Below are 288,358 nucleotides of genomic sequence, written 5' to 3' on the forward strand. Positions count from 1 at the left end.
ATGAGTACATCTGTAATTTACACTGAAGATACATTAGTGTAAAAGAATCATACTGATCCTCCAAGCAGCAGACAGTCCTCTGCAGTCCCAAACAGCCCCTGTGCCTGCAGCCCCAGGACCTGAGGTCAATGCAGTGGCATTTCTGTAAACTGACTGGTGTTTTAGAGAGTCTGCAAACCTCAAATTTAGGGCGACATCTTGCAATCACTTCCATTTCTTCAGAAGTTCCTGGCATAGAACATGACTGTTTTTTTCTGTAGAATCCTGAAAAAGTTGACATGAATGAAAAATGAATGAGTGTTTTGATCTTGGCTGCTGCTTTTTGCTGCTATATCTAGAAGTGGGGATGATGGTGTGTATTGACCACCCCCTGTTTGCTCTTTGCTGTGAAGCAGTGTGATTGCACAGGATGTCGATCCTACTCACACTGGCTCACCTCTGCCCCAGCACTACACTGAAATGCACGTGCTTTACATCATCTGCTGTTCTGTAAAAGCACCCCCAGTGATGGCTGCAGAGTGACCAACAGCCAGGGGAAAAAAGGGTATCATCAGGGATTAGTAGACGTGGAAAGACAAACAGTATCTGGAAATTTATCCACTTTTGTCAGCCTGTCATTTTTAGCTGAATTGGAAAGAAAATTGCTAAATGAACTTTTGGCTTGGATTGAAAAAGGATACCTGAAAAATAGCTTCTAAATAGGAACAAATGGAGCTTAATAGAGTTGTGAGTCAAGTTGTAGGAAGAGAAAGAGAAAAGATTTCTTTTTATAACAGTAAGGATAATTCCACTAGCATAAGTATCTCTTGATGCTTGATTGAAGGTAGTACTCAAACAGACAAATGTCTGCATCATTAGAGACATAATAATCACCCATAAATTTGGGATATATTCAAAAAATTGAATTTCATCAGATCAGCCATGCAAACAGAAAATTCTTCAAATCAGTCTGCCTTCATCTTGCTCTTTACCCACGTATGAAGGCAATAGGCAGCCATCAACTCTTCAACTTCTCTTTTATTTTTCTCTTTTTAAGGCAATTTTGCAGATGTGTCAGGCCACTGCACTACCATTATGTATGCTGTGGTATAAGTGGGAAAGTGGTGGGGGACATTACTGCCCGCAAAGAACCAGAAGGAACAAGTCCCAGCAACTTATGGTAAGAGCCCCTATGCCCTGCCTGCCCCCCTATCCAGTCACCCAGACTGGGGTTCAGGGTGCAGAGTTCAGCAAGCCCCACTGATACCACAGAGCTCCCAGCACACAGGACCACCCCGCTGCAATTACAGCTCCAACTGGCTTTTCTTTCAGCTTTTTCCTTCGATTTAAAACAGAGAGAGGATAGCAGGAAAGACTACGCCTGTGAGCAAAGGTATACTGTAATTGCTTTCTTTTGTTACTGCTTTTTTTGTAACTTTTTATCAGTTTTGCAGTCTTAATCTTTTCTTTGCTAGTATAATTCTTCCTTTTTATTTAAAAGTGTATACATTATAAACTCCGCCCAGCACAGTGCAATAGCAAGGTCTATGAGCATGGTGGTGCTGACAGGCTTTGGGTCTCCAGGTGACCTTACAGTGAAATGGATGAGGCACTGGGCTGATTTTATACCAACAGGTCTAACAGTGATCTAGAAGCACACACAAAACACATCTGAAATTATTGCTGAGGGAAAATGGAGAGAAACAAGAAACAAAGATCAAAATGGCAATAATAGCCTGAAAAGAGTTTTCCTGAAGAAAAAATGTGAATCTGTGAAAAAGAGATTTGCAGCACATTTTACATTTTGCAAAACATTTTACAATCGTCATCAAGAAAACAAAACCAAGAAAGCCGACAAAAGGAAGGAGGAAATAAAATACTCAATTATTCTTTTCTGTTCAAAGCAGTAAGTAACTGACAGAGCAATGAGAGGATCAGATACCTTTGCGGTTATGGTTTTGTGCCAGCCGTTATGTCTCCTTCATGAAATGCAACAAAATTGGCTGTAAAGCCCACCCAGATTTCTGGGGAAAATGGATAGTACGTCCAAGAAGACCTTCCCTTTCTCTAACCCACACATTCCACGAAATGTTTAAAGTCTTCAGGAAACGAGCAGGGAATTAAAAAAAAACAACAACTGAGTAACATTTTTCAGTTAAAAGTTAACGCATTCAGTGAAGTTGCAGCTGTCTGTTAATTCAGAGTCCTCCTCTGCTCTCCTTTCTCATTTCTGGGATAGGGGAAGGCCCGCTTAAGGCCAGCCATGGTATGGTGCATCCTCATAGCCTTAGATGACCTGAGTGCTATTAAAACCTCATTTTGATCCTCCCCACCTTCACCCGCATGGTGATATCCAAGCTCAAACCCTCTCCTTGGTCCTTGCCTGAACTATGCTTCATGTATGTCAGTACCCTCATGTACCTTACTGACCTTGACCTGCTGACTTGACTTCCCAGCTTTAACTTGGACTTCCTCATCTAATGGACTAACCGGTGGCCACTGGTCTCTCAGCTGAATCTGATTAAAGTCACCAGACGTGCCCTGCTCTCCTTGTTAAGGTGCAGTAGGACAGTACCCTTGCTGACTGCCACCCTTGGTTTCTGGCTTGTCATTCCATGCAGAGCACCCCACGTTTGCAGCTCCCCAGTGAAGCAGTTCCACCCCATACAATACCGTATCAGCCACAAAATGACTCACTTTGGGGTCAGTTTGCTGAATTTATTTATTTATTGACCTTTTCTAGTCCAGCCTCCCACTCAAAGCAGGGCTAACTTCAATACTACATAAGGTTGTTCAGGGCATCATTCAATTGAATTTTGAGTATCTCCAAAGAGGGAGATTCCACAGCCTCTCTGGGCAACCCCACCCAGAGCTTAACGATCCTCATAATGATTTTTTTTTTCTTTATGTCTAGACAGAATCTCCCTGATTGCAGCTTCTGACTGTTGCTTTTTGTCCTTTCTCTGTGGACACTTCCAGAAGAGTCTGCTTCCATCTTCTTTATAACCCTTTTCCCAGCTAGTCCCACTTCATGGTATCATAAACTGACTCATCTTAATTTAAGTGTCAGCATGAGTTAGCTGCAGATGGGTTACTTTTCTGCTGATCTCAGAGCAGAAGAACGCTATAGCTTCTCTTCTGTACAGGTCCCCTGCACATCATGGGCATTTCAGGAGGATCTCAGAATACATCAGACACTTCTTCGTTATAAAAGAGATCCTATTATAAGAGATTTTTTTCCCTTCTGCCACGAGATTTCAAACTTTATCTTCTGATATTGTTAGGAGAGCTACTAAATAGGGCTATTCATACTTTGGATGTACAGCAGAGAGATGAAACCAGCTAAAATTTCTCTTTTCCTTTGACACAGAAAGCGGAAACAACAGCTTTGCACTCAAATGTATAATCACAATGCGTAAAGATCCTAGTGGCTACTGGCAAAGTGGAGACAAAAATTGTTTACCCTGGAAATTACAGTAATTTGCACCATACTCCACATTTTCATTATTTCTTTCTTTGGTTAAGAAAGTCAGCGTTACAGGACTGCATTACACAGTTTTTATTATAAACAGCATTTCTTATGAACACTATATCAAGTTTGATGTCAGAGTTCTTTATGTAGCATAAACTGGTAAGTTGGAGAGTTTTCACATGAATGTGGGTTTGTTTGCTTGTTTGCTTTTTACAGAAAAATACTTCCCTTCAATTGCACCTAGCAGCCTCAGCTTTGTCTTTACCTTTTTTTTTGTCTTTTCTTTTTTTCTTTTTTTTTTTTTGGTGAGGGATGAAAAGAGCTAGGGGAAATAAATAGAATTTCCAGACAATTTAGCAATAACTGGGGAAACACAAATTACTTTAAATGCACCTGAGTGAAGTATTTTGACTTGAATCCACACATTTCAACTTGTTATTGGTAGTCTGAATTATTACGTTTTAGGTTGGGAAGGGGGAGAATCAACCTTAGCAAACTTCTAGGCTATCAGATCTTGTACTGTCAGCTGCACCTTGAAAGCATGTATCTGATGCATGACAAGTCTGCTTTCATTATATGTCATTAGATTTGGAATCAGATTTGGACTGAGGAAGATATAAAAATGACAAACTCACTCAGCAACAAACCTACTCAGTTACTCCTACTAGTACAGAATATTGTAGTTATCATTTCTTTGTAGTTCCCTCCAAATTTTAATACCAAAATAAATATGCTTCCTCATTTTAATTGTGGGAAGAAAAACAACAGTTGGTCTCTGCATGCAGACCGACTCCTTCATTCTCGCCATGCACATATGGCTCCTGCCATCACTGTCACCCACATACCCACAAATGCAGGACTGGGGCTCCTATGCAGCACTGTCTACAACATGTTCTGTCACTTAAAAGTATTTGATTTGCTTCCTCAGCCTAATATGTATATATATATATATTTCTACTAAACCCTGTGTATGAAAGTAGCTGTAATCTTCCAGGAAATGAAAGAACACTGACTGAAGAGGATTTTTTAATGTCATGTTATCTGCACAGCACTGACTCAAACGGTTAATGATGTATGGGAATGTTAAGTAAAACTTGACTCATTTGCTTTTATCCACCTGGCACTTCTTAGATGTGTAATTTGAAAAATAACTTCAACATTTTCACAGATTTGCATAGGGAATGACAGTCTCAAAACTTTTCTGTAAGAGACTGAATAGACATTGGATCATTCTTTGTCCAATGTCTCTTTGAGTTGCAGCAATGAGTTAAACTCTTCGGAAACATGCTCCTTGCTTGTATTGATGGTTTTTTGGTGTGTTTTGTTTGTTTGTTTGTTTGTTTTTCTGTTTGGTTTGTTGGTTTTTGGCTTTTCTTCCTGCTGCTTTGTTATCAAATGATGATTCCTACTGCTCTATTTCAGTTTTGCACCCCTATACAGTTACTGAGACAATTATTAAGCAATGTATTAAGGCAAGGTAAAACTGTCATAATTCAGTTCTGGTTAAAGCCAACAGTGATTACCGGATACTTCAAATTAACTAGGCAGAATTGTAATTGGCAGAGGTTTAGCACAAGAACTATAAACGACATTACACAACTCCCCTGTAAAGTGCAATTGAAAAGTTTGGACCCATTTACCATAAAGCATATAAACTCACAGATAAATTAGACTGGGAGTTATTGTTCTCTTTGCCATGAGACACAAGAAATAATGAGCCATCAGATGAAACAGAGAGAGGCAGCAAGTCAAGAGCTGTTCACAGGAACCAATTTTTCAAACCTTGTTTGATATCCTCAGATTTGAAAGTAAAACTGTAGTGAATTTCTAAGAGCAAGTTGAATATTTACACAATCTTCAGAAATATCTAAAGTTAAGGTTAAAATTGTACAGAAATGTCAGCTTGTCAAGGCTAGAACAGCACAGTTTGTAGCAGAAGGTAATATCTTATTATTCGTATGGTAAACAAGCAGACTTTCAGGCACACACACTTTGCTTCATAAGACATAGAGGCTAACTACTTCAGAACTAAGAAGAGCTTTTTTTCCCAAAAGTTTGACCATTTATTTATATTGATTAAATACAAGATATTATAGTTTTCTTAGGATTTGTAATAGTCAGTTACAACAACAACAAAAGGAAGGAATGTAAAATATCATACCTCAGACACTGATATTTGAAGAATAATTTAACATGAAACAGCTACAGAAAAGGAAATGCCTTCATTTTGAGTTGCAATTTCAGAAAGACAAATTGTGCAAACATCTTATCATGCATGACAGTTCATTTCTTCTGGGATTTCAGAGCAAGATCTTCCTGAAGACCTCAGCAACCTCCCTCCCCATTCCAGGAATGAGCTATTGGTTCATTTTGAAATAACTTCAATACTAGAATGGGAAATAGGACATAAGTTTTCTTAACAGTGGAAGAAGTTAAATCTAACACTTTGTTATACCCACACTATGGCTTATTAAAGGTTTGACAAGAGCAATTTAAGACTGTTTTCAGTGCTTTTCTTCTACTTCTTCCCACAGGGGAGGCCCCGTTGCTTGGGCTGTGGGAAGACAAATTATCCTACATAGGTCAGTCAATGGACTTCATTGATCCTATACTTACTAACAAGGTCTGAAATCCAGCCAGAGACATAACTTCATATAACTCACCTTCTAAGTGTCTTTTCCTATATCATGTATTTGTTAAGAGGCAGAAGTGGGAGGAAGCCAGTGAGGCTGAAACGAAGTCAGAAAGCAACCCAATTACTGCTTCCTGACCACAGACAGTGTTTTGTTGGTTTTGTTAAAGGGAGAAAGTCTGGCTCCTATACTGGAGCAAAACTAAAGTCAGTCTACTGCCCTGATGGACCTTGAATGCACAGGAAGAATGCACAGAGCCACAGAGGTATTTTCGCATGAGCTGAAAGCCACTGAGTTTAACACAGAACAAGTCATGCAGAAACGAGTTTCCTCTGAATCTGGAGATCAGAGAGAAAAGAAAAGGGAAGTTGTAGAGGACAGTTTCTAGCACAGATTCTTTTCTAGTTTTGCTTTAGGTGAAAAGAAAAAGCAAGAAAGCAAGAAAGAAAGCTATCTTAAATTCGGGATTTAACAGGCTGCAAATAACTGCTGGGAAGGAGCAAGGGCTGAAGTCTGAAATCACACTTTTGAACTCTAAAGCAGAAGTCTGCTACCTTCTAGCTGCAAACAGCACAGGTGTGTAAATTTTGCTAAAACCTGGCCTGAACAAAAGCAGTGCATCCTGAATCCTCCTGTTAATAAAGAGATGTGAGCACCACCACTTACGAGACTGATCACGCAATGTGCTTGTGGACATAGCCTGTACAGTGCACTGCAGAAAAACAGGGCTCCCGAAAAGAAGTTGCCATCTTGTAAAGAAGGGAGCCCGGAGAGAAGAAAGTGAAGATCTTTGTTAGACAAAAGATCTGGAAAGTAGGTCTCCCTCTGCTACTGGTTAGCAACTCCCTAAGGAGACTATAAGACACTTTCAGGAAAATTTATGGTATTTAATCAGTTTGAAAATAACTTTTCTTCCTGCACCAAATAATTTTCTCTTGTGCTCCAACTAATATGCTCAGAAATGAAGAAGGAGAGGAAAGACAAGAAGAAAGGCAATTTTAGATTGGCAAGTCATCTCTTTACATTGCCTTCACCAGTGAATGACCTGTCCTAGTAGATTAAAGTTATAGAGTTTGTACTGCTGCCATCACTGAATTCATCACATTTGCTTGTATATACAAAGCACTGAAGCATACCATCTTTTTAAACAGCAGTAGAAGGTGGGCTGTGCCTCTCTGAGCCACAAAATAAAGCTCTCAACCCAGGGAGGTGAAGTTAGAGATAAATTTAAGCCTCCCTAAGGCTGCCTGAACCTGCAAACAGGCACAGATGTAGCACAAGCCCTACTCTAGCCAGCCCAAGCTGGGGGGGGTGGGGGTGGGGGGGTGGCCATCGTATAGGATTGTCCTGATTTTATACCAATTGGTCCCAGTGCTGCAAAACCTCGCTCCAGGGTGTGATAACGTCCCCTGTGCATGAATGGACACAGCAGCACGTACTGCCAGTGCTTTGCTTCAGCTCTCAGTGAGGGAAGAGATAACACAGCCATGGCACTGAAGGGTCGCTCCCCTAATGGGTGGCACACAGCAGACGCAGAAAAAGGCGATGCTCACAAGTGAGGAGAGGTACAAGTTTGTACTCCTGGTTAATCTACACATGCAAAATCAACCAGTTTATACAGCTTTGTGTTGCACTTCAAAGCCTGTCCAGATGGGATCCAGTTTCATTTGTAACATGTACAGGGTGTACTTGAGTAAGCACATCTATAACCTAGAAGGTACTGAAATTCTTGAATGTCCATTTACGTGGAACTCGGTGCCTAAGTCAGGACAGTAGTCTTGAAACAATCCCGCTTGCACAGCCAGATGATTTTTAAGGCAATATTGTGTCCACATGACTAAAGCTGTTCCATCACATACACCCAATTGGCCCTAATTTTTGCCGAGACACCTTCCCACCCACTATGGAGAGGTGGCACCTGAAGACTAGGTACTCCTGCATTGCTGGCATTTGTTTGATTTACCAAGCACACTCAGAGCCTGCTGTTTAGCTGGACTCAGAAACGTAGCCAGTATGGACAGTACTTGCAATGTGTATCATATGCTGGTAGTGAGAGGCCCTGCTGACAACTGAGAGATTTGGCTTCTGCAGCCTTCATGGATTTGAACCAATGTTTCTCTCCAAAGAGAGCTGTGGAGCTGCAGTGTGGGCAGGGGCACCACCTCCCCTTCTCAAACATGGGGCATTGGATCCAGAGTGAGTGTAGGTAAGAGATGTTCTGCTTTACCTGGTGCAGGACTTTGTGCAAATATGGTGAATATGGTCAAGCAGAGGTATTGTCAATTCTTATCCAAACAGTACTTTATCAAAACACTCAAATTTCACAGTCTACTCTACAGATCTCTGCAGGCTGTTACTATCACCTGGGTATTCTGACAGAGGTGACCACAAGGTTTAAATAAAAAAAGAAGAAGCAGCATTCTGCAAAGATGTAAACCAGCATGAGCCTTGTATTGTATAGAACAGAGTATTTGTCTAATAAATATTACGCAACAGACATCTATTTTTTTATGAAGTTAAACCTTCTGTTTCGTAAGGTCATTTCCAACAATCTCATCACTGACTGTACAAAATTATCCATAACCATTAGGCAAAATAATAGCAGAAGTTGCAACTTCTATATTTGAGAAAACAAACAAACAAACAAACAAACAAACAAACAAAAGAACTTCTGCCTTTATTTCTATGAAAAGCCAAATTAAACCTTTTGTAAGAAAAACACTGTTTATCTCTATGCCTAATACCTATCCATTCTTATTTTCTATAATCACAAAATATCCCTAAGAACTTTTTAGAAAGTCTATTTACGCTTGTCCTCTAAATTATGTTTCTTGTGAATAATCTTGTGTTGAAGAAGGAAATGTTGCTTGAGAAAAAATAAAAAAAAAAAAATCTAAAAGATTTCCTTTGGTCTGGAGACATAATATAATCTAAGTGTAGCTTGAGGTTGTTCCAGATGTGGTGACAGTGAGGTAGGTACCCAAGCAGCTAACCATGCCAGGAGCTTCTGTTTACTGAAGTAGACTAATTATAGGAAGTTAACAGAGAAAGCAAAAGGTCAAGGCCAAAGGCTAAAACTGTAGATTTTTAATTCTACTAAAAACCTTTCCAACTGGAAAAATGAGGTTAAAGGGCAAAAGAGGGCACTTTCTGAACTTCCTTGTTAATGTTTTGCTTATGAGACATTTTCAAAGCCACAGCAAGTGAGCTGCAGCCAAGAAATCTCCGATGTCTGTGGTAGGAACTGTGCTGTGGCTGAGTCTCATCTAGGCTGTAAAACTACCAGGCTTTGCTTCGCAGTGCTCCCCACGGGAAGTTGTATGAATTTAGGATTTTTTCTGATCAATATTAGACCCCTAAACTAGGACATGTGCAGTTCATGATATCTACACCCCAAGCAGCTGCTGTACCCACGTCAGCTCAAGCACTAGTCAGGCAGCTGGTAGACCTTGCAGGCTGCTCTCCCATGAAGGCCTCCATTGGGTGGATGTTCTCCAAATAGATTTAAACCACACCATTTGCAACCGCTTACTTCAGAGCGTAACTTTGAATAAGAAAACAATAACAATAAGGTGAACAATAGTCAGAGCAGATGTTACAAGTTCACATTTCATGAGGGTTTTACACAGATTTTGAGCATCCACCTCAGGATCCAGGGGCCTGCAGCACAGCCAGGGCCTACAGAGTTTGCGTTTATGGTCTAGGACTTGTGTGTCACAGGGAATGACTCACTGAGGTGCCATCACCTGCTGGGGCTGGCTTACACTTCTCTGTTTTAACACAGACTGAAAGTGTCTGTACATGTTGCTGTCCGTTTCTTTGTATTTCAGACCTTCCTCCTAATGTGAATCAGCAGGTTACTAGTAGCACGTCCAGAGCATTCCAGCCTGTTCTGGTAGTAAAGACAGTGCAGTACAAGACACAAATATTTGTTGTTAATGGTGGGGAATAATTCTAAAGAAGAAATTTCTTTCATGGACTGGAAAATTTTAATGATTTTTTTTCTGATTGCTGCATTGCATTTTGCTACCCTCACACACCATGATGGTTATGATACAAATGATTAAGCCAATAAAAATGCTTATCCTCTTTAAACAGCTATCTTTCCACTATAAATATTGTAGAACACTATCTCCAGTCACAACTGAGAAGGGATTTAGACATATAACAAGATTAAATAATCTTGTAAATTTTCTCTTAAACTAAACTATCCTTGGAGAGCCAGCAGGCTTCCCACATCAGCAATCCATCATCTGCTTCAGAGGATAATATTATTTGTAATTCCACTCTTTACTCCCCTAAAAATATTATTGCTCACTGCAATCTTTTCACTGGTACTATAAAAAAAAAAATAGGAGAAAGAAAGAGTCACATTCTTGGTGTTCCATTAATAATGGAAAAGGTCCTCATTTATAGTTATTTTTGTGCACATCAGTGCTTTTAGACCAAAAGTATACCTTCATCTTTACAAACATTGACTTATGCCTTACAGAGGCATAATTCTGTTCAAAACAGGCATAATGCACTATGTAGTTACCAAGGCACTAAAAATGGACCTAGTTGTTGCTGATCTGAGACATGATCAAAGAGGAGAAGCTCTGTGTTGACTTTGTGCAGCTTCTGGAAAATTTGAAAAGTCTTCAAAAGTTTGAAAACAAATAAGCAAATATGAATAAGAGAACTATTTCCACATACAATCTGGCAAGAATACTTTGTTCAGCATGCCAATTTTAACATGCCATCACCTGCTAGCAGGGAATACTAGCAATACTATTTGTAAGAAGCCAAGACAATTAATTTCATTGCTCTGTGACCCAAGCCCACATCCATCACTGAGGTCTTCTACTGATTTAAATAGGCATTGAATCACTCTAAAGATCTGATGAATCTAATTAAACAGTAACAAAGATGGCCTCAGAGGAAAAGAAAAATCTCTGCATTATTATTAACACCAACATAGGTATATACCCTGGCTACTGTATGACAGTGTGACAGTGACTCAAATGCCCTTTGAGTGGCAATTTTGGCACATAAAAACAGCCAAAGGACACATGACCTCTCATACCTGCAGCCTGATGCATGTTCCGAATACTGCCTCCAGTGTTGTCAGTCTCTTGAATGCCGAGCTTATATGATGACTTCTGAATGGTATAAGATTGTACTTAGTTTTATTTCTATCAGAAGCCCTCCTAATTTTGAAGGCTTTTTTGTTATGTGTTACAAAAATGCAAGAGCTCTCAGTAGGGAACCTCCCTGCAGAAACACAGATTTCACAGATTTAGCAGGCAAAAGTAAAAAACACAATGAAAGGAAAAGGATAAAATACTGAACATAAAAAAAAAAAATATTTTTTTCTCCCTTTGAAAAGTGTTTTGTTTGTGTTTACCTCTGAGAAAGTCATCTACACTTCTTTAGCTTGCAGGAAAAAAACAAACACACCACAAAGCACAAAACAACCCCAAATGTAAAAGCCAGTGCTAGTAGAAGTTCTTTGGACATTTGAATAGCGAGTCTTTACAGTGGTTTCAGCATTTCAAATAAAACACTGTACTTCCATGTATTTCATGTTCTGGCTTCTTAAAAATGAACTAAGATACCATCATACATAGATTATTTTTTTCATTAAAATAAACTCTTCTGCCATTAGTTAATCAGAAAACATACAGAATACTGATAGGCTGACCTTCCTTTGGTATGGAGTTTTCCAAGGCTAACAGAATATACCGTACCGGAAGACTGGGCTGACTCGGAGGTAATTTAACAGTGATGTGTATTGTAACATAAGATTTATAAAAAACAACACAAAATAGAAACTGAAAATAATCAGGGATTTGAAGATCAGCCATCACTCAGAGCTAGACTAAGTGATGATAACTCAAAGCCAAACTGCATTGTACTTTCAAAGCACTAAAGGCCAAAGGACAAAAAGGAAAAATCACCCCAAACTGAGCTGCCAATGTGTGATCATGCTTAATTAGGGAGTAAAATGCATAACAAAAACAAAGTGACTTTCATGGGAAAAAAACCATGTTGATGGAAGGTACAAACAGATCAGTTCCAGAGTGACACCACAAGGATATGATGATTATAAAAACATACTTACAATTCCAATGAACTCTGCTCTATGGATAGGCAATGCATTAGTCTTTAAGAGGAAACCCATTAAAAAAGTAGGGCAGCAGTTTCATCTGAAAGAAACCAGTTTAAAAAAATCCTTCTGGGGGATGTTCTCATCAGAAAAGTCTTATACTTCAAGGCAAGATACATATTTCTTTAAAAATTTCATCTTTCTAACTCTGAATACTCTAGCTTTGTCAGTGATAAGAATTTAAGACATTAAAAAACAACAAAAGCATCTCCATGTTACAGGTCAAGAGCAAGGTTTTCTTTCAGATCCTTAAGGTCAATCTGTGCTTCTAGCAAAAAAAAAAAAAAAAAACAGTACCTTCTCTCTGCCTTCCGAAGCAGAAATGTTCCCTTTATGATGCTCCTGGGCTCCCAGGGATGAAGCCAGTGACATGCACATATTCCAAGGAGAGAGAACACCTTGTAGAGTGCCCACCAGAAATCATTTACCAGCTGAAGTCACAAACCAAAGATTAGTAATGAAAAGCAGCAATGTGAATGGTTTTCTTCACTGTCCTAATTATGCTCCCAAAGTCTGGGGCCAGGCTAAAAATTGCCTTCCTTCAGACCTGAGTTAAGATAGGACTGAATGTTTCTAAAATACCATGAAAAGCTGTTATCATATGAACCCACTGATGGACACGTCATCTTCTTGCTCACCCACTGATTCTGGAAAACCAGGCAGAGACTTGGAGGAAGGCACCTGTCAGGTGGATGCTCTAGTTCTTGTACCTATCTACCCCTGCAACACACATGCAGGGGGCTAGATCCAAGGGAATTGTCACACCTTCAGCACAAGAATTATTTACAGAGGAAAGCTTACTGAAAAGGGGGACTCTGTCTTCACTGTTACTACTGACACTCTTCCATCGCTCAGAAAGGAACAAAACTGTTCCTGGACCACGGTGTAACACTCAAAGCAGCAGACTTCACAGCCGGTTGGTACGCAGGTGCTCTGGAAGAGAGCATCTCTTTTTCCTTCCCTATTTCCCTTGACTGTTTCTGATTTAAAATTGCATAAAATATAGACACTGTCCTGGGAGCTGGAATTAGCAACAGATGCTTACACCTCTTACATCTGCTTATCATAAACTTTTTTACACAGATTCAGAAAGTTTAACATGCTGTACTGGCCTCAAAACTTGAGTAGTTAACTACAAAATGCAAAAATCTAAATTCTGATTGGGATAATTCATCACCAGGAGCCATTTTCTTCATTTTTATTTGGTAAACTGTTTTAATTCCAGGCAAAGACTATCTCACCATAAAGGCTAGAACTGTGGTCAACTCCTGGAAACTCCTGAATGTTTTAGTAGAGAAATGACAACCTGCTCACCCTAGATGTCAAGCCATTAGTGGGCTGAACCTGGTTATGGGCATGGGATTTCTATTTTTCAAGTCTTCCTAAGCCACACACACAATATCCTTTTCTGAGGACAGCTGTAAAGGGATATTACATTGAGATACCAACAGGAAAGAAAATACTCGGGGAAAAGTCAATCTTCAGTGACAAAGGAGCAAGCGAAAAGATAATCCAAAATAACCATATAACCAACTAATGTCAAAGACCACACACACAAAATTACAACAGGTGCAACCACAAAGGGACCTCAGTCAGACGTCTCCAAAATTCTTCCACCCCATAACCCAAGCAAAGATAAGGCAGCCCCTTTCTGCCCACGATGAGGGACTTGGCTTCCAAAAAAGCTCAACCCTAAGTGCGTAACATTCTCAAATACTACTATCTGCTTACCAGACTTCCCCTGAAGCATGCTAACTGGTGTAAATCATATTTTCCCCCCATACATCACACAGGGACCTTCAGTTCCCATTTAGGTGGGATGGTCGGGCCATGGTGAGGCCGGTCAGGGCCATCTCTGCCATCAGGGCCCTGGCAGGGAGTGCTACTGAATTAGTGCATACAATTCAATTTAAATCTGCTCAGCTCGTGACATGGGGATTTTTAAAGCGTAAATTAATTCAAATCTTATGCATAAAGAACTTGCTTTTACTACCTTTGATCATTTGTCTTGTAAATAGTATCACTTCGGTTTTCTGATCTGAAAACTTACAAAATTTCTAAACAGTACATTCCACTTGTTCGAATAGATACAGTTTGAAATACTTGTTTACAATTTTTAAGACTGCTTTAAAATGTTTTGTAGAGTCAAAGCACTAAAAGTATATTTCACACTTAAAAAAAAATGTAATTAACTTCCAGCGAAAAAGTTAAAAAAAAAATGTATTTTTTTTTCTCTCAGTTTGAGTAAGTTCTCTAATATACTGTGTCTACACCAGGAACTGCTAATTACTAACATCATTTTCAGACATAATTAATGTTTTTAGACACATCCAGCTGCTAATTCTATCACCAAACTCTTCTCGTTAATGGTATTTTTAAAAAGCAATTTCAAGTATTGATTTAAGTGGAAAGCCTTAATAGCTTGCAAGCAGGCGTGCTTGATATTCTTAGCTGCAGAAAGGAAATCATAAATAGGGACAGTATCAGTTATACTAAGAAGAAAAATAGACATAAATCTAGCTGTGAGTAGAGCCATATAAAAGAGCTCATTTAAGTCAATCATTCCTATGAGCCTTCCTTCTGTTCAAAAATTGTATTTCTGTGCAGACTATTTTGCTTTTAAAATAATAGGGTTTGGTAGTTAGTCATTCTAACCATTCAAAGAGAAATGCTGAAGTTTGAATACTGGTTGTAAACCTTTCAGGGTGATAAATGAAAGATAATAACCCCTTGATCAATGTAACTTTTATTTATTCATCTGGGAACATGGCAAGGATATCATAGGCAACAACGCCGCCTAGGAGAACATGGATTTCACATAAACTGTTTTGGCAGAAACACGCATTTAAATAATCATCCAAATCACCACCTCACTATTTCTATCTTCAAAGAAAAATAAACAAAGAAACAAACCCAAAGAGAAATGAAATATAAGACCTGAACAAATGAACAGTCTAGATTTTTTTCCTATTCAATGTCTATGCCAGCCCCAACATCTGTCCCTGTTTTTAAAAGTTGTAATACTTAGCACTGATGATGGCAACTTTCATTTGCAAACACGTTATAAACACAAACTGACTGCAATTAAACCACGATACCTCACCACAGCTAATCAACGAGCCCACCTAGTCCTCTCTTGGGCTGGGGAAGTGCTGCATGAAGTTTGTTCTGTCAGCTCCCTGTGTGACAGTGTTTACATCCTGCAAAGTGCTACACGTACAAGTGAGTTTAGCATGAAGTGACTGACCAAACTACAGCATAAAATCGAGCAGGTTTTTCCATTCAGTGCTAATATTTGGTTGTATAATCCAAGCAGAACTGACCGGGACAGGATGCAATTTAATGTAAACCATTTGGAGTGAAAGGTGTTATTTTGCCTAGTGAAATCTCTCCCTCGCAGTCCAGCTCACAGACAGAGTCAGTGGCAACCTCAGGGTCAGGGGAGATCTGGGACATCCTATCAAAAGGGTCCTCGCGATTCTCCTCACAGTCAACCACATTTGGGATCATGTTAACATAAGCAGTCACTATCTCCTTGTGGAAAAGGGTGTCCTGGTTGTAAGAGATAAGCTCATTGCTTATATTAACGGTCTCCACTGGAGTACTAGAGCAAAACTGGCTGCATCCCAGGAGGTTGGAGAAGACCTTTCTAAAGTCAGCATTGAAGGCATAGATGATGGGGTTGAGAGAAGAGTTGGCCCAACCAAACCAGACGAAGATATTAAAGGTGGTCTCGCTGACGCAGGGAAGGCCTGCATGGGGGTCACTTGGTGGGCTCTCGCAGAAGGGAACTATGCAGTTCAAAATGAAGAACGGCAACCAGCAGCAGACAAAGACGCCCATGATGACGGAGAGAGTCTTCAACACTTTGGTTTCTTTCCTGATGGAAGACTTGAGGCTTGTGTGATGGTGGCAGTCAACATGGTTGCTCCGGCAGCTCTGCGCGTGCTCGGCTGCCCTCTCCAGGGAAGAGATCCGACGGATCTGCACCTGGGCAATGCGGTAGATCCGAGTGTAGGTAACTATCATGATAGCCACGGGGATGTAAAAACTGATCAAGGAGGAGGAAATAGCATAAGTCCTGTTGAGGCTGGAGTCACAGCTCTCTGATGGTCCAGAGAGGGTATCGTTGCTGCCAGAGGTCCCATCGGAGGGTGTCATTGCTGCTAATGCCACCCACGTGGTGCTCAAGTCTTCCGCCCAGGTGGTGACAGCACCCGCTGCTGCCCAACCAGCGCCAAACCCATCTCCGATATCCCCGACAGCCACGGCAGCAGCATCCCCACCTTTGTGCCAGTTGAGCTGGACGGGGATGAAGGAGATGAGCACAGACAGAGCCCATGCCACACCGATCATCACCAGAGCCAGCCGCTGGGTCATCTTCCTCTCATAGCGGAACGGGCTCGAGATCGCCCAGTACCTGTCCACGCTAATCACGCACAGGTTGAGGATGGAGGCCGTGGAGCACATAATATCGAAGGCCACCCAGACGTTGCAGAAAGCCCCGAAGGGCCAATACCCGGCCACCTCCGCCACCGCCTTCCAGGGCATGACGAGCAGAGCCACCAGCAGGTCCGACACGGCCAGGGACACGATGAAGATGTTGGTGACCTTGCTCCTCAGGTGCCTGTAGCGGACGATGGCAGCGCACACCAACACGTTCCCAAACAGCGTCCAGAGGATGAGCAGAGCGAGCAAACTGCCCGCCGCTACCTGCGCCGCCCCGGGGGCTCCCGACGACGACCCCCGGACCCCTCCGGGGGACCCCGCCGCGGGCTGCAGCGGGCTCCGGCCGCCCCGCAGCATGGCTGGCGGCTCCCGGTTCCCGGCGGCGGGGCGGCGGAGGCCGGGGAGCACCGAGCAGCCAGCGCCGCCCCAGCCCCATAGGGCCGCTGCCCCCCGCCCCGCCGCCCCCCGGCTGCCCTCCGCGGGCTCAGCGCCTCCCCATGCCCGCTCTTCGCGGCTCCGTTTGCTCTTCTCCTTCTCGGGAGCCCCCCGCCCGGCTGCCCCCCGCCCGGTTGCCCCCTGCCCGGTTGCCCCCTGCCCGGTTGCCCCCTACCCGGTTCCCCCGCTCCCCGCCGGGAGGCTCCGCGCTCCGCCGCCCGAGGTGGCCCCCGCCCGGGCCGCCGGCTGCGATCGGGGAGCTCCGCCGAGCTGCGTCCCCCCACCCCCCCGCTCCCCGCCGCCCCCTCCCCGGGCCGGGCCGCCCGCCCCCGCCGCCCTCTGAGCATGCTCGATGCCGGGGACGCCCCGTCCCGGCCGGAGGGGAGCGGGGAGAACGGGATGGAGAGGACGGGGGGGATGCCCCGCACCGCTCCCTCCCCCCCCATACACCCATACATACCCGCGTCCCTGCCCAAAAGAGACGTCCTGGCCATCTCTGCGCCGAGAACAGCCCCGCCGGGGACACTTTGGACGGAAAGTCCCCCTCGTCCCACGGAGGGGAGCGGGGCAGTGCCGCCCTCGCCCCCGGGGCTGCTGGAAGCTGGGGGGCAGCGGGACGGCCGCGTTTGCCCCCCGCAAGGATGGGAGATGGAGCCCAGCTCGGTCACTGCCGCGAGAGGTTCCCGCCGGGATCTATCGCAGGCAGGAAAGCCGGCAAACGACATCGGATTCTCCCTCGGCTCAGCTCTTCCATGGGATCAACCGTGCGTAAAAGCCAGAAAACGGAGTTGGGACCTCTGGCAGCCCAGGGGTGAGCGCTGTGCGGTGGGACTCACCGTGCACTAATTTACACCTACGTTTCAGACGACATGCCTCAGCGATTTTCGATTAAAATACTACAGACTTAGTTTCTCCCAAACCTATTTTTTTTAAATATCTTTTACAGAGATCAAATCTGTTCTTGATTCAACATGCTGTTTTGGCACTAAAAGGGCTGAGAAAGCCACTCTCAGGAGCTATCCAGCTCCAGGCAGGTGGGCAAGACTTACTGTGCCTTGCTGGATCCAAAGCGGCATGAGGGAGGATACAGCGTTAGTGTTACTAAATACGGAGTCAACAGAATCAACTCTGCAACCTTTTAGGCAATTTTCTAAAATTGTCACAGGAAAAAATGGAGCTGAGCTTCAGCTCCCGCTTAAGAAATTGGCACTACTTTTCCACATTTAAGCAGAGTTATATTTAATATTGAAGGGAGACTATAGCTTTTGTCACCACTGAATTCTAAACAGCATGACTAAAGCAGGGATGCTGAGGCAATGTGTTGCTCACACAAACTCTGCTTTCCTAAGCAGTGCCTCCTACAATTTATATAAGTGAAGGACCAAATTCCACTGGCACTTGTGCACGTACACGCAGAAGCCGCTGGTCCAGAAATGTGGATATTTTATGTAATAAAAAAACACACCACAATCATATGATGTGCTTATTTAGCATGTATGCATTGCTCCACCAATGCAGAGATGTGCATAGACATGTAAATGCACTGACACAGTTTATGTAACACATATATGCATGCATTTACATGCAGTCAGCATGTGCTATATGTTTAAATAAACATTCAGGTAGATATAATTGTGCATAGTAATACCCGTAGTCTAATAATAACATAAGGTGCCCAGGGCTCGGCAGCAGCAGGCACACGCCGGCGGCTCGGTACAAATCAGCGCTGGCATTTGAGGCGGCTGGGAGCGGCAGAGGTGCAGGCATGCGTCTCCTTCATCTCCTTCACCCAGCTCTGCTGCCTGTGCTGGGGTCATGCAGCGGGGAGGTGTGAGCAGCTGGGAAAGGTGCCTTAACCCGTCGAAGCAAAAATTGCTTGAGCACATTTGTCAGGCATCCGAAGAACAAAATTTGATTCTGCTTTACGCAGCACTGTCTGCAAGAGACTGACCTGAAGTAGGGAGGAGTTTTCAAAGTATCTCTTAGCAGCCAAGTATGGCATTTGGATGTGTCTGGCTCCTGTGTAACTGAGAATTCAGAGTATATAATGCTCTCACATATTTCATCTCTAGCAAATGTTCTTGCATTTCATCTGCTGTGAACTGAAGTTCACAGAGGTACCTATGGAAAGAGACCTAGTGCTGAGCTGAGGGAAGTTTCATCAACCAGAGACGTGCCTGAATCTGTAGGTGCACTGGAGATAGAGTTTTCAATGTTGATGCAGCATTTCGTGCACACTCAGAACTTATTTCAAGTCACAGGAATGCTCAGGCATTCAGGAATATCTTCAGTGGTAGTAGAAAAAGGTACAGGTTTGTGGTGAGGCTTACAGCCCCGTGCTAGTGAGCTCAGGGGGTGTGGCAGGGGGGCAGGAGGGAGAAATGGGACCAGCGGCTTTCCTGCAGCGCTTGAGGCAGATCATTCAAAGCGCCACAGCAGCAATCGTATAATGGGGATGTTTGTGGTATGTCACAGTATTCCACCCATTCCGTCAATATTTTGGGGGACTGGGATAAAAGCCTTTAGCATTTATAGGTTATTAGCATCTTTTTTTTTTTTTTTTTTTTTACTTTCTGTAGGCAGTTTGCATATAAATCTCATTTTATTAATAGTCCATTAAAACCACAGCTGTCACTTGCTGAGAGATTTGGGGTGGTTTTTCTTTTTTTTTTTTTTTATCCTGAAATCATCTTTGTAATGGCATTTGTGCTTTTTCTTCAGAGCTCTGTCTTGTTTCTCTCTCTCTCTCTCTTTTTTTATTCACCTGTTAAAATTGCACTTGTCTCTCACAGCTGGCAGATTGGAAGTAACTGAATTTAACTGCTATTGCAAGGTTTCTGAGGGAAAAAAAGTCTTTACAGTTCCTGATTTTGGAGATGTATGTTTTACTAGCTCTCTTTCCTTTTATTGCAACACAGTCCAGTTCCATTTCAAAACACACAAACCCGCTGTTCTCACAGAACGGTCACAGACTGGCCGAGGTGGGAAGGGACCTCTGGAGATCTTCTGGGACAACCCCCTGCCATGCAGGGTCACCCAGAGCATGTCACACAGGATGACATCCAGGCGGGTTTTGAGTATCTCCAGAGAAGGAGACCCCGCAGCCTCTCTGGGCAGCCTGTGCCAGCGCTCTGTCACCTCACAGTAAAGAAGTGCTTTCTCCTATTCATCCAGAAACTCCACTGCCCCTTGTCCTGTCCCTGGGCACCACTGAAAGGAGTCCGGCCCCATCTTCTTGCCACCCTCCCCTCAGATATTTGTACACACTGATAAGATCCCCTCTCGGTCTTCTCTTTTCCCAGCTAAGCAGGCCCAGCTCTCAGTCTCTCCTCATATGGGAGATGTTCCAGTACCCTGATCATCTTTGTAGCCCTCCGCTGGGCTCTGTCCAGCAGCTCCATGTCCCTCTGGTACTGGGGAGCCCAGAACTGGACGCAGTGCTCCAGGTGAGGCCTCACCTGGGCTGAGGAGAGGGGCAGGGTCACTTCCCTCTGCTGCTGGCAACGCTGGCCCTAATGACCCCAGGGCACCATTGGCCTTGTTGGCCACAAGGGCCCATGGCTGGCTCACAGTTAACCTGCTGTCCACCAGGACCCCCGGGTCCTTCTCCACAGAGCTGCTTTCCAGGAGGCCGGCCCCCAGCCTGTACTGGTGCCTGGGGTTATTCCTCCCCAAGTGCAGGACCCTGCACTTGCCTTTGGTGAACTTCATGAGGTTCCCCCAGCCCACCTCTCCAGTCTGTCCAGGTCCCTCTGGATGGCAGCACAGCCCTCTGCTCTACCAGCTACCCCTCCCAGTTTAGTGTCATCCACAAACTTGCTGAGGGTGCACTGTATTCCATCATCTTTCTATAGAAATGCATTTATTTATTTATTTATTTATTTATTTTACATTCCCAAAGTCGCACATTCTAGCCAAAGAGGTACTCAATGTGAAGGGATAAAAAATAATTAAAGCCCAAAGGATGTTAAAATCTGTAGACACAGACATCCTGCTGAGGGTTAGGCGATAAAAGCATCCCAACAAAGCGCTCCCATTACAGTTAGGTCTCAAAACGGGGAAGAAGAGGTAAAGGTGGACGTGGCTGGAAGTCACTGCACATTAGGCCCTTTTAACAAGGTAGCTGGACGTGTTCTTAACTTTAGAAGCAAGCTGAAGTGGAGCTATATTTAGTAGCATGTTTGAACGTATGCTTAGGCTCCATCAGTTTCACTCACTGAAGCTGAAATGCTTTACTGCACAGGGATAGACAAAGGTGCATGCGTATATATATATAGGAACACAAAAATATTGAGGAAGGAAGGAAGAGGAAAGAACTGGTATCAATTTATTCAGCACAAAAAAGTCCTTTCAGACTCGGTCTGCTTCTGCTGTTCTTGTTTCAAATAATATCTATATAAATATGAGCAATTGGAAAATGATCAGACAGGAGTTACAGGAATTTTATCTAGGAAACTTTTTTAGCTGAACAGAGGACACCAGAAGGGTTAGAACCAGCTGGGAAGATCTGCCAGGGGAAGAGGTTTTCTCGTAAAATACAACTTTTATTCTTTCAGGTAAAGTTATAAAAACTGCAGAGACTAGGAACTGAATCTATGAGAAATCAGGATATAGACAAAATGTGTATTTTTAACAGTTAGGACAACTAATGGCTGATAAAATTGATTCAGGGTTGTAATGGATTTGCCATCGTTTGAGGTCTGAAACTCAAGGCTGAATGCATTTCTTAAAGACAGTGCCTCAGCTCCCCTCCCAGCTCCATCCTGCTTCAGATGGGACCAGGCAGGATACTGTAGTCTGTGTTGGGAGGAAAGCAATTTCAGATTATTGCAGTTCTACCTTCTGGCCTTAAAACCCATTTAAGTTTTTTTTGTTGACTTCAGACTGTGATGGATAGTATTAATTAACCATGTAAGAGAATAAACAGCCCTCCCAGTATCTCTGTTGATTCTTTTTCTTCTGTAATGAGTGTGATATGGTTCCTACATAAGCTGTTGATCATTCTGTGGTTGAAATCATGAAGTAATTGATGTTACCAGAAGCAATTTCCACAGATTTCCTTTTTTTCCTTTTTTTTTTTTTATTCATACTATGCCTGACAATTTAAACCAATGGTGAAAGATGGAAGTTGAATATTAGTCACAACCAAAAACAAAGGAAATATGACTTTTGTAAATATGATTTCCTGGTGGATTGACTTAGTTCATTTTGTGGCTTCTGTCTCATAAAATATTATCTTGTATCTTTGAATATTCATAATTATATACTAAAAGTTAGTATCTATATTTTTTCAGGGTTGAAGCTAATACAAGAGGGCCTCACATGATGAAAAACTACTAAAGATCAGTGGGATCTGAAGCAAGATAAAGAAAAAAGAAGGCAAATTGATTTATGCAGTCATACAATTTGGGTACATTATTTGTATTCTCTGTGCATACACAGCCACATCCAAGGTGAGCATCTGTCCTGAGAAAATTATTAAGATGAAAAAGCTATCTAAATTTTCTAATACTGACCATTTCAAGATTTAATTTTTTATTTATTTATTTATTTATTTAGTCAACTGTATTGCCAGACTGCAAATAAAAATTAGGTGGGCTTAATTCCCTAAGAAGTGAGTGCAATTTCTTCTCTAACAATTTGCCCTATGGGGTAATTTGAATAGATTTTTTTTTTTCATTGTTCTGATTTCTCTGTTTCTCTAACCCTCTGTATATTAACAGGACCTGTGAATATTGAATTGAATGTGTAAATTACAGGAGTCTTTTTTATTAATTATTTTTATTGGAACATTTTCCATCAATGTATTTGGATGTTACCTTGCCCATTAACTTACTGTGAGATGGTCTTGCACAAACTGTGTAGCATGGAAACAAACAAATAGCAATTTCTGTGGTAAAAATGGGCTCTGTCCTGAAGATGTCTGGTAGAAAACAGGGACTCAGAGGACAGAGGACAGGTCACTCTCTGCGTGCTCGCTTTTGTCCTTCTTTTAGGAGCAAAACCAAATGTGTCAGCACCTTAGGGCAGCCCCCACTGGGCTGTTAACAGGAAAATATGAGCGTTAGAGATGGAGCAAACATTCTCTCCAGAAACGCAGCTGACATCTCAAAGGGCTGGATGAGTAGCTTGTTGCTGGGCTTCCCTGCTCCTAGTAGGCAGCTGCTCAATGGAAGGGATCAACAGTGGGATGCAGGACCCCCACAGTGGTACTGGGGGACAGCTTTGGTCTCGCAGTGCAGCCTGCTGCAAAGGCTAAACAGAAAACTGCAGTGCAAGGTGATTTTACAGGAAAGTCACCAGACAGAGTCAATATGTTGGCAGATCTATACTTCTTAAGAGCCATATAGGGCCAGGGTTAGATTTTGTAGTTCAGGATTTATTTGGGGGAAGAATTCCAGTTTTTAAACACAAGTGGTTGGAATGACCAATTTTGTCACTTTGGGATAAATAGTAGTAAATTACTGCTTTTACTTAGTCTTGCTTATTTATTTATTTATTCCACAAGTAAGACGTAAAGTAAAATGCTCCTTTAAAATAAAGAGGTCTCATTCATTTCCATAGCGGCATATCAGCAACAGGGATGAGAAAGTTCTTTATTAAATAGCTATTGCAATAACCCTGAGGACTACTAGTGCTGTTACAGAGCACAGAGCACCTGCTGATGAAGACATCATTCTGCCAACACACAGCAGAGTTGTACTGAGATTGACAAAGACAAACTAAAGAGCATTCTTCTGTCCACCGATGAGACAGCAAAAGCTATTTATTCTGAATTGTGAATGGCTGTCTGGATGATAAGCAGAGGCACTTTCTCCTACAGTATGTCTAGAATTGCCATCCTATTGGCTTCTCATTCTTCGACACACCTAACAAGAGGCAAAAGAGAAACATGCACTATTTCAAGGGCTGAGAGCACCCCCTCTAACACTTTATGACCCCTGACACACTGCAAATCAGAGGAGGGAATATACAGGTCAAAAATCATATGCTCCAATATGATTTCCAAGGGAAATACCTCAAATTCTGCAACAAGTCATAGCCACAGTGGATTGGCATAACGGGAAGCCTTGTAACAAAAATCTCCTGTGACATGCTTCCATGGATGAAAAAAGGCAAGGAAGAGTCAGGATCCTGAAAGCATCGTTTGGAGCTGACCATCATATGGATCACATCATATGCGATCAGATGTGGCAAATTGGTCAGTCCAGGGTTCATTCAGGGAGCGGCACTGCCCTGCACTCCTCTCAGGGAAGACTTCTGTATAAAGGTCACTGTGAGACCTAAACTTAGTGGAAGTTTGTCCCAGTGATCCTTGTGTAGGTAAAATAGTAACTGAACCTGGTGAGTTTTTCTTCATATTATTTTGGTAGGACTCATCAGTTGGAAGATTCATATATATATTGACTTGCAAGATATGCTAAAAGACTACTTTTGCCTTGGGCATTCAGCAGAGGTGACTGTACATAGGCAAACATAAAATGTGCATTGATCTGAGAAAAAAAAAAAAAAAAGAGTAGCTGTAGGCAACAGCAGGTTCCAGAATGTCAGAGCAGAGAATGAGACCAAGGACAGGAGCTATCAATTGAAATATTGTCTAGCTGCTTTCATCAAAGAAAATATTGCAGATCAAATTAGCTGATATTTGTGAACTGTTTGTTGCTCATAGGCTATACTGATTGCAGTAATTACCTACAACAATGATACCCAGCTCTGAATTTTAATTTTAGAATAATTTGGAACTACTTACCTCTGCTGTCATGGTCTTTCTAGTTAAAAATAAGTAGCTACTGCAATTTCTTTTAGTACTATTGACAGACATCTGTGACCTAAAGAGGGCTGGGTTATTTTATTTTAGCTGCAGTTCTACTCAAACAAAAGATAATCGTGAAAATTATATTAGCACAAAAGTTTAACGTTTGTTTCTGCTTTGACAGAATAATTACAAAAGATAGGAGGTAGTTTCCTTCCTGGAGTCATTTAATCTATTAATGATATCCCACTAATTTACTTTGTCTCAGTGTCTGATCCCCACCTAGTGGTGTGCAGATCGTGCCAGTGTCTGTTCTTACCTGCACTTGATAACTGCATGCCACAGATCCAGTTTCAGTGTCACACTGAAGCACATATCCGATGTCCAGTGGAGGCACAACCATCCTTTCCTGATATACTGAAGTTTTAGTTCTGGATTGTTATTGCACTGGAAAGGTTTTCCAAAGTGATGAGCAAAGAAAGGTTTTGAGAGAAGAAAGACACTGGTGCTTGGAAAATAATGTTCTCATAGTACGTTTGACTATTATCGTGTCTTATTAAAATCTTTCTCGGTAAGAAGCTATTATTTGATTCCAGCAGGCAGTGATGGAAAATCCCACCTGAGGAGCACTGCTGACTGCAGGAGTGCTCCCCTAACCTCGGAGAGGAGCATCAGGAGGGATGAGGAAGGTATCCTGAAGATGTTGTTATAAAGCTGTTGCTTATCACCTCATAGCTAGTAGTGGCTACTTTCCTACAAAGGCCTTTGTCTGTTAGAGTTGGAATTACTAAGTTCAGAAGATGATGGACTCAAGTCTGACCCAAACACCACGTGTGGATTTAGCCCTAAGTACCTAACAATCTTATTCAGTATATTTGGGAAAAAACAAACAAACAAAAAAACTAACAAACCAAAAAAACAGACAAAGTATAATAGCAGATGAAGGCAGGAAATATGCTATATAGAACAGTAAAATTTCCTTTAAATCTCAGACAAATTAATATTATGGTGTATAACACACCTCCTAAATAATAATAATAATATATAAATATAATAATAATATATAATATTATAATAATATAATATAATATAATATAATATAATATAATATAATATAATATAATATAATATAATATAATATAATATAATAATATTATATATTATATTATAATATTATAATAATATAATATATTATAATAATTATAATAATATAATATAATATAAATATAAAATATAATAATATATAATAATAATATATAAAATAATAATAATAATAATAATAATAATAATATAAAAGACTCTTAACCATTGTCTATTGACATTGAAGTGAGATTTTCCAGAAATCCATCCTATAAAGTTGATAAAGCCAATCCTCTTTTTCAAGATTACCATTAACAATTGCAGCTGCTTCAATTCTGCTTCAGTCCAGGTCTCATTTGGTTTACATATTCACAGAATGAGGCCAAATCCTTGAGGATGAGGGCTCACAGGGAATAACTAATTCAATGAGCCAGCTGTATGTACACCGTCTCAAATGTGACAGAGCAAGGTCGTAAAATTAAATGCACATTTAGATTTGCCAAAATCCTTGCTAACTGATTCATTATATACTTACAGGTATAACTTCAGTGTTCTCTTTTCTGGAATTTTCTTAAATCCCTAGTTTCTTAACTATATGAACATAATAGATGTCAGTATTGTTCAGTGAATGGGGAAAAATATAGAAAATGAAGTTAATAATTTCCTTAAAGGAAGTCAGAGAAGGCAATTTAAAAATGACTGCTTGTTTTAAAACCTTGAAGTTTGGGGATCTTTCTAATTTCATGGTTTTTAGGTGCAATTTAATGAAGCACATTGTTTTTGATAATACGTTATATAAGATATGGTCGGTGGATCAACAGATTCATTTTTTGGGACCCAGGAATGAATCATTTAAGGGTATTTGTACATCATTACGCACAGATGCTCATATCTTTGTTCAGCCTGTGTTTTGAGTACTGTCAGGTCATACAGAGAGTATGTAACGTTCAAGCAGCATGCACTGGTTTTGCTGGGCTACTTTCTGACCTGCTCTAATGAAACTCCAACAAGGCCATCACAGGCCTAGTTAGACACAGTTAAAATGAAAACACTGTTTGTAAAGCCATGGACTAGCAGTGTCCAGAAAGCTTAGAGAAAGCTCTGATGAATTATCCTATTAAAGGGCCTTTTCTCTATATCCTTGCAAATGTGATATCTAAGCTTTTGTTAATCTTAGTAAGTAATAAATTAAATTAAAACTTGTATTGGCTACACAAAACTTTGTTATCGAATTTCCAAGCAAGTTACCTGGCTCACATTATTGTGATGATTTAATTTTGCACTCCATTTTTAGCCAGAAACAACAGGCAAACAATAAAGCTTAAAACTTAATAAAATGAATATATCTTTAAATCTCTTTTAGAACTACAGATATGCTCATTATCATCTTTCCAGGTAATATGACGACTTCTGTTTGTCAACATGACTACAGGTCAGTTCACTTTTTAAAATAAATTCCTTAGGTCCAAATCTTATTTTTTTTGCATTTCAGCATCTCTTTGGAGTCAGTAATTCGGAGCTGGCTGGACGTAACCCTGCTTTGTTCAAAGCTTTTGAGGGAAAAGGCAAAATAACACAATCAGGATGTACTAACTGCCCCTGCTTAGGAAAGTCTCAGCAGATTATATCTTGTAGTATTTACTACGTGCTGCTCAATGGAAGAGATAGTCAGGGTTTTTTGAATTAACTAATTATCCTCATAAGGACCTTTAACTCCCCAGTCAGTGGAAAGAAGCATGTACTTAAGTTACTTGGATAATTTCCCTCTCTGCTGTTTTTTGGAGCTGCCTCCTTCTCTTCAGTGACATAGTCCACTCAAACTCTACAGACTGCAAGCGGGCTCTACAACACAGGGATATATGCAAAATGATCATGTTTATCATTGGATTTATTTTAAGTGATTAAAAGAGGAGATTCAAAGGATTGAGACATACTTGTAAATGGAATTCATTTCTTTTTTTTCAGCTCAACCATGACACCTACACCTTCTTCCATCTTAGATAAAGTTTCATTGACACTGAAAAACACTTGAAAAGTCTATGGTCGTGCAAGTTTGACTCTCCAGGCAAGTGCTTGAGGATTGTAGGAATCTTTTGACATCTTACCAGCCTTTATTCTTATACATATATGAATTTAAATGCTACTTAAGCATATACTATTGAATAAATAAGATATCTAGAAAGAAAGGGAGGGAGTAGGAGAGTCTAACAGAAGGGCATGATGAATAGCTTTCTAATTAACATTATGCAGCAAAAATTTAGAATACTTTACATACCTAATGCACATTGGACTTGACTGAAAAAATCCATTTCTTAAAAAAAAAAAAAACTCTCTTTTTAAATAGTATTAAATTGGTCTCAAAGGCATTCACTAGAGAGCTCAGAGTTGACAAACTGTACTCTAGAGGCACCTCAGAAACATAACAATGAACTGTTAGACCTCTCTTGGGTAAGCCAGCTCTCCCGACTCCTGTCGCATGCGTGAGTGGATATATAGGCAGAAATAAACTAACTTAGAGCTATTCCTTAGAATATTTTTAAAACTATGACATATAAGTATTGTGGGACATATTAGTATTAGTATGCCAGGGTGGTGGTGGTGGTGGTGGTGTAGAAGATGTCTGAAAGCAGATGTTTGAGAAAGCCCAGGTTTAACACTGATCAGAGAGCTAGAGATTATCATTCCTGGTTAAAAATCTGTTTCTTCATAAGCTATGTTTCTAAAACATTCAGAAATTCATGAGTTGCCGCTGCACCGAGTAGTTTTACTAAGATCTGGTTCCATAAGACATTCTGGTTTTGGATAAAACAATATTTGGGGGTTGAATCTTGTCATGAAAACCTCTTATGTCTATTCTCTGGTTCCCTGAAATCTATTCTCTGATTCCCTGAAACAGAACCATTTAAGTCAGTGGGGTTTCATCAGTGCAGCTTGGAATAGAATTTGCTCATTAGCATGGTTTAAGCATTTGCTCACTGCCAGAGTGCTGCCCTAATTCACTTTTATGAATAAACTTTAATCTTAGCACTCAAAATCAATTTATTACCATGAACAAATGAAATTATTTCAATAGTAATGTTGAGAAACAGAAAGGACTAAGTAATTGCAGATGAAATATAACCAAGTACTGATGTTATTTATTTTTGAAACTTCCAAATGTGCGCTAAGTGTTTATAATAGAGCATATGGGCTCTTTTTGCCCCTGGGGATTGGCAAGCTCTGCTTCGGTTGAACACCAGTGGTGGGAATCAGCTAAAGAGCACCACGTTGAGCTGAAGAATGGCATGTGAGCCATCCCACAGAAAGAAGCAGTCTTTCTCGAGCTGTTTTTATGACTGCCTGAAAGATGAAATGGAATTTGTGGGCTTACCTAGTGAAGTGTGTTTTCTCTGACACCAGAAGTAGCTGGAAAGTTGTTCCAACAGTTGATTTGGAAGGAAGATGAAAGCTTTATTTGATTATACAAATTGCCCTATTCATTCTACTTAAAATGAAACCAGTCTGAGAGAGAACCAAGTGAAGTGGTTAGAGCTTCATGAAAGAAGATGCATGAAAGAAGGTGAGATAAGGTTACTGTGTTCAAGGGAAAAGATTACTGTTGAGAATAAAGGTACGAACTAAAAAAGAGGTGATAAAAGACATGACAAGCAGTGCTGGAGAAAGGCAGAGGTTACAGCGATGTGACCGGGCAGTGACTTCTAAAACACACTCGAAGTCTGACAACTGAATTTGTTCTGCAGGAACAGAGGTGCTCTCACGCTCAGCCTCGCCGGCGGTTAATCTAATTCATATTCAGATGGAACTTGCTTTACCTGATCTGGGTTTTGCAACAGATAGACCAGGTGGCAAAAATTCCTTGGTGTGTTACGGCTGTATGTAGCGTAGGATAGGACCGGAGATTAATTATGATGTGAAGCAACGCCTGGAAGGCATCAGGTCATTTATCTGATGGTCCGTGCTTGCCATCTAGTGGTACAAAGTTAAAACTTGCGTTCTGCTCCGTGAGAGCAAGCTGAAACCTCCTGCCTGGGAAGAAGGCCTGTCCTCTTCCAGCCGGCGGTGACAGCGGCGGCCCAAAGTGAAACCGGCCTCTGAGGGGCTGGGGGAAAAAGGCAGCAACCCCTGATCACAGAATCAAAGAATAATCAAGGTTGGAAAAGACCTCCAAGATCATCTGGTCCAACTGTCCCCCTACCACGAGTATCACCCACTAAACCATGTCCCTAAGCACCAGGTCCAACCCTTCATTGAACTCCCCCAGGGACAGTGACTCCACCACCTCCCTGGGCAACCCATTCCAATGCCTGACTGCTCTTTCTGAGAGGAAATGCCTCCTAATTTCCAACCTAAATTTCCTCTGGTGCAAGTTGAGGCCATTCCCTCCAGTCCTATCACTAGTTATCTGCGAGAAGAGGCCAACCCCCAGCTCCCCACAACTTCCTTCAGGCCACCCCTGAGCCTCCTCTTCTCCAGACTAAACAACTCCAGTCCCCTCAGCCGCTCCTCATAGGATTTGTGCTCCAGGCCCTTCACCAGAGCACCAGTAATTGCCGATGGCAGAGCTGTTGCTCCCGTTTTAGCGCTCTGGCCGTTTCTGCAGCCTGTCCATCCTAACAGACTGTCTTCTAAGAGTATTCAGGCACCCACCTTTCTACTGCTTTCTGTGAGAAATTCAGGCAACTAACCGTCCTAGGAATTTGAGCTTATGTTCTGACAGCTTGTAAACCAGGCTTGTAAAACCCTCAGCCAGGGCCCTCACAATTTCTATAGGCGTCAGCTGTGCTCTATAGCATCCCTATGTGAGTATATATGATTACTTTCCATCCAGAAGATTGAAGCACAAAGAAATTAGGAGCCCATTAAAACAAAAATGTACAGGGGATATATACCATTGTGGCAACAGAACATATGTACTTAAAACTAAGCTACAAAATGAGTTTTTATCTTTTAAAACATACCAAGGATGTGTGAATAAAGAGCTTTGTAAAAGAATTAACTTTATTTTGGAGTTATGTCATTTAGTAAATACAAGAGAGGTTCATTAATAGAAATATTTTATCGGAAGTTATATACAGCATGATGTTTAACATACATTCTATTTATTTGGATTTCATGCCATATAGTTAAGAAAATAATAACTATATATATTGATTTTCTATTGCTTTTCAGAAAGTTTAATGTAATTCCCACATCCCAACTAAATAGAAGATGTTTTCATGTTTTTACTATAAAAATGTAGCTAGGAATTAAAAGTTTTCAGAGTCTGTGATTCAGGAGCATCACTCAGTTTAGCAGTCCTTGGGATTTTCCTTCTTAAGTCATACAGAATTTTTTTAACCGCTTTCACAGGCCATGATGTATGAAAATAAAGCAATACCAATTATTTAGAGGACAAATCTCAGATGACCTAAACAAAGATTAATGAGATTGAATTAACTTTACTATGTAGAGTTGACACTAATATGATTTTGAAAAGTCTAGCTTGGCAGTAATAATACATACATAACAAAATGCATGGAGGGAAAATAAAAAATATGACTTGCTATTGGCTATGGTCCCCTCTTTTAGAAATATGTATTGAATCTTCTATTTATTGAGCAGCTGTGGCTATGTTCAGTCACTCATCCACTCATTCATCTGTTATTTGTGTAATTAATTATTCAATCAATTGTTCACTGAGGGACTGTATATGACCTATGTTTTGCAATTGACTTCAAAGAGTGAGGCAGCTGAATGCATCCGATAGAAAATAGAAAAAGGCATTGCAAGGTTCACAACAATTATCCAAGGTTCAAAGCCAAAAACTATTTCTTCCAGTCCATTGTCATACTCTGGGCGGCACCCAAATGCCGGTGGTATCCAAAGCTGCAAGGAAAGAAGGCAATGCCAGTATTAATCATAAATTACGAGTGACTGTGACCCCACTGACCTGCAATTTAGTTTTGGCAATCTCTAAGTAAGCCCTCCCTATTGTTACCCGGGTACACCAATGGCAAAAGATTTCAGCTTCTGCTGCTGATACAATTTTTCATGGTGATTAAAAAGAGTTTAGACTCTTAGATTCCATGTTTAGATAAATTTTGTTCCCCAAAGGCATATTCACTTATTCTTCCAGAAGAAGTAAAATTTACTTGCTACAAACTATGGAACCATGTAATTTTAATATGAGGCTTGAAGGGTTGGGAAGCTTTCGTGTATTAACTTGCAAATTATGTTCAAAATGTCTTACCGAAAGATTGCATAGGAATAAAAAAGCAGCAATGTTCTTGAGAATTCTCCTCTTGTTGTCAGCCACCGAGCTTCTGCTGTAAAAGGAGAACTCTGAGGCTGAACGCATGAATGGACTGTTACCCTGACTTGTCTCTTCGTTGGCACCACCACCGCCGTCACTTTCTCCGGCGCAGATGTTGCTGCTGACCAGGCACGGTAACTCCCCAATGTCACGGGCGGCTCGGCCATTGTAAATCTCCTTGTATGAGGGGGTAAGCGATAAAGTGCTCCCCCGAGATATAGTCACTATTCGAAGTGTTTTAATATCATCATTGGCCTTTTCCTGCTCGCAATGTATGGATTCAATGATAAAGAGGTTCTGAATGTATTTCTCAATAATTACTAGGACAGAATAGGGCAGGTTAAACCACGTGTATTTGGGGTGAGCTTGGGCACAGATAATTGCTAGGATTGATCCCCAGGAGAGGAGCCAGGATCCTGCAGCTGTGCCAACCAGCAGTTCTGCATCCAGTTTTCGAGCAGGATTCTTTGAGTTATCCAATGATCTATCCTCCAGTCTGTAGATTAGAAGGGCGATTACTCCAGCTGTACACATGAGAGCCAATACAAAGATAGCATGGAGGTAAAACATAGTAAGTGCTAACTCACTTTTGATTTTTGAACGTCCAATCTGAATTAAATACACCACGACTACTGCTATTGTGCTAGTTAACACAATTAGTCCAAAAATCATCCCAACAGTTATGCCGTGGAATTTGAATGGAGTTTTGTGTTGCTGATGGTGTTCTACTTTGCGGCCAATGTTTTTCCACAGGACATAGAGCATCGTGGATGCTAGAATGTGGTACTCTATATTGAAGGGATATAGGTAATATATTCCTTGAGAAAATATGGAACAGAGAGTTGTCGTTGTACAATTGCATTGAGGTGCATGGTCATCTAAAACTAAAGGAAAGAGAGAGATTACATGTGTGCATTATAAGGATTTTTTTGTTTAAAGCAAATAAATAAAACATAAATAAAGCAATAAAACATAAAAGGTAAGATTTCAGTCAAACAACACATCATACTCTCCAGTTAGCCACCTAAAAAGGACCTGTGTCATTTAAATCATTAACCTAACATAGATTTTGCCTGGTCTCCAAAGCATAATCTCTAACTCCGCTACTCAGCTGCTTAGCAATAGTCACATCATAAGTGAATGCTGCACCAAAGTGCAACAGAGCTTTTCAAATACTACTTTTTTATTATACAAATGTCCAAAATCTCAAGGACTTGAGTCCTTGGCCATTTGGCTTAGGTGGATTTTATAGAATATTGAGTAATTCCACCTGTAGGTCAGATGAAGAATATAAAATTGATGAGAAAATGACTCCTCTCATTTTTGTCAGTTATTTACACTAGAGTGGTTTCTAATAACCACAGCACTTTATTAAAAATACGTTTATGTCTACGAAAGAGGTGAAGTAAGCCACAGATACTTTCACTCAATGTCCCAGTATAGATTGAAAGTAAAATAATTAAAAATCTATCTTATCTTTTTGAGAAGAACCTATGAAATCATTATCTCTCTATGCAATAACCTGCATTGTAAACCCCTAAAACATCTCAGAAAACAAACTGCACATATTTGTAAAATAAAAGTATTTAATGTGTAATCACAAACAAATAACTTAAGAAACTGGAAATTTCCATGGTTTCAGAAGATAAATATTTACTTACACATATATAAACAGAAATGGTGAAAAATATATTTTTAGGCAGTCCAGAGCCAATCTTAGATTTGTGCCTGTAAGTTTATTTTTTTATATTTTGTTATTTTTTAATTTTATAAGAAAAAGATGGGAGAAAGCTGGTATTCATTTGTCTTAAGCATATGCTCGTAAGAAGTGAAAAAAGATTTTGCAGTGGATTATATGTTAATAGCAAATTTGTCTTGTGAATCACTACTTTGCTCCTCATTATAGAAACTATTTCTGTTTACTCACATTTGTGCAACAATTCTGGCAGCAGATTAATAGGAAATAATATAAGGAAACTGCTTCCATTTAACGGTGGAAATATCAGGAAGAGCCACTAACTTGTGATTCGTACTGATGCTTTTGCTGTACAGCTAAATCAGAGAATCACAGAGTGGCTGAGGCTGGCAGGGACCTCTGGAGGCCCGCAGCTCCAACCCCTGCTCCAGCAGGGCTGCCCAGAGCAAGCTGCCCAGGACCATGTCCAGGTAGGTGCCTTTTGAAGATCTCCAAGGAGGAGACTCCATAACCTCTCTGAGCAACCTGTGCCAGAGCTCTGTCAACTGCACAGCACAGAAGCTCTTCCTGATGTTGAGAGGGAACCTTTTGTGTTCCAGTTTGTGCCCGTTGCTTCTTGTTCTGGCACTGGGCACCACTGAAAAGAGCCTGGCTCCATCCCCTTGCAAATGGATGTAAAACTGGGGTCACCTTTGTCTTTATCCTTGTGAACACAATAAAAATCCTATCAGGTGGGAGAAAATTACCTGTAGCTGCTGAGAACTTATATTGCCTATTGAAAGCCAAGAACTCCAAATTTCCCGACGCTTCAGTGGCATTTGAAAGCAAAAGACATCCCCAGCAGTTTTAGTCAATGTTTGTTACCAATTATCTTACCAATGAAGAAGAGTATTTGTAATTAAAAAAAAAAAAATCACCCAGCTAAAAATCTGTGTCCTGAAAAGCAGCACTAATGGATAACCTCCATCCCTCTGAAACATTCCACCCAATTCCATGGCACCACACAAAATTCCACAGGACCACACACCATGGGATACCAGTGTCCTGGGAATGATTTGCAGGATTATCCATTCTTGGTTTTCTACTAGTAGCTTACAAAACAGTAAATTCTGTTTTTAAAACTACTGTATATAATTTACTTCTCTGATTTACTAATAAAAGGATTCTTTAGTGATGTTATTCCTCAAAAGAATTATTATCTTTGTTTGGAACTTCTGGCATTTATTTTTATTCTGGACCTCATCCAAAGGGGAGATAAATAAACAGAAAATCACAGCCTGAGTCACGTATATGACGGTGATTATACATCACTTTAATTACTATATGAACTGACCATATATCAGTTGACTACCATTTGCCTAGGAACGACTATACAGCAAATACCCAGATCTGTCCTACAGAGACATAGTATTTTGCATGGGAGCAGTAATTCCAAAATGTACCAACACTTCAGCTTACCTATTGTTATGTTCCCAAAACCAAGTGTGATTAGTCTTTCCTTGTGTTCATTCAGTTGATGTTTTGACTCTGTTAACACTCCATTTGTCCACAGGAGTAAATTTGTGAACACAGAATGGATAACCCCAAACCTACAAAATAAGATAATTATTGAAGGAATATGCACGCAGTATATCTCTACGTACATGCTAAAGACAGTGGATTAATTTTCTGTAGACACCACATGTAACACTATTTAGTTGTCAGTACAAGAAAAAAAAAATCATAACCGATCTCTATCTAAAGATGTTCCACAGTAGAGCACAATGAATGTTAGACTTCCAAACTATCACAGAAACATGATGGATTAATGTATTAAACCATAGATAGGATGCTTTTATGCTCTCATATGTGATCTTTATTATTCTTTGGGCTGGACACGTTAATGACAGTGACTGAACGGTCTGATCAGGGTTGTTTTGCGAGTCGCATTTCTCAGCCTTCTGTGGTGCTTCTTCATACTCACTGTGGTTGGTCTGGTCTTTCTTCAGAGAGATAGTACTACCTTGTCTAACTTCTAATCCATGCATTTTTGTCTCCTGGAGAAAGCTGAAGTCAACAGAGGGCTTTATCCCATTCAGACTGCTGGTAAGTGAGGCTAAGTCTCCAAGTGTCTTTGAGAGTCCTTGTCTTGGACAAGCCACTTCATGGCTTGGTGAAACAAAATGGCATCAGAGAAAGAAGTGGGTTAATGATTCTGAACTTTCTAGTAAAACCCAGGCAATAATTGTTCTCAATTGACCAGCACTTCCCCCCACATCTCCCTTTTTTTTTTTTTTTTTGTAGAAGGCTATGGTATCTATTTCTTGGGTACAATCCTTTAATCTGCCATTTTGCCAGACGTTATTCTCTTGTACCCAAGGCTGATAACATTTCTTCACCAAGAAACAGTTCTTTATTACTGCACTGTTTGCAGAGAATGACTTGAATGACTTGCAATTAGGTATTTTAGAAATGGTACTTATAAACAGAGATGGTTTCACCAGCTAACGTTGCAAGCCTTCCATAATCATTCCACTTGTTGGCATGAGCCTGAAACACTTACCCAAGGGAGCAGAACAAAAGTAGAGCCATCACTACAGCTGAAGTTTATGAGTAAGTTTCTTTCACTTCCTATAGAAACTGGCCAGGTTCTTGATAATTTGAGATTAATATTTTAGAAGCTAATATCCTTGTTTATTTGCATTCTATGTAAAGGCATTAATATATACTAATTCACATTCTTACAAAAACGAAAATACATCAGAGCTGGCTTTGCTGCCTCAAAGACCAGTCCTCAGCTCCATAACAAATAAATGTATTCATCTGTTTCAGAAGAGACATTAGTTACACCATGAGAACCAAGTTCTGGTGTCAGAAATAAGAACAACCCTTACTGATTTGGGTGTATACATACTGCTGGAAAGGTTGTGTTTCTCTGTGTATTTGCATGTTTGCAACTAGTTCTGAAAGGTAATTTCCATAAAGGTCAATAAAAAAAAAAAAACAGATATACTGCACTGGCTGCAAGTTGCTGATGCAAATTCCCTTTCACTATCTTCAGTACGAAGAAAACTTCATGTAGTACATGAAGTACTCAGACAAAAATCTGGTGCTTCCTTCCTCTGAAAAATGCATGTGACACTGTGGTATCATACATTGCACTTTCCCTCTCTCATGATAAATACATATTTATTCTGTGACTATTGTATATTATGAGGTATGAGCACAGTTTAAATAAAAAAAAAAAAAAGAAAATAACTCAGAATAATGATTATCTTCTCACTTGGGTGAATGGAGTCACTGTCTATTTATATTAACACAACTGAGAATCAAACTCCACAAGTTCTCAATGTCCATGATACAGTAAAATTGTAGGTGTTCAAACATGGTGCAGACGTACACCTATTTGCATTCCAGATGAGGATCAGATACTTTACCTTTCAAGTGTTTTGAAAGACTGGATAATATCCTTTGCATGACACCAAAGAAAGTACACCTAAATTAAAGGAATACAGAGAAATGTCATTACACTAATGAATATGTATGAAACAGAAAAAGGAAAGTATATCTGTAGGCAGAAACACTGATTACATCCTCTGATGATTTAAACTGAGGTGGCTCCATCTCCACACATGTGAAATTATTCTTATCTCTTCCAACATTCAGCCAGAACCTGGCTGGCAGGAGGAACCTAGGATTTCTTATATGCAAAGACAGTGGCTCAATAATAGAAAGTTTCAGTATGACTCACCAAAACATATCGTGCTTCTGTATCTGCAGAGGCTTTTATTTCAATGACAAAGGAAATAAAACTGCCAGCTGTAGACAGCACTATAACTACTGCAGGGCGTGATGACGCTAAATTTGAATAATTTCCTAAATATATGAAATTTTGTGGAGGGAGAAAGACGTGAAAGGATTCCAGACTTGATTAATAAAACAAACAATGGATGACCAGGAAGCAAGAGAAAAGGTCATTCTATCAGTTTGAGAGGTAACCGCATTAGGAGCAACAAATGCAGTTGCACTCAAATGTAGTGCAGGAAGCTCAAGCTGGAGAACAAAAGAGACAGAACAGTATTGACTTAGCAAGTAAAGGGGAAAGAAGTATTAAAAGTAGGAGTCTCTGTGGGAGGATAAGGATACAGATTGTTGCTAATACAAAACCTGTTCCAAATCCTGGTAGGTGCAAGCAGAACCATAGCCATATTCCTCAGGGATGTTAGGGTGAAACTGGGAGTCCTATTTATTCAGAAAGGTTCCTACCTTACTGAACTGAATAAATAGTATGTAAGCATCAGGATAGAAATGGTCCAAAGGGTTTGTCTTAGAAACCTGCCTGGTGTGGTATTTCTGAAATGGTCTGAAAATTGCAAAAAACTTTGGGTTCTTCTGCAGCAATTACAGTGACTGGACTTCCATTTCCTCACTGCGCACATTAATAGGGTGCCTCCACAGCTGGTGTTGTCTGAGACATTCAGTACCTGATCTTTGAGAAAGCTAGAAACATGCAGTTCTCTGTGGCACCTACTAGAAGCTCAGGACACACGAGACACTTCTGGACTTGAGCTCACTCAGCCAGTGCAAAACCAGGAATCCGGCCTCCTGCCCTCCCCACTAATAACACGTTAATTCAATCACCCAATGAAGCATTTATCACAACAAATTGTCATAAATACAAAAATACAAGATGCCGTGGAAGTTTAAATTGAAATCAGCGATTAGCATTGTAGCCTCATCTATGCCATGTTCAGATGGCAGTTCTGGGATAGATGCAGTAAAATCTGACAGCAGATGTGAAAGCATTCTTCAACACTTAAGAAAAGGAAGTTTAGAAGCCCTGTTCAAACACTGAAGTCAAGAAAGTTGAGAGAAAATAGGAATAGAAAAATCAGTAAGGTAGAGAAATGAGAGAAAATACAGTTTTTGCTCCCAGAGCACGCATTGTCTCAAAGGGACTTCTGTCTGCAGAAGAGCTTAACGCAGAGGCAGTGGAAATCAGAAGGTCGGTGCTAGTTCATTGTTTGCACAGTTACAGTGTATATTTGCTCATTTATTGGCAAGTACCAGGATGCCTCGTTAGAGTGAAATACAACAGCATCCAACACGTATTCTGCAGAAAACAAATCCTCAGGTTTTTAGATGACACGTAATTAGGAATCCTCTGCACTGTAATTTTATCCTGTGTTTCAATGACATTATATTTGTCTTAGGCAAAAGGTGTTTGATAAATTACATCCTTTACCTTTCCTTTGAGCATTCACGCTAACACTCAAGATTTCATTTTAAGCTAAGTAAATGATAAAATCAGCTACATTAGTGATGTAATATGATGTGGTGTAATATTAAATCAGAACGATGCAATATTAAATCAATATTAAACTAAATATTAAACAATAAAGGGTGATGTGATATTAAATGAGAATGTCCCTTCTCAGGGAATTGGACGTTCCCTTTGTTCAGGTCAGCCTCTTCCACATTCTAGTTCACAGTAGCTAGAAATCTCACCAACCCCAGGTTACTGGATGCAATGAGGAATGCTGCATGCAGATCAGAAGGAAAGGATTTCTTGGGTTTGTCTGTCAGAGGTAAAGCAAAGAAGCTGTTCCACATGGAGAGTGGATTTTAAAAGAAGTGAAATTATGACTACTTCCATCAAGTCAGAATTTCATCCTCAGATAAAAAGATGGAAGTCAGAGTTACCGCTCAAATTTCAATGTTTTTACTGTTAAAGAAAACAGAATAATGTAGGTGGTTCAACTGCTTATTTACTTGCAACCACTGCTAGGAAAATCATTCTTTTCTCTTCTGTTCTTGCTCTTATCACTATGTTACTTAATCATCTTGGAAAGTGCATTAGATGACCTGGCTCTAACGGAGTATCTTATTTTAGTGGCTTTTCCTTTCCCTCTTTACCACAAGTCTGCTCATAGGGGCCCACAGGAATTACAGTTTTAGATTATCCTGACAAGAAAGAGGATGATAATCTAAATCTTCACCTTACCATAAGATGTATCTGGCTCTTGCAGCTACCAACAATTCTCACTATCTCTGCCTTCACAGACTGGCTAACAACCTGTGACAGAAGAACTGGAAGCTGTTCATGATTCAGGTATTCAAAATAAGGAAAACTATTAGGAAAACTGGCCAGGATCCTTTTGTTCCATCATGTAATAGAAGAAAGGGCAACGATTATTCATGCAGTAAACAATCGGCTATGGAATATCACCATATAATACAGAGACAAAGCCTGAAAATAAACAAACAGCTGGAATATTTTACAGGAGTCAGTGACTCCTGTCATGTTTTCTAGCGTGCAGCCACTGAAAAGTGTAATCAAATGCTTCTGGAATGATCTGCGTTCTTTTGTTACAGGAAAGATGTGCAAATGTTTTTATAACCCACAAGGAAAGGGGTTTTGCCTGTTTGAAGTATCAGGCATCCACCCCTAATTATACTGGGATATCAGACAGATTGAACTGGAATTGTGTGGCAAGCTGTAGATATAGAAATAAGTGAATTGTCTTTAACCAAGCTGCTCATTTCTGCCAGAAAAATTCTGAAAATTTTGTAGGTAACTTAAACTAAAGAGCATGTAATTTCAACTATTGATAGCATTTTTGATTACTTCTATTTTGAACTTCTTTTGGGGGAGTTTTATGGCTGAGCAATTACTGAAATTTCAGGTTGCCAAGGCTGAATTTGCACATAAAGAGGTATACATGCACAAGAACTTAACCCTCAAAATCATCCTGTGATATGTTTAGAAATTAGATTAGTGTAAAATCCATGATGATGAGAAGAAAAAAAAAAAAAGATATTTTTGGTAAGAAGTATAGATATAATATAAAACTGCAACCAGTGTCTTTTACCTGTAAGATGGTGTGCGCTGCATGGGTAACAGGAAAAATGCCTTCAGTTGGTGACAAACAGTTTGAAAAATCAATATAGTATCCAATTTTAAAAGAGTCCAGAATTAAAGTAATCACTGCAAATAAAGTAATCCCACCTACAAATGAAAAGATATTAGAAAACATCAATGTACAGTTGTACTGTCTAGAGACAATCCGTAGCACTATGCCAAAATCTTGTTTAGAGAAATAATGATAGATCAATACTCATATTCTTGCTTAGGGAGATAAAAGTGGATCGGGTTCATGAAGATAACCGACTCGATGTAACAAGACTCTCTAATTTGTGAAAGCCTCTGCCCAGTGTATTACTAAAGCACATCAAGGCACACACCCAGCACAGGCAGTACGGAGGAACCTGGACTTGAAGACACGCAGCGCCTTGCAGATGGCTCCCAGCTCCTTGCAAGATCAGCCTCCCAGGTAACTGTAGCACCAAAGCAGCCATACACCGCGTGAATTAATGCTCCATACGGTCACACAGCAAACTATACATCTCAAGGGAGTTGAACAATAATGTTACAGTCTCTGGACCCAAGAGCTCTACAGCGGGCAGTAACACAATCACTTGGTATGCCAGCACCATTGTTGGGGAGGTTACACTTCGAGTCAGAGACCAGAACTGCAGTGAGCTGTCTGGTTTGGTTTCCTAGAAAACAACCAAATGATGAAAACCTATCTTAGTATTATATACTAATCCTAAATACTTGATATATACCAACAATTAGAAATAATGACGATGATTCCACCATTTTGCTATTTCTAAAGTTAAAGAATAAAAAGAAATGTTTTTTACTGAGCATTGAAGTATTTTTTTTTTAAATGTGGATTTTTTTTTCCAAATATTCATTGAAATCTTTGTGTTTTAGGAGATCCAGAATAGGATTTTCAGTATTGCAAAGTGCTGGCTTAATTCTTTCTATTAGCCATCAAGAAGCAGGAAGCTATAATGATACAGTTGTCAAAACGCCACTCTAAACTTCAAGTATTGTTTGGGTTTTGATAATAGACAACTTAATACAAGCAGGAAAAAGATATATGTTGAAGTCTGCCTAGGGCTGTGTAAGGTGACTAGCTGCCCATGCTTTGAACAGAAGCTGTGCTGCTGGAGAACGTAATAAAATAAAGCCATTTGTGAAGCTAATTGATTTTCCTTTTGAGCTCTCTGGCTGGCTGAACTTCTAAATGATGGCCACAGAGCTTTGCACTGCAGGAGAGTGTACTCAGGGGATAACATCTGGGGTAAGTCAAGGAAGAGAGTCTACCTATATAAAGCCTTCCTAAGCTTTCCTGTGATTATTTGGGTTGCGATAACCTCACCTTACTAAAAAACTCTTTTCCCACATTCAGACTATAGGAGTGGTTCTTGGTCTGCCACACAAGTTGGAAGAGAACCGAGCTTTAGGGTTCACGTAGTTCACATCTTGGTACGAAAATGATCCAGGAAACCTTTCTGTGAGCAGTTTTTGTGAAGTGGCCATTTGTCCTTCCAGCTTTGTTAGCTGTGTGCAAGGACTCTGCCTTAAGAGGTCTTTGTTAAGCCATTCTTTTCCAATATTTCCCATAGCAAATGGATACAAGTAGCCAGCTGCCACCGCTTTTACTAAAATGATATTCACAGTTTGAAGGGCATCATGAAAATATTCTGAGTCTGCGTTTACATTTTATACCAGGTAATTCATGGGTATTTTCTCCAAAGATGAGAGCAAGGAGACATTCTTCAAAAGCAACTGCTCAAGTTACTCAAGAATTGCCAAGAGCTTTCTGTGGAAAGACTTGATGAAAATTTGTCCTTTCCCCTCGTTTTTGGGCTTCTCTTCCAGACAGAAGATTTCTGTGACAAGACCACTGAGACAGAGGAGAGCAAGAGGGTTCTTAGCAGAGGAATTGCCACCCGAGTTTTTCCGTAGTTCAAATAAGTTTTCTCTTACCAATACAAGACAAAGGAGTTTTTGAGAACTGTTGTAACTACAAGGAACTCTTAAGAATAGGAAAATGTAGGACTTTCCCTAAGGGCGAATTTGTTGAATTGCAGCATAGACATCCAAGAGAAGCTGTGGGAGGCGCCACAGCTGAGAACATATTACAAAGAGCAATCCTTTGCTGGTAAAAGAAATGGATAAGGTAACCTAGTAGTGCATTTCAGTATCTTATTTCTAAATGTCTGTGACTCCTTATATTCTGTAGGACAAATGAAATGCTGTGATTGCTCTGCCAAAAGAAGAAAGGGCAGGGGGGTTCTGTTGTTCTTACCCATGTTAAGCAGTATTATTCCACACTTGAGAGGAGAAAGCTGCTCTCTGTAAGAAAAACATAGCCTGGTCCAAAATAGGATCAAATTAAACCTTGCAATAATGAATTTCAGTAAATTTCACAAGAAAAGAACAAGAAAATGTAAGCCACGTAAGGTAACAAATGAAAAATGCCTGAGAGATGAGGATTATTTTGGAAAATGGTGAATAATCAAGGAGAAAACAGTTGGTACATAACTCCATACGTTTCAGGAGAGAGTCTACAATCCATGAGTTTATTGTTAGACATAAAATATAAAATAAGTTTAAAAATGACCCTGAGCTATTTTTATAGCATAATTGTTAACAGTGCAAAGAAAAATAAAAGACACAAAGACACGCAGCACTGAGGACAAACCAAACTTCCACAACACAACCTTACTTCTCAAACTAGCCAGATTTTAGGTTTAGATTAATTTTTCATTAGCTGCTGCTGCGGTGACTGATTGCTGTATCTTTGCTATGAGGAAGGAAATATTTTATGGAAAAACTGCCTTATAGCACTGCACTGAACACACTTACTTTCCAACCTACTATTTATAGTACCGAGACTGGAAAAGCGGTCGATAAAAGTGGGCTTGCCTCCTCCTGTACGTAGTGCTGAGCCGAGTTGTTTCCTTTCCCTGGGACCCAGACACACGGCATTCGACACGACTCTGTGCCGTGATCCCCAACCACCTGCTCTCGATACATCTTTGCGTCCTTACTCCAGTAAGTACCCAACCCTGCAGATAAGGGCCATCACATCCTACCACCAGCCTTGCAAATTTCCTACAAGCTAATGCTACTTTTAGCTTTTATGCTTACATATTTTACATGCTATACTATAAACTGCTCTGGCCGAGCACATTGTCCTCTTCTAACTCTAGATGCTTCCAAGGTTTTGACGGTTGAATTTGGTGATCTTGAAGGCTTTTTTTCCAACCTACATGATTTAATAGTTGTAAGGCATCACTGTACAGGTACAAATGGGAATCTCTGAAATACTTCGCTTTAGAGAGCCCTCAGGGACCTTTTGGACTGCTGCTAGTATAAGGAAGTCGCATTGCATTGCCTGGAAAAGGTGATAATTCCTCCAGGAGAGTTGTACAACACCTTAATAATTGCCCCTTCCAAAATCTGTCTTTTTAAGTGCTGCAACACCTGCCTGATGCCGGGGGTGAAAGGGAAAAAAGGCTCTGTGGCTTTCAGTGTTGCGAACGGGCCAAACGGGCGGTTGGGAAGCGAATACCTGTAGCAGACAGCTTTCCCATATGGACTCTCAAAGTGTTCAGCTTCTGCTTGTATTTAGAGTGCACTGCATGTGCACGGGACCATGAATGCCAGGATGTCTCCTGGTAGGGACGGAGAGGTAACGACGTGGTAGCAGAGGCAGATGACGGCACGGACATCCCATGCCCGGTGCCACCGTGGGTACTGCGGCCAGTACTTACACTTGAGCCAGCGTGCTCCAGCGTGCGTGTCCTTGTCGCGGATCAGCCTCCTCTGCGTGCAGCTCCTGCACAGGTACCACAGCATCCACAGCAGCTGGATGAGCATCAGCGTGATGAGGTAGGAGAGCAGGTGGCTCTTGCTGATGCCCACGGCGTGCACCGCCCAGGCGAAGGTGAGCAGCAGCCCGGCCAAGAAGAGGTTGATGCCGTACTGGCTGCTGAGGATCTCGGCGTTTTTCTGCGGGCAGCTCCCGCCGGCGGCGGGGGTACCGGTGCCCTTCTCCATCTCCCGGCCGGGCGCTGCCGGAGCCCCGGGGCCGCCGCAGGCCCGGCCCCCAGCGGCGACCGGGGGCGGAGCGGGGCCGCCGGCTCCCCCCGTGCCTCCCTCCGCGGCGGGGCCGGGGGGGCGCCGAGGTGAGCTCCGCGCAGGGGAAAGCCGAGGAACGACCCTTTTTTCTTTTTCCCCTGACCTTTAGTAAGTCCCGTTCTGACAACGGAGCACTGCAGTGATTGCTAGGAACTGGTAATCGCTACCAACGGCGAGCAGCAACCGAGCTCAACGAAGCAAAAGCTTTCACAGGATTTAATTCATTTCTTATTTATTCATTTTCCCTATTTCTATACATATTTTTTTACTATATACATGTCAAATACTTAGTTCTAACTGTGCCCTATATATATATATATATATTTACTATATATATGTCAAATACTTGGTTCTAACTGTGCCCTATAGCCAGGAGCTATGAATGTATTCCAACCTCAAGGTCTGGAGCCCCAGTCGGTTGCCTATGAGGGTTGACAGGAATTTATCCCAGTGTAAAACAGAAAATATTTTAAATGGCATTTTGGTTGCGTACAGCACAAATTCTCTTAATCCTAGGTATTCATGTACCTAGCCATGGTTGGAGGCCAAATACGACGATAGACTGGTCCTTGTTCTGGCCAGGCAGGTCTTACATTTTTACCTTACATCTGCTGGTAGCATATCAAATATACAAAGCATTGTTTCTTTTGTTTTTTAACTGTATGACCTATGCCTCACATGAAATTAAACCACTAATTCAGCTACTTGGAAAAAAAAAAGGGAAGAAATGAAGAGACGGTATCGATCTTACACTACTTCCACATGCAGAACTTACTGAGGATTTAAGCTTTTTCTCTTCTGAAGCCAAAGTACAAAAGTAACAAAGGACATTTCTGGTAACAGACGAACAGTTAAGCCTTCAGTCACCTCTAGCCCAAAACTACATCCATCACTTGTAAAGCTTACGGAAATGCTAAGTTCTACTTTTATCTTATCTAATTGTTAGCCTTAAAGAACAACTAAGGAAGATGTTTTCATTTAACAGAGCTTCTATGCATAACTGTGATAAATAATCTTCACCGTCTAGGCTTTTTTATTTTTATTTTAAGGTGATTCTAAAAGACGCTTGTCACCATGAAGAAAAGCTCTTTGGTGTTGGCACAGATTCTCATCCTCAAATGAAATTAATGTAAATAGATACAGAAAATATCTGCAGTAGTCTGAAGCCAGACAACATATTCAAGTAGGGATTTTGACAACCTAGTAATTATTTTCAGGAAACTATTAAGATATCTTTCTAATCTCTTGCCCTAAACACTTTAATTGGTAGAAGGAAAATAATGAAAGCAAGGAGTTCACACAACTGGAAGCAGCAGCAAGATTTTGTCAGGTTGTTAATTACAGCAAAGATTGTTTTACATTCTTACCAGGCTCACCCCTACTTGCTTTTGAGCATACAAGGGAATGAGTATTGCATTTGATACCTGTAAGTGTTACCAAAAGACTCTGCAGGACTTTTATGAAATAAACTGTATCTACCTGGGATTTTCAGAAAAAGACAGGGTAAATAGCTCTTCCAAGTCATACTGAACAGTATTACACTGCCAATTAAGCCAGCTGAGAGGTCATGAAAGACAAAATGAATTGACAAATTGATGGGCTGACAGTCCCAAGAACAGTGAAGTTAGATGTTTAAATAATTAAGTACTGAACAACGATTGATCACTTTGTATAAAAGTTTATTAAGAAGTCCAGAAGAGTAAATTTCAGGAAACATGTAGCAAACATTAAAATTATTTCAAGAGTACAGGGTCAACTTAAAGCACCTAGAGCATTTATACAGTTGATAAATAAAAATAAAGTGATAATTACCATCCCTGAGCAAAAGTGCATTTAAATAATAAACAAAATCAGTCAATGTACATCTATGCAGACATAAAATTGTTTAAGTTTGTTAAAAGATGAAGACCTTAAGATAAGCAAATGCAAAGTATCACTTCTAAATGCAAAGTACCACTGTTTTTTGTAAACTCAAATTTTACATTAAAAAAAAATCAAACTATTGACTTCCTCTACAAACTCCTTAGCAGTAGTGTTAGATGTATTTTACTTTGGTTTGACTGATCCTTTACACTGCCTACTGCCAGCAAGTTTTTTCTTCAATGGAACTGCAGTAGCTTCAGCCAATGCCTTTTTCATTACTGAACGTTTCACGTAGTGTGTATTCAGCAATTGTGTGAATCTGAAAGTCAGAATGAACAGCAGTCTCCTCGAACAGTCTGGACTCCAAGCAACAAGAGTAAATTTAAACAAGTTTCAATAACCAGCTTCTACTTTCTCCTACCTTCCAAAAAAGAATTTAACACAATGACCTATATAAAATGGTCTAGCAACTAGATGGTGCCCAGGTTTCTTGTTATTTAAGTATCTCAAACAAGGTGAACAAATGGACAATGTTATTTTCCCAGCTGTGTATGGCTAATGACATTTAATTTAATATCAACCTCTATTGCTGAGGAAGAAAAATGGCAATTTCATTAACAGGCATTGTTAAGAACAGAAAGTTAATTTTTGGAAGAAAAGCATCCTGAACATTGGAAAACAGTATATACATCAAAATATTTTACTTTGTGCTCTTCAGTTCTTGTGTAGTGTTACTATTGTTCATTCTGTTGCTGGTTATTCACAGCTTCATCTCCTGTTTTTGGCTGTGGACAAATTATGTCAGTACAAGTGCAATTTGTTTATTTCACTATTGGCACTAGCAGATTATCAGTGATGGAAATTTCAACCAGCTTTCTAGGCCCTTAACCAGATACATATCTTTTTTCAAATACTAACAGATCTGAAGTCAAGAGGTTAGATTAACTAAATATTTCCTCCATGACAACACGTGTATCATTACAAATTTAACGGACCAAGAAGTGTCTCCCATGTTGTCAAATGTTAAAGTTTAGACGTTCAAAGAGATTCCAAATATCAGTATTTTAGCTACCACTTGAAATGTAAAAATAACATATTAAAAAAAACACAACACTTGAATTTAGGTATCAATTATTTTCAAACCAATCAACCTGCTTTAAGAAGGAAGTTGGGCTAGGTGAAATCTGGAGTCCCCAGATAGGATTTAAAACCATATAACTGACCTATTACCCATCTGCTTAGTATTGAACTGCGAATAAAACCTTTATAAAACAGGCTACATCACAAATGAAGTGCTTTATATTACTAAGAGAGATAAAACCTATATATCTTTCAATTATTCACCAATCAGTTGCTTTTTTGCAGCCTGTTCTGGCTGAACAATGGGTTTATGTCCATTTGATTTATAAATCAGGTAGTTAAATAATGAAAAGACTGGAATGTAACTAAAACAACACCCACTCTGCAGGGTAACTGTAACTGGAGTCCTTCACATAAAGCTGAAAGAGAAGAAAAAACAAATCCGACATAAGAAATACTGTAAGGCTATATATACTGCACAAACCGTATCTTGTATAAATTGATATTCATTAGTTGGATGACTTTGCATCACCAAGTAATAATTTACAGTGCAACAGAATTTACTTGGCTGTTCATACAGACAAATTGTTTTCTTCACAAGGTTCAGCTGTTCAGAATATCTGCATTTAGCTAGTACTTCTTACTTTCTATCTCCAAGTACAAATTAATGCAGAATGGTTCTTTTAGTCTATTAATAAAAGCAAAGCTCTACCAGACCACAGCACATCCTTTCTCCACCTTTCCAGTGCTCAAATAGAACGTTGCTAGTGACAGAAGGAACAAACATGCATTGAGGAATTCTGCACTAGCAGACGCAACTCAAGCTTTTAAATTAAAGAGGTTCTGAAGTAAGTACTGTATTTTTCAGAAGTCCACAGACAGGGTATGATAAGTTAATTAGCTCCTTAAAAAAAAAGTTTTCTTGATATCGAGGAATTGGTGAAAAGGTGTATGACTAGTTTCAGTTCATCTATTCAAGTAAAAGCTGTGTGTATGTGGCTGACCAAGCTGTTAAATATTTTTTCCCTACAATTCTGGCACTACAAGAGGCTATACTCAAAATCCAGCACTGTCCCATTCCTCTTGCCTCACTCATGAAAATGCTGAGGGACTTCTTTACTCAAACAGATTTGTGACAGCAAGCAAATAGAGACTTCCTCACATTCCCTTGTGAGCAAGTACAGCAAACAACCTGCTGAAGGAGTCACTTCACTGGATGATGCAGACACCAGTGATCAGGGGACATCTCTTACCCCATTACTGAGCTGTATTTAATTTTCAATTTCACGGGATTCATTTGAATAGCATATCCTAACAAAAATGTGAGAACCCCTTTTCAATGTGACAGGTAATGGGAATGAATTTTTCAAGTCAAGAAAATAACAGTTTTTCCCTTAAAAAGGTTGCTTTTTAGGAATATCCAAGTGGACTGTTCACCACAGAAAATGAAAGCAGCATACTTAAAGATAATAAAGAATTTTAATTCAGAGGTAGAGGGGAGGAGGGAGAAGGAAAGAGAAGACTGTTGCATATGGACCCTTACAGCTTCTCCCCTTTACTATATGTCAGGCAACTTCCCTAAGAAGGAAGGTCTGGGTAAAAGCTGCAGATATTTGGCTTATACTCCTCAAAGCCATCCACTCTGACTTATTTCTTCTTTTCACTGACTAGAACTGAATCTTTGGGAAGAGGAAAAGGATATTCTTCCCTTTAAGATTCATGCGTATTATACAGTAACTCCATTTGCAACAAAATATCAATATCCTAAAAGCATGCAGAGTAGGAATCCTTGAACTGTTTGTATAACAAAGCAGCTTATGCAACAAGATAAATACTTTTATGTACTAAACAATTCTATTATTTACCTGCAGGACTTATCCCAGGAGTGACACAAGCATCACAACACCCATAAACTGAATGAAGAGCAACAAAGGTGTCATAAACGACCAAACAGGCCATAAGGCAACGTTGAAACTGGGAAAAAAAAAAAAAAAAGAAGAAAGCTTTAGATAAAAGTTCAGTTGTCATGTGGAAATACCAGGCAAGCAAATAAATCATAGCACAAGAAGAAACGAAATTTAAACAACGCAACCTGGAAAAATACTTGTTTCTTTACAACTTGAAAGAAAAAAAAAAAACACTAAATCGATAGTTTAGTTCTCTGCTTATTTACTGACAACTCATCCTAGAACACCAGTAACTGCTGCAGATTTGTTTTACACTGAGCAAAGCCACTCAGACCCATCAAGAGTAAAGATACTTTTTACTTTCAGAATCTCTATGTATGAACCATCTGAAAATGAAATACTCTTTGATTTTTCCCACAGGCATGCATAGAAGCTGGGAAAAAAACAACAACTTATAGTTACAGCTAATTAGAGCTGAGAATGAATTAACTACATAGAAGGTGGTGGGGGGGGACGATTTCTTTTAGAACTGATTTACGAGGATTATGGATATGACTAACTCTAAACTATAGGGAACATTTATCTTTTTCAGTCTTTCTTCCACCACCACCCCACCCCCAGCACTGCAACAAATACTGGCGTTATTCAGACACAGCACCTACACTGAAAGGGACAACCAGCTTTCATACAGAGAGCAAATATACTTGCACACAAATACTTTTTCACTCACATGCACATTTGCTCAATTCTGACTCATCTCATAAACAAATCATCTCTTACTAAACGTACCATTCTCTGACAAGACAGAAACTCTTAAATCTCATATAAGAATGAGTTTCTGTATACTTGCTATTTATACATACTGTGTTTGATAATGAACAACTATGCATTAGGAACTGATCAGGTAAAATTTTCTCTACTACAGAATATACCTTTAAAGTTTTAAACCTCACAATATAGAAAAGACACAGTACATCTAAAAGTATACTTACTACACAGCTTCAACTGCTACAAATCTTGTCTCATGAACAAATTTTGAAGGCAGAAGAAATCATGCAGAGTGGAACTAGTACTGTCACCAGTACATTCAGTAGAATTAGAGGAATGGGCTCATTTTATAAGCAGCAGCGTTTACACAGTTAGACCTGTACAGTTTTAGCAGAAGTTTGTATATATGTGTTTCAACTTACCAAATCGCTGCTGCAATAAAAGTGGTTGTTGAGATAGGTATCAGTATGGGATACCGCACATCGTAGTCCTCAATTCCACGATACCACTCAAGATATATTATGCAGTAAAAGGCAACAGATAAACAAGTAGCCAATAAGCAACTGCCAGTGACAAACCACCAACTGTGCAAGGGGGAAAAAAAAAGCACGTTAAGTACGGTCACATTTCAGTTCACATATTAATCTTCATTCTAGGCTAGAAACAGAACAGACAATACTTGTTAATTATACACATTAGCCTTTATTGTGTTTCTTAAATTACTTTTACAAAACACTTAGCTACTACAGTTTGATTCAAATGCATCAATGCATCATTCCTGTCATTTATTTTTCCCTCAAATATTTTGGAAATGCAATGCAGCAGACCTTGTCACAGTGATCTTCTATACTAACACGCTAAAAACACTTCATAAGTAATGAAATAAATTAGGGTCTATGGTAACTGTGCTTCTTACTGTAAGGTTGACTTTACCAATTTTTGTGTAGCAGAAGTGTTGTAGAAAGCTTTTAATAAGCTTTCGAGTTTATGAACTCTTAACTTTAACAGAAAAAATCATGAAAAAAAACTTTAAGATACTGAACAAAACCACAGGGAAATCCAGGATTTCAGATTCACAATAAAAAAAAGTAGGTGATTATTTAGAATGGTGCACTTTTGAGCCTATCTGGGGACATACCTCCAGATAAAGATGGGAAAGACAAACCTGGAAAAGTAGTTTCAGAGAAGCTCACAGCATAGAGCTTAGGCCCTGTTCAGCCTCCATATATTGATACAATAATGACAAAGTTCAAAAGGCACCTCCAGGTGAAGTTATCCGAAATGTTTAACATCTATCAATCCCACTGAGAATAATTTCATGGAAAATAAATAGAATAGAAAAAAAAATATAGAATTATTTCACAGAAATAATTTCGTTTATTTCCTAGTCTACTCAAAGAAGTCTAGAGAACAAGAGGGAAAAAAAACACACAAAACTTCACTGATGTTTTAAGATTAATTTCAGCTTTTTTGAAAGTCAAAACTCCAACACTTTCATTAGAATATGCAGCGATTCCTTGTACTTGAGAATAATTTTGAAGGTACAGTATTAAAACATCTTGCTATTAGAACAAATTTTACACATACACAGATGGCTCAGTAGATCCTGAAGAAAAAAGTTTTAACAAAAGATTTATTTTTCTTGAAATCTTACATTTAAGCATGATATTTACCCAAATTTAATAATAATGACTCGGGGGTCATCTGGTTTAGCCCCCATACTCAAGCAAGGCCGCCTACAGCAGGTTGCCCAGGACCATATCCAGGCAGCTTTTGAGTACTTCCAAGGATGGAGACTCCACAACTGGGCAGCCTGTTCCAGTGCTCAGCCACCCTTAAAATAAAGAATGATGATCTGATGAAACCTCTCATATTTCAGTTTGCGCTCAACTGGGCACCACTGAAAAGAGCTTGGCTCCATCTTCTTTGCCCCATGCCTTCAGGTATTTGTACACATTGATGAAATCCTCCCCCGGCCTTCTCTTCTCCAGGCTGAACAGTCCCAGCTCTCTCTATTCCTATTGTAGATCTTGTTTATCCAAGATTTAAAACACAAAGTTCAGATATAACTATCTGAATACAATTGTAAGATGAAAATGCAACATTTCTTTGCAAGAAAAGGTATCTTACCTATCTGCTTGAATAGCTTCCTTAACAGATTTTAAAAAGTCAAAGTAATATGTCACAGCAATTGAAGCCAAAATCCAGAATGCAGAATGAATATTCAGTCTAGGAGAAGGCTTCTTCTTCTTCTCTACAGCTGCACACTCTTCTGTAAATATGAACATAATTGTATCACTAAAGCCAGCCATTAAATGCAGTATGATTATACTTAAATGAAACACTATGCTTATCTTTTTAATTATTTAATATTTGGAGATGATTATACTCAGTATAATACATTTTGTACTGGAGAGGAAGCGTTCTAAAAAGCTCTGTACATTTACTGAAGTAAGAGTTTAAGCAAGGTGCCCTCTGATTAAAAAAAAAAAAAAACAACCACAAAGCAATAACAACCAGCACACTTTGTCTGCATACCTTTTTTTGGGAAATTAACAGCTGACAAGGTTAGGAAAGGCATATTTAACTACTTATGAACAACAGAGCAAACAAATTTGGAAGTGTATTTTTGTGCCCGACAGTAAAAAACTACAATACTCAATAGTCACATACTTTAAAAAAAAAAAAAAGTGAAACAGAGGTATCTGTGAGGTACAGGTGTATTTGATGTTTCATACTTTGAAGTTAATTTATCATTAAAAGTTATTGGTGCTTTATGTGCCTTCAGAAACATAAGCTATGCTAGCTCTGCATCATTGTAGATGCGTTGCCACCAGCTGAACGTACGAACGGCTTTGCTGGAGCTTACAACCACCCATCTATTTTTGTTTTATTTATTTATTTATTTATTTTTCGCTGAGCTTCTTCCCCAACTCCAGAGACGAGGCTGGCCGCAGCTCAGCCCCCTCTCGCCCCAGCTGCGCCATGGCACCGCCCGCTTCCCCCTCACGCCGAGCGTGCACCTCAGCGGCCGGGGGGGCGATGGCACAGCCCCCTCGCTCCTGAGGGCTTCCAGCAGCGCCCGTCCCCTTCCCCCTGCTCCCCCGAGGGCGGGTACCGCAGCCCCAGCCCGTCCCGGCAGCACCCACCGGCCGTCCCGCCGCCCCGGAGCGGCGGCTGCAGCGGCAGGGCGCGGGGCTCTGCCCCTTGCCGCAAATGGCGCCGGAGCCTGGGCAGCGGGTCCCCTCGCTCCCCGCCCGCCTCCATCTTGGGCAGCCCCGGCAGCGGCGGCGGGGCGGGAAAGGAAGGGCGGTGGCAGCGCTGCATTTGCGAGCGGAAAGGGCGGCCCGGGCTGCTCTTCTCAGAGGGGGAAGCCATTTTAGGCGGCCATAAACGTAGCCGAAGAAGCTGTCAGCGCTCCGTGTCGGGAAACAGCTGTTAGTGCCCGCTGCGGCGGCGCGTGGGTGCAGCGGGTGGGCGGTGGGGGGGCAGGCAGTCAGTTAATGGCGGCTGCTAGCGAGGAGCAACGTGTGTGCCCTTCACCTCACAGAGCCGTCGTGTAATGGCACCGCCAGGCCGAGAGGGAGGCTCCCGGGATGGTTCTGTAACAACATCAAGTCGCACCGAGCTGTAGCAGCTCTTTGCTTATCCATCCATCCATCCATCCATCCATCTCACTGTAGGCACAGCCTGGAAAATATTAACTCCAACTTTATTATTAGCTCCAACTCCAGCTTTAAATCTGGATCCATTTTCAAATGCACTCTTAGAGTATTTGCCCTCTCGAAATGAGAGCTTTCTTGCACGTTTTGTTTGCTGGTCTTCAGGATTGAAGTTAAGAGTGATAAAGAAAAACGCAGAAAATATTGCAGTGAGTTGTGCATCCAAAAATAATCCCTCAGGTTCTAGCTATAAGTGCCTTTCAGTTTCATCTGGATGATTTCTTTCTTGTATTCTCTCCTGATAAAATTAGACTTCTTCCTTATTATTTATTCCTAAAGGAATTGATAAAAATCATGCCTTATGTCTAGAGAACAAAAAGGTGTTTTATCACGAGTACAGCTATAGCAAATGCTGGCTCTGGTAATAGTCCAGTAATATATTATAACTTAATAGTGTCAAGAGTGACACTAATCCCCACTGAAAGTAGTGAACCCTATGACGAATATCCAAGTGTACAGACCTGTTTTCTCAAAATAACTAAAAAATAAGAAATACAGGGGAAAAACTGGGAGACTGGGTAGCATATAAATATTTTGACCTTCACATTTTGCAGCCCATATACTCTCGATGACAGCAGTGATTTAAATAGTACAGGAGTCAAATAGAAATATTTTTTTCTATTCAGTAAAAGTTCAGATTCTTAGGAGGTAGACTGAAAAATAATAATTTCGGTATGTGTTTTACTTAACAAAAGCAGATTTATAGTCATTCTAGCTGTATATAAATTGAAGTTCAAAACATATATGTTGTTACCCAATTATACTTTTCCTTTTAGAAAGTAAACTGAGTATTTTGCATGAAAACAATGAGTATGAGAAATATGTCGTGTTTTCACATACCATAGTCATTCCTTGCATGCTGCATGGCTTTCATCAACATAGAAGTTTTGCAGATACGTCTGTTACTTCATGTTGAGAAAACAGGAAAAGCAAAAAGAATGGCATGTAGGCTGTGAGTAAATATATATTTTATCAGTAAACCTTTATAAAGTTCAGGCCATCACAAGGGTAGAAACTACCAGGTAGAAACTAGATAGTATATGAGGTAGACGTGCTCTGACTGTTTTTAAGCACTTCTAAACCTCTTGATTAACTAATGACCTTATCAAGTGCCTTTTGAAGTGGATGAAAAAACTAGGATAAGTCTTGATGAAATAGTAGGCCTTCTGCAAATATAGCCTAATTCAGTACAGCAGCCTTACAACTCAATACACTTAAATTGGTGTAACTATTGTAATGATAACCCTAAAAGTGCATATGACCAAGTTTTTCAATATATTTAGCTAACACTTTTTCTTATATTTGGTTTGAGTTGTAGGTGCTGGAATAATGGAAAATTTGGGTTAATCTGTGTGTTTTGCTAGTAGAAGAGTAACACTTGCTCTTTGTGTATATTCAAAGAGTAACACTTGCTCTTTGTGTATATTCAGTTGAAACAGCATGATTGCACAGCTCATCAGCATGCACTTAGCTCCAGCACCTGCTGCATCCTGCCCAATGTAAGGGTGAAACAAGGCACAGGAGTTATGATGAGGGAATTGTGGACAATAATTTGCAGTGATAAAGGAATTGAGGCTTCATTACTTAAGCTACTCAAGGCGTATATTTTAAAAAGACAAGTCCTGTACCTGAGCTGACATAACCAAAGAGCCCAGGAAAAGAGAAGGCTTGGGGAGGTCCTCACTTCAGTATTCCAGTACTAAGAAGTTGGCTTCAAAAAGGAGGAAAGCACTCCCTTCACAAGGAGAAATATGGAGAAGGCGAGGGGAAAGGGGTATAAGCTATGCTGGGAGACATTTTTGTCTTGAAAGAAGAAATTATTATTATTTTTAACAGTGAGAACAATTAATCACTGGAACAACCTCTGCTTGTGTAGTGCAACCCACTTATGTGGTGAAATCCCCATCAGCAGAGACTTTCAAAATGCAGTTGGCCAAGGTGCTGGATAATCTCATCTAGGTTCCCTTTTCCCATAAAGGGTTGGACCTGTTGATCTTTCGAGGTCCCTTCCAACCTGGGCTGTTCTATGATTCTATTTTCATGTAACCTGGTATGTAGATACACTACATTGTATAATCTACCTGTAGGTGTTAACTTGTCAGCAAAGCGGCTGCTAATGGTAATTTGGACAATGTGTTTTCCTAAATGTGCTATTACCAGTTTTACAGATGAGTGAGACTCTAGCGAGGAGCAAAGGAAGGGTTCTGGTTATTCTTTATTACTTTGCATTGACTTTTGAGTACATTCAGCCTAAAAGATACAAGGATGGAATGTTTTGTTTTGTTTTCTGCTTTCATTTGCATCTGAATTTTACATAGTGAGAAGAAATTGTTTTTCCTATTCTTAGAACATGTGTTACATAAGGATCAACCACATCACAGTCTTTAGTGACTACAGTAATTATTTTTCATTTAGATCAATTGAGTATTTTGAATTTAACAGATCATGGGAGCCTCTGAGCTCAGCTTTCTTAGCAATGAAATAGAGGTTTCTTTGTTTTACTTCCTTTGAGAAATGATTACCTCAGCCTTCACTTTCATGCTAGTGATTCAAATAAGAAACAAAGGAAATCATGCATTCTCTTTGCAAAAGCTATTCAAATGAAATATCTTTGATTTAAATGTAGTAATTAAATAAATGTGTGTTCGAAAAGGTTAAGATGCATTAGTGTTGTAAACTGAAGACTCCTGTTTACCTACAGAGTAGGTATTGTGCAAAGAGCTGAAATGAGAGCTTCCCGTCCCTGACTCACTGTTGACCTTAACCTGGACCACTCATGTTCAGTGTTTGTAGAGCTGAGATGTTTTCTGTGATCTGTTCACAGAGCTTCTCTGATTCAGATGTTATTAATCTGTTAAAGAATAGATAGTGATCAGGAGCTGAACGGAGACTGTTACATAATCAACAACCTAATTAACAAAGCATCTGAACAATGGACATGGTACGGATGATTAATTCTTGCAAATAAAAGTTTAAGAATTCCTGTAGAAATGTTAAGAAGTATTCTAAAATATGGTGCTTTATCTGAAAAAAAATAGTTAACACTGTGAAAGGAATTTGTGGGTTTGAAGATTCTGTGAAACAAATGTACAAAAGTTGGAGTTAACAGCAATTTTTGTGTTAAATATTTTCCTCATCTTTCACGACGTGACTTGTTCCCATGTTTTCAGAAACTGATTTCAACACCTTCAGGTTCTTTTATTTTAAATAACAAATAATGTTTTGTAAGTTATTTGAGAGTTTTTTAATTATAAATGAAAGCTGAATTTTGTGATCTAGCTGTATATTTTTAAATTAATTTTCTCAGTGTTTGCTGAGTATTTGCCATTTACTGACTAGTTGTTTTAATTTCGATTTAAAGTAACTCATAATGAGGCACACAAATGGTATCTTCTTATATTCCTTGACTGGGTTCATATAAATTTTAGAATTAGGTTTCTCGGTTACTTTCTCACTTTTAGAAAGTCAAATTAGTTTTCTGATATTCCAGTAAATATTGTGACATTTTCCCCATTACAAAAGTCATTAACTAAATGCACCCAAATATTGTGTGTTGACAAGAAACCTGCCTGAAATTTTCTTCATTTCTTACCTAAGTAGGACATTTTTAATTAAAGGAGGTTGGCTATAATGTAGGTGTATTCTTAATTTTGAGGAGTGAATGTGCAATGTTCTCTGTGCTTTCTGTTCATAAACTAAGAAATAATACTGTAAGTAGTAACTTGTTGCTTCCCCAATTAGGACTAAAAAGATAGATGGGTGATGATTCTCGATCTTTTCTGAACGTTGTGCTTGGGATAAAGCAGTACACTGCTTACACTGGGTAAAGAAGCAAATGCATTGTCTAACTCATCCAGGTAAGAAGACAGCCTTCAAATAGCACTGCTGTTTCCTTGCTTTCATCTAGCATTCCTTTATTTCAATTCTGTACAATGGAAAAAAAGTCACCAAAGGACTGAAAGCACGTGATGTTGTTAGTAACTTAATGCAGATCTGAAAAACAACCAAAGGTTAAAACTCAATCTAGTCTGAATGTTGTACATACACAAACCATTGAACTCAAGTTGAATTCTCAGGTGAGTATTAAATGACAGTACAGCCCCGACCTCACCCTTAAGGAAAGAAACAATACATATAACAGTGTTTGATATGGACAATGCACTACCTTTTTTAAGCATGCAAACATTTGAACTTCATGAGCAAAACGAAGGGAGAAAAGATAAAGAAGACTGTTAAAAAGGGGAAGAAGGCATCTAAGGGAACTGAGAAAGAAGGCACCACATAATGTAATCTGATTTGTCTAGTTATATTATTCTTCACCTTGAAGGTTGTCAATGCAAATTACAAAAAAGTAGCTGGTCCAGAGCATTATGCTAGTCTGATACACCCATTTGATGGAAGTCAACACCTTTAATTATCCTTGTTGAAAATCTCAGGTAGCTTCAATGTTTGACTCTTGCCTTTTGCTATAATCTATATTAAGAATATATGTTACAGCTTGGATCTTCAAATGTGTAAAAAAAAATAAATAAAAATCTGCTAGAAGTTGGTAAATAAATCTGCCCACCGTGTCTCCTAGATCATTTCTTGAATTTGGTTTCACTTAACTATGCTTACTTTCTTAGGGAGGACAATGACTCTCAAAATGTTTTCCCAAGACTACAGTTTAATGATACACAGCATTTGGCAGCAATACTCCACCTATAATTGTTCTTGACTACTCAGTACCAAGTAGTGGTATATAATACCTCTCAGTTTGAGGATTTGATCTGGTTTTAAAAGCCTGCGAAAAATTGCAGGGGACAGCAAAGAGGCAAAAGCAAATGGCCAGATGTGGGAGGGGGGGAAAGGGAACACTTGTGAATTACTGAAACCGATTTCCTCACTGAGGAAAATCCTGTGCAGCCATGCACATCTGTAACACTATGACAAGATTTTCATACTACTTAGTGCACTTAGGAACATCCTACAGTATACATTTTTTTGAGTAATGAAAGCAGATCTGTTTTTTGCAGGAAGACTATGCATCAATTGTGGGTATGGGCATGTGGGCATTCAAATTTATTATTCCTAGAACTTTCTGCTCTATTTACACTTGATGCTTACTCCTTATTCTAGGAGTATTGGTCTGTTTAGACTTGATGCTTTATTTTTATATTGCTAGAGGCAATTTTTTTTTTTTAGGCTGCTGGTAGCATATTAGCTATTTGGGGGGATGGTCTAATGCCCTCTCTGCCATTGATTTGACTTTTGACTGCAGCAATGAAATAGACAAAGCTGCTGTCTAACCTCTGAAATCACTCACTGTTCACCAAAAAGCTGAATTGTCAAAGGTAGAATAGGTGAGAGAGTTTTGCAGCAGCAAGAAAGAAAAAGGAAACACATTTCATGGTGTAAAACAGGAAAATTGTAGGAACAAAGGGTCCGTAAAATTCCTTGTAGTAAATGGTAGAGTGGATAGATGGGGAAAAAAATCAATAAAACCCTGTAAGCATAAGAAATGTCTGTACAATTCAGTAAAAGCATTTACACTGGCAATTGATTTAGAAGTCCAAGGCAGAAACACTGGTAAAATAACTATTGGCTTCAGTCATTGCAGCACTTGCTTTAATGGTTTAAAAAGAAAAAGAAAAGTCTAGAAGAAAATTCTGGTCCTGTCTCAACCTCCAAAAACATTGGATTTGTCATGCATGGATACTGTATAATGTCAACAGCAGAATATTCCTCCTTGAATTCCTTATCATCAAGAATCAAAGGCCATCAGAAAGGCAGAAAATCAAGCACATAAAAGTGCACTTCATGCTTCCTATTTATACAATAATGTCTGGATCTTAGGACTTCATTACATGGCTACTAAAAGAACAGAACAAAGGAGTAAAATTCACATATTTTGAGCCATCTACAATGCAGGCAAGTTTCTGGTGTTATTTTTCATTGTTTGTCATCTAAATGAGATGTGATTTCAATGCTTTTGGATGGATTGAGCACTTCATGCATTTTAGTGGAAAAAGAGTCTGTTAGGCTAAAGTCCTGATACCCAGGTAGGAGAAAGAAGTGTTAAAACGTAAAAACAAAAGGGGAAGTGTTGAGGTTTAAGTGTAGATTTACACTTTGTATGATTTTCCAAAAGAAGGGATCCAATAGCAAAGGATGGACCAATGAAATGTTTGTTTCCAGAGCAAATTGTAATGGCATTTTGAATTGTCAATGAAGTTTTGTTAGTTTGATTGTTTAAAAGAAAATATGAGGTATCAGTTTCCCTGTGTTTCTTGCTGGTAGTATTACTCTGCACATCCTATCAGATACCAATAAACATGCGTTCTCTTCTGCTTTTATTCACGTTGCCTTAGATGAAGATCGTAGTATGTTTAAAAGCACCTTCTTTTCTAATAAGACAAATGCATGTGAGAGTTGAGCTTAACTCAGTAATCAGGCTTCAATTAGGGTTTTGATGCTGTTTTAGTAGTAATGCATTCTACCTAAAAGCCTGAGAATAGCACTGGTGGGTAGGCAGACAGAGACACAGTTTCTGTTATTCTGTTTATTTCAAGTAATTTTGGGTATGATAAAACTGATTGTGTATGAAGGCAGTTATTTTACTTCTGATATAGCTCAGAGGGGGAGTTGAATATCAAGAGCTGTCGCTACACAAAATCTCCAGTCAGAGGAGCTGTGTGGAGTCTCTATTTGAAATAATTCCAAGTCTTGTAGTATAAATTAAAAAGGAGAGATAAATAAACCGTAAAATTTGTTTGACATAAGGACTAATGTCTGGGATCTGCAGTCTTGGGGAGAAAAGAACCCAACAATCTAAGTAAAAAGTTTCAGGGCGTTTCAGTCCTTACCCTGTGAGACTGTAAAAGCATGAGGATGCAGGTACAAAAGGAATTGTATCTGAACAAGTACAAAGAAAACCAGTAGGATACAGGTGCAAAAGGAATTGTATCTCAACAAGTGCAAAGAATAGTTACCAATAAAACTTCTTCTAGTCCAAGTGAAATTTAGAATTCAATATAAAATGACACTTCCTGTAGAAGTACTACTGGGAAACACAATATGCTGCTTTTCTTGGCTGACAGAGCAGAAAAGAAACTTAGAGGACTTATTCTTGGTTTTTCTTGAAAACTAAACTGGGAGAAGAAAGGGACAAACGTTGAATATATTGATTGAGATATCTTGTGACCTGTGAATACAGCTCAATGTATAGAACAATATGCCCTTTTTTTGCTTATCTTGCACAAAAAGTTTAATATTTGCTCTCTTATTTCCTTAATAAGGGTGAGTGTTACAGCTTTAGAAGTTTCCGAATGAAGTAATGTATTGGGTCTCTGTATCCTGTGGTCATCAGCTATGAGCCACTACTCATGTTGGGGTCTGACTGCATTGTACTGATGCAATCGGATTGTAGCACCAGGTGGGAGGATTGGTTTTCACTAGGAGAAAGAAGAATGAACTACTCTAATGCACCCGCACAGTGGAGTGCTGAGCACAACAAATAAGTAGACATCCTTTGAAGCTTTTTTCTTTTCAGTGATTAAATTCTGATGCTGTACTTATCAAGAAAGCCACTAGCTTTAAACACTCTTCTAATTTACAGTACTTCCATTTTCCTCCTTCATCCCAAGACATCCAAGTTCCAACGCACTATTTTAGAAAGGAAAATTTTAGTGATAATGCGTATCTTATGGAGATGCAGTATGCCATTTAGAAAGCTAACAAACAGACTCTTGAACATTTTGTAATGCTATATTAATACCATCTGATTGTTCATCATCAACTTATTGTGACTGCTAACATTACCAGTGTCTGCTAAACACAAGCTTTGTGGAAAAGAAAGTTAAAAAAATGCTACAAGAAGTGAATTCAGAACACCCAGAACCACTGCAGTTTTGAGTTAGAGCTTCCTCCTTCAAATACATGTATGCACAGGTGGATAAAAGTCCTGTTGTGTTCTTGAAGGTTACAGATGCCAGAGTCACTCAGGAGAGGATTTAAGAGCTGTTCAATAAAATTAATCACCTGACTGAAAAGCTGGGATCAGATAATGTTTAATGAACGTATTAATTAAACTCCAATCAGCAAGTTTCCAAATTAACACCGTGGGCTGTACCCTGCTGTGCTCTTACGCTGTCTAGAATAATCCTTTTTACATATTGCGTGCTATCTGAATGCAATCAGAGATCTTCAGATAAACTGATACTGTTGCCCCCTTGGATTTGCTAAATCTTAAGGTTGTACAAAAAAAAAAAACTAAAAAAAACAACACACTAAAGAACAAAAGAGCATGCAGGGTACGTAACTTGTATATGGGCTTCAGTCGCACTTGAAGGAATCTGTAATTAGAAGTGTAGCCTCCTCTACCATATTATAGTACTTCCAGGAACATGCAGAAAGAAAAATACACTAACTTGCAAGGCATATTCCTCCCCCCACCCTTTTTTTCTGCCAATAGACTAGGAAAAGGTAATAAATACTACTCCAATAACATATAATGAAGTAATACTTTAATTATAACATGACCATAGTAAACTCCCACTACTGACCATCAATAAGGAGGCATTAATTTGCTCCATATCTGCCAAATGATTACATAAAAATTGACTGGTAGCTTGATCTGCTTTGCCCTGTACAGAGAGAGCGGAAGAATAAGATGCAGAAGTCACATTTATAGTCCCTCATAGGCGCTACTAGCACAACAATGTCAGCGCACAGTGGAAGTCAGGCATTTCAACCATTAAAAATCACAAGTTACAGTAGGAAAAAATGTCAAGGACAAATCCTTCTCAGCTCATGTGTATTGTCATTTTGAGATTATATTCCCTATTTTCCGTTTTAAACCAATGTGTAGTGTTTCTGATCATTTAGTCTGCTGCTTTGCCTCATTCCCAGGTGTTGTGTAGCGATCAGAAGTAAACCCTGAGCATGAGACACTAGAACTCCGAAATGACAGCAACCATGTAAATGTCTGGTTATCTGTTCACCTGCATAAATACAACTGTAGTACAACTTCAAAGGTTCTTTAGGCTCTTAAAGCGTTTCATCTGATACAGATCACTTTTTTGTCTACATATTAGAAAATGCCGATGTTTTTTATGAGCAATAAACTGTCATTCTCCCAACCTGTGAAAGATAGCTTGCAACAAACTCCAAAATAAGAATTTGCCATGAATCTTTATCTTTAAATGCATAGCATGAACAATCCACACTGCCCTTAGCAGTCTGACACCAGTAAAAAATGATGTAACTGATGAGTTCATGAGCACGTCACATGAATCTTAGGCCTTTAGTGAAAACAGGGGCAGGTAATGCAGCTTGCCGACTAGTAGCGTAACCAACTTTGCTGCTACCCAAGGCACTGGGCAGAGGGAGCTGGTGCCATCCCACTCGCAATTTGACCTGAGCTACGACATGCACTCCCACAAAAAGGCAATTAAAAGCAGCTGGCTGAGAGTGGAGGTGGATAAACAGAAAACCAACCCTGAGATTGGCATTTTGAAGTGTAGGATAGAAAGAGATACTACAGCTTAGTTTGAAGGTAGGAAGAAGAGGATGGAGACATCACAAAGAATTAGCAGCCACAACTTGTAGCAGCTGCTGCTGACTGCACCCATGACTGTTGGGTTATCACAAGAACCTAGGATATAATTAGCAAAGCACAGCAAATGTCCTTATTTTTTATACAAATGTCTATAATTTCTACATGTTTGTGTCAATAATATTTTACAGTCAACAACGGTGGAAGATAACAAGTAAGAAAAGGGCATGATTTGGAATGACTTCTAAACAAACAAAAAAACTGTAACAATTACTGTAACAGAACTATTTAGGATCTTTATGCAACATCAATATTTGTTGTAAGATAAAAAGCGAAAAGATTAATGGCACTGTATTAACGTCAGTTTCACTGACAAGGCCTTATTCATGTCCCTTCCCAAATTAAAAACAAACAAAACAAAAACACATACCTAAGCTTTTGAAATGTGTTTAAACAATTTCTCCAAGTTTCTCCATGGTCGTAGAAAAGTTTTATTTATCTATCTCCAAAGCTTTTCGCATGAATCAACAACAAGCATTTAGTGAAGAGACCTTATAAACTTATTAGGCACTTTTATTTCAAGTTTTCTTATAAACAAGACAAATATATACTCAGAAAAACTGGACCCAAAGTATCAGACAGTTAAAAGTTTTCATGCTTTTAATATATTCAATATTTCTATAAATTCTGATATTTTAGTTATGAATTTTATAAATGTACATCTGCATAGCTTCCTGAAGTCACTACGTAATTTTCCAGAACACCATTACCACCTACTGCAAGAAATTTTCACTAGCTTTCCACTACTGTTCTTAAGAGATTACTTCATGGAAGGATATTGCCTGTCTGGAAGTATTTTGCATATGATTAAAACCCTATAAACTTATAAATTTATATATGTTTATAAACTTATAAACATATAAACCCTATAAACAAGTAACTTTCCCCACGTAACTCTGTCTCTTTTAAGATTTCTGGCCTTTTAAAATTCTTTCAGTGACTGCAACATAACAAATTATGTATACTTTATGGATTGCGTGCACAGTCTTTGTTTAATTGTAAACTGCAATATTTATTTTATTTAAGATGGTGTTTTAAAGTCATTTATTTTAGGTCTTGTGACACCATTTACAGCAAAGTTGGTTGCATTACTCGTTTAAACATTAAGTAGCTATGCATGTACAGGTAACAGTCTTCAGATTTTCACTGAACGTGCAACATTATATACACAAACTTGACAGACACTGTAATTATGCATTTTACAACACAAAATTAACTGGCGATGAAAGCCTGTGTATATAAGCTATAGTGCACATAGGGGCTAGCAGTCCTACCATTTCAAACTGTACCACAACAAAACACGTATTCCGTAGTGAGGTTTTGAATATGAAAATTTGCTCTTACAATAGTTTCTATAAAAAGTCACACAATCCAAGTCCTGAAAAACATCCATGCCTATAAATTATGTCCATTACTGGAAGAATTTCAATATAGTCAGGCAACAACTATTTTCAATGCCTTTTAAAACTTGTACAAAAAAAATATACTTTTCCATAAAAATCAAAAAATAAAATATCTGAAAAGAGATATGCAGTACTTCCCAAATTTTTCGTGATAAATTTAGAAAAAGAAGAGGAATCCAGTCTTAAATTCTGCTATCATATACACAAACCATTTAAACTGAGACCTATGCATGATGTTTGTACACTTGTCAGGAGCATTTGACTCAGTCTCTAAGTCTAAAATGCAAATGTTATGGAAAGTATGAAAACTCTTACTTCAGGAGCTTCACTTTGTCCTTTAAAACTTTGAATTTGGGATTGTTATTCACTTTCTTATTAAATATGACTAGAATATCCTCTTCTGATTTGTGATGCTCACCAGCTACTGCGTAATACTGAGCTATAACCTGCACAAAGAAAGAGAAGGAGTTTTCAGTTAGTAAAGATGATCCACTTAGAACAAAAATATATTGATATTAATGTATTAGAAGTACCATGGAATCTATCACGTTATTGTTCCTTTGCAGAATTTCCTGCACTGTATTTCCCCTCTATTCTAGTAAGCTCTAAAGAACATGTCCAGCTGACATTCTGTCAATTGATATTCTGTTAAGTACTGTCAAACATATTTGCATATATGAAAAAAAAAAATATTTTTCAAGTTAAAAAAAATCTCAAGACCAAACTAGATTTAAGAACAAAAAAGGTGTTCTACTATACCTTTTTTCGTAGTTTTTTAATTGAAATTTCATTATCTGGAGCCTGTTTCAGAACAGCTTTGATGGTTCCTTTCCAGTTGAATTTACCTAGAGAATAATTAAGTAATTTACATAACACTGTAAGTAAAATAAGGTATTTCCAAGTCTTCTTTAGTAGGAACCAGCCTTCAACCTACTACTTCTAGAACCATTCCAGCTACCATCACAGTTCACTGTTACCTTACTGACCCTACTACAACAGGGCATCTTAAGCATAAAGCCAGTATGTGCAGTTTCTTAAGGTTTTAATAGGATAGCCATGAAGAATCAACATACTACTTGAACAACTCGGGTCAGGGTTGCTTTTACCAAACTTCTGGGTTTCAGCTATAAAGCAGTAACCATTACATAACACAGGAACAGTTGGGAAGATCCCATCTTCCCACCCTTACAGCACAAACAGAGACTTTCACACAATACCCACTTCAGAGGCCGTTAATTGGTAACCTTCCAAATACACGATCTGTGTGTTCAAGTACGGGCATTCCCCAACAGTAATGAAGGGCATTGACTTACCTAAGCATAAGCTAAGGTCAAACACAGATAAACCTGAAATTTATGATTCAATGAGCAAACATGGGGATGTAAAAGATACACAAATACAAGGGAGACAAAACTGCCATCATTTTTCCTCTATATTGGCTAAGGTGCATGGCAGCAGGGAAGAAACCTAACATGGTGAAACAAATACACCAAATTCCTGACCGTTCAGTGAAAGTAAGCGTAGCTAAAGGTTGCTAGCACAGAAGTAACATGAGAGAATTCAGCATTCAGGTGTAAAATGTAGCACAGACTACTTCCTCTGGAACAGAATGCTATGACTGAGGCACAACTTATTTCATGGGTTGCTGCAGAAGCACTGCACTTATATTCTGCACTAGGTCTTCTGCAGAACAGTTTTTTAACTGCTAGAACTTCCCCTTTAAGAATACCTTTATCTGTTCCCACAGTTTCTTCATTGCCATTGGTGTTTTCTGTTTCCATGTCTTCTGAAATGCTTTCAGTTTTCATTCTCTTTTTTGTGATATGAGGTTCCTCTAGAGGTGAAAATTGAATGAAAATAAACATTCACAAAAGGTGATAGAACTAGAAGAGAAGTTCTTTAAAGACAGTTTCTGTTCTTATAAAAGAAGATTGGATTGGCTAAGATGTTCACATTTTGTAAAACGACTGACTGCAACCAGCATTTTAAAATAAATCAAGTTTTGTATGTGTAGCATTAATTACTTGAAAAATTCTACCGAAGAAGATTATTGATCTTTAAGGCATTGACAAAAGTCTCTTTAACACAATAATATATTAAGTAGGATGGATACCTTCTGCATGTTTATGTTTGCGTTTCTTTCTATTTGTTTCCTCTTCTATTTCATTCTGATGGCCATTTCCATTTATTTCCAATTCATTCTCCAAGCTCTCCTTTCCTTTTTTAGACTTTTTATTCTTTTTTGTTTCTGAGCTTGCAGGCTGGTTTTCCAATTTCAATTCTTTTTTCTCCTTCTTGTTGTTCTTTTGTCTCTCTTCTTTTCGTTCTCTCTTATTCTTTTTCCGCTCAGTTTTATCATCTGTAACTCCATTTTCTTTTGCCACTGTTTTTTCCCCACTTTCTGCAGACTGGACTTCTTCCTTCTGTTGTGGTTTGTCATGTTCTTTTTTGCCTGACACCTTTTGTTGAAAGACAGATTATTACAATTTTTACATGCCTTTTTTGATAATGCAACTTTTATTCAGTATATTATTCATGAACACCACCAATATCCTGAATTCAGTCTTAACATCACGGGAGAAGTGTTATCTTGCAACAAAAATCTTTGGATCTACTTAATTTTATTTTTCTATGTTCTACAAAATATGTTGTATTATGCAAATAGTGTATTTATTAGATTGATACACGTTTAAATACTCAATTCTCAAGGCATGTAAAATGTAGTATCAGAATTTCTAAGGGCACAAGCTTGATGCGAACACCAGAAAACATGAATATGGCAAGACACAGCATTAGGTACTTCCTACATTAAAATACTAGTTAGCAAACACTAGTCAGCAGGCAAAGATACCTTTCTGAAACTGCTATTAGCAATTAGTCATATTACCAGAATGCAAGTGATAGGCAATGTGCAGCTCAAAGAAGTGTCCATGTAGTCTTTTAATATATGTTTGCTAAAAGTAGTAAGAGTTGTCTCTCCTGTAACTTAAGAGCTATGCAGATAAACATTTTTAACTGCATTCCTGTTGTTTGATGTTGTACATCTGACTTAACTTACATCTCTGGTTGCTTCAGAAAAAATATCCCACACCTGGTCTTGCAAAGTGCTGTCAGTAATTCTCAAACTGTTCTTCATCCAATTCTGTGCAGGAAAAAAAAAACAAACAACAGACAAGCAATAACTTTAAAAGGTGCATCTCTCATTTTTTTCTCGATTACCATATATTCAGTTCTTGGTTTTTTAAATTTAAGAATTTGATTATTTCTTGTGATGAAGATCTGGTTGGATGTTTACTTTCTATGCATACCTTAGAACTCCATGCTAAATTGTTTTGTTTCGTACCTACATATTAAAGCCTATGCCATGCCTTTCAGTTGTCTCACCAATAGTAATCCAGAAGAGGTTAATATTAAAGACTATCCTCAAGCTTTTTAACAGTGCTGATTGTGTTAATGTCCTGCTAAACCTTTTGGCAGTGGAAGGGGAAAAAAAAAAGGCTAAGTTGTAATTCTTTACTGATACAACATACTGATAAAACATTTGGAATCTGCCATGTCTGTGAAGCAAAATTCAGTGAAGCATCCTTTGTGGGAGATTAAGTCAGAATGCTGAGCAACAGGAAAATTCTGAAAGAAAGAGTATCTCAAAGAAACCAGAGTCACAGAAATCAGAATTCCTTAAAATGTGTCTAAGAACATGGACATTCAATAGAAATCGAAAATTTTAAAAAAAGTTTTTAGAAAAATGAACAAGCCTATACATGGAACCATCCAAGCCTAATCTCCAAGTCTGACAAACTTTGTGAATCTCTGGCTTAACAACTAATGAAAACTGCATAGAGTCCTTTTATGAAAAAAGAAATATGTTTCAAACATATCCTATTTGAAACTTGGCTATTACAGCATCCACTTCCCAATGCTCAAATAAAGCAATTTGTATCACCTTTGTTAAAAGAGTGTCACTCACTAAGAAAGTCTATTTTTAAGCTCACTGCACAGATTACTAGAAATCTCTTAAAACGTACCTGAAATTTTACTTTTTTTCTTGGAATGTTATCAAAGATACGCATTTGCTCCAAAATGTTCCGCACTTTAGGGTTGACATTTGGCTTCTTCATAACTTCATGAATTTTCTGAACGAAGAAAACCAGAATGAAATCAGCAAAGCAGCGTAACGATCAAATGATGCATGCAAGGTATGCACGTTGGAAACACACTGAACAGAAAGCACACACAGACTGTACAGCCTGCTGAAACCATTCAATAAGCATGAGAAAAACCACTAACCTTTAGATTTATCATAAGATTAAATAAGCATCAGTTACCTGTATAAATATTCATACTTACGCACTAAGCAGAGGCAAGCAGGACTGCTCACCAATGCTTTCTGCTGTAAAGTTACAACCTATAATAAGAGCATTTTAAAGTAAATTAACTATATCATACAACGGAGTCCTGTGAAAAGGGCCTGCATTGATTAAAGGAACTGTTAACTGCTTGATCGCTTTTTGTAGAATTTTAATTTCTGGAGTTAACTGTGAAAAGCAGGCCACAGTTTGAAATGCATTTCCTCTGGCAGCAGTTGCAGCTTCAGCAATCATTAATCCCCACAGGCAGTTCAGGCATATTCCTATGCTACCTGTGCCAGTACAACAGCACAGAGAGGGCCAGGCTTGGGCCTTGGAGCAGTTACTTGAACAGCACCGCTGCTTGCTGCAGCACAAAGCTCACTGTACTCTGAGCTTACCATTATTTAAAGATGCAGCCACTGGACACCGGAGAGCCTTCCTCTACTTATGAAAATCTGCTTACTGAAAGGTTTTATGGACCGGTCAATAATTCCTCTCTTTTCTGTGCAGAAGGTGCTTACTACTGATATTTTTCATAGCGACAGCATTCACATCATACTGCCTTTGAAATTCTGATGATGTTACATCTCAACAATGATACTAACCTGTTGACTTTAACAGTATTTTTCATATGCCTTCAGAATGAATGTAGTACTTAGTACTTTGTTGGATTGTCTTCTATATGAGACAGAAGTCAACAAATCCATGGACAAAGATGAACTAACTGACTTTATTTAATGGTGTTTTAAAAACATGTTTGGAAGTTCCTTCTTAAAACCATTAAAGGAAGCTAATAGCTGTAAGCGGGTAGGTTATTAGGACAGAAATTGTAGGAGACGTCTCCTGTGATACGTGCTCCGCTATTCAACATATTTACAAATGATCTGAGAAGAGGGCAGGAAAATTTTCCTGATGATATGAAGCTATTCAGGATGAGGACTGTGAAGAATTCCAGGAAAATCTTATGAGAATGAGTGACTAGGTAGTAAAAAGGTGAACTAAATTCAACACAAACTCATGTAAAACAGCATGCTTAGGGAAAACAATCTTCACATCTAAAATGACAGGTTTTAAGTTGACCACTGGTGCTTAGAAGTAAGATCTTGGTGTTGAAATTGCCAATTCCATGAAAATGTCAGCACAATGATCAGCAGCAACCAAAAAAAAAGGCAAAACAATGGACAAAAGTCATTAAGAACAAAGAAGGAAACAGCAAACATCATTGTGACAGAGTCTACAGTTCATCCATATCTTGAAGAGTTTATGTAGTTCTTGTAACCTCATTTCACAAGGATAGAGTGGAACTGTAAAAACTAGTAGAAGACACATTCGAAACAAACACAAGGTGTATTTCTTACCTGCATGAGCAATAGACCTGCCAAGGAATTGCCAAAAGAATGTTGCAGATGTTGAGAAAAACAGATCTTTGGTTTTATCCAGTAGAGCTTCTCTAATGTCATTAAAAATTATCAACAGTTACTTATCATATCAGTATTTAATATAAACCTTACCTGAATCCACGCCTGTTGTTTAGCATCTCCTTTGTTGGCTTTGGCTTCAAAATCTTTTCCACCGTATTTCTGGTCTTCACTTACACACTTCACATGGTCTTTATAGTCATCGCCCCTGAACAAAGAAGATTTTTAACTATAGTTCTGTAAAGTGTTTCAGTCCTACAAACTATGCAACACTTACGTAATCAAGAAACTGAAGTAATAGGTAGTATCTATCATTTATGCCTCAATACTGTCAATGCTCATACATGAAAAGCTCAACATGGTTAAGTACATGCTTATATGACTGCTTACGTTTTGTCATGCTACAGCATTCAGCAGGAATTTGACTCTCATCAAAATGAGATCTGAGTCTTCAGATCATTTATTAGTAAGTCTTACACACATTTGTTCATGTAATACGCAAAGCTTCTAGCAAATATCTGTTTTATGACTCACATTGACACACTTTAAAATTAATAAAATGGGTAAAAATGCTTGCAAAAAAATAATTCCTTAATATGGATACACTAATGTAGTAATGCAGCTCTAATCAATGTGTAAATGCCCCCAAAAAGGAACAATTGAAACAAATCTTAATCTTTTGTCAGTGAAGTAAGTACCTGGAAATAAAACCATTATTTGAGAATAATCTTATTTTCTTAGACAAATTCATATATTCATATTTTGAAAGCAGATAGTAGCACTGCTTTCTTCTAAGCGACAAGAGACAGAAGTGCTTATGAGAAGTGATAAGTTCAGCATTTTGGATGTTACTGACCATTTCATTCTCTCTGCAGTAGCAGAATAAAAACAGCTGTGAATCAAATGATGAAATAATAGTAACAAAAAAAATAAATCTGCAATTCTGTTTACAATGTGGTTTAAATGTCCTTTGGTCACAGATCACAATGCCTAAGAATAGCAGCTTCTTACTGCAAACACTCTAACGTCACTTGGTTGTTAGGCAACTTTCCAATACTGTATCTTGGAAATCCGCAATTTCCCCCAAAGGATTTAAATTTTAATATTCAGCTGTCTAACTTAATACTTCAATAAACATTTAAGTAATGATGAGCATAGCAGTACTACTTCTAGCAATGCCTAGAAGTAGTATCCAGTGTGTAGAAATGGTCTGAGTGTGTATTCTCAGTACCCATGCCTGCTTTACCTACTGCTAATGGCTATCCCAGCAAGATAAATCATGATTCTTGTCGGTCTTATGCCAACGTCTAGGTAGCATCAGGAAAGATGCCAAAAGCTGCTCATGCTTCCACTCTGGACAAGTGGAAGGAGCCTTGCTGCACGTCTTACTGCTAGTGTAGGAAAACCTCCAAAGCCCTTGTTCACACTTGGATGATTAAGTTTGAAATAAATGTTCCCACTTTTAAATATAAATTTGAATTACCCAGAAATTGTCAAAGTTAATTCTAACACACCACAGAAAAACTTTAAATTCGTGACACCCACTGCAGAGTGAAGGAGGCTATTTCCCAGAATTTACCTACCAGAAATCCTTGCCACAATCCATGCAAGAAAGGCACTGGCAGTTTCTGCAGATGTTCACATGTTTTTCAACTTGTGCTTTCTTCACAGACTCTCCGCAGGCATTGCACGTGAAAACTACCATGTTGGTGACCAGGCGGCAGCTCCTCTCAAACGGGCACGATCCTTCTCCTCCCCACACAGGCACAGCCCTAGAAAGACAAAAAGGAGGGCCTTGTTTTTGTAACTCGAAAGAAGAGTTCTGATGGTTGAAAATCGTTGAACATCTAAAGCAGGCTGATTTTGAACGTGCAAAACGTTCAACGGGAAAAACTCATTTTGTCTGGTATCCCGAGCACAAGTGAAACCAGCAACCCCGAAACCAGTAACTGCGAAAGCAGTAACTCCCCGGATCTTCTCGTTTGTCCGCAAACTTTATGGCTGCCAAACGTTGCTGCCCACCTTTAACAAAAAAAAAACCAACAAGCTCTGACTACAACCACCGGCGATTCATCGTGAAGTTCACCTCTTCCCTTTAAGTCCCCCAGCTCGGCTTTCACCAGCACCTTTCCCAACCCAGGCTGGCTGCAGCACCCCATATCCCCACCGTATCTCTCCCACCAGCTCTCTCCCCGACCCCGGGCCTTCCTCCCAGCCCCGAACCGATCGCTTGGCAGGCAACGATTCCCGATCCCCCCCACCCCGGGCTCCCCTCTCAGCCCCCAGCCCCGCGGCTCCCCGGGCCACCAGGTCAACCCGCTCAGGGCAACGGCACGTGCCTGCGCCCGCCGCCCCGCTCCCGCTCCGGCCGCTCCGCGCCTGCGCCGGGGGCGGCCCGCGGCTCCCTCCGCCCCGCTCCTCCGAGCCTCCGCCGGGGAGGAAGCGGAAAGAGCGGCGGCGGAAGAGGCCGGGGCCGGCGCTGGCATGGAGCTGGGTGGCGGCCGGAGCCGGTAAGAGTAGGGCAGGGCCGGCTCCTTCCCCTCGGGGCTGAGGGGAGCCTGGAGGCTGCACCTCAAAGCTGGCGGGTGGCGCTGGGTGCCCTGGGGTGGGGACGTGCATAGCTGAGGCGGTGTGCTGGAAAGCGGGTTTGCTTTATTTATTTTAAAGCCTGCTGAAAGACATGGTTAAATAGGAGGGGGAAAAAAGGCCAATACGCTAACCCGCTTTGATGTGACAGGAGAAAAGGAAGCATAGTGTAACAGTAAATTAAAATGCTGGAGCTCATCAGAATTGAGAATGAGGGTAGCCACTTCTCCAGTTTAAACCAATGCGGTTTTTCTGCTTCATTTATTAATTAGAAGACTGTCCTGCAGGTGTCCTTCCATATTTACAAGTGTGTTGGGTGGGAGTTTTATCTTGCTTCCAAAAAAAGGAAGCGTAGAATTCAGTATAAATGTATTGTATGGGAATAATGTTACTTGTTTTCTCTTCAACCTGTTAAAAAGGTGACTCTAAAGAGACTTTACATTTTATTACATCAAAGAATTGCCATACTAACTTGTCTCATGAATCAGATCTGTGAGCATTGGGCCTAGTTACAGCAGCAGGGAGTATGATACAAACAGTGCTGCTACAGAGTTCCCCCTGTTCAGGTTAGAGGATGAAGTAACTGTGGGTATCCTCTACAAATACTACTGGGTTTTTAGGTCTGGTATGTTTTTACCTTAGAAACTTACTCTCAGAGTTGTGTGAATTGCTCTTTCTGTGGTTACAGAGTTCAGTTTATTGGCAGCACCATTAGCACGTTTTTGCAGAAGCTTTTTATCATAAGCAAAATTTCATTAAAATCAACATTTTGTGTATATACTGTTAATTTGTACTGGTGAACAATACTATCACTCATCTTTAAACAGACAAATGTGTTTAGAGCTCATGTGGCAGTTTAAACTGTCCAGTTTAGACCTGCCTAGACTGTTTAAAGTCTGTTTCCTTTGGGAGCTAAAAGGAGTTGTGAAAATGTTCTTCGTATTCTAAATTCATTTTGCAAGTTTAATATTTAAAATTCATCTTAGCATTTTATTTCATTGTAGGTAATGTAAGTGATTTTCTAGCATGGACACTGTTGCTAGCCATAGTTGTCATCTTCTCCAGCAGCTACATGAACAGCGCATTCAGGGTCTTCTCTGTGACTGCATGTTGGTGGTAAAAGGTGTCTGCTTCAAAGCACACAAAAATGTATTAGCTGCTTTCAGTCAATATTTCAGGTATGTGGTAGAAAATTCTTCTATTAAAAAAGTGACCTAAATGCTGTTATTTGAGGTTTTCTCTGAGAAGGGTATTTTTTTTTTCTGGTAGTTCTAGACAATGTAACTATTAGAGGGACAGATAAAAAGTTAAACTGTTTGTCCAGAGATAAATCTGTATCATGTATTACATCGAATTAAAAACTGTGGCCATCCTAATTTATTTTCTGGGTGTACATAATTAACTACTACACTGAGTTTGGAATTTTCTTGTTCATTACTTGCTTACAGTGCCTCGTATAATGGATTCTTGGCAGAGGTCTGCAATCAGTATTTCAGTATAAAAAGATAACTGTTTACAAGGAGCGTAGTACTGAACACGAGCAGAGATAGATAAGGGATATAATGGATGAAACAATTCACATCATCCATTTCTGTTTGGTAGAGTCTGAAAATTTGAGTGGATACGTAACTATTGAACCTCTACATAGAACACATTATCAGAGACACAATGTCTGTGTCTTATACAGGTGGCTCACGAAGCAATGTCACAGGTTTCTTTCCTCTTCCTATGGCCCTCCCATTGACCTCCAAAATTTCAAGGGATGCTGAGTCACCCAACTTAGTGTTTACCTTATTTACGAGTAAGCTGTTAGATATGGCTTTTTTTGACTTTGCTTCTTGAAACATCTCAAAACCTTGACTACTGATTCTTATAGAAGAAAATTATTTCATATATTACGAACAGGGGAAAAAAAGATGACAGCTTTTTCTGCAGTAGTGTTGTAATCCTGATGATGAAGTGGAATTGTGCCCAAAGACTAAATTTTTAAAGTAGTCAAAGAGAGCTAGGCACTCAAATATTTCTCAAAATCAATAGGATATAAGTGGTTAATTCAGTTAGACTCTCAACCCAAATCTACTTATTACAGTTCTGGTTTTAATTTAGATAATATGAACTGGATTTATGAAAAATTTGGATGCAGATACTTACTTCAGAGTAGCGTGTAAGTATGAGGATAGGACAAGTTTCAGGGATGCACCTGAAACTGCTTTTCTGAAGTTTAAGCCTAGGCTCTGATTTGCTGAAGTTTCAGTGCTTATTGGTATTATGCCTAGCTTTCAACAAACCTGATTTGAGAGTTAACCCAAGCTGAGGAATCTTGAAGTTCACGGTATTTCCTGGTGTAGCAGGCTACCTACATAGGAATGACCTGACCCCATATACATCATATATATACACACACACATACATACATGTAAGTTTGTGTGTGTGTATCATCTGTGGAATTATCAGGTTAGAAACTGAGGTTTTTAATAGAAGAGCATGAAGTTCTGGACTGAGACAGAGTACCAAGTCAGTCTAGAATTAGTTATGCATATTAAGATCTACAGCTCTGATGCTGAGAATACTTTACATCAAATAGAAGCCTTGCGAATTCAGACACTATAAGGATACAATGATGATTCAGTGGGGATTGGTTGAGCTACTGTTTTAGGCTCAGGTACCTATTCTCTTCATTTTTCTTTTACTTGGCTTTCATTCAGTACCAGTAAAAAATACTCGTGGGATGATATGACAAAAAGAATTGAAAATAATGCCATCCTCTTATTTACTATTACCATCCTTGTCTACTTGCTGAAAAAGAACTAACAAGCAGTTTTTAATAAGGTTCACTGGTAATGGTTGATGGACAAGCTCAGTTGTCAGAAAAGAGTAATTTTGCTGACTTTGAGGTCCACCTTCTCCTTTTTACTAGCAAATTGCCATGATGGAAGGGGAAACATTGTTCCGGGTCAATCAGCTTTTGCAAACAGTCCACAAATGCATGACTGCACCTAATATTTAAATAACATTGGATAAGGAACTGCAAATATAAGGTGTGTTTTCAACACAGTAAAAAAATTGGCAAAATTTTTTAAAGGATCTTCTGCTCTGATTTCTACTTTAAGTGTAATAGTGTAGGGCTAATAGTATGAGACTTGTTCAGGCAGTTTTGAGAAGTTCATCTGCAAAAACACAGCAGTCTAGGTAAGACCATCTAGTGTAAGTTTTTGATTCTTAGGCAGTCTGTTTGAAGTGTATGTGTGTGTATATATATATATTTTCATAAAAGTGTTTGTAAGTTATTTTTGTGTTTGAATATTTGCCTTATTTTATCAGGACCCTTTTTCAGAATTCTTCAGGCCAGAAGAATGATGTCTTTCATTTGGACATTAAAAATGTAGGTGGAATAGGCCAGATCTTGGACTTCATGTACACCTCTCATCTGGATCTTAGTCAGGACAATGTACAAGCTATGTTGGACATTGCACAGTGTCTTCAAGTGCAAAACGTGTTGAATATTTGCCACACCTTTTTAAAATCTTCTACAGCTGTAGAGCAAACAGCCAGCATGCCTTGTAGTAGTGTATTTTCTCTGCATAACACTTTGAGTGCGGATACTAGCTGTGCCAGTGACAGTTATGGAACAAACCTATTACATGAATGCTCATCTGACACGCAAGCTAATAAAGTCTTGGCTGACCACCATTCTCATGCATCGCAGTCTGTTAATCTTCATGCACCTTCAGGTGATGTACAGAAGCAGTCACACGACTCATTAGATGGCAACTGCACAGAGCTTCCATTTAAGCAACCAAGTTACTATTATAAACTACGCAACTTTTACAGCAAACAGTTCTATAAGCAAAACGCTTGCTCTAATCAGGAGAGGGTGACAGAACAATCCTTTTCTTACAACACATCTACAGAAATAAACACAGCAGAGAATAATTCTTGTGCTGTCAGTCACTCTGAATGTATTCTGGACACCTCTGATCATTTACCGTCAAACTTTCTGGTTCAGTCCCTGAATGAAGCTGCTCCAGATCAAGATGCAGAAAGTGCACTTTTGCAGCCCACCAAACAGATGCGGCTGAAAAAGGCAGTGCACCTCAAAAAGTTAAATTTTCTGAGATCTCAGAAATCTGCAGAGCACCCTCCTGAGCCTAAAAGTGATGACAGTAGAATAACAAGAGTGAATGAATCTGTAAATGAAAGTACTGTGGACATGACAAATGTCAGAGTTACTGAAGAAAAAGAAGCTGAAGACTTGGTGAATTCTGAGAATTTTGAACAAACTGTTGAAATTGAAAGATCTCAAGGGCCTTTGGAACAAGAAGGCCAGTCGCAGACTCTTCAGTCACAGAGACAATATACTTGTGAATTATGTGGGAAGGCTTTCAAACACCCAAGCAATTTGGAACTTCATAAAAGGTCTCATACAGGTACAGTAATCGGTAACTTGGTCTGCAGACCAAATATTTGAATTAATGAGATTATCTTATTGTATCCGCTTTAGTTTTATTTAGCTTTTATTTATAGTTTTAGTTTTTAGAGCCCTCTTTCGAGGGGCATTGTGTGATATTTCAATGAAAATTTAATTTTTGACGTGCGCTTAGAAGAGGCATTTCTAGTCAGTTTGTCAGATTGTTCAGAAGTCCAAGGCAGATAACAAAAAGTGGAAATGGATAGAAGAAAACATTATAAGTATTCTTGAAAACCACAGTTCTCTCTCATCATATATTCATTGTGAACCAGAAGTGATTAGAGCTTGGTGGTCATTTCTTTTTAACCTGTCGAATGTACTCCTTAATTAGTTTATATTTTTCTCCTAGTATGAACAATTTTCATGATTTTTATGTAGAGACTGATGCAAAAAAGTAGGCTGCAGAGTGAATGGCATTAAATTTACTTTGTTTTCAATACTTACAAGTGATACCATTTTTAAACCTAGCATAGATTTAAGTATCTTTTTATTCTAGTGAAAAACAAGACCCAGTCTAACTTTGAATTAACTAATTTGTTTTTTCAATTTAACCATCGTGTTCTGTATTTCTACAACTTTAGGTTTGTTTTTTTTTTTAAAGGTATTTTTTAAAATACCTTTAGTCGAGTAACACCATTGATTTCAAGTTCTTGAGATGGCATTGTTCCTGATTTACCTGTTGAATACTTCTACCCTTCTTTTTTCCTATGTTAAATATACAAATGCATCTCTCTTAGTCTTATCTGATAAATATCATTTTCCAAATGATGCATGTATTGCTCCTTTGATAGTAAATATGTCCCTCTTAACAGACACTAATTTTTTTTGGTAATTGAGCCTTAGTATTAAGAATTTATTTATCCATGTGAGTAGTAGAAAAATCTTTCCAGAAAATATGAATAGTTTGCATTGATTCCTGAAGTTTTCACTCATTGTATTTGACTGTTTCTGTATGTTCATATTACTGATCCTATTGTTTTAATTGGTCTCCTGTGACACAGTTGCATGTCTTTTACCTTTATAATCTCTTTGCCTTGTATTTTTGAATTTGAACTGACATCATCAGGTATGTTTTAATATCTTATAAATTTCAGGAAAATAGATGGTCAGATAGAAGATAGAGCATCTAGAGAAGTCTCAACTGAGGGAGAAACTCTGAAGTTGGTAAAATGTGAGTTTGTGGTAGAGAATAAACGTAGGAGAAATCTATTATAATTTGCACTTCCTTGACATCGTAATCACTGGAAGGAATCTGGATTTCATGAATCTGGTGCCCATTAGACTACTTGCTTTTTTTAAGAGTTTGTTGCCTGAGTGATAGACTTAGTTATTGTATGATCCTGAGTCTGGTAAACCATTTGAAATAACTTTAGAAGAGATAAAGTAAACTTTGAACCTCATGTATTTATTGTAACTTAAAGGTTAAAGGAGTGAACTGGGTAGTAAACTCATATAGCAAAGAAACTAGGACTGCTGCTACAAGTGTTTTAAAATTTTGGTTTCTATAGATGCAGTGTGACCAGCAAATGCTTACTAATGTAGGAAATGGAAAAAGAGGAAAAGGGTTGCATTAACTTGGCAAGGTTATTTGTGTTGCTACTCATTCCTTCTTTTTTGACCTCCCTGTATTTATACCTGCTTCCACTTCACTTGAGCTCTAGTGGATGTTGTTTTACATTCCACACAACACACCATGTAAAAAAAGTGGTCCTAGACTTGATTTTATTGTTGCTGTCCTCTGTACTAGTCTGTGTTTATATTATTTTCAGGAATTCCATCCTGTTTTTAATGCCCTATGTTCTTCCCATAGTTTTCCAAAAGTTCTAAACTTGAATGCCCCTTAATGTAGCATTAACATTCTTCTGTACATGTGCTAAACTGATAAAGCTTAAGAACATAAGTTTAATAAATAATAATCACATCAAAGAAGGGTGAGAAGTTGTTGAAAGAATATAACTGAACATGTGTGTTTGCTTACCTGTTATTTTGGGGTCACAGTACTTTGTTTTTAAATACCAACTAGTGTGAAAAGAATACTTGAAAAATTGAAGTGGGCAGTGAGTGGAATGTTAGTATAGGAAGGATCTGTAGCTGAAGGTACAGGGCACATCAGCATCATTAATAAGTACACTGCTAGTTAAGTATTAATGTAACTATATCCTCAAAGCCATTTCTATCCATATTCCACCTCAAAAAGCACAGCTAAATATCACAAACTGTCGTCTGATCAATTTTATTTTAAAACGTTTCTTTTCTAGAACTGAGTAAGAGGGCAAGCAAGCACTTAAGTATTACAGCGCATACTGAACGTCCTTCAGATCTGGCTTCGGTGAACAGATAATGGAAGCAAGTTACTAAAAAGGTTTTTTCACAATGGCAAGCCATGTTGTAACCCATAAATGACAACTTTTTCAACATAAGTGCTGTAGTGGCCTAGGTGTCAAGAAAGCACGTGTGAAATTGTCTGTCCCTGAACACTAGGGTTACTAAAGAATTGACAGGTTCATATGGTTGCATCGATGAATTGTCTACATGAAGCACAAGCATGTGTTCAACACAAGGCATTGTATTGAGCTGTGTAGCTGTTTTAATTGTATTGCTAATGACCATTTAAAGGAATCTCTAAATAGAGATTATTAGATTTACTTATAAGATTGACTTTGACTTGATTGAGTATTGTAATTTGTTTTAATTAGATTGGCCTCTGTGGCAGAACCTGTCTGGGAAAAAAAGGAAGCAAATACACAGTTCACACCTACCCAGTAAAAAGCAATTATTCTTCTAAAAATAGTTTCAGGAAACATCTCATTTAAAAAAAAAAAAATGTCAGGATTGAAAAAAACAGGAGCGGGGTTAACTGTCATGTAACATGCTGTTGATCCTCAATGTTTTCATTCTGAGCTTGGCGTGAGCAAGTTGTCAGCACTCCATGCATTAGTGGCTCCTGCTCCTCATTCCTGTTCTTGGTCCTGTTGTGGGTCCTGTTCTTGAGGAACACTGCTGCCTTCATGCCTGTCTCCTCTGGAGCTGATATACTGCTGCTTTGTTCCTACTACTGTGCACTTTATCATTTCTTCTTGCAGTGTTGAACAAGAAGGATGCAACAGAAGATAGAAAATACAAAGCAGTCTAAAGGTTTAGAACTAAAGTCTCCTGGATATTCATTTAAGCGTTGTTATAATTGTAGTTCAGAAAAAACTCTCTATTGCTTTTGATCCAACAATGTTATTTGAGAAGATCAGTGTTGATCTCGGATAAGGTTTTCCTTTTGGAATTTAATGACAGTCATAGAATCATAGAATAATTTAGGTTGAAAGGAACCTCTGGAGGTCATCTCTTCCAACTTTCTGCTCAAAGCAGAGATTTGGGTTGTCAAATCAGTTTGGGTTGTTTGGTAATATCTACAAGGACAGAGATTGTCCACAGCCTCTCCAGGAAACTAGTTTGAGTGTTTCACTGTCCTCATAGGGTAAAAGTTTTTTCCTATATCTACTGATCTAACTCGTGTCTGTTGCCCCTTGTCCCATCACTGTGTAGCTTCAGGAAGAATATGGTTCCATCAGCCTTCCCATTAGATGATTATAGACAGAAGTATGATTTCCTGTTAGCTTTCCCTTCCAAACGCTCCAGGTATGGTCTCACCAGTGACACGTAGAGGAGAATCATCTTCAGCTTCCTAGCCGCACTCTTACTAATTAAGCCTGGGAAGCAGTTAGCCTCATGTTAACCCGAGGGATGTTGCAGTACTCTGAGTAATTTAGTATTTCTGCTGGAATTCATCTTGCAGTAGGCTACTTGGTTGTTTGCAGTTTTACGCAGGTGCAGAACTGTTCTCCAAAAACTAATTGGATTGTTTTTTTACAAACAAAACTTCTTAATTTTATCTTTTGTATTTGGGGGGTTAAAAAAAAAACCCTAATTCTTTGAAACAGAGAGTACAGTTTTAATGAGACTGTATGCAGCCTACAACAATCATTGTGAGCAATTTGAGTCTTGAGTTTCATCCTTCCCTTTCCGGTTATTTTAGGGTGGATTTCTGTTCAGTTGACAATCTTTGTGTCAACAGTAACTTTTTGGTGTAGGTAATTTCTGCAGAAGTTACCACTATAGTTTTTTTGTCTTCCATTCCAAATTACCCAATGCTTCTGTGGTTGTCAGAAGCCTTCCCAGTTGCCACAGTTCTGGCTTCCTGTTGGTTTCATGTATATTTGTGCTGTCAGTGCCAGAACTTTTAGTGTTTTGAGTATTTTATAGACATAATGAAATCAGCCTCTGTATTCTTTAGAGTTGATTTATTGGCTTATTAATTTTTAACTTTAATTGCATAAAAGCTTTCTTGAAATTGAAGTTTTCCATTCATCAATACTTAGAAAAAGTAGATTTAGTCCTAAGTTGTCAGATAAACTCAAAGAGTGCTGCCCGTCTGTGAAGCCATATAACTATGTTGACTTGGTGGTTTAATATCTAAGGTAATTGCATTTGGTCCCTGATCCTGAAACAGTATCACCTGCATTTGGTAGCAGAGATGGAAAATGTCACATCAACACCTGGATATTGCAGATGGTACTCATAACAAGGATGGAGGAAGAGTGCTGGTGTAGAGAATACCTGCTGGAAAATCAGGCTATGGCCAAGAGGTGCTCTGTAAAACCAGGAGAATGATTATTAAAATAAATGAATAAATAAAAATCTTTAGATTTTGAGTCATCACAAAGATGAAACAAAGTGTAAAATCTATTTTTCCCTCTGGAAACATCTGCATCTAAAGCACAGGGATTTACACTAATTCTTTAGCTTCCTTGTATCTGTGGGCCAGATTACAGAGGTGCTTTTAAAGTACAATTAGACTCATGAAAATATCAATAGAAGTCTGACTGTCATTGAATTCAATGTTACTTAAGCATTATTATTTTCTTTGAAAATTCCAGAATACATGTAGAGATTTTTATCAACTGTAAAAACCACAAACTATGCAGGGAAGAAATACTTATGAAATACTCGAGAGGATAAAAAATAATTAGAAGATTTTTGTCTCTGACTGACAGCAATAGTACTGTCATACTCTAGATTGAGCATCAAGTTATTTTCAAGTGCTAATGTGGGCTGCACTAGCTTTTTACTACCATTACTCCAAGCTAACGTTTTGGAGATTCAAAAATATAATTTTTAGATGTATAAATTCAGAATTTTAGAGCAAAATACATGGGTTAATTTTCTGATACTCTTACACAGATTGAGAATTTGAAGGCAAATATGTTTGCTGGGAGTGAATGGCTATGTGCTGATCAGGGATGTATGATACCTTTTGAGTAGAGAAAACAGAAATTAGCTTATCTGCATTACGTATTCTTTTTAAGAGAGGGCCTTTGTGTGTACAAGTGGAAGGACTGGTGTGCTCTCCGTAAATTTTGTTGTTGTAGTAGTACCCTGTCATCTGTTCTGTTCCAGCAGGTATGGCATTCCTTTCAGCTGGGGAAAAAAATGAATTAAAAAAATAATAATACAAAACACTCCCATTCATATCAAAACTCTTCTACTTATTTTGAAAAGTAAATTCTGTTTCTGAGCAAGTTTGCCTTAAAAGCTCAATGGTAAATGCTGTACTCCCCTCGTAAATTTCCCCTTAAATATATGGGTAAGTGTCCTTTTGGGGATGTTCTTCCTTTTAACACATATAATGTAAAAGTAAGTGTACCAATGTAAAGGATTTGTGTTCTCTTGCAGCTATTAGAAGTTCTATGTTCTGTTTCTTCTCCTTTTAGGTGAAAAACCTTTTGAATGTAACATTTGTGGGAAACACTTCTCACAGGTGGGAATATTTTATATTATGGTACTTACACTTGAAATTGAAATGCATCTGTGTATTGATTCTAAAAATAAACTTGGTTTCATGTCCGTAGATTAGTTAGTTTTTTGCTCAGACAGACTTAACTTTAGGGATAAAATATTAAAACAGCTTATATGAAAATAACACATTTAATGTTTTAGATTTCTTTTACATGTTTTGTATGTTTGATTCTGTCTGCTCTCAGTAGATGTTTGTTACGTATTTTGTCATCAAATGAGTGTTTAGACATATGGAGTCACAACTGATTTAAAAAAGAGAACTTTCATTCTCACTGTCCTATTGCCTTATACTTAGGAATGTGCTCTGAATTTTCATCAGTGTTTTAAAAAAAATAGAATTTTATATGCGTTGTATTCACAGTAGTTCCATCTTTGTAAATGGCAAAAAATACGCAGATTTTTTAGTCAGTTAAAAAAATGGCATCAATATAATTGAGCTCCATTTTCTCTATAAATAAGTATGGCAGGGTCTATCTGAAGTTACAAAACTCAGGATTTTTAAGAAATTTCTCATGGAGTTCCCTATTTATATACAGGGCCTAAACTTTAGCCCTCTTATTTTGCCCTTCAGTGCTTGCTGTTCTGAGTACAGCAGTTCATTTGCATTTCTAAAATTTTGGTGCCTAGTTGTTTTGCGTTTCCGAAATTTCTATTCCTTTTCTATTTGCTTGTTTGGAATATTTACACCTAAGTATGGGAGGCAGTAGATAGGTGCATATTTTAATGCTAAGATTGCATAAATTATCATTGAATAAATTTTGGTCTTATTAGTCCTGGTTTAAGGATCAGACCTATGGGGTCTTCATCCACTCACTCCCCAGTGCTTGTGCTTCTCTTGCCCCACTTTTGTAATCCACTGGTAGGGTTTTTTTGGCCCGTGAATCTGATGCAGTTGCACTCTCCACCCCAGTGGAGTCTAACAGGGATATAACACTGCATCCAGTGAGCAATACTGTTTCATCATGATTATCAAGCCATTCGGAGCAAAACTGGGGCTGCTTGTTAGCCAGAGAAAAAGCTTTTTAATTCACTTTGATGGATTGAACTACTAGTTATTAAAAGAAAAAAAGTGGGTATTTCCAAATTCCATTAAAAGTACTTTTGGCAAATGGAGTGGTGTTCTGTATTCTAGATCCTTACTGTGGGGGAAGAGGGAATAAAAAAGCTTTACATATGTAGGGTGTATGACAGGTAGGACAGACTCCTTGTGCAGCATGCATTGCATTGCTCCTATTTAATTTAAAAAAAAAAATAAATTTCTGTGGTTGTTTTTTTTTTTTAATTAAACACCCTCAAACAGCTTCCCTCCCCTCCCTGTTACCTCACTTGTCTGAAGGTATGGATAGATACATGGTGATGTACAATATATATCCTTCCAGAATGTCAGCCATGGCATTCAGCTTGTGTATTGCACTTCTTTCTCCCGTCATAAATGGGAACTTGCATACTTCTGAGCTACTTGCTTTTGAATTGTGCAAATAAGCAAGACCAGAAAGTAAGATTCAAGTATAATTGCTACCTATTTTTTGCTGAAAAGACCATCTCTGATCTTGTGTTGTGTTAAAACTTCTTGGCCTGCGGGCACAGAAGCAGTAACACTTCTTATTTAAGCTTTCATGTTCTGTGCTTTGGAGACAACACAGTTGTTATGCCAAGTATGTCAGCTCCTGTTGAATTTTACTGATGTTCCACTCGATGCAACGTGAAAGAGAAAATGAAGAAAGCAGAGAAAACTGAAACAGGAACTCATAGTCTGGAACAAGTAGCTGTAAATGATTTTAGGAGAAAAAGGGTTCTTTTGTACTTCAAAGTCTGCATCTTCCCCTGCTAGTACACAGCATGTTGCTCTGTGGTCTCCTCTTGCCATTGACCCAGGATGTCATCCCTTATCTCCCAACTGCCTTCTGCTGCAGAGCCTCTTCAGGGGGCTCAAAGGCATCAGCTCCTCTCTAAACACATGCCAGTTGCAAAGAGAGTAAGTCTAGCATCTCTGTCTGGTCTCTGCACTTGTGAGAAGTGGTGTGCAACCAATGTCAGTAAGATGATTATTCTAAATATTTATTTTCTTTCACTGAAATGCTTGCAAAAGACCTTTTATGTTTTTTTATTTGTCTGGCATGTTATGCTATAACCAAGGCTGTGTGCAACATTACAAGCTTAGGAAGGATTCAAGTTACTAATCCTCTTCTCTTCTCTTCTCTTCTCTTCTCTTCTCTTCTCTTCTCTTCTCTTCGTGTATCTCAGAGCAGTTAATAACAAGCTTGTGCCCTCATTAGGAAGAAGTGACACAGGATTATAATAAAGAAATGAATCTGCTTGCTACTTTCTGTAGAATGCTTTTATTCTAGACTAAAAATGTCTGTATGGGAGGTATTTCAGAATAATTGTTGCACTTCAAATTCACATTCTCTCCAGAATAACAAATGTATCTGTTATATTTTCTTTTGTGGCATGGATGGAGGTAAAGGTTCTGTCTCTTGTATGTTGCTCTCAAATGCGCTTCTGCATAAAATCCTCAGTCTTTGCAAAGCAAAGTCTTTCCAAAAAAATTACTCCATGGAGAAGTCAGTTCAGTCCATCATCTCCCACAGAAATAGGTACCCAATGCCTCTCTTTGAACCAATTTCAGTGCTGTAAAGTTTGGCCATAGAGGACAGCGGTTCAGTCATCTATCTGAAAAACCTTATGGGGGTTACAGAAAGTTCTCTGTATGCAGACTGATTCATTTAATATTGTTTTGTGTCTGTCTGCAATAATTTAGTTTTGGTATATCATAACCTGTGATTACAGCCATTGATCGTTAAAGGTAATTTATATCTAAAGGAGTTAGAAGAAATTACTGAAGGGTCCTGTTTTTGTTGCCTTGCTATGACTAAGGAGGGTGTGATAATCTTTGTGTCCCCATTTTTCTTTCTGATAGAAAGGACCTAATATTCCTTCAATGTACTTAGATAAAACTAAGCAGTTATCCATCAGAGGGAACAAAAGTGTTAAGAACTGACCCTGGAAGTATGCACGGTTGTTTTTTTCTGGAACATCTGTAGCTCTTCTGTCCAGGCTGGCTGTATCTTGTGCTTTAAGAACTGGATTCTGAACGGATCAGCCATTCTGAAGCGCTAGTGGTTTTAAAAAAAAAATGCCATTAGTAGGATGGTTTTGTCTAATTGTTATTGCCTGGCTTGCCTGCAGGCTAGCATGATTTTTACAGGATTGGGAAAACAAAGAAGTGTAATGAAAATTAGTTACAAGTAATCCTATTTGTTGATTTCTGTACTTCCTGTTCCATTATCTTCTGATATGAGTAAATATTTATGGCTTTGGAGCACTTAACTCTGAGTATTTTATGGATAGCAAAATGTTTACCCTTTTTCTTTTCTTTTTAACCTTCTGGTAGGTGAATTCAGACGTCCTGATGTAACAGTATATTGTTTGTAGGACAGGGAAAATGAGACTAACATGAACCATATCACTAGTAAGTTTTCTTCTTGACTGCAATCTAGATAGTGTCATTTTCATTTATAATTGGACCTGTTTTCAACTATAGGTCTTTCTTTTTTTCCTGAGTGTTTAATTCCAGGCTTTTTTTTTTTCCTGTTCTTGTCAATGTATAATTACATACATACGCAATTTGTAGTTGAAGTACATTGTAGTCTTTCTTTATTGCTTGAGTTTCTACATGCCTTGTAGTATTAACTGCTTCAGAATTAAGAATAAAAAGCCAGTCTCATAGTTACCATCATTGACTTTTTATCTGTGTACAACAACAGACTAGTTAAATGCTTTAATTACTGTCCCTTTCAGGCAGGTAATCTCCAGACACATTTACGTCGACATTCTGGTGAAAAGCCATACATTTGTGAGATCTGTGGGAAAAGGTGAGTAGAATTGCTCATCCTCGTAAGGTTACCACGTTAAAAGTTGTTTATGTTTTCTTAAATCATTATGCTAAACTAAGGGACGAGACCTAAGGCAGCATGCTGCTGAATTTTGTTAAGAAGACATTGGGTTTAAATATTAACATATATAAACGTCTGCAAGTATCTTCTTGCAAGTCTCAATAAGATAAACGTCATCACAAATATAGTGTGTGGTTTTCTATTTTTTTCTATATTGTTATCTTTAGTTAAGGTTATACTGTTGCGTTTATTTTGAACAATCTGAATCACGTACAATAAGTCATGTCTTTCTGTACCTTTATCTCAATTTTACTTTCATTATTGGGTCATACCATTTACATTTTTGTCCATTTTGTGAGAATTATGCAGTATGGGAAACTTGACAGATTTAAGTGAAGTATTAAATATTTCTGCCTTCTGCTAACAGGTGACAAAATACACTAATTTAGGAATGGCATTAGTACTTAAACTATGTTCAAGAAAAAAAAATAATGAAGAGATTTTTTTTTTTTCTATTTAAATAGACATTACCAGCTTCAAAATGTTTGCTGTTTTTTGTTTTGTCTTTTAACGAATGCATACATTTGGGTATATATGTTCTAGATTTTAATCTTTGTTCAGAACATCAGGCATTCATAGTTAGTTAGTTTCCATCTGATATTCAATTAGGAGGATAAGGGGTCTTATAAAGACAGTAATCGTGTTTCCATGTTATGTTACAGATTTGCTGCTTCTGGTGATGTTCAGCGTCACATTATTATTCATTCTGGAGAAAAGCCTCATCTGTGTGATATCTGTGGTAGAGGTATGTAAGAACCAAAGCTTCTGACTCTAAGTTTGTTTGTTTTAACTGAAATGTGAGGAGTCATTTTAATCTGTGTCTGTCACATTTTTCTAGGATTCAGCAATTTCAGTAATTTAAAGGAGCACAAAAAGACTCATACAGCAGATAAAGTATTCACTTGTGATGAATGTGGGAAGTCATTCAACATGCAACGAAAATTAGTGAAGCACCGAATTAGGCATACAGGAGAAAGACCATACAGCTGTTCAGCATGTGGTAAGACTTATTCTGCATAGTCTTGGCATGTCTTTGCTTTTTAAATAAGGGAAATTGGCTATGTCAGCAGAATAACAATTAACCAAAATAATTTTAAATTCATATACAAGGTTGTGAAGGTTTTTAACAAAATTTTCTGTTTTGCATCCTTCATAGTTTCTCTTTTTGTGGATTAAACTGTTTTAGCTACTGTAAGTAAGTTCAAAAGTGATTTTCAATTGAAGAATACAGAAAGGAAGTAAGGAATCAATATGTATCTGTTTGCTATAGGAACACTGATACTTGCTGCTTCAAAACATTATTTATTTTCTGCTAGAAAGATAGGTTTGGAATCACTTGGCTGTTAGTGGAATCTTCTTCCTTTCTTTCTTCCTTTTTTTTTCCCAGTTGGGTACTGTTGAGATTGAGCTGCATTTGACCATAGAGTTGGTAGTAGTGTTTTACTACTTTGCTTCAACCTCTGGAATAAAATAAAAACTTGATCAATGCTTCATACCACAGAATATCCGTTTTCAAACTCTGCTAGATGGGTTATGCTTCCAAGTGGTCTGCAAATTGCTCTTTGATCAGTGATTCATCCTAGTATAACATAGTTTTCAGAAATTTCATTGTGTATCTGTATCTCATGTATTACTTAGTATCCTGCATAGTACTTACTTTTCTGCCCCAAGCGCTATTTTGGTATAATTTCATCCACTTTCTGAGGAAACAGCTTTGGAGGAAGGTACTTATTATATGATAATATCCAACTGCAGTATGTTTTATTTGTAATGTCTTGAGGCAACAACAAAATTTATAATTATTAGATCTTGCATCAGAGAGAGGAAATACAGACACTCAGGATATGAAAGTATAAACAAAGATTTGCTTTACTGCCATTAAAATAGATTTATTTTCATCTTGTCTTGTAGTGGGCTTTTGATCATTTTTTAGTTTTAGCCAGGTCATCTTGTACTGAGAGCAAGAAATGAGCAAAGACGGTCTGATCAAGTGTTAAGTCCTTCATTCACGTTAGCTAAAATTCCACATGTACTTCTGCAGTAATTTGTAATCTTACTGTTTAATGGCTTTTTTGAGGAGATATCTAGGCAGTAGAATGAAAAATATGCCCAAAACTGAGACTGCAATTTTACTGGGCTTTCAGATATTCATTTTAGTTGGTATCTGTCCGTACAGAACAACATGATCTTTAACATAGCTAAAGTGAGATAAAATCACAAAGAGGTATGAAATTATTTCTGTTCTCCTAAAGAACATGAGGTGTCTGAATCATATTCTGGAAATTAATGCTTTCTTTTTCTATTGCGCTTCTGCACTTTGCCTTGGTTCAGCCCCAGTCACTTTTTTCATTACAATGTGATAATTGAGTTTATTTTAGCCTGTGGTTCTGAAAATGGGCAAACAGCTAACTATTTAGTTATATTTTAATATTTACAGCAATAAAAAGTTAGTTTTGACACATTCTCTGGATAGAATATAAAAAAAATGGTCTGCTGCAATATGTTAGCTCAGAGTTAACAAAAAAGCTTCCTTAGCTACAGTTATGTTAGCTCACCGCTAACAAAAAAACACTATAAGAGTAGTTTCTCTCTAATGAACAAATCATTACTTTCTATGATGCAGTTCTCAATGGAAGAATATAATTAGAAGCTTGTCAGCGTGCAGTTTTACCAGACAGAGGAATTTGATTGATCTTTATTTTACTTTTTTTTCCTCCACAACGGTTGATACAAATCGAGGGCACTCACAGCTTTCAAATACTAATGGATACCCCTGTCTCTAGAGACAAAAACAAATGCACTGGGAAATCCAAAAATCAGATCAAGGAGAAGAAACAAGCAATTGAATTGTAGAAATTGAAGAAACTTGCTTGAACCCATTCTAGATAAACAAAGTACCACAACTGGTGTGTACCATAGCTCATCCTTGTTACTTTCTCCAATTAAAATATGTTGATGCACTTGTGTTAAGTATAAAATAGTGATATTAACGCTTCTGTCTTGTAGGGAAATGTTTTGCAGGCTCTGGTGACCTGCGTAGACATGTGAGGACTCACACAGGAGAAAAACCCTATACCTGTGAAACTTGTAACAAATGCTTCACTCGCTCTGCTGTTCTGCGGCGGCACAAGAAAATGCATTGTAAAGCCACTGATGAAGGTCCAAACACAATCGACGAATTTGCTCAAGGGATGGAAACTTCTGATCTTGAGAAATCTCAGAGTTCGGACACTTTTAGCCAAGAAATGTCTGTTACATTATTACCAGTTTCAGTGAAATTTCCCATTCGTCCAACTGCAAATCCAACTGAATTTGATAATTCTGCAGATTCTTACTGTAAGCTGCGATCAATGATTCAACACAATGACTCAGCAAACCAACAAAAACTGAATGTGGATTCTGCTAAACTCCCAAAAGCTCAGACACAGCAAACGCCACCAACACCATATGCTTATACGGATGTAGATGGATCTTCTGCAGAAGAACCCTTACAGTCTGATAATATTTCCATGATTCGTCCCTCAATGGTTAGTTTGGACAGCCATTGTAATGATCCACTAGGCAGTCGAACATCATCTGCTGCATACAAGAATACTGAAGGACCATTTTTCTCTAGCATGACCCTTTGGGGTTTAGCTATGAAGACTTTGCAGAATGAAAGTGAATTGGAGCAATGAGGGCTCAGGTTACTGAATCGAAACTTAGAGGCATTTCATCAATAGATATGTCTGTGTTGTGATTACACTGCAGTGTAGAGAGGTCTGAGCTAGTTTTTAAGCCAGCTAGTTTGGGTACTGCTAGATACACATGCTAGGTACACATGCCCAGAACTCAGTGTAGGCTGCCTTTACATTGCTTCTCAGCAAAGTTCAAATCTAGTTTTGGGGATCTTTATTCTTCTGTTGCTGCACTGCGTAGCTGTTCTGTTGTCAGGATTTGCTAAAATTTGCCTTTTTTGTCTTTCAATCTGATAATGGAAGAAAGGATGGCCTAATGTCAAATTTCATGATATGTGTGTAGTTCAGCTGTGGGTTGTCAGAGTTTTATGAGGATGTACATATGAAAAGAGGGAAACATTGAACAAATCCCTGCTGAACCTGAATTTGAATAGTGGCTTTCTTACCAGTAGGACCATGGGTTTACATGACTTGAGTATTGTGATATTAAAATTAAATGTTAAATACTGGACAGTATTTGTGATAGTGCAAAGTAACTGTATATCTAGAAACTTTATTTTTTTTACAATAAAATCTTTTTTTTAGTATTTTATAAACTATTTTGCACAGAAGATTATTTGTACAATGAAGACCAAGGTCAGGAAATGCTAACTTAATTTGAATAAAGGGAAGTTGTTTTACTTTGTATCTTAATTGCTCACTGTGTTTCATCTTTTTATGAAAGCTTTTCAATAACAGAATTCCATCTGTTCCAGGTGTCTTTACAATACTAATGGGAATATAAAATACGTGCAGTCAAAGTACCAGTAGATTGCCTTGCATTTCAGTGAATTAGTGTAAAACATTAGCTAATTAATGGAATTAATAGTTTATTACTGGATAGAAACTTTGCTTACAGGCCTTCTCTGCTTTGTTGCTTGGTTGTATTCATTTTCAGTACAGATCTGTTCCTGCATTGCTACGGTCATGTGAGTTTTGCAGGTCTGACTTTTTCCAACCTGTCAGAAAGTTTTAGCAGCATGTTGTCAAGTTTTACTCTAAAACATTATTTAGATTTAGTTTCTGAAATGAAAATATCCCTATACTAACCTTCTCCTCTTTGAAGTTCATTCACAGGCTGGAAGGTCTGTTTGAAGTTCATACTTCTCATTTGCTGTAAGAAGTCTCTATGTTCGCCACTAGCATGACAGCTGTGAGTATGGGTACGTGCAGTATTATGTGATAGCACTGCAAGACTTCAGAGTTGTACTTGCATGAAAAATAATCAAACGTTTATTTGGGACTACAAAATCACATAAAAATCGTAAACAGCTACTTATTTTTAAATTTTGGTTGTGAAAAGAAGAGGTTTATAGGCTGAAAATTAGAATTCCATTGTTTTGCAACAGCTAACTAAAGATCTGGTATCACCTCTATCTTACTAGCAACACAGTTCCTCTGCTAATATATACATAAAAGTTTTTTGTAAATCTGATAGCTGGAACTCTCTGGTAGTTAATATGTAATGTCACAGTTTCATGGTATTAGAAAAAAGACATTGTCATTTGTCTTCCACTAAAGCACAAAGATGCAAATCTATTTTAATTGGATAGTTCTTGGTAGAACAAAAATTAATTTTGCTAGAACAGGAGTGTAGACCACAGATGATGTATAGTCCATGGCTTTCATTCTGTGGAAGATCAGAGCCTGGTAAATACAATATTTTTAAAAACGTTAAAGATCTCTCTGCTTTTTATTCAGGAATACAAAACTAGCTGTTCAATTTCTGATTGCGTTAACACTAACTTATGTCTTCGCTTCCTTTGCTCGTGCTTTGTGCCTCCCTTTTTATGCCTGCTTTCAACCTGAATTGAAATAAGTAAGTTAATATTGTTGACCAGAGAGAGCACTCCTTAAAAAAAGGGGGGGGGGGGGGCATAACATTTTTCTGTATGAGTCTTGAAAGTTAAATTTCTCTCAATAATCATTTAATGTTATGAGAAACTTTTTTTAACTGCATTAACAGACCAGCTGAAAAACACTTAAATGCTCTGGAGAGAGCATATTAGGAATTTTTTGTTTACTTTCTTTTCCTGTAATGCATTCATACTAGGAGACTAAAATGTCTTCATCATTCCAGCCGGTGAAGTCAAACCAAAGCTTTTTTCAATGCCTGGTTTTAAAAATAGCGTGTAGGGTAGCAGAACACAGTCTCGCTTAGGATTAAGGAGGTAACATTTTATGTCTTTGAACCTTTAGTTCTTTTGTTCATTGTCTTTTACATTGTTTGCTGGTGAACACTGCAGATCTTTGTGGAAATCATTCACATTCTAGTCAACAAGCGATGTATTACAGTGACCATGTGTGCTCATGCATGCTCTTCCGCTCTTTTCCTTGCACTAGTGCCTGAGGCAAAATGTGGGTATCTGCCAGTCACTCGTCCTGTAGTTCTCCCCTTGTCAGAAACTGTTTTAAGATTTACTTATCCCAAAAGAAAATAGAATTTTGATTCTCTTTCTACATGGATTCTGTTGCTTGGAGAGTACAAATCAGGATTTTGTGAACCTCCTAACCTTTTAGTTGGCTCTGTTTCTGAAACTCTGGTCTTGTTTTCTCTGTTGGTTTTTGGTGGAGACAGTACAGAAGGACAGGTGTAAAACAGAGACCGTGGTGCGACCTTTGTGCTCTTCTACCACGAAGTTGTAGTTTTCTAGTGCTGGGTGTCTGTATGCTGTGTTTCTTGGAGGAACATGGTGTTGCTGAAGACTTAAAGTGAAAATGGCATCTTGAGTGCTGCTGTAAACATATAGTAGAGCTCACGCTCTACTCTGCGCTGCTGCGGCCTCACCTTGAGTACTGTGTGCAGTTTGGGACACCACAGTATCTTTCTTATGAAAGATACAAAGCTGTTAGAGTGTGTCCAAAGGAAGGTAATAAAGATGGTGAAGGGTCTAGGGGGGAAGACATAAGGAACAGCTGAGGTCCCTTGGTTTGTTCAGCCCAGCGCAGAGCAGGCTGAGGGGAGGCCTCATGGCGGCCTGCAGCTCCCTCACGAGGGGAGCGGAGGGGCAGGCGCTGAGCTCTGCTCTCTGGGGACAGCGACAGGACCCGAGGGCACGGCATGGAGCTGGGACAGGGGAGGGTCAGGCTGGGGATTAGGGAAAGGGTTCTGCACCCATAGGGTGGTCGGGCACTGGGACAGGCTCCCCAGGGCAGTGGTGACCAGTGCCTGCACCGAGCCTGCCACAATTCAAGAAGCGTTTGGATGATGCTCGCAGACACATGGTCTGATTTTTGGGTGGTTCTGTGTGGACCCAGCAGTTGGACTTGATGATCCTAATGGGTCCCTTGCAACTCTGATATTCTATGATTCTAGGTTAGGTTGCTAGCTGTCAAGTGCTTTTTGCTGAGAGGACAGTCATGATGCACAGGGGATGATCTCTTGTTTGGCAGCATTTCTTTCTGTGAGTGCTTCACACCAAAAACATGAAAGTTCTCAAACCTACCAGACTGTGAATACTGTTTGCAGTCTGGGGTGTTTGATAAAACGTCTTGTTGGAATGTGGCATATCTGAGAAGGAAGTAGAGAAAATACTGGTAGGAGAGAGCAGCCCATGTGAATCTGCACAGCTGGACCAGAAAAAACAAGAGTTGCAGCTGCAGACAGGAGATATTGCAGGAGTACTTCTTACTACTTAGTCATTGCTACTTGGCTTAAAGGAAAGGCTGAACAAGAGAGAAAAATCCAAAAAAATATGAATACATGGTTAGAATCAGATACAAGAGAGTTTTATGTATGGAGTAAGAAGTTGTGGATTATGAAGGCCCGTCCTGGCAGCTGCTTTGCAGTAAGACTGTCACTGCCCAACTTGCAAGAGGCATTTTGCTTTTGTTTCCAAAATCGGATACAGTACATCATGCCAATTTATTATTATCTAGTGCTTTTCTCAGTGAGACTTCTGAAAAGATTGCCTTGAAAAGAGGATTTGTTACTATATTCTAAGAACTTCCTATGTCAACCTGTAGGTCAGAAATCAAGAGGATGTTTGAGTGGGAATGGTAAATATGGTCTGATAGCCCTAATGCTGCCACAATGCTGGCACAGTTGGAAAACAGCAGTTACCCCGTGACTTTGAAGAACAGGTGGAAACCGTGGCATAGTTGTTGAGCCAATAGTATTTCACAAGCAGCAGACTCTCAGCCATAGTTATTGCTCATAAATATCCATAGCCAGCATGCTGAGGGTATGAATAAGCATCAGTCAATTGGCTAGTAGCAGGCACTGCTGAAGTGCCATTATTATCAATGTAAAAGGCATGCTATTTAAAAAAAATCATTTTTTCGAAAGAGGATGTTAACCAACATGGTGTATTATAATCGAACGACTGCTAATTGTTATTTATTAGAATAGCTATCCTGCAGTTCAGAGCTGCCATTCAAGTAATCTTGTGTATTTAAACCACTTTTTTTTTTTTCTTTCCCTCTAGAATATGTAGGCGATTTGTTCAGGGCTTAGTTTGGGTTTGTTAAGTGCAGCATTCTCTTTGTCATTTGACTCCTGCATAATATCAAAAAAATAAAAGCAGTATTTAAACTTTTAAAGGTATTACCATGTTCATTGGATGGTTTAAGTGCATTCAAACCTTATATAAAATGTAACCCGTTTTTTATATATAGGTGTATTTTCTGCATATATGTAAGAAAATGACATATAATTAGGTGCAAGTTTAAATAACTTACCCTCAAAAAAAAATCCTCTATTGCTTATCTTTAAGATTATTGTCTAATTTAGTTAGAAGTAAGAAGTTGTATGAGGAAGGAGAACTTCACTAGGAAAGAGTTAGCATTTGTTTACTACCTGTGGCCAGTGACCATGTATAATGTTGTTGTGGTCTGCGACCTTATCTACATTCTCTCATGCTCTTTTAAACCTGGCCTTACTAGATCATCTTTCAGAATATGAAACTTGCAGTTTCTTGAATTTAGACGTAGAGCTTTAGAACAGAGCACTTGTGCTTTGTTTCCATGGCTTCTTCAGCAAATCCAAACGGGCTTAAACTCCTGTTGATAATTTTATAGGGAAGTAATTGCTACACGTGAAGTCTTCCCAAAACATCTAAGTGGCATATACATGAGCAAGCCAAATTTAAGACAAAATCAGTGTGAAGCAAGTGGAACTGGCCCCATAGGCCATTTGCTTCTGGAATCCACTTTTTTTTTCTTTGCTTTTATTGTCTCCCCTACTGTGGGTAGCTCCATTCATATGTGGACAGCTGCATTCAATTCTTGCTGCTCACTTCATGCCACTTACGCACCCCTCATAATCCAGAGCAGAGGTTAATGTATTCAAGCTCAGTGAGGAAAAATGTAGAGGCATATAGGTAAACAGAGTCCCACATAGCTGTAAAACATTTACAAGTTATATATATATAAAATCTCCAATCTCCATATTCTGGAGTGTGTTAGGATTTAGGATACTTAGCTTTCTTGCTATAGGACTCTTGAGAACGTGTTTGAGAAGTGAATGAGCATGACAAGGAACCTAGATGGTCCTGCTTGTGCAGAAGACTGTTGATAAAATGTGAGCAAAAAATGGCCTTTATAGGCAGATTTAAGGGAGGAAAATGTGGTAGCTTGGGAAATGTGCTGACAACCTAAGGGCCTCAGATGCAGCTATTTTGTAACTCAGTATGCTAATGACTTCAAAGTGACCTGTGTTCCACTGTGCTGCAAATAGATTTCTTTGTATTGGTACACATGGGCTTGTGCTTTCTGGTCCATAGCCTTATTCATTAATCCTTACTGACATCTATTATTGAATTTGCCTTCTCTAAACAGTTGGTTTCCATCTCTGTTATTAAATCTACATCCTAGCAAATAGAGAAAAATTACCTTTAAAACGCAGTCTAGTGAAGACACAAGCTATTGACCCAGACATTCCTTTCTGTAAAGGCAGTACCCCTACTGTTTAAATATAGATTTTTATTTATTTTGGGGGGGTTAGTTGATATTCACATGTGTGTGCAGATCTGACAACAGTTTTGTTCTCTTGGTGAGGGAATTTTTCCTGGAAGGTTACAAAAGCCCATTAATACAACCACACAATGCAGTGCTGAGGAGCGTGCATGCATGAACTACAAGTCTGCCAGCTTTTTGTTAAGCTCTGCAGGGGGCAGTATAGTGAAATAAAGCCTTTCAGGCCCTTTTAATGTAGTTCTGACCTTCCACTCTATAATAAACAGATGACTGGAACCAGAAAGATAGGTCATTGTGATTGCAGTTAATATTTGTAAGGACCAAAGCAGCTCTCAGCCTTTGAGGTAGAAGGGAATCATCTTAAGTGTGAAAATGTATCATCACAAGAATGGAGAGGATCAAAGGAAGGCCAGCTGGTGCTCGGACATCTTTTCATAACCTTTATTACAATGCTAGAATACACTAACCTCAATGGGAAGTCCATTCAATTCATGTATTTCAAATAGATAATCTGTATTCTGGTGAAACAAAGAAAGTTAAAAAAGCCCCTTCTGAAAAGGGGGTGGTCGACACAAATTTGCCTATGATTTAATCATACTGGTTTTCTAAAATCAGCTTAGCTTTTTCAGTGCAAATATATGAATGTATGACATGCTTATTTTAGAAGTGGCTGAAAATTTGTAAATTTAGGTACAGCATTTTAGCGATGTTCTTCTTCCACTTCAGAATAAAGCTGCTTTGCGTTTTTCACTTGCCGTGCACCAAAGTAATATGCAGTAATTCAGGCAAGAAAAAAACTACACAGAATAACCAGTAGGATTAAATCAGCCAGGAGGCATGTTTATGTGGAGTCCCAAAAAGGCCAAGATTGAGGCTGACTAGTTTTGTCAAACATTGAAATTTAAGGTCGGGCCTCCAGGGAGCATCTTACCACTGTAAGCGTGTATGAAATTAGCAATATCAAAGTGGAAAATCAGTGAACGTTGCTGTTTAGAGTTAGACTGCTGCAGTAAATTCCTGTGTCCACACTCCGAGGGCAGCGCTGCCAGATCTGTTCTAACTGGATGGGGAGAAGCAGTGGGGCTGTAGGTATGGCCCAGAGCTGAGCACTTCTGCCACAATGTTTTTTCAGATGGAGAACACCAGTGGTACAGCGGAGATCACTGGAACATTAAAGTTCAAACTGAAGCATTAAATGGCCTAGACATTACTTTGAGGTTTGGATTTCAATCACTTTCTGAATTTGTTCCATCGGTCCGTAATGGGGAAAGTATCCCTTCTTTTTGAGCAGAGTTTATTTAACGTTTTGTCTGAAGATTGACACCTATGTAAGGGTTTTATTATTTATGAAGCTAAGTCTTTGACAAGAAATTCTGCAGTCAATCCCTTAATATTGCCAAACAGCAAATGGACAAAAGAATATTGCCTTTTCCTACCCAGAAGGGGATTGTGGACGGTCATCGCATCAGCTGAGCAATGACTGAAGCCTGTGAAGCAGGTCTGAGGGGTGCTGCAGTCCTGACAGTTTCAGGAGATACAACAACTTAGTTTCAATTCAAAAGTCATTAATATCATTCCTAAATTCTAAAGCTCAGAAGAAAAGGCATTTCTTTTTCTCCAAGTAATTTGCATGTCAAATCTCTCTCTCTCTCCCTCTCCCTCTCTGGCGCAACATCTCTCCTGTCAGTGATGTCTCTCTCAGCAGCTGTCTAGTAATGAATCACTCCTGTCATCTGAAGCATATTTTTAACACTTCAGGACGTGCTCTAAAAGCAAATGCTCTTAAGCAAAACAATTTGCACTGTTTTTCCCTACGCGCTCTTCTCTTCCCAAAACCTTTCTTAATCATGATCTTAGAAGCTGGGTCACAGGGGAATCACGTACTGGAAAATGCAACCTTTAGTATTTGTGAGAGTATCATAATGTTACATCAAGTCCTCGTGTAGTGCAGGTCTTCTGTCTGACTTGCAGCAGAAGTGAAGTTGCCTGAAGCTTGAGAATTTCACTTCATTAAGATTCATACGAATGTTGCCTTTGGTTTCACTCATTGTAGTCTGTACCCTCTCAAGCTTGAACTTCAGTTTGAGTTTAGGAATTGAGCATACAAAAAGAAAATCGCTGTCAGAGCTTAGTTCAGCTGCTGATACGGTAAAGTAGATTAGATTAGGCCATGCTTGCTTCAGAGCAGTTATTTTACAGCCTAAAGTGGAGAACATAGTCATGGGACCTGATAAATTCTTTGTCTTGTGGTCATGAGTTTGTTATCAAAAAAAAAAAAAATAAGGACATCAACCTTTAAGAGCTTTTGCTCTTAAAAACTTTTCCTTTTCTCATCTCTTTGTTGGAAGGATGGAAGGATTCCCACAGGGCTGTTAGGGCACCCAGGTTCTTTGCTAGGTGCCTGGAGGGCCTTTCAATTCATCCAGTTACAGTCATACAGGAAGAAAAGTGTATTTTTTTCTTCTCCTACCAGCTAGTAAGTGACTACTCTTGTAATTCTAATATTTGTCGGGAATACAGGGTGTTAAACTCTGGATCCAAATGATTAATTACATCAGCACATGAGAAAAATGGGAATCCTGATAGCTCCCAACTGGAAAGAACTTTCTTCGCAATTAAAATGTGGCTTTTAAATACCTAAGGCCAAGTCAGCTTTGATTTTTCCAAAGCCTAGAGGCAATAACCCTAAAGGATGTTTTTGACTGAAATCTTAGTGTAAGCATTACATAGACAGTATTTATAAACCATGCACTTCCATTTTGGGTTTTCATCTGGAATTTGTTTTATTTTCTTGTTGCTTTATGTCATGCTTTTTTTTAATGTCCTTAGATGAACCCAAGTGTGACCAAATATCAAATAATCTTAAAGTCTAGGACATGAAAGTATACTGTGTAATGTATTTCTGATAAGGAGGGTTCTCATATGTGGACTGCAATATGGATTGAGTGACCTGATTATCCTGCACATATCACGTTGTCTGTGGTTGTAACCTGGTTGTAGTGGAATCATGAGAGAATTATCACTTCTGAAAGTCTTGTTTTAAACAAGCTTTGTCATCCAATATTAATATTGGCCCCATTCAACAGCTTAATTATAAGATTTGGACTGTTTGCTGTTCTCAAAAGTTCTGCCCTCTGATGAGGTGAATTAAAAAGGGGTTAGCCTTTGGTATTGCAAGAAAAAACTGACATTTTAAATGCCTAGAAATCAGAAGATCAAAAGCATTTCAAAGTATTTGTAGCCATTATTTGTAAGTCACGTTTGTGATGCTTTAGGATATACTTACTTGATTTTTGAACGATTGGTTAGTATCAAGTATTGGATTGCTTAGCCTAAGTTCATAGAGGAAGAAGGGAGAGAGAGAGAGCAATTTATTTCCTCCTATAAATCCACTGGGCCATACTTGTCTCCGATAGTGAAGTCTGATATAGATTAATTCAGAGGTGTAAATCGGTTTGTCCACGAGGTGGCAGTGAAAGCCTGAGTTAATAAAGGTGAATTATTCCTGTGCTCCACCTTTTCTAGTTTCTCTTGTGTAGTCAATTGTTCAGCTTAGTATTACCTTCTCGGGATATACATCGTAGGTAATCAGACTGTGGCTTTATTAATAGTGATAAAACTAATTTCTTTGTAAGGAAGCAATAATTTGGTTAACTGATTTGCTACTTATATCTTTAACAAACTAAGGAAATAATTTCTTACCCAAGGCATTCCTTGTGAACGTAGCTGGAGATAGAATTTTTAACACAGTCAGAATATGGCTGTGCTTCAATCATTGCTATTGTGATATAAATAGAAATAGTTTTACAACTGGCCTTATCACCATATATTTTGTGAGTACATGCTTCTGCCTCATCCTGTACTGCTTTACAGGTGTTCCTCTTGCTGCAGGTTGCTGCACAAAGGAAGCCAGCTCCCTAGCACTCCTGCAGCAGCCCCTTGGGAAATGTTCTGGCCACCTGGCAGAGCTCTGTGGGCTGTGACTTAGACTATTCCTGATACCATTCTTTAAAGAAACCCTTTACTACTTCCACGTAACCCAAAAGGATGCTCAGCACACCACATAGTTTGAACACTACTCTATATTGAACTTATTGCTAACGGCCTATTTCCTTCCATCCTTCCACTGGGTGATGCCAACCTGCTAACTTAAGAAGTCATTCCCCACTAATGTTCCCCACAAAACTACTGTCCTGGCTCCTACGTTTGGTGAGGGTCTGAAAGTGTTGCCTGGCTGAACGTATTCAAACTGAAAGGGTGAGGATCAGAGGAACCAGTCAAAGCATAATCTGAGTTGTCTGTGTTCAAAATGATTAAAGTGTTTGGAAGTTGCAAGATTGAAGTTGCTTTGCTGCAATGTCCCCCAAACGGGAGGAAAATAGGTCAAAAGTCAAAAAATAAGAATCTGAAAATGGTTCCTTTAAGAGTTAGCAAATATTCTCTTGAAAAAAAAATATGAAAAATAAAATCTAATACTAAAATGAAAAGTAAGGATTTTGGTCCTTACATGCAATTTTCAAGGATGTCGTAATACGGAGTTGCAGTATTTGGCTTTGTGATTTTGGCTTTGCAGGTTAGTAACAGGTGTAGATGAAACATTATGATTGGTTTTAACAGCTCTGGCAGCAATGAAGACATCTATAACGTATTATGAGTCAAATACTATGACTTTGTCAGTACTTTAACTTTGCAACCCATTGTTCTACCATTTGTGGTAAAGGCTGTTACCACTATAATTGGCATTACCTCGTTGTTGCTACCTGTGTCACTGCTAGAAAAGCAGCAGATTGCCCAAGCTGGAGCAAGACGTGCACTTCCCTCTTGCTTCAACCAGGATTTTACTGCTATAGTGTTTTCAATTCTGTTCAGTAGTGTTTCTCCCAATGAGTCTTAAATAAATGTAAATGTGTTTATTTAGTTGCTATTCTTTGAAAGCATATTGCTTTCTATATTTTCTGAGTGCAGAGCAGCTGATAAGCACAAGTACTGTGCTTGTTTTTCACATGTATTTTAAGTACTCATCTCCACCAGAACTGTCAGTTGCTTTATTAATAAATGTTTTATAATAGAGATCTGTTAAAATACTGATCCCCAAAAATATTCTAAAGCAACTTGCATCAATTATTTTGTAGAAAACAATTTCTTTTCATATGTTTTCAATATATACTGGTAGTGTTTTGGTCAGTTGGTTTTCTTTAGGTAATCTAAATGAGTTATGTACGTTGGACAAGGATATTAAGGACATTCAAGCCTTTTGTTAAATTTGTAAAATCAGCTAGCTGTCTCAAAAAGACACGTTCCTGCAGGTAGGTGTCTAATAGGCACTTGTAAGCATATGTGAAGTCTTTAAAAGTTGGCCTTCAGTTTTGAGCAAAGCTGGACTTTCAGCTCTTTAGTTTTTGTATAAAATCTGTGTTGGGTTGGTTAGATCACTGTAGGTTCACATGAACCATATTTGCTATCCATTTGTAGTTGATATCATTATATATGCTTGACGTAAGTATAATTTTTCCAAAATAAGAGGAAGAATAATCTTTATCATATGGGGTGTATCAGTATGGGATGTCCTTATATACATTCCATTGCCCTATGGTGTTCTGTGTGCATAATGATACTCATCTGAAAATAAATAAAATACTGTCCCAAACTGACATTATTGTAGCTTGAACAAAAATCATGCTTCAAAAAGGGCCTAAACTTTCTCTGAAATCCCATGAATTAATATGCTGATCCTTTAGAAAAATGTCTCAAGTAAGAAAGTAATTAAAAGCCTCTACATCCTAAGATCGTAACTCTTCCCCAAAAACAATGTATTAGAGATTTAGATTTACTGAAGCTTGTTATGACCTGATTTGATTACAAAAAAAAAATATATATATATATATGAGAATTAAAATTTATCCCTGTACAGTGAGGAGGGGGCAACCAGTCCCTGCTGCTGCTATTTCTAGAATGTTTTCATGATCTCCACGGCTGCACAGTAGATTGGCAGACTCAGCAGGTTAGCTCTTTAATGTCTGATATCCCTCTTTAGTAGAAGTGATAGATACTTCCTTGCCTTTGTCAACTATGTCCTTATGCAGCACTTGTTTTTGACTTTCTGGTGGTCGACATCTATATACAATGATTGGAGACAGAAAGAAACAAGAACAGACTACTGGGAAACTACAAAAAAAGTCCATCTGCTCATCTTTTTGTCCAGTGAGCTTTATGGTCTTATGACTATCCACAAATTCTTTTTTTGCCTGGAGCCAACTGGCTTGAGTTCAGCTGAGCAAAATACATTTAGGCAATTGGGAAGGCATTAAAGTTGCCCTTTTGACTTCTTTGTAGAGATTATAACCTGAAGATTGTCACTAAACTTCTACCATTGATTAGCTTGGCCATCCCAACACTCTTCAAAATAATTGTCTTTTTCTGTCCCTCAAACCTCAGGACTGATTTGCTTTTCTTTTGGAATGCAGCTTTATCTATAATGAGAAATGGAGCATGGAAATGTTAGTTCATCCCTGTCCAGTGCTTTGTAAATGTAAAGTATTTTTGGAAGCTGTGTGGTTCAATTGCTTATACTCTCCTCAGGCAAAGCAATCTAGCATTTGTTCTTCACAGCTTGCCCATAGTCTAGCATTCAAGAAACTCTTGCTCCCCTTCTGTTCCCACAGGGCAACTGGATGCCTTTACTGCCACTTCTGATCGAAGGTGCTCATTCAAGAACCCAATTTATGGAGAGTCCTGAATGCGGTTAGTGGAGTTGCTGTACTTTAATGCTCAGTGGGAACCCTGTCTTTACAGAATTGCTCCTTGCTTGTCATTTTCTTCTCCTATTGTTCACTGTTTTCATTTTGACTTACTCTTTTTTGAATGTGCATCACTTCTAGAGATTTGATTGATTTTAAATACCTAAGATTAGAATTCTTAGCATCTAGGATGCTTAATGCCTTAAGATGCAGTCTTCTAAAGTAACATAAAATAATTTAAGTAGAGTGGTATCATTGCAGCATATTGTACAAAATGCAGGTAGTTCTGTTTTTTGAAGTTCTTAGATCTCTTGCTGTGCAGCATCAGTAATCCTGTGCTAGTCAACATCCGTGTTGTCTGGGTGTAGCTAGTCTTGGTTTTCTTTTTGTTTTTCAGCTAGTAGAGCAGAAATTGTTCCTGTGGCAACCAGATCCTGCAGGGTTAATGCTATTTCTCAGAAGTTTCTACTGATACTGCTTTTTCTCATGGTTTTTCAAAGTATCTTCTCTGACATGGATTGTCAGTTTAAAAGAATGCAAAATGGGTTACCAGGATTGAAAAACTTGGCTGTTTTAAACCAGTGATAAAGCTCTAATCTTACAAATGTGTGATATATAGCATACATAAGATCTCAATGAGGTTTTCCTTTTATATTTCTTAATAGCAGGCAAGATTTACACATGTAAAACTCTTTCCACACAGAATATAAAACGGGATTATTACGTGATAATAGAAGTACATTTTAAGTCAAGAATACCATTCTGATATTAATTGGAAGAGTTACACAGTTTCACTTCATTCACAGAATTGCTCCATTTACTTCATTTCATTTGCTCCATCCTAGAAAGCATTACTAGTAAGCATAGTACCTTGCTGTTTAGTAACATCTCTGTTTGTAGTACTGTTTTTCAGTACCGTGTTTAAAACTTTATCATAAAAAATTTACTTACAGTGGAGAGCTGCTGTAGTCTAGGCACCTAATTCTAATAATTGATTACTTTCAAAAAGATGCAATTCATCCTTTCAGTAAAGGTAGCTGGCTCATTCATTACTTGTTTTGCAGGCTCTGCCTTATATTTCTTCATAATTTCACTTGTTATTTAGTCATTTGAAGTGAGTAGATGTTTTGTATCTCTCTTTGTCTTCAGACATTTAAATATCTTTGTCCATAAGAAACATATTTAGGAGATAAAAAACAACATGTGTGAAAACTGCCATAGGCAGTATTCAAAATTTAGGCTCATCTCTCATTTGGCTGTTTTTGAACACTTGACCATTATTCTTTCCATTCATTTTAGAATTTCTTCTCATCGTATATTTAGATATTGCACAACTTTTTAAAAGTATTGACCTAAATCATCAAAAGCGACCAGTGATTTCCCTTGCCTCAGACTTTGAGTGCTCAGATTCAGAGCTGATCTTGACTAGCTGGCTCCATTCCTCACGCTTTCTTGAAGCCTTTCAGTTTCCCTTCTAAAGAGAGAAATACCCCAAAATCACTTGCTGCTTTTGGAAATTTCAGTCAGTGGAAATGAAATGAAAATGAAATCCTCTTAGAATGCTATCACAGCTACAAATTGAATGAAAGAGCCACAAAGACACAGACATTTGAATTTGCATGTACATTACAAAATGCCTGATTGCTTTTTTTTTTTCTTTGTCCTGGACAAGTATTTGCAGACTGAAATACAGCAAGATCAATGCCACATGTAAAAACTCAAATGGCAGCTTTTGAAAAATTGCCCCATTAACCTGATGAGTTTCTAATTACAGTAAGATGTAAAAGCTTTTTTTCCTGTGCTATGTAGGATTTTGTCCTAACAGATTTTTTTAAAGATACCCTGCTGTTAAAATAATTTAGCTGCAGTGTTTGAGTATAATTTGTCCTATATTTCTTTTGCTTTCTCTGAGGAGTTATATAACTTTTCCATTTCTAATGACTTTTCCTAAATATAAATGTGATGTTATATTACGCACCTCCTTTGGCTCCAAACCAATTAATTTGAAGTGGTTCAAGGCCAAAGAGAAGTCTAGGATTGCATCCCAGCATTCCTGGTGAAAGTTTTGTTTATGCAGCTTTTGTTTTAAATAAATGGTTCAATGGTTAAGTCGATCTTCTGTTGAAATTAATCTTATATTTTAAGTTCATGTAATGCTCTAAATTAATAGAGGATCACTTGGGTATCTGTATGGCCTTGTGTAACTTAGATGCTTTTTAAAATCCATTTGTATAACAGCTAAAACATTTTCCTTTCCTAAATCAGATAACTTTAGCCATTTAAACCATAAGCAGGATTAACCTGGGAAGAGAGATCAGTAAAAGATCAACCTCACTTCACCCCTAAAGCAGTGCTTCCTTATAAGTGTTTCTCCTCACTGCTGTCTCCCCAAATTCTTCTGCCAGAGCTCTGCCTCCTCCTCATCGGACTGTCATCTTTCTGCCCAGCCTCGCAAGGCGGTGGGTCTGCTAGCTGCGAATAGCAAGGGGCCTGGAGAACAATTCATCTCTCGGCACTCATCTCTCCTGCTGTATTTTGGCACCTTATCTTTGCTAGGAGATGAATCTGCAGGTCTACAGGCAGAGTGACGAGGTACGCTACGCAACCTGCCTTGCAGCACTATTTCTCCCTCCTGCTGCATTTGCAAGCTCAGAGTACGGATTCTTGGAGCAATGCTTGTGGCTTTTATTGCTTTCTACTTTATGGGGTATATCACTGATGTTTGCTTCACAGTGTGAGAAATGCTGCTCTTCAGAATATGTGTGCTTAGACCTTCCTCTGTCTCGGTGTTATTACAATGTGTGGACTATTTTCCCTCTGAGAAATCTCACTTAAATATCTTCATATGAATTTAGGATGATTAACATTAGGAAGCCAGGCTTGAAGAATTGTTTGACGTTTAAAAATTTTCACAGCTTTTAAGTGACTGCTTCTCAATTTTTCCTGGTCAAAGAAGAATTCAGTCTCCTCCTTTTCAGTGGTTTTTGGAAATAATAGATGCACTTTCTTCAACAACTTTATTTCCATTCAGCAATTCTGCATATCTGACAGTAACTCTGTAACTCTCAGAAACAGTTTTTTTTGTTGTTGTTGTTTTCTATTGCTCTCTTCTGTTATCAAAAAAAGTATCACTTTCGTTCATGCATAGTTTCACAATCATAGAATGGCTTGGGTTGTTCTCATATCCATTTCAGCATGAATTTAGCAGGTCCAGAGTGGTTCATGCATAGGCCTGTCACATATAGAAATCAGAGAAAGAAATGCTAAAGAGGAAGGATGCATTTCATTATGTAAAAAGGTAAGATTTAGCTTCATTGCTCACCAGGTGTGGATTTACTGGGCAGGAAGAGGAACTGAAGGGGCTACGTAAACCTTAGCACAATCTGGTGAGGTCAACTCCTTGTTTGTATCGCACTAGTAGCCCTGCTGCTGGCTGTACCTGTTTGAATTTGCCATGCATTTCTTCAATCTTCTTTGTCACACCACTTAATCTGTTTCCCTATTGCTAGGAGTTTAATAAAATTTCTGAAGATGAATTGCTTTGTTAAAATGGACCTGCGGTGTATATGAATATGTTATTCTCCCTTTGGTATTTGCAAGTAACCTCAGATACCGAAGGGATGGACCACTTGAAGCTTTAGAGTAAGTAAACTGCTGGGACACCTGACAAACGATAGGTAGCACTTCTTTACTTCAGCAGTTTGTCCCTTTTCATGAATGCTTATGTTGCACAAGCAACTGCTGCATTGCACTGCATCAGCACTGTTCCTAATCCTGATTTGGAAACATTAACTGATAACTTGACAAAGCGTGACACATGGTATGTTCAAGTGTTTTCAGCTGCACTAACACAATAAATTGTAATGGCTCCAAAAGAGCCATTTCAGTTGATTGTGTCAATAAACTACAGCCCACAAAGAAAAAGACATGTGGCCAACCTGAATAAAGCACTGTCAAATCACAAATAATAGGTTAATGGTCCTCTTTTTTCCTCCTTTTTAGAAAAAATATTTTGCAGGGAAAAAAAAAACCACACTAATTTCTAGAGCTTTTGCCTCTGATGATTCAGAAGTCCAGCCCTATCTTAGAATCATAGAATAGTTTGGGTTGGAAGGGACCTTAAAGACCACCTAGTTCCAACCCCATGGTTCCTGCCCATGGCAGGGACACCTCCCACTAGATCAGGTTGCCCAAAGCCCCATCCAACCTGGCCTTGAACAGCTCCAGGGATCGGGCATCCACAGCTTCTCTGGGCAACCTGGGCCAGCACCTCACCACCCTTTGAGTAAAGAATTTCCTCCTAGCCTCTAAACTAAATCTCCCACACTTTTATTTTAAAACTTGGCATGTGATCTGAGTTTAGGTCAAAATGCAGGGTGTCCTATGCACTTGGTCTTTCTCCTGCTTTTGTGTAACATAGGCCTACTGTTTTTTAAGGAAGATTTCTGTATTTATTTCCTGGACCAAGTGCCAGCAGACACAAGCTTAGCATTACTTCCTTTTTCCCCATTAAGTAGATCATTAGGAAGAACTACAGCTGCATGATGGTAGTACAAATTTTCTGCGTTCTTAGTAGGGCTGATGATACACACAGCGTATTCTTGCCTCACTGAGACCATTAGAGTTTCGGAGTAAGTAAATCAGGGTCCAATCTGACTTAATGAGACTAGCCACCAGGTCATCAATTCTGTGCATTGGCTGCTTTTTCCATTGCCTATATACCAGTCAAAACCCATGAGGAGCAATCGTGTTTCCTCAGAGATCACTAACATTAGATAAAGATTGCAGTCCGTGACTCTTAAGTGCCTCAGCAAAGATGTGTGTTATTTGTTAAGCACCTGGAACTTGCTGCGTTACCCTTAGAAAACAGAGATAGAAGGACAGTCCTCTCCCAGAATTTACAGCCCACTGAATAACCATAGCAAAATGACCGACAGCAGGAGTCCTGGCAGAAAGATGCGTGCTAATGTTGAAGATAATGTTACTTTCCAAATATTCTTTACATTAATACTTACTTTTCTGCATCCTTTAGACAGCAATTTCTGCCTAGGAAGCATGGTAGTTTTCTTAGAAGAAAAAAATGAGATAACTTACTAAAACCATTGGTAGCAAACTGTGGTTGGTTATTTAGGATCAGAAATGAAATCCTCTTAACTGCTTGTTTCAGATACCTAGCAAGTGGAGACACTTACTAACCACAGATATTGGTGTAATATACATACATCTTTTTTGTCTTATCATAGTATATGGGGTGAATTGCACCTAAAATGAAAGACAATAAGCTACTTGGAGTAGTATAATGTAGCAACAGTGCAGTATCTAGATGCTTAACAAAAATACTGCGTATGGATTTTTCTGTAAAACTGGAGAACTGGGTAAGACTATGCCTAGTTAGTTCACAAAGGGCAGATTACCATTACAGAAAAGCACAGTGCCAAAGAGAAGAATAACTTGCACCATGAATACGCTATCCAAAATGCGTTTCTCTACAAGACACTAAAGTGCCTTGTGAGTATGCTCAAATAACTAAAAAAAGCCTCACCAGTAAACTGGGGGATTCACCTCCATTCATCTTAATCTGATAGTGATACTTTCTCAGGCACACACTAAATACCCAATGGCCCATTGCTTTTGACGCTCTTCAGCCAACAGAAGGGCTCGGCTATAAAATCACAGAAGCTGGAGTTGAAAGGACCTAGTCAGTCAACTTGTTTAAATATTTGCCATGTTATTTTTGCTCCCTATAGTATACTGTCAAATGTAGTTCTGATATTCACTTGGACTTTGATGCCATTTGGATTCTGAATGACTTTGGCTTCACACACAAATGAATGGACTACGCTCATCCATCCGTGGGTTATTCATCTGTTCACTTCAAGAATATTTATTTGTAAGACAAGGGTATTGCCAAAATTAAATAAATAAAATGCTTCTTATTTTTAGGAAACCCCTTCATTTCCTCTTACAGGTGCAATTTTCTGTATAAATCGAGTAACTTTTTTTTTTCCTACTTTTCATAAATCGTACTTGGATATTTTATGTTCCTCAAATAAGACAAGCTTATTTTACACTTTACTTACTTAGAACAGAACACTGATGGGAGAAATAAATGAGATAGACAAGAAGATCCATAGTCAGAGATGTGATTTGCTTTATTCCACAGCTAAGAACAGAATCTGTGCCTCTTGCATCACAGACCATTGACCAAAAAGTAAATAAAAAAAAATCTGTAATGCATTTTGGATTGAATAACTGGAACAAACCACATAAGAAATCAGTAGGTATTAAGAGCTAATGACTGAATGCTGGCTATATCTGCCAGACACATGGGTCAAGATGCTCTGAACAACGCTACAAAAATTGGGCATCAAGAGGGACATAAATGCTGCTATCCTTATCATGCTCGGGCTAAATTCACTAGTTTGGAATCCTCTTCTTCTCTATTCGGTACACTCATCATCAGCAACAACAACAACAAAATCAGAACTGCTTGCTCAGTAATTGAGAGGCACAACAATCAATTTCTACCTTGAGAATGTTTTGTGTTGGTCTGGGAGTATTCTGTTCTATATTTGAAGTATGGTATTCCACTGAGCATGTTTTAAAAATAAGTAATAGCCTACGGTTCATTCTCATCTTCCAGTATGTTTGTTTCACTGCTGCAAAGGTAGTTAGCCAGACAGCAGGTTAACTAATTAGGCCGTACTTCCCAGAACTGCACTGACGACACTAGCATTGTCAATGACGTTTATGACAAAAACCAAATCCAATGAAGGAAAATCCATTTTTTGTGCCCTCTGAGAAAGAAAGGCAAAAAAAAAAAAATCAATCGTTTGCCAAACAGAAAAAAAAAGAAGAAATTATAGTAACCACAGCATCTTTAAGGGAGAGGAAAAAAAGCATTGTTTTAAACTGTGAGATTGAGATTCATTTTGATAGCAATAGGATGTTGAACAGTCTTGAATACATTTCTTTCATTAACTCTACATCATAGTCACTGAAATTCTCCTATCTGGAGTGAAATCATGACTATTGTAAAGTCAACAGACTTTCTCCAGTGACTGTAATTGAACTCAGATTTAATTTGTACTCTTAACACCCAATGAAGAGCTTGTAAAAGAGATGAAAAAGGGTGTAGGTGTCTAATGTGATTTTCAGACAAATGGGCATACCATTCTCAGATTAAAAACAATACTCATCATAAAACAATAAAATTTGTAAGTTGAAAAAAAAACCAACAACCCACAACCAACACATCACAAGCACAGTTTTGCTATGCTCTGCATAGAAAAGCCTAAATTCCTATTAAAGACATGGCATTCTAACTTCACTCCTGAAATCTCTCTGGCATTGTCCATCTACCATCCCAGATCTCTGTGGACACCACATGAAGAAACAATCCCACAGATAGGGAGCCTCAAGATCCCGTGGTTCCACTGGGTGCACAGCTGCTCCTGCCAAACTGCAGGGAACGCCCCAGGCAGCAAGAGATGGCACACATCTTTGGAAATGTGCAAAATTAAAAAGCTGTTTGAAACTCACATGGTTTATATTCACAAGATCCTACCAACTGACATATGAAAACTTTTTTATGGGGGAGTTATGTTAAAGTGGACAGTGTAGAAAACGTATATAGACTCATTTGGAATTAGTGAGTCATGCAAGTAGCAGAATGGAGGAAATAAAGTTTTGAGGCAGCTGAGGCTCGTGTCTTTTATTGGTCTCAGCTCTGGACTGCTGACATTTGGTTCTGGCAGGAACTGCTGCTGAGGACTCGTAAATTTAAGTAAGGGAGCCTGCACCCCAGAAAATGGGCATATATACCGTAGCCACATTACAACCTTGCCCATTTTAGAATTAGATCCAGTCCAGCCACTGATGGCCAGTGTCTGGTGCTGTTAAATGTGAAAAAGAAAAGCCATGTCTCTAACACACCAGCTTGTAAGGTAAGAAAAGCTGTAAGCAGCAGGGCTTGACTTTCATCTGCAGTTCACATATGCCCCAGAACGGCTAAATATTTCTGGGGACGGACAGCTGAATCCCAAGCACAAACCTTTGGTCCCTGCCCCTTGTGGTACCAGGAAAAATCTTGTCCAAATGGTAGAATAAACCAACCCAGGGATGCAAGAAAATTTGAAATAAAAGCTTTCCTAGCTCTTGACTGCAATCTTGGAACATTTTGCTTCGAATCTGTGCTCGCTGGAAGCACAGAAGGGAAAAGAGAGGTTGCCCAAGCTACCACCTGTGAGAAGAGGTTGGTTTGTTCTGCAGCATGGAGCCAGCTCTCGGCTGAGCCCCCGTCTCTGCCCCTCCTCCGGCAGGAGCTGCCCACCAGCCAAGCCACTTGTTGCATCGCCTACGGTGGCTTTCCCTCCGCACGCTGAAGTAAGGCACCTGCAGGGCTGCAAAATGAGCACGCTGGCTGCCTGGGGGTTAGAGGAGGCAGGCAGGCAGTGCAGTGAATATGAATCACTTTATTTATTTATTTTTAAACAGAAGAGATCATAAGATGTCCTCTTCGCTGGGGCTGAAAAGCTCTGCAATATGCATTTACCTTGAAGTGACGCGAGCGTCCATTCCACTATCATTTATTTTAATTTCCCCCCCCCCCCCATTTGTAGGGAGGAAAATACATTTTTACCATCCTGTAAAGCACCTTTGTCCTCTCCCTGCGTGTACTAGGGGAGAAGGCAAGGGAAAAAAAAAAAAAGAAGGCAAGGAAAAGAAAAAAGGAGACAGCTTAAGGACAAAGCCAACCGACCTGTGACAGAAAAAATAAATAAATAAATAAAAAGGCAGCGCAGCCGGAGGGAAAGGGGCCGGACAGTCTCCGCCTCAGGGCCCGTGGCCGCCGTGAGGCGCAGGGCGGCGGCGCCCCTTGTCCCCTTCATCCCCATCTCCCCCCTTGTGCCCTTCATCCTCATCTCCTCCCTCGTCCCCTTCACCCCTATCTTCCCCCTCGTCCCCTTCGTCCCCGTCTCCCCCACCGTCCCCGTCGCCCCCCTCGCCTCCCGCAGCCACCGCCCCGCACCGCGCGGCTCCGCCAGGGGAGGAGCGCTGAGGGCGGCGCGTTTCGGTCCCGTCCCGTCCCCCCGCCGCCTCCTTCTCCTCCTCCTCCGCCTCGTCCTCCACCTGCTGCCGCTGCGCCAGTTGCCGGCTGGGGGGAGCCGCCTCACACCCCGCGGGGCCCCTTTGTGCTGCTCCGGAGCTGCCCCGGCTGCGCCAGGGCCCCGCAGCCTCTCTCTCTCGCTCTCTGCCCGCCGAGGGAGAGCCGCCGCCGAGCCGCCCGCTCCGCCATTGCAGCGCGGGGCCGCGGCGGAACGACGCCTCGCCGCCCGCCGAGGAAGGGCCGGCAGCCGCGGCGGTGAGCGGGGCGGACAGCCCGCCCGGCGGCTGTTGGGGGTCCCCTGTCCCCGTCCCTGTCCCTATCCGTCGTGAGGGGAGGCGGGAGGGCAGGGGCCGGGGCCGGGGCCAGCCCCGGAGCCCGCCCGAGCTGAGGGGCGATGCCGCACCGGGGCCGGGCGGGCAGCATCGCTGAGGGCAGGCTGACGTGCGGTGGCGTGTGGGTGCCTTTTTTATTAGTATTCCCTAACGTATCGAAAGCGTTGGTCGTCGTTTTTACTTCCCAGAACGCCTAATTTATTCAAGCCGCGGCTCAACCCTTAAATATATATATATATTTCTTTTAAATTTTACGTTTTGGGTTCTCCGGGGGCTGTGGAAGGGTCTGGTGCACCCTGACTTTCTGACAAATCTCTCTGGTTTGCGTTTCTGCGTGTGTGTGTGTGCGTGTCTGCTTGCAGAAAATCCTGCTTTCCTGGAAGAATGGTGAAACTGGGGAATAATTTCAGCGAGAAGAGCACAAAGCAGCCCCTTCTGGAGGATGGATTTGACACCATCCCCCTGATCACACCCCTGGATGTCAATCAGCTCCAGTTCCCACCTCCTGACAAGGTACAGTAGGCTTTAGTTTCCACCCTGGAGAATCACACCCAAATCTCGGGCAAACAACAAAAGAATAGGTTACGTGTAACGAGCGGCTTAGAAATGTCAAGAAATACGGGGTGTTTTAGGGAATGTCAGTTCCCTCTGGGGAAAAAAACCTGACAGCGAAGCTAATGAAAATCTAGTAGTGGTGATTTGCATTTATAAAGTAGTGGGAAATGTTAGCAATGAGCATATTTGGATTTCAGTGCTGCTGGATGAAATATACAAACAGGCAAATGCAAGCATTTGTCTGTTGTATTGCCATATCCCTTCTTACTCTGTGTCTTTCTTTTTAATATTTGGGAGGTACTATGCATGCTCTGTGAATGAGGTGAATTTTCTCATTTCAGAAAAAGCCCCCCTAATGGGGGGATAAAGCACTGCTTTGTCTCTCTGCAAGATGTACGTAGGCAGACTGGCCACAGAGAGAACTTCCATATTCCTTTTGTGCCTCAGCAGGAACTTCCTGCCTGCTAGCCTCAGACAACGTGAAGTAACGAAATGAGAACAGGCCACAGAGTTTCTCCTTAGCAACTTACTTGGTCCCAAACCTCCAAACAGAGGTGGTTTAGGTGCTCCATGGCTTCAAGAGGACAGTTTGAGGTGCAGCTTACAGGTTGGAAAGGAAGCATGTATCCTGCATTCCTTATCACATTGTTTGAATATTAGGGATTTAATTTTAAGGATTTAGGAAGATGATGTAGTAGCCCATAAATACATTTTATTAAATGTACTCACAATAAATGTTTCGGTAAGGGTTACTATGGGTGAGACATACAGATATTTTTTCAAATATTTCAGTATCCTGTTTTTCAGTATCATATTTCAGTAGGATATTTAGGTATTTTTCCACATATATCTGGTAAAGAAGCTTTGTGGCCTTTGAAAAATACAAAATTTAACTGGAAAATAGTAATATCTTCATGCCGATTTTTATTTTTTGGCAATTCTACTTCTAGGTAAACTGGTAGGTATACGTTCCTTATAGCTCAAAAAAACCCACATAATCTTATATTGCGGTAAAGCACTTCAGCTTTTTTAATATGTCTTGGTAGAGTATAGCTTGTAGGCAGTACTAACAAATCTGTGACCTCAATTTTAATTCCTATCAACATCATTGTGTTGTGTGTGGTGATGACCAGTTGGCAGGCATAAACACAATAAGCCATAACAGCTGTTACAGAGCCTTAGGGCCCATTTTCTGTCCTTGGTTACATGGGTGTAAATCTTTTAACTGAGGACAAAATTGCACCCTAAGGCTTTAAAACAAGTTAAGTCTTACTGTGTCTGATACGCCTGCCAACTGGTGACTGGATATAACCGATTACTGAGACCAACATCCAGAGGAATTTGTTACGTTACTGCACCGTTAAGCAGAAATCTGAGTTAGGGACCTGTGTGATAATAGGTTTAACCTGAGCGGAGCCTCTGTGGCAAACCTGGGAGGTTCTGTGCCAGCCTGGATGCATCTACTAGAACCGTGCAGGACTCCTCTCACGGTTACAAGGTTTGCCTTGAACAAAAGCAAACATGCACCTGGGCTTGGAACTTACATAAAGGAATATTTGGTTGGCTCTTCTGCGCTTTCAACTGTCTATTGGTATGATAGCTTTCCTTTCCTTTTGCAAACACTGAGGAAAAATATACATGTTGATTCGTCCTACTGGCTTCCTTCTGTGGCTGTGGTTATTCATGTAAATGTGTCTTCACTGGTTGCTACAGACACAAAGGGAGTAGTAGAGCAACTGATGTGAAAAACAGCAAAAGTATTAAGTCAAGATTGACACATGGATCAAATTCTGAAGTATGAAGGTGCTCATATATAATGAACAGGAGTACATACTTCACGTATCTGTGCTTATTACTCACTTACAAGACTCCAGCATGGCAGCGAAGCATAACTTCTTGAATAATAGTGACTGTAGCGACGAGAATTTGATGGTTTTGACAGCTTCTAAATTAAATGGGTGAACTGATTTAAATTCATATTTAGGTATGTTAAACAAAAGAAGACATTATATAACCAAGCAGATAGAACTCTGTGTTCAGTGTCAGCTGGATGTGATTTGAATTGCCTGAGATTATGCAACATAAAGGGGGAAGAAAAGAAGTGTAATGTTAAAAGGACATTTCAGATGGTTTACTTCCATGATGCTGTTGGGCAGTTGCAAAGTTACATAGTTATAAGTATCTTATAGCTGAGAATAGTTTTAGAAACTATTTTTCCTATGTCCCACACATATCTACATATCACGTAAGTACTGCTGTAAAAGAATTCAGTAAGCTTTGTGGTACTGAGTCTAGCTACAGTTACTCATTCTAGATGCCATTTCAGGGAAGTGAGGAGAGGAGAACCCAAAGCTTTAATTTCGGTACCTGGCTACCTGTAAGTGTTACAATCTTAACAGCAGAAAGTTGTAGTTTCCACTGATACCATGGGCTGCTCTAAAGATAGCGTCTGATTCTAAAAATCTGAAAGGGTCTCGATATTTATTCTTTGGAACAACAGAGATAATTGACCAAATCTTAATAGTACTGTCAGTATGATAAACTGCACCCTATTTCATGTGTGATACTTTGAAAAAAGATCCTGAGAAATTGTAGAAGACAAAAATGAGGCAAATAGGTTAGGTTTGTGAAAATCCTGTACAATTAGAATGCCTAGGAGAGTACTAGAGACATGACTGACGTAATGAATATTTTAGGAATACAGGTAAGATGCTAAATTGTGTAGCTTGGGGCAATAGCTCGTAGCGAGGAATAAACTGAAATTAGAGAGCCTTGGGTGTATCAGGAAATCTCATTATCACATAAGGGTTTGTGTGCATCTTGCTGCTAATAACTCAAAAGTTACCTGAGATGTTAAAAATCACAGTGTGAAGAGCTTTTGTCTGGCACATACTGAGTTGCAGCTAGATGGGTCATCTCACCTTCAAACTGAAAATCCTGCCATCAGAGAACATGGCTAAAGAGCATGCCTCTCCAGAAGCAAATGGAGGTGGCTGTTTTCAGACTATACAAAGTGGGGAGTTTCACGATTTGGGTTTGAGCTAAGTAGATGCTTAAAAACTTAATCTTCCATAGAAGAATTAAAACTTAAATCTTCCATAGAAGAATTACACAAAATGGGGTGAGGGGAACAACAACAAAAATATTGTGCTAGATGTGCTTGTAAGCAGGTAAAAGAAGAGTATTGAGTAAATAAGGTTCCTGTGATGAACCTTATTCTGGTGATGTGCTAGTAAGGTACTGTCTACATGGCTTTTTGATTTTATTTTTTATTTTCAAAGGTTGTGGTCAAAACGAAAACAGAATATGAACCTGATCGCAAGAAGGGAAAATTCCGTACTCCTAAAATAGCTGAGTTCACAATCAGCATCACTGAAGGGGTTTCAGAAAGATTTAAGGTAAGCAGTGCAATCTGAAGATGGTGGTGACTCAGTTTTGCTCCGAGATATGCTTAAAATCAATCGCTGATTGTAGCTGAGACTGGCTGGCTGTAACAGAGCAACCGTTAAGGGTAGAGCTGGAAATGAGAAAAGGAAATTCAGTGTTAAAATAGTTCAGTGTTTAGTGATTAGAAGCAAAAGCAAACCCTGCAGCACTATTGGTTCTAATCCCTCACTGGCAGACGCATTCAGAAGGCAATTCTCTCACAGGAAGCATTTCAGGACTTGGCTGGTGTGTGGCTGCACGCAGGTACCTCTCGTGGCATGGGCAGTCCCTGTTAGTGTTGAAGGGCAAGAACCACTAGAGTATATGTTTTCTTTTTGGCTTATTATTTTTCTCTGTAGCCAAACCATTCTCTTAAAAGCACTGTCATAGTTCATTATGTATTTTTTTATAGTTAAATGCATGACTTGGCAGCTTAAGGATGTACACCAGAGCTCTTTTCTTGGTCCAATTGTATCATACAGCCTGGTGACGACTTACTGGAGGATGGCAGATCAGCAGGAATCTGACTCACATTTACTTGTTAGTGTCCACACCCTTATTGCTCCCCTGAGTAGTCCCAGAGGAAAGCTGAGAGCTTAACTGATGCAAGGATTGAATTACCTATCCCCCTTCTCACTGGAGGGCAGGTTTTCTTGTGCTGTACAAGTAAAGCAAAGCAGGAAAGAGCACTTCAGCTCCTGCTTTCCTATCAGTTCCCTTAAAGAAGAAGACTAGTTTTCTAGTCCTGTTAACCTTGCATCTTACCCAAGGATGCCAAAGCATTTTTAAACCGCAGGCAACCACGCTGTTCGGTGCCCAGGTACAAATACGTTTGGAAAGCCTTAAGTTTAGTCTGAGGAACAATGCAGGGTTTCAGTAAAGGTGTCTATTTCCCTTGCTGTTGCATTCATGTAACATCCCTTTGTGTCATGGGAGTTTTAGGGCATACCCAAAGATTCCAGTTCTGTAATTTGAAGCACAAAGCACAGAATTTGAAGAATAAAACACAGGAACTGTGCCTGACCAGTGGTTCTGAACCTGTCCAGGCCCAAGCCTTCCTTCAGAAGTATCTACAGCTCTCCCTGGAATCAAGTGCACTAAACAAATGGGGAAAGTGAAGGCTCAAGGAGGCATTAGGAGCTTTAGGCTACACTTGCAATGGAATTTTGCGGTGTTGCTGGAACAAACCTTTAAGCTCAGGTCACCTGGTAGGGTCTTCAGCCATACAGAGAAGCAGGAAGGTTCCCAGTGAGCTGTGTGAGGGACTTATTGAGGGGACAAGAAACCAGTTCTTCTGTTACCTGATTTGGAGCAAGGACATCCCATCCCTCAAGGAAAATGCTACATTTTGACTGATGTTCACTCTTTCTCCTCCTGACACCGTAGTGCTGCTCCTTGAAAGTAATCCCTGTCCTCTCAGGTGAGGGTGATGCATGCCGTGTTGTTGGCTAAGGTGCAGGTGGACAGCACAGAACAATTAAGACATGTTTGGCTGTCTTGTGTGTGTCTTGTTCAGACTGAAGTGATCTGAAAATGCCTACTACTTTGTAGGAGTAAGGAGGGAAATGTGTTTAGCTTGAGCGTCCTGCGAGGACCTTGGTTCCAAGCAACTGAGCAGAACCACTACCTGGAGAGTTGCGCGCTTAGCCACTAGCTGTAGGGTCTAAGGGATTTCATTTCTGGAGCATTAAATTGTAGATAAGGAAGGGTTTTGAATACCTTAGTTGCATCTAAATGTTTTACACGTCTCTCTGTAGATCTGAGTTCTTTCTGTCTTTTTTGGGACTGTTGAACAAGAAAGACCTCAGTGAACATCAAATAAATAGCTTGTCATGCTGTTAGGTAGTCTTTTCTAATTTGTATAGCTGAGCAGTCAGAAGCCTGAGCTTTTTTATGTTGCATTTTTATATACCTTTGGATGGCGTGCTTAAAGTAAAATGTCTTTTAGATATTACTTTATGATGATCACTCTGGGATTAATCTCATACTACAGGGTTGCTAGGTTTTGCTGCTAGGTAACTACTGCATCAGAGAGAGGTTTCAGGAAGATTTGGTATCTCTTGGGAATTGCAGGATGATTCACACTGTGGCTGTAAGTCGGCTTTTAAAGGAGGGTGTGGGGGTTGATCAATTAGGAAAATTGTGGTTCAGGTAGTCGAAAACAAGAGTTTCATGCAGCACATTCAGAACCTAAAAATGTCCCTTAATCTCTGTATAAAAGTTGAAGGACTGAATTATGCTGCTTGCCTCATTTTAAAGAAGACTGACTGGTTCTCCAGCAGGGCTGAGTGTCATGTTCACCACTCCCAGTAGTAAATATTTCATGAATAATTGATGACGTGCCATAAATATGGAGATGAAAAGTACTGATTGTGTGAGGTTTTCTCCTGGGTCCTTATTAATTGTGAGCCATCATGTTAACTGCTGCTGTTGATTCTGAGAGAGCAAAAGGATATTTGTTTGAAAATTAAATATTTGCTATAATTATGAAATGCATTATTTAACTGGTGAGACGCTGACTTTGGCTTGTGTTCATGAAAAAAGCTTCAGATGCTGTTTTAATGACTTCAGTACTGTACATCACTCATGCATAAGTTTGCTACAAGACACAGCCCAAATCTTGTGCTAAAAATAAAAGCAGTCAGTCATATTTACTAATATTTCACATGTGTATTCCAAGATGTAGTCCTTAAGTAAGGACAAAGCAGATTGCATTTTTGGGATTCAGCAGTGCAGAACATCTAATGCTGTGCTTCTCGAGAAATTATATATTGTAACAAATGAAGCCACTCCAGCGTGTGCATATGTCATGTAGATCATTTGGTGTTTTAGCAGCCGGGTGAATATGCAATTACAAAATGTATTTTCTGCATTCAATCCACATTACCGCAGTTATTACAACAGAGCTGAGAATGTTTACAAAGAAAACTGCAAGTATAATTTTCCTGCTTGAAGTCACGTCCTGAATTCAAATCAGGATCTGTCATGAGATTGTGAATCTCCTGATTCTGAGAATCCTGTTGCTGTAATTTAGCTTTATGGCAGTAACCACTCCAAGGAAGATGGGACTTTCACCGGGGATTTTATTTTTCATCGAGAAATAAAAGTCTGTCTTTTGTTCCTTGAGCAGCGTAGAGTGATGTGGGGAGCTGGCCCTTCACATCTGGAAAGCCACTTTGAATGAGGCAGATTTTTCTCTCCTCGAGATTGTCTGCTATACAGCACAGAACAACATGGCTGGAAGTGTCATTTCAAAGGAGTCTTATGAATCAGCATGTAGGAGGAAGCAGGAGAAAATTGATGGTATCAGTTAGCCAAAGCCAAACCTTTGCCTCCAGTGATGGAGCCGTGTTTTTACAAACTCCACTTGTTTTTTTTAGTGAGATGTCTGTTCTGGCTCCCGTCGTTGAGAGTTGACAATTGACAGTTGTGCACAAGCACACCAATTTCAAAAATTGTCCAGTCTATCAAAGAATGAGATTTTTTTCTTTTCTGTCTTTGGGGAAACCTCAATAAAGAACATTCAGAAGTATTTTGAAAGCAAACCTTTCTGTTTCCCAATAAATTTCAAGCCCTTAAATAAACCCAGGCTGTGGTTTGCCTTAAGCCATTTGGTTCTGTACAAAGGCAAATCAATTCTTCAGACTCTATCCTTGACATCTGTACATACATCTAACTGCAGAGCCTGGAGCTTTTTTCTGTGGTAAGACCATATGGTGCAAGCCACGTACTATCAAGTAGCAAGCACAAGGTTATGGAAGAGGAATCGAGACTTCTCACAGTTTTACCTGCTTATTTTAAGATAGAAAAAATGTATTAGAAAAAGTTTTCCATGATTGATCTGTCTTGAAGGGACATCTTTTCAAACATGTTTCTGCCTCAAGACTTTTTTACCTGCTGTTTTTCGTAATACAGATGATTCTTACTGCAAAACTGACTGGAGGCGTGGAAAATACTCCTTGTTGGTTTCTGTGGCTCTGCTTCCACTTAAAACTCTGCTAAATGCCTGAGATGTCAGCCGATTCCCGTGCAGGATAGCACTTCCCCAAGTAATTCTTGGTCTGTCACCTAGTGCTGGAAGGATGACAGGTGCTTGCTGCCATGTGTAGTTCTCTTTTCTTCAGCAGAACTACTCACACGATTAAAGAGTTGCTCACCGCTACAAGAGTTTGGCAGGCTCTGAATTTTTCCTTTTATTGCTTAAAGCAAGACAAATAAAGGAGGTTCTTCTTTCAGTGTAACTGCTGGTTTAAAACTATGGATGTAAATGCAGTGTATAGCAACTGTCTTTATTCCATTTCATTTTACTTCCGATAACTCCCTGATATAACATTGACAATCCTTCTGCTAAATTTTGGCTAAAAGGAATTTTTTGTATGGTCAGAGCTGGCAGATTTGAGTAAAGTGGATAATTCCTAGCAGCAGCTCCCCTGCTCTGAGTCAGGTGTCTTGTGCCATAATATCCCATTAGAAATCCTTTTCTTGGAGCAGAGCCTGGTGGCAGGGACACTGGTGACAGAAGATGCTTTGGGTCTCTCTGGATGCAACATTTACATCACAGAAAGGGCGTGTGATATTTTCCAGCCTTTCTCTTGGCCTCACTAATCCCTTCCAGGTTTGTATGGGAAGGTAACGGGATTCTCACGTCAGGGACACAGGATGTCTTGGACTGCTTCCTCAGCTCTTTTGGTAGCAAACAGATCCGTGGTGCCTGTGTGATGGAAGATGATGGGAACGCTGCCATGAGCAGTTGTGTTCAGCCACGATGCTGCTTAGGCTCAGGAGGCCACTGCCTTGTTAATCTGGTTTTGTCTAACAGTATCTCCCTCAGGTTTCATTAATCAACTCCCTTGCAGGCTGGCTCTGTTGCCTTGTGCTGTTGCTGTTAAGAAGCACTGGGTCTGTAGTTTCTTTTCAGTTTTCCCTTCATGAATCCGTCTGCCTTTCGTGCTGCTATTCTCAGTCACCTCCAGGTAAGCATCCGAGCCAGTTCTCTCTTCCTCTTTGCCTGTTTGAGAAGGAGTCTTTTGACTTCTCCTTTTTCTGTTCCAGTCTATCCCAAGGCTGTCATCCTCTTTGAGATAGATAGATCCCAGTCATACAGCTAACCATGACAGGTTATATTAGAAACACCCTTCTGCAGTGAGGCATCTGGCTGCCTTTCGTGTCACCAGTTGTGCTGTAGGTGAACGTATATCCCCATAACAAGTATGGGAAGCCATACCGTTTTCTTCAAACTGAATATTCTTTATTCCTTACATTGTTTCAAACACATCTTTTCAAATAAACTTCGAGGGACAGGCCCAGGTAACAGCAAAGAAAATCATTTTGGAAAAGCAAGAGTGTAAGGGGAAGCGGAGAGCTGGTGTTGGTGTTCTCTGACGTGCTGGTAGAGGGCATTGTGTGGCAGGAGATGCAGGGTTTTAGTGGAGAGAGGTGAAATGGAGGTCACGGCCATTTGCAGGGAAGTCAATGTGATGTTTTACGAATTTTAGTCTGTGGTATGTAGCCAGACGCAATCTATTGTAATTACAGTCTGCTTACCTAAAATTCTCTTGTAGTTTAAATTGGATAGCAATGATCTTAATTTCCTGTCCTAAATGGTTGCGCAGAGTTGCTGTATTTCATCTTAGGGGGCTCTGTTTCACTGGTGAGCAAAACACAGACTGTTTGTAAATCACTTGATATGAAGAGTGCTCTATAAATGTGTGTCTTTGCTCTTTTTGTTTGCTGCTAACATCAAGGATGTACCTAGCACTTTACAGACAAATGAGAAATGAAAGCTGTGTTCCCAAGCGGCTCCAAGTGAAATAGGTAAGGCGTAGATGTAGAATAGAGCTGAGATGTGACCAAGTGCTGGCGACTGAGCAGTGGAAGTCACTGCATGTGTTGTTAGTGCCACTTCCCATAATAACAGGAATGCTCCTAGGCTCCTTTCTGACAGGTGTGTGATGGAAGGAAAAGCGTGAAGGCAGGCAGTGCAGACAAGTGCGGAAAGAGTGGGTTCATGCAAGAATTTCTGCCAAGAAGGGGTTGCGTGAAGAGAAGTGTGGAGGTTAGGGCACGGGATAAAAAGATGGCACCAAGGCTTTAGTGGGATACAGGCAGAGCAAAAGGAGATGAGGCTAAGAGGGGCAACACAGGCAGAACTGTACATGCCTTGAAACATGTCTTGTAATGTGTTCAGGGAGGATGGGAGCCAGGAAGGGGTCTGAGGCAAAGCAGGCACAATTGGTGCAGTTGATGCATTTTGCTGTAACATTCTGGCTTGATTATAAAGGGAGCCCAATAAATGCTAGCAAAGGGAGGGAGGAGACTGCAGCAGCCAAGCAGAGATGAAAATACAGCTTGCAGTTTTACGCAGCTGCAGCAGAGCAGGATGCACTGATTGGGAAGATTTAGCAGATCTTGATGGTAAGGCCTTATCACAGGCTGTTTGTGTGTTAGCGTAGTTGTCAGCTCTGGTGAGTTTCATTTGTTCAGCTAAATGCTCACAGAGTCTGAAGGTAGCGTGTAGTTTTTTGTGGTTTTGTTTGTTGTTTTTTTTTTTTTGCTGTGGGTACACTTAGTTCATTCATTAGTCATCGCTCATTTCGATTACTGTAATGGCTTCTGGCTAGACATTGTCCTTCTTCTGCTCTTCACTTGCAATCTATTCAAAAAGCTGCCACATACATAATATCTTGTCATCTTTTGTGTTCACTTAGTTCTGCTGCCAGTTCCCCTTAAAACTAACCTTAAAGGACACTCCTGGAATGAAAGCAAACCCACACTTCGGGTTCCTAGTTCAAAGAAGCAGTTGTTTGTGCTGGCTTCTAGCTGTTTCTTAAAAACTATTCTTAAAGCCTGTCATCCGTGTGGCGTGACAGACGCCTTGGTGTTCTGCTGGATCTACGTGGTAGTGAATGATCAGAGTAATTGAAAGCCTGCTGCTCCCACTGTACGAGGTCCTGCAGGCAGCCAGCTGCATGCCACAAGGAGAAGAGATTCAGGGATTCCCTGTAGGAAAAGGAGTGGTGCCTGCACACGGATTGCATCCTCTCCTACCTCGACTGGAAGGTGAGGGCAAGCTGCTGCTAGTGCCCCTGCAGGAAGAAGAAGGTAAGTTGGCCTTAGGTTGTAGCGAGTATGCAATTTTTCTGTGGAAGAAGGCAATAAGATGTTGGCTTTGGCCAAGCGTGTGGTTTACAGAGCAGCTTGTCGTCTTCTCTCTTTGCGTGCCTTGACTTTTGAAGGGCAGCTGGGAGGAGAGGGCTCAGAAGGTGAGGCAGGGAGGGAGGTACTGACAGGGCAAAGAGGCTGACTGGCTGAGGGTCAGGAGTGAAGCTGGGCATCTGACATCTAAGGACCGTCAGTGGTGGGTTATGAGAGGGAAGGAATATGGCTGTTAGAAGGACGAGAAGGATTTTCAGCTTACAAGAAAGAAGCAAAGTGGATAACCAGGTGATTGGGATCACCTTGGAATCCAGGGATGGATCTCTTTCCATCTGTCACTTGCACGTGCAGCTGTCTTTTACCTAAATACAAGTGACTTGTATCCTGAAGGATGGTTGGAGAGGAGAGCTTCTCTTCTGCTAGGAAGGAGACAAGAGCTTACTTGATTAAGGATTTGCAAATGGAGTGTGATTGCAAATTATTGGAGATAATGAGAGTAAAAATTTACATGCTAATACCAAAATTAATAACGTTAGGAAGTACAGTATGTGAAAGGGAGAGGTTCTGGGAGAGTTATGAAGCAGGAGCCCTTAGAGCTCTTTCCAGGGGCTTGCTGTGTGGCTGTGGAAGATGCGTGGTGGACCTGACTCGTGCAGGCAGTGAGCACCCAGGCCCAGGTAGGTCCCTGGAGCAGGCAAAGGCTCGAGCCAGCCCTGAGGCTGCGGCTCTGGAACTGCCAGAATCCCCCAGCCTGCTCAGCGCTGGCCTTTTGGCCTCCTGCAGAAAACTTACTGACCTTCCCAAACACCTCCAGAGCCTTGGAGATTGTGCGATGATTGCGGGATTATAAATATGTTTAGATTGTCCAATATTTGATCTAAACTACAAAACAGCTTGTTAGCTTTGTGGTATGTTCCCAAGGCCTCATCTGTATGCCAGAATGGTTACCGCTGGGGAAAAATGTTAGGATTTTACTCTTTGCTGCTAATAGGATGGGCAGGGAATGTGATTGAACTGCTTTGAGATTTGAGAATACTTTTCAAATTGTTTTGAACTGTTTATTCCTGTCTGAGGAGGAGCTGAACGTGAGCTGAACCAACCCATAGCGTAGCGGTTGTCCTGCTTGCTCTGTCCCATGTCCCAGACCTCTTCTCTTAGAGCAGACGTTCTTGAAGGCTTTGTAGAATATATCCTGAAGGGCATGGAAACCTCTGCAATAATCCTAGCTGGATTTTGTTTTCTCTCCCCACTTTCTAGAATCTCTTTTCCCTCTCTATCTTATTTTCTAAGGGAAAGAGCAGTGACCATCAGAGCAAATTGGACAGAGTTAGAGCCAGCGGATTGTAGGGGTGGAAGGTGAGTGACCCCAAACCTGGGGACTGGGCCATGAGGGTGCTGTAGAGCTGTTTGTCTGAGTAAGGATTGCTCCCTCCTTTGTGGTTCCTCATCTCCCCGTGCTGCCCAGCTGGGAAAAAGAAAGCCGTGGGCCCATGGCCCTTTGTGGAAACTGCCAGCTTAGGGGACAAAGGTCAGATTTTCTAGAGCTTGGAGTGCAAGGAGGATTCTTGGGGGAGAACAGAGGATAAGGCTTATTACAGCTGTGGGGAGGGAAAGACTGGAAGATGTGATGCAAAGTTTGGGCCAAGCCAGAGGGGTAAAGGACCGTGTATGTATGTGTGGGTGGGGTGGCTGGGGATACGCAGGAAGGAACTCAAGCAACTGGAGAAGAAAAAAGGGAAAGGCCTTAGCAGAAACACCCGAGACAGGCCAAGGTAGGACACGGCTTGGCTGGGCTGGGAGGTGTGAGGAGGAGAGGTGGTTGTTACTGACCTGGGCCACAGAAGATAACCAGAAGGGAAAATGCCCTTCCTTTGCATTCATCGGTGCCATCCTGAGACATGGGACACGTGAGCTGAAAATACGAGATTGGCAAGGCAGAGCTATCCATCCATGCTAACCTTTGTGTATGCAAACGAGTAACAAACCTGAGGAAGAGTAATTGGATTTGAAAATTGATGTCAATGTGAGGTTTTCAGAGGGTGATTAAGAATACGATTTCTTTTTTTTTTTTTTTTCCAACCCAGTGACTGTTCTGGGAAGCTGAAGGTGTTACTCTGAACCAGAAAGGTCCTTTGCTCTGATTTACATTTCTTCTGCTAATTTTCTTTTTGATCTGCAGTTCTCCCTGCTCCCTCCTCTGGTCATCTTTTTTTTTTTATTATTATTTTTTCTTATTTTTTCTCTATCAAGAATCCTTAGCTTCAGCAGCTCACTGCACTCCCCAGCCTTGTTCGAGCCAGGAAATTTAGCACTCGCTGTTGTGTGTCCATCGTGAAGTTAGCTTCCTAAGTCTCTAGAAGTTCATCTAAGTCCTTCAGCATCCCGGTCGTCTGCCACACACAGTTTGCAGTGTTGCAAATCCTATTAGTTCTGGGCTTTATCATAACGGGAGCGTGTGCTTGGTTGGTTTATTTCTCTGAGAGGCAAAGCTACATTTTTTTTTTGGTTGCTTTCTGAAGTACCAGATTATTCTTGTTTGTGTGATCGACCCAAATGTCCCTACGTTTTCTTTTTAGGAGGTAGATGTAGCTGGTTTGCTTGTATTTCCTTAAAATTTAGATCATACTATATGCTGTTTTAATTGATTAATCATTAACTTTAAAAGTTTATTACTTTCTTATGCTGCAGGACATGCTGGCTTCTCTCTAACTTTCAAAAAAAAAAAAAAAGCTCAACCACTCTCTTACAATTCTCCTCTTCCTGTAATCTCCAGGAGCTACTCATTTATGTGTCATTAGAAGGTTTAGAATAGTAAAAACCTGGGGCATTCCCCCAGAGTTTAATCCTGGGAAAGATTAGCTTCATAGTGACACTGATTTCAGATTTAATTTAAGGCATTTCATATTTTTGCTCCAACACAGATTCTGAACCAGGGGGGCGCTTAGAGAGACAGTGAAAGTCAGTGCCATGCAACGCAGCCTGTGATGTGTAGATTCGTAGGCTTCTCTGTGAGTGCTGGGAAACAGAAACATCTATAGCAGGTGCAACAGACTCTTCTCCTAACAAGAGGGGGCAGCCACTGCTTTCTCCTTGCCCTGCCGGAGTCACCTTTGGATCATTTGGATGACACCTGTGCTACCTTACTGTCATCTGACTCTATTCTTGGACAGGTACAGGGGAAACCAACACGCTCATCAGCTGACATAAACTAGGTTTACACTTACATCATCCAAATCCTGAAAAAGCAGCAGACACAAGCCACCACCTCAATGTGTCCTTCTGGCCTCACGTGTACGCCGAAAAGAGAAGCAGCCCAAAAAGCCTTGCAGTATAGAGGCAATGGGGCACTGACCATACCATCGGCTTTTTTCAGGGAGAAGCAGGAGGTAGAAGCACACGTGTGTTATTTCTCAGTTTTCCCTCAATAATTAAGTAGCTGTTTTTATTCTCTGCTTGATTTTACTGCAAAGTGCACTCATCGCTAGCTTCTGCTGCCTGCGGTAACGAACAGCGATACGATGAGCAATGCATTACTAACGTGAGCATGTTTTGTTCTTCTTTGCAGGTAACTGTGCTGGTCCTTTTCGCCCTTGCGTTCTTAACATGTGTTGTATTTCTGGTAGTCTACAAGGTTTACAAGTATGATCATACCTGTCCAGAAGGATTCGTTTTCAAGGTAAGTGGTGTACGCACTACAGAAAAACAGGAGAGTGTGTGATGTTCCCTGTGCTGTTTTCTGCATAGCCTCCATTAAGTCATCCTGTGTTGTACAGAAATCTGTGGTTGTTTTCAGAGGTTAGTGTGCTTTTAGCTATGTTGCTTTCTGCTTAATTTATAATGGAGATTGTGACCATCACACAGTTTTCACATTCTTGGTATTTTTGCTAATGCTCTAAACCTTGAAAATGCATCAACAGTGCCAACACCGGTATCCTGCAGACCTCCTTTATCTGCAGCTGTTTGAGCAAAGCACTCATTTATCGGGTCATATGCCATTTATTGGTGTTGTGTGTTCCTCCAAATTCATTTGTCATAAGAAAGAAGAGAATGATAAATCTAAAAACCTGGAGAAAAAAAAACAGACACTGGAATATGTCAAAGACAGGCTGAAGTGATGGTCTCATTAAGAGTAGCAGAGTTACCTTAGGGTTATTTTTATAGAAAGAACTTCTTGTTCTAGAACAGTGACCTCCCAGCCCTACTGCCACAGGCCAAAAGTGGTGCCAAAAAAGGGAAAACACATTTATTGGAAAAAAATACCTGTACTAACTGAAAGGGAGGCAGAGGCTCACTTAATTCTTACAAGATGGCAGTGCTGGCTCTTCAGCTCTGACCTGGGCTGGAAGTCAGAAAGGTAGTATTGATTTCTCTCAGCTGTAAATTTAGCAGGGTTGAACGTGGCTGTAATTAGTTAAGAAAAGCAGCAGTGATGATGGCATTCTTCCCTCTAATTTTTTTAAGGCTATTTAGTCTCCTAATGAATAAGAAGGGGACCTAATAGGATTTTCAAAATGACGTAAGAAAGAATGGCTGCCTCAGCGCTCCTGCCAGTCCTGTTCAGGACTTTTGATTCTGTCACTTCAGGCACATAAATATTTTAGAAGAATATAGTCCAAAGGTATAATCAGTGGGTGCTGTACTAGGTTAACTTAACTCCAACCATTTGTTTTCCCCTTGGTTCAAGGGCAAAAGATGCGGTGGTTAGAACAGCTGGCTGTAGCTCAGGAGATACAGCTCTTTGTTCTGCCGGTTTTCTTTCTGTGCTGTCTCAGACAAGTTCTGAAACCTCTCTATGCCCATGTCTCGAGGGGTGCTAGCCTTTTTTTCTAAGCTTTCTCTTGGCTTTTAGCAATTCGGAACACGGACTGTGTGTTCCTACAGAGCCTACTCTGATGTGATCCTTACTCGATGGGAATGGCCAGCTGTGTGCTCCTGTCATAATTCTAGTAACGGTCTGCTTCTTCTGCGTCCTTTCATACCATGCCATCCCTTCCTCCGAATTGCAGTGTTCTGGCTTCTTACCTGTTCTTTCCAGTGTCACAAGCACGTAAGAGGAGAACAGTTTCTGACCTGTATTTCAGTTGCACAGTGTGTGAAAAGAATCTGATTGGGTTTCTCTTCTTAGGACCCTGTGTTTGAAACACGTGTTAGGCAGAGCATCCCATGCCTGATGCTTTGGTTTTTGGGAGCAGCACATACACAGGGCTGCGTTGCTATTGCTCTTCCAGTGCTGGGATTTGTAGAGGCTGTTTCCTAGGTGCTTGATGGCATAATGCCAGAAGGCACAGCATCTTTGGTCATCTTAAGTTTTCTTTACAGGATAGCCATGTTACCAAATGGCACGAGGCCTGGAACTAGCAATGCAGACAGAAATTTATACTTGTTGCTTGTCCATCATCTTTTTTGGGAGAGTCTATAACATATCATGGCATAGCTTGGCACAGATGTCCTAAGAGAGATGAAGGAGAAGTCTCTGCCAGTTGTGTTCACCTTGTGACCAGTCTCTCTGTGGACTGGCTTTGTGCTTCAGGTGAACTCAGCAATATTCTCTGGCCTGGATGTCACCAGGCTTTTGATGCTGATGTGATTTGCTTGTTAAGGGCAAATGTGTCCTGCCTCAGGAAGCCTGGTGCCATGGGAATCTCTGAATAAAGCCTGAGCGACTGCAGCCCTGAGTCAAATTCGCTCTTCTCTGCTTTGATGCTGTCATACACGGAGCAGTTCCAAAGGCTTCAGTGTTTTCAACCTTTTTGCTGTCCTACACATCCAGAGCTTGAAGGTGTAATTAAAAAGCCGCTCATTTTCCTCTGCATAGCAATCTTAAACAGCCTGAGCTGCAAATTTGTGCTTGCTGAAGCTGACACAGGCACAGCCCTGTTGTGCAGATCGCTCCTCTGAAGCGCTCCTTGCTGGCTCATGGTGAGACTCACCGCAGCTCGTTTCCTGGAGGAATTTCTCCAGGGCTTCAGTGTGCTCCATACTGCATCTGTTACTCTTCAGCATTGCCAAGGCACCTGTGTTCTGTCAGACTCATGGACGGTACGAGAAAGTAATTTCCGTATATTAAAGATAACACCATCATCTATTAAGGTTGGGATTTCTGACCCAGCAAAGTTAATAGGACAGAGGATATTATTTTTAAGTGAAGCGTTGGTACCACTGGAGTCTTTGTGTCATGGGAACGAAAGGAGTCATCTTCATAGAGTCATGCACAGACTGGCAACCAGGATTTTCTCTGGCATCAAAGGCCTTAACCCGTAACTAACTTCTGAAATAGAAGGGATATGACAGAAACCAGAGACTGACAACTCATGCTGGAGCATCCTGGTTTCTCCTCGTTGCCTTTCTTACTAGTTCTCTCACTTGGAAGCCAATGAGACAAAACAGCTAGAAATGTTCTGCGTAGGCTGAAGGTTACAGCAAGTGGCACGATGCGAACGGGCACCGCTTCCCACAGCTCAGGAGCTCCAGGTGCTGCCCTGCTTGCCTTGATGAGATGCTGAGCAGAGGGGTTATCCGTGGGCAGTACACAAGGAACAGCGAGTAAAAAGGGAGTTTTTGCTCGTCTTTTCCAGAAGCATGAAGTCCTGAGCAAAAATTCAGTCAGGATGGAAACTCTGCTGGGTATTTCTTTAGGCTCTTCTGTCAGCTGTTGTGCACTTGTGACTACAAAAAATAACATTACTGAGTCATTTTGGCCTGTTAAAAAGCTAATTGCTCCTTTAAGCAGTAAAAGATTCTGTGGCATTATTTTAGACTGGCAGTAATCTTGGCTTGTCTTCAGCACTAATAATTATATTGCATTTGCTTGAATTTCCTTGGCAGATTTAATTAGATCAATGGATTGTGTTCCTTCCCCCATTTTAAATATTTAGAACTGTCACTACATCCAGTGACTGGGTGAAATAATCACTACAAAGAGGTCTGTGTCTGAGTGCTTCTTAGTCATTTTAGCACATCAGAAGTCGTGTCAGTTATCCAAGCTTCATCTGGGATAATGCTTCCAGAAGATGGCACGGCTGATGCAGGTGAACACGCATACCAAGCAGCTCAGTTCCAGAGTTGTCCTCTGTGCTCTTCAAACTTCGGTCCCAGACTTGGGACTGACACTTGGATGAGGCTGGTGATTATGGCAGGGAAACCTCTGTGAGTTAAACAGTGCTGCCTGGCCACAAGTCTCCGCCTAGCTGGGGTTAAGCTCTGTCTGCTTTGTAGTGCTAGTTCCAATAAAGCTTTGCGGCAAGATTTGCCCTGGCTGCTCTGTGAAAAAGAAAACAAACCGAACCTGGCTGGATGTGGTAACTTTGTGTGCTGTTGTGTCTGACACACATCTAAGCGTCCATCGCACGAGCAGGTTAGAACTGATGAGCTGCTAACTCCCTGGGAGGACTGCTAGTCTTCTGATAGCAAGTCTTCCTTCAGCAGTCAAATCTGCCCCAAGATCACGTTCATCGGGGCCAAGCAAGTTCATAAGACTACCTGTAGGCCTCTTGTTCTGGCAGGTCTTGCTTTTTTCTTTCATACATTTTGATGCTTTATTCACCCCAACATTTTTAGGAGGCAGAATTTATTTTAAGCCGAGACTGTCTGCCAGATCTTTCCTCCAACTATTTTGTGCTATGTGGTTTAAAGCATTGGAAACAGTTGCTAATGGTATACATTTATGCTGCTTTCTCCTTGTTTTTTTTTTTTTTTTTTTTCCCTGAATAGGGCAAAAGAGTCAATCTCAAAGTGAATGTGTACATGTATGAGATAGCATCTGGTTGTGACAATGTTTTTGTGCTCAGAAATTTCCAATATTTAAGTTTTTCTTGCCAAGTTCAGCACTGTTAAAATTGCTGTCCTGCAGTATTAGAAATTTGAGTCTTCATTGGTGAGAGAAGGAAGATCAAACAGCTTGTATCTTTTGAAAAGAGAGGAGAAACGATTAAACTTACTTTTCCTTGAGCTGATATGAGAGCTGCAGGTACTCACACAGTAGATTTTAGAGGGTCAGCTCGGTTGCACAGATGACTCCCGCAGCACTGAGGTATTGGTCAAGACTGCTTGGACTGGCAGAGGTGGCAAAGGACCTGTGGAGAGACCTCTGCCCTTCTGGAGCAAAACCTAGGGGTCAGCAGGACATGTCCCAATCATTTTTTTTCCTTCAGTGCAACTTGCTGCTTCATAGGCTTTTACCGCATCATCACAGGAGGTTTGCAAGATGTGCTGTACAGGAACATTCATTTGCTTTTTAAGATGACATCAGAGTTTGGATCCTACTTGGTATTTAACTAAGTCAGGTATTTAATTTTCAAAAGCTCTGAGCATCTTGCAGTTTCTGCGTAGTGCTCTTAAACTTCTGGAAAACTAAATAATGTAGTCCCACAGCTAATGATAGATTTTAAAAGCCTGATACTGACTGTATCTTTCTGAAAATGAAGAGTGAAGTATTAGAATCATAGACTCATGTGTACATACACATCTGCACATTAATGGGGCTGCCCTCAATGTTTTCCCTTTGTGCATTGCTAGGCTGTAAAATTGGTCATGCCTTGGCGCCACTACATTTGTATTAATTTCTACCCCACAGATTGAAAACACACTACATTAAAGTGCCTGAAACACTGCAATGTGAGAATGCAGGTATCTGTAATTGTAGATCGACCAGGTGGGACTAGGTAGAGAAGAAAAAGGAAGAAAAGAGCTGGAGCAAGAGATTGAGTACTTTTAAAAATTAATTTTGTGCATGCATGTTTCTTAACTGTCAATTATTCTGGAAAACAGACACAGCTTTGTCTTTCTGGCAAATGCAGGTGTAGTCTAAGGATTACAGAGAGGACCATTCTGACTGCAGTACGATGACACTGTAGTAGTAATTGCTGCGTGTTGCACCTTGACTCGCACAAAGTAAAAGCTTGCTTAGACTGGAGGGAAAAGAAAATACTCTGCTATGTTCAGTGTGTGTGAGGTTGTATCTGTAATCTAAGTGATGGATTTTCTTTTCAGAATAATCAATGCATTCCAGCTGGGTTGGAAAACTACTACTCTGAACAAGACTCCAGTGCTCGAGGGAAATTTTACACAGTCATAAACCACTACAATCTGGCCAAACAAACCATCACGCGCTCAGTGTCCCCATGGATGACAGTACTGTCAGAAGAGAAATTATCTGAACAGGAGACTGAAGCCGCTGAGAAATCAGCTTAGTATGATAAGCTAATTATTAACACTATGTCATTTGAAGGTAACTAAGGGACTTTAAGGAACTTTTCATTAAATATAATTATGGATAATTTAGAGGTTACTCATGTTTATGGTGCAATTGCTTCTGTTTGCTGATACTGCTTTGCAAAAACAAAACAAAAACTTGCTGCAGAACATTCATGGGTGTAAAACAAGACGCATATCAGCATTGCTTTAGAGCTTTGACACCGTTTTCAATGTTAAAAAAAAACAACTGTTAGATATGTTCTTGCAGTTTATTGGATACTGACAGATTTCTTCACTGGATTTTCAGGGCTTGGACCTTAAATCATGTGTTCTGTTGTCTGAACTGATACTTTATTTATTAATTTTTTATTGTTAGTCATTTTGCAAACTGAAACACCACAGCCATAACTAGAGTGATCTCTTGTTTAGCTGAGAGCTATATTTAGTATTTAGTTTTGGCTCAAGTAAAAGTGATAATCAGCACTGATACCAAGGGCATAATGTAATGACTTATATGGAGAAAGGAAAAAAAAAACACTGTCAGGTAGCATTTTTCTTACATTTTCTTTACTGTTATTTATTTGTAAGTGATAATGAAGTTCTCTGCAACAAGGCATGCTCAATGTTTTATTATTGCTGTCAACAGGATTTAACTGCATTTCCACTGTGGCTTTAGCAGCTTGGTAAGGATATGCACTGAAACACAAACTAGATAGACACTATGGAAAAACACAGACAATTCTAGTGATGGATGGTGAGGGTAGTGTAAAAAAGTAAATATATGGTTAAGGATGTTCAAAAGAGAAATGACACCTTTTGATCATACTTAAGAGGTAGAAAGCCTGTTCACAGTAGATGTAGTCCGCTATGTAATTTGTTGTATACAACGGGGGAGTAATATGTCTAAATTTTCTCTTTTATGACATTAACATTTTCCCTTTTTATAAATTAGAGCTTTCAGTTTATGTATGGTTTGCAGTTCAATGCTCTTTAAAACAAAAAGCATCACAAGTGAAACAGTAGCATCTTAAATAACACAACTGGCTGTCTGAAAGCTACATGTGAAACTGAGTGAAGAGTAGAACTGTTTATGTATGGCTTGGGATGGGAAAAGATGTAGAAGATCATAGTATTGTGGATGCACGTTAAAGTTCCATTGTAATTACAAACTTATCTATTCTTTGTGTGAAACCATGTTTTCATTTTTATTATAAATCTTAAATACATTACAAAAGAAGGCATCATTAATTTAACAGACAAGAGCGTGAAGCATCTGGGTAAGCAAGTAACCTTACTTAAATGCAACAACTTCTAGTGGACATGTCAAAAGTTCATTTTTTGTAGAGACCATACAAAACAAAGGAAAACCATCAAGATCTGTAGCAGAACAAACATAGTCAGCTCCACTTTTCTCCAGTAGAATTGCACTATCAACCACCTTTTTTTTTAACCAATACAGTAAAAATAACCATTATTTTTTAATTCTATAGATTTGATATGAAGTATGCAAGTAATATCTGTAAAAGAATTTTTATTAAGTCATGGTATGTGGAATGCATAAAAAGCAATAAGTTATGTGCCAAATTTTTCTTCACGTTTCAAAACTACAGGTCACATAGATACTCAAAACTACCATGTTTATATTTTCTAGTAGCCATATGCTTTATTGAATGTAATATGTAACTTTTGACATTTTCACTCTGTGCAGAGTAAAGAATGATACAGCTTGTTGCATATAATGTATAGGTATACACAAGTCAGAAGAGAGACAGCAAAACACATTTATCACCATATTTTTTACAGAGGCCATTCAGATTTTACAAGATAAAAAAGATCTCTTTCCCAAGACTGTCCTACATAGAAATGATTCATGATACATCTTCCTCCCCTTAACTATAGCACAATAAACAGCTTCAATGCACAAGTAAATACTGATGAGAAAGAACTAACTGCACTCATTACAGTGAACATTAAAAAAATAACAAGCTGTAGGATGTAGGACACTGATTGCTTTGCAATTAAGTCAGGAGTCAAAAGCAGTTTTTCCCTCTGACTTAACAAGAAGAAGTTTATTGATTCTTAGCCACGGTTGGTTTTGAGACCCCTTTTTTGGATACCAAATTGCTCCCAATTTTAGTACTTTGAAGAGTTTGGCTTTAATAGTGTCTGTCCTTTGGCTTTGTTCTGATGTCTCAGAAGCTCTGTTTCACTGCACAATCGGCATTGTTATTATCTCTGCACCCCCAAGTAAAGCTCTTTAGCTTTTTTTTTTTTTTTAATTATTATTAAATCATCTTGATCTCTAAAGTAGTTGTCAAGGATTAGAAGTAGAGGTCATACATCTGCAAAATGATCACTGTGTACTGAAGTGGTGTGATTAAATAAAAGCCTGAAACAGTATAGATGCTTTTGCACAACAACAATTTTCTCTTGACCCGTTCTGCACACTGAGAGCTGGACTTGACCAAGTATCATTGGCATAGGTGACTGACAATAACCACTTTTTATTTACTTTTCTATTTTTACCCCTTTAACTATGCTCCAGCTTGTACCTTTCTTACCAGCTCTTTCAAAGGTTTGTGTGTGCAGGATTCAGTGTGGTTTCACATTTGATAAAATGAATGCTATCGTCTCCCTCTGTAGCAATGGACATATGCATGTGCTTATTTGTTGGAAAATATTTCCATCACAGCAGCACAAAAAATGCATAAAATATACAGGTATGTCATATACCCCCTTCCATAGGAAAAAAATGTCAAAAGTTTTACAAAGCATGTAGACAATTTTATATTTTTAATTATCATACCAGTCCAGGAAAAGCAAGGAAAACGAACACATCACAAGGAAAAAGAGGATCCATACTCTAAATCCAGCATTGTTTTTGATGGCCTGTGAGGAAAAGATTATCTTGATTACTCTCACCAGTAAAAAGTACAGTACATATTTCAAAAAAAGACAACCCACGATGACTGTTAGTGGCTTCAGAACAAAGAACAAAGCTGCCATTACTTTCAGGTGAATAAAAGTCAGGTTGGTTATACCACTTCAGATTTCTCACACTATAGCTTCTCACAAAATCTTGAAGTTGGTGATTTAAGAAAATAAATCCAGATCCCAGACAACAGAAAAACATCCGAAACGTGAAGAACTACGTCAAAGTGTACATGCTTAAAGGTTAAGTTCCAAAAGTGAAACTGTGATTAATCAGTCTAATATCACTCTAATAAATCTCTTGTGATTTAAAAAATAAATAAAAATCAACACAAAGAAACTGACAACAGCTATTTCTAGAGGTTGCTTTAGGACTGTCTATCAAGTATTTCAACCTCAAAGCAACTAGAGCAAGGAACAACTACAGCAAAGTAGAGCAAATATTTTTCTAGGATTCTCCTTCCCAAAATTCAGACTGGCAGAAAGGAGGGATCCTGTTTTTCTCTCTCATTTTTTCAGATTTTTACATGGAATATAACTTTTCATGGGATATAAACATTAATGACAGTTACATTTTTTAATGACCTTTTTCTACTGTTTCTCAGTGTGGTTTGGGAAATTTAGTTCCACCTACAAATATGAAAACCAAAGCAAAAATAATGTAAGTTCATGCCATCTCATGAATACCAACTTTTTACTATGAACACTGGGACAATCTGTTGACCTGTCTGTACCCTTCCAGTGTCCTATTTAACGTCAAGTGCTTAAGAGTTACACATAGGCACGGTAACTGTATGCTAAGTGTTAATAAATCTATTGATTTAAGTCCTTAAAAAAAACACCACCACCAGCAACAACAAAAAAACCCAGCACCAAAACTGAAAAATCCCTCACATCTTCCCCACCATCTGCCATACCACCATACCTCTTGGACAGCTGCTGAAAATAATACTCCAGATCTTTCCTACTCTACTCCAAGAAATGTGGAAATAAGTTCCCAAAACAGAAATTTTAAGCACCTAAGTTATTTCTGCTAATGTATGTTTGATGCACTTTTCAGACTAGCTGAGCAGTAGCTAACTCAACCTTGAATTACATATTCAATGTGCTTTCAGGAGAAAAAAGAAAGAACTGAGCCAATTACTACAGAGGCTAATTTGGGAACTCAGTTTTTACTGAAATCGCAGCTCCTGAAGGAAAGCATCATCTCATTAGTAGGATAACGGGACAGATTTGTTTACTAGGTGCATGTGAGATGCCTTCAGCATAGTAAAGAGACTCTTCTGGTAATGCTTAGTGTTTAACTCCAGTTTCAACAATTGCAGAATTGTCTTTTACTCTGATTTTTTTTTTAATTAAAACCAAAACAAATAGAAAACCCCACAAAATTTCAGATGAGCTTAAGTGCATACCACGCAACCTTCATGTTTAAAAATAGGTAAGGCCAAGCAGATTTCTGCAGACTCATTTAGTTTCAGATCATGGTTAGCAAGACAAGCAGAGTGAAATGTGTAAATTAGCTAAGCGTATTCACAATTTTTTCGAAATCATGTCCTGATTCCCCAATACACACAGTATCATGCATTAACTTGTACATGCTGTTTAAAGCAACACTTGGACAAAACTGAAATTCAGGAGAAAGGAATTAATTGAAAAACAGCTTAGACATTACCTCTCTTATGTCTTCATTGCCTTCTTTGATATTCTCCGTTGCACCCACAACTAATTGATGGATATTGTCAATATCAGTTTCCTGTTAAAAAAAATAATAATCGAGAAACATTGACAAAGTTTAGGAAAAAAAAAACATCTGTAAGGATTTTGGAGACGAGCAGAACTCAAATATAAAATAAAATCTGGTATTGTTAACATCTTAGCTTTATTTATGCTTTCTTCAACGATGCAAAGGCATAGAGGCAATTAAGTTGCATTTTTTTAATGTGTTGTTATGAGCCTGAACCGAGGCCACTAAGATCAATAGGAAGTCTCCTGTTTACCCAACATCAAATCTGGCCTAATTTTTGCTGGCTCTTCTGGAAGAGGTGCTACCATTCACAGAAAATATGCTATTAAATAATACAGTTAATAGAGCACTAATTTTGAGACAGAGGGATCACTACAACACCCAGCACTCTCCATTCCCAGTATACACTGATACGTAATGGTAGTAATTACCATCTTGATTTTGCTTTTGGAAAAAAAACAAAAAAGAAAAAAAAACGAAACAAACTTTCCCTTCACATTTGTGCCAAAGTTCATTGCTCTTATGTTTACATCTTGCATAGAACCAAGACCAAAACACCCCCAGGAAAACCTTCAAGCATTAAATTACACTAACCTGTTGCAAGACTTTTTCAGTGAATATCTCTTGCAATCTGGAGATTTCTACCACTTTTCCTTCAATTTGTCTTGGCAAAGAACAGAAATACTCCGTTAGAAACTTCTGCAAGCATTTCTCACTATTACAGCTTTAGATCCTCCAACCAGAGTAAAGCCTGGTTCAGCAGGCACGGCTCTTTGTTAGCAGTCTTATGTCTTATGTGGTGATAAGAGCTCTGAAAACTGTCTACACTACAGGAACACAACCCCGTGTAAACCCCTACAGTTCATTTCCAGATGTTACACAGATCTGGGCATTCCTGTTTTGTCCCCCCCTCCACCACACCGTTACAATTCCTGCAGCAAGGTGCCAGCAGCAAATTCATTGTGCGTGGATGTTATCCTGGTTACAGGACCAGCACATACAGCGACCTGTCAATAAATGGAAAATTGTACCTGACTTCATCAAACAGATTGTTCATTTCACCAACGAGCCGCTGGTTCTCCTGTTCAAACTGCAAGAGAGAAAAAAAAAAAAAAGTCTTGTTAGAGTTCACAGGCTTGGACTCGGTGAACTTTGCTCAGCCCCCAGCCCCAATAAAGCAACCTTCACTTTCCTTTACAAAGATCTCCAAGGATGACTACCATTAGCTTCAGTGAACAATATGAGCCTGCACATTTATCATTCATCATATTCATCATTAACATCATAGTGTTATCATTCTAACACTTGTCAATTATCCTCCCATTATGAATGAAACCCCAAAATAATCTGCAGATTTTGCTCGAGTTCTTTGCACTAAGGAAAAACATAGGGGATGAATTTTGTCCTTTTTATTTTAAAAATTTGAGTGGGGAAAGCTCTCATAGCATGTGACACCTTTACACCGTCATTTACTTTATTCATGTTCTACCCATGGCATAAAGTTAACAGCTTGCAGATTTTGCTGTAATATAAAATATTTTGATGTCTACTACTTCGTACTTTACCACTGCGTTGGCTTTATTCCAACCAGCCTCTTTCATTTAAAACTACACTTTTGGCACTACATTTTTCAAATGCACGAGCACAAACACAAGACCTCATACAGGAGAACAAGCTTTGATTTTCTAGATATACTTCCACGTCAGATCATTTGGGACTCAATGTGGAATGAGCTATGGTGCAGGAAGTACGGTGACAAGATTTGTTTTAGATACACTGCTAGAATACAGCTGAGAAAGGCATCACATCATAACAGAGTTAGTTGGAAGCGCCATCGTAAGGACTGTATTTTAAACAGGACCCATTTACCACGTTCTGAGGTGGGATTTTCCAGGTGCCTAAATAAATGAGCTCGATCCTGCCACCTTGCCAGCCAGACACAGGAGCGAGCCCCGCGGTGTGCTGCTCCCTTCTCCCCACGCTCAGGTGTGGGCAATGCACTCAGATCGCTGCCGCCTGCCCCTGCCAAAAGGTTCCTGCCGGCAGGAACCAGAGTACCTCGTGCTGAAAGGGTCACAAGTCCCCTTCTGGCTGGAGGGAGGGGAAGGTTACTTGAGGTATTCTGCCAATTAAGGTTACTTGAGGTATTCTGCCAATTAATGCCCCACGACTAAAGCCTCAGTACCAGCCGGACATGCGTGGTATGGAAACAACTACCTCTCTGCACGTTCCTCACAAAGCTCGGAAAGCCCTGTCTCTGCCACTGCACAGAAGTAGCATCCAGGATACATTTATCCTGAAATTATTACCCGCTACGCGCCTCTGACAAGCCTCATTTCTAAATCCTGAGTGATACATGCGGCAGCCTGAATACCAGAAAACAGGATTAAAAATCCAAAGGATGTGACACTGGCGCTGTGCAAGACAGCAAGCCCAGTTCTAATGCAGTTAATCTACTTATTTCAAACTAGCCTACATAACACTTCTGGATTTCAGTGTAATTCAATCAAGTTACAATTTCATTAGCAGTATACAGGCAGCATTCCTCTCAGTCACCTTGCAAGGTCTCATTATCCTTCTTGGGACAAAGCAGTGTGTTGTCAGAGATGAAAACAGCAGCAGAGCAGCACTGCTTACAGATCAGTCTCGGTTTCCAGTCTGTGCAGTAGTAATTGCTCACCATCTGAGCAAAGGCCCAACGCTTGAACTTGCAAGAAAATGTCGTGATGCCCAGAGAAGACAGTAAGTATTTGAAAGGAACTGTTATCTTTTGCAAAAAACGAAGGAAGGAGGAGGGAAAATAATGTCTGAATCGCAGAGAATCAACAATAACGAAGAGGGTAGTGCTACATCACTGGAAGGCAAATGAGCCTTTACAGCAGTAATACTGAAGTAGCTAAAAATGAAGAACCTAAGATTTCAAGGGAATTTAAGCAACAATGCAGTTCATCATTAGGATGCAACATGAAAATTAGTGGCTAGTTCATACAGGTCACCTGACCCACAGCTTACTTCACAGAGCCAATCTGTAGGAGTAACTGAGTTAATATAATTAGACTGCTGTGTTTGCTGACTGTATTATGACATCCTCCCTGCCCCAATCATTCCACCAGCACCTCTAGCCCGATTCTTTTAAGATCTTCCTTGTACAGCTTGTTCAACTCCTTGTACACATTGTTCCACATGCTGATTTACACATCCTGTTAAATGATCCAAAATGCTCTAGTTTAAACTTCTGCCATATCAAAAACTTTCATAATACCTACACAGAGAAAGAAAAAACAAGCAAATGTACAAGAGTTGGACTCAATGGTCCTTACGGGTCCCCTCCAACTCTGGATGTTCTGATTCCACTTGGGGTGCAGTGGAAGGTCTAGGGGAGTCATGGAAGGATTTGTCATGCTCCTATCTCTCCCCAAGTACACACTCCTGTACACAAACCGCTGCTCGTCTGATTTCATGGGATGACATTTTCACTCCCTGACCACTTTTTTCCCCGGAGTTTTCTGCTAAATTAGTAAACTGAATCTCACCACAGGAGTACATGGCACGGCTGAACCAAGGGAGAGCAGACGGCAAGGAGCTGAGCAAGACTTCTAGACTGCCACAGAGTAACAGAAAAGGGGGGAAAAAAAAGAAAAAAGGCAAGCCACCTGTCATACCCATCACCTTCATCCCCTCCTTCTCACATCCCACACCATCTCCGCTGTGTCCCACGCTTCATGCTGTAACATTTTTCATCTCGCTTCAGTCCCACCAGGCCCTCAGAGAAGCACTACCTGACTCCTTACTGACAGCAAATTACATGTCGAGCTGCATGACCTAGGGGAACACGGTTACCATGTTAAAAACCAGAAATTTGTTGCCAGTCAGTGTGAAGTGACACCTGTTTTAACAGGATAACAGTTAATCTCTTAGAAAATGCTTTAGTATTCTAGCAGGCAGTCTAAATAATAATAATAATAATAATAATAATAATAATAATAATAATAATAATAAATGTTTTTCTGTTTCTTTTAAAATACATCTTTCTGTACTGGAGGTTCATTAGCTGCCTGGTTGGCAAGAACAGCTTTCTTTTCTTGGTTAAAGAACTGAAGAAAGTCCAAGATCCCCGATGCTATCATGCTCCGTAACTTCCACTGTGGGGCCGAGTCCTCAGGGCAGGAGCCCAGTCCTGTGGGACAGGTGTGGGACAGCGAGGAGCACAGTGCACAGCTCCCTGAAGCCCCACTGCTGCCCACCCTAAAGATTCAATGGTTCTGCTAAATACAAAAGTACCAGTGTTACAGTGCACTGGAGTGTCATTATCGCTAATGTCCGTGGCATCTCTACAGAGCAGAGCATTTGTTAAAATATGAATGCAGTGATACGTTCTTCACAGCAGCACGTGGCTATAGGTATCTCATCACTCCTTTACGCTGGCCCCTCTGTAGGTCTCTGATTTTAAGGGATTCATTTCAGAACAAAGCCAAGGAACAGGACAATAAAATGGATCCATGAGCTTTAGCACAGAGCCAACTGCATGGACATTAAGTGACTAAGTGGAGCCACCAAGCTGTAATTGGTTTTCTGACTTCTGTACGAATAAGTATTTCTCCACAAATATTCAGCATAAAAAAATTCCCTATTCTGCTGTCTTAGCAGAACTGAGATGATAATTAATTTAGGAGGCAAATTTTCAATAAAGAAACAGTGAATGCTTTTAATCCCTTACAAATAGCACAAATCCACTTGAGAAAGTACTATTTAAAAAACCCTTTGATATTTGAAATCCTCCACTGGCACAGATTGCTTTTTAAACTGCTAAATAGTCTTTGCAATTTGAAATCAGGGCTGAGGGACAGCACGGCTCCGACAGCAGCAAGACGTGGTGACACAGCCAAGTGAACAAGAGGTGAGAACAGAAGGACACGTCGCCTATCGTGTGTCACAAAGGGATTAACATGATGTGAACATACAGCAAGCTCTAGCAATCTGTAGAGCTCAACGATTTATGGCTTGTTAAAGTAGCCTCTTTTATGACAATGAAATATTCTGCTACCAGGATATAAAGTGACTGCTTAAGATATTTCTCAAAGCCTAATGCATTGAAAGAATCACAGTTCTTTTTTGTTATCCCATAAGATAAATCATGAAATGTACTATACCTGAACTAAAGACAAAAAACAAGATAAAAAGTCAGAGGAAACTGTAGATTTTCACAGCAGAACCACATTTTCCCCACTCTACACAACCACAAGACATCTGCTCACAACAACTATGAAAACATTCATGTACCTGTGCTCAGAGTTATAGAGTGAGATTTACTGTGTAAATCACACAACAGCCTGCAACTGATGTAAAGATCTCTGCTTAGGGTAAAAAACTGAAATAAATTACTGCTATAACAACATGATAGTGCTTTAATTCATTATTTTATCCGCAGGAAGGATCACAGAACCATGAGCGAGAATTGTTCCGTATAATTTGACGCAACACGTTCCAATTTAAAATCAAAACAGCAGTTCCTTACACTTTAACCTACCCTCTTCTGAGAATCGCTAGTGTGTTTTTTTTTTTAGTAACTTAAATGGAGTCGGTCCACTCTTCACAAATCAAATGTTTAAAAAGTAGAAATTAACTTCTCTGTAACAGCAAACATAATGCAGAGGAGAAATAATTAGTCCTTTTAGTGGCTCAATTTCCTAAAGCTGTAAAGGTTCATTAAGTGTTCCTAAAGACCCTTAAATTCCTGCATTAAAAGCACAATAAAGTCATTAAGTATTGCATATTACTAGGAAGTATTTACTTAAGCAATGAATAAAATCAATGCACTTTCAAGTACTCAAATTACATCTTAGTTACACCTATAATTTACACCTTGGACCCAAATTTACATGAAAATTAGAATAATGGCTTCCAGTGGCATTAAAGTCCATTAGGAGTGAGGTTACACAGTATCCAGCTTCTACTAATAAAGGTCAACTCTTAGGTATAACTTTACTTGAAAATACACTGAAAGCAGTCTTGCTGTGGAATAGTGACTATGTACATCCTTAGCCTTTGCAAATTATAGCATTCCTAAACCCTAAAAAATTAAAAATTTAAAAAAAAAAAATCGTTTTAGGTCCACAGAGCAGAACAATGGCTTGCTCAGTTCTGAGCATCAACATTTTAGTAGCAAAGTTTACATTTGAAAACCTGTTGTGCACGCATACATATATACAACTCCTGGTTTACACTGCAGCAACCCCAATGTATGCAATCCAATCCAACTGTAAAAAATTACCTGACAAGAAATTACCTCCATCAAGGTCATTAACTATAACTAGAATCAAGCAGCTTGCTTCCTACTTGACAACTTACTGGTGGAGAAAGAAAAAGCATCTACATTAACACTGTCATGAATGCTGACTCACTTCTTTTTTACGTCTTAATCAATGTATACTCCTTCCAAGGTATAACGTGGAAGCAACCGATGCTTGTTAGCTTTCAGCAGAGGTGGAAATGTATCCTGTATTTCTTCATAACTGCCAGGATCAGAAATTCATGCTCAGTGTAAGAAGAATCATAGAAAACCATAGCAAAAAATAATAATAATAAAAAGCATAGCATGGGAGAGGTCTGAAAGGACAAAGATTAATAATGCATTTTTTGTCTAATGGTTCTCCCCAGAAAGAGCTGGGAAAATGCCTCGCAATAAGCAGATCAGGACTGAAGGATTTCTGGGCTCCTGAATCTCCAAGTATTAAACATTGATTTTTGTGTTACTCTGGCTTGGAACCATTCCACCTCACCAGGCAATAAAAAGAACTTATTCCAGGGGAAAAAAAAAGTCCCAGGTTATCTCCGGGTTATCTTCCTTCACTCGATAACAGAAATAGAACAAAACTCACAGACCTGGACAACTCATGTAAGTCATGAGGTGTGCTGGGCCTTACTCTAAAAAGGATAAAAGGATGCATTCATTCCCAAAGAGAGAAATGCATTCATTCCCAAAGAACCATGGCAAAGGATGTAACACATTTAAAACTTACTAGAGCGTGCCCACAAAATGCAGCCTAACATTTAGCAGTCAGTTACTAGCAAGCACCTTCAGAGTTGTCACCTCTGATGCTTGTTACCTCCCGATCCTCTGGAAGCTTACACCAAGGGGGCTAATAATATGGTGCCTGAACACAGAAAAATGAAGGTATGTGACAAATTCTGTTTAGAGAGAAAAAAGAAAGCAGCAATAAGCCTTCTGGTTTCAGACTGGTGCACAAGAACAATGTGATAGCATCAGGAGCAGCCTCTGAAGAGCCTTTTCTCTTTGACAAACCATACCGTAATTATGTGCAACTTACTCATCTCTGACGGGAAGTGATGCTTGCTCTGTTTGGGAACATCTCTAGTCATTGCCAAGGAAGCCTCAGATAATCGTGCTGCAGCAGCCCTGTGCTGCAGCACACCATGTTGAAAACTCTACAGCCACTGGCTACTTGTAAGGAAGTTTTACTTTCTTTATATGAAACAATACAGTGTGTGCTAATACAAAGAGAATTTGGAGCCACGTTCAAAACAAGAAATCATAGGAACATCAAAAAGCCTAACAGGTTGTCAGCAATCACGTCAAATTTTGTAGCGTATCAGTTCAATTGTGAACAGAATTGGAACAAACAACACAAAAAACTGCTGATAGTGGCGGAAATATAACAAAGCTAAAAATACATGAGGTTCTGCTGTGTCTGAAAGCCTGTAGTTATTCCTTCTAATAAAATCAGTGTGATTTTGATCAACCTAAAAAAGAGGAATAAAATGAAATACAGCTATTTGTGTACTAGAAGTAGTCCAAGTCAAAAGCAGCCAATCTTTATTGTTCAGAAATTTTTTTAATGCATTCCTGATGCTGCCTTTCCTTCCATTGTCTTCTAAGAAAGCATTTCATAATTATAATTTTTAAAAACAGAATTTCATTTTCAAAGGGCACTTCCAATTGCTGAAAAAATAGTTGGTATTAATGTCAAATATTTTGCAATTTTAAATATTAGCAGCTCCCAGAAGAACCAGGAAGCCATATATAAATGACATATCTTGTCGTGGCATTATCCTGCATAAAATGGAAGTTGTAAATGAACTTGGGTGAATCTGAACTTTCTTAGCACATGTGGATACAGCAGAAAATATAAAATGGACAATAACGGACTTACCATTTGTATTTCCTCAGGTGACAGTTCGTCTTCACCTTTTCCATCCCCCCATAATCCAAGATTAGACTGAGCATCAGGCATATTCCTGTCTGTACAAGAACCACCAAAAGCTTGAGACAATGCAGGGCACTGAACAGTGAAGTAAACAGCATTTCTCATGATTTCAGAACTCCAATGAAATCGTTACATCTCATTTCCTACTAACCAAGATTCACCATATAGTTACAGCACAAGACTATACACCAATAACCTTTAACTCCTGAACTGGGACAGAGGTGTACACATATGTTTAATTTTGTGAACTATGAGAAGTTGCACTAAAATATTGACAGCAAAACATGTAAAACAACTCACAACACACTAAGACTTGTTAGGGCAGAAAATACAATCACATTAGAATTGTAACAAGAACACACAATTTTCAAAATGACAGCCTGTACACAAGGCTATTATCTTCCAGTGAGATTTGACAGAACCACCAGCTCCTCATTCCTCAGAAAGAGCAGACTCTCAAAGACATTTTGAGCAAAGTTTGTAGGACAAATTTGGCTTCCTCACTCTGTTCAAACTGCATAATACAGCGCAAATCCTACAGCACTCAGTGCAAGGGGTCCTCCTGAACGTAACGGGAGCCAGATCTGAACCCACAAACTAACCCTTCCACATCGTAGCTGCTCCATTGATTTCAGCAGCACTTTCCCTTTGATTAAAGCTAACCATCTGCATAAATCTTAGCAGGAGTTGGGCATAAAACATTTTGAATGGCTATTTCTAGGATATTTCCCTCTAGAAGATTTATTTTTAGGCTTAATTATATACTTCTAATTATAGACTAAGAAGTTAGAATAGGAAAGAAAAGAAACTGTACAGCAGGAACCTACTGTTTCTGAAGCTGTTCTAGCATAAGTGCTTAAAATCCTAATGATAACACTGCAAACTTGAGAAGGCCTCCTTCCCCACTGGCTGTGGCATTTTTACAAAACCCAAAATAGAGAGAGATTTGTACCAACCCTGAACAGATTCAAAGCTGAACTGCTTTGACTTATCACATGCAGATTGCAAATTAAAATACGCTAAGGTTTAGTTTTTACTTTTTCATAGATTTCAGGCTTCCTGAAAGACTTCAGACTTTATCCCAGTTGTTCATGTGTTGTTTTTGTTTTTAAGGCATTTATAAGTATTTTTATTTGCTTTACTATAATTTTCTAAACCTACATTATTTTCAATCGCATAAGCAGCACTGATGCATCATCATTAAGACCTTCTCTTGGGAAGCCCCTGAATGGGGTAGTCCTATTTATGAACAAATATATTAAAAGTATTGTAAGAAGAAATTTTCCCCTTTTATTTTTCATTATAATATTTGTGAAAACTCTCGAAAAATAAATAAGAGTATTCTTGTGTGCGTCTCCTTTACAAATGTATATTTTCATTCCCACCAACCAACCAAAGATGACAATGACAAACCAAACAGTGACAATGTTATAAATGAGGGATATGGGTAAGGCATACAGTCTTTAAAATGAATAATTAAATAAATAAAATCTGCTCTTTCTTACAAGTAATAAGGAAGAAAAACAAGAGCATTTCTAAATATTATTTAGAAATAATTCAACTCAACATTTTCCACTGGATATCATTAGTATTTCCAATCTGTTTCACAGAGACACAAAATTATTTGTTTGGACAATCAATACATTTACATTATATCGAAATTAGAATGACATATTTACTGGATTCAAAGAAAAGAAGATAATTAGTTTATGGAGCTAAGAAATAAGATGTATTCCTATTTTATCCCAGAGGAACCAATTACTTTCAGACACTGTCAGCTTTGTTAAAAAACAGCACCTGTATCCAATGTGATTGCTAATAAGCACATATCCAAGCAAGAGGTAAGTGAGAAACATGCATCTCCCCAGAGTTACTCCTGTCACCATGGTACATTTCTGGCCACTACGAAAGTTATTCTGCAGCTTTTGTGGAGCTGGCATCTGTACTTTTCTACAATTCATCCAGCAAAAGCCAGACAAAGAAAAAAAAATGCTACCTACGTTTCAATTGCAGAAATAGATGTAATTAATGAATAATGGAAATACAAAGTAAAGATCAAATAATCTCAACCTTTTTCCATACTGACAGGAGGCAGCTGCTAAGCTAGTGGACCGGTTCAAAAGCTACTCATTATTTACATGTATTTCCATAAACTAAATGTCGGATTTGTAATATGCAAATAAATACAGTCAGCATATTAAAGTAATCTCTAGAGAGACTATTTTCCTACCATGAAGCATGTCCAGTATAATGCCAATGTAAACAGGTGCTTTGTCTCAAAAGTAATCACATTTTGCTTTGGTATCTGCCAAAACACCAGACAAAACCAAGGCTGTGCTTCAGCACCCCACATAGGACATTCAGCTGTCTGCCATGATGTTCAAGGTAAGGACAGCACCAAAACCTCTCTCAGAAGACTGTTACAGCTGCGATATTTAAGCAAGGAACCCAGACACTCTGATGACCTTTCATATTTCATAGATATAAATGGTTACCATGTTCTAAAACATCAACGTCCTGAGGATTAAAGAGTTTATTTCTCCACACAGTCATTTCTCCAATTTCTTAAAAATTTGAAGTTACTTGTAAAACAAACAAAAAAACAACCACAAAGGCTCTACGATTTAAACTGAGCTTTTGTTTACTAGTCATTTCATTCATGTTATTATGCTTCAACAACCACCTACCAGCGAAGTCACAAGGCTGATTTCTATAAACAGCAGCAACCAACTGAGCAACCAAATGAGGAACCTCATATTCTGTGCATCTAAACTACTTCAGATGGGTTTATTTTGATATACAACTTTCCTAGTGTTCTCAAAGACTAGTCAGCATCCTCTTGTAAGAACTGCATCACGAACCCCTGTGTCTAGCTACTTTCCCGTACAAAATTAAAGCATGAACTAATAAGAGTGAAAATGGGAGTAATCAAAATTAATGTGCGGTAAACTAAGCTTCATTTCTGTTCATTGCAGTGGTTTGCTGCATCCAGGGAGAACAAAGAATGGTGTTTCCCGTGGCATGGCACAGTTTTCTGAGCTAAAAATTGTGATGCCACTTTATGTGGTGGGAGTGTACACTTTCAGAGATTGTGGAGACAAGAGCAAAGAGCTATGAAGATGCTACAAGGCTGCTGCTTTTCTGCTGGCACTGGCTCACAGCTGTGAAATACTGATAACGTGTTAAGGTGAAACTCATCTGTGTACCTCTGTGCTGCATCACTTAAGACATAAATATAAAAATGTAGTAAGCACTAGAAATGACACATAATCAAAACCTTTACTTCTTACAGTAAATTCAGTCTTCAGAAAAAAAAAATTGTATCAATAGGGCTGCAGAAGTACAAACTGGCTGGAAGATAAGCAATACCGTGTCAGAAAATGAAATGGTTTGCACTTTGCAAGGTAATTCAATATCAGAGTCTTCGTTCAGAAATGGAGTACCCACTTCACGTGAATCCAACCTTTGTACAACCCTCAAGTCACTACCCAGAGAAACTTCACTCTTTAAATAAATAAATAAAAAGCAATAACAGATTTGCAGAATAATGTAATGTTACATTTTGCCACAGTTTCTGCTTCCCTCCATGAATAATTTTAACACTGTAATCACACTGTGCCTCAGACTTCTCTAGACAGTACAAGCGGGAGAAATCACACCACGGAAAGCAATTCTGAAATCATAGAAACAAGATTCCTCTTTAGGTATGAAATCTGACATTATTGCACAATGGTGGTACTTAGACACTCTGCAATGAAGGTCTGTAAGTGTACACACCCCAAAACAGACCAAGGGACCATTCTGAGAAAAGGCTGAAAGAAGGGGCTTACATCTGCAGCCTCAGAAGCTGGTCACTAAGGAATTTGCAAGTTCTGTCAAGAACAGCACCAGCTGAAATGACCATGGGGTCAGAGCTGCTGCTTTAGACTTCTGGCTATTTCCCGTCAACTGAAATAGAAGGTGCAGTCCTTCCAGCAAGAAAATTCAAGGCTGTGGAGAACATCCCCAAACCTATTGTGTCTTTCCAGCCACTAAAATCCCCCCTGTGCACATATTCTGCCTTTGTGTTGATACTGTAGAGGTGTCCAACTGAAGGTCTCTGTGCTTAAAAACCAGAAAACACTCCTAGAAACTACTAGAAAGCCATCAAGCTACTTTCCTATTCCTTACCATCAGTGAAAAGGATGTGGAAAGATCAGGCAGGTCTCAGAAGACATGTAACTAGACGGATAGTGGAAAATTAATAAATTAAAAGGAGAGAGTTCACACAAAGTTTATTGAAGGGATGAAGAAATCCAGCAAGACATAAGACCTTTTAAGCTGGTTGAAAGAAACATGTCACAAAGCTGAAGATTTTGCTTCCCCAGTCCCACAACGTGCATCACACAAGCCTGATCAACTCAGGGAAAAAGAGAATAGAAAAAGTACATGTTCCAGGAAGAGGCCTTCTTGGAATAGGCCCTCGTAATGTCAAAGAAGTACTGTTGAATAGAAAGGGCTTGCTACAAAACAAAAATATAATTATGTTTTATTCTTACCTTTGCTTTCCTCAGAAGAAAGTTTTTCTTCAGAATCATCTAAAGGATTCTGTGAATTTTTTTCAGGAGAAAGAGGTGATTTGGAAATGTTGCTCTGCTCAGGTTCAAGTCTGGACCTAGAAGCATAAGATCCTATAATTTAACTGATATGATGGAACTGAATTTCTCTAAAACAAGAACAACCACAGATTACTTGCATTCATTGCACTTTAACCTGGTCTTGAAAACTTCACAACAGAGAGTTCCCAGTCTAGATACAAAATGTACTTAGCTACCTTTACTGAAATACTATTAGAAAAGCAAAGAAAGCACGAACAGTATTCCTGTATAATCTATATTCCATTATACATTACATGTTCAAAGTTGAGAAGAATTTTGAAGTGTAAAAACCGGACATTTTATTAAAGTTTCTTTCAAAAAATCTGGAGTATTGGAATATATAACATTTTGGTCATACTGAAATTTTTCAGTAGCAACAGCCAACTCACCTATTTAATTTTTTCAAGTAATATTTGCATGTTTATATTGTCAACTATCATAAGGGGAGAATAAGAAAATACAACAGAATCAACTTTTTTTCCTGAAACAAGTTTTTTTTAATTATTATTATTATTATTTAATTATCTATAAAGAATACTTTAACCTGTACGAGAGTGATCCTTACCGTGTCTGCCAAGAGACAGAACAGCCCATTTAGAAGCAAAGAAAAGAAAAACTGTATGTAATGGTCAGATACATATTCCCTGCTATGCGATTTCAATACAAAACCAATATAAAAAATGAGAAGCACGTTCAGTGGTTATTTCGGTACCTCAGTACTTGTCAAGTATTTTTCACTACGGCACCGAAAAAGTTTAAAATTAGTGGCTAAATATTTTTTCCAGTAAACTTTGTGGTTCACTGCTGTCAACAATGAATTCTGTAACCACTACACAATAGATAGTTAATGCTTAGCAATTATGCTGATAGAGAAGCTAAAAAAAATAAAAAATAAAAAATAAAAAATAATGGGCTGAATCACCTGCTGTGCCACCTTCATCACTTCCTCCCCTCTCATATATAATCAACAGTTAATCTCATTATGATCTGCAATCTTCCCCTGCTGCTTAACAGAAGGTGTTGCATTTTGTGTGCTTTTCCTTCTTTGTATTGTGTCTAAATTCTAGCCAATAATTAGAAAATTCTGAGAAAAACAGAATATAATGCATTAGTCATCGCTGACAGACTATGTTATTTAAACAAGAAAAAATAATAACAGGGAACATTTATTAGTTCTAAAAACTCTGCTACTGGGCTTTGTGTACATTTACACAAAAGAACTTTTCATTCTCCCCTCCTCCGAGTTCCAAATTTGCCTAATACCAAGGAAAAAAAAAAAAAAACCAACAGACTTATCTGGATGGCCATGCCATTCAAATAATACTTCTGATACTAATAAAACACCAATCATACAATAATAAAAGTCAACTTGATTTGAATAACTGCATACATAATTCACAAGAAATTCTAATGGAAAATTAGTTTAATATTGGAAATGTAATATAAATATGAATACCTATAAACATAAAAACTGAAAATCCCAACCAAGTACCTTTACAGAAAAAAATGGTTTTGTTTCTATTTCTCAACATTTCATTCTATGGAATTAGTCCTATGTAATCGGCAGAATTTTTAAATCAAAAAATATGAATTAGTATATAAACACAACTTATATACAAAAATTATAACACGATTTTTGGAAGAACTTAGGATGTTTACCCATGTAAAAGTAAACATAATGACGTGTATTTTTACTGCAAACCTCTCGGAATTGTCTAAGAAGTACATATTTTATGCTAAATTGCAGGAAAAAAGATCTGCACTAGGATTAATTTACTTTTAAATAAATGCATTCCTTTATTATTTGTTGTCCCTACTTACCACGGTATGCTAATGTATGAAAGTTTTCAATTAAAAATGAACAAAATGCCTGGAATTTGCTACTTAAAGAATGCCTAGTTCGTTTAAGGGATGGAGCGTATTCCTATTATCACAAAGTGCTGAAATCTACTGAAATCCTAGGGGAAATTACAAATCAACTAGTTGAAGGAGCATGAAAAAAGACAGTTTTTCTTCAAATCATCATAAAGATTGGTTTATGCCCTGTGATTTATTTAAATTGAATTTTAATTTTAATGATAATTTAGCCATTACCTCACATCTGCAATGCATACAGGCTCCAGCTGATCAATGTCTGCTTTTTACTTCTTACGTCCATACAGAAGAGGCCAAGAAGTACTCCTCCCGTGTTTCACAAAAGGACTGCATCTTCTGGGTTATTTTTTAGGGCCTTATTGCTCAATTAAATAAGTGATATTCTAATTTCTGGAATAGCTTTTTTTTTTCATTGTTTCATGCTTAGTATAAAGCAGATTGACTTGCCTCATCTGTTCAGTCATCTGAGAAATCATGAACCTTGCATTTGACATGGAAACAACGATAAGAGTATATCAAGCTAAATAGCTGGTATTTGTTAGCCAACTGTATCATGGCAGGAACCATGCTAACTTTCTTTGAAGTTCCTTACTATGAACAGTATCAATAAGGTTATGTATTTTTGCCTGCTAAAAATATCACGCAGTATGTTTTTGTACGATTTTTTCACAAAGTTACAGGCCCTCAGTATTTTTGTAACTCCTATCTTACTTTTCTCACGTGACTTTCTAATAAATTTCACATCTGTTCTGGGGTACTTTGTTTACTTGTCGTTGGCTTATACTTCTATTTTTGTCTCAGGAGGATATATTTAAGTGAATCCAATCGTGTTTAATCATGCTGAATCACTCTGAATAACATATACTTATGGACTTCTGAAAACATCTCTTTAGTTTCAATGTAATAGATGATCAAGCTAAACACCAAACTGATAAAGCAGCATCAAGTCTCAGAAAGGTACTATACCTATTGATGTGTATATTCTAAAATTTGTTATTTTTATATTAAAATATGCATCATGGAACCTAAGGCTAGAATTCAAATAATGCGGATTTAGAAGACATGGAAAGCTTTTGATGTATTAAATAAATTGCAAACTTGTTAACTTGTGCATTTTAACTCATTCTTATATCTCAAGTATGCAGAAAAAAACTCCCCAGAAGGTATGGGGTTTGATACTTGGCAGGAAGGGGGGTGGGGGTTTAAGCCACAAAGTGAATCATTAACTTCTCCCATTGATTTTCACCTCTAGGTTAGCAGCTTGAATGTATGCCATGACGATAGGAAGCAGAAGCTCCTTTGGTTCAATTCAGAAGTTACATACAAGATTTTGATTTTAAGCAGTTTTCTACTTGCTGTCAAACCCCACCATATCAAGCAGTATAACATAATCACTTGCTTTAGCAGAAAGATAGTGGTCTAAAGGAGGGAAAAAAAAAAGAGAGAATGGGAGAGAGAAGTAGAGAAGTGAACATCTCTTGTACCTAACCAGATGGTATCCTAAATAGCATCTTGAGACATATTATCAATGTGCAAAATTTAATTCTAAATTATTTTATGTAGAATATTACTTAATGGGATACGCAAAAATATTTTGTTGTACTTGTAGAAGTGCATTAGGTTTATTAACCCCCTTTTTACTAATTTGGTGCTTTGATCATTGACATATATGAATTGTACACAACATTGTATTGGCGTTTTGCCATTTTCAGAATTAACTTTACATGCCAGAAGTATAAAATGCACCTGCTGATAGTGGAAGTTCCTCATCCAGCTATAGATTTCCATCTAAACCAATCTCCTTAGAATCTAAACATGAATAATGATTTTGTTGAATAACCTACAAACACAATTCAGAGTTAAACTATTTTTTTTTTTTTTGACAACGAGAGCTCACTACTCACAGTCTCTTCTTATCTATCACTCGTTTAACTCGGATGGCTCTTTGTTCAGAATACAGCTTACACACTCCTGTTCAAGATACCAGTAAATAAAATTTCAGGTTAGAAGAGCACGATATCTTTCTTGGAAAATACAGTTAAACATTCATTTTTAACCACTCATTATTGTAGAAAAAATGCTACATACTTTTTAAGTAATCTTCAATGAAGTCTAAGACTGCTGTTCTGTGCTCCTTCACCTGAGCAGACTGGACATCCTTGTGTGCTGAAGTGCAAAAGAAAGATACAAGATCTTTTAACACTTTATTGAATTACATAAAAGTTTGCATGTTCAGTTCATAAACAAGTTATATCCAAGAGCCTATCAACTTTTATCTACATTACATACAACTATTGTGAACATTGCTATATTTAAATATACATTCTGTAAACCAGCAAATTATTACAAGAAAACAAAACTTCAAACCAACTTGCGTCACGTAATGTTTGTCATTCTTTATGTATGCCACTGAGTCATATTACATCAATTACATTTCTAAACAAGAATAGATGTCATCAAACTAAGCATTGCAAAACAGGTCTAGAGGTTTAACTTGCTTAACATGTTGAAATTCTAACGTTTTGAATTTCTCAGAGCACATGCTACATGGAAATCTTGGGGATCTATTGTGTCAAGCATCTTTTTAGTTCACATATTTCTTGTTTTCATACTATGAAGTTCCCATCCATGAATCACTTTTTGTGATTCTGAATAATGCTCTACGTATGTTTAAAAGGCATTCCAAAGTGGATGAAAATCTTTGGTATACTGGTAAAACACATACACAGAGCAAGCCAAGTTAAAAATGACAAAACAGAAGTTCTCTCTTCAACTTACATGAAATAAGTTCTGTAAAAGTATAATTTCATACACTATTTGTCAAAATTATATTACTTTACCAGGACTCTGTTCAATGGTAGTCCCATTAAGAAAAGCAGAATTGTTAATACTTGTCACAATGAAAATTATGTCTTTTCATATACTAGTAAATTATCTGTTTAAAACATATATGCATATACACACAATATTTTACAATTAAAATATATTCTGAACAATTGCTGAGGTTTTTTTTTTTTTTTTTTTTTTACTGGAGCACAAATTTTTGAGGGCTACATTCAACAACTCAGGAAAATGTCTGTGGTTAATGAAAATATTTAAAGAGTGTAATGATTTAGATGTTATTACATTTTGTACAATGATGTCATTATCTCAAACATGGAAAGAGAATACCTGTAAAACCTTACAGGTGGACTACCTAGAAAGAAACAGCCATTGACTTTCATTAACTTTAGTGAGCCTTGGTTCAGTTTGGTTCAGGCCTCTACGCCCCAGTGCTAAATTACTACTAAACAGTAAGTATTTAAGACTTTTTTTTTTTAAACACTTGCTAATTAGTGTACTTGAACAAATAAAATTTTATGCTATGGCTTATCCTTTCACTTACATTAAATAAAACCAAGCATGGTGATAATTGGTCAATAGGATTACAGAGATGCAAATAAAAAGGGACAGTCTCTTTCCAAAAAGGATTTCAGATCTCTCAACACCATGTGATATTCAGCCTTTATCAATAACTAAGAAAGAATACTTAGAAGTTGCTCGGTTTACCTTCTGTTCTCAGCTGATGGATGGCATCTGCACATGTCCTCATAAATATCTGAGCATCTTGATCTATCTGATCACGTTCTGTATCTGTCATCCTCACATATTCAGACATAATATGGCTGAGAAACAAGACAAATTGTCACTTTTAAGAAATCCCCAACATAGCACCTGTAAGCACACATTTTGGACCTTCTTCCCACTCACCATCTCCCCAGAAGCTTTTTTGCAACACTGATTTACACATAAAAAGGAGATACAGACTATTTGTAAGACTAAAAAGTACAATATCCATCACTTCTATAAAGCTGAGAGGTATTTAGAACATTTTTTTGAAGTGGTAAAAGCTGCAGAAAGAACAACATATCCTATCATCTCCTATAGTACCAAGGAGGTAAAGTAAGGCAACACAATTAGAAAATAAGTCATCACCCTCAGTATTTATTCCAACAAAACAAAGAAACAAAAAAGCCACCACCAAGTAAGATAAAAGAATAGTTCAAGTACTGAAAGAAATACAAAAAATTGGAACTTATTTCACTTAAATGTTTTTATCTTAAATCCTGAACTTTATTTTAAAAAGTAGCTGTTAAGAAATCTGTGAATCCAAACCACACTAAAGAAGAATATCAGAAAATAATGTACATTTTATATCAAGTAAATTACAAGACTTATTAAAACATGTTCTCATTGTTTATTTCTATTTTAGATTATACATTATGTATTTAATATTTTCTAATAGGATTAATATATGCTTTTGTTACTAAATTAATAAAAATGGAGGTCAACCACAAAGGCCAAGTAACAGCAGTGTGTTTTAGGCAGAGCTCTCCATTCCGATGTTAACTGGGTCCAGTATAATTAGAGCATTACTTCAGTACACTTGTAAGACTTTTTATCCCTTCCTGTCAGTAAAATATTAATACAACATAGATAACCACCAGGAAAAACATACTGTATGGAGACTTTTAACAGTGGCTGCACAGGATGATAAGACTTTGCTACAGCACATTACCCAACGTTCATCTTGGGTTGCCTGATCAGTCACCACAGCCTATTTTGCCTTTAAACTAGAGAGAAAATTTTCAATAAATGCACACATTTTAACTTAAATTTTTATTTATATGTGAAATTTTTTCCTCTTGTCCAAGGTATGTATAACACAACTGTATCAATGCAATTAAATGAGTAAAAAGAAGAAATCTTCAGTTTCCAAAGCTAGCCTAATACCCTAGAGATGTCCCTCATACTTCACCACAACAATGCCAAATCTTCCCTACGTCTGCTGCAATGCCTGCCACGGGAATGCCCTACAACCATTTCACATCTCCTTATCTCATTCTCCTCTATCACCTCTCATCACATGCAATCCCACCAGTTGCTTCTTGTATGTCGAAGTACTGGCAGTGTGGTTCTCCCACAGCTCCTCCACAAAGTTCGAAACTCGCTCTAATGTCCCCAGGTATCCCAAAACATCTTCGCCCTCACCCTGAGTGACAAGCTACATAAAAAAAAAAAAAGGCATCACAAGGTTCACCTTGCTTGAAAATTGGTATCTGCTGACGGGCCAGCCTGTACCCAAGCACAAATTAGCCAGCAAACAGAAAGGCAAACTAATTACAAGTAATGTTCTTTATTTTCCTCGTTTGTTTCCAACACTATCACATATTTGACATATAAATAGTAGGGATTTTTTCCCTCTGATTAAAATCACTAAATATTATAAAATTATTTTGTATAATTTACAGAAGATTTACAGAAAAGCAGCCATGTATAATGTTTCCATTTGTATTTCAAGAGCTGATTTGCTCTCCTTTGCTCAGGACAGATGAGTTTCATATATTTATGGGAAAATCCCTACTGAAATTGTAATCGGTAGTCTAAACTGGACCTCTCATTTGCACTCTCTTAGAGAACAGCTTCTGAACGACGAAAAATCTGACATTGTTTCATTTTAGAGACAGCATTTCCACAGCCTGATTAAAATGACATATACTGATGGTTACAATGCAATGTAAAACAATTCACACCATTAAATATATTAGGACAGACTGCTTCTCTACTCCTTTTGCACAGCTTGCATGGAGTGTGGTACATGGAGTGTGGTACACCTAGGTTCTTGTACCCTGCCCAACTGTGTGGTATTTAATGAGTTCTATGCTTTCCACGCACTTTTTAACTTTACAGGGTAAAGATTACAAAATGCAAACAAGAATTTTCGTTTAAATCAGCGTTATAAATGAATATGAAAAAACTGCGCCAGGCATGTTTTGTTTTTACTAGTAGGGTAACTATTAGTTATCCTCAGTGCATCACTACGTTACTGACACCTTTGACAAGTTGTTCTGTTACCTTTCATAGCTGCCAATACAAAAACAGAGTAGGTCAAATTCCTACAGCAGTTTCACAGCTTCAAAGGCAGCAAAATGTGACAATTTAGATAAAGAATAAATAGAATATTTTCCTTTTTTTTTTTTTTTTCCTCCTGTTTATAGCTTAGTGTCTGGCACCAGCACTTCTGAAGAAGATCTAGGCAAGCCACCCAGAGCCAAGGACACCCGAAATTCCAGCCTCCTTGGGAAGGCAAGAATGGAGTCACCCAATTGCATGGCATTATACCAAAACACATACAGCATCCACTGGTACTAACAGCGTACCTGAGCCCCACTGCACTCCTCAGGAAGTCTGCACATGCAGAAAATCCATCTAATCACCATCTTCTAACGTTACTGGAGAAAGAACCATTTCTTTAAAAGGAATAGGCCAAAGGGACACCCCCTCTCCCCAAAACAAACAAAAAAATCCCAAGCCACCTACATGTCAGAGATGCAAAGACTTGCTTCGAAGTACTACCAGTGGCAGTATCACTGGGCTGATACATCACGAAATCAGGAAAGGTCAAATGAACCATTTTTTTCAGAAGGAATCGCAAAAACTTGCCAAAGCATGAGGCACACACTGGCTAACGTATGCAGACAAAGAAGGGGAGAAGGGTGCACAATTCTTGTAGATTTTTATCCTCATCAACTGCAGAAAGTTTCACAGGAAATTTGGGTTGGAAAGCAACTTAAGAAGAGGGGTTAAGAGTGAGATAGAGACAGCGGCCATCAAGTAGGCAGACTTCAATAGTCTAAAAAAAAATTAGAAGATTTAATTTCAAAGAAAAAGGAAACCTAAGACTGAACAGAAAAGATTCCAGGTGAACTAGTAGTCTTCCTATGGAAATGACATTGGGACAATTTGCAGTTCTGTCCTTGATCGAAGGGAAGAACAGGCAATGCAGTAAGAGATGAACTATGCTATTTCAAGAGCTCTTCATTGAGTTCAAATACAATAAAGCAGAATACAGAAAGTACAAATTAGGTCTGATTGCTACTGGCAACTGTAAAGGAACACAGCACATAGGGATGCAATCAGAAAAGGGTCAAGTCCGGGATGAGACACTACTGACAAGGGATTGTCAATGATAAAGAGAGATTACTCCACAAATATTAATAACAGAAAGACCAAAGAATGTGTTGGCTTGCTACTCAGTAAAGATATAAAACTATATGCAGACTATGAAGAAATGGCTTTTTCTGCATTAGCTTTCATCTCTGAAGTCAATTGTAAACTGCAGTTACTACTACCTTTAGCTTACTGTTTCTAAATCATCTGGGCTCAATTTAGTACCTTCAACATTCAGAAAAAAAATCAAAGTTATTTGTTGTTATTTCATTAGTAATAGCAAGTGTCCAGTGGTATATTAATAACAGGATGCTGAGTGTGTACAGTGCCATAACAGGTCATGGCATGAGTGTTTCTGAAGGTGCAGTGCTTCTGAGCTAATGATGCAAGCAGAATTCAAAAAGTATACATTCCTCCTATCTGTATGCCAATGGTGTGCTCTTGAAGGGAACTAACTGGCTTCAGAAAAATCCCAGAGTGAATACACATCCGTATAGTTTGCAGAAGCAGGAGGCCAGACTCTGGAATAAAATGCATCAAATTAAAGGATGTATCTTTGCTGCCAGGAATTAGTGGAGGATAGATGAGTTCTAGGTAGATGAAAAGATGAAACTGTAGCATCTGTATTAAATAAATAAATAATAAAGGATTTATAGACCACTCAGCCTAGGAAAATAAAGGAACAAATGATCCATTTTTAACTGCTTATAAAAGAACAAAAAGATAACTAATAGCCGTGATGTATCATGAGTAAGTCACATGCCATGTAATTTACATTGGGAATGTAGCAACAGGTCTCATGGATGGATGAAGACCAACCACTGCCATATATCTTCTCTCTAGTCAGGCCTTTGTTACCATCCCACATGACATCCTCATAAGCTACCAGCAAATAAATAAGTTACAAGGAGCAAATACTGTATTGATGTGAAACTGTTTGGAAAGCTGAACGTGGAGTAGTTATACAGCAAACCAGGAGGAGGTACTGAGTTGTGTTCCACAGGGGCTGTCCTGCTTCTGACACTGTTAAATACTTACATAACAACTCAGTGAAATGGAGTACACATTTCCTAAATTTGCAGAGGCAAAGAAGTAAGCAAATTAAAACTGTTTTAACTGAACAAGACTCCAGTTCAAAACAATATTGCCAACGTGGAGAAATGACATGAGGAATTTGAATAAGGGATGGTCAGAGGCTCTTTGTTGCAGCAGGAACAATTACCTGAACACAGAGAGCATGGGGAATAAGCGATTAGGAAACATTACTTCAGAAAGCCACGGGGATCATACTGTATCATAAACTGAACGTAACAACATGTTATTGCATAAGAAGTGATCTATACTATGGGGTGCATAAGTGTAGTACAACCCATCGCAAATAAAAGGCGATCTGCTGTCCTGAGCTTTTGGAGTGTTGTTTCATTTCTGCACCTCACTGCAACACCAGCTGGGACAGCGTCCAAAGGAGAGGAAAAAGCACAACAAGGAGAACATGTGTGGAAACCCAAACGTAGACATTGACCAGAAAAGACTAAGGAGAAACCAGTGTGTGTTAGTGGGGAAAAAAATAAAAAATCTAGTAGCACAGATAAGGAAACAGAAACAAAGCGGAGGGAGGATACAGAAGGTCCACTGCAGGATATGTTTAAAAGTAAGGAAGGCAGAATGTTAGGAATGACCTCGCCATTCTCTTTTTGAATGCTATGCTCCATCCAATCTACCTTTACTATGATCCTGTTTTTCTGGAAAAGCATAGAGAACAGCCTATGAAGGCATTACACCAGCTTTTGGAATCAGTAACTCTGATGATGCCTAAAATATTTTCTGCTTACTCATTCAACGAAGACACCAAACCAAGCAGAAAAAAAGTTTCTGCTTGAAAAGCTTTTCCTGCAGCAATGCATTACAAAATAAAGAAGTGAGAAGCTGAAATCAACCAGTTCTAAAATACAGATGTGGACTATGTTTAATGGAAATGAACCTTACTTACCACCTGCAGTATTGTCTTACAGATATATACATACCCTACCGGATAAGTGTGTATGTATATGGTCATATGTATATGTATGCATATGTGCATATGTATATGTATGCATAACCTTAGCTGTAAGTACATCAAACATTTCTAAAAACATCTTCCCTTTGGGCACCCAGTACATTTTAAATTATTATTATTATTTTATTTAACTACTAAATTCAAGCAATATTTATTATGCTTTTTAATTTACTTCCCATTACCATCAAAAAGCTGTTCAACATAAATCCAAGGTAGAAACCTGTCCACTCCAATGACAAAACATCTCACAACAACATACTTAAAAGTCTGTGGGGAAACTTCAGCTACTAGAGCAGGCAGTATAGACACACCTCAATTAGTATCTCCAGTTCTGTAAAATATTGCTAAGAAAATCCAGAATGCTGTTAAGAAGAATTACTATTTCTAAAACGTGATATATGAACTTAGTAAAATCAGAACAGAAAATAAATCATTTGAAAATAATCCCCTAGATAACAAGAAAATACTATACGTTCCCCCATGAAGAGGATGCTAGACTTTCTCTTGAAGTCCTTATAGGCTACCTAAGCATTTTACTGTCTTAATGTAACAAAGGCTTGCTTCTTATAAAAACATAATTAAGTCAGCACAATAAAGCAGTTTGGCATTCTAGGGGAGCCTGTAAGAGACTATTTTTAGAATCCTTTAATGGTGACTTATTTTCTTTTATTAGCTACATCAAGGGAGCACTCTCCACAAAACCCAGGGCATGCATTCAACTATCTTCTATTAGTGGTCAAACATGTAATTGATTTATTGCCTTTTTGGTTTTTTTCAGCTTTACTAGGTAGATGAACGTTAGAGTAAGAGAAATAATTACTGGGCTCCGATATTACTTAAGGCAAAAATGCTTCTTTAATAATTTTTCAAAGCACATTAACTGCTGTAAACAACACATGAAACGTTCACACTTAACTGTACAGAAGGTCCACAGAAGCATGTAGTGAAGATGCATCAGAAGGCACCCATCCCACCTTTCCCATGGAAAAAGCACTGCTACTCAGAACCAACCTGCACATCACTGCCAGACTCTAAATATCTTTACAGTTGCAAAAGAGAGTAAATTATAAGTCAAATTAACCCAGACAAACAGGTGATTTCCCTTTCAAGTATGAGGTCTTCTACTGTCAAAATCCAGAATTATCTTAATTCTTTTCCAATGTCTCATTAAATTGAAACAGTAAGAATAACTACTGGTCTTTGAATATCTCAACCTAGAAAGATGTCTTGAAGAAAATGGAGACCACCAGAGGATCATTTCCAATTCCCAAGTGTTAATGTACTACAGCTAGTTCCTAGAAGCAGAAGTAACACAACCAAGTTGCCTTGGTGGTTCAGTGGTCTAAAATGTGAAGGAGCTTGTGAAGAAAGGCAAAGGCACAAGTTGTTCACAGACTAAGCATCAGACAATTTACCAAAGACTGAATAAAGGATCTCACACTGCAGAGTGAAGAAAGCAATGTGGGAGTGTATTACAGTAAATGTACAGAAAGGAAGAATACATAGAATACGTGGCAATAATACACAAAAAAGGGGAAGGCAATTAACAGCCCTTATCTGAAAGGCACGATCACTGTTTGCTTAAAAAGAAAAAAATAAAGTCACCCACATCTTGTTAACATCTTCAGGAACAAAGAGTTTCTGCCTCCTCCTTTGCAGGATGAGTGATCACCTTGTTTTGTTGGAAACCATTTATGACTAAAGGGAGACAAAGGAAACAGCCATGTACCCCTACATCTAATTCTACCCCTACATCTAATTTGTCACAGAACCGAAAAAGAACACGTAGTATTCAGTTATGTCAATATAAATGAGAAATTATTCCAATAAAATCAACAAAGCCTCATCAGAGCATCACTTTGAGAAGAATTTGGTATTCAGACTTCGCAGAGTTAGGAAAGGGTTTTGTTTAGTTTTGTTTTCCGTTCAGCTATCTCACTAAAGACAGCCATTTGCTGAATGTTACATTGCAAGGTAAGTCCTTAAAGATTGCAATTTAGCAGGGATAAATTTCTAATATTTAAATTTCTGGTGTTTACCATATTGGCTAATCAATCGAAAATTACTTCTGTGATGATCAAGTAAATTTGATAATAAACCTACTTGAAAAAAGCTGGTGAGGAAGTCCTTAAGATAAACCAGCTATTAACAAATATCCAAATACTGTTTGTCAATGCAGTTTTTAAGTACTGTCAGAGTATTTTTTCAACAGAAACTGATTAATTTTCAAATGTTCTGAGATGTCTTAGAGCATTACTTGATTGCTGAGTTTCACTTCCTTCCAAAGATGCTTCGAGAGTGACTGCAGTTAAAAATATGCAGTGATAGCTCAGTGACAGCTACTATTAGTAGGAGTGGTGGTGATGCAGTCTCCCACGATTTAGCTACCTTTCTTATAAGATACCCTGCCACTGAATGTGCTCACTGATCATGATGCCCAAAGGGCTTCATTAGGTTTAAAATGTATAAACAGCAAGACGAATAATGAAGCCAGCAAGAAAATAGTTAAACTGATCAATAAGTTTGCTACTTTAAAATATATATACACATTTATTTTTTATTCTAAGACAAGTCTCTAATGCCGAATAAAACAGCAGTATTTTCCCTTAAGATGTGTATTGTAGAGAAAGCCCAAGTTTTTATTTTATTGACACAGATTTTAACAGTAGTACAACACATTTTTTAAGCAAAATGCCAAAAAAAACGCATGCATTTGGAGAGAAGTTTGATGGAGCAGCTTCTGTACGTACCCCTCTGTAAATCAAAGTCTTCCAATAGGCCAGTTTCCAAAACTGCCTTCCACTCTAACTTGTGCTGCCAGTGGAGGATGATACCCGATCACTGGTACCCCTCACCAAAGCTCTCAGAAGTTCTGACCAGAGGAAAATCATGGTAGACAGGATACAATGTGAAACATGACAGAACAGAAAAATTCCCTATTACAGAGAGCTAAAAAACACTTGTAAGGGAAAGTAAACTAATCCTGATAAACAGGGGAGGATAAAGGTGTAATGGCTTAAAGTGCAGCTCAGACCACTGCATCAGTTGTTTAAGGTTTGCCTTTCAGGTTACAGCTAACAGACAATTCAAGAAGAAAAGAGGTGAACAAGCAATTAGTAATTCTTGAGCTTTTCAGACTCAGTTTATGTATTTCATTTAAATACTTAAAGTTTGATTAATTGGGTCTGGACCTTAGTTTCAATTAACTCTTCTTCCAGTTGTCTTCCTCATTGTTAAAAATCTTCCTCTAAAAATGAATTAAAGTTCTCTCCTCTGCAGGATATTTTATGTATGCCAAAAATAATACAATAAAATAAAATAAAATAAAATAAAATAAAATAAAAAATAAAATAAAATAAAATAAAATAAAATAAAATAAATAAAATAAAATAAAATAAAATAAATCTTTACTGTAGAATTCATTCTGTAAAAGTAAGGTCAAAGAAGCAACCACGCTTCTGGATGTAACACATTATGAAGAAGTTCCACAAAGCTGAGTAACTCAACCACATAATTCAAAAGTCAATTTTCACTGACACATTCTACTACAGTTTACAAACAAATAGCGGAATTGACAAAACGCAGAGTATTCAAATTTGATTAACAGAATTAAGCCTCCTACATAAATTCCAGTTCGCCTTTTTGTATTAAATTCTTTACAAATTTTCCATATAATCTGTTATTAAAACTTCTGTCTTGAATGAATGAGGCGTTTAAGACTGAGACTGCCAGCATGGATGCTATGGTCCTCTTCATATTCACAAAGTAGAATAGCATGAGCAACCTAGTACTGAATCTGACAGCACTATTTGTTTTAAATTTGACCTTTAAGGACAGGATCAACTGCGATCAGATGAGATTCACATGATTATTGTAAAGTTTAAGAAAGGAAATGACAGTTCTTTTTCTCTCCTTAGTTAATGCCTAAGGCAGGGAAAAATCACTGTGCATTACCAAGATAACTGGTTAAAGGAGAGTTTACAAAAGATACATTATCAACTTTTAGATAGCAAAATATCTTGAACAAATTTTAACTCCTTTTTATCACCTCTATTTTATGCACACTATTGCTAATAAAACACAAATAGTACCCCAAAGTCATCTGCTACTGACAGTTTTTTCTCTCTGCAGTTATTTGCAGTTTCTCAGTTTATACACTCACATGGAGTTTTCACACAATAAGAAGCTATTTCTGTATTCAATTGGTAGCTCCACCTAGTGTTGTTCATTATCTATTCCAAAAGCAACTGAAAAGCAGAGAGCTAGACATAACACACAGATGTACATCACTTTCGCTCACTGCTTGGAAAAGCAGCTCCTTGTACGCCTTCCACATAGAACTGATTTGTGCAACACCCACGCAGGAGCTTCATTTTCACCAGTACTGACTACGAATAGCTCTCATTGCCTTACATTTCTAAAACATGCCAAAATCTTCGTTTTTGAGGCTTTCGGAGAAAGGCATTAGATTGATTTGGGACTCAGTATCTTCAACACACAGATGCCTTTACACTGTGTTTCCTCTACCTGAATTGCAGCAACAGTTTAGTTGCAGTCAGGGTTATGGCAGAATCACAGTGCAGACAGGGCTGATTCAATCCATGCAACTCTGCCATTACATTGGAGAAATACAACACAGGAAATGGTGAAGCTTACAGAAGAACCTTCAAAAGGGAAGGTATTTCCTATTTCTGGAATGAAGTACTGTACAACCTATAATATGACTACTAAGTTTGCACGTAGAAAAATGTTTAGTTAAAAAGCAAGTTTTCCATTTCTCATATTATTTGATTATTTGTACTCAGTTCACCAAAATACGAGTTGCAGAAATGTTTAGATCTCAGGATAACTTGATTTACTAAGTCATTAAGCACGTGAAATCTGCAGATCACATGATAATTTTTTTTTCTTACTAGCGCCAATCTGTAAAACTTCCATTTTACTCTTCTACAAATCATACTAATAAAGCTATCAGCAAGTAAGCAGATCCAGCAAATCTGAATGTCTCCTAGTAGCTGAGAATTAAAACTTTATCTGCACAATAACTACCAGAACTTAAGCAAAAAGTTTTTGTCACAGAAAAGCAAAACCTCTGCTGCTGTCTTGACACCATGTTCTCAATGACATCCTTCATCTGAATTCACGTTCTAAAATCTGAAGAGTTCACATCACTCACCTCCAGGCCCTGCTGACACTACTGACTATATACTTGGAGATAACAAGGAGGTTTAACATCACAGAGTGAAAGGCATAACCTGGATGACTCAATCTAGTCTTCTGCTCTTTCGGGAACCACTGCAGAAACCTATTCTGCAGGTCCTTAAGAGGTGTTGTGCTCAGAGTGACAGTCTGCTTTGTTTCAGATCTTACCCTAAAAGCCAGAAGTCTTATTCAAGTTCTAAGCCTCGTTTTATTTAGGACCCGTCTCTTCTTGTGCCTGCATTCTTCTTCTTCTTCTTAAGTAGCTTACAGTATACCAAACAATAAGCAACCTACGTTTTGTTTTCAATCATTATGCCTATAGATTTTTTGGCAGTCTACTTTATAAATCTGAAAATAAATTAAAAAAAAATAATCAGAACTATTTAAACAAAATACACACATACCTGTATGCATTAATGTAATCCTTTCTGTGTTGCAGAAGAAAATCTTTCAGCTTCCCAATATTGGAAATCTAAAAGAACAGAAATCATATTAAACTCCACAGTTACATGAATCAATATTTTCATATGTTTAAAGTTCAGTAATTCCATTCCTCAAATATGAATTAGTAAAATTAATTTTGTAACAATTAGTTTTCACATTTTTCAAGCAGTCAGTACATAAAAATCATCTAAAGATCTGTTGTACAAAGGCAGAACTTAGAAAGGAATAGTAAAAATATATGTCTTGTGTACAAAAAGCATAAACTAAATATTAAATACTAGCAAACTGTAAACAAAATTACAATATTAAACACTAAAATATTAAGCATAACACTAAACATTACTAAACTTTTCAAAGTGATATGAACCAGCAACCAAGAAGCCAACTTATATCTCAGAAAATAAACTCATTTTAGATTATACAAGAAAATTTTTAACATTTTGCTGATGAAGAGCGATGCAAATACCCAAGTTCAGTTACAAGAACTTGTAGAGCAAGGTGCTGCCCCCTCCTTCCTATTTGTGCAGCAATACAGTGAGTGACCAGTTCGTACCTGAACCAAAGCATCTCTATCATGGCACGCTTTGCCAGGGAATTTATCCATAACAGATTTCTCTTCCCCCCCCCCCTCCCCCCCCCAGATTTTTCTGGATTTCTGTTTCTGGTTTTCCACTTGACCATGGACACATTTTTGATGTAAATCCATTTGATTTTCTTTATAGAAGTCTTTAGAGAGATCGTTTGAAAAGATGAAAACACTCCAAAGATCTGAAAGAACTTTTGCAAACTTCAGCTGAATTTAAAAGATTTGGTGTAGCATAAGATGCTACTTATCTTAGAGAATGGAGGTGGTACAGAAAACCAGTTTTAAATCAGCCATGGAAATGAGATGACTACCAATATGACTTCCTTAGCAGGTCTTGAAGTAGACATGATGGGATGTGGGGAAGGGAAGAAATTATATACATTACCAGTAGGTATTTTCAAGGTGGGAGGCGCAGGGGGAGCCTTTCTAAAGCATATTCTCAAATATTCGTTAATAATTCAGCTTTAAAAAGCATGCAAGGAATTTTACAAAGCAATAGTTGTTTTAGTTTACAAATAAAATAAATGTGGTTTACTCCATGTATCTGGGAAAAGGCATCAGAAGCCGTTCAAGTCTTAAAATCCTATTTTCATGCAAATGGTCCTTGTAATTAAACAAACAAAAAACCACAGAGAAAGAACACAGAATAGTTTGCACAAATAGAAGATTAATTCCCCCAATTATTTTTCACAAGATCAGCAACTCTTTGAAAAAAGAAGAAAAAATGTACTTAGACAGACCGCTGCGATTTGTACAGCTAAAATGCATTTTCCTGTGCAAATAGATGTGCATACTTTTCCCTGTTACCATTTGCTGTTTCCTTTTTACTATAACTCATGCTATCAGATAAGGATTTTCCCAATTTCCATGTTTTAAGTTTTCCATATGATTAACAGCACGAGAAATTTCATCTCAATTACAGCAAACGGAGTTCAGTTATTATCTGCAGTAGATCCAAAGTTTCCTAGAGTGTGTTAGCACTGTCATAAGCAATAAGAAGAGAAACACTGAAATCACTCCTCAAGATCAACGAGGCACAAAAATTAAGCCAAACCATTCTACAGCTGTTCCTCCCCATCACCACCAGAACATATTTTTTGTATTCTGATCTCTTTCTCAGCTCTGACTTGGTACATCATGAACTTTGCTTAATAGGTAAATTGAGCTTGACTATAAAAGCAGAACATTTTAAAAAGTCATACAGTGTTTCAGTAGAACAATAATCCCTAATAGGCAGAAAGAAAGTGCTATGGGGCACAAAGAGCGGAAACGTGAAGTCTGAGACAAACTCCAGAACATTTACATTAATACGTGAACAAACATTAGACTAGAAAAGAGATTAGCAAAATTTTATAAGTAATAAATCTTAATATTATTGCAATAGCTACAATTTAGGGGTGATTAACAAGCAGAAAGAATCAGAATGACAAGCAAGAACACTGTCTTACAGTAATTAATTCATCTAGTCACAAAGAGCATTCTATTTAGGCTAAAATTGTCATCGTGTGTTTGAATTGCACTGACCCCACTTTGCCTCTCCTTCATTTGTAAGGCTATTTTCATGAATTTAGAATGACACCATTATGCCCATACTTGCATCGAGCTCTTAGTTCCCAAGATTTGCATCAGAAGTGAGACTTCTTGTTCTGCTTTCCCTCAAATCCTAACGGCATCTTCTGGGATCTTGCACTGAGGCTATTTCTCTTTTGCCTTATCTTATTGTGGACTACTGGCATAGTCGTGAATTCAATTTGTCTTTACAACATCAACAAAATAAAGCGATTTTTATGAAAAAGGTCTCACTAGCATTAAATAAAGGGAATGTGAATTTTATCTCTCACACACACACCTTTTTTTTTTTTTTTTTTTTTTTACAAGGTACAATGCTTATCTTCTACAGACACAAAATATCCATGATTATACAAATATAAATCTTGAAGATATCTCCAGGGTCATCAACTGGCATTTATTCTGGGGTTATCAGAGGCACACAATACACTCTTTACAGAGTTATCAAGCTCCATCCTAAGGGCAATAAAGCCTCTTCCTCTTCCAGCCGACTGCCTTTATGAGAATCTTACTGCTCTTACTATGAATAAGAACTGCCAAATTTTCAGGTTTCCTAATGACCAACTTCCACTCATCCGTTCTTGTTTCAAAACAGTCCTTTCCCTTAAGAGCTCTTCTTCCCTTATGAGTTTATTGTAAATTATCCTATCTCCCCAACACCTTCAGCCCAGACAAAGACCCCGATCTTTTAGTTTCTTCACACAAGGTAGCTCTGAAGTTGCTTAATTCGTAAGTTTTCTTTGCATTTGCTCCAATTTTTATCAATCCTCTTCCAAAGCAAATGACAAGAAGGGCACACGCTGGTGTTCATACTTTGTTACTCACCCGGAAATGTTTTTTGCATTGTGTTTTTTTTTTTTTTTTCCCATAACCAATTTGCATTGGTTAGCTCAGAGCTTATTCTTTGTTTTGGTCCCTAAATGCACGTGGGATCTCTCTCTTCTCTCCACAACTCCGAAGTTCAGGCACACAGCACCTGCTGTAACGGAGCATGCTCCTTCTCCCTCTCCTTCCCCTCAGCATTTCCTCATCACTGCATTTTACCAAAATCTTACTTTTATTACCCAAAATGAGCACAGTGTTAAATATGATTAGTTTTAAAACTCAATCCCAGAGTAATTCAACCACTAACCTTTCTTTGGTGCAGCACTTCTTTCAACACAGAACTACTGCTTCTGTTACAGCCACATCTTATGCAGGTAATATTTTCTCTGCTAATCTCCTCTAGACCTATTAGCACTTTATCAGCCCCTTTACCATCAGACACCAGATCTTCTTAATAAAGGAAATATGATTTTCTTAAAGCATCAAGTTGGTTGGGCATATCCTATTTTTAGTGTGGCATGAAATCATACTCCATTTTATCTTACTTTCCATTTATCTTTTTCCACTTAAAGTCTTTTCTGAAGCCTGGAACACCTCTGCATCAGACTAAAAGCCCTGCTGATGCCACAGTCATTTTCCCTCTGCTGACTTAATTTTAGGCATTAAATTTTGCCCTCTGATCAAACGGTACCATCACCAACTCAATGTATTTTCACCAAAAATAGCTGCCATCAGACTTGTGATTTCTCACATCTGCTGTGTCTGAACTCAGCCCAGGGATTACCTGATAACAGTGACTTGACTTCATTAACACGGAGATTTGGTACAAGTTTCCAACCCCATGCCCTGGTTCCCAATACCTACCTTGCTTTTACCCTGCTGGTCCGTGGCTCTTTCCATATTAATTCAATCTGGAGACCACACCTAAGCTTTTCATAATCTATACTCCAGCTGCATGACAAATCCACTTTTTTTCCCTCATTCACTATTTATTTACACACTTAGAGTATTTTAACTTACAGGCTTTTTCATGCCATTAGTTAAGTCATTGTGAACTTTCTAAGCCTGAACTTTATCCTTACAAAGTCTTCCCTTCTGCAACAATTTCCTTGGCCAACCAGTCTCTCTTTCTGCCATGTCCCCTGCTCCTTATTGCCTCTGGGCTAATTTTATTTTATTTTATTTTATTTTTATTTTTGGTATCTTCTCAAATTAATCTTTCGAGTAGACATGGAACAGTTTTAAATCCCACTTGTATTTTAGTGTAGCCATTTTTTTCCCCATCCCGTTTACCCATCCATCATAATTGCAGCTTCCTATCTGCCGTACACGCCTGCTTTCAAAACAATTACCCCACCAGTCTACACAGCCTTCAAAAGGATAGATGAAAGCAATTTGAAGATGAAGCACAAACACATCTGAGTACTGGCCTCCCGTCATGGTTCTTGGAAATTAGCTTTCTTCCTCTCTGAAAGTCTGCAGCAGAGAAATAAACCTCTCCTTCAGCCTTGAAACAAAGAAATGGTTTTCTTTCTTTCCCCGGAGGGATAGGAGGGCTTAGAGAAATGCTCTTCGCAGTCGCAGCACTCTTGCACTACGTTAAGAGTAAAGTTATCTTACGGGGAAGAACGCCACTGAATTTCCAGATAACTGACACTTTTATGAGAATCCTGGGAAAAAATGCATTTCCTCCCAATATTGCCAACATCAGTTATAGTGTTACATTAACAGCATGTTCTCAAGCTGCTGTGCACCACCAGAATACCGAGGGTTACTTTCTTTTTGACAAAAACGACTGCTCCTACAGTCCCAGAGTCTCCCTCATCCGTCCCCGTTCCCACCTGCACTCCGCACTTTGGCTGTCCCATGAGGGTCGGTACCATACAATGACAGACTGGAATGATTTTTCTTAAATTATTCTTCTGGAAACGGGGCTAATAATGTTTAAGACTAAATGCAAACAATCTCTTGCATTCGTTTTGACACCCAAATATCTTTATCACCGCAAGGGAGAGGAGAAGCAGGGTAGCACCAGTAGGGAACTTCCTAAAAGACGCAGCATCTGCCATGAAAGGCGGTGCACTTAATTACAACTTAAGAAGCTTAAAATGATAACCCACACGCTCAGGTACAGAAGTCAGAGACTCCAGGTGTCACTTAACCCCCCAAGCAGGGTTCTGGCAATGGAAACCCAAGTGACTCTCTGCAGTGAACCAGCAACCATTATCCACTGGGTGGCAACACGAGGGCCAGCATCGTGTAAGTAAAAAGCACTCTATAAATTCACATTAAAGCCAGTAATGTAACTTTTTAAAGTCACTTTAGGTTCCAGTTTGTATTTTACCTTCATTTCAAAGTTCACCTTCATTGTACACTGCCTCTTTAACACATTTATCCGTGTTTTGTCTCCACTGTAGATTTTCAAATGACTTTTATTAAACCATAAAAGCAACTATTGCATATAACGCAGGTCCAGCACAAAAAGAAGCTGTGAATGGCTGCCATCTGCTACCACAGGTGGCATGCACAGCTCTATTTATACTTGGGGCCTTCACTAGGAAATGCTCAATGTTGTTCTGTTTAGAGATTTTTCTTACTATTTTAGAGCAGCTTGTATTTTTAAATAAGAAGATAAACAGCAAAGCATTCCCTGCAAAGCAGCGTCTTCAAAAGATGCATATGCTTTGAACAAAGACGCCAATTATGTTTCTTGCAGTATCTTAGCAATACATACAACATTTCTTTCCCCTCGCCACAAAGAATTGATCGCTCACGAAACAGTAGGTTCCAATTTGCATACGCTTAACCCACTGCAAGAAGCAGCAGCATTGTTTACGATTAAAATGATTGGGGTAGGTTCCCGTGACATATTGTAGGGAGAAGTCGACTGCGCTGAATAGTCATTTTCACTGAACAAACATAGCTTTTTATCAAGTTTACTTTGCTATCAGAACAATGCTCAACTATTTGCTACCATATAAAACCGACTGTTGCACTTTATACTGTGCTTCCACTCTGACTTTTGAAAAGATGTGCTTTGCTAAAGAAAGCTTTAAAAATACTTAAAACCGAAACAAAATGGAAAGACTGCAAAAGTTGTAAGAGACGCTGCATTTACTGTTGATTGATTCAGCAGCACCGATAAGCACAACTGATGAAACTCCCTTGTTAACTGTAAAAACAAACAAAAAATGTTACCAACAACAGGAGTTTTACGTTGAACTTTTCAGTATGTCCAAAAAGCCTGATCTTCAAATGTTTATCTAAATAGATTTCATTTATAGATTCATGAAAAGGTGGCTACATTCTACAACCCCCTCTGCAAAGTGCAAAAAAAGAGTAAAAAAAAAAAAAATCTAGCTACCTATCATGTTTCCAGTTCTAAAAATACAGTCAACCTGCCTATTTCAGAAGAAATTAGGAATTTCAGTGAGATATTAGATGATGTTCAATCAAAAGAAGTACAGACTTAGTTCTAGTAGGAGATACAGCAATCAGCAGAAAAATATAAACTTTTTTTTAATCACACATAAAAACCCAAAAACTCAAAAAAGTGTCTAAAATATTAAAAAAAAAAAAGAGGAACATTTCCATGCTTAGCGCAAATGTTTTCTGAAATCAGGAATGAAACCTAATCAACATTATAGATACCATAAAGAGAAAACTAATTTAAATTAAACAAAATTTAAAATTAAGAGCTTGGGCTCTTACCTAAACTATTGTAGTTGCGAAAGACTAGTTAGAAAGACACTGATAAAGAAATTTCTCCTACGGAGACTTTTTCCACTGCAGAAAACCTTTGATGAGATAGAAGTATGAACTTTTACACAAAAATTGCACGTGAAAGACCAGATTCCACTCTGGTTTTGTACACGTTATATTTTAAGCACTGTAAGCCCACTGAATTCACATCAGTTTCTGCAGGATTGTTGCCAAGGAATACATAGCATGTCCTTTAAAAAAAGGAAAAAACCTGCATTCTGCGCTTCAGGAACTCGAACCTTCAGAAGACGGAGTGATGCAATTCCCTGTTATGATGTATCAAAGATTACACCAAGATACTCGGCTTCAGCTCTGAATTTCCTTGGCAGTGTGAAAACTGTTGGTTGAAAAGATTTTGATGGTAAGTTATTTCTAGCCCATTAGGTGGTGCTGTCCCACCGGAATGCACAGCAGAGGAGCACCGCACCGCCTCAAAATGCCAACTGGCCGGTTTTCAGATGATTTGTCTCTTGAGGGTATACATTTGGTTTAGGTTTCCCCAGCAAACGTTAAAGTTTCTAAAATAGGTCACGCAGATCAATTGCTCTTGTAATCTGAAACCCAAAAGAGCAAATAATATCTAAACAATGGCATGGGGGTGGCCCTACGCTCAAATGGGGTAGGAGAAAGCGAGGAGACAGTCAGCCTGGCTACCTCTAATCTCATGAAATTGTGACTTGGTTCAGTTTCTGCTTTCCATCAGCATATATGTTACAGCAGCGGCAACGGGCAGGGAAAAATTTTAATTGCGTTTTATTAGTAGTCTTTCATTCATAGCGAAGTAATGAACAGAACCAAGAATGGATATGCGTTGTATTAAAAAAAAAAAAAAAAGTATGGCATGCGGGGTAAAAACATTCAAAATTAAATTAATTCAATTGCAGCCAAGAAAATGAAGTGTTTTGACTCTTCAAAGGTAAAGATGGCAAACAACAACAACAAAAAGAACAACAAAAAATTAAAGGATCAAATGTGTAACATTACCAGTATTTCTGTAATTAAATATAAAATTGGTGGGGGAGAATGATAGAGTTTTTAGGAATCATTACAAAAAAATTTACATTAGCCATCAGTTCACATTTTGACTACTCAACCTCTAATTACACTTCGGATGTGTACTTAATCATTTTGAGATATATATATATTTTATTCACTGTTAATTTTACAACCTGGAAATTTTGGTATAAATAACTCAGTATCAGCCTAAAAGCTTCAAATCTCATCTTACTGTGCTTTCTTTAAAACATAATCAATTTGTATGGGATATATGATTTGGGCAAGTAAATGATGGAGAGAGTGTTTTTGTGATTTTCTGGCACAATTGCAAACTATTTTTCTATTTTTCTTAAAGATTTTTCTAGTAGAAGTAAAGTACAATTAAGACCTAAGAGCATGAAAGCTCCAGTTCCCCACTGACCATAATAAAGACCGAAAATACCCAGTATTATCACTGGAGTTAGGTTTTATTGGGGGGTGGTGCTTTTTTTTTTTTTTTAAATGTGTATAGTGCCAAGAGCAAACTCCAACTATTTTACAGGTATTGATTTGGAAAAAAAAAAAAACCACTGAAATTATCATAATGCATATTGTGTTTTCTAACAAAGCATTTTAATGGTTTTATTCCAGGGATTTATAAACACAGGAGAAGTCTCCGTTTTATAGACAATTATCTTAGTTTCTAAGTTAATTTAGTTTCTAATTTTTAATTCTAAATCAGAAAACTGCAACACATGCAGAATTTAGATAAAGATATCTGTGTTAATTTTGTCACTGTTTTCTTACATCTTGTGGGAATAAACTTGTTTGATACCCACAGGTATAGAAGTGCATCAAAATATTCTGAAAACTGCAGAGGGTCAACAGGAACATGAAGTGACCTTGAGAAAAAAAATAACAGACTTTCTAAAATGTAAAGTCATGCTAAATGTTTTTATTTAACCAGTCTTCATCTACTCTCTCTGTGGCAACACATACTTTCAATAAAAAAGCAACATCTGCCTTTAATAAAACTTACTATTTCCCTTTTTCTTGTTTATTGTCCAAGTCTAATCATAACTTTCTTTAGCATTTATATTTTTACACAATCATCCAAAACCTCACTGACTAAAATATAAACTCCACAACAATTGTGGGGAATGTTTTGGTTGAGAGATAAAAGTAAATTGGTCAAAATACATATTTGCAATAATTGGCCTTTACCATTGCTGTTCGAAATGCTCCACTCACAGCGCAGCAGTAACTGCATTCAACTTTGCTTGTGTCTGCGAGAGAGATTTTTCTCATCCCTCGTTCTCACAGGCTAAACTCATTTAATGTTACGTATTCCTGACTCAAATATGTTTTACGATATAAAAAGATTTCCAGTCCCATTTAATGCACACCCAGTAATGAAAGGTTACTCCATCTCAGCATCATTATGAAATTCAGAATTGACGTTTTTACAGCACAATTCATGGAGAATTCACGTGTTTAACTTCAGGACTAAACTCAATCAACTTCAGTGGAAGCCACGACGGGGTGCAGAGGCGGTGCGCGCATGGCATCAGCTGGGCAGGCTCCTCTCTGCTCTTCTTGCAGGCCGACCCCGCTTCCACTTCTGCGTATTTTCTGCAGACACCAAAACACCTATACACTGATGCAGCACCGTACACAGCGCTTACCGCGTCTCAAACCCCTACCACTCTGTCCAACACGATGCAGGGGGACCAACTCCATTTTGTTTCAGTGTTTTAAGTCTTTCTTCGTGGATTTTCATAACTGGCACAATACTGTTCTTAGTACAAAAATTCTTTCATTACATTTCAGCACCTTCATTTTTATTATGCTGGCGTAAGATCACTTCAGCGGTAGCTTTAGCACTTGTGTCAAATTATCATGTTCTTCCCCATTAAAACACAAAGAGGACGGGACCAAGAAAGTGTCTAGTCTGCAAAGAGAAGGTCATTGCACCTTTCATTGCACCTTGGCTAAAGGACATGTAGATCAAGCGCAACAGCAAATAAATAGAAACCTGGAAAGATGCTAATTCTGAACACATTAAGATTTCAATTCAAGTGCTTTATGGTATTGGCAGAAAAATTAAGACAAAGCATTTATTTTTACTTTTTCCTCCTGCTGATGTAACAGAAAACCCCAAGACCTGGATCATCTGCCCTAAATTTTAGGAGCTTACTGGGCCACCTGGTCACTGTAAGTCCGTACATGGTTGATGAGGAGAGGCACACCGACGGTGGCTATTCACGTCAGAGGTAAATCTACACAGAAAGTTTCCCAATCAGGCAATCAGACCTCTTCCATGCCACCCCATTTGAGATGGGCTGCTTCGTTTATTTTCTGACCGGGACAAACCAACCAAAAAAAAACAAAACAAAAAAAAAAAACAAAAACCTTCTTCATCCCAGGGGAAAACAACTCCTCTCCACTCATCCCAATAAAAAACAAAAACAATTAGCAAAATAAGGGGGGGGGGGGGGGGGGGGAATAAAGGATTATAGTTTTAATAACTTTTACCAGACATGGATAAGAAGAGAGTAAGCCTGAAGAAAAGTCTGCTAATACTACTCTGTTCCCTCCATCCACCCTCTTTATAGTAGTGTCTTATAAAATGATAACTAAGGCAAACAACAACAGGTTCTCAACTCCACAGCAGTGGTCAGAGGTTTAATCAAAGCTCAAGCTGGCTTGAAAGCACCGCCAAGGGCTGAGGTGCCTTCCTTCATCCCCAGTCAAGAGTCTTCTACCCGAATTAGTGAAAGCCCAGCTGTAATGCTGGACAAAAGTCCCGTCCTTTAGACAACATCACTCTGCCATATTTCCATTCAGTTAGCAAATGAGCATCAGCCCCCCATGGTTAAAATATATAACGTGGCATAAAAAAACATCTTTGGACCCTTGCACCACAAAATGCTCTTCGTATTGGTTTTGATCTATCTAGTACAGGCCAACTGTTTTGGTGCCTGAAGAAATAAGGATAGGAGGCATGGGGAGAATAATTTCTGCTTGAAAAAAAAGTTTACAGTAGGTAGTCACGTAGAAATTTCTCCCAGGAAAGTGCTTTCAGAATTCAGGATCGGTAAGCTTTAGCTGTAGTTAAAGGGAAATCAGTGTTATTTCACGTGTGAGTAACACCAACAGTTCAAAAGTATATTTCTTAAATCACTGAAAAGCAAAAACTCCTGACAAGAATTTAAGTTGTGAAGCAAGACATCTCTTCTCTCCCCTCTCAGCCATGAATCTTGGTAAGATTTTTTAAATGTCCCTTTCCTGTAATTTTTGTAATTTTAGAGTGTAATTATTTATGCATGTTTATGATGCCTTTGGGGTATCATTACAAATATTTTTTAAGCATTTTAACTTAGGAAAATACAATTAAATAATAGCTTCTCTTAAGGAGAGGCTGTCAGCCCCATTCTGAATAAACAATCACTTTTAAAAACAATCTGAAGATTTAGATCCCCTGTAACCATAGAAATTAGTCTCAAGTTCATACAAAATAGAGTAAAACAACAAAAATCAGAACACTACTATTGCAAATGAAAGTTGGTTTTCTGCTTTGTTGTGTTTGTTTGTTTGTTTTTAATTCAACAGACAGCTTTGTATGCAGTCATAAGATTTTACTTGATGGGCTACTTACAACTTAATCATATTTACATAACCAATTTAACAAAGAATCATAGAATCATTAAAGTTGGAAAAGACCTTCAAAATAATCTCTATGTATTTTAATTTTACTCAAGATGTATGTAACTCAGAAAGTCAAAAAGTTAAAGACTTGTAGATTTATATAGCTGAAGTTATATGTAAGAAACATTTTTAATGATAAAAGCAATCGTGAGAAACTTTTATGACACTGTGAGACTAATGAGAAGACAGCACTTTTTTTTTTTGTGATTTTTTCATACAACTTTGGGAACAGCAGAGAAGAAAAAACCACAAGCCGGGAAGCATTTTTAGATGTCAGCATTGCTGAAAAATGACATTACGTTCAGGAAAAAAAAAAAAGCGTTTACTATAGGGTAAGAGTACTTATGAGGTTGAAAGAAACATTACAGCATGCCCACCCTGAAAAATAATGATAAATAAAAAACCTCAAGAACCTCAAGGTTAAATAATTAAGTATTGATAGCTCAGTTAAGTAAGTAAAAGGAAAAGAAGTGGCCAGATTCACAGGTATGTTTCACAATATAACATCAAGACAAGAAATCGTAGTCCAAATCCTAGAAATTTTTTCACAGTGCAACTGATTGAAATAATTGCCTACAGGAACTCCCAGAACTGACACATAAACCTATCAGAAGTTGTGAAAAATATACAGTACAAGGAATCTTCTTCAAAAGAAATAACCAGAGTACTTCTCTTATACCTATACGGATTATGAAAAATTATGTGGCACTTCTAGCTGTCATATTTTCTCCATATACTAGCTGCCTATGAGCCTACCTCAATCATATCAATGGGAAATTATCAGACCATAGTAGGAAAAATAAATAAATAATTTCAGCCTTACTTACAACTAGAAAGCTAAACTCTAAACTCTATAATCGAAATTTCTGAACTGGTTCTTCTCTTATCTATTATACAATGAACAGATATATAACTGAAGAGGAGGAAGAAAGAAAATTAAGCTGCTTAAAAACCAGAAGTTTCTAAACATACAGTAACCATTCATAAGCACGGGAACAATTCTGAAGTCATCAGGACCCCTCTATCTACATGGCTTGACTCACTGCCTAGCTTGGCGATTTGAAAACCAGAAAGCCACTACGATACTTGCTGCTTAAAACTATAGTTTCCTATAATTTAAATCTTTATGTTGCCTTAGAATTTTTCTCGCTGCCTCTGAAAAAGAAATGAGTTTCCAGAATGGCATTGCTGCTTGCCTGAGGGTCATCTAAAGGAGGAAGTGAACAACCGAACATGAAAGAGCAACAGTTACAGAAGTGTTCATTTTATAGAGTATTTTTTTGTTACCAATATGTAAAATTATGCCATCCTCTACCCAAATGACTGGGTCTTGAATACGCCTATCAATTTAACCAGACTATAATCTGCAGTATTACTAGTTTTCTCCAAATACTTGTGCCCACAGATCCCTGTGCAGAACCTCATTTGAGCAAAACTGGCACCTGGCTTTTAATTCACAGCCAGAAACCAAAGTACTTACAGCCACTTCAACTTTTATAGTCAAGAAAACAAAGGTAATGCAAATGACACGTTGCCAATATTTTAACAAGAGCTCACTCCAAAGAGCTCACGCTCTTTCCAACAGAGTGTATGTGACTTTTCCTGGCAAAGGGACTGTCTCCTGTCTTGCACAAAAGACTAAATTACACGCTCTTACTATTCTTTCCCCCTCCCTCTTTCACACACATGCACCATCCCAGGAAGAATTCTGAATTCCTCCAGCTGCACCCAGAGCCCGAGGACTCTGAACTCACTTCCACGTTCCTCTTACCAGCACCTCACAGACCTTTTCATAAAATCTCTCTTTACCTAGCAATGCTTACTAGCAACGACAGCAATATGTCAAAACTGTGTGCATTTAGGGCCTGCAGCACACCACCCCCTGCAATGCCTGCTCTTCCAAAATCTCTGTTATTAGTCAGCAGCAAAGGAAACTTGGATGCGACTGGGGTGAGCTAAGCAACTGTGTACATGATGCATGAACCGCTGCTAACGCAGCAGATGTGAGCTTCTGGTCTCCTCCTTTTCCCTCAGTCTGTAGAAGAGAATGATGTTGGAGACTCAGCCAAACTCAAGGCTCACAAAAGACGTAAGAAAACTTGCTTAAGATGAATGGGAAAGAAGAGACTCAAAGGAGCGAACTTTGCAAGGCCACACAACCACCCAGAAAGGCACTGGGAATGCAACAGTCCGCTCCCATCTCCTAGCTAACTCACCTGCTTACTGCCAGGCTGCCTCTCCCTGCAACATGACTCAATTATGAAAGCATCCTGGCCACCTCTACAAGGCCTCAAGCTCACAGGAACCCACAGCTTAACATGGCCTGTAGCTTTTTGATGGTATCCATCTACCTGGGGGTAGGGAACAAAACCAAAAAAACACCCAGTGTACAAACAGGGAGAGAAAACAGAAATGAAACCCCACACACATATAAAGGCAAAAACTTAGCACAGAGGCAGAAGAAGAAAGAAAAGGCTTGGCTGACATAAACAGCATCTGCACTGAGGCCCAGCACAAGCGCTGAGGCAGCCAGCTGCAAAGGGCCTACATGAAGAGAGGGCTGTGGGCTACAGAGCTACCTTCATGGCTGCCTAAGAAAGGCAGCCCCCGTTCTGAAAATGTTATGTGACTACAAATACAGCCAGGGTTCTGGGTGCCCAGCCAGGTGAGACGGTTTTTGGAAACAAGATGGTGAGCCACGCGTTGAGGCATTTCATATTTATTGATAGATTCATGCTTACGAGCACTGTGCAGGTTATCCAGCACCTAGTCACGCTAAGAGACACAATCACCAAAGTAAACCACCACCACACCACCAAGCACATGTAAAAGCCGTCTACGACCTCACAGACAAAGCCATAAGAGTTACTAAAAAGGTCTTAGTAAGATTCAGCATCCATCACGCAGTTTCATGGTGTCTTGACAAACTGTACGCAGTGAAGAAATCAGCTCTGCCCTGTATCTTTTGTCACAGCAACTAGATGGCCTGGCTTTTGATAAAGCATATAAATGCTTTGAGGGGGGAAGAGTAACAAAACAACCAGAAAATACTTGCGTTTCAGAGGATACAAATATGTAGAAATAAGAGTATCTATTGTACGATGGATACTGTTTCTTACACAATTTTAACTCTATCCTTGCGTAGTATGCTACTGTATTTTGCCACATCAGTCTTCCACAGCTCTAAGGCGATTTTTTTGTACAGCATTGCATGTCAAGGACAGAGGTGATACTGCATTAACACAACACGAATTTAACATAAGGAGAGTGGCCAATATAACAGGGTAAAGTGTTGCGCAGGCATATGACTGGGGTAAATGCAGTGGGGGCAGGCAAGCTCACTGGGGCACAGAGATGAAAATTTAAACGTAGTGCTAAGCAGTTCTGAAAACTGAAGGATGGGAAGAATTGAAAAGAAGATGGAAGAGATTAAAGACAGCAGCAGAGGGCTGGGACTGAGGTAAAAAAAGAAAAAAAATCACAAGATATATTTTGGCTAACAGTTATTTTCAGTGCAAATAGGAGAGAGGCACTAGAGACAGAAAAGCTAGCATGAACTTGCAAGAATTTACTTAGGACCTTTATTTATTTTAGGACTTTTATTTAGGGTAATAAAGCAAAACCATAATCATGATCAGTTCATGATCAGTTTGGGGGTTTTGATTCTTCACCCATTAGAATGTAAAATATTCTCCTTACTATTTTCCTTGAAAACATGCAAAATAGCCTAAACAAAACACTGTATACTATATATATGCTAGCAGAGAGATTGCTAACATGACCTCCTGTTTTTAATAGCACCTTACTCCTCAGCAGATCAGCAGTAGAACCAGAGCACCCCAAAATTATTATTTTTCTTCCAAAGAAACATACACCAAATTCAGAAGTCTGAAACTCTAATATTATACCAATGGAAAAACATGTTGTTGAATGCCCTGTATAGCTGCATAACTGTACAGGGGAAGCTTAGATCCTGAAAAGCCATGATGTTAAAAAATTTGAAGATAGCTTTTTCGTTCCGAATGTTCTTCAGTCCCCTTAATAACAATCCAAACATGATTTCTGCCATAAGCAGCACAAGTGTGTCTGACACGACTACAGCACTAATAAGCATAGAAGAGAGACCAAAAAAAAGATTAAAGAGAAAAAAACCACCAAAATCCAAAACAAACATAAAAGCTTGCCTAAATTGAAAGTTTTAATCAATGTAACTTCGTTTAGTTATATCTAGTATAAAATTAGCATAACCATGACTGTTTATCAAGTTCAGGTAACTCAGTGTAATTTAATTATTTATATTTAAGCTGGTTTGAGGAATTTGCGCTTGATAAAAAAGCATAGTTTAACAATTTCATACAGCCTTTTATTGCTCAATTAGTAGCCTTTATTAATGATATGGAGTCAAAAAAGGAAAGAGTCCAAAAAGAAAAAGCAAGGACAAGAAAGGAAAAAAAAAGACAAAAAAATAAAAATTACAGAGATTGCAGCTTCACGTAGACAGTTCTTTCCATATAATTTCTTTGCCTTATAAGACAAATTAGAAGGCAACTGAAAAGAATAAGCCTGCATTTTACTGCAGAAACCATTGATATTTGTGAGCAACCAATTCACCCTTTCTGCAGTGAAAATCATCTTACCGATTAAATAAACAAGCAACTATTATTTCTGTGATATGTGCTGGTAGAAAAATCAGGAAACAAATACAGTAACAAAGGACTCAAATAGAGCGTGAAAAAAGAAAATACCAATAAGAAATCAGAGACACGAAAGTCGTGAGGGACAGATTTCAGCGGGACAGAGCTATGACGAAACACAACACACATGGCCAGAAATAAAAAGCACACTGTCAGAAAAATTCAATGCTGGAAATAGCAAACGATGACAAAAGAATGTTACTGCTTCTTAACTGAATGAAGCAGGACAGAGTGGGAAGACTCCTGAAGAGACAGTATTTTTGCCAAAGCCAAGTTTGGGGATTATAATAAATTCAATATTCTCTTTAGATTTAAAAATGATACTACATGAAAATCTATTTTTTAAATGCATTTACTTGAACGCTTGAGGCAGTTAAATAAAAGACATGCTCTCTGCCTGAATCTGACTGCCTGCATTCTCAGTTCACAGGATGTACATGCAATTTTAGGAACTGACTTAAATAATCTGGTTTGAAAACAGTCAACACAAAAATTTCCACTGAAGCACAAATGACAAATATTTTCGCTTATTAAATTCCCCCTTCCATTAAATTGAAGGAACAGTCTTTTCTTTAAGAAAATAACACTGTTTTTTCTCTGACTTTACAAATATATAGTGCTTCATTACTCTAAATAAATAGTGCAATGGATAGCGCATGGCAGTAAATCTATTAGGCAGTTGAATGCGACTTCCTAAGTGCAATTCAGCAGTTTACTGCAACAGTCACAAACCAAACACACATGCTAACAAGCAGAGAGGTGGAATCATCCTACCCATACCTGATTTGGGCCAACTAGAGAGTTGATAAGGCCATCAAAAAAACTTGAGAGACTGTGCACCGTACAGTGAAGTGGTCATTTTCCCATTTTTACTGTACCACACTTTTTGTCTACTATGGCAGGCAATACTCTTTTACTAAAACAAAATACTAACTTTAGAATTTGGGAAAAAAGAATGAGTGTCACTGGATCTTGGAACTAAAATTACCTAGAACAGATTAAACAGTTCAAAAAAAGTATTCTCATTTCAGGTAACCTACAGACTGAAAGACATTGCCTTACTTTGCTCTCAACATACTTCAGCTATCGGTCTGAAACACCTGAGTTTCTGAAACGTTGGAAGGGGGCACCAATAACAGATTCAGCATCGCTGATGTAGTTCTCTAACTCCTATGAAGATTTTTTTCAATAAATTAAAAAATCAGAAATTTATATTTAATATTAAATGCCCTTGCTTTCAATTACAAAAGCTGATGTTATATTGGACAAGCCTTAACAAAATTTCCAGCTGTACTGTTCATTTTTTATGACCATTATGGTAAGGAGGACAAAAAATGTGCTGATCCAAAGAGCTCACTGTTCCTAAGACAGTGTATGGTCCTATCTTACAGGATAAGCCTATAGTACAAATATGATCACACAACAGAGCATGACAGTCATCATTATAGAGATGATAGGTCATCTCAGCTCCTAATGCAGAGATAAGGAAGGGAGCAAACAACAGGTTCTCAGTGCTTTTGTAAATAGGATTTTGAAGGATTTTGATGAAGTACTGAAACCAAAGGCTGGACTTCTGCACTGCTTAGTGCATGACAACCCTTCATATTTCTTAATGGAAGAAAAGAGGAGACTGATGTTATATACTGAAAGTTACTATATGATTCTTCATTGTATTTTATTTTTAAAATTGCTTTAAAATTATGGCTATGAAAATAATTGGATACCTTTCACGTTACCTTATCTGCTCATCTTTTTTTTGTAGTGTATAGTAGTTTTCTGGATGAAAGTATTAGAGAACTTTTCCCATGCTTATAAAATACACAGAAAAAAATAGATTCAGAATAATCACATGCAATCTCTTAGGCCTCTCAGCTTTGCAGATATGTAACATTTCATTACATCAGTTGTTTCTTAAGTGTTACAAGGAAAGCCAATTAAACATCAAAAGATTCTTGCTTGCCACGCCAAACGTATTGCTCATTGGAACAGTATGTCTTATCCGCTAAGTAAGTGTTGACTTGGAAGTCACTGTGACCAGCATTCTTAGCAAATTATGGCAACTGCTACAAAAGACTGATTACTATTAAGTATCAGTAAGTTAAACTTAATGCATCAATTATCACAGCCATCATATGCCAAGAAATGCCATCCCAGCAAGAGCATGCTGCACAACTGTAAGTTAACAGCACAGCATTTATTCTGCCCTTAATTACTGCTTCTACACCGCTACCAGAGCCCTAGGAAATGTGCCATCGTAACAAGAAGTCTTGCACGCTACGGTTGGTTTATGCACAGCTCAGCGATTTCCTCTGCCAACACCACACTCCATCATTGCAAAAAAAAAAAAAAAACACTGTCCAGGGGATGGTTGCACGTACACCGTCCTGCAGGGAATTAGAGGGTCACGTTGGCAGCACCACTGCACGGCTCAGCGAGTGCGGCACGGCACTTCTCAGCAGCACGCATGCTATGGTGTGGTCTGAGTAGTTTGTGGGCTTAATATCAAGAAATACCTAACCTTTGACTTGGCAGTCAGAAGGGTTACCTGTACCATCCAACACAACTGCGTGTGTACTCTTTAACACTACGTATATGGCTGATTGGAGAGTCTGTTTGCCCTAACTGAAATAAATTAATAAATTTGGATTAGAAACTATCTAGATTAGAAACTATCAAAAATAAAATTTTGATTAGAAACTAGGACGAAAATCCACTTCTGGCTAATCAGTGCCAACTGCTGGCAAGATCACAGCCAGGTAGAATTGGGAGTTATTCTTCCAAAAGAGTAAAAACCAATGAAGCTGCTTTTTTGCTTTTATTTTTATTTTTTAATCTGAACATTAAATACACTGATGTGATCACAGAATGTAAATTATATAATTTGCTCCGATCCTTTCAGGGTCTCCTTGTAGCAACACTGAAGACTCAAAAGAGCTGGTTAGCCCAGTTTTCATTACAATTCAAATGATTTATCCAGTAAACTCTTGCAACTGTCATTTTATTAACTTCGCTGGGACAAAAATATAGCCGTAAACACAAAAGTAAAAATTTCATGATCTAGTGACTAGGTAGCAAAATAAATCCTTTAAAAACTGTCAAATGAATCTAAAAATAAAATTAGATATAAATTCAAGTTTTAGACTGTGGTCAATTGAGGTCTAGACAAAACCCTATGTTTGTTCACTGCCTAGTCTCCAGTCTGCTCCAAGTTTGAAAAGGTAATTGAACTCAGTCTATAATTACTGGATTAGATACAGATGGGCTCTGTACATTTCAGGGGAGGAAAGAACTGTTTTGATTCATTTTATGATTGCCTGTAAGGTCAAACTTTTCAAAATGTACTTTCATCTGTTAAATGGTTTCTCAAAGTCCCAGGGGGACATCTTCAATAACTGATGTTTTAAGCAATTTGGGTCTATCAGATCCAGTCTTTGAATGTAATATGCCATCCATTTTCTAGAATTATAAATGTGCATGTAGGTTAATTGCTACAACTCTTACGTATTTTCAAAACTGAACCTTCTTGAAAAACTGTAAGTTTCACCCAACAACTGTTATGTATAAATACTCATATCATTATTTCTTTTTAGGGTAAAGAATATCTTTGAAGCAGGAATAAATAACACAAATTAGAAACATCCTTATTCATAATTCCGTCCCATTTGTCAGAAATTTCTGAGAATGCTCTCTCAGGACCCAATTCAACATGCAAATAGCCCCAGTGAATTCAGTTCACTTCTTACAAACCAAGAAGAGAGGCGTTTACCTTACTCAAGAGTCCCAGAAAGCACTTTAGAAGACTTCTCTTTTAGTATTATCTTATTTGAGTCTTCATCCTCACTCACAAGATAGAATGTGGGACAAACAATAAGCATTAAACTTTCACTAAGAATTTTTTGCAAAATCTTTTCTTCAGTTAAACTGACCATAGCTCTGCAACCTATTTCAGTGCAAGACAGATTTCATCCTACATCTTCCCCTAACCCTCTGTCAGAGTTAGTATCGTCCCCATTACCAGCCCTTAAATAACACATACGTTAAGGTAATCTCCCTCTGTCACCAAGCGTGCTAATGAAACAGATTAGGAGCATGGCAAACTAACTCATGTCATTTCCATGATTAACATTTTATTCACATTATTTCAAAGCCTTCCACGTAAGGGACAAATCCTGAAGCCAGACCCAATCCCCACAAAAGCTTCAGCAGAAAGATATTTCATAATATAAGAACAGTTACTAACTTGTCTGCCCTGACAGCAGGTTTTGCCCATCATGCAAAGACTGCAGAATTATCCCTGAACAAGGAAACTTCAGCCACTTTATTTAAAGAACTGATACAAATCAGTTTGTTCAAAACACTTCAATTTATAAAAAGCCTGCAAATAAATGATGATTTTTGTAGTAATAGCTCTTTTTTTAAAAAACATCAGTAAAAGCCACTTATAAACAAATCAAGAAACAGTCTTTGAAGTAAACTTCTGATTCTTGTTAGCATCAAAAACAAGCATGCAAATTTACTCAGATGATAAAATCCATGTAATATTTGTATTATCTTCCTTCCCATATCCCTAGTGGATGCTTTTAAATGTTATTTCTTTAAAACTGGATTAATATTCATACTAGAATTTTACAAAGTGCTTAATTCAATAAAAACAGATTTATATTTTAAGAGTTGTATAGAAAAGACTTCTTTCCATTCATTGTAAGAAAGGTTTTGTTCAGAAAAAACTTACATGCTTTATTTTCTCTACAAAATAAAATTATACCATGCATTTCAATGTGTTGTGTGAACCCACAAACCACTCCTAAAACTACTGCAAATTTCAGGACAGGGACAATAAATTGTGAAGCGTTGTATGGTAAAACAGTAAAGTCACAGCCAGACCACATCACTGTGCGTTCTATATGCCGTAACAGAAAAAAATAAACATATAGAACCACGGAATGGTTTGGGTTGGAAGGGACATTAAAAAACATTCAGCTACAACCCCCTGCCACACACTTCCCACCAGACCAGGTTGCCCAAAGCCCCATCCAACCTGGCCTTGAGCACTTCCAAGGATGGGGCATCCCCAGCTTCTCTGGGCAACCTGTTCCAGTGCCTCACCACCCTCTGAGTAAAGAATTTCCTCCTTTTATGTAATCTAAGCCTTCCTTCTTTTAGTTTAAATCCATTCCCCCTTGTCCTATCACCCCACTCCCTGACAAAGAGTCCCTCCCCAGCTTTCTTGTAGCCCCCTTAGGTACTGGAAGGCTGCTCTAAAGTCTCCCCTGAGCCTTCTCCAGGCTGAACAACCCCAACTCCCTCAGCCTGTCTTCATAGGAGAGATGCTCCAGCCCCTTGGTCACCTTCACAGCCCTCCTCTGGAACGCAAGAAGTTATAGTAGGCCCCATTTTAGCCAAACTGATTAACTCTCCCCCCCCCCCCCCGTGTTCCTTTCCTTCACATTTTGATTGTCTCTCAGATGCATTTTTCCCTGTATTGTCTGTATGCTCTTTTATTGTATATAAAGTTTTTGAATATGACGTAGCAGAGTTCTTGTGAGCATTTCCCATCTACACTACAATGGATTCCACAATGAACTAAAAGTCTTAGAAATTGGAACAACAACATTAATACTAATATTTTCTTACAACAACCTAGTTGCACTCCCTTTATAATGCATCACTGTGTCTTTAAACAGATCAGAAAATGTACAAAACAAGGAAAGGAGATATCCAGCTCATAGACATGAAATTGGGTCGAAAAAGACTACAGCAAGGTAGTACTATTATATCAAATAATACCTTACTTTAAGTTCATTTAACTGTCTTTGTACATCCATATGTTCTCTGAAATTTGTGAGGAAGAGATCAAAAAAAACTTCATAAATGAAGTAATTTACTTTGCACTAAGTAACTTCTGTGGTAGATAATTTCATTAAGCGTCCTGGTAAGTCTAACACGGATATTTTATTTTAGAAATACTTTAACACATTGTTTCCTGTAAGTTCATTTATAAATAAAAAAGAAGACAGAACACTCATACGTTCACACAGCCTAAGGTCAGACTGATCAGAGTCAGAGGTCACTGGAGCAGTAGTCTGGGATTTGGGAAACCAGTATCCAATTCTTTGCTTTGGTAAGAAGCAATGTCCCACATGTAAAAAGGAATTCCTGAGCCACCCCATGTATTAACTCCTGCATTACTCGGTGAGTACCGTATGTATTTTACAACGTGTGCACTTGACTTAGAGACTTCATGCGGTGCAGAATCTCCCCAATCAAGGGTCAGCTGAGCCACACCACAAGAACGTACTTTTTCCAGCAGCGTATCTTGGTTTTGGTTTTCTGTACAATCCATAGACAATCAGACTTCTTTTTTTCCTCTTGTGATTACATCTCCTAACAAAATAGGAGGAGGAAATTTCTCACCACAAAGAAGATTTTTCCAGACTTTAGATCATTTTTGTACCTCTTTGCTGAAAATAAATATATATATAATAGTTTTGAAAAGGTTTACAACAGATCTGGGCAAAACAATTTATCATTTTAAGAGTGCTACACTCTCTTCCTTGACTTTGCAATTCCCTCCATATTTCATTAAACTTTTATCTTTTAAAAGTTTAAGTATCATTACTTCGGTATTGTCTCCTGTGTGCAATACTTCCTAGGAGCCAAACAGACCAAACTATGCCCTACAATAACCATGACCAGAATCAATAAACACCCCACTTACACATATAAGGGTAATATCAGGCCGAAGAATCTTTTCATAGATGTGATTTATTTATTTTATTTAAACCGAGTTGAATGAACTGTGCTTCAATTTAAGCCTAGATAAAAGAACCCTCTCCTTGGATAATATGGCAGAAACTACAGTATGCATCACACTGTCCAGCTGAAAGCTAAATTGACCCTAAGAAAAATATATACAACAAAGACAACTAAAGAAAGGGGAATTTTAAATTATTCGAAAATTTGTAGCTGTCACTTGGAAATGGGTATGCAACACAGTTCTGAAAGAAGAATATCCCAAGAACATGCACATCTGTTTAATATTACAAGCTAACTGTCAACATCCTAAGTGAAGTTTTAATTTAATATTTTTTCTTTCTTGATGTTTTACCTTTAGAGAATGCCTCATGAGAGTATCAGCTTTCTATAAGAAACTGTTAAATATAAAGAAATGTTATTGTAGCATGTTTATAAAATCATAGTTCGAGAACTTTTTATTTTTCTAAAGCCTGACCACAACTTAATTATCTGCAGGACATTCCAAGCTCACAATTGCAAGCTCCAGTTCCCAAGCAATTTTAAACAATATCTACTGTACAGGACACACAGTATTGCAAATACCACAACATGGTAATGTTTCCAAAAGTCAGCATTAGAGCCTTTAGACATGGTTTTTATTTTCAATAAATATTTGTTTCTCCACTAATCATTAAATCGTTTTCATCACCATTACATGTTTGTCTTTCACATCAGTTTGCTATCACCATTTATTTTTAATACGAGTGAACAAGTTATGAATAAGATAGATATCATGTATAGCATGTCTTGTGTTATACATAAAGTGTCACAAGACTAAGCAGTGTGTTCCTCTGCAGCTCTCACAATGTTTTTCTTCTTTTTCAGGAAAAAGCACAAGTTAAAAGGCTAAACTGGAGTTAAGGGCGGGGGGGGGGGGGGGGACAGAAGAGCATTAGCTCAGCCAAAAGCTCTTAAAGAAATTACAGCTTTCTTTTCAGAAAGAGAAACGAAAAGCCTGGGAATTTGAAATTGTTGCTGCTTTGTGAGAACATCCAAACCACCTGAAAATAGGCAAGAATAAAAAATCCACAATGCAGTTGTGTCTGTACTTTACCCACATTAATCTGAAAAAAAAAAAAAAAAACAGCAGATGATACAATGCTTCCAGAACTCCTCAGAAGACCCCCAAAAGTACGCTTCTCCTTACAAACTCCCGTCTTCCTACTCCTTTAAATCAACTCTCCTCTTGCCTGGAGACTGTTTAGTACCCCAGGTCCAGCAGCGTGGTTACTTCTGGTCTTCTACAGTAAATATTGCTACCTTTCACCTGTACTAAGCGTTTGAGGACTTCATATTTTCACTCAAGGCTTTTCCATTTAAAAAATAATCAGTGAATGACCATATTAAAAATCTGATTAGAATATTACTCCATATTAGACGTGTAATCAACCTACCGGATCATCATTTTTAACATGTCAAAATACAAGACCTCTCCCTTATTTTCAGTCCCAGACCAACAAAACACTTAAGCTTGTCCTCACAGAACCTCTGCTGATGTTCACCTGAAGCCTATTTCCCACTTTCCACCCCACTGAGACATGGAAAAGTAAGAACCATCGGTCAGTCCCAGCTTGTACTGCAGAAATTAAATATTCAGTTCAGAATCGGTAAAATTAAGTCCACATTCAAAGCGGTTTAAAAGTCAACCAAAAAAGGAAATACCCGCTGAGAAATGTCAAGCAGGCAATCTATTAATAGTAGAAAAGCAACGACTGAAAGGGATTTGGGTTACATTTAACTATCTGGGTCTTGTTTATTTCTTTCAAATGCTGGACAATACCTACGGAAGTGGAACAGATTTAACCTTCAGCAGATGCCGTACACCCACCACTCTCGCTGCTCTCAGCCCAAAGGGAACACGCCGAGCCAGAAGGAAAGGATGAAGAGGGGCAAGCACACACCTCAAGGCTGGCAGCCAGTCACCAAAAATTGTCACTTCTGGCAGACAAAAAGCTTTGCCACACCACCCCGAAGCCAGGAAACATGTTTTCAATAAAGTATTCATAATTTACAATTCTAAACAGTTATATTAAACTGAAGTATTTCAGACATTAAAGAACGTTTTTCCCACAAACTGTTGCCAACAGTTCATATCTCCAATTTTCACCCTTTAATTGCTTTCACGGAAACTATCATACCAGGTTTAATATCTGCCAGCCTGAAAAGTATTTTCACGTTTAGTGGTCTGACATTTCAAAGACAGAGCATATAATTTAAAGAATCTCTTACTGGTAATTTTTATCTTTTTATCTATGGTGGAACAACAACTAAAACGACTTTATTCCCTTATTATCAAAAAATCACAAGGGATTTGACAAAACAAGCCCAAATTAGCAAAAACAGAAGAGAGTCTCAGTACAACTAGTTGACGGCAATGACTAGTTATCAATTTGTTTGAAGTTGCGAACTCTTTAAGCTTTGAAATACCTGTTCCCTAAGAAGGTTTAAACATCCTTTTTTATTATTGTTATTTCAACAGTATGAAGCATAGCACCCTAAATCGTCTCCCCATTTTATTATTTCAATGTATTTGAGAGCTCAAAGCAATTACTATCTGTGATGGCTCAGAAATTCTGTTAGCTAATTGTCACAGAGGAGAAAACTGTTTAGTCTGAGTCTAGATTTACTGGAAATTACCAGAAGTAGTACTCTGAGACAAAAGAAATGCCCCTCTCTATGTAACTTTACAAGCTATTTCTATCCTCTCATGTTTGATAGTCCCTTCTCTAACTTGTATCAGACTATTTGCTTCTTGCTAAGCCTGCTGACTCCCTGCTGTTGTCCTTGCTATCATCCCAATTTATCACTCCAGCTTTCTGGATCCCACAGACCTACCACCCTGTCCCTGTCTCACCATTTTCCTTCTTCAGATGCCATGCAAACGTAAGCTATGTTTGAGAAAGGAAGGGGGCGACGTATGTTAAACCTCAGATTTCCTCCAATTCCATACAAACAACAAACTTCCACTGAGTTTATCCTTATTTTTAGCAAGGCAACAAACCAACAGCTCACAGGAGGTGTCAACTTAATGGACAACCGTACCCTTAAAGGAGTTCGTAGTGACCAGCTACATCAAATAATTCCTCCAGCAACTGCAAGCCAGGAAGGAACTTCCCACAACCAAGCCGGCCATGGAAGGATGGCAGGAGAGGATGAAGACAAGGGGCCCTTTGCCCTCAAAACATGAACTGCAGCCCTGGGGTCCTCTTGGACTCCTCAGCACCACGTGAGGTCCAGTTAACCGAAACAAAGCTAATGGGCAACTAAGGAAAGCTGTCTCCCAAGCCAGCTTTCAACCCTGCTGTTCAGTCTACATTCAGAAAACAATTCCCATGGAGTTAAGAATGAATTTAAAAGAAAACAAACAAAGGGAGGAGAGGACAACAGACATTTGTACAGACATTTCAGAACTTCCCAAAATATAAGAGTTCAGAACTCCTCCCCAAAGGCTGACCTATATCCTCACCACTGTTACTGATGTAAGTTTTGCTGAAACCAGAAGCATCACATGGGGAACATTAGTGATCTGGCATTTAATCCTACTGCATAAAACAAGGGCAGCATTTCATTCCTCTCCAAAAATGTTTTTTTAAAAAAATCTTTCTTCTGCTGTTTCCTTAATTTGCTTTTTATGTTTCTAACCTCCTAATTAAAGATATCAACTGCTTTGCCTTCCACCTCTCAGGCTAAATTTCTTCTCTAACACGAATGAGAGGTAAAAACAATAAACCTTCATAATAAGGAACTATCATTAACCATCATTTGCAGGGAAGAAGAGATAAATCTGAAATATTAGAAAGCAGCATTCTCTATCTTCCCATCTGAAAAAGCATAATTTAAGACTTATGTTTTCTGCCTAGCAAATGAGGGAGGAAAACCTGGGTGCACGTAAACGAGCACAAAACGCAGCCCCACCAGTGAACTTTGAGGAGAAAAGTGGCCGTTCGGCACGGCACGAGGGAGACGTCAGAAGGAATTCCGATGACCTCAGCTATGGGCCCAATTTATTAGAACTTACCTCTCATTAAAAGCTAAAAAGTGAACTGAAATATTGCTTGCTGTCCAAACTTTGGCACAGTCATTAATTTGCAATAAAGACTGTAATTGGTTATACCGTAAGCAATATATATTTCCCTTGCATCCAAATATTCTCTCACGGGAGTTATTCTTATGTAAGCGTTAGAGCCAAAACGATCGTATAAACTAACCTGAGTAAAGCAGGTTAGAAATTTTCAGTCTGCTTTGTGTAAAACCCCCTGAGTTAAAGCATACCATCCTAACCATTGCTGGCCATCTCCCTCAGAGCGCTGCTTAGGGTCAGCCACTGCAGTATATCGGGATAATTCGCTCCATGGCCATGCAGTCTTTGGCTCGCTGGCTGTGCGCTGTTACGGACTTTAACGGCACCGACCTCAGCTACAGAGGTTTTTGGGATTAGGCTCCATTCAGGTCTATTCTAGACCTGGCAAAGGCATGTCCCATCCTATAAAAAGTTAATGTAGCAAGCAGGTTATTTTATTTTAACCGGTATTTCCAAGTGAAAAGAAATATAAACGCTTAACATAAAGAAGTTAACTGGAAGTTGGCAGGTGGTCTTGATAAATACAATGTTGTTGGGTTATTATAAATGTTTGTATAACTGAAAAAAAATCTGAGCAATTAATACTGAAATTGTGGTTTCCCTGGCAAGAGAACAAAGCAGGCCAGATTTTCACTTGAGTCTCCTTTTTCACACACAAACTGAAATTAAGTAGTGATAAAGCTGGTGTTGTCTGCGTGTTAGTTGCTCTGTCCCAGGCTAGTAGACTCCACCCCCCCTTTTTTTTTCCTCCTCTCTTTTTAGTATTTTGAGTATTTCTTGATCTTTTAAAAATTTAGAAGTAATTCTTTGTTTTGTAACTACTGACCCAAGGCTGACTCAGAACGGGCAACGCAGTAACTTTCATATTCCAGTGAGAAGTTTAACACTCGGCACTGGCATTTTGGCACACATTTTACTTTTGGACCAGCATACAATCCCTACTTTTCCCCGCCAGACCCCTCTGGAAAGGAAGGGAGAGTGTCACAACCACAGCAGCGGTGGGTGGCTGAGGCCAAGCACCAAGGCCACCAGCCTACCGCCAAGGCCGGCGCACACCCATGGGAGGCTGCGGAAAATCCTTCGGACCTCCCAGTCCTTATGCACTTTAACCGGGCACATTACAGAGCTATGGGGTCCTGCACTTTATTCTTGATCCTTCTTCAAAAGTTTCAGAATAGTCTGACAGGGATCAGAAGGTAAATATGTTTAAAACCATTCACTTTTAACTGTGCTGTGTCAATAATTCTGTTGTGCTATTCAAGGTGGTGCAACACGGTCAGTTTGGGAGTCCAGCTCCTCATTTGGGCATTCTCCATGCTTTTTTAGGCTTCATTAATGCCATGCAAAGATTCAGCCACTGTAAACGTCATATACAAGTATGCCTGCTCCTTTCTTTCGTCCTACAAGGATGCTCTAAATGCCAGGTTGTGAAAGATGTGCAGCGAGATCCCATGTTTGGGCCCAACGACAAATCAGTTCTCCCCCCCTACTAATAGGGATGTTAGTTTGAATTATCCTGTGGGCTAATCCGATGAGATACACTGGAATTACATAGGTATGCATGAAAATGCTGTTTTACTCAAAGTATATAGAATTTATACATCGCATATAGAGTTTAAACAGTAACATCAAAAACCAACAACAGAACTACAAAACAAACTGCAACAACTGGAGCTTATCTGTAGTCAGAACAGTATACTATGAAAGTCAGGCCACCTCGTAATTAGAAAGTTTGTTCAAAATTTATATTCAAAGTCATTTGTTCTGGCTTTCACAAGAACTAGTTCTGGAGGCAAGTTTTATGTGGGGATTTTTCCTTCTCATTAAATATATGTACAGAGCAACCAAACACACTCTTAATGTGAATGCTGGCCTACCGTACCCATTTAAGAAAAAAAAAAAAATCAGTTAATCATCCTATAGAATCCATACACACAAGTTATATGAAGAACAGATGTCGTAGCCTTGTGAATCTGGCATCCTTATGTGTTCAACAGCTTCAAACACAGACATTTGATCATTCTGAAATTTTGCATTTAAAGACTTACAAACATTTAACCTTTCAATTTTCCATTCTCAAGGATATGTTTTCAGATATGTCTGGTATTGCTTTTGAAGAATTTGTGCTCTAGCACTTCAGTTTTTGGCTTTTTTTTTTTTTTTTTTTTTACAAACACCTTAAAAAAGATCATCTCCCTAGCACAACAACAACAAATAAGTAATTTATAGTTATAATCAAGCCTATCATGAAATTCTGCTTGACCGTTACTTTTATTTCTGTTAATAGGCCATATCAGCCCTGATTCCATTTCTATAACATATTGAACAGTGAGCAGTGATTAAAGTTCTCATTCCTTCCACATTTTCAAATAACTAGGAAGCATACTTGACATGTCTTCCTAATAGCTCAAAAACTTTTATTGCCATAAAAAGGGAAAAGGAAAGGCTTAAGTAGTAAGATTTCCCAAGACTGCTCTAAAATAAAAGTTCAAGCGCCAAACACCTTCCAAAACTGATAATCATTTAAAATACACAAAACAACAAGTATAAGGCCACAGTAAAGCTGTGAACAAGTGTTTTATAAACTGGGCCTATGCTATATTTTTTCTGGATAATTTGTCATTCAATGCTTAATTCAAACACTATTTATTTTTTTTAATGCTAATATGTCTTGTCCTTAAAATTCTTCCATCGCTTAGCAAATAGCTCAGCTTGATGCCAAATCTGATACGAAGTCACTGTGTAAGCATGTAAAAGTGTGATTAAAAATCTTTAATATCTCTATATACTGCACTTTAAATAGTTATGTCACAATAAAAGTTTAAGGACAGAAAAAAATTTTGCTTTTGTTTTAGTTGGCCCAAAAGCACTAATACACACAATATAAATTCTAACAGTCTTCTATAAATTTCAAGCATTGAAGAGTTCACCACTGTACCATGGTTTTCTTGAAGGGAATCATTCAAGTCAGTTCCTCTCTTGGTCCCAATCGGTGAACAGGGGGAGAGATTCCAACAACATGCACTACACACGCAGCTTTTGTCATCTTTCACTGCGTGTAAGACAATCAAATGCTTGAAAAATGCAGCTGACGGATGAAAAAAATCCACACACACAAAAAAGCCAGAAATAGGTCAGTGCTGGGGCAAAGAAAATCTTTTTAGAAGTTTGTGGCCATATCAGTCTTCTTTCATTTAGAAGAGCACTCCTAGCCAAACTGATCAGTTTCGTCCTAAGTTTGACAATGTCACCAGTCACAGCAGTCTCTACAACAAACATCACACAATCCTTCGGCTGTGCTGCTGCCACCCTGCACAAAGCCAGGCAAGGCACCCCAACTGCGGCACAGAAGGAAGCGTGGCTGTGTGGACTCCGCAGAAATATTTTGCCACTTCCATACCTGCATGTCAAACAGGTCTTCCACTATTGCTCAGCCAAATAAGGCACAATGAAAGTGCTGCCAAGGTGTAAATTATTCAGGGTCTCCATTGCTATCCTACCTATGTATTCTGATTGATATCCTCCAGGGCAAGTTTTAAAGACAACCGTAGTTAACAGCTTGATATGTTTCTTGGGTTAAAAAACAAACAGAACAAAAAAGTACAAGGGGAAGAATTCACTGGCTGTGTGTGTGTGTTTAAAATAGAAATATATTAAAGAATTAATGCATCTATCAAGGATTACAATTGCAAGGTAAGTTGCATGGTTTTTGCAGAAGCATCTCAATTTTTAATTGCTAGGCAAATTAAAAATTGCTATGACAAAGTATTTGAAAAGAGGCTTTGACACGTGTTTAACTGAAGCAAGCAACTGAAATCATTTATTTCACTACAAAGCTTACTGTTTCTAGGCGCAGTTTCTATGTTTTGTTCACACATTTAAATCAGACCTTCTTTAAGAAGACCTAAAGAAATGTTATAAAGACTTCTCTGGTCCAGCAGGTGTCTGGCTCTGCTGCCACCAATGCAATTGAGCTACAGGAGCAGAAACAGGACGAGCCTGATCTATTTCACTCCGACACATTTATCGACACATTCACAGCATTCCTGCTCATATCTGCTTCAGCAAGGCCTTGCCTTTTTCTCCGAAGCCACTGTTTACGTTAGTACCATAATGAAACCCATTCTCGCCATCAGACCTATTGGTCAGCTCATCCATGGTGGTGGCACTAGCCGTTTACTTCACTTGGTTTAAGAAAAATAAGGTAGGAGGAAAAAGACGTACATCTAGCATGTCGACACAGCACAGGACTATAGCTGGACAATGAGAAGAGCATGACTGTGAAACGCTTCAGCAAGGTATCCAAACACTGGCTAGTGTTAGACCCTTAGAGGATAACAACCGTCTCTCAGCATCAGTCCAAGCGATGGTGTTCTGAAGAGTAGATTTAAAATTTGTAGCTGCATTGATGATGCAGATAAACGCCAGTATGACGCCTCATGACTAAACTTCAATTATTTTAGAATTCCAGGAATTTATGAATTTACACATACTATGTTAAAAATTATAAAGGTTGCCCTGTCCTGGGATAAGATTGAAGGAGTCTGATCTAACACCACAGAATTAAGTTAAAATCAGAAGCTGCGGAAGGGGGAAGGTGGGCAGGGGAGAAAAAAGCAGATCTTATGGTCAAAGATCTTGAATGTAGCTTTACAGACTGGTCTTATCACCACAGATAGATCCCTAAGACAGCAATCACAGTTGACAAGGCACTTATATGAACTTTTCATGGACAGTTAATAATTATGTGGTCAATTAACAGGTACCTCATTTGACATCCTCTGCTTAGGCCTCAAAGCAACCACTGAACTACTGTAGAACAGCTGGTGTCAAGTGCTGCAAAACACATTGGCCTTTAAGTGCTTTCTCTGAGAAACTGGAAAAGTGCAATGGAAACAGCAATTTGACATTAATCCCTGTGTTTGAAACTAGGCTGTTTATAAGGAAGAAGACATTAGGACAAAGGTTACTTGTCACTCTTTGCTCAGTACTGAACTTGCACATTTTGGTAGGGCTGTGCTCAGACAGCACGCTCAGCACTCTGCTCCCCTTGCAAAACATGGTCAGTGCCTTACTAAAGGTGTTCTCCAAACCCTGCTCTCATCCCAGACTTTCTTCCCCCTCCCTTTCACCCGGTACAGAGGCAAAGGTTAGGCATCAAATTTGCTCTGCAGCACTGCTGACGGACGCTATTCCTGCTCGGCCACTCCTGCGATCTCAGCGCTTGTCCCACGCCGTGCGGCGTCCCGGTGCTCTTGTCACCTGCAGCTCACCAGCAGCCGGCACCTGACAGCCGCACGACGGAGGGCGCAAACGCAGGACGACAAAACGGGCGGCCCTGTGTCGCCAACACCCGCCGTCGCCTCGGCTCCGGGCGCCATCTCCTACGTGGCAGCCGCCGTGGGCAGCGCCCCGGGGGGAAGGCGGCGCCGCCCCGGCAGGAAGGCGAGCCCCCGGGGGCGACGGGCGGGCTCCGAGCCCGCCGCCGGGCTCCCAGCCCACATCCGTCCGGGAAGGCGGGCGGTCTGCGGGCACTCGGGGCTCGCTCGCCCCGGCTCCCCGGGGAGGGCTGCCCGGCCCCGGTTGCTGCTGCTGCTGCCGCCGCCGTCCCCCCTTCTCCTCCGCCCCGGTGCCCGCACTCACCACCTCTCGTGCCCGGCCGGTGAAGTCGCTCTTGGAGCGGGCTGCGCCGCGCTTGAGCAGCTCATCCCTGGCGCTGTCCCCGGCTGCCACCCCCAGCGCCTTATTGCGGGTTTTCACCGTTTTCACGCTGGCCTTGAAGAGCAGGGTGATGTCCACCGCCATGGCGGCCGGTGCCGCCGCGCAGCCTTCCCCGCGCAACGCGGCCCCGCGCAACGCGTTCCGCCGCCCGCCCGCCCCCGGGGCCGGTCCCGGAGCCTGTGAGGGAGCGTGGGGCCGGCTGTGGGGCTGGTCGTGGGGCTGGCTGCGCGGCTGGCTGCCGGGACCCTCCGCTGAGCCCGCCGGCCCTACGAGGTGTTTCACGCCCCGGCCTGGGCCGCCACGGAGGCCGGGCTGTGTGAGGGAGGCCTCGGCTGAGAGAAGCCGCGGCCAGGGACGGGCTCCGCCGCCCGGCTCCGGCTCTCGGCGTCCTGGGCGGCTCAGCCAGCAGCTCAGGGGGCTCAGCCAGCAGCCCGGGGCTCGACCAGCTCTTCCCAGAATTTGGGGAGCTGCCGTGCTGTTCTGTCTTCACGGGTTCACCCAGGGGAAGCTGGAAGAAGCATGTGTCTGCGTGTGTACTGGATTGTCGGGGGCAGTGCTGTAGGAGACTTCGGCGCTGCTGCCTCCTATCATATAGAAGTTGTTTGCGGAATAAAACTTAAATTGCAATGAAACTAATGGCGTCTGGGCCGCCGAGCTCTGGTGGCATGGCAGGTGTCACCAGGTGGTGCTGTTATACAGAGCCATCCAGGCTTTCAGCCTCAGAACTTAGACACGGAAAGACAGGTTAATTAGAGCTGATCAATGTGTTTTAGCAAGTTTGTAGCAGGATCGGGGATTAGTGCAGGAGTGACATTTCCAGAGGAAACGGCCATCCATGTATAGGCATATTGATTATTTATTCTTGAACTTTAGAGATAGAACAGGCTCCTTACACCTGGAGTGCGTGACCTGGAACGTGATTCCCTCCTCACCAGGAGGCTGACTGTCAAGGTTCCTGAGACCTGCTGCCATCTAACACTGGGACAGTATCACGCTGGTACCTGAAAGACATACCACACAGGGAATTACAGTAATAGAATCATACAATCATAAAGGTTGGAAAAGTCCTCCAAGATCATCTGGTCCAACGACCACCAATATCACCCACTAAACCATGTCCCTAAGCACCACATACAACCCTTCCTTGAATGCCCCCAGGGACAGTGACTCCACCACCTCCCTGGGCAACCTGTTTCAATGCCTGACTGCTCTTTCTGAAAAGAAATGTCTCCTAATTTCCAACCTGAACCTCCCCTGGCACAACTTGAGGCTGTTCCCTCTAATCCTAACACTAGTTATCTGTGAGAACAGGCCGACCCTCAGCTCCCCACACCTTCCTTTCAGGGAGTTGTAGAGAGCAGTAAGGTCTCCCCTGATCTCCCCTAAGCCTCCTCTTCTCCAGACTAAACAACCCCAGTTCCCTCAGCTCTTCCTCATAGGACTCGTGTTCCATGCCCCTCACCAGCTTAGTAGCCCTTCTCTGGACCTGTTCCAGTACCTCAATGTCCTTCTTGTACTGAGGGGCCCAAAGCTGAACATAGTACTTGAGGTGCGGCCTCACCAAAGCAGAGTACAGGGGGATGACCACCTCCCTGGTCCTGCTGGCTACACTATTCCTGATACAAGGCAGGATGCCGTTGGCCTTCTTGGCCACCTGGGCACACTGCTGGCTGTTCAGGCGAGCATTGATCAACACCCCCAAATTCTTTTCCTCTGCACAGCTTTCCAGCCACTCTGCCCCAAGCCTGTAGCACTGCATGGGGTTCTTCTGACCAAAGTTCAGGACCCAACACCTAGCCATGTTGAACCCCATCCCATTGGCCTCTGCCCATCGACATGTCCTGTCCAGGTCCCTCTGCAGGGCCTTCCTACCCTCTGGCAGATCAACACTTCCCCCCAGTTTGGTGTCATCTGCAAATTTACTGAGGGTGCACTCAATTCCCTCCTCCAAATCATCAATAAAGATATTAAAGAGGATGGGCCCCAACACCGACCCCTGGGGAACACCACTTATGAATACACATTTATTGGTCATTTAACTGAATCTGAAGAAAGCTTTATGAAATAGCCTTTGCTATGATTTCTGTTGAGGCAATTTCATTACCGTGTTCTGTGCAGGAGACAAGCTACTTGCAGGGAAATTGTATGACACAGAGGGAAAACTTCTGACCAAATAACCAGTGATGGTGACGTATATATGCCATATAATGCTTTGGGGTCCAGCAGACACTGTAGTTTTTAACTGTGCTCTCACTGACCAAGAGCAAGCTGTCTGAAACAGTCTCCAAAGAAGAAAATTTCAAAATCTTGCCTCTCTCCAGCAGACTGAAGCTTAATCCAACTGTTTTTCGTATCCATTCTAGAGTATCAGACTTTCTTCCATTGATAATTACTACCTTGCTTTTCAGTTCACTTCAATCTTAGCAATCGAGGCTCCTTTATAGTTTTGTTGTGATTAGGATCCATTCATACTCTGTCATCATTGCTCTATTCTAAATCATGGTTGTTGGTTTTTTTTTTTTGTTTGTTTGTTTTTATGGTATGGATAGGTATTTCTAATTATCCAAACATATGGTGTTAAGTCACTGTCCTCGGTGCTGGATTTGCCGTGAAATAAATTTAAGGTATTAGCAAGTGGACAGCTAAGAAAACTAGGGTTTTCATTCCAGGAAAGCCAGCAGTATTTGATTGGACCTCAACCCCCATGCCTCTGCTCTTTCTAGATGTAGTTCAGATGGAAGGGATCTACAGGGATCACACAGTCCAACTGCCTGACCACTTCAGGGCTAACAAAAAGAGAAGGCATATTATTTAGGGTATTCTCTAAAGGCCTCTTGAACACTGACAGGCATTGTGCATACACCACCTCCCTACCAAGCCTGTTCCAGTGTTTGACCACCCTCATGGTAAAGAAATGTTTCTTACCTTCCAGCCCGGACCTCCCCTGGCACAGCTCGTTGCCGTTGCCTCCTGTTCTGTCATCGGGTAACATGGGGCAGAGATCAGCACATCCTTCTCGCCTTCCTCTCCTCAGGAAGTTGTGGAGAGCAGTGGGGTCTCCTCTGAGCCGCCTTTTCTCCAGACCAGACAACCCAAGTGTCCTCCCCGCTCCACACAGGACATGCCTTCCTATGTACCTATGTACCTATGTCCAACATTACTCCATCCCAGCTGCAGAACTTGGCATTCGCCTTAGCTGAATGTCATGCCATTGATGATGGTTACCTGTTAGAGCAGTTTTCATATGCTGTGATTCTGCCATCCTTAGGGTAACTATGCCTCACACCACAAACACATTACTTCATAGACACTTGCATAGGTAACTTTGTGCCAGTAGAAATAAGACATTCACAACATGGGCCAGAGTACTATGTTCCTGAAAATGTAGGTGACAAAATTAACCTCCCTGGTTTTGTGCATATTTCACTATAGAGCTTGTTCTTACATCTAATGAAGTTAACATTTACACTCATTTGAAGTATTCCCATTTAAGTGGATGTTGGAAAAGAATCTATACATTTTTGCTATTTAGGTGTTGTTGTTATTTCACATTTAAACTGAAGGAATATGAATGCTATTTTGAAATTTTGAACTTCATCTTATGTTCCTGGTTTTAGAAACAACAGCTTACCAGTGCCTATATCAGGTTATAGTTTACTCATTTTCGAAAGAAATTTAGGTACTTAAAAATAACTGGAATACTCTGTGTGTCTTTGGATGAAAAAAAAAAAAAAGAAAGAAAGAAAAAAAGAAACTTCAATACATTAAAACAAAATAAATTTTAACAGACTTACTATAGTTCACCTCCCAACTTTGCAAAGATTTATACACATACTGAACCACACTGATTACTGTGAATACTCCCACTGAGGTCAGTGGAGACACACAAGGCGCATACAGTTAAGCACATAAAGCTTTTATCAGATCAGGACCTTGGCTTAAAATTCTTTGGGAACATGATTGTGTCTTTATTTCTACTTTTATCTATTTATTTGTGCTTTGTGTCCACAAATAACAGTATGTGTGTGACCAGTAGTTACTGAAAACCACCCCAAAACAGAAATAGGAGAATTGCACAACCAATTGTGAACCTCAATGCTCTTAAATTATTCAGGCACAAGGAAATAAGCAGAGACACATTTTAAAAGAAACACAGTATTAAAATTCCATATGGCTGATCTCATCTGTCAGAAATGGACTGAACAGTTCGTCTGGTACAGAAAAAAGTTAAAACACCTTTTCAATGTGAAAGAAGGTTGCTCAAATGGTCTAACTCATTAGGTATATAATACCCAGGCCTCTGCTGTAGAGATAAATAGATAGCTTTGAAGATTTCAATTACTTTCAAATCAGTTGCTAAGAAGTGGTGCCCGGAGCTTTTATTTGAACTTGATCCTAGCTTCCTGTATACAGTAACTGCATCTACTCAGTAGTTATTTGCACTTCCACAACCACCTTGTTTTGAAAGTTTAAAGCTTACTTTGGAGCAGATAGGTTTCAATAGTATATGCTGGAGCTTCCTGTAATTGCTAATAGACTAACCTTGAAATTTAAGATTTTAAGGTTGGAGTAAAATTCCAAAACACGCACAAAGGGCTACAGTGCCACCATAAGCAACACAGGTAAATCTGTAGGAACGGATGCACTGTGCACTCAGTCATGCTTCAGCAGACATATGTCTGGAACAGGAGGAATTAGGAGTTTGCAAAATACTACAGTTTTATTTGCAGTGTGAGGACAGTATGCTGATCATCAGGTTTCAGCGTGTATCTGTTTAAATGCCAGTAAAATAACCTGGGCAACCCCGCCAGTGGAAAGGAGGCCAAGGCTCCCCTGCAGTTATCAATTAAAATGCCTGTTAAACAGGAGCTAGTGGGGTTCATCCCCACTCAGAGACAGGTAACTCCTCAATTAGTAAGTTCTGCCTGTGTGAGAAATAAAAAAATGGGACAAAGCTCCTGAACTCTATCCCTTACAATGCACTCCAGTTACAGAGGTCCTAATTTGGAACAGACAATAGAAAACTCTATGCTGTCCATTTTATACATTTCATATTTTTTCTGGCATAAAAACAGTAACTTTCTTTCTGTGATGGCAGTGTTACAAACTAAACAAGATATCAAAAGGAAGGCAATTTGCTTACAGTGCACATCTGTAATCGAGACAAATCGAGAGGGGAGAAGCTGTATTTGATGATTGTTTAAACTTTCAAGCCAATAGCATGCATGCTTATTGGCTAAACATCAAAGTAAATATAATAAATTTGTGGATGTGTGAAGAAATCTTTTCTTGGTATTTAAAAGTAGGATTGGGAGACAGTACAACCTGTACAAAGAAAGTATGCTGACTGTATACAATGGTGCAAAGTTCTGTGGAAAGAATGGATATGAACTGCAGGGTTATTCACGAGTTTTAATGTCTGTGGAAACAAATACTGACTGCCCCAAACCAATTCCATTGGCAGTAACACGAAGGTTCTGTTATTCCTCTTGAAACTAGACCATCACATCAAAATTCACACACTCAAAAAAAAAAAAAAAGAAAAATAACCAACCATCGTTGAAAGTATACTTTTTTTTCTTAAAATATATCAGAATATATGATGTCTAACAACACAAATTCAGGAAAAAAATGTTAACTCAATTTTCGTATTGTTTAAAGGCATATTTAGTTCCTAGTGATATCATATATAAAAAACATTTTTTAGTTGTAATTTAACTCCTAACATAGTATATTCTATCCAAACTACATCATCAAATGATAGGTGTATGTATGTGTGTGCTTGATGCAATTAAGCTTGAAGTATGGAGATGGTAAAGAGCTGGCTTTTGCATGCAGAAGGAATGCTCAGGAGGGCCAATTCTTCCTTACATAAATTAAAATACTGTCACTGCCTTAGAACATTGTATGTAAAAAGCAGATTAAATTCTAAGTGAAGAAAATTGTAGGTCTTCACCAGAAAAAAAAAAAAAAAAACTTATAGACAAGGTGTCAATAAAAAAGAACAACTTGGGTTATATACTTCACAGAATCACAGAATGGTTGAGGTTGGAAGGGACCTCTAGAGGTCATCTGGTCCAACTCCCCTTCTCAAGCAGGGCCACCTGCAGCCAGTTGCCCAAAACCATGATACATGTTACCATACTTAACCTATGCACCTAAATTAATGTTATTTTCCAAAGCAGACAACTTCAGAAGGTAGGATATTCAGTTCAGTGCTCACAACTGAAGTTGTAAACTTGTAGATCCATTCTCATTCCCCAAAGCTTTTGATTTTATAGTACAGTGTATGTTGTTTTATTGGTGTCATTATTACTCCTGCTTCTTGACTGATTCATCATCAGCAGTAGCTACAGCAGATGTATTTCTGTAACTAACAACTCTAGTCACTCCTGGTGTTTTAAGCAGATTATCATCTAACTTGGACAGTTAGTGGATCCAAAGCAATGATAGCTAAAAAGAAACCTAGAACCAAGGTCAGGTCCAGATAGGTTGGATTCCCCAAAGGTAATTAGGAACCTAGCTTCTAATAAGATCTGAATCCCATTCATGTTTTTTTTATGTATAACTTATTTTCAGTGACTTTCAGGTGCCAGGACTCAACAGTGGCCCTGCCCAGGCTCCTCTAGGGCCTTCCCCCATGCTGCTGATGGCCCAAAACCTTATTTCAACCTCCCAGGACCACCATTCCACAGTGGCACTGAAGGATGCTATCCTAGCCTGGCCTTGGCTTGTCCCTGTCCCCAGAAAGGTGTCTGATGCCCTGGGCTGGGGGTCCCCCTGGCCACCCTGCTCCCTCACCCTGGGGCAGTGGGACAGGCTCCGGCTGGTGAGGCCCCACCCTGCAGGCCGTGGTGTCCACTTGGCTCCCCATCCCTAAGGGAGCAGCTGGACCTGGCTCTGCCATGACAACTGGGCATCTAAATCTCATCATTATGACTGCCATAATTAAAACAAATAAAGCAAGTAATACCTACAGCAATTATTTACCACAACCAGCACCTATGCTTGGAAGAAGTCAATAGAAACACTACGTTCTTTGTCTTAAATTTTGCTGTAGAGATTTTAGTTTGTTCCAAACCTCTGGGAGCCGTACTCTTGCATAGGAATATATGGCCTGTCTCCTTTGAGAACCTTCCATACCCTCACAGATTCTTGCAAACTGTATGGTTTCTTCTACGAAGCTCTGTAAGAAAAATAATAAAGCTGGCACTTAAACAAAGAAGTTCAGTCTACTGAATTCTGTATGACACTACTGCAGAGACTCACAAAGTCACACTGTTCTTACTTAGTTTTTCAAAAATATCAGTCAACATTCATCTAAGAAGTTGAAAAAACTCAGCCTCTACAATTAGGAACAAAGCAATGTGTTGTCTACCAGGCGAAAAGAAAGAGCAATAAAAAAGATTTGTTTAACATTGATAAATATATGATAACAACAGGCATTGTCTCTCTTGTGCTTGGATAATCGTAAAAGATGATGAAACAGCTGGATTACCTTTTAATTTTCCTCAGTGAACTGAACTTTGAGAGCAGTCACTAAAATATTAGTAAGATAATACAGGAAGGCTTGCACTGTCACTACCCCAAGCTATTATTTTTATGTGCCTTGAAAATGTTGTATTTGGTTCCCCAAGGGTAGCATGCATGTAAAACCATAACGCATTTTTGAGGAAAACATTTCATGCATGAAAAATGTATTCAGATCTTCCAAAACTACTGGTTTTGGAAATCCTGAAAAAAATAGTTAAGCATATACTCAGAGTAATTCTATGTACAAGAATCTTGTGCATCTCTTTGTTGTTAGCCCTGCAACGCTGGCAGACTTCCATATTCTATAGTTTGTTATACTGCTATCTGGAGAGCCTTTCCTTGGAGAAATGACGGCAGTAGGAAGAACAGGAATTTAAGAATGAGAAAAGAAACATAATGAGCTTAGAGGTCAGTTGAAAATGGAAGAGATGTAGATAAGGTCTACACCAAGCAATTCAAATCTTACAATAAATACAAGTTGGGAACAAAAATTAATGGGAAAAAAAAAAAAACACTGGGGACCGAAGGTTCTGGATCAGGGCATAGACAACTGCAGGTAGCTGAAGAGAGGATTTTAAGAACTGCGAAAACACACATGGCGATAACCCACGATAACCCACTTGAGACTGAGTGAGCCCTTTGAACACGCTCTGTATGGCACTGATGAATGTAAGAGGCAGCTTTGGCTAAGCCCAGGAATGTCCGGATGTTTTAGGTACAGCTTGGTTTAGTGCATAGTACATTCACAAACTAGTTTGCTGCTCGTAATCTTCCCTGAGTAGACAAACCCTTCCAAACTGATCAGCAGGCAACACAAAGGAATCTTAGCACAAGTATAATTTAATGTAGGTAGGGAAGAGAATGAATATTCCCAACAACTGCATATGTGGCTGTCAACCTGTGTTGCCTCAGAAATGGGATACCACAAATACACAACAGATTTTCAACAACACTGTCCACCATATTGGACTCAAGGGGATTTGGCTTGAAAATATATATGCAATAAATATTTTGTATGTGGGATGCTCATATTGTCCCACAGGCTCTGAGTTACTGGCAGTGAGCAGAACTAGAAGTATAAATGCAAGAGATCCTTTCGAAATTTCACATGAAAAATAATGTTGATATGCACTGTGAAAAAAGTCAGAGAGAGGCTGAAATGTTTCAGGAGCTATCCTACTATGAAGGATGAAAAGTGGCACAGATACAGGAGATCCCCATAGTACAATCCAAATTCAAATTATTTGTCATGATTCATGGATTTAGCAGTTAAATCAACCTAGCTACTTCCTAAAATTCTAACCCCTTTATAAAAATGGAGAAGAAAAAATATGCTATAAAATATTAGGATGAACTTGAAACAAAGTACAGTTCTTCCACTGATTTCGTGTTAGTAACACGCATAAGTGTTGGTGGGTGGCCCTTACAAGAGGATGGGTAGAACAAAAGTGACAATAGGGTAGAAAAATAAAACTGCCGGAAAAACTTTTTTAAAGAACTATTTACACAGAGGAGAGACAAGGAAAGGGAAAGACTGAAGCTGTTTACAGACAATGGCATAAGCTAGACAATTTTGAAATATAGACCAATTATATTAAATTTTCTCATAAGAAACTCAAATCCTGGTGCATACATAATGAACCATGATGACTGGATGGGCTTGAATTTACGCTGAGTGCTTTAAAAGTAAGAGTAAAAATCAAACTAGGATTTCCATTCTGTTTCATTTGATGCAATGACCAACCGATAAGTCAGACAAACAATACCTTTGCCTGAGTGCTCCCCATGTTTATAGGGTCAGAAATAACAGCGAGCCCGATTAAAGACATTTCCGTCGTTGGGATTTGAATCAGGCCCAGCATACGTCACTAGAGATCCTGCAAAGTCTTTGCCAGAACCACGAAGGACTGGAGTCATTCCATAGCTCTGTTCTGACATTTCTGAGGTTGGGCAATGCCTCACTATCTGCTAAATATCATGCAGATTAGCAGTACAGTGGCTTGTCACACTGGCTTTCACAATAAATAAAGCACCAGTAAAGATAACAAATTAATCGACACTGCAGTCAACCGAACTTTTCATGGCCCAGTTACACAAAGCACTAGCGTAACTTGTAAGCACAAGGGAAGGGTGAGAACAGCTTAAGGACCAAAGGGTAGAAAGACACTGTAACAGCCCCAGCTTATGTTGGTTTATTCTGTCAGTAAACAGACCCCAAATTAAACCAGCATAAATGAACCAGGCAGACTAGCCTTATGGAGAATAATTTTACTCTCATTTATTTCAGCTCAGTTTAGTGGCTCCACGAAGCCAGAGAAGAGGCACAGAAAACACAACGTCTGACTCTACTCTTGCTCATCTTGTTAGGAGTTAAATTTGATCTAAATAGGTGTCAGAGCACCATGACATCTTTACAGCCTTCATAGCAGCTGGCTCCAAGGAGGCTAGTATGTCCACAGTGTACTGGATTCAGTGTCCCTGAATGTTTTATGCCTGGGTATAATCATACATACCCCCTTGGCCTTTCAGCTTAGACCTGTACAAAGGCATTATTATTGCTATACAGAATTTATCTTACCTGTTAGGGTCTTAGACACAACTTGTACTTTTCATGTTGTTGACTGAGAGTCAGCATCCGGGCTGTTCTGGTTGTCTGTCTTTTGCAAATAATTAATGGCAAGTTTATAGCAGAAATTCTTCTTGTTAGCCCCTAAGGGGAAGAGAAGGAAAGAATCAGACACTTTAACTATCTTTTAAAGTCGGTACACAGTCTCAGCTAATTCTCTAGGCACCTCTAGAGCCCGTAGTCCTCTTGGCAAAGTGGGCCACTCTTTCTAAGGGACATGTGGTGGGTGAGATGCATCTATCTCCTAGCAGTGCCTATCTTCACAGTCTAGTTTAGCGTAGACTTTCTGCTTAGACAAGGCATCTAGTTTTGAGGCAGCTGGTTTTAGGTAACATGAATGCTATCTTTCTGGTCATGGTACTTCACGTGATAAAACTGGAATACACCAAAATAAATTGATACAATACTTACTTGAGAACACTGGAGGGAGCTCACAGAAAGAGACAAGAAGAAAAGGTGGCAAGAAAGAAAAGATGTTCTAGTTATGCGAGAATTTACATTAGTATCTACACTTATAGGTTGTCTGTCATTTCAATCCATGTACAAGTGTAGTAAAGAGGTATTTTTGTTAATATTAAATGCTAGTAATTTTTATTGTATTTGTATCCTGGCGTCAGTGTAACTTTCTATTTTGAACATGTATATTTAGAAAACACCCATAATGGGCGTTTTCTTTTTCATTTAAATTGATGTTTATGTGGGTTCTCTTGTTTCTGTTCACTTGGCTTCATTCTCTGCAGTCTGATATTTAATCTAAAATGGGGGGAGAGAGACTTTGGCAAACTGTAGTTATACATCCCTTAGGAAAATACCATCATCTTCAGTGAACACAATATAATGAGGAGGTGTCCTATTACATAATTGAGGAGGCATTGTCTTTTATATGCATTCTGGTTCACTTTTCACACTAAATTAATCTTAATAAGCATCTGCTTTGAGTAAAGAAAGTTTTGTGATATTTCAACCATGACCTCTCTGGAAGTCCAAATGATTTCACTTTACATTTCAGACTGGAGCATTCTTTTGAAACATTTCCCTTTACTGTATGATAATCAGTGTGCTAACATGAGCTGATTAATCCCATCAGTCTAACACTGATACCACAGTTTTTGTGCCCTTTCACCAATAACCTGATGGCTGCAAAATCACTGGCTTCTTAAATGAATCCAGGGCAATCCTACAGATTATGTTATATGGGAGGTCAAACTTGATGATCACAGTGGTCCCCTCTGGCTTTATAATCTATGAATCTGTAACTCAAACTGGAAGAAATACAAATAACTGCGCAATAGAAGTAACTGAAGAAATAAAACCAGCTACTTTTAAGATAGAGTTTGATGTATTTATGAAAAGGACTACATGAGCTGGCCGCCTGCAATAGCTGGAGCATGGATTTGGTGGCCCTGCAGTCCACTTCCACATCTATTTTACTGCTTCAGCTGCTCATCAGCTTGCTCTCATTTTTAGTATTTATTTTAAAACAGTTTTTGATACAGTAACTAGGATAACAAATTAAAGATGGATTTTAGCTTTTTAAAGAAAGGCTCTCTTTCATTTCAGATGACAGACTGAATTGAGGCCTATGAATAATGCTTGTGTTGACCTGCCAGAATATGTCTTAGCAGCGATGAATTCTCAAATACCCAGGCTGAGCTTATTCATTTTGAATTCAATGAGAAGGAAGGCAATACAGCCCAGTGCTTAATCAGGCTGCATTTTAACATCAGTGATCGTATACTGTGCTTTTAAAAAAATAAATAAATAAAAAGATTTTGGAAAAGCTACATTTGATTTTGTGTGACTTTTGCTATATAGTTGATTTGCTTAAAATTATGCTACCCTACTGCATGTATTAAAGAAAATGTTCAAAATTTGCTGCAAAGTTGCACAGTTCTCTTCTGCCCCAGTGGTTTGCAAGACTTAACAGAGCTGTAGCTCAGAGAAGAGTTGGACTGGATGAATATGGGAAATGGAGACATTTCCAAGAAAAGTAGGAAGTGGGTTTGGTAATTTATTCAGTAGCACCCGGAAGATCTGGTCCAATTAAAATCATTGGTAAAATTTATACTGGCTCAGAGGGAGTAAACAGAGGACTAGCTATTTTTAAAACAAGCTTCTTTCCTACTCTGGAGATATGTCTCAGATGACACAAAAAGAGATTCCAGTTCCTGTTTGTCATTACCAGTTTCACTGCAATTGTTAATAGGGTTGAGACTGGAAAAAGGATTGTACACCATCATGCCTTGGCCAAAATTCATCTCCAGTAACTGTATTGAACCATCTTAATGTCTTCCTGTGGTTTCCATTATTGATCATGTTGCTAGGTTTTATTGCCCTTGCTGTGTTTTCCTCCAGATGTACTGCCTTTTGCTGGCAAGTGACTAGTTCCCGATAAACTTTTGCTACCTCGCGGTAAGTTTTAGGGGATTCTTTAGGTATTTGTAAAACACTTGGAGCTACTTGTTTGAAACAGAGCTTGGAGATACTGGTTCAAACCCACTCTTGCTGTAGATCTCAATATGTAAATCAAAAGCTTAACACAAGAGCATACCTAATTTATGTTCTTTTATAAACTTTCCAGTCTTTTCCTCTTCTGCTTTTCTCTTGCTCTAATATGAAGTATTTATTCTTTATATTCTTTATTTATTTATTTTAAATTATGTTTATCTTCTAATTTATTTATGTATATAAATGGTATTTTCTTAAGGGATGTGTAACTACAGTTTGCCAAAGTCACTCTCCCCCATTTAGATTAAATATCAGCCTGCAGAGAATGAAGCCATAGGCTGGCCCTGGCAGCCTTTGCCCATGTGCTGCCACTGCCACTTGTGTGGCTGCCCAGTCAGCCAGATTACCTTGTATATTTTGTTGGGTTATGCTTCCAGCAGATTGGCTTGCTCTTGATCTCTTGAGTGCCAGCATAAATAATGCAGTGAGAGTTCATAAACAGAAGGAAGTTAGGATTCCCTTTTTTCAGCAATGACCCAATGTAAGAGTGGCATGAACTGATGGAAAAACCACACTTGTGATTTTCAAAGATGTCTAGCAATTATGGCTGCCCCTGCTTCTAAGTATAAAATTTAAGACATTTTTAGGATGTGCTAAACCCAAAATCTATTGATAGCCATATCTTTTTAAGGTGCTTAAACTGAGCTCATCCAAAAATAAAATTATTTTGAAAATCATAGTTTTAATTCCCTTTCTTAGGGCTTTACATGTAGGGAAATCTATCAGACAGATTATTTGATTGGTATCTGAGCACGAGAAAACCTCTGTGAATACAAGGTATAATAACAGGAGATATATCAAAATAGTAAACTCATATCCTAGGGTTAATATCAACTGAGTGGATTTCAGAGATACATTAAAAGTCTTATTTGCTTTGTTTTAAAAGCAGTTAGTAAATTCCTTGCAGTACATCATGTCACATGGATTTTAACATCCCCAGCTACAATCCAAATTTTGGACCAAGTTTACTTGAGTGGACATCAGCTATCATGCATCACCAAACCCAGTTATTCTGTTCATTGTCCCTTTCCATTTCCCACCCAGAGTTGCCCACAGCATACTTGCTTAAGCTTGCAACCACAATTTATATGTCAACACTTTTCCATTAACTAATCATGAATTATCAGCTTCATGTCTATAGGTCTGAGCACAGGTAAGCTTTCCCTTTCTTCAACACACTTTAGAGCTCCAGTGGAGTTCTTGACTGTGATTGTAAGTGATAAGATATGCAATGATAGCAATATTTTGTGCTTGAAAGGACATATTTAGACTTGTATGCTTGTAATTACATTTGTGTTTAACTAAATTAGCATGAACTTCTGGTATGCATATAGTCCTATGCATATGCATATGAAGTTATTCAGTGATATTTAAAAAAAATACTAGTTACTTTATTACTTAAAATCTAGTTTAAATCATATGAACTATAAATGGGTATGATTTTAAAGGAATATTATCTGTAGAAGAAATCTAACTGTGAGCTAGAATTTTCCATGGAGAAGAATATTAGTTTAGTGTAGCTGAGGTGTTCTTTCCCAGCTGATTTCCCAGGTAAGAATAAAGATGAAGCTCAAAACTACTCAGAAAACCCACAGTAGCATTGTTAGAGAAGATTAGTTCTCATTAGTTCTTTGCAGGCAGAGATGAAGGGGCTGTGGGCCTGTTGGGAACAAGCCCACAGCCTCACTGCATGGAAAACTCTGTGTCCTTCACAGCTGCCACTGAGGTAACCCTGAAGAGCTGTAGGGCTACTGTGGGACTGACAGCATAGCAGTAGAGGACATGTGGAGTTGGACATAGGAGTTGGACTCGATCCTTGTGGATCCCTTCCAACTCAGATATTCTGTGATTCCATGTGCTTCCAGCTTTATGAATTCAGAAACTGTAGGTATTCTGTATGATGGCCGGCAGCATACGAGCACTGGTGAACACAAGTCTCTGGAGCCCATTCGTGAAGTCAATTTTTTTTACCAAAAGAACCAAACTATCTTCTTATTGTGAATTCAGTTTCAGACAGTGTTCATTGGGCTAATTACAGATACTAAATGTAGCACAGATCATGAAGACATAGGTCTACATGAACATACAGAAAATATTACTCGGCATCACTTATTAGAGAACACTACCTAAAAATGAAAATAAAAATACAGTCAGAGAACTCTAAAACCTTTCCAGTTGTACTTCTGTTATATTCATATATAAACTCGAAAAAAAAAAAAAAGTTATCTTTTCTGTCTATTCATATCTTAAAGATTGCAATTTTCTCACTGATTTGAAGGTAGGAAGCAAGGCAGATGTAAAGCTGGTGAAAATATGTAAATCTGACTCTGGTTTTATCCCAAAAGGGCATAATTCTGTGGTCTTTTTTAAAGGCAGAAATAATCTTACTTTTTATTTCAGTGGATTTGTTTGCTTTTAGGACAAGTTTGTTGTTCTGTTTCTCATTCATTTTCTTTCAGTAATTCGTTATTTGCATGACAGGTTTTACAAGCAAAATAGTTGACTGCAAAATATTAGAGACCTCTGACAGCTTCTTATTAAAGCAGTGTCAAATCCTGAAGTCCTTGGTAAGCTTTTTCACTACGTTTCTGTCCCTGACTTAGTGACTCAGTAAAAAATAGTTTTAAGAAAGTAAATACAGATTTTAGCATTTGGTCCCAAAATATTTTTTTTTTAATTGTGAAGTCTAAATTGCTAAAGCTGTTAACCAGTCCACTTATACACATTCATATGTTTCATTTATACCTTGAAGTCAAATTGCTGCAATCCTACAGATGAGCAGTCTTTGTGTGAGATGATTTTTAAATCATGTCCGGTCAGTCCGTGGCAAAAGTTAGCTAAATTGGCAAAGGATTGTTAAATCAAGACCCCCCTTTTACAGAGACTGTTGTATTCCTACAAGCATGGTCATAGCTTATCTGTTCACACTTGACTGAATTTATGACAGTTTAACTACTTTGAAAAGAAAATGTTATAATAACTGCACCCAGACTAAGGGATTATAACAAATTTATTTGTCTTCTTGTTTGTTTGTTGCTGCTTTTTAAAAGTTACTGATTTGGTCAAATTGTTGGGTGCAAAACCTGAGTGTAGATCAGGCGTCGGATCATGCTCTTATTAGCAAACCAAACACTGGTTTTGTTTTTGTTGCTGACGTTGTTTGTTTTCATTGCTGTCTGAATGAGCCTTTTATGGTCTCTGCCTTTGCCTGGCTGACTGCACCCGATTGTATTTAATTACATTTATTCGGTAGTTTTAGCCGGGATCCCCGGCCATTACCCATCAAGTCCAATCACTATTATTTAAATCCAGCGACTCAGAATCAGAGAATTTATCTTTTGCACAGTTATTGCCTAAACATCCAGCATGAACATGCAGGGATCTGGAGGACTTGTTCTGACTGTGCTGATTAAAGGCAAAGAGCAAGATGGATGGAGTCGGTTGTGATCAGCAGGCTGCAGCGTCCTGCTGGGCTCCAGTCTCTGCCATTGTGCTGGCCTCTGGGTACCAGACTCGCCATGGTCCTCCCAGCTCCAAAAGGAAAGCTGGCTTTGTTTGCCTGTAAGCATCTGCAAACTGTTCTGACACATGATCTACCCTCTCAGCAAGGCCACTCATTAGGCTGATTATCACTTCAAAGTTTGTATTATCATCCATCTCTAAAGGCAATTAGGAATGGGTGGCTTTGAGTATCAGACACTGGGTGACACTAAGTGACTCATCTTTATTGATTCTTTTGTGAGCAGAGACAGTGATTGAGATGATAGGATTGCAGCCTACCTGCCCCTTTGACTGGTAAATACTGAAGAAAAACGGTGTGTAATTAACTGACAGTTAATATAGGTTCTGTTTAGTGTTCAGAAAGCACAATAGTGGAAGCTGCCCAAAAGGAACAAAGTAATGAAACTCCTTTGACAAGTTAAACTCTAAAGCCAACTGTGTAATTATCTGACAGTTAAAGGGGGGAGGGGAGGACTTCGTTTAGTATTTATGAGACCAAAGGAATTCCCGCGCCCGAACAATGGGGACAGTTACCGACAATAATCATAACAGCTACACAAAATATTTATTTGTGCAAGTCCGGCTTTCATGCGACCTCTGGTTGGCTTCAGGCTCGGAGGCGGCCCGACAGCCCAGCACCGCAGTGCCGGCCCTGCGGCTCCCGCCCGCTTGGGAGTGAGTACAGGGCCGGGGCCGGGGCCTCACCCGCACTGCCGGGCCTGCGGCCTGTACGTGAGATCATAGAACCACAAAATCATCAAGGTTGGAAAAGACCTCCAAGATCATCTGGTCCAACCATCCCCCTAACACCAATCTCACGCACTAAACCATGTCCCTAAGCACCACATCCAACCTTTCCTTGAATGCCCCCAGGGACAGTGACTCCACCACCTCCCTGGGCAACCCATTCCAATGCCTGACTGCTCTGAGAAGAAATGTCTCCTATTTCCAACCTGAACCTCTCCTGTCACAATTTGAGGCCATTCCCTCTAGTCCTACCGCTAGTTACCTGCGAGAAGAGGCCAACCCCCAGCTCCCCACACCTTCCTTTCAGGTAGCTGTAGAGAGCAGTAAGGTCTCCCCTGAGCCTCCTCTTCTCCAGACTAAACAACCCCAGTTCCCTCAGCTCTTCCTCATAGGACTTGTGTTCCAGACCCTTCACCAGCTTTGTAGCTCTTCTCTGTACACACTTCAGGGCCTCAACGATGAAGGGTCTGCTGTGTGAAGGGCAGCATCCTGCCCTGTGCCAAGAAATATGTCAGCAAAAGTTGATCCATCCTGGCTGGGATTCACATGGGGTGTTTGATGTTCTACCAACAAACCCATGGCTTTTCCAGCATGGTTATCAATATTCACTTTTAAGGAGTGACATAAGCCTTCTGACAGAACAAGTTGGTTAACACCAAGGCCACGCAGAGACACACTCATTGGTCCCGTCCACACCATGCCAGCAGTGCTCCACATATGCATGCCCCCGTAGCGCAATATTCCCTGTAGGAACAGCCTGCCTGGCAGTGCCTCAAAGCCCTCTGTGTTGGACGACTCTGTAAACAAGGAAGATGAAGTCAAATTCATGTTCTGATCTGAAACACACCATTTTGAAAAAGCTGTACTCTGTCATCTTCTTCTGGAAGGCACTAGGGAGAGAGCTGCTGGCCTTTAAAAGTTCTCGGAGGAGTCTTATGAACGGACCAAGCCTTCTGGCAGGTACCACAGTCTGAAACAAGTTGTGCCTTTGGAATTGTCAATCTACTAACCATCATGGAGTTTCAGAGGAGGTCCCCTCAGAGTCTTCGGGGTGGCATTTTGTTGTCTGAGGGGTGTTTAATATTACTTTTGATTTCATCACTCTGGGAGCATGGGGGAATCTTATTAAATGTTGTATGAATTGCAAATGAGTAACTATATTTCTTTGTGAACTGAGGATCTCAAAGCACATGATGGACTGAATAATCCTGAGAATGTCTCCATTAAATGGGTAGAGAAAAGGAAGGATATCATCACTGGATTTTTTTTTTTAATTTTTATTTTTTTAAAGGATATATATGTATGTACAGCATAGAAAAGTAGACTAGGTAGTTTGTTGAAAGAACACAGCTACATGTTTTTCTTTCCACTCCTTTTCTAGTGATTTCCCTTTTCCAACTTTTTACATACAGCAGAGAAAGACTTTGGGGACAGGTAGAAATAATGGCAGGGACTTTTAATTTTGAACTGTCTCTGATGTAAATAATTTCCCTACTGCTAGCACTGATCACGTCTTGTTGGACACGCTCACAACACAGATGAAAAATCATCTGTGGAATTTACGGAACTCAGTGAAGGTCTAAGCAAGGAAGAATTCGGATGACTTAGGGAGATGTGAGGATTGGCATGGGAGGAAATGTAACTCAGTGGAGGAGGGGATTTGGTTAAATGGGGAGGTTAAATTGTCTAGAAAGAGTATCTTTTGGCAGCGGGAGGCTGGCAAGACTGTGTGGACAGAGGTATGAGACACATACAGGTTCTCTACTGTTAATCGTCATGGTAAATAATGAACTGAACGTGACATGGCTGGAAGATCTCTGGACATATGAGCAGAGGACTAGTCAAACAGAAGGGAAGTATTACAATTGTACATGGTCTTTTGGACAATATTGTACCAAGTTCGGAGTCTCATTCTCCTAAAATAAAATACTGACAATGTAGAAGAAGTAAAGAAAAGAGCTACAAAGATCTACGGAGAAGACTGAAAATCTTTTTAATTTATCTAAACGAAGCGTAGGACCATTCAAAATCATCCATTTAGTTGGGAGATTTTTTCTATCAAACAAATATATGACAAGGCTCAGCATCTGGATACTGAAACCTGACAAATACAAAATAAAAATAAATCATGCAGTTTTTTAAATGGGAGCCAGTAACCATTGGAAGATTATGTAAGGGTGTGAGTTTACATAAGGTTGTTGTAGCTTCCTTTTTGGTTTTAAATCAACAGTCTATCTTAAAAACAGGCCAGAAGGAGTGGAGGAAGGATCCCTAACAAAATTATCCATCTTGTAGAATGAAGGGGCATCAACTAAATAGCTTTATTTTTCTTCTGGATTTAGGTCTCTGAGAGGGTGAAGTAAAGAAAAGCTGAGGAGAGAGCAAGAAGTGGGAAACATACCTATACTAGCAGCTTGCGGATGCTGCTGAAGCACAACAGAACTCCAGAATCCTGGCTCTGCCGCTGCCGGCATGCTGTGCCTTTGGCAAGTCATGGCATCCTGCAAGGTTTTTAATTCCCCAGGCATCCTTTGATTACCTTATCTACTTGAAATAAGGTCATAAGATAGTGCCGCTTCTGAACAAAACAGAGTCCAAATCTCAGATACAGGTATTATTGTGATACAAAAACAGAACAACAAAGAACTTTAACACGACTAGTTTCTCCCTTCCAAATCACATCCCAGTGAGGGCTCTGAGTCCTTTGGAGTTGCAAGAAATGTAGGATCAATTTCAAAGACTTGCACTGATACAACAGTAAAATGAATCAGTATGAGAAATGCATGGTAGAACAGAAAGTAATAGCAGTCACTGGAAGAATTGTCAGCAGGCAACAGTGTGACAAAGGGAGCTAACTATGTTAGCCATAATTGTGTTAGACCCTTTTATTCTTCCCAAGACGTTTTCTTACGTTACAATAATAAGAGACATTTCAAATTCACATCAGCTAAAGAATTTCCTTTGGACATGCTATTATAGCTACCCTCTGCCAGAAACTACTCAGAAAAGTCAGACAAAAGGAAGAGAAAACTTCAAACATAATGTTTGCTAATTCATTTTGACCTCCGCTACTCATTCGTAATGACTATTCTACTTTCTCTGTCTCTCACTTTTACCTTCTTTCCAATTTAATCTGATCCAAACAAATTATACATGAACAGCCATTTTTGTTTGGGTCTTGTTCACTGAGATACTTAGCAAACAATCGACTGACGAACAAGATAAGAACAGTAAAAGAAAGATAAGCTTTTGTTTAGGTAGTGGAATCACAGATAAAGACCTAAGCAGGCCTGCACAAACTCAGGAACCAGTGATAGTATCTTTTAAGCTATGGCTCTGTGGTTGTTTCCATTGTATTTATTTGCCACACATACTCATAAAGCCTAATTTACAAAAGGACTACTTTATCAATTAATTTAAAATGTGGTTGTTGTTGTTGTTATTGTTCTCATTTTGGTTGAAATTGAGTGAGGAATTCTGTAAAGTAAATTAATTTATTTTGGACCTTTGTCTTTTTAGTTTGGAAAAAAAAGAAAAAAAATCACCTGAGTTGACAGAAAAGGAGGAAAAGAGAAAAGAAAAAAATGTGGAAGTTTATGGGAACCATTTTTATCATTAGGGCTTAGTTTTATTAGTGGCATTGGAGACCTTGTATCATGACTATAAAGGTAGTACCAGTTCTGTGGATGAAAACACAACCACAAGAGATGTGCTTTGCTTTCAAGTCAAACATTTCAAAGCACTTTATGAACATTAGCAAAATACACCGCAGAGCTTTCCTACAGAGTAGCTAGGAAAGATTAAGCCCTCCTCATGGATGGGCAAACTGAGTTACAAAGTGATCAGGTGACTCGCCTGAGGTTAAGCAGCAGGTCCAGCAGGGTGGGTAATGGAAACCTGACCTCTGGACACATAGCTCTATTCCCTAACCACAGGACCCATACTTCTTCTCTAATAGTTGATGTAAAGTAATAGTCTCTGGACGAAGCCCATAGAAAACTGCAGTCTCTGAAGATATTTATTTGGCACTCTTCACCAGCACTGCAGCCACACCGTTATTTTTGAAAAGCGTGCTTCCATTTAAAATACACTGCAAAATACAGCAATTTATTTATTCTGTATGTGAGAAGATACATGCATACACTTAGAACACAATCAAAATTTTAATTTGATGCCTGTGAACTAGCAAGTTTCTCTGCGAGGATATATTTAAATGTGGTTCTACTGAACATACATACAATATCTAGTTGCATAAAATATTATTGGAATATGTGCATTGCTATAAATATGGCCTCAAGTGGTATTTAAATATGAGCCTAAAGATATGTATATTTTTAAACATAAGGAACTGAGAACTTGACCTTACAGTTTCTCCATGTCAGAGAAAGTTGTTTTTTTTTTTTGATTTTTTTTTGTGATGTCTTTGTGTATCTGAAGAGACATATATTTCCTTTATTTTATGCCACACAGAAGCTTTAAACCAGCATTTATACAATCATCACTGTGCTATGACAAAACTGAAATTTCCCACAGACAATCTAGCGTGTGGATATACATGCCAAGAACTATATTGATTGAAACCTTATGCTGACTACAAGCACTTCACCATTACTGGGACACTCCCAGCCTATGCTCTGTCTGTGAACACAGGAGTTCACACACGTTTTGAGGAACTATGTAAAGAGATGTTGCTCTTATACCTGTCCAGAAGATCAAAGCAGAAGGAGACATAAAAACTTCCCAATGTCTCATCCAATAAAACTCAATGTAAAATGTGGCAGTGCTGTGGAGGAGGTGGGTGAAGCTGATCAGTGTAACTGGAAGAATGGCAAAGCAGGAGGGCAGCATAAAAACAGAGAAGCAAGGGAAAGGAGGGGTTCATGGGGTTCTGAGGGGGAAAAGATGTGAATTTGATGCAGTGGAATAAGAGTAACTAATGAAAGGATTCAAGGTGTCTGTGATGGCCATTGTGGTCAATATGGTGGATAATGAATGACCACAGTGTCAATATCTCCAATGGGCAGGTGGCCTGCAGAACAGATTGACGCATCTGGGGACAGGAAGGCAGGAGAACCAGAGGCAACTGGGTGACTGTTAGGAAAGCCAAACATCAAGCAAAGAGGTGAAGGGAAACATGAGCCACCAGAAAAAGTCACGCTGTGGAAAAATTAAAGAGCAAGGAGTAATACAGTTTGGCTCGGAATGAAGGACAGGGATGAGCTGTTGAAGAAATGAAATTTTAAAGGAAAGAAAATCGTTCTTAAATCATATCTAGGTCTGACTCTGGGTTTCCAATATCCTTTACTCTGGAGCTTTGGCACAGCTCACAAAGGGAGGAGTCATTCAAGACTGGGTTCAGATTTCAGTCACACTAAAGATGCAAGGTTTTGGTTTGACACCGTCTTAAAAGAAAACCCCATATAAAACAGCTTGGAGTTACGTCTATATAGAGGCCAAAATATAGAGTATTATGGTGATTGATATTTGTTTGGGAGTCAAATTTGTTCTGCATGAAAAAGCCAGGGAAAGGGTTCCTCTTCTCTGATTCACTGAACAGAAGGTAATTGAAAGATCTCTTTATGGCAGGATTTACGACCCCTGAGCCTCAGTCGTTTTGAGCTAAATAATAATGCATTTGCATCGTAAGTGTATCTAATTTGAATTTCGCTTCCTGCCTAAACACTTTGAAAAGATGCATGCCTTGAGGTGTCTGCCTGAATAAAATTCCTGTGGAATTGAGGCTAACAAATAAAGTATGTCGTGGTGTGTTAGAATCTGCTCTGCCCTGGAGAATAGCTCCCCTGATAAACTGTCTGATTTATAATGACAACTGCTCCCACTGTTGTATACAAGTATACCTTACAGTAATGGGGAATTAAAGAGGCTTTCATGTGAACCAAATATTTAGCTTTGAAGTCAGTGGGAGCTGAGAGAGCTCAGCACCTCACAGGATTAGTCCCTTGAGAATTAACCTTTTCACCTTACTATAGAGGAAGAATGAAATTTTAAGATGGGGTTTTAATGGTGTGAGTATGTAAGTGCACCGAGTAACAGGAAGGAGGAGAATTCATAAAAGTGAGCTACCTTCTAGTTTAATGAACACTGGGATAGTTCTGTAAGACTACTTGACTTTCTCAGCACCTTGTTCCCACTAAGACTTACATAGATGTAATTTTCACAGAGAGCATAGCCTGTGGTCCTTTGTCATAAGCTTGGTCATAGAACATAAGAGCCTCAGAAAGTGACTTTGCGTTTTAAGTTGCTGAGTTAACTAACCTGTTAGCACCACATTAGTCATGCAAAAGCAATACCAGTTTTTATATTTTCCTGTGAGAGACTTTCCATCTGCTTTTTGCCTTCTGTTCACTGTTTGAATTAACAAAAGCAGCCATGGAAATCCAAATCATTCTAAAGTTTCTTGGTCAAAAGTGAGCACATTTTTTCCAGGTATTATTTTGTTGACGATGATATTAAAAGTGACTTTTAAATCGGCTGTTGTGAAACAAACAGAATCTGCCATTGAGGGAAAAGACAAACTGCTTATAATTAGTTCTGGCAGCTGGAGGATGGCACTCCTGCTGTTTCTGCTGCTGGCACTGTAAAGTACATCATGTCACAATGCATGAATTATCCGAGGTCAACTCTTCCAACACACCCAAATTGCTACCAATTATTAATTAATTAGTATCATTATGGGACTGCCTTAAGGGCTGTATCAGTCCCCTTGAAACAAATAAAGTGATTAAGAAAGAAAAGGAGGTAGAAATGGTTAATGATGAGCAAAAAAGGTAATTCTAGGGACAACCTCACGTGGGTCTAATCTTGCAATGTACCTAATGGTTCCCAGCTGATCTCAGATGCTCTCCACATGATCTCCAAGTGCATGTAAGTCCCTTGGGAATATAAATCACCTGTTGCAGAAGCAGCATCGTGAGTCTTAGCAACTTATAGTATGTTATATGTCCCCTCTTTGGGGAATCAAATAATAAATAACGTTTTCAGAGATGCATTACTAGGCAATGCTTTTAAGCAGTTGGACTTACACTTTGAGAGGAACTGTGACAGACTCCTTCAGTGGATTTGATGATAACCATGATTACACTAACAATTCTGGATACTGACCTCTACCAAAATGCATATTTCTAACATGAAAGGAAATGCAGGTACTAGAAAAGCAGCTACTCCAAAAAAAAAAAGGCAGTAATTTGCTGTTCTTTCAGGAGACTATTTTGTTAGGTTTATGATGTGTTTTACATTCATCAGGCTGTTTTTTCCTCAAAGGTATCTGCATTAGTGGACACTAATACTTGCAATTCAAATGTTTGTGAGAATTCTCTGTCAAGAAATTTGATTACCACAAACATTTCATGAGTATTTTGTGTACATAAGAATTTAAGTAGTACAAGTATAAATTAAAGCTGAAGGCTTATAAACTCTTAATTTATATCTATGTCCCGCACACGTACATAAAACTAATATCTCTGTTGCCTTGATAAAGTCAAGGTGTTGATTTTTTTAATGTACTGATGACAACCAATATGTGTTTGCAAGATTGTACTTACTTGATCTTGGTTTGTCTCTTGCTTTTATTATATACAAGGTAAAATCAGCCAAGCAGGACTAAATCAGCTAAAATCAGTTAAGTAGGGCTATAGCTAATGTTTTGTCATCTGTCCCCTGAAAAGAAATCAAGAGCTCAGTACTGCAAAGTCTCCTTTGCAGTTCAAGAGTTAAATTACTTAGAATGGTGTTTAAAAGAACACATGGAATGAGGGGGGAAGAAAGATGTAGTTCATTAACTGGAAACACAAAGGTGGTGGCAGGTTAAGAGATAGGGAGTCTGTAATTCCACTTAAGGGCCTCTTTAGGAGCCTAAATCTGTATTCATGGAATAACGTCACTGTCAGCATATAGGGCACACATTGCAAATGTGTGCAAATAAATGTGTATCTAATGCACGTGTGTACTGCAGTGAGCCATGTTTGGGCAGAATAAGGGATGTGCAAGGTTTGTCAGTGTGATAGCTTAGTGTAGTATCATCCAATTTTTTTAGATGTCCCCTGTCATTTTAAAGTGCTAATTATAAATAATTAAGAATATATGCGAATACAGTGAGTCAGATGATATGGGACCAGAGAAGAAGCAGAGACTCTGTGACTGTTATAATATGCTGATGGTATGATCCCTCTGAAAGGAAAAGTGTTCCTAATAAAAGCATCCCTCAGTTGATGTAGAATGTTAGCAAAGGCTAACAGCCTTGATAGACATTTATAAGGAGTTACTAGACAGTTCTTCAGCTCAGATAAAAGGCAAATATATTTTTAAGGGATAAACAACCTGGATTTTATCCTGGACGTATTTTGCATTTTAAGCCCCAAGAAACAGACATTTGTAACTTGTTATTTTTCTATGACATTATCACTGGAATATCACAGGGTCAGCGTTTCAGAAAAGCTCAGTGCTCAGCTAGACAGGTAAGAAAGATTTATATTTCAAAAGTGCTTGGCACGAAGCAGGTCCCAGGGGATCTGGTTTATGGGGAAGAATTTTCTTCTGTCAAGAAGTTCTAAAGCCTTGAACATCATCCACTTATTTTGGCAAAAGAAGAGTTTATGTCTTCTGAAAACATTTCCTAAGGACCTCAATTCTTCATGTGGGAATAAGGAATTAAGAAACTGGAGCAATTCAGTAGGTGACTGTAATCACTATGTTGATCTCTGCTTCTTGCATGTTTTGCCACAAAACCTCAATGGCAAGTCCATGCTGCTCCACCTCAAATATTTTCCAGAAACATTGCTCAGTGATAGAAGAGCTAATCTCAGATGTAAACCATGCATGTTTGTTATTGTTTTGAAACAGCTGTCTCAGGGAGTCTTTTAAAGATATATTGCTACTAGAATAGATAATTGCTCTAAGTTTACTTCAAGTCCATAACCAAATGCAGAGGTTTATCAGCATATTCTCTTTCTCCAAACGCATCACAGTTATGCTGGTTATAGTCATAAGCAAAGAAGGCCAAAAGAAGAAAGGAAGAGGGTTACTTCATTAGGTAATTACAAAATGTGGCAACTCATGCACCCAATACTGATCGGCCTCGTAATTGATTCATCACTTATTTATTACTTTTTAATTTCAATTATTTTTGTTGTTGTTGTTGTTTAAAGAGGGGAATAAGAATTGAACAAGGACTTCAGGTTATGGCCTGCTGAAGACAGCAAAAGCAAGGGCCTAATACATAATTTTGCCATTCTTCCATCCACATACGCTGGTTTTACTTTTCCAGTTTTCAATGTAACTTCTCTTTACTCTTGGTTGTGTTGTAGGATGCCTTTCCAGGGAGCAGGAACGATATCAACAGAGAACAAACTAATTAATTAATATAGAGAACATCTGTATTCTGTGCTGGATTTTGATGACTTCTGAAATATATGTGTGGGTAGTTCGGAAACAGTATCTCCCATCAGCAAAATTGCAGCAGCATTGGTTTATATGCACATATTAGACAAAAATAAAATAAAATAAAAAAAAATTAGATGTCTGATGAATGGTTACATCAGGCTTGAAACTGCAGTGTCAGCACTGTCTCCCCAGATAACATCCAGAAACAGGCAAGATTTTATACCCATGAGCTATGTCTGATTTCCAGTATGCTGATGCAAACCCAAAGCTTTTTTTTTTTTTTTGAATAATTTCTAAATTAAATGGAAGCAGAAAACATTCTCCTGTGAGGTTATCCACAACACAAAGTGTTTTTCTACAAATGTCTGTTGTCCAAAACAGTCTGAATGAGAGCTGAATGAGAGCTTCATTATGTTGTGGCAAACACCATTAGGGAATGAGGAATTTGGGGTGATTTTTTTTTAATTATTTGGATGTTGACAGTAAACTGTTCTTAATCTGATTATCAACTGTGCCTCATGTACTCATGATTTGGAATTAGTGTGCAAAGAGCTCCATTAATCATTCTTGTGAATTCTGGTTTCTTTACCTGAGGTCTCTGTTCAGCTCTCTGAAGAAACCATTTTATTTTTATGCCCACTTTCAGGAGACTTTTCCCAAACAGCCTTTGACACCAGTGTGATGCGCTATCTGCCAAACTGCACCTCTCAGTGATCATTTTTGGGTAGGCACGCTCAAGGCACTGGGATTTATGGCCAATTCCTTCAGACAAAGGTAGACTAACGAAAAAACCCTGCGACATTCCTGCGGTTTTTATGTGGCTTGTCAGGCATGCTTTGCCTTCTCAAGCACCATGTACGTTGTACCACAAGTAACAGATCCAGACATGAGGGGTAACCTGCTACTGATAAGACCAATATTAGATTACTTTCAGAGGAGATAAATGAAGAGCCACAGAAGGAAACATACTTCAAGTCCTGATTTTTTTTTATTTTTTTTTTCTGCATCAGATGCAGTAAAGCGAACGCATTTAGCAGAACCAATATAAGGTCTGCATTTTTCTCAAGAAAACTACTTTCACCACAACCACCCACAACTGAGTGGAAATGAAAAATATGTGGCACCTTTCAGAAACAGTAACTAAGTTTCAACATAGGTAAAAGAATATTTAATTTTGCATTTTTTTGTTGTTTATTTTACCATTACAAGGTCTGTACCATGTGGTTTAGGGCCTCAAATTATGTTTCATGAAGTCGGTTTTTGAAAAATAGTAGGAATGGAAATATTGCCATGATTTGTGTCCATTATAAAGGGAAATGTTTTGCATTGGATCGTTGCTTTCCAGTGTTGTGAGTCCAGCTAACATTCCTTGAGTGCCTGAGAACCAGGCTATGAACCTAGCCAGAAAACAGCTATAAAAACAAGTAACATGGACTACTCTGTTTTCCATTTACATTTGAATCAAGTGGAAGGTAATAGTTGAAAAAAAAAAGATTAAAAATGTTTCAGACCCAATTCTGTATGGCATTAATGCCTCCTTGTACAGGCATATACTAAATTTTACCTCCCCCAAAACTTTCAGAGACACCACAGTCACTACACAGAAGCTCATGAGCCTATTTTCATGCCGCAGGCTAGGGGCCAGAAATATGCTTTGGGATATGTGTGTGCTCTTGTTTGCCACAGCTCTATCTAGTCTTTTTATATTAGAGTGACTTGTGCTCCTGGAAGAAAAAGTCAACAGAGAAGGAGCCTGTGTATGGCCAGACTAGGTAGATCATTATCATTAAAACAGCTCTTGTCAGCTGTGCCTGATAAGCTTAATGCTCAGATAATGCTGGCTTAAAATGGCACCACCGTATTGAGACCTGTGGCTTCACATCCTCAAAGCTTTTTGTGCTCTTGGGTTTTTAGGGACTGAAAAATTTGTTTAAAAAGTTGGCAACTGTCTCCTGGCTACAGCACAGAGACTAAAACATCTGTGTTTTTTTCCTCCCCTTCACATTAGCAAGGTCAATTTGGAAGGAAAATCATGGAACCCAGGAATATCTCACATGTAGATATGAAGATCTAAAGAGTTACTAGCAGAACTGGCTCATTTTCTTACTATAACATTTCTTCCTGTTAGAAAGTGTAATTTTGTTCATTAGAGCCTGTTTTTCATGAAAAATATTATAGAGTTTTTTTACATGAAAAACATGAGCGATATATATTTAATTAGAAACCATTTTTTATATTTCAGTTAGAAATGTTTTATATTTTCTGAGAGAAAAAAAAAAGGATTAAAAATTAATACTGTTCCCTGAAAAAAAAAAAAAAAGTCTAGTTCCTAGAGATGTAGAGGTTCTTTCCTCGCTGTAAATGCTATGTTGACAGCCTCCATATAAACATGTATCCTTTTCTCATTTACACAGTCACACAAAAGTATTGGGACTGACAGCTCTTAAATCTGAAAAAGGCTCAACAATGCAGTCTCAGATACATTGCTGAAATGCCAAGAAGACGAAATGTAACCACATCCTGTTGAGTATCTCTGGGTAGTAATGACACAGAACAAAACTCTGAGAGGATGTGTCCCAATTAATTAACCTCTTTGACCAGCTTCCTTTTGTTTGGTGCCAGTCGCCATATGGAACCTCTAAACTCCTCCCTGATCATGGGTGGAGAATTTACTGTGTATGCTTGCCATTATTATCTCAAAGGTAAATGTGACTCTTTTTCAAAAAGATTCTTTCAGATCCTACTCATTAATAAAATGCATCTTCCAGACAACAAGTTCAAAATAATTACCTATTCATGATGAAATATAGTGCTTTTAACTGATGCAGGTGAACCAGAACGGTCAAAATTAGAACAAATCTGACTTTTTCCTCAAACTGAATCAACTCTACCTAAGAAAAGAAATACATAATAGTGCCCCACCAGGGGTTTTCTTAGAGTATTTTTACAGTCCTTGGCATTTTCACTTGTCCCATTTCTCCTTTACTGGAGATTTGTCTTTACACTTGTGTTCTGCCACTCCTGTCCCCACCTCAGACGGAATGCAAAAAGAATCTGTAGGTCACACATGACAGCAAACCTGTTTGAGCCCTAGGGCCCGATCTCCTCCCTGGTGAAATCACTGAGAGTCTGTTAATTGATTTCAAAGGGAGCTGGATGAAGTCCCAGTATCAGATATAACTGTTTGGAGAGTTTTTCGGGGATCGGGGCTGGATAAGCAGCTAAATATTTGATTCATTATCTGAACCCTATTGAATTGCTGATGCAGAAGGTTCATCCATCATTTCTTTCTGCCTTCCAAGTTCAGAGCTCAGGGATTTATCTGCTTCTCTTTCATCAGTGAATCACATCCCTAACATGATTATTTAAAGCAATGCAGAAGCAGAGCCCTCCCCAGCGCTTTTGGTGAAGGCCCTTGCAGTATGGTAGATAGAGGATACTGTTGAAGGAATACTGAGCACATCCGACATAAAAGGATCCACTGACTCTTTTCCTCTGGTTTAGCTAAACAGAGTCAGTGCTGTCTAATATCACCTCAGCAGTCTTGGCTGAGTAGTTAAGCAAGGGACTTCAGACAATCCCTAGCCTGAATCCCTTGGAGTCTGGAAAAGTTCAGACCAGTAACTCGTAAGTATTTACTCCAGGTTTCCCACCGTAGCATTTATAAGAGAGCTTTTTTACCAGAAGAAATTCTGAACTCTATTGCCCTGCTTTTAGTAGTTAGATGAATGAAGGACTGTATTTAAATGATACAACTTAAAATGCATTTTCAGTGAAGTATTTGAAATTTGATTGTACAAGTGTGTTCTACTAATGATCCAAGATTTTAAGGTGCTTAATGTGTTTAAAGCACTTTGGCTCACGTTTAACCACAACCGTCTGTAACACAAGAAGATGCTGTTTCAACTTCAGAGTTCAAGGGTCTTCAGGGGCTTGGGACACTGGAGTCTTTTGAACTGGACAAACCAAAATCAAGTGAGGCCACAGTCCCCAGCATCTGGCACCCTACCTTCAAAGCATCTGTGGGTGCTCGCACTGCGATTTACTCCTCCATAATCTGACAGTGGCAGTGTAGCCATGGGACTTCTCTTTTTCTCTCTTTTCTTTTCCTGTTCTTGATGCCTCTTTCAGCTTTAGGGCTGCTGCTACATAGTTGTCAGAAGTCTGGCTTCAATGGTCTGAAGGGAGACAGATACTGATAAATTTCCTTTTGATCTCTGCTCTGCGAAACCACTCAGTCAGAAAAAAATAGAGGGGTCTGTGTGTGTAGGGGTTGGAGGATGTGAAAGGCAAAAAGCACCCTCTCATGCCAGAGTGAGTGTAACTCCCACTTCACATTAGATCTGAAAGAGGAATATAAAGAGTTTTGTATACATTTTGCAAATCAAGACAATGCACTGTAGGAAAATGAAGCCAATGAATAAGATGGGGGTAATGATACTGATCTCCTTTCTAAAGTGCTCTGAGATCAGTTGATGAAAAGAACTGTACAAGAGCTAGGTATTATTATAGTTAGTTCATTGCAATTACTTTTCTCAAAAAAACTTATCTTTTTGTTGTATATTCATCAGGATCAGTGTTGAAAGGTTACAGTTTATAACAACTACTTTGTTATACTATAAATGAGACTGAAAAAGAAGTTTTGTTTTCATGGGGCTACAGAAATTTGCACGTATCGTTTCAGGATGCATATATACAGCTGTAGCAGGTGCCTTCCACTCAAATCTATCTGCCCTGAACTAAGGTTGAACAAAGAAAATGTGCCAGTGACCTGCATGCTGTCATGTGAAGAACACAGTATTTAAAACACAAAATGTTAACCTTGATTATGCATTGACAAACAGGCATGAGTTTGGTAGGCACAAGTTATGAGCAGTCCAGGAGCCCATACAACTGCATCAGGCAGCACCAGTCCCAAAACACTCTCCATGCCTCTCAGCAAGTCTGACCAGCTGAGGCACTAACAGAGCCAGCTGGCTTCCTGGCTAGAGCAGGCTCATAAGCAGCCATCTCAAGAGCAAGGCAGAGAACACTCATCACTGCTGTATCTGTGGAGACATATTTCTGTGCTCCTGTAGTCAAAGAATCTTCCTGTACTCTGCTCCGGTGAGGCCGCACCTCAAGTACTGTGGTCAGCTTTGGGCCCCTCACTACAAGGAGGACACTGAGGCCCTGGAGCATGTCCAGAGAAGGGCTACGAAGCTGGTGAAGGGCCTGGAACACAAGTCCTGTGAGGAGAAGCTGAGGGAACTGCGGTTGTTTAGTCTGGAGAAGAGGAGGCTTAGGGGAGACCTTACTGCTCTCTACAACTGCCTGAAAGGAAGGTGTGGGAAGGTGTGGGAAGTTGGCCTCTTCTTGCAGGTAACTAGCGATAGGACTAGAGGGAATGGCCTCAAGTTGCTCCGGGGAGGTTTAGGTTTGAAATTAGGAGACATTTCTTTTCAGAAAGAGCAGTCAGGCATTGGAACAGGTTGCCCAGAGAGGTGGTGGCGTCACCGTCCCTGGGGGTGTTTAAAGAAAGGTTGGATGTAGTGCTTAGGGACATGGTTTAGTGCGTGATATTGGTAGTAGGGGGATGGTTGGACCAGATGGTCTTGGAGGTCTTTTCCAATCCTAATATTCTGTGATTCTATGATCACAGTGTTGGTAGAACTGAGTTTAATCTGTCAGCACTAGCAAAGGTAGAAAATTTATGGGGAAATAAAAAAGTCCAAATGACAGTGCTCCAGTAGGATTACTAAAGCAGCAATGGACATCTCAACATGAATTAAGATTCAGGGAAAATGAGCTAAAGTATATATGAAGTCCCACGGTATTCATATAAAATCCCACATTAGCTTTTTCTCCTAATAGCAAGACTGCCTCTTTTAACTGCTTGGAGAGAAGTTATCACATACAGGATATTTATAGAAGAATATGCAAACAAATTTAGAATTGGAAGAGCAATGAAAAAAACAATGCAAGTGAAAAGTATTTTTCCTGGCAAAAATGCCTTATGCATTCTTTAACACATCATCACTTATTATCTGTATAAGATAGCTTGTAGTTACAGTGTGCTAATAAAAATTGACAGCAAAATACTAGCTATAGAGTGTGTGGGTAAAAGGAACATGGTTCTTACTTATGAATTTACAAGGCCTGTACTACATTATTTATAGTTTATAATAAAGTCCGTGATGTGCCTTTCTTTCACTTCACCACAAAATCAACATGAAGTAACCATATAGCCACAACCAAGTCTTCCAAATGCACACAAACAACAAAGCCTGTAGGTACATGCAAAGGTTCTGGCTGGCTTTCTGGGAGATTCTGAAATAGCACAGTTAGTTAGCAAAGGACTTCCTACAGATTTACTGTATGATTTTTTTTTCTTACTGCTTTAAAATACAGTCTTCTCGAAGTAAATGCTGAATTTCCAGTGTTCCATGAAAAATCCTCTATATTTTTGAGTGAAACAGTTTTTCCAGAGGTTTACAAAGCTGAAATAAAAGCATAGTTTTATTCTCTGTCAGGATTTTACAGATCATGTTGCAAAATTCACAGTAAATGCATGTGCATATAATTTTTAAAAGAAATCTCAATTAAATATAGCTGCATTATTGGGACAGGGATGAACTTGCTGTTTATTTATAATAGTCTTAAGAAGTCATTCAGCCATTCCATGTAAGCAAACAGCTTAAATAGCAACAACCTCCAAACTCAACACACAAATCCAAATAAAGAGAAGTAGTTTTTCTTATCTTGCACATGAATAGATATATGAGTATGTAGAACAGACCTCAAACTGAGAAGTGCAGCAATGCTCAAAAAACAGTCTGAAGATATAAAAAGAACCAATGCCCTAGGAGAAGTCTACAGGGTGTGTTATTTGTTGGGTACTGATTGGAGGATGTATTATTTCTGGTAGCTCGAATCCTGCTGGTTTCAAGAGAGCAGGAATTTGTTTCTTGGAAATAAACCTTCTTAGAAATAAACATCAAAGAAAATTTACTCCATCAATTTCTCCATCCAATGGAAATAACATATGAAATCTCAAAATATGTCTACTTGCTCAGATCAAAAAGGGTAACCATATGTTTCTCACTATCTTTAATTACAAAGAAGAGTAAATTACTGAAAAAAGGCTTAAATTCAAACAATTTTATAAAAATAGGAGTCTGGTTTATTAACAATTACGTGCATTTAGATACAGCTGAAATTCAGTTAAGCCTTTAAGGTATGGCTATTATTATTTCTGAAATGAAGTGGTGCCTTATTCCTGGACTGAGACCCTATCACAGGAAAAGTTCTATGAACAGTGTACAAAAAACACATTCCTGACTCAAAGATCATTTAAAGATAAGACAAAGGAATAGATTCAGATAAATAAGTACAAGGAAACTAAAAAATATTGGGTTAGTTTAGCAAAAGTAGTGATAAACAACAATCTCTGCAGACCAGTAATGTAGCAATTGTCTGCTTTTCCACAGATATCAAGGAAAGAGAAGACTGTGAAGAAGCTGAGTATAAATGTTTGTGGGTAGTTCCTCCTAAGCATAATGAACAAAGACGGCAAAGGAATGAAAGTAGTTGTTAAAAATTTATTATGTGAGTATAAACTGCTGAGAGAGCCAGTATGTTCCTGTTAATAACTGTGAGCCAATAACTTGAAAATGAATGACAGATACTGAGCAGGATAAGAATACATAGTCTAAAGGCTCAAAAAGGCTTTGGCAATCACTGTGTTGGTAAAATACAAAAAATGTTGTCCAAAAGAGGTTCTGCGATGGAACCAGAGGAGAGGAATTTAATTTTTCATTCAGTGAGCTTATAAATTAAAGTAAAAAGCAAATAAAGCAATTGCTAGAGAGACAAGTGTGGAAAGGTGACTATGGGATAGACTAAAGCAGGGTTACACTCAAAGGAGAAAGTGGCAAAAGCTGTAGTAAGAGCAATATATAAAATGGAAGAGAGTAGTCAAGGGATGGGGTTATTGGAGAAAGCTGAGCTCTGAGAGGAAGAAAACCAGTATAACACCTCTGCCTCAAGGGAAAAGGAGAGAAAATTGGGGTGGAGAAGAGAAAGCAAGACAAAGAGGAAGCCTTTGCTGATTTCCTCTCGAAGATGTCAGTGAGATGCCATTTGAGAAGACAGAGAAGTGGGTACAGGAAGATGGAAATCTTAAGGCGTGAGTCAGAGATTTGGAAAAAGCTATGGGGATTAAGTAGATTTATTCTGTGGAACACTACTTAGCAAAACGGCAAACCTGGAGGAGAAGACACATCCATGGTGCAGGAAGTCATCCAGGCTACCAAGACATACCATGCTGTGCGCTACCAAGACATACCACGCTGTGCAAGATCAGGAAGAGAAAAAAGGGGTAATGGGAGTGAGTTAAAGTTCTGCTGTCAGAGAAAGGTTAAAAAAAATATATAGGTATATAAATAAATAAATTGTGGAGGACAGAGAATCACAGAGGCAGGAATTTTTGAAAAAGCAAGAGAAAGGAAGAGAGCAGGAGGCAGAGAACTGCTTTCCCACTATTTTGCTAGTCAGGCTTACAGATCATTCTGACCTCAGCTCAAGAAGTGGTTAGTTTCTTTGAAGCTAACCATATAGTTCTATCATGCAGTCAGTCAAAACTTTAACTATTTTAACCCAAACACCAGCTCTCAGACATAATTTCTGTAGCACCTTTAAGAGGTTGAAGTTAAAGAACAATAGTTTCATAAATGTTCATTTGTTGCTGTTTGCCTGGTCCGAAACCGTCTCCAGTAATACAGTTAAGCTTAACTTTGGAAGCAAAATTCTTTTGTACATCAAAACAGTATAGAAATACAGCAGAGAAAACACACTTTAATAATAAACAGATAATTAAAACCATTTGAAACCCATGCATGTGTTTTATTAGAGGCTAAAATCAATGGTATGCTGCAATTTAGTTATGCGGGCTGATTTAGTATCATGTTATGTACCAGTAACACAGACATGTGCTACAGGCTTAGTCATAAAAGTGTGGAATGCACCACTAACAAATTCAATTTTTTGCCCTTAACTACTCACAAAACTCCTCTTCTTCTAAAGGAAAACCACACATCATCTCTTATAAAGGGCTCAGTCAAAAGGAAACTAAAAATAAAGACATCCTTAATGACCCAGTGGACCCTTAAAGTATGTATTTTTTGGGGGAAAAAAACAAAGAAAAGGAAAAAGCAGTTAGTCTCCCCCATTCTCAGAGGAAACTGCTGTTCTTAACAGAGTTCAAATATTACAATCATATTTCCATGTCACTTGGAAAAACTGAATGTACAAGTGTCTAAGTAAATGCTGACAGATACATTTTCTATCATTCTGGCTAAACAAATGAAGTGCATAGCTGGCTTAATAGCCCAGTAGGGATTTCCCTCTTTAGCTTTGTATTGGAAGTTTGTATTGGAAATTATATTTTCAAGTAACGCAGCTAGTAGGCCAGACACCTGGAGAAACAGGCCTTCCTTTGGAGCACAAGGCCATTAATGCCAAGAAAGTCAAAGCATAGATGTTTTCCGTGATAAGTGCCAGGATGCCTAGTTCTGGGCTGCTGCGGGGTGTACGTGGCCATGCAGCCTCATGGGAACTGTGGCTGGAGTGACTCAAGCTGAATTCTTCTTCACTGGCTGGACTTCCAGTATGGATGTCCTTGAATGCCCTGTGTCAGACAGTTCCAGTAGGGCAAGAAGGGACCTCGTAGGTGACAAAATGCAGTCCCAGCAGCATGTTATATAAAAGACTTGCTTACATTCAAGTACATCAAATATTTCGACAGTAATTTCACAGTGCTCTCAAGCCCTGTTTTTCCCTGTAGATACCTTTCTCCATTGGAGAAACCAAGCTGTAAGTTTATGAGCAGTATGTGAAAGAAGATTGAGTTTTATTTTGCTTTAAAATATACCTGTACGTTAGAAATCTAATGGGTATGAAAAATAAATGCCAGAGGAAGTGATCATCATGGAAACTTTTGACTCTAGGTTGAAGCTAAATAATCCATTGCTACTGATGAATTTGAAAATCTGTGATATCATCAGTTATAAGATCGGCCTACAACCTTCAGCTACTTCAGAGCCTCACTGTGCAAAAAGCTGTACAAAGCCAATGAATGTCAGGCCTACTTTCCTACTTTGTTTATGAAAACTAAACCTAGTTTAGCAAAGGTTTACACCACTACAGCTACATACATCTGTAAACACTGTAAATATATTTAATCAATTTCTTACATAGGCCAGGTCTTACAGTTATTCAAATTCACTTACATTCCAGATTTCCTCAAACATGTAGGTGGTGTGTGAAGGTGGTTATAAGTCATGCTTAATTTGATGTGGGTAATATGGACACCTTTCCCATTGAGATAGCTTCTACTGAGGGACAGTAGCAATAATTAGAGCACAAGGAACATCAAAACTGAAATAAATTCACACTCAATATATACAAGTGTGTGAGATTTATTAGCAGAAAAGAGTGTAAAATCTTCTCACTGGGTGAAATCTTTGAACTGAATTTCACAGGAAGATTGTGAACAAGGTCCTAACCTGCAGCATTTACGGGAAAAAGAAACAATACATGTTGTTAAAATCACATTATAAACTTGGCATTGCTGGTTTATTGCTTACTTAGATGAAGGAAAGAATCCCTCTAAACACTCAAAATATTTGGCAGTACCTTGTGAAGCAGTTGGAGTGTAACCTGTGTGGCAATTGCTCCTTTCAAAATGCCAGTATTATTACACTGATAGACTCAGTGTTGTTTTGTCTTTTGTCATTGAGATAATCATGCTTCAGGGCATGCCAGCAGTAATTTAACAACAACATAAAATCCTAGTCAGTCTGAAACTCTTATTGATGAGCCTGATTTAATACCATACAAAGGAAGAAATACTTTGAACTTCACAGATGTTATCTGCATGTAAAATAATTAAAGAAATTATGGACTAACATTAAAGCAATGAAGCCCAAGAAATTCAGGGGTAAGGTTTTCTTCTCTACCCTTTAAGTTTTCCTCTATTTTATAAAGGCTTAAATAAATGTGTTATAGTGAAAGCTAGTTTCATGCACTTCAGAACTTTATTGAGCTTAGAGGACTGGTCAAGTTATGGCTGCCATTTAATTTGGTGTTTGGATTCTGAAATCATGGTACCCACTTACATGTTTTGCGTAGGCAGCTTTTAACCAAACTTGATCCGACAAGACTTTTGCATGGCAGCAGCAGAGCTGAATCCTGGAATATCTAGCCTTTCTGCTCCTTAGAGTTTTCACCAGCTTCTGTGATATAATGGTTACCAGTAAGAATGATAAGGAAAAAGATTTCCTATCTCACAGCAGGAAAAGCCAGTTAGGATCTGTGTCATGAGAAAACCCATGCCATGCTCTGCTTGAAAGGCAAAGGACTTGAATTAAAGCATTGGAGACAGTTGTCCCCCAGCTCAAGCAACTCCAATTGTGCATGATATCCCTATCTCTCTGCCAGCAAGAGGGAAGAAGAAAAGTTACAGAAGAAATTTCTAGCCAGCATCAGACAGTGTCAAAACACCTACAATAATAATTTAATTTAACTGTCTTTTTCTTAGGTGGGTTAAGCAGCATGGACAAGATTTTTACTTCTAGCAGAGCTCTTGGGCACTTGTCCTCAGTAAAGAGGAGCACTAGCATTTTCAGCTTGTTCTGCCATATCTGCTTCCTGCCTCACACTTCAAAATCCCCAGTGAATGACTCTGCTATCTGTTTTAGGTTTTTTTTTAGCTGTGTCTTTTCAATTTATTTTATTTTTATTTTTATTTATTTTACTTTCTGGGAGCTATTTAAATGTGTTTAAATCACAAAATAACTACTGGAGCTAAATTTTGAAACTTATTCTCGCATATCTCAGACATATTCTAATCTGAAGTGGGTTACTCTCTCTTATTTTGGGCAAGAATCTCACCTTCATCAGAACCAGTGTGAATATCCCACTGAGAAGTTTTGATTTTTACTAACTGACATTGATTGAAAATGACATGACGGGAAATCCCTGATGAACTCTAGGTCCCTTGTTCACAGGCACTGGGGATTCATAATGATTCAATGGCAGACAAGAGTTCATAGGCTGACTCCAGGAATTGCCAGACAATCATTTTTCAAATCACTTTTCTAACAACAAAAGGAATTGAACCCTACAGTCTTAGTGCACCTTTTACTAAATGAACCCAATGGCAAACAAGTTACAACCAAATGATAAGATATAAAACTCCCATATTATCTCAAATGGATTTTTTTCCACCATAATGAGGTGTACAATGGATTCTGTAAAATCCATATAATAATTACTACTTACTTTTATGTAAACAGCCTTATGAACCTAAGGTGATGGACAGTGGTGTGAACTATAGAGAGTCTGGGAACTGGAACATAGAAATTGGAACAGTTTTACACTAACAAAGTAAGAGAACAATCAAGTGCAGCAAAGCTCTTTAAAGCTAAAATGATCTTTTCTGGACCTTGGACCAATTTATATTGTTATTGGATTACATATTGCAAAGGAATATTAAAAGCAGTTTTCACTGTGCAAATTGGAGTAATATGCTCCCAAATCAGTGTGTTAATGCACTTGTGCAAGACAGGAAGCTGATCTATCACACAGTCTGATACTAATATGAATTATTTTGCCAAAAAATGAAGCAGCTAGATTATATCCCTAGTCTTTTCTATGAGCTCTTTCTTTTCATGTAATTTTGTCAACAGTTCAGTATGACTTGGAAAGAAATTTCTCGGTTAATTCAAGTGTTAGAAGTTGAATTGTTTTGAAAAAGTCTTTATAATTAAGATTTCTACCAGTAGTTTTTGAAAAAGCAGTAATTCCCTCAATACTTGTAGCATAGAAATAAAAATACAGAAAATCCCTTCTATGGAAAAAATAATAGTATCAAATTAAGCTGAAATTGCCTTTATAATTTATGATTACTATTCTGGGAAACTGAACATATGGGCACCTAACTTTCAAAGATTCAACACACTGGTTATACTAAGATTTTCTACTGTCTGAATCAAATGCATTTTAGTAATAATGTACATGTATATAAACATTAGTAAAATAAGTTTTCATTTTAGAACACTGATTAACAATTTGACATCTGAAGTGCTACAGTGGTCGATATGGTTTTGTTCATGTTTCACGCCAAAGCAAATTTGTTAGACTAAGTTGCCATGTTTTTTGCATCTGGATTTTATGATGTTTGGCTTTGTAATAGCTGTATATAGAACTGATTCCAGCACTTGAGATTCTGGCTAAATGTAATTAGCTTAAGTGCCTAGAAGATGAAAGTTTATTTGCTTTATACTGGATTAAAGTGTAAGTAGCAAAGGTAGTATGAACAGACCGTGTAAGTTACCTCCAGTTATTCATGTTCCAAAGACCTACACACCATTATAGGACAGTGGTGGCCAGGAAGTCCAGGGATGTTAAAATTTATTAAATTTGCTGTAAGAAAACATCAAATATGTTTAACAGACTAAAAAGGTTAAGTGAAACCACAACTTGCATAATGATTTTTCTGATCATATGTCTTCTTAGAAATTTTATCACACGTGCATATCGTACGTCAGTGCTTATAGCTTGAACAACATAATAGGTAAGTAAATGTGCTGCCAGGTGTTTCTTGCCTTCTGTACTGAAGAAGAATTCTCACTGTTATAAGAGTTAAAGGATAAGAGTATGGAAGTGTACAGGTGATTATTAGCACTAAATTCCACTGTCTCAACAATGATTTATTTGGACCATTAGTGCAGGAAAGACAACACCACAAAACTGATTGTTAAGACCCAGACCCTGGCAACCTAATTTTACTTTTTATGAATCACATGTGAAAGTGAAATTATAGGTAACTAAAAACAAGATAAAAGTAAAGTCAGAATGCCAAAGCAGTTCCACATGTGAAAGATAACTGTTGATTACTAGATGTGGAGAATATACAGTAAGATAAAAACAGCCTTCTAGGCAGAGGCTACTGGAAGATGGAACACTTATCTTTTCAAATGACAGGCAAATGACAGGCATGCTTGGATGCCATTCTTCATTTAGAAGAGCAAATTAAGTCAGTTTTAATACCTCTGTATTCATGTGAAACACATGTTATCTGGTAATCACTTAAAATTCTCTTTAGTGCTATTAAACTTTGGCTTATTTATGCCCCCCCCCCCTTTTTTTTTTCCCCTCCCCACCTAGATAATGGAATAACCTGGAACTTCTGCACCATATCCAATGATAAGTGATGCCAGACCCTCACGGTTAGTCCTTTTTCTGAATCTCTAAGGAGACTTCATTTTTTCCATGGAGGTAGGAAGCTGATATTGCTCAAGAGCAGGACTTTGCTTCCTTTGACTTAATTCTGCTCTTTTTTAAATGTGGAATTGAAGATATGTAAATATGCACAGACACAGAACCTGCTTTAAAGTCCAGGTTTCCCGATCACAAACCTTTCTACAAATTCCACATTTTATTTTTTCAGGATTGTGAGGGGAAAAAAATGGGCAAGATTATGATGCAAGTCAGAAGATATACTTTTCTTTTTTTTTTTTTTTTAGGCTTAAAACTGGAATAAATTACCAGAATATATTTTTAACCTCAGAAATGATATCTTAAGTTTCTAACAATGAATATAATCCAATGAAAATGTAAGCTTCATATTAAGATACATTACAGTGCATTTTTATATACCTTAATTTTTATGGAACTTGTGTGTGTGTGTTTGTAATTGAAGCTGCCATGCTTCAGAAAGTGAAAACATCGGTTCATCTGGCTTCTTATGCTGTATCAGAAAATATATTTCTTCTGCACTTAAAGTATATCTACACCAGTAAATAAAACAAGCCACTGAGTGTTTGCTGGCCACGTGGTTAAGTGCTATGGCATAGCTCACATCCTTACAGCTGCATTCACTGGCTCACATCCAGTGGTCTGCTGGAACCACGATGCCAAATCCAAACTATCTACTGATAATGGGCATTGCCTCAGATGCAGTTTGTGAGACTGCTTTTTTGGCTCAGGCCAAAACTGTTCTAGGGATTATGCTAATAACTTGATGTATGATCATACATCAGCATCCTGGGCCCATGTTTGGTTCACAAACACAGACATAGTTCTATAATTTTCATTGTAAAAAAGAATGGTTATTCACACATTTGTCATTCCTCTGTACTCTGTGAATTCAGCATTATCAGCTGACAATAGCTTATTTCACTATTCAGATGTTAAGAAATATAACATTAAGCCTCTGGGTATTACACTGTACTGCAGATCAAGAGGTATGGATACCTAACTTGCACCTAATTTTTCTCAACTCTTCATATTTTAGAGCTCTTTTAGTGTATCTTCCCATGGCATAAAAGAGGCTGGGTAGTGTCTTGCATCCTTTCTGTGATTACTATGGACAGTCGTCTTCTGTGCTATTCCATTAAACTAATGGTAGCATTCTTTCAAGTTCCAGTTTTCCCCAGAACTGTTTCTCAATAGACACCATGAAAGCATATGAAAATGAAAGGCCACATGACATCATTGTTTCATATGTGAAAAATGGGAAGGAGCTTAGACTCTTGGAGCTAAAAGTAGCTCATTGCATCAAGTACCTTTCTGGGGCCTGTGCAACAGAGAATCTGCAGTTAAAATCCAAGTGTCATACTTTAATCCTCCGTCCAATTGCCGTAGAAAATATACAGAACAACTAGGGATCAAGCATTTTTGAAAATGTGACCACATCATTTATAGCAGGCTGACATCTGTCTTGGAGGCTGTTGGATTAGAAATCTGTAGGACTGAATGTTGTGCATCCCCAAATCTCTCTAAGAAGGAAGAGAGAAAATGAAAGTTTTCTGTCTAGTGGTGAGAATGAAGGAGTTAATAATAAGCATAATTATCATAAATGCTGGAGATAAAATTTAGGTCTCAAAAGAATCAATTGGAGATTGACTCTTAAAGAGTCAGGATTTCATCTTGGACTTTTTTTCCTAAGACATGGGTATTTCTATGCCTTAAGGTTTTGTTCACAACAGATACTAATTTCCTACTCAAATTTCTGAGCAATTTTGTGATGAGAGAGCTACTTTATTTAGTCCCTTCACGCTTCAAAATGTCGTTTATGCTTTTTAAAATGTTTATCTTTTTTTAATACTAGCATATGCTTGCTCTTTACAATATATTGCCACAGGAAGGAAAAAGTAAAAAATATTAAAAGCACTGCCGCACACAAGGATCACCCTTTAGAATGTTTGAGGACGGTCATTATATTCAGTAGATGGACTTAATTTGCAAGTTTTGCAATGCAGAAGTTTAGCTGAAAATCGAATATCTGTTTTGGCTGCAGTCAACAACCAGAAGTGAAGACTGTGCAGCAGAGTGGAAGGTGAAGCCTCTCTGTCTCCTAAAGACGTTGAAGTTACAAGAACTGTCAGACAAAACTGGAAGGGTCCTGAAAAGTTGTGAAATTAGATTTTTTTTTTTTTTCAGTAAAGGAATATGTCTCACTTAATTAAAAGAAGGAAGAAATAATTACTTGGTGTAGAATTGTGATACGTCTTACAAATATATATCATGAAGCTGTCTGCCTCTAGTCCAGATTTTGCATACAGTCAGGTTCCTTGACTATTTATGCTACAATCTGAATTTATGCACAACCTCATCTTCTAGTAGAACAGATTCTCTCCAGGATCAGAATACTGGCACTTTTTTTCCCCAGCACATATAATACTCCCTTTCAGAAACTAATTAGAGACATGATATTTTATCCTTCTTCTTTTCTGTGTTTTAAATCTCAACCAGATACCCACTGCAGCCTGGATGCAGTCTCATACCCCATGTTTTCTTTACGATGATTTAGGAATGAACTACAAAAGAGTTGTAAAGACACTTGCTGAGTCCCTGCCCATATCTTGACATTTCTTCCTGTGCCAACTCTGCCAATTAGATAACCACCCAGTGGTCTAGATCAAGGAATTTAACATGGCTAAATTTTAACTTACCAGAAAGATCAGACAATGCTGCCTTTTTGTATTTAGTGGATGGACTTGCGGGTGTCGCAAAGTGTTTTGTTGTACATGAGGTGTCTGGCCCAGCTAGAATTAGCACCCAATATCAGCAAAAGGGATGATGTGAGAACATACTGCCAGCAGTATGGGTATAGGGTTTTTTGGCAGCAAGCTATTTTTAGACAACATTAAAACTCTTGTTAGTCTAGGGTCTGAGGTTCACTGAACTCAAAGCTCTGCAGACTTCATCTAGAAAGGCTGGTCATGTTCCCTTCTTTGCTGACCATTTTTTCCCTTCTGTGTCAGCTTTAGCAGAGAATGAGCTGGTTCGGTGAGTGGATGCAATAGAAAATTATTATCTTTATTCTTAGTTAAATTAGTTTTTGGTTAGATTAGTTTTCCAGGGGTTCAGCAAACTGTACTAACTCACCCTTAGGTCACTTGATTATTGTGTCCGAGGCCAGTGACATGGCAGGAAGCATATGAAGGAATCAATGCAAGGACAGGAGAAGCCCTTTTGAGGGTTACACATGCAATTTCATGAGATTAGATGTAACATCAAACTACACCAGAGTCATCAACTCTCTTTCAGCTTCCAGCGAATGAGTACACGACATTTAAATTCAGCCTTATGTAGTCACTTCCTGGCAAGTTAGACAAACATCTTACTTAGATTATTTCTCCTTGATCATTTCAAAATACCAGAACACATTCAAATAAATCCCTGATGATTTTACCACCCATTCTTAGGTTTATATTGCAGTGATTGCTCTTAACTTTGAAGGTTGTAAACAGTAAGAATTCCTATTTTTTTTCTTTACATCAGCAGCTAGAAGCTCCAATCAAGGAAATGGGTTAGATAGGCAGCTACTCTCCCATGGAGTTAACCATGAAGATAAGTTTGAATGAAATAGTAGTTTATACGATCCCTTAAAACTGCTGTCTTTCAAGTCTCTCCTACTTCTAAAAAAGTGCTTGCAAAAGCTGTGAAATTTCATTACAAAAGGTATGGAGACTATAAAACCATTTACTGAGCTATGAAGAACAGAAGGTGAAAATGGCATACATTTTGGAAAAAAAAAAAAAAAAAAAAAAGTCTTCTGTAGAATTCTTCTGCAGAAGAATTTCAGTCTTCCAGAAGGAATGTCGTTATCAACAGAATGACTGAAGATTTTATCTACTATTAAAAAGGCCATAGAATTTGTCAGATGACAGAGTTTGCCTGGGTGGTTAAGCAACTGTATTCTAATCCACGAGCTGGGTCACACTAACATGTCATATCGGTTTTCACATTTGATGTGAGCCAAATAAGCCCTCTAATACATATGTATTAGGTACCCAGCCTGAGCTGAGAAGTGGTAATGAACTACTGAAAGCAGGAAGGAACAGGTTCTTAAACTGCTTCCTCAGCCTGATATTAGCTTAAGTTCTAGAAGTAATTCAAGGTTACAGGTTTTGCTTGGCTTTGAAAATGCTAGGTTCATATGAGAAATGGTTTAAGGTGGTGCTGACTTCCAGGCAGTAGCTGCTCAGCTGAGAAATTTAGCAGTCCCCGTGATGGTTCCAAAATCAAACAAATGGGCAGCAAAGTCACTGCTAAGAAGGAAGCTCTAAACTTACCTGCTTGTCTGTTATTTGAAATAGAATATCGTTATTCACGCAGCCAGAGCTACAGCGGAGAGATGGATTAGGCAACTCTTGCGTGTTCCCTCCCAGCAGTGAGCTCTCTGACCCAACAAGAAAGCATCAGGGCACCACGCCGACCTGCTGCCAGTGCAATCGCTGCGCTCCCGTGTGCTGCCTTCTGACCGCCGCTCTGCCTAGCCCCCCCCTTAGCAATTTGTGCCTGACTCAAGCTTAATCATTTCATAGGCTAGTTTATATCTGGTAACAAAGAAAATCAACAGGGTTTCTTTGAAGTCAGATCATTTGTTGAAAATCAAGATAGCTGAAAAAAAAGCCATACAGAGCTTACCACACAAACACAGCAGTATCAGAAGCATCCCAGAGTGAGGTGTTCTGCTGGCTTAGAGGAAGCTGGAAGAAACAGTGCATACTCCATGACATTTTAGGAAAGCGTAGCTATAAACTCATAGCTATGTAGTTATGGCTGTAATAAAGCATCTGAGATAGATGGAATTTATTGCATAGGAAGATGACTAGGTTCTCACTGGCAATACAGGAAGTCTGGGTAAGTTATGCAGACTAGACTCCTAGCCTTTAGGCAGTTGTATTTGGGTGAGATAAATCCCATCTGCAGTTTCTCAATTTCTCCAATGAGTTGGGTGAGGTAGCTAATCTGGGGGTAAACTCCTAGGCCTCGTGAAGCAAGAAGAAAAGCTTCTGTGTATGAACTTCAACTAAATAAAACAAATACAATTATTTGATGACTACTCCAGTCTTTAGTGCAGTGTAACTACATGATACTTCTATATGTACAATAGCTAATAACTATTTAACTAGTAACTAAAACAAGCTCATCTACCACTGTAGGATAACCAGTATATTACTGTTTTCCTCTTAGTTTAATTTTTTTTTTCACATTCTTGCACTGTATTTTACGCTCTGAAATCACAGAGAGTTTTCTCGGTGACTAGAAATAAGTGTGAGCTTCAAGTAAAACGTAGTTATAAACAAAATGTTGATTTCAATGCTCTTTTATGAATGCCTGAATAATTGTCCTGAATGGACAAGAAACTGCCTGAAGGCAGCGACAGTCTTGGTCTCAGACAGGGCTTTGTCTCAGAAGGGAGTACTAGATAGGCTCAGGTTTTGTGTATAATCACTTGCTCAGCCATATTACTGATTCCTAGTGTCCTGACAAAGGAAGCAATAGGTACACAATGGAAAACTCTTGCAGAAACTTTAGTCTAGGAGCTGTCTTATCATAGCTTAAAGTACACATTGTTTCTGTTATATCATCAAAAAGAAGGGCCTCGAACATTTTTGCATTCACTTTAAAAGTGCAACAGAGAATGAACAACATGAACAGAGAAAATTGTTATTTTTCGTATGATTATGTGCCCTTTCTACTACCTAATCCCTTGTAAAACACTTCTGTCCAAATTAGCTACTTTCTACACTGTTCAGTGAATCTTGTTTCTTTATTCACAGAATCACGGAATAGCTGAGGCTGGCAAGGACCTCTGGAGGTCTGCTGCTCCAACCCCTGCTCCAGCAGGGCCACCCAGAGCAGGTTGCCCAGGACCACATCCACTTGGCTTTTGAAGATCTCCAAGGAGGGAGGCTCCAAAACCTCTCTGGGCAACCTGTGCCAGCGCTCCACCAGTTTAGAGTTTGACTTCCAGAAGCTGCCCTCCCTTTCTGCCCTTGCATGCTCGGCTGCATGATTGCAAGCTCCCCCTCTTGCCTGCAGCAGGAATTGAGATAACTGTGTAAATTCAGCCTTAGGTTTTCCTGCAAGTTCTGTTAACTGTGACTCCACAAATGTAGATATTAGTACTGCATGTCAGGTCTAGACTGCCAGGTTTTGACCTATAAAGTATATCTAAAACAGATTTACATTTTTCAATGAATTGTCCTAAAAGTTCCACCTTTAATTTACAGCCTTTTTAAAACACAGTGTCTTTAGTTATTCAACATTGATAATAAGCTGTGATAGCCCTCATAACCATAACATGCAAAAATACATACTCTCAGTCTTTCTAGTTCTTAATTCCATGGTTTACATTTTAAACAGCACCCCACTGACTTGTGAGTGTCTCAGCTTTCAATTACATTCCAAATCTCAGGCTGCTGGTAACCTTTTATCTCTGCTCTTATCAACTTTTACTACTGAGTGTCTTTAAGAAATAGATATAGTAATCAAGGAGTGGTGCTCCTCCCTAGATTTTGATCAAAGGCATTTATTGACAATGCAATTTGTAGTAACACACAGAAAACTAACCAATTTAGAGCATGGATGAGGTACTTCTAAGATAAAAACATACATAAATTGTGATTTTGCTTGCTAGAACACTTACTTTTTGTGTTCTTCTTTCAAATCTGTGTTTAAATATGCAATGTGATCAAAAGCCAATATCATTGTAATAATGGGAGATTTGTACAAAAGTGAAATAATTGAAAAACTATGCTGAAAGATTTTTATTTGAAAGAGGATATTCATATTCATACTATGTATGAAGATATATCTACTGAGCTATAAAACTCAATAATTTCCTTGCATATCCCACTGCCAGGGTATTTAATTCAACTGAAGCAAAGTATTCTCTAACATGCTGTGTAAATCTCTTGAAAAATGAGCTTTTCCATTGATCTAGGCACATAGCTACTCATTTGAGAAATCAATTACTTGGTATGCCCTGGTAAAAAAATAAATTAAGATGGTGTTAAGACCAAGAAAACAATTAATTCAAGGGAAAATATTGTACAGATTTGTTTCAATTACATCAAAATCAAAGCTGGAAAACATGATTAAACTTAAAAGAGATCCACTCATTATGGCAATCAATGAAGATTAAGACTCCGAAACATCTTTATCTGTGTGGCAATGATATGATTATAATTACAGCATTTTGTATTTGTGCTCCTGGATTAGATTATATTTCATTTTTAAAAGTACATAAAATTCCTCGATCCTATGTTTTCTGTACTTATGGTATCACTGAAGGGCAGAGTTAAAAAGTTATTTTGGTGCCAGACTGCCCTAATGTGTTTGGATTTCCGTTATGTGTAACCAGACTCAAAGAAAACATTGACACAGATGCTAAATTTCTTAAAGGACGCAGTTTTAAACAAATTATGGTGTATATTGAGATAATATATTTACCTGGAGACTTAAAAAGACTCGTCCAGCTCTTCAAGGTTGTGTTGTAAACATTAAGTGAACTTGCTGCCTGGATACTACATTCTCTGCTTTGGGTACACAGCAAACGAGCCTTTGTGGCAGAATTACAGATAACTTCTCTATAATTACACTAGCGTTGACATGCCTTGACCTAGATGAGTTATTGTACATGTTGTGTACACGCATACTGGGAATCAAGTGCTATTGAAGACTGTCAAGGTATTTCTATTGACTTCAGTGGACCCTACACCAGGCCAATAAGCAGGGCCAGGCTTTTGTCAAAGGGTCTTGCACTCTACATAGAAGGACGGACAAAATGCAGGGCAAAGGAAGGATTCCTATCGACATTTCAACTAGGAAACCACCCCCAGAGTTTCTCCAACATCTTCCTCACCTGCTTTTGTTGGCTTGAAGACACTGTGAAGATACAGATGCCTATTGGAATTAAGTGCAGCTTAGCAACGTAAAACTTTGGCAAACTGACATGGGAAACACCTTCTGTGGGGTGAGATTTTTCCAATGGCAAGCCCCTGAGTTATCTATGTAAAGAAAAAATAATCTTATTGATAGCTTTCCAGCGAGCTGCATTATGAGAAGTTTGCAGCCAATGAAACATCTGCAAGTGAAAGTAGCTTCTTTATACTAATATTTATAAATTATTTTAAATGAGTCTGTCAGCATTATTGTGTGCTGCTGTCTGCTTGTCAAACGTCATGAATTGTTTGTTCCATTTGCAAAATGCTTAGCAGTGATTTTAACTTCTTCCAGAGTCAGCTTCCACATAGCTCTGTTAAAGTGATGTCCAACCTTCCCATTCTGTCATTGCATTATACTCTGAATCATGCTTTGTTTCTTTCTTGGTTAATGCTTATATTCCGCACTTAAAAGACTTTAATTTACACTACAGTATGCTTCCAAACAGGAGTTTCTGAGAGCCCAATGAATTTTAAGACTTGACAGTTGATCACACTGAATTCTACAGGGCAGTAAAACAAGCAATGAAAATGAAATTAAAGCTTCGGATAAAGAGTGAACTTACAAGGTAATATCAAAAGAGCAGGAGATAAATTCTCTTCTTAACTCCTTACCAAGTTGGCAGTTTTTACAGCAATTACAGTGTGTTAGAAATTCCAGATTAAATCTTCTCATCAAAGATTAAAACCCCTGTTTGCACTGACTTATGAAAATACATTCAATTGTTATTAACAGACTTTAATTGCACCAGTATGCTTTTCACTGCTTAAAAAGGCCTTTGTTCTTCACAAATAGTGATACAAAGGTAACAGCAATACTTGAGTGGCTTTTACTGCTTGGATGCAAAATAAGAGTCCTTAAGCTTTAAAAATCTTTTCTCTCAGAGATACCATCTTTTGCCTGAAGCTAAAGGAATCAGGGGATATTTACATGATTTAAGGCTAATTTTACAGCATATTATGTTCCCTCTCTGCCATGGAATCAAATACTAGAGGATTTGATTTTTTTTTTAAATGTCAATAAAGGTAAAATGTAATAAAACTATTGTTTATATGGGAAACTTCCATGTTAATCTGGAAACAATATTCAATATTGGAATTGTGTAACTTGGTGGTCGGCAACAGGAAAAATAACAATAGCTCTGGGAAGATAAGTACATGTGATAATGCATACAGAATTTATACTAGACACATGGAATAAAATCAAAATTACATTTTAGCTTTGAAACATTGTTTAGGTGATGGGGAAAAGAAAAGAGTCATAAAAACATGATAGATATGAACAAAATGTATCTAAAATGTGATAAACAGAGCAGTTTGATCAAAATTACCACACTCATCATTTCTACAGATAATTTCCAAATTGTGCATTCTGGCTATGACCAGAAAACTTCAGCAACATTTTGGTGAGGGAAAATGCAGAGTTAGTCCAGAGGAGGAACAGTTGTTGCTTTTCTCTGAAGAAAATGTTTAGCTCAAGGCAACTACTGAGAAAGACCAAGCTGCCAATATATAGAACCACTGGGAAATCTTTTATTTTACTTTATTTTATTATTATTATTTTTAATGTGGATGGGAAACAAGGGAATTTACTAAAAAGAACAAAAGACAGTTAAAGATCTTTGAGAATAAATTTCTGTGATAAATGTTTGGGCCAGTTAGAGGGAACGATGTGTGGAGAGAACTATTGAACAAGGGACTGTGGGAGGTCTATCATGAGCCAAATGCAGTGAATGGAGCGAAATCCCAGTGACCTGAGTGGGCAGAGTATGTGGTTAAGATGATGGAAGACAGACCAGCAAGGCTTATTTTGGAAAGCCATCATTAGGAGTTTCAATCCTGAGGCCAATGAAGAAGAACATGGAAAGATAATATTGAGCAAGACCTAATTGCTCATAATATGAATTACCATCAAAGGGAAAAATATGCATTTGGCTAAAAGAGGTAGGAGAAAATCTGCCAAAGACCTTTGGGTCTAAAGAGCTGAGGGATAATAGCACACAGATTCTAGGAAATTCAATGTGATTTCTCCCATCTTTAGTTTTGGAATGAATTCACAAATAAATGATTGCCTTCAATCTTGTTAGAACTCCCTACAGTGCATTTTGAGGAAGATAGTAATGAGATGGCTAGCAGTTGCCTATTTAGAGCTTAACTTTTCCATGTGTATTTAGGAATGAAGAAGGAAGGAGATTGCTTTACAGCTGTATGTACAGACACAGGGCTCACTGTGTGACAGATGAAACACAAAACATTCTGCACCAGGAAAAATAGCAAAAGAATGCCTTAGCTTTCAAATTGCGTTATAACTGTTCCCAATTTTTTGTATAAGAAGAAGCATGGAAGCAACCAAATGCCAGAACAGCGGGCATTCAGGTCCAAGTTCTGTAAAACTCCTCTATGTACAAGTAGCATTTTCCTATTTTTATTTTTATTTTATAAATACAGTGGGAAAGATCCAATTTGCAAAGGAATTCAGATGAATAAGGATTTGTAAGAGCTAAGGCCAGTATGAGAACCTTGACAAAAAGCTGAGATGACACTTATCAGTCCTTGCTCAAAACACTCATTGAAATGCATGGAAGATTAATAAACAATTGTCAAGGCCTGCTGGAATTGACCCTGACTGTCTATGCATTTTTTTCATCGTTCCAACACAAGAGCACATTCTTCAAATAGTTAGAAACTGACAAGTGAAATGACATTTTTGCAACTGATAATATGGAACAGTTTCTTTCTTAACTCTAAATTTGTCTATCTACTTAGGAGTTTCCCAGCATTTATTCATGTCCCTTAGTCATTCCAATCAACCTTCTGTGCATCTCATTTGCTTATACTATGACATAAAGGATGTATTAACTTCTGTGACAGAAAAATTTTCAAAAGTAATTTTTTACTAAGAAATGGTTCCACGTAGTCACTTTGTTAAATGAGACCAGTGCATGACCACTAATGCCACTAGCATCTAAATGAGCAAGTCTGCATCAGAGTAGTTTGTGGATCAGCGTTTAAATAAACCTCAAGTATGCAAGCCATAAAAACATGTGCCAAAGCAGCTCTTTCTTTGGGTTTAAAATTCTTGTACTTAATATTAGCACTTTCAACCCACAGGCAGCAAACCTTTAACAAAATATCTGCATTTTCTGGGCAGTCAGATTTCCAAGCAAAATGTAAAGTTAACACTTAATTCATGTGCAGTTTTTAAGTTTCGGTTTGAACAGCAACAAAACCTGTTCTATACACTATTTTTTCTTTAGTGAAACCTCACTCACACATTTAACTTTTCTTTCAGTACCACCCTTAATACCTTGCAATCAATGCTTGCCTTTCAACAAAATATCCTTTCACATTTGTCATTTGTCTACTTTGCACTTTAACAATAATTTAATTGCAAAATATAGAATATACTTGAAGATGCAACTGTCTTACTTCTTCAAAACACTGCTGAGATTTCTGCATAAGAAAGAGCTTTTAGAGAATTTCAGGATCCCTCCCACTGTGGTGATTTTATGTTGGCAAAACATTTTTGCACATTTGAAATTAATTTTTATAAAAATCTTTACATGATACTTGACTTTGCCTTTATATTCAGAATTAGGATGTATGCTATACTCTAAAATGTCATTAAGCATTGTTGTAAGGGTTTTACTGGCTAAAAAAACAGAATTCTTATGTCGGAGTATTTAGTACAGAGTATTGCTGTTTTCAGAACAAACACAAGAGGGGGCATTTAGATGATGTTGTATCAGTTCTTTAAATACTACTCTACAAGCTCTCAGCAAAACACTAGGCATGAGTAATATATAGCTTTTGGCTCTCATTCTCTCTCACTCACTTTCTACTGGTGTCATCTCATAACTTCTCAAATAAATGACACCCTTTTTACTTCAACGCATGAACCAGACTCTAATTTACTTCCTCTCTAAGAAAATTTGATGTACTGCAATGTAGATTTAATTTTACATACACACACTTATAGACACTCATGCACCAGATCTTCATGAACTTAGAGACAAAGCTCCTAAATTTCACAGCCCACAAATGAAAATAAACAAGCAGTTAAATCATTCCATACCCCATTTACAGTCTACTGATCAATTTTTCTTCTCAACCCCAAGTACTTCTCTTCCATCACCCGCAGCCCACATACTCCCACCTCATTCCAGAGCCACCAGCACACAGCAGTGTACTTTAAACAATGTTTATTGATTATAAGTTCCTATGTTACAATGGTTACTCTAGGGTTGGTGTGGCTTTCATGAATTACACTTTAAGTAATCCTGCATGTGGTTTTCTGTTGGGATGTTTAAGAAAGCGAGATACAGTGAAAAATGGTAGCTGTAAGCTGTGCTTCTCTAATATTCAGAGAAATTTCTGAATGGCTGAACTGTGTCTAAATGTTTTTTTCTACATTTGGTATTAATTTTTATGAGGAAATTGCAGGACTGAGATCTGCCAAAGTGTTTGCATTGGTGTGTTACACTTACGGATGGAGTTATGGCTGCTCTTTGGGTGTCCAGAATGTGAGTGGAGATCTATGGGCTCTAGAAGGGATAAGAAACCTAGAAGAGGGAATAATTCATACAGTGTGGGTGGGGAGACACAGAACTACTTCTTGTCTTTTTATGGGGTACATACTCCAGCTACCATAGCTGAATTTTACTTAAGGGAATTGCTGTTCTAGGATTTTTATGGATGGAGCAATTTTGACTATTTTAAAAATGTACCATTGCTGACAGTTATTGACCTTAAAGCTACTGCCACTGATGAGCTGTTCTCTATATTACCCCAACACAAGTCATTGCCTTTTGATTCCTCCCTGTTCATTACCACATATTTTTTAATATCCCCCCCAGGTCTGCTCTCTTCCATTCTGAAGATTAATTTTTGAAATTACAGGGAGTATCTGCCTTTCTGAACTAAGAGATATTGCTGTTGCTAGTTACAAGGCAGACTATGAATCTGGTGCACTGGGAGATGCAGGACAGGAGAGGATTATGCACTGACCTGCAGCTGTTATTTCATGGAATCATAGAATCACACAGAATGAGTGGGGTTGGGAGGGATTTCTGGAGGTCATCTTGTCGTTGCTAAAGCAGGGATACCTAGAGCAGGTGGCCCAGGACCATGTCCAGACAGTTTCTGAATAACTCCAAGAAGGGAGATTCCACAGGCTCTCTGGGCAACCTATGCCAGTGCTCCGTCACCCTCACAGTAAAAAAGCATTTCCTGATATTCATATAAAACCTCCTGTGTTTCAGTTTGTGGAGCTCCTTACTTTTAATGGACATTACTTAACAAACGTGCCTAGTTACTAGACAGCAGAAAACACATAATCTATAATAAAAATCTATATCTCATCAGAAGAACTGGATGTGGAAATATATATATATATATATATATGTATCAGATGTGCAAGAATGCTGTGTTCCTGATTGATTTGGCTTTGCTTTCTGTATTGGTTTATTGCAAACCTTGGTTGGTTACAGTACAGTGAAACATACAGTAACTCTGAGCTACAACGCAGTGGCTGTCTTTTGCAGGTTTATATATCTTTCAGATGCAAATATGGCTGAACAGGATTGTTCATGCACAGGGACTAACAACAAAATAAGACTGGCAATGAGACTGGCAATATGAGGTCTTGTAAGGAACTGGTCAGGCATAAAAATGGAAGATGAGTAATGGACAGGTGAACAGACTACACTGAGGAACCTTGCTTCAAAATCAGTCAAGTTATTGCAATGGAATGTGTGGGAATTAATCATGCATGCACCAGGCTTCTACCTCACTAGGGCAGAAGCAGGTAATGGAAAGAGTCTCAGGATGTAAGTTTTTTGCTTTAAAATCTACAGTGCTGTATGGTCACAAATATTATGTCATTTCATTTCAAACTTTTAGCAACTGTTGCTGTTAGAATCAAGACTCTGGACTTGATTTTATTGCAGGTACTGTTCTACAATATCCATTTTTCTGAAAGTACCTGAAAAGTTCAAAATATTCTATTTTCTCTCTCTAAAAAAAAAATAATAATTGTGATGCAGTAAGGTGTATGCATATCTCTGTATAAGTTACTTAAGACAAAAACAGGCCAGAATCTATCCTCTGCATAAAACGTATTTTGAAAGTAATGTTTCTCAACCCCAAAGAAATCATAACACACCAATTATTTGGAAACAGCTTCTGAAACTCTCTCCATGTGTATTTTTATGCTGTGACTTGGACTGAAGTATCTGAAGTTGGCAAAAGTCTTCTCTTCCCCTCACCAAATACTGCCTTTGGATGATACATGAAGGTCAGAACATTTTCACACATTCAAATATTTCCCCACCAAAAAAAGACTATTTAAAATAAAAAGCTGAGGTCACACAAAAGGCCAAAATACAGTAGTTTTCAGGTATACTTTTGGTTTCCTACAGTAATCTAGCCACTTTAACCACTTACGCAATATTCTTGGAAGTTCAGGCTTTCAACTGACAGTTATACTTAGAAAGCCTCTCAAATGCATCCTTTCCTTAACAAATTGTGGAATTTTGACAGCAACCTCTCTCCCTACATGCTATTTCACCCTCTGAAATAATTCCCCTGTTCTTATGGTAGCTCATGGCGATAGCACCTCATCCCCTGTGTTTTAAGCTTTTTGGGTGAAAAAGCATGATTATCTTGTGGTCAAACAGCTTTCAAAATTCACCAGTTTTTCTCTTTTGATTTATTTTTATGAGCTATGGGAGTGCTATATACAGCAAGGATAATTCACCAGAGAGTGGGAATAAGCTACAACAGTTAGGGAAGCCAAACAAACTTTTCAATGCAACAGTGAAATTTTAACAAGGGTCACATGAGATCCTCTTTCTGTTCATTGCTAAGTTGTACATGTGAAGCATAGTGCCTAAGACTGTGTTGTTCCTCTGAGTAAATGCACATCTTTGTATAAAGGCCAAAAGCAACGTCAACATATCTTTTCCCCCTGATATGACCTGAAATGATGATATGATGCTTGCACAGCATTCAAAATTAGACACTTCCTAACAAAGCAAACATTTAGGGAAACAGCATGTGCTGTGAGTCTTTGGGCTGGTAAGTATAATAACAAACACTGCAGGCAAAGTTGTTAGAAAAGGAAAATAAATTAATCTGTCCTCAGTCTAGTCTGGAGGTGGCTCAACTATGGAACTTTGCAGTCACAGCCTCTCTGTGGCAGTTGATGGTGAAGTTGTCACACTGAAGGGACTGCAGCTGTGCTGAGACAGTTACCAGACTGCATGCTCCCAACAGGAGTTTTTCTAGTGTGTGCAACGTCTTTAGTTATATTTCATATGGTCAGATTCTGAGTGGGTGATATTTCTTAATCATGACTTCCCCCCCCCACCTCAGATTCACAGCCAGCAAATTCTTCATTCACATCAACATGAAACATTCCTTCCAACTGTGGATATTTATTCAGATCAGCCTACAGGAATGAGTTCCTAAGCTGGACAAAATACACTTAAATTTCTTTGAAATACTGCAGTCTGAAAAATTCTTTTCCTCTGATTATATAAAGTCGCTGTCTCCTCTAGCAGCACAATAGAAGAGGAAACTTTGGACTACAGAGGTGCTGTTGGGTCCAAGTCTAATGTTTAGACAATTTCTTCTGTTTAGACACAGTTGAACCACTTCTTTGCCTCATTAAGTTTTCTTTGAAAAATTTACTTGACATACACTACTTAGCGTTGTGTTTTGGCTCTCTTATAAACTTTTCTTTCAGACTCATCAGGGGTTTTATGAGTGTGGGGCATTAAAGCAAGCACAAATACAGTTGCATTATCCCATTGAGTGACTGCTGGCCTGAGTTTTTATACCTCAGTTTTAATTTCCTTTGAGGTATCTCTGATGGCTGGATAATAGATTCTACTGAAACTGTCCATTTATGGAGGAGGAGCAGACTAGATGATGTATGAATCTCATCTCATTTCAAAATCTCCATTTACTGAAAAGTATGTGCACTTAAGGGCAGTATCTCTAGAATGTTCTTGCTTTATTCATGAATACTGTGCATTACTAACAAATAATTCAACGTCAGTAAGCAGTTTTTCCAATGAAGTCCTTGGAATTATTTGGTGTCTAGTAAATTATAACTGAATCTTTGCTCGGTTGCCTGCCAGGGTCAACATGGTGAAGATGAACATTTTTCTACTGCATGCTATATCTATGTAATCCTGAGTTCTATCAGCTATGACAGAATGGTATTGTGAACCACAATTAATTTCCTTTACAATAGTGTGGATAACTTCACGGCTCATTAGACTGATGATTTCATTCTGAATTGTTGGACTTGTGTAATCTTGTTTTCTCTTCAGCTAGCTTCCCAGGGTCTCATTGTCATTGCTCTGAAGCTTCAGTAATTCAATAAAATTCTCCTCATCAATCTGATGGCCATGAATTAGCAAGCCTTGTCTACTCTAGTAAGGTATGGAGAGTATTATTTTATAGAGTAAAACTGATCTCCTGCTTAATATTTTCACTTGCTTTATTCTTTAGACATGTTGGAAAATGTGCAATTCCAATATTCCAATCAAACAAAAACAATTTGGTGATATTTAAAACAAGACATTAGCTAGGGGGCATCCACGGATGGTGGAACTTTGGCACTGGAATGAATTTCTCTTCCTCCTCTCCACCACTACTGACTTGATTCCTTCTGCTGTTGTTTTAGGTAAAGCTTCATGTCAAATGGTACAGCTGTGTTATCAGAGGTGACACACCGACTGATCAATTAACTCCTTATGGAAAGTGAGTTTGTGATATCATGCCAAAGGACTTAAGAAACAGCCACGGAAAAGTGGAACAAACAAGGTTAATTTTATGAATATTTTTATAAGATAATGGTAACTGCTGTTTCTGGTATTTGGAAGTGTAAAGAGTATCTGCTTGCCTGAATCTGCCAAAATACCACGTCTTGACATTCTTGGACCTATAGCAGAATGTGGTACTTTCATGAGTGACATTGGGGTGGCTTTTATCCAGATTTTTCTGTATCCAGAAAAACAGTATATAAGATAAAGGGAAGGATGAGAGAAAGTGAGAACAAGACTAGACTAAATTCAGGAAAAAAATGGAGAATGGAAAAGCAAATACATACCCTGGTTAATTGCTGTTAAACTAACGTTCAGTTAAGAGGATGCATGAGTTTTTATTTCACACAGCTCGTCAGAAATATTGAACTGCAGCTGGTAAATGGGGTAACAAGCCCGTCATGCATAATCTGCTTAGAATTATTTAGTACACATAGAATAACTGAATTTAGAAGTTGAGAATGACTTGCATGTTTCATTATTCATCTGTTTGTGCCTTGGTTCTCGCCTGTGAGTGGGAACTAATTTAGCATTAATACAGAAGCTTTTAACAAAGACAAATACATCAAAGATTTAAAAAGTTCACACAGTAAAGTGAGTGGCTGACTATACATGCCTAGTCTAAAACCATTCATTGTCATTTGCGTAGAGAATAATAAAATAAATGCTTTACAACAAAATGTTTCATTTGACAAAATTTCAAGTAAAACGTCTTCTTATATGGTATGAATTGTGCAGCATGGATTATGAAGATAATCCCAATTTATTATGTTTTATTTTCTGAGTACTTCATAATACAACATTGTTGTCTTTCACTGTTGTAGTTGAACACTGGAGAGCATCCAAGAGGAACTGGACAAAAAGAATTAATGAATGAGAAGCAAGAAAAGCCTGGGCCACACATTTTAAGCCTTAATGTCATAGAACACACCATGGGAAAATATTGTTTATAATTCATAAATAAACAATACTTTAGTTACACTATATTTAGAATATAACAACATTGTGCTGTGTTTTTTTTAGTAAGTGGCCAATTCACAAATTTGTATACTTTACAGGTAAATTCACAACTGCATTTTTATTTTCATATTTAACATGTACTTTTAAATCTGACTGCATTAATTACACTATTTATTTCAGAATAAACATTCTAATTGTAGCATTTACTGGTAATTAAATCAAAAATATCAAAAAGAATAACCATACAGTGTAATTAGAGTATTAAATAGCTATAAATAGCTGTAGCACTGTTTTGGCACATATCAGCTAACTGCCATTGTTTAAACATTCTTTTGAATGATATCCAGTGTATACACAGTGGCAATTGCAACATGGCACCAACAAGCTTATTAGAACAACTGAAATCTGCCAAAATCACAGGGCTCAATCTTTAACTAGGGTGTATTTATATTATATTGTTTACACAAACTATTTATATTGCTTAATTACCTACCAGCTAGAAATTTCAGTTTGCAGAAAATCTACTGACAGCTAAAGGTGGTATCACAACAACTTCATGGGTTTCATGGATGAGTATGTGCTAGAAGGAAGTACGGAAACCTCAGGTAATTCTTAAGTAGCATCATGAGACTGAGAAGACTCTTGCTATCAAATTATGGGTTGAGGTTTTCTAAAGGCTTTTTTTTTTTTTTTTTTTTTTACTTCCGTATATATAAGTATATATTTTTAGAAAAAACAAGAGATGGATTTGATTCTTTTGGGATTTCTAGTAGTTTTTCAGCTACCTTCTCAACTATCCTAGTAATTTTAGACATTTTAACACAAGTTGTATAATGTTTTATTGTGATCTTAGTATCTCAAATTACACTCTCCATGGGGCACAGTCTTTTAATAGTATAGCTAACTTGTTGTTCGCATCAGGAAAAAAAAGCCTGCCTTTTTTGTTTGATCTCGGTAGAAGATTGTCCATGGATTGCATTTTGACATTTGGAAATACTGGGTAGAATTACCAAGCTGTGCACCAAAAGTAGATTTTATTCCTAGTAAATTTCAGGTATTTTACACATATTTTCTCAAAGAAATTCTTCCCTTTATGCTTCAGTTCTGTGACAAATCCATCACAGGCTTTTTCTTTTTTTTCTTTTTCATAGCAGGGAAGAGACTGAGATTTACTGCAGATTTCTAAAGCAGATCTATATGCCAAAATGTCTGATTCTTTTTTCATTAAATCTTTTTATAATTACTGAAGCTAGATCTGATGGTCATCATGCTCCAAAATGCTACAGTTTATTTACTAGAGATCAAAGTTTTTTCTGGGCACAAGACTTCCCAAAAAGAAATACAGGTCATTTATGCTTTCCACGTAGCAAACACTTAAGGTAACACTCAACCCCGATTTCTGGGTGACGTTTAAATATGATGTTTTTGACTTATAAAGTTTACCGTGCTTAAGTTGTGATTACTTGAGGTACTGTCTCTAGACTCATATTGTCCAGTTACTTCACCACGGATAGTCTTACTAAGTTGCCTGCATTCTCATAGCTACAGTGGCCCTTTCTATAGCAGAGAAAAGAGTTTGCATTGCTCTGAACACCTTGAGTTACCATACAGCAATCAATTAATTTGCTACAAACTTCTTTTTTTTTTTTTTTTCCAAAATTCTTTAGTTGCTGTGTGTTCTACTCTCAGCACGGGCACCATAACCATAAATAATGATTTGTAACAACAGGAAACAATGCAGGCTGTAAATGAGCAACCCCTTGATAGTCTTGATATTAGATTTTACTTCCTGTTAACTATGTTGAACAATGGTCTGGGGGCATGATGGGAAGACTCTCAGGCCAGACTTGAAAGAATATAAAGTAATAAATTGGACATGTTTATAGAAAACTACTCCCAAGCAAGGCAGAAAGCATTATAGTGTTTATCTGAGATTTGTGCAAAGGCAATTTGCATCATGTGTGATGACAGGTGGTAAGAGACCTTCTGATACTGCATAGAAATCATAGGAATTATGCAGTATGTCATGAAGGCCTTTGTGACTGAGATAAGGAACCTATTTTGGATCTATTATAGAAATGGGAACTAGCTGAGACATGCCACTGGAGAAGCAATGTGATCTGAGTGATGAATAGGAACTCTTTGGGTTGACATTTATGGGACAAAACTATATTTGTTACAGTAAAAACAATCCAGATGTTACATAAGAGCTTGGATATGAAACTACCAGTGTAGATAGATGGCTGTGTGTAAGAAGCTATGGAAACACAGAAACCCTATAGGAACTACAATTGCAGGTGATCTAGAAGTGTGAACATATCTTGGAGAACTAAGACAAAAGAGCAAAAAGTCGGGTTAGATTTGGAAGATGAAGCATTACTGGCTTTGTAAGAAAACAAAGATGAGATTTCTATAAATAATAGAATCTTGACTATTTTACAATATGGAATCCATTTAAGATCATTGTACTGGACACATAATTTTATAAAGTTTTGCCTGTTGATGGAATGCTAATCATGACTGATAATGGAATGATAATGATAATGGAATAGCCGCACACTAATTTTTTTTAACATGACAACAAATAATTTTCATCTTAATAGTTTTCTTAATACAAGAAGCACAATCTTCTCTTTTGTGCAGTATTTCATACTGTGCTATTTTATTTTATTTTTATTTTCCATGTGATGGGCTAAAGGAAATGAATTTGGTAATCATTCCAGTCAACAAACCATCTAGGACATAAACCCATTTAGGACTTAAAATCTGCATTTTTGATTTAAAATTTCCCATTTTTGACTGTGCATTTTTATTTTTAGTTTTACTTTTTATTTATTTTTAACCTTGATTTTCAAGCCTTCTTGCTAAGGGACCTACTAAAAGACCTTTCCCTGCATTTCCATTTTGTTCAACATGAACTGAAAAGAGGTCATTTTTGTTTATTTCAAGCCAACCTTATAGCTACAAGCAAGGCAAAGTTTCAGGACACAGACTGCATGATCTTCCTGTTAATAAAAGCATTTCCACTAAGCTGTAGCTATGATATGTAACAATGGGTAGTGCACATTGGGGTGATCTTAGCTATATTTACTCTGCCACTGGTCTTGAACCAAATTCAAGCAGAATCAATCCCCCATTATTGTTTTTTAAGAGCACTCCTAGAATATAGATGGAAGTATTGAGGTTACATACGCAAAATCATTGACTTAGTAGGTCTTATTACTAGTGAAATGAAATGTGGAGTATTTCAGTGGAGAGAGCATTGCTAGTAGCCATGTAAGTCCTATAGCCATAACAGTGGCATGCAGTCTTGCTTTAGGGAATCCACCCTGGAATATATAAACAATATAAGTCAGCCTGAACGGTAAGAGAGAAAATTCTAAGTTTGGGATGGTTAAAAAGTCTTTGATGTTCTACATGAATAGAGTATACATGGAGACCAAATACATACTCTCCAAATTTGATTCAATAAAGCTGAAACTCTCTGCCTTGCCCTTGGCCTCACAGTGCACCCCACATTAGAACCATTCAATAAAATTTGATACGTTGCCAACTGTTGGCTGCCTGAAGATTAAACTACTTAAGTTTTCAATTACCTATGATATAATACAACAAAGACATAAGAGTAATGTCCTTAACCCTCCAGCTGAGCAATCAGAAAAAAAAATGTAATTTACACTGGAGGAAAGCACGAACAAAGAGATGGACTTTCCACTGTGCCCTGAAGGTCAATAGAGGGGGACTTGGTCTACCCATCTTGCTTTCTAGTATAACTGTGTTGGTTTGGGGTCTGATTTTAAACATATATAACCCTTGACATTGATGCACTTCTACTAGTATAAAGATGCTTGGTCTTGGTACAGCTATTTCAATGCAAGTGTAACTCACTGATGAGTGAATGCTAAGGGGCATGTCTGCACTGTATCCTGTTGCAGAGATATCTGAGCTAACTCTAGCTGACCTGGCTCTGGAAGTCAGAAAAGTGTAGCTATGTTAAAATGGCATTGAGCCTTCTGAGAGTTAGATATAATAGGTAAACCACAGAACTGTGATAATGTGGCCCTGCTGTCTCTGGACTTTAATGTCTGCTTTAAATTAATGCTGCACACTACTCTGTGGACAAACTTGCACACTCAGAATTAATTGTTTGGCCTCTACTGTGGTTCTGACTTATACAATACAGATTTAATAACTGCCTCCCACTGTTTGATCCATATAGACCTGGTCCTTATTCTAGCAAGAATGATTTTCTTTCTATTTTTCCTCATGGACACTAAAGGAGGGCTAGGTGATTTGTTCAGCTGGGAAAGTTCATGTTGTAAATATTATGAAAAAGTTGAGATGAATACTGTTTTTAATGTTTTGAGCAGAAGAGTAATATCTTAAGAATAGTATCTTAATTCCATTACAGCTAAATGCACAACAATAGGATCATATCATTAAAGTAAGTAGATCTAATTAATCAAAATGGTACAATTTCTGTATGCAGAAGATACAGTCCCAGCCACTGTCAGAACATGGGATGAAAACTCCAGAGCTGAGAAGTCTGGTGAGAATTTGATGTTCTTATCTGCAGCTAAGGAGTTACTAAATCACTTGATCACAGCAATTCTGAGAGACTCACAGTGGTGAACAAGGACAGAATGTGTACCTCAGGTAGTTAAGTCTCAGGTCATGTAAAGCTCTCAAAGTGAGGGGAAAAAAAAAAAAAAAGGCATGCTAATTTGCACTCTGAAGGGAAGCAGTAACTAATGTACTGATGCAGTGTGATTCTTCTGACCAGTTTGACTAAAGAAGCGGGTCACTGCATCTGCACCAGCTGGAGCTTCTGAGTGACTTTCAGGAGCATAATATGTTTAGCAGGCAGCATGGTAATCTAATCAGTGAATGGAAAAGCATGACTGTAGGCAAAACGTGGGAGAATGGGAAGAACTTACTAGTGAAAAAAGGAAAACAAAATGTATTTCCCTCAACGTTTCTGAACCTGCATTTGTTTATGTACTTCCAAGGGTTGTAATTAAGTTGATTCCTATATTATAAACCACATTGCCAAACATTTTAATATCATATCAACAACAATCTTAGGTAATATTGTATTGTACCGTTTATAAACTGATCATTGTGAATTGTTGCTTCGATGTGAGTTGAAGAAACATGGGAAAAGCATCTAGTCCTATTTGCAGTACACTCCAACCTGCAGACTTCTTGCTTTGGTAAGAGCCCTAAAAGTGTCTCCTTCTGAAGTCCTGTACTGGGACTGAATTTTATACATTTTCAAAGTCATGGCAAGTTTCTATTTAAGGCGTCTGAATTAGCAAGCTGACATCCCAATCAAAAGACTGTTCTTTTATTCAGTAGAGGAGGAACTAAATATTGCAGAGCATGCCAATTTTGTTGAACAGTTCTTTCAAATGGCTTTGGTATGGAAGCATTTGAATAATTTAATGTACTGCACGATACTATAATAATATGTTATGAAGTTACATTAGATGGTGTGAAATTAATATCTTCTATTTTGTGGAGCTATGAAATATCTTACGGAAACACACTAGGCTCTGCCCTTAAGGGCTGTTATTTAGCTTTCATCTGGTAAGGTCTAACAGAAAGAATGACGTTGGCAAAAAGGTAGTGCATGTCTCATACATGTAAATATATAATCAGCCCATCCTGCCATAGGGTGAAAAAAGCTCTTCTGCTGAACTTCCATAGTTTAAAATTAATTCATTTTTATTTTGTAGCAAATTGTAGGAAATCAACCAAACCTCTGCTGAAAGTATTGGGCTAGACTCCCCACTTGAAAACATTGGTGAAAATTTGGAATTACTGCCTTGAAATCAGTGAAGTTTCAGTGCATGGAATATCACACATACAAAGTGTATTTCAGCCAGTTATCTTTTTTTTTGCAGTAAAAGGAAACTTCACATAGTTTGCCTGTACTGCGCCATAAATTCCAACATCATTCTATAAATTACAAAGGAACACAGGCATTCTGGATGAAACTAACCATATAAACTGTTTATGTCAAGGGAAAGAATATCAGTTTCTTTAAGGAAAGGTGTAAGAAACTATGCAAATAAGAGGTATGGAGTAACCTGTCCACTTGGACAGAAAAATGGGGAAATACAGGAAAAACGCGTGTGTATAAAATGAAGGATAACACTATAGCAACTGAATATAAGGATACTAACTCTCTCTTTTCTAAAGATACATGAAAATACGGTTGTGCTATATAAAGTATCAACAGTTATTTCTTTTATTAAATATTTAGAGTAAATTCTTTATTTAAAGAAATGCTGGGTACTTCTTTTGCATCCAATGAATATTCATTGGGAAGTTCATTGGTGGGTGCCTATTCAAAACTGAAAGATCAAAAGGGAACTGTGTCAATTTTGTCCTTTTCTGGGTTGACTGCTATTTTTTGATGTAATAAATTGCCAATTTTAGAAGGGTAAAGAACAGAAATGGAAACGAGTATGCCTTTCAGGAGACTTTTGACTGTGCCATTATGAATAGTCTCCAAACAAACAGCTTGTTGCAAGCCATTCACATAGTAGATAGACATCCAATTGTTAGCCATGCAAATAGCCATATCCAATGGTCGGACAGCTGTTAGCTGGCTCTTAGAATGATTGGTAACCAGACTGTTGTAGAACTTACCCATGCCTACAGGCTGCTGGGTCTCATCTTTTTCTAAAATCTTATTAATAAATTGAACACGTTTTATGGGATCACCGATGTCTATCCCCACCCTTCTCACCATTTCTCTCAGGAACTGTCACATATCATACAAGATAAAACCAAAAAAGTAACACGTAGGAAAACCACAATTAAAAGTTATCTTTATAGTCCAGAATTGTATCCCTATAGCTGAAACATAGGTAAAATTAAAGCTTATTTTGTGTAACTATTGTAATACCTTTGTATTTCTGAGTGCAAGTGTGTTATACAGGCACACCTATAAACACAAATACAGCAGCATGTGCTGCTTGTATACTTATACACAGCTTTCTTATTCTTAAAGACATATTCTGAAGCTGCATACATCATGAGTAAATTTAGACTTTTAAATATCCATGAAAATCCCATGATGTCTAGGAAAGTCTTTCAGAGGTTCCTCTCAAGGGCACTGCACAATTGTATACTCATTGAATTATGGATGGATTTTCATGCCTCGGTGAAGTTTTAAATGTAGCAATAAAAATTTTTCTAATGAAAATTAAATGAAAATACCTAGACAAATTGAAAAAAAAAAAAAAAAAGCAAGTTGAAATCTTACTAGAAATCATGCTTCTGGAAGTACCCAGAACTACCCAAATGTTGTAGAATGCTTTAACTGGGCATTCATCCTGCTTGCAGGACTTGATCCGCAAGTCCAGGTTGTAATCAGAAGAGGGAGAAGGAGGATTTCTCTCACTCTTGTCTAATTCAGCAGTCTCTGACATTTTAGTAGCCAATACTCTTTACATAAAATCAGTGTCTGGGTTTAGGTAATCCTGTCTCTGGCTTCCTCCCCCTATTCTCATAGACTATGATGACCTTATCTTCCTCTTGCCCACATAAGGGCTTCACGTGCTTCACTCCTCTCGCTTGCACCAGGCTGCTGGTACATCTGGAGTCCTCATACTGTCACCTCTCCTTCCAGCTCTAGCAAAACCTAGGCATATTGGCTGAACTCTACAAATTCCTCAAAGACACTGACATGTCTCTGCACTGTGTTGCTTTCTCAGCTCTTTCACTTCTGGAGCAGCAATGCATATATTTGTGAGAAGTCTCTGTATGGCGCCAACACAGCTTCCTAGATTCTGTATTGATTCTTGTAATGATGTCATCACTCAAACCCACCACACTCAGCAGGGACCACAACTCAAAGGTTAGTGGTGACATGGGTGTGTTAAATTTGATTTCCACTACTTTCTAAAACAATTTGAGCCTTTGCTTTCTGCTACCTGAGTACTTGGATTAGAATTTTAGACTGAGATGGAGCCCTGCTGTGTGTCTTTTAAAGGTGCTGATTGATATGAATAATGGGCAGCAGAAAAGTTAGAATATAATCCAATAACCTTCTGAGTTAGTGTACTCAGCTGAGGTGACAGAAACCAAAGTTTCAGTCCTGCAAATGCTTATTGAAAGTGTTTTTCTAGATTCAGAATTAATTTTAAGATGTGAGTGCACACCTTCCCCACCATATCACATTTATTTCCTACCTTTTCTTACCTATCTTTTTCTTTATATACACTTTCCCTCTTTCTTTTCATCTCTTTCTGGCTCAATGACATTTTAATCATGCCAAACTATCAGGAACAATATTAGCAACACAAACAGACAGCAGAAGTCTACACATACACATCCATGTCATTCCCTCTTCAAGGCTCTATGTAAGAGCCTTTAAGAACCTAAGGCGATTTGCTGGGAGAATGCAGTTTCTTTCTAGAAAGGAGACAACTCAGCACAAATTTCCTGTCTCTGAATGAATATTCTAACCAGACCATGTTCTTGGCCTCCCAAGCCACCCAAACAAGATTGGAACAATTATGTGGATGGGTTGCAGTAGGTAGCAGAGGTTAGGTGCAGCATTACATGCCATCATGATGCCAAAGTCCATGTAGAGACAGCTCTGTGTAGCTGTTTTCCATATCTAAAGTTAGGACAATTACTGTGCTTTACCTCAAAGACATGTTAAACATTAAAAATCACAGTGGTGACAGAATAATTGAAATGAGGTCTAGAACTAAGTATCATTCTCCCCAAACTGCAAACAGTTAAAATAGAATTTGGAGGGATTGGAGTAGTTAGTATTCCTCTTGAAATTTGTCCCTGAGATACTTCTTGCTGAACATCAGGAATATGTGCATGCAGGAGCTTCTTGGATACATTAACAGTAATGAGATCATTTACTTCAGGGACTCCTTCAAGGATTTCAGAGGAAATATGGATAGTCATGTGGGACAAGACATAGTGGAGAAAGGAATACAGACCAAATTCACTTCCACCTCTGTTTATTTCTACCAAGGGTAAAGCCTCCACTGTGCTGGTGTTTTCCCCACATATATTCTTAAAGCCAAGCATTGCTTTCAAGGGGTGTCTAGGAGAAGACTGGAGATAACACTGGCAGTTATCACCCCATGCCTAACACCCAGCTGAACCGCGATGACATCTTTTTCTACTTTGTTGGCCATCCAAAGAGATGAGACTTTTCTCCCTCATTAACAAAGAGGGAGACATTGCTGCTAACACTGTGCCTTGTCCTGTAAGAGTTCAAAATGGGCTTACGGACTAATAGGTTTTCCTCTCGCCTAATACATGGAACTGAGTACAAGTATTGATTCTTTATTTTCTACAGCTATTTGGAGTCCAGCTAGTGTTTCCTCACTTTCAATTACCTTAAGATGTTCAATAATCCAAGAACCCTAGCCAGTATTTTCCAGGCCCTCCAGATTTCTTAACCATGTATCTTTTATTAATTATCTCAAACCCTGTTTTAATACTCCTTACAAGGTATCTGATTTTCCTGTTGCCGGATGTGAGTTCACTAGGTGAAAGTTACCATGAAACAATTTAACAGGAGCTTCAATCTCATTGTTTTTTACTAATTATTATTTATGTATCCAGTGCCCCAGGTGTCTATGGAGCTTAACAGGCAGTTTTAAAAAAAAAAAAAAGACCGTAGCCCAATTAACTAGAACAGTAACTATAAAAAAAGGTGTAAGTGTTTGGGAAAAGGGTGAGATGACAAGGATTATTGCAGGATTGAAAGGTCACAAATATGCTGACTGTTACAGATGAAACTTGCCCATTTATAGCAAATTAAAATAAAAAGACTGGAACAAAGACTGAAGGGCTTAGCACCGGGTGCCTAACTGAAAGCTGAAGGCTGTGGAAAGAGATCTGAAAACAGGAGAATCATTGTGCAGGGATAAGAAGCATGAAACAAACAAAAGCATGTGTCCCTTGTGAAACAAAGAGGCTAACGGAAGTAGAATCTGTAGGGTTGAAGGGGGAAACTAGGGTAAGTCAATAGGAGCGTAGAGGCAAACCTTTGCCTGGAAAGTGAGGGTGAAAAACTTTTTGCTAACATCCCTTGCTGTGCTCGGAGCTGCACACTACCACAGAGGAAGCTGTATGTGACTGAAAGACTGATAATTTAGTTTATCCACCATGGTTCTTGCAGCTACATTTGCCAAACTTCAGCAACGTTAAAGCTTTAGAAGAGGCTGACTTCCAGTGTCAGAAATTGTTTGACTATCAAGGACCACAGTTAACTGATTTCTCAGCTGCAGTCATTATGCATGACAGCAGAAAAAGTTGCACAGGTTGTTACCTTTCTGCGTGATTTCACTATGGGTCCTATGAAGAAACTTTTTCTTTCTCCTGAGTGAAAATGCAAGTGCTACTATCTTGAGCAAACCAGCACGCTGAATTTCATAGCTGCAGATTATCCAAATATTTCTGCCATATTTGAAGTGCAAATTCGCTTTCTAAGCAAATTGCATCTTTGATGACATGGGGAATTTACACAATTCTATGCAATTTTGAATTTATTAGTATCAACAACAGAGATGGTGTCAAATCTTCAGCTAGTAGAAGTTAAAAGTACTTCTCTTAACTTTACTATATTTACCTTGCTTAACTGCAGTTGAAAATGTGACTTTTCTCTTGATTTACCACAATATGTCATTTAAATTATTTCTGTATGTTTTTTTCATAATGATCTCTTGGTCCTGACATGAACATGCTAAGTGAAGCATCAGCACCAGAACTGCAATTACCACTTCAGATAACCTAAACCAAGAAAGACTGTTAAGATTAATTTTTCTTACAGTGATAAACAATCGTAAAAATCCTTGATGCTGCACCTATGCAGTTCATCTCTTCAATTTTATTTCTTCATATTCACAAGGTCTGTGATATTTGCTTCAGTGAAACTAACAATGGAAAAATAAAGTTGTTCTTTGATTTTGCCTGCCTTATTTCAGTGCATGCACTAATTAGTAAAATGCATTCTCTGGTAAACTGCTTTTAAGGATGCAGGCGTAGGTTGATCCTTCGTGATTATGGTGCTGCTTCAATAGTTCTATGTCCAGCAATGGATGGCTGCAGAACAATATCCAGTTTACTTCCTGGATACAAGTAAAAGTGAGCTATCTATCTCCTTTATTTTAAATATACCTCTCCTTTTCTAAGTAGAACCATTAGTTTTTATTGATGGGACTAATGCTTTGCATTTAGCCCAAATTACAATAGGAAAGGAGATGCTTAAGGGTAACTGGGTGATGAAAGGACTACATTAGTGTACAAGTCCAAAGGCTGCTGTTTCCTATTTGTAATGCTGAATCCACATGCAAGTCATATTTAAGCTATAAACGGTGGTGCCTAGGGAGTATATACTCAGATTGCCTTGAGAAACTAAATACTTTTATCAAATCAGCAGATGGACTTGTGTTCAAAAAACACTTTCTTGAACAACATGGATTTTCCTACATATACATTTAGATAATAAATAGAGATTTCACTAACCTAGACATCTGAATTAACATGTTGGCCCTGATCTTTTATAGTTTTACTTAGGGATATACACCATACATAATTTCAGACTACAGATAATTTCACACACAATACTGAAATTATTTTCTCCACTGTTTTGCCTTGTTTTAATAATCAGCAATATTGTGCAGTTCCACTACCCTCAAAATTTTTTCATCAGAGAACTGTTAGACTATGCCATTCATTTTCTCTCATCAGAGAAATATCATTTCCAGTTGGGAAAGTTTAATCAGTTGCTGCAATGAAGCCTTAGACACCAGAAGAACATGTTTTGGGCACTGGTTTGGAGGAAATTCCTGAATAAATGGACAGGCCTTAACTAAGTAGAAGAAACACATCCAGAGTGCATGATTTTCATCACGGTGGGGGAAAGAGTTTTGTTTCTCAGGGAGTGTCAATGAAGCAATAGTCTGTTTGGCTGAAGTAATTTTCATTGTAGTTGGAGGAGCACTGATAAACAGGAAGACATTATTGAATATACTTCAAACCATAGCAGCTGAGGAGGGTTTTGTTAACTCAGATGTCATTACTTGCAAAGTAAAGGGGAAGATAGGGTTTTCTGAACCAAGAGAAAAAGAATAGTAAGGATACATGAGTTTAATTACCTCCATGTCTGTATATATATATATATATAAGGAATATGTCAAATGATCAAGAGGAATGATACAGCATCTGTCAATGATTATGACTTTGGAAGCATAATGGAAATTCTGATGGGTGGATTCTGAAGTGAAATATCAGTTTGACTATAAGAAAGAAATCAACAGAAAGATGAGATGTCCTAGGTGTCATAAATAAATGCAAGCTCACAGCTACAACCTGACAGTACAAGTGGGGTACCGTATATAAAGCTGAATCATATAAAAATTGAGGGAATCTTTAAACCAAATCTATATATACCTAGTAAATGTCTTGTGTACCTCTTGTATAGCACTTTTGCACCAGTGTATCAAAGTATCCAGAGCCAAATGATCACAGCTAAAGCTGCAACAATTTAAATATCAAGGTAGTTAAAGGTTGTCAAATACGAACAAATCTGAACTTGAGTGTGCATAGGAGGTGAGTCACTGTAAGCTGCAATGAATTACACTCCCCATGAAAATGCAATATTTGAAAAATAATAAATAGCTAAGGTCAATATTGAGTGGGGTGAATATGGGTGGGGTTCAGAAGAAGAGGGAAAGAGAAGGAGAAATGCTAAGTGCAATCCAACAGAAGGCAATTCAATTTACAGATGGAGCAATGAAACTTTCTTCCCAGAGGGATCCAGAAGAAAATATTCATCTTTTACAAATAGATGAGAAGGAGAGGTGGTTCTTTCTGAATGAACAGAGGATGAGAATTAGTAGTAATAATCAGTTTCCTTGATCTGACATTAATAAGAAAAAAAAAATTGAACTGCCATGAATTTTAAATTACCATTAAAAATAACAAAGGAAACATACACTGGAATGAATTACGGTGGCACTTTAAAACTGCTCAGCATTAGCCTAACTTTGCTGAATTTAAAGCCAGTGGTAAAAGCAACACCGACTTTGACACAATTGGGGTCAGGTCAGTGTTGAATGCTTTTGAAAATTCTCCCCTCAGAGGATAACTGAACCATCAACCACAATTGTATGGTGAAGAGTAATACTTGCCAGACAAGTTGTTGTTGTTGTTGTTGTTGTTGTTTTACTTTATGGGAAAGCATAACAAAATTAGTAGATGATGAGAACAGTAGGGGAGGATACTTGTGTTTTAGAATGGTCAATACTTTTTCTCATGGAAACTTCCCATTAGGTCAATTTGGCAGGGACAGCAGCACTGCTCCACTGACTCTGCAATGGCTGTGACCAAGCAAGAGGGAGTACTCAGAAGCAGAGCAAGGCATATCATGGTCCAACTAGAGGAGAATGGTGAAGCTATCTAACTTTCCTGAAATTCACTCACACATAGAGATGGACACCACTATGAGACAAATCTGCTTTAATGTCAAGTCTTTGTACAGAAAGTACGGCTGTACTTGCCAAGTACAAAGTCACGATACTACCTAAGAAGTATTTTGATGACTGAAAAGATAGAAACAAGCTGAACACATATTTACCAGGAGAATGTGATTTTACCATCCAATAAAATGAGAATACTTAATCTTTATATGTGTATATCCTTAACTGCAATCAAGAAAAAAGAGCTTTGGAAACAGTTGTGCTGAGACCATAGGTAGACACAATTAGTAAACTGGACATTACATCTGAATTTCTAAGGCAATACATCAGGAAAAAAAATAAAAATTAATTCATTTTTTGAGCTCTTAGGGCTTAGTGAGAAATAACAATACTTGATAAAGAATACAGCAATAAAGCCCTATATGATTACATGACTATTACACTTTGTGATACTGCATTGTCAAAAGGATAAATCAACTGCATAAAACACAAAATGGGGAAGAATGATAACACAAGTAGTGTCATCTACGTTTTGCAGAATATAAGCTTAAATGCACTAAGCAAACAATGTATTATATTTTACAGTTGCATTCCCTGGCTTGGATGTCTTACAGAAATGATAGTGAAGAGATGGTTTAATAATGGATTTTGGTTGACTTTTTTGTCTTGTTAGCATTTTACCTAACAAGATAGCTTAAGATGTTAACTCAAGTAAAAACAAAAACAAAAACATAGTTTAGACATTTCCGTGGAATGAAGAAATAGTGAAAACTTTCTGGAGAGTAGCATGGCTAAAAAGGGAAGGAAAAAGACAGTTAAATTGAGAATGAATCGTTATCTCTCTCTTTTTTTTTTCTTTCTTTTTTTTTTTTTTTCTGATGCTGAAATCAGAAATGGAATTCCCTCATATTTATCCCTTGAGCCTGAGCAAGTTCAGATCTCTAAGGATTCTTTCTACTTACTCCCTTCTTCTTGTCTGGTAACATGGAAGGAGCATGAGCAAAAAGGCAGAACATCATGTGTAACAGAAATTATCCCAAGATATTATTGGGATGCAAACATTTACCTGCAGTTATGTGGTGAGGACCTTTATATGACAGTAGCTGCTTCAAGTCATTGAGACAATATCTCAAAAGGTATGTCTGTACTGCATTAGCTGTGTCCATGTACAGATTTCTATTCATTGTGGTTTAAGTCAGTTGTGCCCATACTGCTTAATTCTCTCTGAGTGTCTCTGTTTGGCAAGTAAATTTCCTAGCTCCAGGCCTGAGCCAAAGTGTGAGACAACTTACAGGGGCAGTATGGATGGCTGGGGAATTTAGGCTTGCATGCTAGCTTGAGCCATAAACTAACATGGCAGTGTAGACTTACCAATAAAGATTAGTATTATGAAGTCAGCCCAGTTAGTAGCTGGGGATGCTGAGCCAAATGACCTCATAGAGTCTGCATCTTGACACCACAAGCACCTATAAATAACAAGCAATATTATACAGGACACACAAATAGAGTTACATTTTTCCTATAGACATTTATGCCTAAGCCAGGAGAGGAATAGCTCAATAACTTCTAAATACAAGACTGTTAGTCAGATTTAATTTTCCCCATTCCATCATCAATCACTAATAAGGACTATTGCCTCTTGTGATTTTTATCATGGTCATGATATTTGATATTTCTCTGTAAACCCCCCTTTTTAAGAGCCATGTGATTACATCAGACAGAAAGTTTGCAGACTTTTGGTTATGGAGAAAAGCTTTTTATTATTATTACTGTTAATTTTTTAGGAAAAAAAAGGTTATCGAAAAAAATAAAAACAGAAAATTTCTAAGTTCTTATTTTTTGAAGTGTCATTATTTCTGTGGCCTGATGTGACTTTAACATCTGAGGTTAACAACAGGAAGTTACTGTTGTGTTCAAAAAACAAAAAAACAACAAAACCATGTCCCCTAAGGAACCAAAATAAATTGCTCTAATGTTTGGTAACCACCAGCTCAGTTTTGATCTGAACCAGGGACATCTAGTTACTTGTAGTCTTTTCTCTCACCTTTCCTCTCTCGCCCAAATACTTCTTGTTCTCTCTTCTGTTAAGATGGTTTGCTTCTTTAAACAGCCCTCAGAATAATTCAGTCTTTTTGATGTTATGGAGTATTTTCAATGTAACGAAGAAGAAATGGTCATTTCAGAAGAAATGTCAAGAACTATAACATATTTTATGGTGAAAAATATTTGAAATTTTCCGTATTGGCTAGGATGTGCAGTTTCTAAGCCAATTGTCCATTCTGCATTATGTAGTATCCCACTATTATAAAAGACATAAAGACTTTTCTTTTCTACAGCCTGTCATGCTGTTTTCAGAACCGATTGTCATTTTGTTTCATTACAGACTTAGTTTTAGTGATTCACCTTTTTAATGAGAGCAGAAGGGAAACAGCAAAGAAAACATTTCTCTAAAATGTTTTCAGAAAGACCCACTGGAATTTGAAATGGGCCTTATTTGGTGTACTTTGCATAATTTGTTACACTAAATATGAAACAGATTTCAACTGCAGCTGTAGTGCATGTGTTACTCAGAAAAACTCAAGCCTCCCAGAACACAACTGTTGGTTTATTCAGAGTTTGTCAAAATTGTATTCTCTGGGCGGAATGACACTGAGTGAAAACACCATGCAAAAAGGAAGAGAAATAAACAGTCAGGAGCAGACACTGTCCACTGAGGTTTCATACAACGTTTGCTCTCCCTCACCTTTGTTTTTGGCAAACTACGTCATTACTTCATGTTATGTATACTGACGGAGAAAGCAGCTAATATTTTAGCAGTCTGTCTGATCAGCATTATTGTTATCTCATGGGAATATATACAATAAAAGAAACACACACCTTGTCCCTGCACGGGGGATTTCCTAGTATTTCCTAGTTATACCCATCAGGCACCAGCCACCACCACTGCTCTATCATTGCAATCCTTCTTTGAAGCCAAGTAAGGCTGTGCAAACTTCAATTTGAGCTAGTAAAATGGCTTCAAACAGGCATTATGCTTCTCTGGAACAAATGGTGACTTACAGTAGGTCTGTTTCTGTTCTGTCTTTGCTAATGTGCTTTGAATCTACAATTCTAACAACTACAAAAAACAAAACAAAACAAAACAAAACAAAACAAAAAAACCAGCTGGAACTCATGTTGCTGTGTTGATATGAGCTCCCCAACATTCAGTGCCTGCCTTCCCAGCTAGAGGGTAATCACTGCTATCTCAGGGTAGTGCTTGCAGACATCAATCTCAGCTGCCTCATATATGTCTAGCTATAGCAGAAATTGGACCTTAACAATGAAAATTTCCAGGTCTGGCAAAACTGAGAATTCTCTACTTCTAAATAAAGATCTGGGATAAATAATAAAAGAACAGAAGATTTACAGCTTAGCTTTTAGGAATCAGGAGCTGTTTCTTAACTATTTTCATCTTGCAACAGAATGCAGTAATGGATCAAGGTAAGACTCGTCTGCACTATTGCAATGAAAACACATAACAGAAGAAGTAAACCCATGACACTTCTTAATGTTAAAACTAATATTTCTTGCAATAAAAGCCTAACTTTAGTTGCTCATTATTTGGCATAATGTTAACATCCAAGCAAGATTCTGCCTGTGAAATACTTTGTGATCCTTCTTGGTCCATTTTGGACAGCACTGATCCTGTGCACATGAAGTACATCAGGAAGAAGGGTCCTTTCTCATGTTGTTGACTAGAATAATGGAGAAGGGGAACAAGAAAATGGTGTGAAGCTTTGCATTGGAGCTAAACTTGTATCAAGGGGAGAGCAGAGCAGGTATGTCCAGAGAAGTTTATGATATTCAAATGGACAGAAGCACAGGAGATAGGTAAGGAGATTAAGTGTTAGTTCTGTCCTTCCCTTTCACTTTAGAAAACAGAAAGTAATCATGTAATTAAAATCATATGCACAAGTGGCAATTAAAATTATATAAGAAACTGAAATTTCTTAACTTTTGTTCCTCTTTAATGCATTTAATATAATTCCCATTTGGGTTCAAGAAATGCCTCAAGGAATAACACACTCTAAGAGCTAAAAATCTGAATATGGTTGACTCAAATTTCAGGGATAATTTTGTAAATGTTTCTTTCTTATGCTTTAAACTACAGCAAAGTTTGCTCTTTTAAATTTGCTAAGTGTCTTATTCTGGAGGGATTTCTATAAGGTCCTTTCTCTGATCTACTACTGTGATGCAACTTGGGATTTCACAGCATTTGAACCTATGAACTTCATCAGGTAAAACATGGAACTCAACAGTTGCAGCTTGACAACTAGCTGATTAGTGAAAAAGACCAAAAAAAGCTGAAAAGCTTTCACTATGGCTGAGCCAATAGGAAAGGATATAGTTATTTTTGTTGACAAGGGTCCACTTTGTGAAACATGAACAGGCATGCTGCTAGAGATATAAATCTAAGTGCAAAAGCTTTAGTGGACCTTTTCTATGCCTTTCTCCCTGGTGTTTTGGGACTAGGTAAGTACTTCACCATCTGAGAAATGCTTCAGTAGGCCCTGATCTTACACCAAAAGAATTCAGTAATAAAACTCCTGAGAAAAATCAAATCTTTAATTTCCAAGCCAAACCATTAATTTCATGCAACAACTTCATCTCTTCTCCTCTTGCCAGTTGTTCCTCTTGTAACCTTCCTTTGTCCTAAAACTATCACAAACAGTTTAATTCAGCTTTATAGAAAATGAACTAGCCATTGCTAGGTAGGAACAGCTGACATGTAAGCTAGCATTTGGTCACCTAGATCCAAAGATGGACGACCTTCAGAAGGGAGGCATTGGAAGTGTTGGATGTCCAGGATAAAACAACGAGGAAGTGGCTCCAATCCTAGGAAGCAGAGAAGATGGGATGATACTATAAGAGAAGGGATACAGTGACCTGCATATAACTATCCATGTATACTGCACTCTTCCCACATCCAGATGTCAGACCTTGTCAAATCTTTACAGGGAAGACCTGTGAGGGAAGAGATTCAGATACAAAAGTACATCTTGCATATTCATTTTCTGTTTTAAAACATTAGGTCTTTGAATCTTAAGTGTAATTATTTTTCATGTCTTTCAAATGTGAAGTGAAGCAACATTGATCAGCAGGCTTTAAAAAACATGAATCTGAACTTGGAATGTCAGAAATAGTCTCTGAGTATATAAGGTTGAAGTGATGAGAAATAAAAGGATTTTATGAGAAACTTAAAGCCACACACTGCCTGTCAGATCAAGCTAGTCCCCAGTGCAAAGAAAATAACCGGGCTCTGAATGGGTATGCAGAGAAAAAAAAAAAAAGGAATAAAAAAGAAAAAAAAAAACAGAAATAGTACTTTCTAAATGCAATTGATAATTATCTTTCAACTTATAGAGGACAATTTAGGATATTTTAAAGTTTAGAGAACTTAGAGTTTTCCATTGTCAGTATGTTCAGACTTATACACATAATTTTATTTTTTTCCTCCTTTTGTTTTCCTTAATTAAAACTGTTGTGGTTTAACCCGGCCGGCAGCTAAACACCACACAGCCGTTCGCTCACCCTCCCCCCTCCCTCTCTGGGATGGGGGAGAGAAACGGGAAAGTGAAGCCGGTGAGTTGAGATAAAGACAGTTTATTAAGACAGGAATATAATAATAACAATAATAATAATAATAATAGTGATAATGATAATAGTATTAATAATAATAATGTGTAAGAAACAAGTGATGCACAATGCAATTGCTCACCACCCGCTGACCGATGCCCAGCCTATCCCCAACCAGCCAGCCCCCCCACCCCGGCCAGCCACCCCTATATATTGTTTAGCATGACGTCAGATGGTATGGAATACCCCTTTGGCCAGTTTGGGTCAGCTGTCCTGGGTCTGTCCCCTCCCAGCTCCTGCTGCACCCCCAGCCTGCTCGCTGGCAGGACAGAGCGAGAAGCCGAAAAGTCCTTGGCCTGGTGTAAACACTGCTCTGCAACAATTAAAACATCAGCATGTTATCAGCGCTCTTCTCATCCTAATCCAAAACATAGCACCCTACCAGCTACTGTGAGGAAAAATTAACTCTGTCCTAACTGGAACCAGGACAAAAACTTACAAGCTGAAGACTGTAGCTAAAAATTTCATGTAGACCATTCCCAAATAGGTTTTAGACTCCCAGAAGAAACATCCAAATCTATCTCATTGGGGCTGCTCTGTCATTACGGTACAATCTGTCATATGTGTCTTTGCAAAGGAACGAAATGCAGTGTTATGTCTAGGAAGTACAGAATACAGATAACTGTTTTTTAAAGTAATTTAGACCTTAGCTTATTTCTTAGTCTTTTCTGACTTGTTACACGTCTAAGAATTAAGTGTACAAATTAGTTATTTAAGTTCCCTGTCTAGTTACTAAAGAGAAGATGGTAACTCTAAACAGTGATTCATTCCATCCTAAAAAGGTTAGGATGAATTGCCTGCTGGAAATATTCAGCTCTTCCTACTGATTACAGATGACCACCAGAGGTAAGTATCTAACATTTAAGTAATGGTAGATCCCAGTTTCAAATAGCTCTTATTGAGTTCTAATAAACAGAATTATGATCTTGACAAGGAAAAACAAAGGACAGATTATGTATTGGTATAAACAGACAGTTCTGTCAAAGTCCATGGTTATACTGACTTCAAAATCACTGTGTGCCTTCTAATGTTATTACCAGGCACAAGGTACAGGAATAAGAAAGAAGTGGACTTCTTAACTTCTTAATAAAGTGGAACTGTTTGAGGATTTGACAAGTGTTACAGGGATAAATCTCTTCAGTTATAACAGTTTAAGTTGGGAGTAATTTCATTTGAAGTCAATAAAAAATGCATGAGAGTAAAATTTTGTGGAAGCAAAGAAGAATTAAGAAACTAGGTGTGATCCAAAGCTCATTGAAATCCATGCAAAATTTTCTCTTACTCTGCTGAATTTTGGATTGAGCTCCTTCTTCCTTGGGTAACAACAACAGCCCAGCTTCTTAGTGTTGCCAACATTTCTGCAGTAGTCAGCCATATACTGCTCCACTGAATCTAGGAGGGTATTGAAAGCAGTGCTCTGTTGAATGGATTTGTACAAAAGAAATCGATAGTTCCTGGGGACATTTGCTGTCTCTTTACCATGTAAACAGAGGACTAAATTGTATGTTAGAGTGGCTATGACATCTCATTTTAACTCTCTTCCACATTTCTAACACCATCTGTTACTATTCAGTAAAAATGGTTGAGCTGCCTGTCCAAATAAGAGAACAAAGATTTATACCTTCTTTGTGGTTTAAATATCCAGGTATCTGTTCACCTCTCCATGCTTTAAAAGTTTACAAATCAAAAAAAAGTTACTAGTAGCTATATGAATAGAAGATCTGCATTTGCATCATATTTAGGATTGATCTCCCCTTTCTATATCAGAATTATAATCTCCATAATTCATAACTTTTAATAGAAAGCTTGAAGTTCAAAAAATGTAGTCAGCTTTTTTAAAAATCAGTGTTGACCTAGTTTGATCTCAATGAGCAAGCAAAACCAGGCAATAATGTGTAAAGCTGGCAACAACTATAGGAACAAATAAAACCTTTTTATTTTTTTTTTTCCTTAAGTCTTGGAGAAGAGAATAGCACACAAAAAGAGCTCAAAATTTCAATGATTTAATGTTGCTTCAATGCTGAGTTTAAGTATAAAAGAATCTCTGAGGCTCTTCAGGATGTGCCAACAGGTCAAAGCACTTTCCACTAACTACTTCTTAATAAAGTGGAACTGTTTGAGGATTTGACAAGTCCCATGGGTCAGGAAACATATTAAACAGCCTTAGAACATTTTTCTCTTTCACTATTGAACAAATATTGTATGATGTATAAAGCAGTCCTCCATTCTTTTCCCTGCCATACACAGATCTCTTTCAATGTCTTTTTTGAGGGTGAGGGTAGAAGGACATTCCATTTTAAACATAAATCCTACTCAGTCCCAAAACTGAGGGGAAAAAAAAAAAAAAGACCATCTATGAAGATGGAGAGTTAAAAGGATGAAGTGAAAAGAAACAGAAAGAGTAGGAAGTGAGACTGAAAGAACAAGGACAAAAATCAAGGGAAGGAACAGGATTTTTGGTGCTTTTGCTGTTCATTTCTCCCTTCTTTTTCTTTAATTCTCCAGTTGCATAGTGGAGAATTCTGTTATGCATCTGTTACCACTGTGGGTTTTTTTGTGTGTGTTTTTTGTTTCTTTGTTTGTTTTTCCTTTTATCCTTTTTTTTTCTATTATAACTTATTTTATATAAAAGCCTTAAAACGATCATGTGTTTTAAATACTTGTTCCTTGAAGCCAAAGTCACCAACACAGAATGTGCTGTTTTCCTGTGAAAGAAGATATATTCCAACTTTATATCATCTCTACAAGCAAAAGGCAGTCAAGATCTAACTCACAGGCTGTCATCCAGAGAACTTCATCTCATCTCCAAGCTCCTGACTCTCCAGTCATCTCAGAAATCACAGAACACAAACATTTGTCCTAAATTGTCATATCCAGAGGTAGGGTAAACACAAAGATAAGCAGAAGTTTACTATTATGTTTATTTTATAGAGTGAGTTGAAGTATTCCTCTACTTAGGCACTCATTGTTCTGATTATTATTATTATTTTTTAACAATTTACAACATTGCCACTGCAATGACATGTTACGAATTCTTCAGGACCTGTAAATTCACGTTTTCCTAACAGAAGCAATTTTCTTTAGCTGAGGAATATGCAGACAGTTTATATTGACATTAGCATTTTGTCCATCTAAACCATGAACATACCAGCCTGAATTAATTAATTGCTGAAGTACTTAGGACATCTTACAGTGAGTCACGTCCCTTCTTGTGACACACCATAGAAATGGAATATAAATGAACAATTGTATTTCCATTAACTGGCATATCACATATTAATTGATAAGCATGTCTCAATCAATAGCATCAACAGCACATATAATAGCTGTCTGTTGATATGGTAGAGAAGAAACTATTCTGTAAAAAGATAAAATAAATGCACAGAAACATTTTTCACTTTAATGCATGGTGTTATAACATATATATAACTTAATTTTATTAATAACTCTACAAATATCATGCTGAAGACATAATCAAATTTATCAAATGTCCTAACACCTTAGGTCAGGTAATTTGTTGACTTTTCTTATTTTCTGGAATTAGCGAATTATTAGCAATAATCATTTAGCACAATATCAGCTGCAGAGTGAGAACCTTATGCTTATTGTATTTAATCCACTGGGTCTCTTTGTACTAAAGATGTCACTACTTAATGTAAGTGTTCTTTATCTTTCTTAAAACAAAATCATTACCGCCTTAAGATTTTCTCTTTATGTTTCTCCCAGTGTCACAAACAATCACTTTTTCACACCTTTTAAAGACTGACTCCCTAGTTCCTGACAATCTGGCCTTACATCCCCCACAGCCCAAAGAAAGCTGCAAATACAATCCCAGAAAGCCATATTTTATTTTGACCTGTTCCTCTTTCCTTTGGAAAAGAAACAAACAAACACAAACAAAACAAAACAAAACAAAAACCTGAAGAACAGACAAGCAAGTGTAATATATTACCTCTGGTGGCTTAGCTGGACAGCCGCCGGAGCTTGTAATAAGGATGTGGTAATACACCGCAAGGAATCTGTAGACTCATAAAACTTGACCTTATAAATCTCTGCGTTTATCAATTCCATACAGCAGCCACTCCCTGTGGTGGAAGTCTCAGACCAATAAACCTGCAGTTGATAACCATACAATTTATCCTCAATTTTCCCCTCCAGGCCACCTAATCATGCTATATTAATACTGTCTGTAAAAAATTGGAATGTCACTTAAAAATAAAGATACCACCCGATTCTTGTCATTACTTTACAATTAAGATGTTAAGTAAACAAGATTACAGTGATATCCAGAACTCCAACAATTTAATCTTTTTTTTTCACACTTGTTCACATCTCTTTGTTTAAAGTTCCCACCCTCTTCCCCAAAAACTTCTTTGCTTGTTTTTGTTTTTATAAAAATATCACTTTCTGAACTACATGAGTCCTTTCTCTGGACAGCAAACACTTCAGAAACAAGAAAAAAAATATATATTTTTTTTGCTGCAGGGACCACTGCATTCCCCTTCTATGAAGAGATATCATATACTCAGCATCTTCAGTGGCCTTGTTTGAAGTCAAGGTGACCGTGATTTGGTGCTAATGATTGTAACCTGAATTTCTTTTGAACATGGGTCTGTGCGACCCAAATTCTATGTTTCCTTGTGAAAAGCACCTAAACAAACACAGTAATCCCTTCATTTGATTCTCATGCCCATCCTGTATACAGTGCTTTACACTGGATACACTTATTGAGGTGCAGTGAGAATGATTTCAGGTTAATTCTGGTTTTCAGTCAAGAAAATTCATTTAGTGTAAACCTTAAAAAAAAAAAAAAGGAAAATAAAAAGGAAAATAAATGTAAGATATCCTGATTCATTCTCTTACACAGTGTTTCATCTTGAATAGAATGGCTGACTCCAAAGAATATTTCAAAATTGTTTTGAAGGGCACTGGAATAAAACAGGCTACAGAAATTTAAAATATGACTCATGAGAAATTAGTAAATAAGCTCTGCATGCCACTGAATGACTACAGGAACTCCTACCTGTAGGCAGATTAATTAGCATTGTTCAAGGCAAAGTGAGAAAGGACTGATCCTGAAAATTCTAATTTTAGACATAACTCCAGAAAAGCCAAAGGATCCATCAATCCCATAGCTGGGCAGTTTTAATACATTTATTTTTTCAGGATTTATGTCCTTGAAATGTAATTTTTTTAATAAAGATCCATTTATATTTGAATATTTTAATCATGTGATCATTTAAAAATGTTTTTAAAGATATGTTAACAAATTCACAAGACAGAAAGAAATTATGTTTTGATACCCTGGCTCCTTCAGTCAGTGGGAGTTATGCCACTGATTTTATTGGTGCTAGGATTTTTCTCAGTTTCTGGATACAGTACCATAAATCATCTAACATAAAGCAGTTCTGTATTTAATCAGTTCACTACATCTCAAATCAATTAAATGCATCTCGCAAATTATCTTGTAGTTCAACAAGTACTGCATTTCAGACAAAATGTAATGCTTACTATACTCTTTTTTTAAAATTAAAAATTGTTTTTACTCTTTATCAAGGTGAGCATAAAAGTAAACTGGTATTCAGACTGTTTATTCAAGCTGGTGGAGTCTTTTATTGTAAAAACGTATAATGGGAAAGGTAAACTGCAAACACTGGATCTGATTCTGCAGTGACCACTAACCGCAGAAGTTGTATCTCTTTTTTCTTTTGTAGAAAGTCATCTGCCAGATCTTCAGAGAGTAATCCCATTTCATCAAGCTAGTTTCATGGAAGAATTTCATTTCCAGTTATTTGAATGACTAGGATTATATATGTAAGATTTGCAAATTCAAGTGCTTGTCATCACGGTATAACTTTTTGGCAGATGATTCATGCAGAACATGTCTACACTGCATAAGGTAGAGGATAGAAAAGAACTGGGAAGTACTACTAGTCTGAGAAAAATAAAAGGATATCTAGTGCGGTGTATTGCTCAGGGACATGTCACTTCTCCTACATGAGGATTATTCTCCTTAGCAAAGCACCTGGTGAATTAGGTAAGATTATTTTTCTACCTAAACTGGCTTGTGCAGAATCAGCACAGGTATGGGTGCATGAAGCTTACCTCCCTTTCAACACTCAGGTTAGCTGTCAGAGATCTGGCACCTCTGCATTGCCTCGTGGTCAGGCTGAAGCAGCATAACCATCCAAATACTTAAGTGGTCCTATTCTTTGGCAGAGGTAACGGGCTTCATTCCCTCCTGAATGACGTTTTCCTCTCATTTGCGCTTCTGCAGAAGTAGTATGTATAAAATACTATCATTCCCCTAAAAGGTGCTCAGAGCTTCCTGCAGCTGCTTACATAGGTCCTCAGAAGACTGTAAGAGGTCAAACAGCTGAGTTTAATGTGTTCCCTTAGGATGAAGACGCAGAATAAGAAATTTGACAAGGGTTCTTTTTTAAAAAAAAAACCCTACTCATTGCAGATGCCACCTTATTTTCAGGTATTCCCAGTATTAGCTTTTGCTCTGGGACCTCCCCAGGCCTCTGAACACCTACAGTGCCTGTCTACATAGAACTGCTGAAACAGTCATGGTAGAACAGCTGCTGAAGGATAGTCTATTCTAACAGAAAAGGGATTTAATCCTGCAACAATCACTAGATTTCCAAACAAGAGTTGTCATTTTAGAGTAAAAAACCTTATTCCGGAACAGCAAGTTCACCTGGGGAGTTATTTCACCTTAAATACAGGTCAGAACAACCATGGGCAAGCTCAAAATGTCACATCTAAAGAAATAAATGTTGTGTCTAAAAGATCTGACATTTTTTTTCTTGCCCTATAATTTATAGTTTTATTGCTGCATTAGACATTTTCTTAGAAGATCTTGTAGCAAGACTGGGACCTAACTTTATATATGCTTGTATAGTAAATAGAATGAAATCCTAGTCAGAAGAAAAACTCTGTCTCAGATGTTATGTTTTTTACAGAGAAACTGAACTCTCCACAAATAATATGGAAAAGATTTTCATGTGTACCATGATCTTCTGAGTTAGATAGAGTACATGAAACTCTGTTTCTTACAACGGACACCAGGAAATGTGAGAAATATTCAGTGCTGATCAAGTTGCAGGGGGCAAGGAAGCAGAGTTTCCTGGCAGATGGAGTAGTGGGCTGACACTGTGGAAACAGTCTCTGTTTCTGGCTCCTTCACTGATCTTCTGTATAGGATTTGTGATAATTTCAGTGATTGCTTTGGTAACATACTCAAAGACCTCACACGGTATGCAGATAAGTGTTGTTTTTTGTTTGCTTTTTTTTTAATATTGAGGATATCTATGCAGTTTGTATGTTCAGCAAGTCTTAAAGAAAACATAGATTCATTATTTTTAAAATTTTGATTATTTTTCAATATATACATAATCTCTTAGACATTCTTCTATTACAATGTTTCCTGGAATAACTGACAAGTATGGCAAGTTACCTTGAGACTTCTAAAAGCAGAATAGTTGATTCATTAATGCTTGTGCAACAGAGATTCTGACTATTTAAATTGTCCTATAATCAGCCAATAAGAACAGCAGAATCATTATTTGAACAATTACTTGGTGATCTGTTATAGCAAGTACTATTTATTAGTCATTTTGCAGGCAAAATAAATACATTTTTGGAAAAATATTACTAATTATTCCTTTCAGGCTTTGTTGGCTTCCATTGTTGTTTGGGGAGTCCTGAACACAAATCCTTGTTACTGCTGTACAGATCTGTGTTCTAGGTCAGGAGAGCACTTAAATGTCTGTAAGGAGTTGGTTTGGACCTCAATGAATAGGATAGAAATGTGTGCTTAAACACACCCTTAAGAGAGCAGCCTTCTGATTACATGCTAACTCTGAATTGTTTCATTAGTCTGTAGTTAATCCAGAGAAAGGGGAAACATATTGTTTCCCTGCATAGGGAGACAAGGTGGGAGAGCACCAAAATCATCCTCCTGACTGGGGAAGGTAATAGGGGAAGGACTCTCTACCTGTTACAAGCACAGCATTGATGTGGTGGCAGAACAAGCACTACATCTGGTGGCTGGCATGGAAGAGCAGATTATTGCATGGTAGTGGTTCAGCACATCATGACAAGAGAATAAAGAGACTCTTTCACATCTTCTATATCCCAGAAATAGTGTAGAAATGTCTAAAACCTGTCTGTATTTTAGCAAACACATTGAGCTTGATCTACAGGATATCAGATAGGGCTCTTATTGTCTAGCTGAGGTGCAAAATAAGCATGTTTTCTAAAGTTTTTTCTCTCCTACAAAATGTGGAGAAAAGTGTAACTTTTCCCCCCCCGACAGTTGTGAAGAAGGCATATTGGTTTATTTATTTGCTTTTAGCACAAGGTTACAGAAAACTATTTTACTAGAAGAAAAGAAGCTAGGCATAATTCTTGAAGGAAAGCATTTGTTTTGGATGAATATAAAGTCCTAATTAATTCAGCATATTTCTTACGCCTTGCATTTTATCCTTTTTTAATTAACTCATTTCTAAGCTTTAAACCTTGTACAAAAATATTTTATTGGAATTTCATTACCATTGTTTTCCTTGGTAAGGCAGCTTATAATCTTCATGATATTATTGTAAAGCCATCACTAAGCAACATGCTTTGGCATTTGTATAAGCCTTTGTCCACCTCCCTCCCTCCACCCAAATGCACACATTTGCATTTACTGTTAAAATATTATGGATGCTGACACCAGTTTAGCCACAAGACCTGGTGTTAGACTGTCTCTAATTGATTTAATTATTCATAATTGCTCAGCTGGGGCTTATGTGTACTTCAGCATGATTAAGGGAGAACATACAAGTCTGCAGCTAATGATGTGTTCCATCATAATTTACAACCGTGAAGTTGGTAGAGCTAAATTGTATAGGCATAGAACATTTCTAATCCTGTTTAGAATGTTTTTTCAGTCCCTGCCAAAAGAAGAAGAAAGAAATAACCCAACCACACTTCTCAAGCTCCTCATAAGTGAGTTTTAAGAAAAGATTGGAGAAGACTGTCTTTTTTTTTTTTTAATTAAAATAGTTGGTAGAAACAGAAAATCAACAGATCTGAGTCTGTTGCATGTGATATAATTGTAATACATTTCTTTTTGTTACCTCTTTTCTAAATGTATTTGCTCACCCTTCCTTTTCTAAGCATACTTGCTCATCTTGTGCTAAAAACAATATGATGAAATATTCTGTGAAAAATGTCATTTGTGATCAAAAATAGAAGTAGCTTCTGCCAATATGATGCATGAAAATGATCACACAGTGGTTTCCCTAATTGTCACCAAACATGTTTTCATAATTAGTTCAAGACAAGCAATTCTGACAAAGCCATGTACATTTTATGAGACTACATCTCTGAATACTGTTATTGAGGATTGGTGCCTTTCTTGTCTTTCAACAGTTCCTTACACATGATGAACACTATTGGGGAAAAAAAATAGCAAAAATGCTAAAAATGAAACATGATTTCCAGTACCTAGTAACTATATAATTTCAGATTGGGACTCTTTTTGGCTTCTGATTGGGAAAAAAAATATTTTTTTGGAAGTATACACATCAGGAAACCAAAACAATGATGTGGTATGCTGTGCATGATTAATATTTTTGAGACTTCTATAGTCCTAACATTGTTAGTATTAAATTGAGAGTTTCTTGTGAATTCACTCAGACTAGATCCTTAACTGGAGAGAAAAAGTTTCAGGATTGTATTCATTGTAATGTTAGGCAGACAGGCTGGTGATGCAAACTAGAAAATGCAGCATCGTTGCCGTCATAGTACAGGCAGTGTGGCTTTGTCTGGAGCAAGTCTCGACTGCAGCAAACATGGCATTAACTTTCTGTGGTACTTTGTATTTTGGACCCCTCTAAACAAAGAAGGTTCCAAAAACGAAGGTTCTTCCCCAAGTCCTGGTTCCTAACGCAGACGTTTTTTTCTCAGACCTTTGGAGAGACACAAAAC

At 38.6% G+C, this 288,358-nt stretch overlaps 7 protein-coding genes and 2 long non-coding RNA genes across 11 annotated transcripts in view; 2 read left to right on the plus strand and 7 right to left on the minus strand.

The window, feature by feature from the left end:
• Positions 1-13,420: 13,420 nt before the first annotated feature.
• DRD5 (dopamine receptor D5) lies at positions 13,421-17,240 on the minus strand. Its single transcript, XM_083835492.1, has one exon. It carries the CDS (start codon positions 17,036-17,038, stop codon positions 15,572-15,574), a length of 1,467 nt encoding a protein of 488 aa, XP_083691618.1. The 5' UTR covers positions 17,039-17,240; the 3' UTR covers positions 13,421-15,571.
• Positions 17,241-30,928: 13,688 nt separating this feature from the next.
• OTOP1 (otopetrin 1) lies at positions 30,929-44,896 on the minus strand. The gene is made up of 6 exons (XM_083836330.1): positions 44,552-44,896; positions 40,789-40,925; positions 37,354-37,412; positions 35,396-35,526; positions 32,179-33,125; positions 30,929-31,814 (listed from the first exon to the last, which is right to left on the minus strand). Exons 1-6 carry the CDS (start codon positions 44,835-44,837, stop codon positions 31,644-31,646), a joined length of 1,731 nt encoding a protein of 576 aa, XP_083692456.1. The 5' UTR covers positions 44,838-44,896; the 3' UTR covers positions 30,929-31,643.
• A 1,686-nt stretch (positions 44,897-46,582) lies between these two features.
• TMEM128 (transmembrane protein 128) lies at positions 46,583-53,929 on the minus strand. The gene is made up of 5 exons (XM_083834119.1): positions 53,686-53,929; positions 52,667-52,808; positions 50,959-51,120; positions 49,727-49,835; positions 46,583-48,280 (listed from the first exon to the last, which is right to left on the minus strand). Exons 1-4 carry the CDS (start codon positions 53,912-53,914, stop codon positions 49,736-49,738), a joined length of 633 nt encoding a protein of 210 aa, XP_083690245.1. The 5' UTR covers positions 53,915-53,929; the 3' UTR covers positions 46,583-48,280; positions 49,727-49,735.
• Positions 53,930-64,348: 10,419 nt separating this feature from the next.
• Positions 64,349-73,494, minus strand: LYAR (Ly1 antibody reactive). Its single transcript, XM_083834118.1, has 9 exons — positions 73,363-73,494; positions 72,607-72,795; positions 71,117-71,231; positions 69,282-69,389; positions 68,315-68,398; positions 67,370-67,715; positions 66,986-67,090; positions 66,016-66,101; positions 64,349-65,702 (listed from the first exon to the last, which is right to left on the minus strand). The coding sequence occupies exons 2-9, from the start codon at positions 72,726-72,728 to the stop codon at positions 65,568-65,570; spliced, it is 1,101 nt and encodes a 366-aa protein (XP_083690244.1). The 5' UTR covers positions 72,729-72,795; positions 73,363-73,494; the 3' UTR covers positions 64,349-65,567.
• ZBTB49 (zinc finger and BTB domain containing 49) lies at positions 73,396-92,244 on the plus strand. Of its 3 annotated transcripts, none has more exons than XM_083834115.1 (8): positions 73,396-73,533; positions 74,614-74,787; positions 76,931-78,036; positions 83,840-83,886; positions 87,726-87,799; positions 88,543-88,625; positions 88,719-88,880; positions 90,887-92,244. In XM_083834115.1, the coding sequence occupies exons 2-8, from the start codon at positions 74,636-74,638 to the stop codon at positions 91,555-91,557; spliced, it is 2,295 nt and encodes a 764-aa protein (XP_083690241.1). In that variant the 5' UTR covers positions 73,396-73,533; positions 74,614-74,635; the 3' UTR covers positions 91,558-92,244. The 3 variants fall into 3 exon arrangements, with proteins under 3 accessions (XP_083690241.1, XP_083690243.1, XP_083690242.1); XM_083834117.1 differs by lacking the exon at positions 73,396-73,533 and adding an exon at positions 73,621-73,896; XM_083834116.1 differs by lacking the exon at positions 73,396-73,533 and adding an exon at positions 73,899-74,028.
• Positions 92,245-113,339: 21,095 nt separating this feature from the next.
• Positions 113,340-135,209, plus strand: NSG1 (neuronal vesicle trafficking associated 1). Its single transcript, XM_083834121.1, has 5 exons — positions 113,340-113,613; positions 114,053-114,203; positions 117,527-117,643; positions 128,392-128,502; positions 133,815-135,209. The coding sequence occupies exons 2-5, from the start codon at positions 114,075-114,077 to the stop codon at positions 134,013-134,015; spliced, it is 558 nt and encodes a 185-aa protein (XP_083690247.1). The 5' UTR covers positions 113,340-113,613; positions 114,053-114,074; the 3' UTR covers positions 134,016-135,209.
• On the minus strand, positions 135,199-200,940 carry STX18 (syntaxin 18). Its single transcript, XM_083834120.1, has 11 exons — positions 200,761-200,940; positions 168,083-168,150; positions 156,980-157,095; positions 155,519-155,596; positions 155,335-155,401; positions 151,457-151,572; positions 146,865-146,953; positions 139,725-139,783; positions 139,288-139,357; positions 138,622-138,702; positions 135,199-136,907 (listed from the first exon to the last, which is right to left on the minus strand). The coding sequence occupies exons 1-11, from the start codon at positions 200,920-200,922 to the stop codon at positions 136,812-136,814; spliced, it is 1,002 nt and encodes a 333-aa protein (XP_083690246.1). The 5' UTR covers positions 200,923-200,940; the 3' UTR covers positions 135,199-136,811.
• A 6,903-nt stretch (positions 200,941-207,843) lies between these two features.
• Positions 207,844-217,246, minus strand: LOC310899065. Its single transcript, XR_014583961.1, has 3 exons — positions 216,251-217,246; positions 210,950-211,081; positions 207,844-208,024 (listed from the first exon to the last, which is right to left on the minus strand). It is a non-coding gene; the product is annotated as an uncharacterized lncRNA (long non-coding RNA).
• Positions 217,247-287,810: 70,564 nt separating this feature from the next.
• The window catches only part of LOC310899432, a 2,421-nt gene continuing 1,873 nt past the window's right edge, over positions 287,811-288,358 (minus strand). Inside the window, exon 3 of the long non-coding RNA XR_014584284.1 lies at positions 287,811-288,339. This is a non-coding gene — a long non-coding RNA (uncharacterized lncRNA). The remainder of the gene's footprint in view (positions 288,340-288,358) is intronic.

The sequence above is a fragment of the Anser anser genome (assembly GCF_964211835.1).
Source record: "Anser anser genome assembly, chromosome: 4".
NCBI lineage: Eukaryota > Metazoa > Chordata > Aves > Anseriformes > Anatidae > Anser > Anser anser.

Coding starts and splice junctions, on each gene's coding strand:
- ZBTB49 (XM_083834115.1), top strand. CDS start 74,636: ATGGACACTGTTGCTAGCCATAGTTGTCATCTTCTCCAGCAGCTACAT. Junction 78,037..83,839: donor TCATAAAAGGTCTCATACAG/GTACAGTAATCG, acceptor TTCTCCTTTTAG/GTGAAAAACCTTTTGAATGT. Junction 83,887..87,725: donor GTGGGAAACACTTCTCACAG/GTGGGAATATTT, acceptor TGTCCCTTTCAG/GCAGGTAATCTCCAGACACA.
- STX18 (XM_083834120.1), bottom strand. CDS start 200,922: ATGGCGGTGGACATCACCCTGCTCTTCAAGGCCAGCGTGAAAACGGTG. Junction 168,151..200,760: donor CCGGCCGGGCACGAGAGGTG/GTGAGTGCGGGC, acceptor CTGTTCTTTTAG/ATTTCCAATATTGGGAAGCT. Junction 151,573..155,334: donor GTGATAGATAAGAAGAGACT/GTGAGTAGTGAG, acceptor TTATGCTTCTAG/GTCCAGACTTGAACCTGAGC.
- NSG1 (XM_083834121.1), top strand. CDS start 114,075: ATGGTGAAACTGGGGAATAATTTCAGCGAGAAGAGCACAAAGCAGCCC. Junction 114,204..117,526: donor AGTTCCCACCTCCTGACAAG/GTACAGTAGGCT, acceptor TTATTTTCAAAG/GTTGTGGTCAAAACGAAAAC. Junction 128,503..133,814: donor CAGAAGGATTCGTTTTCAAG/GTAAGTGGTGTA, acceptor TTTTCTTTTCAG/AATAATCAATGCATTCCAGC.
- LYAR (XM_083834118.1), bottom strand. CDS start 72,728: ATGGTAGTTTTCACGTGCAATGCCTGCGGAGAGTCTGTGAAGAAAGCA. Junction 71,232..72,606: donor GATTGTGGCAAGGATTTCTG/GTAGGTAAATTC, acceptor TTCTTTGTTCAG/GGGCGATGACTATAAAGACC. Junction 68,399..69,281: donor GAAAAAAAGTAAAATTTCAG/GTACGTTTTAAG, acceptor TTTCCTGCACAG/AATTGGATGAAGAACAGTTT.
- TMEM128 (XM_083834119.1), bottom strand. CDS start 53,914: ATGGCTTCCCCCTCTGAGAAGAGCAGCCCGGGCCGCCCTTTCCGCTCG. Junction 51,121..52,666: donor GAAGCTATTCAAGCAGATAG/GTAAGATACCTT, acceptor CCCCTTGCACAG/TTGGTGGTTTGTCACTGGCA. Junction 49,836..50,958: donor TTTATTGCAGCAGCGATTTG/GTAAGTTGAAAC, acceptor TTTTTTTCCCAG/TTTCAACGTTGCCTTATGGC.
- DRD5 (XM_083835492.1), bottom strand. CDS start 17,038: ATGCTGCGGGGCGGCCGGAGCCCGCTGCAGCCCGCGGCGGGGTCCCCC.
- OTOP1 (XM_083836330.1), bottom strand. CDS start 44,837: ATGGAGAAGGGCACCGGTACCCCCGCCGCCGGCGGGAGCTGCCCGCAG. Junction 40,926..44,551: donor TGGAGCACGCTGGCTCAAGT/GTAAGTACTGGC, acceptor TTTCATTTGTAG/GTGGGATTACTTTATTTGCA. Junction 33,126..35,395: donor TTTTGGGAACATAACAATAG/GTAAGCTGAAGT, acceptor TCTTTCCTTTAG/TTTTAGATGACCATGCACCT.